This window comes from Peromyscus eremicus, unplaced genomic scaffold (genome assembly GCF_949786415.1).
Source record: "Peromyscus eremicus unplaced genomic scaffold, PerEre_H2_v1 PerEre#2#chrX_unloc_2, whole genome shotgun sequence".
Taxonomy (NCBI): Eukaryota; Metazoa; Chordata; class Mammalia; order Rodentia; family Cricetidae; genus Peromyscus; species Peromyscus eremicus.
This window is the reverse complement of record NW_026734289.1, coordinates 1,310,647-1,599,004: the sequence shown is the minus strand read 5'-3', so window position 1 is coordinate 1,599,004 and position 288,358 is coordinate 1,310,647. Positions and strand designations below refer to the sequence as shown.

The window sequence follows — 288,358 nt, the reverse complement described above, 5'->3', positions numbered from 1 at the left end:
GGATGAGCCTCCTAGCTGGTTATCCAAAACAAAGTGGACTGCACTAAAATCATATAAATAGAAAAAATACCAAATGGACTCAGCAGCTCATATTTATTTATGTTCATACACATATAAATATATATGCAATAGTAATATCAAAAGAGAAAACCCCTTTGAGACAGAGTGAGTGGGGGCATGTAGCAGGCTTTCATTTAGGCCACAAACCAGCTCCCAAATCATGAAACAAAGACCTCATATTAGCTATGAATGCTTCCTGGTCCCATGGACTATGGCACAAGATGTGGATTCTGCCCTATCCACCCACACTACACCATGCACACCTGAGAAATTAATGCTGACCAGAAACTGACTTTGTCCCTGGAACTAAACTTCACCAAATTATACCACTATAGCTGGTTGTAGTAAAGTTAGAAGCATTCTAATGATATATTGCTGAAATATAATTCATAACACCATATTTCTACCAGTTTCTAAACTATTTGTAATATTTATAAGACAAACCTGAAAGTGGAGTGCAATGTTCAGAACTTCTAGACACCAGACTTTCAGTTTTCCAATCTGTCTTCTTGCTACACACCAAAAGTTTGGCCATGTGTGCACACTGGACAATGATATTACAAGCATCATATCCTTCCATGCCAGGGCGGCAGAGTCTCCACATACCCAGGAAATCCATACACAGGAAGGGTCAGAGGACAAGGACTACTGCCCAGGTCACCACATGGACCAACAAAACCACAGTCTGGATCATGGCTCATCCAAGTCCTAGCAGAAATGATAGCTCAGCAGACGTGCTTTGAACATGCTACACTCACCATGGCATGGCTTGGACTTCCTTACAGCTCCCTAGAGCAGAACAAGAGGAGAATCCTGGAAAGAACTTGGAAGATCCCTCATCGGCTACATTAGCAGTTTTTCTACTGGGTGAGCAGAGTTCAAAGGACTCAGAGAGAAAAAAAAAAACCCTCCCAGGTGGGTCCTTCCACACTATGATTAGATAGGACACTAACCAGGAGATTTGGTAGTTTAGCAAAATTCTCTAATCTCCTAGGGCACTTAATGTGTTTTTCCAATGCACAGGGTCCTTTGGGTGCACAGTTCTTTACATACTCAATGTCCACTGCAACAAACCTCTTGCTTCATTGCTGAGAAATCCTGCAACCAAATACAGGTCACATTCAAACAGTAACTTAAACAAAAAGAAGCCATGGATTATAACACAATGAAGGGTCTATGGGAGGGTATGAAAGCAGGAAAGATGTAGTGATAATAATGTAAATATAATCCCAAAACATTTTGTTAAAAAGTTGAAACAGGCCATGTGCTCCAGAACCAGGCATTTGTATTACAGGACACCAAGTACTTCTCACACCATTTCTCCTGGGGTATACATCTTAAACCTGGAAAACACAGTCATGTTAGTCAGGTAAACACCATTCTATCCAGTTCTATTTCTTAGGTTCAAACGATGTAACTACTCTAATTTGGTTTCACGAAATATCAATTTTTTAATCTAGATTCTTGATTGCCTGGTCTGTGGACCCAAGAAATGGCCAGTCAGAGAACATTTATTCATCTTGTAACATTGATTATCTCACTACTCATTGCTAAGGTCAACTACTATCACAGCAGGAAAGTTTTCACCCTCTTTCTTGCTCATCCTCTCTGCTGTGACTACAACTGCTTTATATTGGTCAGTTAACTCAATTCATACACAAGTACCACCTCATTTGTAAATTCACAATAAAATCTAGAGAAGTTGAAGGATACTCATTCTCTGGTCTCTTTTTCCTTCCCACAGACCAGTCAAGGCCCAGACTCGAAGGAGTTGCAGGACTCTCTTTCCAGTACTGGAAGGCAGAGTCAGGATTAGGTGTTCAAAGCAATTCTCAGTTATATAATGTGACGCAAGCCTGGGTTACAAGAGATATTGACCTGAACCAATGGTTCACAACCTTCCTAAGGCTGTGACTCTTTAATACAGTTTCTCATGATGTGGTCATATCCCAATTATAAAATTATTATCACTGCTACCTCACAACTGTAATTTTTTTCCTGATATGGATTATAATATAAATATCTGTACTTTCTGAGAGTCTAAGGCCAGTCCTGTGATAAGGTCATTTGATCCCCCAAAGGGAGCCCTGCTGGGTGGTGGTGGCGCACGCCTTTAATCCCAGCACTCGGGAGGCAGAGCCAGGCAGATCTCTGTGAGTTCGAGGCCAGCCTGGGCTACCAAGTGAGTTCCAGGAGAGGCGCAAAGCTACGCAGAGAAACCCTGTCTCAAAAAAAACAAAAAAAAACTGCTTTTCAAAAAGACTGGAGACTCCCTGTTCAAGAATTAATAAACCTCCATGGCATACCAGGACTTAATGTTAGTTGTGACCCTGTAACAGTCTCTTGAGCAGCATGTTAGAGGCCAAGATTTTAGTGGAAGATTGGGCCTTTCCACTGGTTGTAAATCAAGCTTGTCCCTATTGTTACGGAATGTAGCTGGTTAATCCTGGGGAACAAACTTTTACATTTTATCATAGTGATTTCTAACCAGAATGGTTAGCATACTACTTATCTTTGGGGTATTTGGGATGCAGCCCTCTCTTACCTAAATTCTACTTTGTGAACTAATGTCTCCTAGAACTGGAAAGACCATGTACCATTAATTCTATTACCATCAATTCTACTCTTCTAAATCAAAGTTTAGCATTGGAGTGCAACTTTACACAGGAAACACTGTTTACAACTCCTAAAATTAATTCTAGTTAGATTTTAAATCTTATTGTTAAATGTTCAAAGTGTACAACTTCTGGAAGATAAGGGAGGGACAAGACCTCTTTGAGTTTGGAAATCTCTGTTCCATAGAAACAACACACACACATGGTGCTGGCATTTCAGTGATGTCAACAAGGTCATTTCAAAGCACAGTCGTGCTCCCAATGTCTGCACAGGTGCAGCTAACAGAGTGAAGTTATTCGGAGGCTGCGATCCGGCCCCAGCAATTGCAGAGATTATGCAGGACCACATACTAGAGCATGCAGGATGAGCAGAACCATGCTGAACAATGCAGGACAAAGAAAGAACAAGCAGAACTCTGCACCTGACCACTTGCTCCCAACCAGCAGGAGGAGAACCGGACACACTGACTCTCATGACTCAACTGAGCAATCCTCCCAGTCTGGGGACAGCAGCCCCTCGCTCACCATATTGTAGTTTTCCAGCTCCGCCATGCTCTTTGCTCAGCTCACAGCAACAACAGCAGCAACACTCACAGCATAGCACAAAAAAACGATAGGGACAGATTTTTATCTTAGCCAAATCTGAAGCAGGAGGCCAGAAAGACCCTGTAGAACTTCTGACTGGCAGATTGCCTAGAGTGCCTGATTGGCTAGTGAGGCCTGAGTGACAGGAGCAGCTCCCATAGGCTTACCTTGGGCTTAAAGACACAGCACAATGATTCCTGATCCTGCCTTCCACCCCAGACCCAGACCTTTTCTGAACCAGCAAAGATTTGCAATTCAATAGCACTTGCCCCTGGCTCTAGTAGCAGACAATGTGATCTTCCTGCTGTCCATAGGCACTCCCCTTCTTCCTCCTGGACACAATGTGGCTAACTAGCTAGTACAACACAGTATACTATGTGGGGTGGAGATTCCCTGTCACACAGGTGGAAGAATACCCAGAATATTAACAACTAAAAGAGATTTAAGAGACAAAGGGAAATTTTTTTAGGTGGCTTCACAGGGAGGTCAGGTGAATTCAATGTACTTTTTACCTGCTTGTCACAGGAACTTCAGACAACCAGGAAAAAAAGCAGGAACTAGATCACTAACAGGATAATAGGTCTTTAACCATCAGAAAGCTGGATCATGGCTTTATTGCTTAGGGAGTTTTATTCCTGAAATTCAGGGCAAAGTGTTGGCAAATTATATAACAATAAAGAGTAGTCTTCATGCAAAGTTGAATACTTAGAGGACAATGGAGCTAGGAAGAATGCCTTTATGTCCACGATTGTTAGAAAGCACATTTTTCTCAGTGGGCAGATGAAAAAAAACCTGTATTATTGAATCTCTCCATGTATGTAGAAAGTTGATTTCTTAGAATGTCTTACAAGCTGTGGTCCAGGTAGTCCAACAATGGCTGCCTACCAATGGAAATTTGAAGAAGCCAGTAGTTGTTCATTCCATGAGGCTGCATGTCTCAGCTGGTCTTCAGTATACACCAAAATACCGAGGAAGAAGGATCTAATGCTGGGAAAGTAATTTACTTGATAGCCAGTGCTAGGTCAGAGAGGTAAAGAGAGAGAGTTTCCTCATTCAGTATGCTTTATATATGCAGGTTGTCACCAGAGATGCAATCAAGATTAAAGGTGGATCTTAAACTTCATTTGATTTTTACTTTTTTTGGTGTTTTTGAGACTAGGTTTATCTGTGTAGCCTGGGAACTTCTTCTGTAGGCCAGGCCAGCCTCAAACTTGGGTAAATCCAACTGTTTCTACCTCCTGAGTGCTTTTGGTTAAAGAGTACATAGACACCAAGCAGCTGAACGTGGATTTCACCTCAAATGATCCAGATGAAAGATGGATCTTTTTTCAAAACATTCGAAAAAATCCATCACAGGTATACCCAACTCTTAGGGTTTTAGTTAATTCCACAAGGAGTAAGTGTGACTACCAAGAATAGTGCTCACAACAGCCAAGAAAGAAGAAATCAGAAAAGTTCTTACCTGCAGGAGGCAGGGAAAGCATGCTTTTCCTAAACAAAGGAAGTATGTCGATTTTACTTAGGAAAGTTGGACATATTCATGTAGAATTCTCCCTATCCCTAAGCAGGCAAGTAAACAAATCCATTTCTGAACATGATAACAATGTAAAAGCAGAGACATTTAGGGGTATTCTTACTCCCATGTCATGCAGAAATGTATGTAAACTATAAAAATGATTGGAAGAACTTGTCTCTGGCATGCTGAAAATCAATAAATCACACGTTAAAATAAATATTGCTTTGAAGCTTATGCAACCTGTGAATCTTGATGTTCAGTCTAGAAGATAACTGTACCAATGCTATTCCCACCAATAGAAAAGATAGAGAACACAAATAAAGGAAACTTCAAGAAAAAGACACTTAACAGCACTGTATACTCTGCTCTTAGATGAATGGTTATGATGAACTATATTAACCTCAGAATGAAGCTGCTTTTGCCTCTGAGCAGGCTGGATCAGTGGAAGGCCACAGCTCCTTCCTGGCAAGACCTTAGGGAAGTCATTTAACTAGCCCTGGCTGCTGCCTGTCTCAGGGCTGTGACATCCCTGTAGAAAATTCCATTGTTCACTTTTTGTAACTTTAACAAAATGAAATTTTATGAGTGTTGTCCATGCATGTGTCAGTGCACAGTACTTAGAAAGGTCAGAAGAAGGCAGCAGATGCCTGGGACTGGAGTTACAGCAAATTGTTAGCTACCATGTGGGTTCTAGAAATGGAACCTGAGTCCTCTGTAATGACAACTAGTGCTCTTAATTACTGAGCCATGTCTCTAGCCCCTCTTTTTATTTAGAATTTATTTCCATAAATAGTTTCTCAGGAAATTGGCAGTCAAAAACCTCAGGACCCAGCTATACCACTCTTGGGAATATACCCAAGGAATGCTCAATCTTGCCGCAAGGACAAATGCTCAACTATGCTCATCACAGTATTATTTACAGTAGCCAGAACCTAGAAACAACCTAGATGACCCTCAACTGAAGAAAATAGGGCACATATAAACAATGGAGAACTACTCAGTAGTAAAAAACAAGGATATTGTGAAATTAGCAGGCAAATGGATGGAACTAGCCACTATCATTCTGAGTGAGGTAACCCAGACTCAGAAGGACAAACATGGTATGTACTTACTCATAAGTGGATACTAGATGTAAAGCAAAGGATAACCAGAGTGCAACCCATAGTTCCAGGGAGGCTAGCTAACAAGGAGGACCCTAAGAGGGACACAAAGATAGCCCAACAAAGGAGAAATAGATGAGCTCTACATGAGCAAACTGGGAGTAAGGGGTGGGGGTGCAGGGCAAAGAATGGGAGATGAGCATATAGGGGAAGAGGAGGTTTGTGCTGGAAAGGGACAGAGTGAGAGAGCAGAGAAAGAGATACCATGATAAATAAAGACGTCATGGGAATAGGAAAAAACAGGGTGCTAGAAAAGTTCTCAGGTACCCACAAGGATGATCCCACCTTAGACTACTAGCAATAATAAAGAAGATGCCTGAACTGGCCTATTCCAGTGATCAGATGACTCAGTACCCAAACTGTAATCATAGAGCCCTCATCAAGTGACTGATGGAAGCAAATACAGAGATCCATGGCAGGGTGCCAGGATGATCTCTGTGAATCCAATCAATGAGAGAGAGGAAGGATTCTGTGGGCAGGGAACATTAAGATCATGAGAAAACACATAGAGATGACCAACGACACTATTGGAAACCCACAAACTTAGTACCAATAACTGTGGAGCCCCCATAGGACTGGACTAGACCCTCTGGATATGTGAGTCAGTTGTTTAGCTTAAACCACTTAAGGGCTCCACAGGCAGGGGAATTGCAATTCATCCATGTACATGAGTGGGCTTTTTGGAGTCCAGTGCCTAGGGTGTGACACCTTGTGCAGTCTTGGTGCAATAGGGAGGGCCTTGGACCTGCCTCAGCTGAGTGGGCCAGGATCTATTGACTCCCCATGGGAGATGTTGACTTGGAGGAGGTGGGAATGCAGGGTGTGTTGGGGAGGAATGCTAGGGAGCAGGAAGAGGGAAGGTCTCTAGCTGGTACGTGAAATGAATAGAAACTTTCTTAATAATAAAAAAGAAGAAAATTGTTAATTAAATAACCTAACATTCCTTTTCCCTTTTATCTTTTCATTCACTCCCTTCCAAAATCCCTTCTGAATTCTTCCTTTTTAAGTGTGAGTGAACAAGTATGCTGAAATACATGAATACAATCTGCTGCATCCGTTTTTGTTAGTTGTACATATATGGATGTTTGGCTGACCAAAGGCCTGGGTGGCTCCTGCCCTCAGCCTCCTCCCTGGCTAGCAGGTACCTAAACCTGCCTGCAAAGTTCCATATAACCAGGGAACACCTACAAGGTTCCATTCCCGAAAAAGGGAGCAGCTAGTCCGGTCTCAGCTCCCTAGCTTAGCCCCGAAACCAGCGAAAGAGGCACACCCTGGCTTCTTTTTTTGTTTGTTTGTTTAGTTTTGAGTAGTGTTTTTATTAGTTCCTTGAGAATTTTAAACAGTGTATTCTGTTCATTTTCTCCATCCTTCCCCAACTCCCAGATCCACCCTCAGATCCTCACCCAACCAACAGTATATTTTTCTTTTTTCTTTCTCTTTCTTTCTTTCTTTCTTTCTTTCTTTCTTTCTTTCTTTCTTTCTTTCTTTCTTTCTCTTTCTTTTTTTCTTTTTTCTTTCTTTATTTCTTCCTTCCTTCCTTTCTTGCTTTCTTCATTTCTTCCTTTCTTTCTTTCTTGCTCTCTCTCTCTCTCTCTCTCTCTCTCTCTCTCTCTTTCTCTCTCTCTCTTTCTTAACTCATTGAGTCCCTCCTGTGTTACCCAAATAATCTTATGTATGGATCCTGCCCTGGAGTGTGATCAGTCTACCAGGATCCACACCCTAAATAAAATTGAGTCTTCCTCTCCCAGCAGCAATCCAATGCCCACAGCTCTTCAACTAAGCCCACTTTATTTATTTTTTTTAATTTTTATTTTGCAATACAATTAAGTTCTACATACAGGCACAGATTCCCTTGTTCTCCCCCCTCCTGCTCCCCTCACCTTCCCCCCAGCCCGCCCTCCATTCCAATCTCCTCCAGGGCAAAGCCTTCCCCACAGACTGAGATCAACCTGGTGGACTCAGTCCAGGTAGTTCCAGTCCCCTCCTCCCAGGCCGAGCCAAGGGACCCTGCATAGGCCCCAGGTTTCAAACAGCCGACTCATGCAATGAGCACAGGACCCGGTGCCACTGCCTGGATGCCTCCCAAACAGATCAGGCCAATCAACTGTCTCACCCACTCAGAGGGCCTGATCCAGTTGGTGACCCCTCAGCCATTGGTTCATATTTCATGTGTTTTCGTTTGTTTGGCTATTTGTCTCTGTGCTTTATCCAGTGCATATACACAATGGAATACTACTCAGCAGAGAAAAACAATGACCTCATGAGGTTTGCAGACAAATGGATGGACCTAGAAAAAATCATCCTGAGTGAGTTATCCCAGACTCAGAAAGACAAACATGGTATGTACTCACTCATAACAGGATACTAGATGTGGAACAAGGATGACTGGACTCCTACTCACATCACCAGGCAGGCTACCTGGAAAACAGGACCCCAAGAAAGACACAGGGATCGCCCAATGACAGAGAAATGGAATGAGATCTACATGAACAGCCTGGACATGAGTGGGGGTAGTGAAGGGCGAGGGTCGAGGGAAAGAGAGCTTGGGTGAGTGGGAGATCCCAGCTGGATCAACAACAGAGAGGGAGAACAAGGAATAGGAGACCATGGTAAATGAAGACCACATGAGAATAGGAAGAAACAAAGTGCTAGAGAGGCCCACAGAAATCCACAAAGATACCCCCACAACAGACTGCTGGCAATGGTCGAGAGACAGTCCGAATTGACCTACTCTGGTGATGGGATGGCCAAACACCCTAATTGTCGTGCTAGAAACCTCATCCAACTACTGAGGGATCTGGATGCAGAGATCCATGACTAGGCCCCAGGTGGATCTCTGGGAGTCCAATTAGTGAGAATGAGGAGGGTTTATATGAGAGAGAATTGTTGAGACTCCCTGGTTTCTTGAGTGCCGGCGCCGGCTCCGGCTCCCGCCATCTTGACTCCAGCGAGCTGCAGTCAGCCAAGATCACCAGCAGTCCCTGCTTTGGAGCTGTACCATCGCCACCTGCTGGCTGAAAAGTGCTACTACCCCCCCAAAACCACGAAAGGTAAGTAAAAGTACCTGATAATTTTACACCTTAAAATTGACTAAAAAATTTTGAGTAATTCTTGTAATATGGCTGACAACATTACCTCACAAGAATTTGAAAACCTTTTTGCCTGTATGATAAATGACATCTTCCTGGAAATATACGACCTCCCTAAGACATATCTGTCCTGTACCATTTTGGCATTCATTGTAATAATCCACACAGTGTTCAAACACTGGTTTGAAAACAAGAACAAAGATGAGTCATTATTGGGACTGATACAGGCTTTAAGCGAGAGCAATGAAGGCTTACAGAAAAAGATTCTATCTCTGGAATCTGCTTTAATGGATAGCAATGAGACCTTAGATTTTTTCTCTGGAATCTGCTAACCAGGATTTACAGGCTTTCAAAACTAACAATGAAGGCTTACAGAAAAAGATTCTATCTCTGGAATCTGCTGTAATGGATAGCAATGAGACCTTAGAGAAACAGATTCTTTCTCTGGAATCTGCTGATCAGGATTTACAAAACAGGCTTGTACCAAAAATTGATCTTATTGATAATAAATGTGAATATTTAATGGACAGAACACTAACTCTCCAGACACTATATAAGGAAGAAAGATTATCATTAATTGATATGATAAGGTCCATGGAATCATGTGTTTCTGAGGAACATAAAAACTTCTATGATTCCATGAGAAATCTGGAGTCCCTTGCCAGAGAGGAGGTTCACTCCCTAGAACAGACCCTAGGTGCTCGTTTGCAGGCCTTAGAAGAAACTCTCAGTAAACATGACAAGGGACCTAATAAGCAGAAGGGCAAGACCAGAGAGGTTGTAACATCTCCAAATGGCTCTCACACAATGCCTTATCCTGTTATCATCCATGAGAAGCCAGCGGATGACACACACCCCGAGCCATATAATACATATACATTACAACCAATTTCAACACGGGACTTTAAAAATATAAAGGGAGCAGTAGTTACGTATGGGATACACTCCACATACGTAAAACAATTGTTAAATTCGTGGTCTACCTCACATAGAATCATCCCAGATGACTGGCATCAGTTAATTTCAGCTGTTCTAGAATATAGTCAGCAGCTACAGTGGAAAAGCTGGTTGAGAGAAGAGGCAAAAAACTTAGAACAACAAGGTAATCTCAGAGGTTTTGTGATCTCCCAAGATCAAATACTTGGTGAAGGATGTTTCGCTGACAGGAATGTACAAGCCATTTATGATGAGCATACAATATCCCTATGCCGCACAGCAGCTCTAAATGCTTGGGAAAAAATTCCAGAACCTGGAAAACCAACTGAGGTATACACAAAGATATTTCAGGACCGCACGAATCCTTCACTGATTTTTTACGAAGACTGAACACAGCTGTAACAAGAGCTGTATCAGATAAAGAATTAAGAAAAGTATTAACTGAGTCCTTGGTGTTCTACAATTCTGATGCAGAATGCAGAAGAATACTTACACCATTAAAGATCAGATCAGCTCCTTTGGAAGAATGGATTCAGTATACTAATGGTGTTGAGTCTCGTAACTACAGTAATGAGGCTTGGATAGAAGAGACAAATCCCAGAGGTGAAAGAAGGCCCCGTGTTACCAAATGTTTTAAATGTGGTACACCAGATCATATAAGTAAAAACTGTACGTGGGGTACTCCTAGAAGTAATACTCCTTTTAGGAATAACCTAAACAGGAGACACCAACCACCTCCTGGATTATGTAGAAGGTGTGGCAAAGGCTGACATTGGACCAGTGAGTGCAGATCAAAAATAGATATACAAGGTAACCCTTTACTGGTGGGAAATGCCTCAGGGGGCCTCTTGCAGGCCCCCAAATCAAATGCAGTATGAACATTCCCAGCCACTGTGGAAGAAATTCTTCTCCAAGACAACTGAATAAACCAATGCCTAATGTAAAAACCGATACTGCAATGGATGATAAAACAGCTCTGATAGGTGGATCACAGTTTACAAAGAACACTAAAAAACAAATATTTTGGCAGACTTTCATAAATGAACAAAGACCAAAGCTTAGAATTCTAATTAATGGCCTGGTTCTGGAGGGCCTGGTAGACACAGATGCAGATGTGACTATAATTACACCAAAATCATGGCATCCGAATTGGCCTCTTCAAGAGGTTGTCCAACTTTTAGGGATTGGCACCCTATCTCAGATAAAACAGAGTTCGAGATGGGTTGAATGCATAGGGCCAGAAGGACAGAGAGGAAAGCTGAAGCCATATGTAGCAAATGTAGCAGTAAATCTTTGGGGCCGAGATCTGTTAAAACAGTGTAATACCCAGATTAAAATTCCTACACTTTCAGAAAAAGAATACAGACCAATGCATGTTTCTAAGAATAATATCATCACATGCTATAAAAATCAGGCACCAACCATTCAGGCTGTTCACAAACAAAGCACAACTGCTGTTGAACTCTCAGAAGTACCAACTGCCTTACCTTTAAAATGGCTAACTAATAAACCTGTCTGGGTTGGACAATGGCCTTTGACAAAAGAGAAGCTACAAGCTTTAGAACAGCTGGTTCAAGAGCAGTTAAATGCTCAACACATTGAAGAATCTACCTGTATTTGGAATTCTCCTGTATTTGTTATTTAAAAAAAAGTCTGGTAATTGGAGAATGCTGACAGATCTGAGAGCTATTAATAAAGTAATTCAGCCAATGGGCTCCCTACAGACTGGGATGCCCTTGCCCTCTCTGCTACGTAAAGAATGGCCTATAATAGTTATTGACTTAAAAGACTGTTTCTTTACCATACCCTTACAAGAAAATGATAGAGAAAAATTTGCCTTCACAGTACCTAATTGTAACAATTCTCAGCCAGTCAGGAGACATCAATGGAAGGTCCTCCCACAGGGAATAGCCCTACTTTGTGCCAATACTTTTTGCAGAAACCATTGGAGATAATTTGTGTAAAGTTTCCACAATCCATAATTTATCACTATATGGATGATATCCTATTAGCTGATCCAAAGTTAGATACATTAGAAAGCATGTTTGAAGAAGTAAAAAAAGTTTTGCCTCACTGGGGACTGTAAATTGCCCCTGAAAAAATACAAAGAGGAGATTCTATTAATGACTTAGGATATAAGATAGAGCTACCAAAAATTAGACCCCAAAAGGTACAACTAAGGAGAGATCTATTGAAGACTCTTAATGATTTTCAAAAATTATTAGGAAGCATTTCCAAATTACTGGGTATCATGGGAATACCCAAAGATGGACTACAAAATTTAGCTAATACTCTAGAAGGGGACAAAGAATTAAATAGTCCAAGAGAATTATCAGCCGAAGCTGAGAAGGAATTGGCTCTAGTAGAAAAGACAGTTCGAGAAGCACATGTGGATCATGTGGATCCAGAACTTAAATGCATTCTTGTCATATTCCCCTCCAGACATTCCCCAACAGGTATTTTGATGCAGAGGGAAGATATTATATTGGAATGGATATTCCTACCATGTAAACCAAATAAGAAATTAAAGACTTATATAGAAAACATCTCTGATTTGATTCAAAAAGGTAAACTAAGACTTCACCAGTTGACAGGAATGGACCCAGCAGAAATTGTAGTACCTTTAACTAATGAAGAAATTTCATCACTATGGAAAGATAATGAATACTGGCAGAGAGCCTGCAGTAACTTTTTGGGAGAGATTAAGAACCACTATCCCAAAAACAAGAGAATAGAATTCATAAAGAAGACCGAATGGGTCCTCCCTCACATTGTACGACAAAAGCCAATTTCTGGAGTCCTCACATTCTATACTGATGCAAATAAAACAGGGAAAGTAGGATATAAATCAGGAGACTTAAGTAAAGTGGTACAAAGTCCATACAGCTCTGTACAAAAGGCAGAACTGTATGCCATTCTTATGGTACTGATGGACTTCACAGAACCCCTCAATATAGTCACTGACTCTCAATATGCAGAGAGAGTTTTTTTTTTTTTTTTGGTTTTTCGAGACAGGGTTTCTCTGTGTAGCTTTGCGCCTTTCCTGGAACTCACTTGGTAGCCCAGGCTGGCCTCGAACTCACAGAGATCCACCTGGCTCTGCCTCCCGAGTGCTGGGATTAAAAGCGTGCGCCACCACCGCCCGGCTCGCAGAGAGAGTTTTACATATTGAAACTGCTGAACTTATTCCTGATAATACAGAATTAACTTTGTTATTCATACAATTGCAGGAAATCATCAGAAAAAGGGAACATCCTATATATATAACACATATCAGATCCCATACAGGTCTGCCAGGACCTCTAGCACAAGGTAATGATGAGATTGATCAGTTACTAATAGATAATGTGCTAGAAGCTTCAGAATTTCATAAGAAATACCATGTAAATAGCAAAGGTTTGAAGAAGGATTTCTCCATCACTTGGAAACAGGCTAAGGATATTTTGAAAAAATGTCCTACTTGTTCCATCTATAACCAACTTACATTACCTGTAGGGAGCAATCCAAAAGGTATACAAAGAAATGAAATTTGGCAGATGGATGTGTTTCATTTAGCAGAATTTGGAAGATTAAAGTATGTACATCATACCATTGACACCTATTCAGGATTTCAATGGGCAACTCCTATGAGTTCTGAAAAGGCTGATTCTGTGATTACACACCTATTAGAAGTTATGGCCATCATGGGGATACCTGTACAAATTAAGACAGACAATGCCCCAGCATATGTCTCCAATAAAATGAGAAAATTCTTTGCTTATTACAATATAAAGCATGTTACAGATATACCACACAATCCCACAGGCCAAGCAGTCATAGAAAGATCCAATCAAACTTTAAAGGATATGCTAAATAAACAGCAACAGGTAACAATGACTCCTAGAAATAGATTGCATAGTGCTTTATTAACCTTGAATTTTCTCAATGCTGATGAGAAAGGAATAACAGCTGCGGAGAGACATTGGATGACAGACAAAACTCCTGAGCTAAACCAACCAGTTTATTTCAAGGATGTGCTGACCTCAGAATGGAAATCTGGATATGTTCTACATTGGGGAAGGGGTTTTGCATTTGTTTCTGCAGGAGAAGAAAAGCTATGGATACCAACAAAATTAATAAAAATTCGATTAGAACAGGAAAAAACCCTTGATGAGGAGAAAAGATCATCCACCAATGTGATATCTCTACAAGTTGTAAGAAAAATTTAACAATCAAAGGTTGGGGTAGGGTTTTGTTTTTGTCTCTCTAGGATAATGGAAATACCCATCTTCCAAAAATCATAAGGCCTTGGATATCCAGATGTTTACAGGAGAAAGAAAGAATCTATTGGTACCAATTTACACACGGTAAAATCTCCCTGTCTAATATTTATCTCTCTATCAATATAGAAAAGTTGTGGTTCCAATTCAATTATAAGCCAAGCTGGCTTTGGAGATGGAATTGGCTCACTCCTTCTCTAACCCCAAGCACATTGCTAAAAAAAAAGTTTGAGAGATTATTCAGTCCCATATCAGAAGAGCCCTCTGGTGTGGGACAGAAGGAAGCCAATAAAAAGGGACCATTGTCTTCTAGATTCTAATTTTCTCCATGCTTACTCTTGATTTCTCAGAATCCTTTCTTACATACTATGTCCTCTTTAAATACAAATCTTCCATTTTGATAACAAATAAGTTTTTCTAATAGCAATCTCAGAGGTCTCCAGAAGGAAGATGGGGCCCCAACAACAACTCTATCCAATCCAGAATGAAGCCATGGTAAACATCATCATACTACACTTCTTACCAGAATTTCAGACAATCTTACCCATTACTCTAAGACTTGCTGCAGAACCTACAGTTAGTCTAACTATCTGAGCTTTCTCACAGTACCCAACAGAGATAACATCAGCCCCTAAACAGCAGGAAGCAATTCTAAGAAAATGACGCCCCTTCTCCCATAGGTTTCATAATTCTCAGGGTTATGGATGATGGTTATAGGGTTGGGGGTGGAAGAAAATATTAAACTCAGTATTCTAAAAAAAAGAGAAAAAAGGGAAAAAAAGAAATGGAATGGATAGGTATAAGATATTATGGTGGATTATTGTGTATACTAGTAAACAAATTTAGTAAAATAGCAGCCTTAAATAATTTGCACTGTAATTTGCACTGTTATGGATTCTTATATGTTGATACAAATGTAAACTATTTTTATATTTCTGTTTAAGATAATTTGTATATTGATACAAATACAGAACTATATATGTTATAATGTACATATATTTCTACTCTTATTTGAAATATTTGTATATTGATACAAATATAAATTTATATCTGTCATACTTTATGTATGTTCTACTTCTGTTTAGGATATTCAGTATATTGATATATATTTAAGATTATTGTCATATTGCATATCACACTACATACTCCTACCTCTGTTATAAATATTGATATATATTTAAGATTATTGTCATATTGCATATCGCACTATATATTCCTACCTCTGTTATAACATCTTGTGTATTGTCACAATTTTGAAGTCATCGTTCTTTACCATGCACTTGCTTATAGACTGTTTACCTTGTTTACGTGAAGCCTTAGTCCTTAGGTTATTTCGGTAGATAGCAGTTATAGTTACAACTTAGTAGATAGAACATATTAAGTATTAGATTCAGGTTCTTTAGGATAGGACACCTTTTGGAATGATCTTTGTAACATGCCATTTACCTATGTTCTATACTTCTCTGGATTTTATTATGTGTTTCTTGCTTGATATTGTTTGCATTGGTTGTAGTTCCATCTTATCTAGGTCATTATCCCTCATTATTCCTGGACAATATTTGATAACCATTCCTTTGTATATAGTCTTGTATTAGGATAGAACCTTCTTATTTAGACAAAAAGGGGGAGATGTAGAGGGTAGCCATTCCAGCTTTGATCTGGAAGTTCCAACCCCCATTGAGACTTGGGCAACTGTCACGCCTACAAGGCAGGGCCAAGGGAGGCACCTGGAGACCTGAGATCTGGATGGGTGGCACATTCACTCGGTTCTGGGACCTTGGACGGTGAAGGTGGGCCAAGCAGAGCTCCAGAGAACACCGCTGGACTGCGATACACCTTCCCCAGACCCCGTGACATATTTATCCCTTAACTTGTAAGTTACGCCATTAAATAAATCTCCTTTTAACTACGTGGAGTGGCCATAATAATTTCACCAATAGCCACCAGAGATACAATCCAGATTAAAGGTGGATCTTAAACTTCATTTGATTTTTACTTTTTTGGTGTTTTTGAGACAGGGTTTATCTGTGTAGCCTGGGAACTCCTTCTGTAGGCCAGGCCAGCCTCAAACTCAGGTAAATCCAACTGTTTCTATGTCCTGAGTGCTTTGGTTAAAGTGTACATAGATACCAAGCAACCGAAGGTAAATTTCACCTCAAATGATCCAGATTAAAGGTGGTCCTTTTTTAAAACATTCAAAAAAATCCATCACAGGTATAACCAACTCTTAGGGTTTTAGTTAATTCCACAAGGAGTAGGTGTGACTACCAAGAATAGCCCTCACAACAGCCATGAAAGAAGAAATGAGAAATGTTCTTACCAGCAAGAGGCAGGGAAAGCATGCTTTTCCTAGGCAAAGGAAGTATGTGGATTTCACTTAGGAAAACTGGACATATTCACATAGAATTCTCCCTATTCCTAAGCAGGCAAGTAAACAAATCCACTTCTGAACATGATAACAATGTAAAAGCGGAGACATTTAGGGGTATTCTTAATCCAATGTCATGCAGAAATGTATATAAATTATAAAATGTTTGGAAAAAATTGTATCTGGCATGCTGAAAATCAATGAATCACACAGTAAAGTAAGTATTGCTTTGAAGCTTATTCAACCTGTCAATCTGATGTTCAATGTCGAAGATAACTGTACCAATGCTATTCCCACCAATAGAAAAGATAGAGAACACAAATAAAGGAAACTTCAAGAAAAAGACACTTAAAAGCACTGTACTCTGGTCTCAAATGAATGGTTATGATGAACTATATTAACATCAGAATGAAGCTGCTTTTGCCTCTGAGCAGGCTGGATCAGTGGAAGGCCACAGCTCCTTCCTGGCAAGACCTTAGGGAAGTCATTTAACTAGCTCTGGCTGCTGCCTGTCTCAGGGCTGTGACATTCCTGTAGAAAATTCCATTGTTCACTTTTTGTAACTTTTAACAAAATGAAATATTATGAGTGTTGTCCATGCATGTGTCAGTGCACAGTACTTAGAAAGGTCAGAAGAAGGCAGCAGATGCCTGGGACTGGAGTTACAGCAAATTGTTAGCTGCATGTGGGTTCTAGAAATGGAACCTGAGTCCTCTGTAATGACAACTAGTGCTCTTAATTACTGAGCCATGTCTCTAGCCCCTCTTTTTATTTAGAATTTATTTCCATAAATTTTTTCTCAGAAAATTGGCAGTCAAAAACCTTAGGACCCAGCTATACCACTCTTGGGAATATACCCAAGGAATGCTCAATCTTGCCACAAGGAAAAATGTTCAACTATGCTCATAACAGTATTATTTATAATAGCCAGAACCTAGAAACAACCTAGATGACCCTCAACTGAAGAAAATAGGGCACATATAAACAATGGAGAACTATTCAGTAGTAAAAAACAAGGATATCATGAAATTAGCAGGCAAGTGGATGGAACTAGCCACTATCATCCTGAGTGAGGTAACCCAGACTCAGAAGGACAAACATGGTATACACTTACTCATAAATGAATACTAGATGTAAAGCAAAGGATAACCAGAGTACATCCCACAGTTACAGGAAGGCTAGCTAACAAGGAGGACCCTAAGAGGGACACACAGATAGCCCAACAAAGGAAAAATAGATGAGCTCTACATGAGCAAACTGGGAGTAAGGGGCGTGGGTGGAGGGCAAAGAATGGGAGATGAGCATATAGGGGAAGAGGAGGTTTGTGCTGGAAAGGGACAGAGTGAGAGAGCAGAGAAAGAGATATCATGATAAATAAAGACGTCATGGGAATAGGAAAAAACAGGGTGCTAGGAAAGTTCTCAGGTACCTACAAGGATGACCCCACCTTAGACTACTAGCAATAATGAAGAGGGTGCCTGAACTGGCCTATTCCAGTGATCAGATGACTCAGTACCCAAACTGTAATCATAGAGCCTTCATCAAGTGACTGATGGAAGCAGATACAGAGATCCATGGCAGGGTGCCAGGCCGATCTCTGGGAATCCAATCCATGAGAGGGAGGAAGGACTCTGTGGGCAGGGAACATCAAGATCATGATGAGAAAAAACATAGAGATGACCAACGACACTATTGGAAACCCACGAACCTAGTACCAATAAGTGTGGAGCCCCCATAGGACTGGACTAGACCCTCTGGATACATGAGACAGTTGTTTAGCTTAAACCATTTGTGGGGGCCACATACAGGGGGATTGCACTCCATCCCTAGTATATGGGTGGGCTTTTTGAAGCCCAGTGCCTAGGGTGTGACACCTTTGCAGTCTTGGTGCAGTGGGGAGGGCCTTGGACCTGCCTCAGCTGAGTGGGCCAGGATCTACTGACTCCCCATGGGAGATGTTGACTTGGAGGAGGTGGGAATGCAGAGTATGTTCAGGAGGAATGCTAGGGAGCAGGAAGAGGGAGGGTCTGTAGCTGGTATGTGATATGAATAGAAACTTTCTTAATAATAAAAAAGAAGAAAATTGTTAATTAAATGACATTACATTCCTTTTCCCTTTTATCTTTTCATTCACTGCCTTCCAAAATCCCTTCTGAATTCTTCCTTTTCAAGTGTGAGTGAACAAGTATGATGAAATACATGAATACAATCTGCTGCATCCATTTTTGTTAGTTGTACATGTATGGACGTTTGAGTGACCATGTTTTATTGGCCAAATAATTAGGGATCTCATCCCTGCTCTATTCTCACAAATATAGGAGAATTCTACTTTGTAATCCACATCAGGTATTTAACCCTGACTAGGCTGCCTTGTACTTGAAATATAAAGAAGAATATAAAACTTATAGTAGAAAATGCCTTATCATTTAAGAGCACCAAAGTTTCCTTCATAGCACCCAGCTTCCATTCGCAGTACATATAGAAGCTTGCTACTATCTGTAGCTCCAGCATCACGGGCTCTGACACCATCTCACGGTCTTGCTGACCACCATAAGAAAAGGAGACTTAGACCATTACAAACTATTTTTCAAGCCGTGTGTGGTAGTGCATTATTTTAGTACCAGCCATCTGGACAGAGGCAGTAAGATGACTCTGCGATTCACAGCATGTGCTACATAGTGCACAAATGCACACATGGTACACATACACACATATACACAGTAAAAGAACAAAACTTAAAAAATACAAGAATAGGAGAATTGGAAAATCGGAACAATACAATATCTATTAAAATCAATTCAAGTGTCTACCACTAGTGCCAATAGAACCATTTTTAAAGATAAGTATGACCAAGAATGGAACCAACATCCAACTTTCTGATGGGAGAAAGACCTATTATCTTGTGTGTGATCTAGTTCCTGCTTTTCTTTGCTGGTTGTCTGAAGTCCCAGTGACAAGCAGGGAAGAAATACCTTCAGTTCAAGTGATGTCAGTGTGAAGTCACACAACAAACACTCCTTGTGTCTCTTTAAGTATCTTTTTTGTTGTTAATATTCTGGGTACCCTTCTACCTGTGTCACAGGGAATCACTCCACCCCACATAGTATAGTGGTCTGTATAAGCTAGCCACTTTGTGTCTAGGAGAAAGAAGGGGAAGTGCCTAAGGAGAGCAGGAAGAGAGCAGGGTTTACTTTTGCAGCCAGGGGCAAGTGTTATTGATACGCATATCTCTGCTGATCTAGAAAAAGTCTTTGTCTAGGATGAAAAGGAGGGACAGGAACCATTGTGCTGTGTTTTTAAGCACATTGTAACCCTATGGGATGTGGTGTTGTCACTCAGGTCTCATTAGCCAGTCAGGTCCTCCAGGTGGCCTGCCAGTCAAAAGTTGTGCAGGGTGCTTCCTGCCGCCCCAGGCTTCAGACTTTCCTTTGAAGAGGAGCTGGCACCAGCAGTTTTGTGTGGTGTGGTGTGCTGTGAGTGCTGCTGTAGGGAGCTGAGCAGACAACATGGCTGAGCTGGGAAACCATGACATGGTGAGTGAGAGGCTGCTGTCCCCAGATGGAGTGGAGCAGATGGTGAGGTGGATGATACAGTGTGGTGGGTCCTCCTCTGGTCTGGGTGGGAACCTGTCTGCAGAATCCCTGTCCTCTGAGGTCCCATGTGGTACTTGAAACTCCCTGGACCCAGGGGCAGGCCTCTGAATATCAGCTCTGCAGGCTGAATCTAATCACAGAATTGGAAATAGGGAGCTGTGCTTAAAACCATCTTTGAACTTCAACATGCTTTTGGTGCACCCCTGGAAAGCATGTTGCCAAACTTAGAGAGTACCTTCTAGTACCAAATAGAGGATCAGTATTTTGCATTTAATTTTTATGTGTAATATCCATTTATAGTTAATTTTGTGGGTGGTTGTAAAAGGCACCTCATGTATTGCGTAGCACTCCACTACTAACATGTGATGTAGATGAGTAGAATTGTTGATTTAAAGGATTTACTGATGCTTAGAAGATAGCAAGTCTCACAAAACAGAATTTATAGGAGGGAGGACTGTCTCAAAAAAAAATCCCCAAATATAAGTATATTCTAGCCAGGCAGGCCTTTTAGGGATTAGGACAGTAGGATACAAATTTGTTCACCGGGATTGTCCAGACATTTGTTTCCAAACCACTACAAAGGAACAACTGCTGATTTATAACAAGCAACTAGGCCCAAACTTATATCAAAGAATGAGATTCTAACAAGCTGCTTATTGAGACATTATATGTCACAGCCAACCCTGAGGCCTGTTGTGCCAAAAAGTTCCAGTTTTCTTCTTCAGAAAAGCATGGTTCTGCCAGAAGGTCAATATGACACCAGGTGACAAGTATTTGAAAAGTAAAACAATGTTGTATTAAGGACTGGACTGATAAAGCAAGGCTTTCATTTAGGCCTTCAGACAAGCAAAGGGATAATTCTTGGGAGAGCAATTAACAGCCTGAGGCCTAGGCCTTGGGAGCTTTCCCTAAGTGCCTGATTGATTGACAATAAAACAGAGCTTGTTCCATAGAATCAGGGATATGTTTGGGGGAACTGATAATGGTCTGGATCCAGGGCTTTTATGGTGGGGTTGCTTCAGATGCCACATGGTGCTATGAATATTAGTCTCAAGACCACTGATGGGTTTACTCAATAATGATCTTGAGATATCCTGTGTTCCCTTCTGCAGCATTGTTTGATTAGCCTCCTCCTGATTCTGTCCCACTGTACTGTAGTTTCTGCAGACTTCCTAGAAGTTCCTCATTTCCTTCCATTTCCTCCCTGGAAGTAGGTGCTATTCTTTTTAAGAAGCTTAAATGGCATGTAATATAGATTGTGCAAGATCTCCTCATACCAGCTTTTATTTTTTCTACCTTTCACTTTTCCCATCATTCTCACCCACTGTCAGCTTCACCCCAGCACAATGTCACTAAAGAATGACCTACTGTTTCAGGTGTCTTGTCTATTTAAGAAATAATTCTGGGAATATTTTTGATGTCTAATTCACCCATCTGCCCAAATGGCTAGACCTACAAGTTGTCTATCTTTGTTTAAATTGTTCAAAGCGCAACCTGCAACATGAAGCTAAAAAACACAAAAATTCCATTCTGTTACTCTCCAGGCCAACAATCTCACTGTTCTCTCTACTATACCTTCAAAATTCTTAATTTAAATGACTGTAGCACCTCAGAGTATTAAGATTATCCATTTGAGTCATGTAGTTGAGTATTCAATGCAGTCACCAGAAAAAGTTTCACATGTGGAGCATTGCTTCTGACTTCAAACCAAATAGCAGAAATAGTTTATTGTGCACACTGCAGGGTGAAGCAGGGTAGGTAATTAGCAGCTGGAGTCACTGTTATAATGAAGGACCTGATTATGGTAGCAGGAGTTATTTTATAATTTCCCATCATGATTTAATTCATGTCACATGAATGATCACAGACCAGATTGTGTGAGTGTAGAGTTTGGGAAGGTTATCTTGAGCCAATGGATTTTGAATTTGCAATTAGGAAACTCTGCTATGCAGATATGTCCATTCCTGCTTGACATAGTTATGTCAGCTCATGGTTTGAGAAACAGAGCATTAACAGTAACTGGATGTTTCAAGTTAAGGATCTCAGCAAGCAACACATGCATATGAGCAAGATCAATCTATCTCATATTAATGACATTACTTCTAGGGAAGGACCAACTCTTTTTCAAAATCAATATTGCCAATTTTTTTTATCTTAAAAATACATTATTTAGAATATTTAAAGATGACTTATTGGTATCATTTTTAATACTTTCTTTTAGTACATTCCTGCTCTTATCTCTATTTGTTTCTGTTCTCCAATGTCTCTACATAATCAAGAGCTTTATTGCTTTTCTGTGAAGTCATGTTGATTATTGATATTATTTCTGTGTTGAGCAATTTCTCCTTTAGTTTAGGCTTGCCTCATTCTATGTAATTGAGAATTGCATTGAACACCTAATCCTTCCTCTGCTGTCCAGTGCTGGGAAAATAGTCCTGCAACTCCTTCCATTCTGGGCCTTGACTGGTCAGTCAGAAGGAAAAGTAAACCAGTAAATGAGTGACCAACAATCTCTCTGTCTTTTATGGGAGACTTATAAATGAAGAGGAACCTCTGCAAGAATTGAGTTCATTGACAAACTTTGAAGCTAGTGGAGTCACAGCACAAGAAGGGAAAGGTGCGATGAGTGTTGAGAGATTTCCTACTTCAACAATACCTTAGATTAGCAAGGAGGAATTAGGTAATCAATTTTAGATGTTCCATAAATTTTCTGATTGTCCATTTCTTGGGGTCCACAGACAAGGCAATCAAGAATCTGGATAAAAGACTGACCTTATCATGAAACCAAATTGCTATAGTTACAGTACTTTACTCATAATAGATGTGGATAAAATGTTGTAGCCATGCCTAATGGAATTATTATTTTTCAGGTTTTATATATACATCCAGAGATAAAAGGTTTGAGAAATTTTTCATGTGCTCTAATACAAATCCCTAGACTGTAGAGCACATGGCCATAAAGTCTGTGTCAACTTCACAAAATAATTTTTGGAGATCAAAACTGCATCATATCCACATTCACTTTCTTGTCTCTAAGACATACCATGACCACTCATTGTTTTTTAATTCATGGCCTGATTTTTTTTGACCTGCTTTTCTTTAACAACAGTTATACAGTAACAACACTTAGTGTGTCAATGTGACCTTTGTTTGACTACACAATTTCCCAGCTATGTATAATGGAATGGGTACAGATAGGAAACTGTGCTTTGGATGAGGAACAGGATATACTCTAGGAGAGTAGAAGAATATCTACTAAAAAATTGAAATTTTCTAGACTAGGTCCCTGTCTGCTGGGCTAGAAGGGCAGAGCTGTAAGTACTGTGCTCTCTGAGTCATTTGATCTCTGATCACCTAATAGGTGATCTGCTAGTATTGTGAGGCCCAGCTGGGTGTCCCTAGACAATGAGGGACTCTAAGAATGCTTTGCAATCAGTAGTAAGAGTGGCAGGTAGCTTGCAGATTCTTTTTGGGATTATCCTCTGCTTCTTTTGTAATGATCTGTAGGGAAGAACACAAGCTATGCCAGGGTGAGTATAGGGTATTCAGAGAAGGTGTGTTGAGCTGTTATTTCTGCTTGGATGGACCATTAGCCTGAATACGGTTTTGTTGGTCCATGTGCTGACCTGGGCAGTCACCCTTGTCCTCTGTGCCTCTCTGTATGTGGATTTCCTAGGTAGGAGACTCTGCAAACCTAGCATGGGAGGATATGATGCTTGTAATATCATAGTTCATTTTGCCCACACAGGCATGCTTTTGGTGTGCAGTGTGAAGACAGATTGGAAAAATTAGTGTCTTGTTTCTAGAAGTTCTGAGTATTGCATTTCACTTTCAGGTTTGTCTAAAAATGTTACAAATAATTTAAAAACTGTTAGAAAGATGGTGATGTGGATCACCCTTTGGGAAATACATGATTACAATGCTTTTAACTTTTTGCTACCACCAGCTGCAATGATGTGTTTAAGTGAAATTTAGTTTCCAGGGACAAAAGGCATTTCTGAGCTGCAGATGTTTCTCAGGTGTGCATGGTGTTGGGCAGGTAGATAGGGCAAAATTGACATCTTGTGCTGTAATCCATGGGACAGGAAGCAGAATTAACATAACATAGAATTCAGTAATTCTATGTTGCTTTTGGATTGTGAAAGAGTGGGGCCGGGTTTACCTGAAAGCAGAAGAAGGCATAAGGGGCTGCATAGTCATAGCAAGAGATCACCTCATTTTGCAGTGAGACCTCTAGAGCATGGGGCATTTGTCTTTGGAAAACTATCATTAGCTTGAGGGTCAGAAACAATTATACAAGAGTCACTTTGAGTTAATTTTTTTTGTGGTAGTTATGAAGTCTGTGCTTATTTAGTTTCTATACACATAGAATTATAGTTGCCTAGGTAACAGTGATCAAGATCACACTTTTCTGGTTAAGTTTCCTTTGATCTCTGATTAATAGTTGACTGTACTTTCCTGCCTTTATTTTTGGTTTTTGTATCTGTCTCCTTTGTTCTTACATTAATACTGTACACTTTCTCAAATGTTAATGCTTTGTAGTAAGTATAGAAGTCATATTAGGTCAATCTGTGTATTTTTTCATAATTCCATTGATCATCCTGAGTGTTTTAACTATGAAAGTAGCTCTGTAATTAGCTTTCTTGTTATAAATTGTTGGGCATTGTTGTTCAATTGTATTTATTTTATGCTGCAGATTTACCATAAGCAACATCTTAAATTTGGTGCGTCATGTTCTCAAAGAATTTTATTTCTTTTTTATTGATTTAGGTTTTGTTGTCCTTGTTAATCTGTGAAAGCCTTTAAGTTTATTAGATAAAGCATATTATGTGTTTTAGAAGTTGGCTCAGCACCTATTCATTTTGGAGATGTCCTGAGTTCAGATACCAACACTCAATTGAAAAACTCATAACTATCTACTCTTGCCTATCTGGTATACAGATGGGAAACATACTCTCTCATGCAAAAACCTGCTAAAATAGCAATAAACTTTTTTTGAAAAGTGTTTGTGACTTACAAAGTAATTACAGCATACCAATGTGCTTTAAGTGTACACTGATTCTTTAAAAATCTCTTACCTTGAATTTTGTTTTAAAAAGTTTTCATTTCTTCACTCTGGTGCAGACTTACAGGCAATTATCAGTCAAGAAAAACAGATGTTGTCTAAGTGATCCTAACAGATATCCTTTTCTTGATCATAAGAGAATGAGATCCTTTTAGTAGTCAAAAGTGTTTTCTACAAAGTTAAAATATCAGAGGGCTTCATGTGACTCTCTCCCAATTTCAGTGGGAGATGCTCCTCACATAACATATTTTCTATTATTGGCAAAGGAGAGAATGAGTATATTGGATGAGTGATGGCCAGTGATTTCTTGTGGTTGATTTTGATTAGAATCTTGTCATTCTTGTTTAATGAACCATGATATATATTTGTTGTTCTGTCTTTATGTCTCATTTACTTTTCAGTGGTCCCATCTATGTTTTTAGCTTTATTATCATCTAATTATATTGCCGTTTCTCTGGAAAGTGTTTGGCCTTCACCAATTTTGTATAACATGACAGTATGTTGTGAAAATTCTGACCTCATAGAACTAGTCTTTACTGGTAGCCATAAAATAAATATTTGGAAAGTGAGATACTTGGAACAATTTGATTCTCTGAGGAGAAGATGCATAAAACATTTTTGCATTTAATATTTGTGGTTTAGAAAAATCATTTTAAATCTTTATCAGTACTGTATAAGGATGCAACTTTTGAAGATATTGAAATTTTAAAGTCCATTTAGGCTTATAATAAAGAACTTTAATGTTTTGTGTAATAAAAACAGACCTTGTTTTTTTTTTTTTTTTTTTTTTTTGACACATTCTTTCTATATAGGCCTGGCTGTCCTGGAACTTGCATGTCGATCAGGCTAACCTTGAACTCAGACAGATCATCCTGTCTCTGATTCTTAAGTGCTTGGAATGAAAGCTTACACCAGCATGTCTGGTCTTTATTTAGCTTCTGTGTAACAGTCTCAATATGTGTCCTTGATGGGCCTAGCATTGCTGAGTAGGGCAGGCTGACTTCAAGAACAGAGAGTTGTTTGCTTCTGAATCCAGAGCCCTGGAATTCAAATATATGTTGCCATACCCGACTGAGATATTTTTGTATGGCTACTAAATGTCAGTGTTGGTTTTGCTTTGAGAAAGTATAACAACACATGTGGGCTAAAAATTTGGGGCCTCATTTACTTATTTTGTGACCTGCTCTTTAGCAGACCAGGGTGACCTTGAACTCTATGTTTATCTGAGGATAGCTTTGTCTCAATGCTCTTAGCCCCACACCAGCCAGTGTCCAGTTTATGATATATAAATATGAAATATAAAAATGTTGCTCTTTTTTTTCATACTGCGTAGGTTTTGATTCAGAGATGAAGAATAATATTGTCTTTCATTCTGTCTGTGTTATCTTTGTTTGACTTTTGTCCTTTTTGGTCCATGTCTACACAAATTATTTATGAATTATTATTATAATTCAGCTTTTCTTTGAAAAAGTTTATGGCTTAGAACTATGATTTTTTTGTGTATCTTAGATTTATTATGCTAGACATCTTCATCATGGAGTGAGACCCAGGCAGGACTCATGCTAGGCAGTGGCTCTACCACTGCACTTCTTTCTTCCTTAGGAATACTTGTTTGATATGTGAAAATATTTTTCTTTCTTTCTTTTTTCTTTTTTTTTTTTGTTTTTTCATGGCAATTTTTCCCTGCATAGTTTTGGTGCCTGTTCTGGTTCTTGCTCTGTAGCCCAGACTGGCCTCAAACTCACAGAGAGCCACTTGGCTGTGCCTCCTGTGTCCTGGGATTTAAGGCGTGCACCACTGCCAAGTGGTGTGAAAATATTTTTTCTTCGGTACAATCTCAGTAAATAGATCTTGTCCTTTGCCTAATGAATTTTGTGGATAAGTTTTCACTTCATCTACTTTTCTTATAGTAAGATAATTGTGATGTTATATGACTTCATTTCTTGGTTTTTAAGGCTTTTTGTTTCATATATCCCATTTTTGAACAAAGACTCATGCTTTTCTTTTGGATAATATTGAGACTGTGTGTAAGAAAGTATCTATCATCTTGTCACAAAGCCTAAAAAATGCTGTAGCTTAATTATATTTTCCCTGTTTTTACAATTATAATGAATAAATTAATCAATATATCTAAGCTCGTTTTGCTGGGTGGCTTTCCTTAAATTCATCTATATAGACCATGCTGGTCTCATACTTGGGATAATCCTGCTACATTCCAAGAGCTGAGATTACAGGTGCATGTCCAGTAAACTATCATTTATCTTCCAGTTATTTTCTCCCCTCATAAATGTCTAAATAAATGATTGTGTATTCCAGCAAATGTGAAATCTGCTAATAAATGTAGCTCTTACATGTAGATAATCATGGGAGTAGATGTTTTTTATTCTTTACTTTGAAGCTGGCATTTTTGTGTTAAATTACTTAAATTCGGGATATATTTTCTGTCGCATAGAATGTGAAGACATTATGTGTGGGTTTTTTTTTTTGAAGATTTATTTATTTATTTATTTATCTATTTATTTATTTATTTATTTTTTTAAAGATTTATTTATTTATTAGGTATACAGCATGTATGACTGCATGCCAGAAGAGGGCACCAGATCTCATTACAGATAGTTGTGAGCCAACATGCGGTTGCTAGGAATTGAACTCAGGACCTCTGGAAGAGCAGTCAGTGCTCTTAACCTCTGAGCCATCTCTCCAGCTCCCGAAGATTTATTTATTTATTATGTATACAGCCTGTATGCCTGCAGGCCAGAAGAGGGCACCAGATCTCACTACAGATGATTGTGAGCCACCATGTGGTTGCTGGGAATTGAACTCAGGACCTCTGGAAGAGCAGTCAGTGCTCTTAACCTCTGAGCCATCTCTCCAGCCCCCATTATGTGTGTTTAACTGAGGTTGTAATTACTTTTTTATAACAGAAACAATATACCAGGATGGTTCTGACCACTACAAATTAAGGAATAAAGTTTTCCTGCAGTCCTGTATTATATGCTTCTAGGCCCCTGAGAACAGGTTATGTTCCTTGTGGTGAAACTCAGTGCTTTGCTTTGTCACAGCACTAGGCCAGCTTAGCCAGTGTAACTTTTAGGATCAGGTTGGTGTTTTCTGTGAATGTAGGGGCTCTGGGTTAAGAAGGAGGTGAACAAAAAATTAAGCATTGACAGAATCCAAGAGAGCTCCTTTTCTCTAATTCAGCCTAGTGAAACTATGTATTCAATCCTGGTGCTTTTTTATACACTATTGCATTTTTATGTTTATAGCTCACACCACTCTTGCCCCACTTTTTTTCTTAGCATATTTCTTACTAGAAGATAGTAGCTTTAATTTAAGGTTTCCTATGTTTGTACTTTGCCTACATGTATGTCTGTGTACCACTTGCATTTCTGGTGCCTATTGAGGCCAGAAGTGGATGTCAGATTCCTTGCAACTAGAATTAAAGATGACTGTGAGCTTTTATGTGTGTGCTAGAAATCAAATTCTTACCTAGGTCCTCTTTACTAGCTAGCCTCTCTGGAGCTGAGTTGCAATCTGGTTATCCTTTGCTTTACATCTAGTATCCACCTATGAGAGAGGACATACTATAGATTAATCAACCATCTTATTAAATAAGAAACACAGAGCCAATACAGAGATGAAGCCAAGAGGTCAGAGCAATAGCTAAGAGCTAAAAACCTTACCCTTCACTGTCGCTGTTGTTATACCTCTCTGAAAAAGAGACCTACTTCCTGTGTCTGTCTTATTTATAAAGTTTCTGTTTTGCCTTCTCATTGGTTGTAAACCCAACCACATGACTGCCTATTCACTGCCTGTCTATACAGACCTCCAGGGCTTCTATGGTTGGTATTGAGATTAAAGGCGTGTGTCTCCAATGCTGGCTGTATCCTTGAACACACAGAGATCTGCCTAGCTCTGCCTAACAAGTGCTAGGATAAAATATCACTATAACATACCATGTTTGTCTTTCTGAGTCTGGGTTACCTCACTCAGGATAATATTTTCTAGTTCCATCCATTTGCCTCTAAACTTCATGATGTCATTGTTTTTCTCTGATGAATAGTACTCCATTATGTATACGTACCACATTTTCTTCATCTATTCTTCAGTTGAAGGGCATCTAGGCTGTTTCCAGGTTCTGGCTATTACAAATAAAACTGCTCTGTTCAAACATGTGTCCTTGTGGTATGATTGAGCATTCCTTGGGTGTATGCCCAAGAGTTGTATAGCTGAGTCTTTAGAGAGATTGATTTCCAATTTTCTGAGAAAGCACCATACTGATTTCCAAAGCAGCTCTACAAGTTTGCACTCCCACCAACAGTATAGGAGTGTTCCCCTTGTTCCACATCCTCTCCAACATAATCTGTCTTCAGTGTTTTTTATCTTAGCCATATTTATTTTTGAAAATGATTCTATGGGACCAGTGGCAGACACTTGAAATGACTTTAAGATGTATTGTATAGTTCTAATTCTCCAGTGCTCCTTTTCTTTTCTTTTTTTTTTAAATTATTAATTTATTTATTATGTATACAGTGTTCTGTCTACATGGCCAGAAGAGTGCACCAGTTCTCATTACACATGGTTGTGAACCACCATGTGGTTGCTGGGAACTGAACTCAGAACCTCTGGAAGAACAGCCAGTGCTGTTAACCTCTGAGCCACATCTCCAGCCCCGCTTCTTTTCTTGTATGTAATTCAGTTTTCTTCTTTGTGTGTGTGTGTGTGTGTGTGTGTGTGTGTGTGTGTGTGCATGTGTTTGTGCAGACTGTGGCATAGGCTTTAAAATTCTCAATGATCTTCCTGCCTCTGTGTCCAGTTTGCTGGCACTATGAGAATATACTGCCACTTCGAGCTTGAAAAATAATTTTTATGATCTAAGTCTCCTTTTCTTATGGTGGACAGGGAGGAAAGGAGATGGTGTCAGGACCCCTGGTACTGGAGTTACAGGTATTAGTGACCCTTTAAATTTATTGGGAATGAAAGCTGGATGTTCCAAAAGCATCTTCAGAGCTCTTAACTGGTGATTAATTTTCCTACGTGCTTTCTATTCTTGATTATGTTTCCCATCCAAGGTAACCCAGTCATGGTTAGATACCAGATGCTGATTAAAGTGTGGAATTCTCCAGAGAGAATTAACCTCAGGCAAAGATGAGATCCCTAATTATTTATCGAATACAACATGGTCAAACCATTCTCTCTCTCTCTCTCTCTCTCTCTCTCTCTCTCTATATATATATATATATATATATATATATAGATAGATACAGATATAGATATCCAACAAAAAATGGATGCAGCAGTTTGTATTAATGTATATCATCACACTTATTCACCTACATGTAATAAGTAATAAGTTGGAAAGTATGTGGGAAGGGGTAGAGTCAAGAGATAAAAGGGGAAAGTGATGTAATATCTCTTTTTTTTTTTGTTTTTTTTTTTGGTTTTTCGAGACAGGGTTTCTCTGTAGCTTTGCGCCTTTCCTGGGACTCACTTGGTAGTCCAGGCTGGCCTCGAACTCACAGAGATCCGCCTGGCTCTGCCTCCCGAGTGCGAGGATTAAAGGCGTGCGCCACCACCGCCCAGCTGATGTAATATCTCTTGCTTATCAATTTATGGAAAGAAATTTTAAATGAAAAGGGGGCTAGATTGACAGCTCAGCAATTAAGAGAACTGGGTGTTTTTATAGAGGACCCAGGTTCCATTCCCAGGACCTACCAGGAGCTAACCATTTGTTGTAACGTTAGTCCCAGGCATCTTCTGCCTCCTTCTAACCTTGTTAGGCACTACACAGAGACACATATGGGCAAAACGTGTATACATATTTTTTTAAAAAGTTAGAAAAAGGAAACAATAAAAGTTTTTACTATTATGTCATAGCCCTTAGCCATGAAACAAGCCAGGGCTCGTTCAAATGAACTCCTGCTGGTGTTGCATGGAAGCAGCTGTGCCCCCAGGCTAGGCCAGCCTGCTCAGAGGGAAAAGCAGTCTTGTTCTGAGGTTGATATAAATCATTATAACCATCTATCTATGAGCAAAGTAAACAGTGCTGTTAGGTGACTTTTCCTTGAAGGTTTCTGTATTTATGTTCTCTATCTTTTGTATCTGTGAGAATTGCGGCAATGGTACAGATATACTTTAGATCAAACATCAAGATTGACAGGTCACATAGGCCCCAAAGCAATCTACTTTTTACAAGGTCATTTCCTTGATTTTCAGCTAAGACCTTGTGGTACAAGATGAACATGTCAGAGACATTTCTTTCCATCATTTTTATAGTTAATATATGTTCCTGCCTAACTTTGAGTTAAGAATATCCATAAATGTCTCTGCTTTTACATTGTGATCATGATCAGAAGTGGATTTGTTAACTGAGCATGCTTAAGAATATGCAGAGTGCTACAGGAATGTGTCCAGGCTCCCTACTCAAAAACCACATGCTTCCTTTGTTTAGGAAAAGCATTGTTTTGGAAATGACTCCCATGTTCTCCTTGCATTCTGCAGTTAGAAAATCTTTCTCATTTTATTTGTCTTGTCTGTTGTGATGGCTAATCTTTTTTTTTTTTTTTTTGAGACAGAGTTTCTCTGTGTAGCTTTGCATCTTTCCTGGAACTCACTTTGGAGACCAGGCTGGCCTTGAACTCATAAGAGATCCGCCTGCCTCTGCCTCCTGAGTACTGGGATTAAAGTCTTATGCCAACACCACCTGGCCATGATGGCTATTCTTAATAGTCAAGCTGACTACCTCTTGTTTTGGGGTTTTTTGAAACAGGGTTTCTCTGTGTAGCTTTATGCCTTTCATGAAACTCGCTTTGGAGACCAGACTGGCCACGAACTCACAGAGATCTGCCTCACGAGTGCTGGGGTTAAAGGCGTGTGCCACTACTGCCTGGCTTGCTGACTACCTCTTTAATTAATTAAAACCCAAAAGATTTGTGTACACCTGTGAGGGATTTTTCTTAAAGGTTTTGAAGTTAAAGACACATCTTTAATCTGGATCATTTTAGGTGATAAGATCCACTTTTAGCTGCTTAGGGGCAGTGCACACCTTTAACCCCAGGAAGCAGAAGCATTTGGATTTTCTGAGTTTGAGGGCGGCTTGCTTAACAGAATGAGTTTCAGGGCAACAACAATAAAACCTTTCTTGAAATAACAAAAAAAAATCAACAAAGAATAAGATCCAACTTTAATCTGGGTAGCAACTCTTGGTGTCAGCCTACATATATAAAGGATATTGAAGAAGGAAGTTCTCTTTTCACCTGCTTGCCCTAGCTCTGGTTACCAAGTTTTTTAGTTTACTAGCATTACAGCCTACTTCCTTAAAATTGTGGTGTATTCTGAAGACCAGCTGAGATGTCCAGCCTCATGTACTGAATAACTACTGGACTTTTCACATTTCCATTGGTGGACAGCCATTGTTAGACTAGCTCTACCACAGCTTGTGAGACATTCTAATAAATCTACTTTGTACACACATGGAGAGATTCATTCTACCAGTCCTGTTTATTAATATTCTGATCCTGCCCCTTGGCGGCACTCATTGTCCTGACATAAAAGCTTATTCTTAAGGGAAATTTCCACCCACTATTCTCTCTCTCTCTCTCCTGTTTTTCTCCTAGGAAGTGTGAGCACATTTGGATTCCTCCCCCCACCCTTTCCCCTCTTTCTCATCCCCTTCTCTCTTCCTCCACTAAATAGACCTCTTCAGTGAGTGCTGTCTGAATGTCATCTTTGTCTGTCACCAGCAGCAGGGCACCTTGGCTCTCTACCTTCCAGAGCCTTCTTTATATGATTCATAAAACGGTTCATGTACAGAAGCTTGAATAATGCAGTGGTTTTTTTGTTTTGTTTTTTCACCTGCCCTAGGAGTAATATATGCCGATTAATAGCTGTGCTTGCAAACATATTCTTCTTAGCTCCATTATGATTTAAATATTCAACTTTCCTTGAAGCTTACCCTTTATTTTAATTCATTTGCCAACAGTGTACTCTAATTTTCAGGAATAAAAATCCTAAAGCAATGAAGCCATTTCTGATGGGAGAAAGACCTATTATCTTGTTTGTTATCAACTTCCTGTATTTCTCTCCTGGTTATATGAAGTGCCCGTGACAACTAAGTAAAAAGTGGGTTCAGTTCACCTGACCTCAACTTGAAGTCACAAAACAAACATCTCCTTTTTTGTCTTTTAATTTCTCTTTAGTTGTGAATATTCTGAGCACCTTTCCACCTGTGTGACATGGAATCACTCCACCCCACATAGTATAGTGGGCTGTACATGCTAGCCACACTGTATCCAGGATGAAGAAGGGGAAGTGCCTACCAAGAGCAGAAAGATAGCAGGGTCTGCTATTGGAGCCAGGGGCAAGTGCTATTGAAATGTAAATGTTTAGAAAAGGTCTGGGTCTGTGGTGGAAGGCAGGATCAGGAAACATTGTGCTGTGACTTTAAGCACAGTGTAACCCTATGGGAGGTGCTCTTGTCACTCAGGCCTCACTAGCCAATCAGGCCCTCCAGGTGACCTGCCAGTCAGAAGTAGTACATGGTTCTTCCAGCTGCTAGCTTCAAGCTTGACTTTGAAGAGAAACTGGCAGTAGCAGTTTTGTATTGTGTGCTGTGCTGTGTGTGCTGGTGCAGAGAGCTGAGCAGAGAACCTGGGTGAGACGTAAAACCACAACATTGTGAGGAAAGTTCAGGAGCCAGAGTGGTGGGTCCTTCTCAGATCTGGGTGGGAAACTTAGGCAGAATCCCTGTCTTGTGAGGTCCCATATTGTCCTTAAAACTTCCTATTCCCAGGGCAGGCCTCTGGATAACTTTGCTCTGTGGATCGAATCTGTTCACAGAATTGGGAGAGGGGAGGTGTGTATAGAAACATCTTTGTAGTCAACTTCAACATGCTTTTGGTGCACTCATTGAAAGCAGGCCTACTTTGTCCAGTACCTTCTAGAGGTTCAGCACTTTGTATTTAACTTTCATGTGTAAAATCCATCTATAGTTAATTTTGTGGAGGTTGTAAAAGGCATCTCATGTGTTGCGTTGCACTCTACAACTAAGGTGAGAGAGAGACGAGTTGAAATGGTGATATAAAGGATTTATTAATTCTTAGGAGATAGTAAGTCTCACCAAATAGAATTTAACTGAGGGAGTACTGCCTGGAAAAGAAAACCCTGCCAGGCAGTGGTTATGCACACCTTAAATGCCAGGACTCGGGAGGCAGAGCCAGCCCGATCTCTGTGAGTTTTAGACCAGCCTGGTCTGCATAGCAAGATCCAGGACAGGCATCAAAACTACATGGAGAAACCCTGTGTTAAAGAAAAGAAAACCATTCAAAGTTAAGTGTATTGTAGCCAGGCCTATTAGAGATTAGGACAATAGGATACACATATGTTCACCAGGATTGTCCAGAATTTTGGCTGCAACCAAACAATTACAAAGGAGCCACCCCTGATTTACAACAAGCCACCAGTCCTAACACTGTATTAAAGAATGGGACTCTAACAAGCTGCTCATTGAGGAATTACAGGGTCACAACCAACCTTAAGTCCTCACTTGCCAAAAAATTCCACTTTTCTTCTTAAGGAAAACCTAGGTCTGCCATATGGGCAATATGACACCAGGTGACAACTATTTGAAAAGTAAAACACTAGCAGTTCAGTGGTGGTGCATGACTTTGCCCAGCACTCACTCAAGAGGCAGAGTCAAGTTCATCTCTGTGAGTTTGGGGCCAGCCTGGTCTGAAGAGTTATGTCCAGGAAAGGATCCAAAGCTACAGAGTGAAAACCTGTCTCAATGAAAAAAAGAAAAGAAAAGAAAAGAAAAGTAGAACACTCTTATATCAAGTTCTGTACTGATCAAGTAATGCTTTCCTTTAGGCCCTCAGGCAGGGATTAGGAAATTTCTTGGGAGAGCTAGTAACATCCTGGGGCCTAGACCTTGGGAGCTTTCCCTAAAGGCATAACATATTGACAATAAAACAGAGCTCCTTCCCTAAAACCAGGAATATGCTTTGAAGAGCTGGCAATGGTCGTGAATCAGGGCCTTTGTGGTGGGGTTGCTTCAGGTTCCAAGAATCCAACTCTTTCACCAAATATGGCTATGGTTATCCATCCACAGATCACTGTGGGCTTAGTCAGTAATATGCTAGAGATACCCTATTTTTCCATGTGCAGCATGGTTTGATTAGCCTTCTCTCTGAGTCTGTCCTATTGTATGATACTTTCTGCTGACTTCGTAAAAGTTTCCCATTTCCTTCCATTTTGCCTCTATAAGTATTATAATGCTGTTTTCTTCTTAAGATGCATAGTTGACATGAGACATACCTTGTGCAAGATCTCCCCATCCCAGCTTTTATCTTTTCTACCTTACACTTTTCCTCTCTTCCTCATTCCTTGTGATCTTCACCTCAGGGACATGTCACCTCAGAAAGTCCTGCTGTCTCACATCACTGGGGTACTTAAGTAATAATTTTGGAAATGTCTTTACTGTGTAAGTTTTCCATCTGTCCAAGGGGGCAGACTTGGATTCTTCTGTCCCTATTTAAGTTGTTCAATGTGCAATCTGGAGCCTAAACCTAAATGTCACAAGGTTGATAGAATGTGTCGAATGCAAAATTTAATCACAGTAGGATAAAAGCAAGTTAGAACAAAAAATGGAGCACCAAAGGTAATTTTGTTGGTAGGTAGAACCTAAGAATGTTGTCTTTTGAAAGAATGTTGAAGATGTCAGGACTTTAGGTGGCAAAAATCATAGAAAGTTTCACAGAGAGCTTTACTGACCTGTCTTGTATGACCAGGAAGTTAGGAATGTTAAAAGGAATAGCAGAAAGTGAAGACTGAGAGTATAGGATTTCAGTAGGAAATAGACTCATCAAAAATTAAGCAGTCAGGCAGTAGTGGCATATACCTTTAAGCACAGCACTTGGGATGCAGAGGCAAGTGGATCTTTGTGAGTTTGAGGCCAGCCTAAGCTACAGAGTGAGTTCCAAGATAGTCTCCAGTGCTACACAGAGAAACACTGTCTCAAAAAACCAAAAAATAAAACCCATAAATTATTAAGCCAGGCTGTGGAGGTGCACACCTTTAATCTCAGCACTCGGGAGGCAGAGTCAGGTGGATCTCTGTGAGTTTTAGACCAGCCTGTGCTACCAAGTGAGCTGCAGGAAAGGCATAAAGCTACACAGAGAAACCCTGCCTTGAAAAACCAAAAAAAAAAAAAAAATTAAGCTAGAGGTCATTTGTATGATATTTTGACTACAAAATTTTATTTGGCTTTTACTCATGGAAGTATTAAACAAGGTAATTCCTACTCTTAGAAAGCAACTTCATACAAAACCTGCTACACCTGTGGTCCAAGCTTGTCAGTGTCTATCTGAATTAAAAAGTCAAACTTTGCAGGATCAACCATTATCTACTGGTCCTGGAAACAAGAAAGAATCAATATTTAAGGTCATGGATTCTTAGTCTGGCAGTTCAGTTCAGCATTGTTGTAGACTTACATGTTTGATAGTCAGAAACCCAATGAGGAGACTGTGAGAGTCCATTGCATGAAGCTGTGAGGATGAAGCCTGGTGTTGCTGGTTTTTGTTTATTAACTCTTTACTCTTTTGAGGGCCTGCCACCCAGCTCTCAACTAAATCACACACTAGGAGGCTTACTCTTTCTTATAAGTGCCTGGACTTAGTTTGGATTGTATCTAGCCATCTTTTCCTAACTTAATTTATCTCATCTTCCTTATGTCTCTGGGCTTTTATCTTTCTCTATTCTGTGTACCTCTCTTTACTTTTGATTCCATGGTTTGCTGTGTAGCTGGGTGGCTGGCCCCTGGAGTACTCTCCTTTTCTTGCTTCTTTCTTTTTTTTTTTCAGTTTTCTCCTCCCATTTGTTCTCTCTGCCTCCCAGCCCTGTCTAACTTTTTCTGCCAAGCTATTGGCTGTTCAACTCTTTATTAGACCAATTGGTATTTTAGGCAAATAAAGTATCACAGCCTCACAGAGTTAAACATATGCAACATAAAAGAATACAACATATCTTTGCATCTTTAAAACAATTGTTCCACAGCACAGACAAATATAACACATCTTACAATAATATTCCACAACAGCCTGGATTGCATTTTGTGACCACATGATGTTGGGATATCTAAAGTATGAGACATCTCCCATAGAGCCCTGGCTGAGATGAAGTAAATAAAGAAATGTATGAGAAATTGCATGGATAGGGCCATCTGAGCCTGCTGATATTGAATCCTCATGCATCTGAGACAGAGAAAGAGAATTGATGTCTGTCCTGCTCTACTTCACTCTTGCCTTTGCCTAATCTTCCCTTGCTATGTCTCCATTTCCCTATTTTAGAATTTGAATAGTATTCTTTGCCACTGTATGTTGGAAAGTTATAATTCATTTTCGGATTTTACAAATGTCACCATCAAGAGACCGTCTTGAGTGTTAGAAGAGACTAGAACATGTGAAACAGTGTAGGGGCTGTCGCAGACTATGAGGATCATTGAAGTGACTAAGTACATTTTCTTCATAGATGATCATGAGCCTATGGGTACCTAGTTTAGAACAGAGTTGATTGAATGAAAAACCTCTCAGACTCAATGATATATGGGAACATGTGTCTCTCCTTGGTGACTTTCTTTTGATTGCTTCTTCAGTATGAGGAACCTTTTGGGAGCAAACTCCTCACTAAGTATGTGATATGCATCTCTATAGCCTCAACTGACTACCTGTTTTTTGTGTGTACTGAGTTGTGATTGAAACTAATCAACCAGCTTCTTTGTATTGTCATGTCTTCACCACCATTAGAGGCTCTATCTCTAAATCCCATAAGATAGAGTAGAAGCAATTGCTATTCAGTGCTGTGGTTCCTATCTGTCCAAGCTATCTGCCATTTTTCTGCAGGGTGGGGGAAAGTGTGCTCAGTTGCTAGGCAACCTATGTATAGCTAGATGCCTCTGGTGATAGTTAAAGGGAGATCTGGAACCAGATTCATAGATGATCATGAGCTTATAGATACCTGGTTTAGAACATAGTTTATTAAATGAAAGACCTCTTAACAGGGACTAAAGGGGCCCAGCCCCTCAATAGTCCCCTCCTAGGGTCGGGGAAGAATCTACAACTAGCTGATAAATAATCTTTGATGAGAAGAAATGAATCTATGTACATGAAACTCTTTAGTCCATATACTTTATTATTCTGTGTCAGTTATAAGCTTATATTCTGCTCTCAAATTTAGCTCATTTCTAGCCTGATATCTCTCTACACTTGTCTGCGGTCCCCTCTAGGTTCTATCTTAATTCCTTCATCTAGTTCTGCCCCTTCTAGGTTCTCATCCATCTTGTTCCTTCCCATATCATCTCCTCTCCCATCTCCTTCTCTCTCCTCATCTTGTTCTTCCCCATCTTCTTCTTCACCATCTGGCTCTTCCTCATCTTCCATCTCGTTCCTCTAGTACTCTCTTCTAGCCCTTCAATTTACTTCTTCCCCATCTCAGTTTGTTCCTCTCAAGTTCTTACCCATCTAGTTCTTCCATTCTCTTTTCTCTTCTCTCTCCTCTTTGCCCTGGAAGTCCTGGTCTATAAAGCCAGTCTTCCAGGGTCAAATGGAGGGGTGATAAGAATCACATTGAGAGGCAATAAATGTTAATTATCATTTGCAACCCCAAAGGGAAGTGACCAATGGGGAAATGAATTAAATAAAGGCTGAATTCAGGTAATATCTAAGAAGAGGGATCTTATGTGCTCAACTATAATCTTAAATGTGATTGGTAGAAAATACTAAGAATCTATAAGTTGCTAGGTCAATGGGAGAAAATAAAACTCTCTTCTTTTTTCCTTTGGCTCCTAACTGTCCAAGCTATCTGCCATTTTTTCTTCAGGGTAGGGGAAAGTGTGCTTAGTCGCTAGGCAGCCTGTGTACAGCTAGATGCCTCTGGTGATAAAGGGAGATCTGGAACCAGAGGTAAGATTTGGGAAAGGAGGAAGTAAAGCTTAATTGGCACATCCTCCAGGCCTTCTCAAACAGGTAGTCGGGATGCTTAAGTCTGTTCTTAGAGAGTACAGAGGTGGGCGGTGGTGGCGCACGCCTTTAATCCCAGCACTCGGGAGGCAGAGCCAGGCGGATCTCTGTGAGTTCGAGGCCAGCCTGGGCTACCAAGTGAGTCCCAGGAAAGGCGCAAAGCTACACAGAGAAACCCTGTCTCGAAAAACCAAAAAAAAAAAAAAAAAAAAAAAAAAAAAAAAAAAAGAAAAAAAATTTGGCACAGGTTGTCATTCCATTTCTCTATTTGGCATGTATTCATGATATTAATATTGATTGAGCCATGTGAATCATTGCATTGCAGGTGCATGAACTTCCTCCTGCCTATTACATTTGTTTTGAATTTTGAAATGGATGAGTATTTTATCTGAATGCATGGATTTGCATCATGTGGGTACCGATCCTCATAGTGATCAAAAGATAGTCTCAGTAACCCTGAACTTGGAATAATGGATAGTTTTGTTCCCTCATATAAGTACTGGCAATTGAGCCCACCTCTATCCAAGACCAGAAAGAGCTTTTTACTAGCTTTCCATCTCTCTTGTCATGTGTTGATTATTTGTGGTCAACATTTATATGGCTGATGCTTTTATCTTTCCTTTTATAACTATTTAAACATGCAGTACCTTTTAGTAAATTCATATTTATGTTTTGTTTGAATTGGGGCACTTCAGGATTCTTGACGACTACAGAACTAAAGTAAATGCATAACACTTTGTAGGAACTTCAGTAAAAACTTCTTAGTTCTTTCTTTCTTTTTCTACTGACTTTTGCTTGATAGACAGAGTCTTAACATGTACTATTGGCTTTCCTAGACTTGATTGCATACACTAGGCTGGGATTCAACTCAGAGGCAGATATACATACCTGCCTTTCTCTTCTGAGTCCTACAGTTAAGACATGACCCAAAACACCCAGTTTATCCATCTTACTTTTCTTCTCTATAATTAGGAATTGTTCATACAATTTCACGTGTACTCTGTACTGTTGATCTGTTTATTTGTCTCTCTATGTTTGTCAATAAGTATATCTCTTGCAAGGTGTTATTCTATTCAAAGTGTACAGAAATGACAGAAGTGATCCTCCTATTCAGTTTCTTTCTCAAGTGACTTGTTGATTACATTAAAAATTGTATGTCATGAAATAAATGTGAGGAGCATCAGATTTATTTGACTCTACTCTCAAAGAAGTATATATTTACAATGCTGTCAGTATTATATTTTCTCTTGTACACATGCATGGGATACTTTAGAATGCAGTGACCTATGATGATGTGCATGTTGACTTCACTTGGGAAGAGTGGACTTTACTGGATCCTTCCCAGAAGAATCTCTACAGAGAGGTGATGATTGAGACCTACAGGAACCTCACTATTATAGGTAAGATAGTGTATTTTCCTTCACATTTTAAAATAAGAGGACAACTATCCTCAAGTTTTGAATGCTGCTCTGTCATTTGATTGAGAAATAAAATTAGATGAATAAATTAGTCATATTCTAAGATTCACTGAAGATAGTAACATAAATTTTGGACAGTTTTAAGGAAAATAACATATTTTCTGGTACTATGTTTTAGGATACAATTGGGAAAACCATAATACTGAAGAGCATCCTCAAAGTTCTAGAGGAGATGAAAGGTAATTTTCTTGTGCTAGTTGATACAAATGTGCCTCTGAGGAAATTAAAATGTGTCCTGGAAGTTTTAACCAAAAGCAACAGTGTAAATAACACAGATTAAAGTACATTAATGATTGTTAAATTTGCAAAGCATTCTTTTTACAAAAGACAAGGTAACAGTGACTTAGCAGATATTACCATTTGAATCATAGCACCATGGGAAATATGTTATAGAACTGCCAATTAATTCATTTTATCCTACTCATATTACAAAAATATACATAGTGAAGAGGTGATAATTACATTTTTAATCTTTCTAATAAGCAAATAGTGAATAGTAATGGCAGTGTACTTTGTATACTTGTTGTGACTGTGCTGCTAACAGATGAGGCAGTTAGAGTCAAGAGTCAATTGGCAGTTATTGTGAGGAAACCTTAATCTATATACCACAAGTCCATGAGTACAGAAAGTCAAACTGTGAATTAAATGGTAAACTTTTATTGGTTAAGCTTCCTTTACTAGATATGTCATATGTCTCTCTGGATACAAGTCATATGAGAATAGGGATATGGAAAGACATAACATACTCATTTCTTAGAAGCATTAGAAGATATATAGCAGTCCTCATATTTAATATGCTTGTTGAATTTGATTCAAGTATACAAATAATTAGTTTTCCAGGTATATTTTTGATGCATCAACAAAATCACTGTGCAGAAAATTTCTATCAGTACTAGGACTTGAAAAATTTTCTTTTTGTCCTAGTTCATTTAGTAAATGCACGATGACTTACTGTATAGGAAAATTTATTAATGCAATGCAGACATTAAAGCTCTGACATTTTCCAGTTCTCTTCAAATATATGAATAATCTCATATATAAAAATATTCTGTATATGTGAACCATGTAATAAAGGATCTTACCATCACAATTGTCTTCAAAGATGCACACCAACTCTTAATAAAGTGGAATAACATGAGGGTAAACAATGATAAAACCTTAAGATCTGGTTCTTCTTTACAATTGAGCCAAATTGTAAAATTAATTCATACACATATAAAGATTAAACAGTGTATTAAATGTAATAATGCTTTTATATGTCCCATTAATTTGCAGTCATGAACAAAATCAAACTGGAAGGAAACATATTATATTCACTCAATGTGTTAAAGATTTTCCATTTCCCAGTACTCTTCAAATGTATGAAAAAGCGCATACTGGAGAGAAACCCTATGAATATAATCAATGTGGTAAAGCCTTTGAATTTCAAACCCATCTTCAAGAACCTAAAAAAAAGCATACCAGAGAGAAACCCTGCAAAGTTAATCAGTGTGGTAAAGCATTTTCATGTCAATGTAGTCTTCAAATGCATAAAAGAACACATACTGGAGAGAAACCCTATGAATGTAATCTGTGTGGTAAAGCCTTTATACAATTGAGTAGTCTTCAAAGGCCTACAAGAACCCGTTCTGGAGAGAAACTCTATGAATGTAACCACTGTGTTAGAGCCTTTACATGGCACAGTAGTCTTCAAATGCATAAAAGAACACATACTGGAAAGAAATCCTATCAATGTAATTTGTGTGGTAAAGTTTGTGCACAATTCAGTTATCTTCAAAGGCATACAAGAACCCACTCTGGAGAGAAACCCTATGAATGTAAAGAATGTGGTAAAGCCTTTTCATGTCAAAACAGTCTTCGAATGCATAAAAGAACACATACTGGAGAGAAACCCTATGAATGTAATCAGTGTGGTAAAGCCTTTGCAAGTCATAACAATCTTAATAGACATAAAAGGATACATACTGGAGAGAAACCCTATGAATGTAATCAGTGTGATAAAGCCTTTGCATGTCATAGTAATCTTCAAATGCATAAAAGAACACATACTGGAGAGAAACCCTATGAATGTAATCAGTGTAGTAAAGCCTTTGTAAGTCACAGTCATCTTCAAATACATGCAAGAACACATACTGGACAGAAACCCTATGAATGTAATCAGTGTTGTAAAGCCTTTGCATATCTTGGTACTCTTCAAAGGCATAAAAGAACACATACTGGAGAGAAACCCTATGAATGTAATCACTGTGGTAAAGCCTTTCTACGTCACAGTAATCTTCAAAGGCATAAAAGAAGACATACTGGAGAGAAACCCTATAAATGTAGTCAGTGTGGTAAAGCCTTTGCATGTCATAGTACTCTTCACAGGCATAAAAGAATACATACTGGAGAGAAACCCTATGAATGTAATCACTGTGGTAAAGCCTTTGCATGTCATAGTAATCTTCAAATGCATAAAAGAACACATACTGGAGAGAAACCCTATGAATGTAATCAGTGTGGTAAAGCCTTTGCACATAATAGTACTCTTCAAAGGCATAAAAGAACACATACTGGAGACAAACCCTATTAATGTAATTAGTGTGGTAGAGCCTCTGCACAACTCAATTGTCTTCAAAATGAAACTTCAATATGCAATTATATGAAAAAGTTACAGTGGCCATCTGATTATAAAGTGTTTGGTAAGATCTTTAGGCAACACACACATAATCAGTTACAGAAGAGTACGTCTTCAATAGAAAAGTATTTGACAGTGTCAAAATTGGTGAAGCATTATGGTGTCTCCTTTTATATTGTTTACAGCAACACATTCATGGAAAAAAACATTTATGCATTTATGAACATTTTGTATAGGGTAAATGAGGGTGCCACATAAACAAACACTGACCCTGAACATAGGGCCAGTCAAAGACAACCCTTTGGCCCTGAAATCAGAGTGAAAAACATCCTGACACTGAAACCAGAGTCAAAGAAACACACTTTCTTCCTGAATCCAGAACCAGTTATAGAAACACCCTGATCCTGAAACCAGAATCAAAATTTTAAAAGCAGGCAGTAAAACAAACACACTTTGGACCTGAAACCGGAGCCAAAGAAACACACTCTAACTTTGACCAACTAAGCAGAAATCCAAAGACTCCCTGAGCCTGAAATCAACCAATTCTTGAGCATGAAATCCAGTCAATATTTCAGCTTTTTCAAGCCCTGGGCCTGTTCCTTTGGCAGCTGCCTTTTTCCTCCCTGGTAGATTCTGTAACACTCCTAGATTCCTTCCTACCAAATATATATCTTGAATGCATTTTAGGTAAAGACTTTTCACTGGAGTAGATGAGAATCTGACTATAGGATTGGATTATAGAAGCAGCAGACTCTTTTGCTGGCAAACGTCCTGAAAAGGTCAGAGCAGAAATAACAACTTTTCACCAGAGACTGCTACATTTCTGCAGCATTTCACCCCTTTCTTGAGTGAAGCATAGAATTAAGAATTAGAGCTCTAGATGAGAAGAAATGGACATCTACAAACTCTAATAGAGCAGAACAGAAAATGAATTGACAGCTATGCTGAGAAACATCCTCAGGATGAGTGGAAGACATCTCTCTTGGGAAACTCTCTTAGCAGTGTTGAGCAGAGTCCAACTGTAAGGGTTCACTTTTGGAGAGGAGCAGGATTAATACCTTTTGCAGGGAGACTGTTTCCCAGTGAAGCACAGCATCAGGTGTAGCCTGACTTCTCAATATTCAGGTTACCTTTTCCCTCACAGTAATAGGCATCCAGGATATCTTCCTTTCATAGCTCTAGGTAAAAGCTGATTTCTGACAGTTAGGGTATCTTTCCCTACAGAACTGTAAAAACATGCACAATTGTTTATTTATTTATTTATTTTTTTGATTTGTCGTGACAAGGTTTCTTTGTGTAATTCTGGAACTTGCACTACTGATTTAAATGGTAATGTAACAGTATTAGATTTTGTACTTCTCTTAAATTGCATGAAATATCTAATTCAGGTATAAAATTATATGTATTTGTATTATTTCCTTTTCTGTTGAGATATAATAACCAGATCAACTTATAAATGAGTATAATTTGGCCCTTGGTTCCAGAGGGATATAATATCAGCATGAAAGTGGCATGACAATAAGTGTGAGACATAGCAGCTAAAGCAGGAGGCTATGAACTCATATCTTTAGATTGCAGCCTGAAGCAGAGAATGGGACTGGGAAATGGTGTTTGGATGTAATTTCTTAAAGCCTTCCCTTCAGTCACATATTTACTCCAGAAGGGCAGCATTTCCTAAAAATTCCAAAAGGATACCACCAACTTAGAAGGATTGATTACCCTGGCTTCAAGCCTACATGCTAGTTTTCTGTTACATGAACCAATTCATGATGAAGAAAAATTTTGGAAGCAGTTAGATATCTCAACATCTGTAACAGTAATTAATGCTTAAAAGAAGAAAAACCGTCATGTAAAATTGTTTCTTTAAACAGTTGTTGTACCTGTAATTATGTGATGTCTCTGTGTTTATGTGGCTATGTGATCATGCAATCTGGTTGCTGAAAATGTTACACCATTGGAACTTCGAGATGAATGACAGGAAGCTGTCAAAAATCAGACCTTAGTCCTGGGAATGAACATTTCTTTAACGCCCAGTCATATCTCTAGTGCTGTAATTTTTTTAAAGTCTATTTATATCATTTTGAAGTGTGGTAATGAGGACAAACTCATACAAGAGAAAAACCCTATTCATGTAAACAATTTGGTAAAGACTTTAGACATCACAGTTTTCTTCAGGTTCAAGAAAAAGAAATCATGTTTCATTTATTTTTCTTCACACACTTGAAGGAAGTAAATTACTTACCATGTTCACTTAGGACTAATGATGGCGATCACTGCATTGTGATTTCTATCTTGAAACTTTTGAGGTAGATATTAAGTGTGCAATATGTGTGACAAATACATTTAGTGATGTTTATTTTGTTGCCTTTATATTTCTCCTATGCCTTTTGTTCATTTTCTATTGTACTTTTCTTAGTGATAGGTATTTTTCTGCTGTAATGTATAGAATGGTATATCCATCAACTAAGTGGTCCACTGTTTACTTAAATGTCAGGCAGTGTGTGATTATACTTTTCAAGTAAGGTTGTCTGTAAAATGGTGGTGGATTTTTTATGCTGGCTTTGTTTTTCATATTTTCACTAATTCCCTTTAGATATGTGCTTATAATTCTTTTTGGCTTGGATGTTAGCAATGATTCAGTGATACATTTGAACTCATGATCCTCATGTAGCCACCACCTGAGCACAAGTCCAAAGGTAGATGATTTACTCCCATTATGTGTACTTTTTTCAACCAAATTGAATGATGTTAACGTTATAATACTTAATGGAAGAGAATATAAGAAACGTGAAATACCTAATGTGTGTATTCAAAGCAGTATTTTCATTTATCTAATAAAGTTGTAATAAAGTAGGATAATCAGCAATCCACCATGAACCTCATACAATGACTTGCTATGTTTTATATATATATATATATAATTTGACGTTCCATTCTTGTCCCATCCACATGAGTTAAATATTTGGATTTCATCTTCAAGTACTTCCTTCCAAGAGAATTATCCAAAGATGCCAGGTAATGTAATATCACTAAGATTTCTCTTGTAAGAAAAATTTATGAGGCATGTGATATGATTATGGATAGTAGGCTAATGGCAGATATGTGAAGACCAGAAGATAGCTTTGTGGTTCTCTTAATAGGGTGGTCATCGTCTGGTTACCAGCTTTGCACACAAAGACTACCAATGAGCCATCTCACAGGTGCTCAAATAAGATTTGTAGAAATACTACAACAATAAATTATTGTCTTATTTTCAGATTGTAAAGATAATTTCATAGTAGGATATTAGAACAAAGGACAAATTAAATAATAAATTTTCTTTGCATATTAAAATATTTATAAAATCATATATTTTTCAAAATTGATTATGAAGGCTAAGCATTTGTTTATAACATTGTCTCAGAACCACAATTGAATGCCAGAGGATTGCCTCATTCTCTAAAGTTGTTACTGCTAAGCTTGAGGACCTGAGTCCTATCTCTGGGTGATCCATACTATTTTTACAATTTTTTTTATTTCTACACTTGGGAATTGACATATGCACACTCCTACATCAGCAAATATATAAATTATTTTTAGACCTGTATAAGTACCATTGAGGTCATTTGCAACTAAATGACTCCATAAGGTTCATCACTAGATCTCACATAGAGGAAGTAGATAAAAGACAAATGTAAGTTGTCCTCTCAGTGCTATATACACTTCCTGGCACTGGTGTAGACACACAAATGCAGTTCAGTCTTTTTAAGTGGATGAAAATACCAGCAAAGAAAATAACCCAATTATTGAGAATATATAAAATGATTTGCCCAGTTAAATTATAGAATTTCAAGAAATAATTCTGTTCTTTAAAACATGGTTTCTTTTTAAATATTGTATTATCCTTTCATTTTCTTATTCCATTGTAGGTCACTTAGAAACCAATATTTCTGAACTTAGGGGTGCACAAATGTAATTCCAGCCCTTGGCAGAATATGCTGGGCCAATCTCTGAGAGTTTGAGGCCACTTTGGTCCCCATAGTGAATTCTAGGGCAGCCTGTTTGGACACATCCTGTCTCAAAAAAATTCCCAAAGAAAAAGCATACCTCAAATTATGGAATTTTTCATAATATAATCTGGCTGAACTGTGACTGGTTTAACAAAAGCTTTTGTTATCTTCACTCACATCACAAGAGATGTGTTAACAATGAAAATTTAAAAAAATATATAGAGAGTCCATTCACAGAGGTATAGAACTTCATTGAATCCTTTGACAACCATCTAGAGGGGGCTTTCTTCACCTTAAACTCACAGGAGACAGGAAGAGTAGTAGGACATCTTCATCATCAAAATTATAATGATATATTTGTGACCTGAGGAGTTGGCTCAGTAGTACTGGTCCTCTTGGTTACCCAAGTTTGATTCCCAGCACCTACATGAGATTTGTCACATGTACCTGTATTTCCATGTCCTTGAGTGCATTCACCTTGTGTGTTAGGAAACCAGATATACAAATGGTAAAAAGACAGATATGTATGTGATTCCATATTGTAAAAAAGGCTTTATTCATGTGTCTGTTATCTTAGAAAAGAATGGAATTTAATTTAAGAGCATAAGTTTTGCAAAATATTATGCCATGTTCATGCTAGGTAACAATGGTGACCAGAGTATGATGTCTGATCCTCTGTGAACTGGAGGCACTGTCAGTTGTGAGCTGTCTTGTGAGTGCAGGGAATGAGAGTCAGGTCTTCTATATAAAAAAATAGTGTTCTCAGTGCTGAGTCTTACATTCAAGCCTATGACCATGTCATTAATAGTAGTAAGGTGTGGATGGCTGAATTAAGTTCATCCTTACCTCAGTCCAGGTTACCCAGAAGAAATATAAGATTGATAGAACCCAAAACTACTTCACACTTGGTGCTCTAAAAATTTGTTGTTACTCTTCCCCAAATGAGAAATTATTGGTTGAGGAGCAGAGTACACAGTCATTTCGATTTTTGAAACATCTCCCCAAACTCCAAGAGTCATACGTTGTGTTCATGTATCCAAAAGAGCCATGTTGTTTCTCTTTGAACTTATTCCAGTGATGATCCATCCTAAACTTGGCAAGTTTTCCCTAAGACCTCACATAACAATCAAATGCTTGCAATTATCAATTCCATTGACTCACAGTTTTATGGCACATACAGTTCATCTTCAAAATTTTCATGTTTTACAGCACATTATCACAAATGTTAGGAAAATGGACTGCTTAACCAGAGACAGTTCTGACAAGGCAAGGCCCAAGGAGTTGTTTTTTAGGAAATATTTCTACTAGAAATATGAGACCAGATATAACTAAGAATATTCTGGATAAAAATGGATGACCAAGAGACTACAAATTACGGTTTAGAATGCTTTGTGTTGTAGGATATAAAACTAGCCCCCTGTACTGAATGTTATGGTGACTCCTGAGACATTTACACCCTCTCCTCATTCAGTATCCTGCTATTTTCTGGTTGTTTTAAAAAAACAAAAAATCTCAAGTGATTTAACCTCTTAAAAAATCATTTACACTTAAAATATAAAATGAAATAGGATTTTTACCCACCATTTAAAAATGTTTATAGAGCTACTAAAACCCTCACATTTTCAAACAGTTGGTTAAAACATTCCTCTGGATTGTACAAGTATCGAGGCTGAGATACCGACAGTCATGATGGATGGTTAGTCAGACTTGGCTTCTTTCTCTTCCACTTCAGAGACTTTCCGCTGGCAGATCTGTAATTGTTGGTCAGCCAGTTTAGCCTGTTGCCTTTATTTTCCTCTTCCCTTTTGTTTGCACTCTTCTGTGTGATCCTTTATCCTTTCCCATGGCCTTTTCCAGTGTTGAATCCACCTTGGCAGAGGTAGGTTTGGACAACAGTCTCACCGAGCATGACTTGGGCTCTGACTTTACCACTCCTTCTCTTGGGCAATGATTGTGGTATCACTGGGTAGGAGGAATTTGTGATGCTGAACCTGTCATTGTGCTGCACTGCCTTAGCTGCCACCACATGAACTGCAGGGGCAGTGGGAGAATTGATCCAAGAGTTTTCTAAACACAAATCTCCACAAAATGAGGGGAAAATACAAAGAATACAAAGAGGAGAGGAACTGACACTAAAAGTCTTTAAAAGATGGTTGACCATTTAATCCAAGCCACAAGAGTGAGATTATCTCCAATGTGGTAAATAGGCAGCAATTGGAACACAGAAACTCACATGTCAGGTGTTCCCCTTCTTGAGTTTATACCTCCTGTAAGGAGAGAAAAGCAATTTGCAGGCATAAAGTCTGACTTGTCTGAATGTGATTACCTTCTGCTTCCCTGATACCTGCAAAACATTCAGTTTGGAGCTCTGAATGGTGGTGACTCTAGACGACTCCAGGTTATGAGGAGATCCTGAGACTTGAACTGAAGTCTGTCTAAGGCTAAGGCAATCAGGCATCTACCAAGAGCTGTGGCATTTTGAAGAATTTTTAAGGATGGACCTTTGGGTGTGAAAGCCCAAGGTTCAAATGCCAGAGCAATGCTTGAGGTGTACCTGAGGACAAGCTGGCATGGACTGTACTCAATAGTCACTCAGCTGTGGGAGTGAGCTACCTCCATATGCTGGAAACCATGGTTGCTTATAACTCCGGTTGCAAGGGCTCTGATTTCATCTTCTGGTCTCTGCAGGTACTGCACACAGACACAAGCAGGTAAATACCCATATACATAAAATAAAGTTTAAAAAATGAAATTCTTGTTGGAAGCTGGTGATGCACACATTTAATCCCAGAAATTGGAAGACAGAGGAAGGCAGAGCACTATGAGATCAAGGCCAGCATGGTCTACAGAGTGAGTTCTAGGACAGCCAGGGCTACAAAGAAAAATTTGTTTTGAAAAACTAAAAAACATAAAAAATGCAATTCTTAAAAGCCAGGTTCCGGTAGTGCTTGCCCTTAATCCCAGCACCCAAGAGGCAAAGGCAGATGAATATCTGAGTTCAAGGCAACCTAGTCTACAGAGTGAGTTCCAGGAGGGCCACTGGAGCTACAGAAAAACCAAAAGAAAAATGATATTCTGTACAGTAATGTCACAGCCTTGAGTTGGTCAGGGCTTAGTTAAAATGAACTTGTTCTGGTCCTTCACAGAAAAATTTGTGGTCTTCTGTGCCAGCTTACTTGTAGGCAAAAGAAACCTTATTCTCAGGTTGGAATAGCTCAGAATAGTTGTTCATTTGAGACCACCATTCACAGTATGAATAGTTGACTTTCCCATGCCTGTGTTTGTATTTGTGTTCTATGTCCTTTGTGTGAGAACTGTTGCATTGATACATTCTTTAAACGCATTTTTTAGGGTATACATTATGATCTATTTCTCTTTTAAAAATACATCATGATATATTTATATTTAGATCATACTGCATGATCTAAAAGATAATTTTGCTCTATAAATCTCCATCTCCCTAAGTGGCTAAACTTGCATTCTCCTGGCCCTATTTAAATTGTTCAACGTGCTACCTCAGGTAAGACTTAAGAGAAACTTAAGCATGACAGCACATGTGGCATGCAAAATCTGTGCCAGACTGGCTTCTCTTTTGACATTAACCACCACTTGATGCATGTTGTTATTTAAGGTATTTTTGTTCATTAAACTTTTAGGTGTGTGGAAAAATTTATCCCTGGGGAGGCATATTCTCTAAGAGCAGTACCTCCAGCCCTGTAGAAAAATTCTGAGACAAACTTTCTTATGTTGTATCATACAGCCTTCAGCACAATCTATTTCACTGTGTTGTCCTTGTGATTGAACCACCTACAATTTTAGACTGAAGAACTCAATTACCACTGAGATTTTAAATTAAAAATTTGGGTTATGTAGTCAACTATCCATTTCAGTAACAGGAAAAGGATTTTTGTGTGCTTGGAGACTAGCATAGAAAGAATAATTTATTGTGTACTGTTGGGGGAAACAAGGTAGGCAAACAGCTGCAGAAGTCACCATTATGAAATGTACCTGATAGTGGCAGGATCAGTGATTTTGTAATTCCCCAGCATGTATTGATCCATGTCATGTGAGTGAAGGCAGGCTAGATTTGGGGTGGACAATTTAGGAAGGTTAGCTTGAGCCCATGAATATTGAATTTTGAACAAAAATTATCCTATGTAGATATCTTCAATCCTGCTTGTCATGGTTATTTCCATTAGCTATAGCTGTGTGTGCCAGGTCACAGGTCTCAGCAGCTAACTTTGCACATAGGAGAATGGTGATATGATATCTTATTAATACCATTCCCTCTACCAGAGAATGGTGTTCTCTTTTTGAAAGTCAATAGAGCCATGTGTTTTTTCAATTCTATTTATTTTTTTAAAAAAGACAAATTTTGTTTCACTGTTAAGATTTGGTTTTGTTTAAATGCATCTCTGCTCTAATCTCTTATTTGTTTCTGTTCCACATTGAATTCAGATCATTAAGAATTTCTTTCTATTTTTCTCAAGTGAGTTGATTATTTATTTCTGTTTAGAGCAATGTCTCCTGTTGCTTAGGCTTGCCTCATACTATGCAGTTGATAATTGCTTTGAAGACCTAATACTTTTTCTGCTGCCCAGTACGGGAAAGAAAGTTCTGCAAACTGCTTCAAGACTGGACCTTAACGGGTCATTGAGAAGAAAAAATAGACGGGTAAATGAGTGTCCTCCAACTTCTCTTGATTTTATTGCAAACTTACAAATGAAGAGGGACCTGTGTAAGAATTGAGTTCACTGACCAACTATAAAGCAAGAGTACTCCCATTACAGAAAGGGATGGGCAAGAAGGAACGTGAAAGCTCTCTGCCTTTGACTGTAGCTCAGAAATAAGTAGTAAGGTGATCAAATTTATGTATTTTAGATGATTATTAATTGTTTTGACTGGCCATTTGCATCCACAGATCAGGGAATCAAGAATCTGGATAAAGAACTGAACTTATCACAAAACCAAACTACAGTAGTTACACTAGTTTGACCCAAATAGAACTGGATAAAATCATGTAGCCCTGCCTAAAAGAATTATTATTTTATAGGTTTAACATGAACAACCTGAGAGAAAATGTGTGACTAATACTCGGTGTGCTCTAACACAAACCCCTAGTCTCTGAAGCACATGGCCATGTAGCCTGTTTCAATTTTTAAAAATAATTTTTGGGGATTATATTACCTCATTTGCACTGTTGCTTTTCTACTTCTAAGCCTTTCCATAGACACTTCAATGCTTTTTTAATTCATGGTCTCCTTTTCCTTTAACAGCACTTACTGTTTAATGTGACATAAGTTTGTCTGCAGGATTTCTAAGCTATGAAGGAAATGTTAGGCTGCACTGGCCAGTGACTGTGTAATGGAATACACACCTCTTGGAAGAGGAACAGAAAGTGCTCTGAGAGACTGGAATAGTTTCTACTAAAATACATATGTCCTAGACTAGAGTACTGTCTGCCCCTAGGGTAGAATCTAGAGCTGTGAAAGCCTGTGCTGCCTTAGTCATTTGATCTCTGCTTACCTAGTAGAGGAGCTGCTACTGTCCTCAGGCCCTGTTGGAGACAAGCTATTGAGAAACTTTGGGCAAGCCTAGCAATCAGGAGCACCAGTGGGAGGTAGATTATGAGTTTTTTCAAGGGTTCTCCTCTATTTCAGACACAGGGAACCATGAGGTAGACCATAAGCAATGCCATGGTGAGTGGGAGTGCATTGCCTTCCATGGAGGAGGAGCAGGATGTCTGAGCTGTCAGATCTGCTGGGAGTTGAATGGATCATGTGACAGACTGCTTCTGTTGGAGAAGCAAAGAAAGAAAGGAAACTGTCACCATGAGGCAGTCTCAAAAAAATGGAGGGTTGGCTGAATGAGAGCTTTCCTAGCATGTGTGCATCCTATATTCAACTTTATCATGAAAAGGTACAAACAAAAATTTGGGCTAGTGAGATGGCTCAGTGTGTGGGTAAAGGTGCTTGGCCCCCAATCCTGGATCTGCAGGGCCAGTGTGGTGGAAAGTGAGAACCAATTTCCGTAAGTTGTCCTCTGACAGCTCTATGGACATGTTGACTTGAACCCTGTCCCTAATAAAGTAAAAATATCATGTGTTACAATGTCACCACAAAACTCAGTATTTGCACCATCAATGCTAATTGAAATGTTTCAGCCAGGTGATGGTGGCACATGCCTTTAATTCCAGCTCAGGAGGCAGAGGTAGACAGATCTCTGAGTTTGCGGCCTGGTCTACAGTCCAAGTTCCAGGACAGTCAGGGATACATACAGCTACTCTGTCTTGAAAAAAGCCAAACCAAACCAAAAATTAAATACATAAAAATAAATGTTTCCAAAGCATATTCTTAGTAATTTCAGAGTGAAAATGCCATGTTTTGTAACCAGATAACACCCCTAAATATCATGCATGAAGCCCTTTAGGAAACTGCAGAATAGCCACATAGTAAGGTAGGACATGGTGTTAAGGGTCTTGATGAGCTTCAACATCAGCACACCCTTGACACTGACTCATGATTCCACAAAGTCAAACCATGGGAAGGTTCTGCACTCTCACCTGGAATATGGATGGCCTGGGTTACATCTCCAGAGGTCTGTGAACATACATGACCAACAAACAGGCTTGGAAATGGTAGCTCAAGAACATATTACAAGCCTTTAGGTAGAAAGAAGCAGGAGGATTTCTGAGTTCCAGGTCTGTAAGGACTATGTTGAGAGACCCTGTCTGGAAAAGAAAAAGAAAACTGCATAATGGAATATTGGTCTTTTTGAAAGCAAATCAGAAAATTGTGCTCATCAAGAAAAAACTGCTGGTTGCAGCTGCTGGCAAATGGCTGTAAATAAACCCTCAGACAGTAGTGAGAAAATGTCCAACTTAGAAAATATTTGAACAGAAAGGTCAGCAATGATATGAAAATATAATGACCAATAAGTGGGGCTGTGGAGACACTCGGAGGGTTTGAGCAGTCACTCTGAAATCCTGAGGACCTGAGTCTAAATCCTCAGCACCTACATAAAAACCAATCCTGGAATGTCATGGAAGCCTCTAACCCCAGCAAGAGATGAAGGACATAAAAGTATCCTGAGAGCATGTAGTTCAGTGAAACCCTGTCACAAAATGAAGATACATGTTATTTCTCTCTGGTATCCATGTTTGAACATAGGGTTATACAATCTGACATGGTCACACCTGTGTCACACACACACACACACACACACACACACACACACACACACACACAAGACAAGCAATGGGTAGAGGGCAATGCCCACAATCAACTGATGTGGCAATTGAAATTAGAGGAGAAACTAGAGCACCTGACCAAGTGGACTGCCCCAGTGTGCCTGAGGGAAATGGGAAATGGTGTGACAGTTTGAATAACCACTGGGTAGGTTTGGTCGCAGCAAAACATGGGTCCCTATGAGGCAGCTTCTGGGGGAAATAGAAACACATTACAGGCTGAGCACCCTTAATCCTAAACCTGAAATCTGGAGTTTGAGAACACTGAATTTCAGATCCAGGTGCTCAGTGCCTCATTATCGGAAATGCTGCTCAACTGGAAATGACTTTACTCAGGATATGGAGATAGGTCAGATCCTCCAAGAATCCTCAACCAGTCAGAGGACACCTCCCTGGGCCACACCATCTGAAATCCATTCAGCCACAGGAGAAAGCTGCAGGCATTATCATGACAACATAGACACTCAAGAATCCAGTTAGATCTAGGGTCCACCAGCTGGGGCCTGGATGAAACTCAGCTGCAGGGTTCTGTTGATGCACCAGACCCAAAATTCCTGCCAGCCAAGCCTTCAAGGCAGCATCAGCAACATGAATAGAAGCAAAAATAATCAGCTTGTGGAAGCTGTCTGCTGAGTGATGTGAAAATGTTTTTCCTCAAGGCGGAATTCCAGTCACAACACTACCCTCCCCAAGGCACAGTCTAGGCAGAGGCAAATATAACATTTGGATTATCATAAACCAAGATTTGAGCAGGGGATGACCTTGCCTGTGCTCAGCAGTGAGCCCTAACTTTGCCAGACAACAAGAAAGCCTATGTTCCAGGGGTGAGGTGTCACCACAGGAATACACTTGCTGCTGACTGATCTCTCCAGGACACTCCCTAACTGAATATGTGTTCCCTATTCTTGCTAAGCATTGGAGCTGAAAATATTATACAGGTAATTCCAGAAATGAACACCACCAAAGTTGTACATTTTACACCATTCTGGTTGGGATAGCAAAATCTCCCATGCCAGATGTGCTTGTGACCTCCCTCAAATGCCCACTGTCAGTGCCCATCACTAAGGAGCCTCCTGAGTTACAGAAGGGATGGTGCTGGAGGACAGACTTAACAGAATAGAAGCCCAAAAACCACAAGGCCCACAAATGAGATGCCAGCACACATCATGGAGACTGCCTAATGCTAGGACTCATGACTATGCCCAAACTGGGAGGGCACAGGTACTTGGTAAAGGTCCAAACGGTGTCCTGTGTGTCCATGTGCCCTCCACCCCCACTCACTCACAGTGACTTCAGGAGTAAAGGACTCCATTATGTTCTTTTTTTCCTCTCATGTGGCAGGTATCTGAACTCAACACAGTGTTTGTCCTAGAACATGAATACTGCACCATGAAAACACAGACCATGACCAGGACCACACAATGGAGAGCTAGGGACACTGGCTCTTCATGCTCAATGACAGGAAAAGCATCAACCCTTCTGTTACCTGCGGACTGGCTCCTTCAATCTCCACAGGTATGCATAGGGCAGCTACTGCATGTAGTAATTTTTAAAGGATACTTAGTGTTTACAAGACATTGATAGAATGTCTCTTGTATGCAGGTGCTTGGAGAAGAAGCAAACATCAAGGAAAAGATAGAAACACCATGGAAAGTGAAAGCTAGGGCCACTGGGATGGCTCATTGAGTAGAGGGCTTGATTGGGATGGCTCCTTGGGTAGAAGACTTGCCATCAAACCTAACATCTTCAGTTCAATTCCTAGGATGCAAGTGGAAGGAGAGAAACAACTCCCAAAAGCTATACTCTGACTTTCACGTATGACTCCATGGTATCTCCCCATCACATCACATTGATGTAACACAATGAGCGAAAAAAAGCAAGTTCGGGTGAAAAAGGTTTTTGGCCTATACATCTATATCACTGTTTATCATTGAAGGAAGTCAGGACAGGAACTCAAAGAGGCAAGGAAGCAGGAGCTGATCCAGAGTCCATAGAGGGGTGCTGCATACTGGCTTGCTTCCTCTGTGTTGACTTTAGCTTTTGTCAACCTGACATAAAACCAGCTAGTGTATCCCCAGAAAAACTTGGCTGACTGCTGAGATCTTCATTTTCCTGACTTCTTATTCTTTAAATCAGCAGAGAATAAACTATCCCTTCCTGTTACCATCTGGACTGTCCCACCATGAGGCCAGGAAGACCCAACTATAGCACATCCTCACCCATGGCCCTTCCATGGCCCTGCTTCACACATGGTTGCATTCTTCCCCCAACTCTGCAGTCCCTCCCTCATTCCTATTTTCCTTCATCTCCTAGACTCAGCCCTTTAGTCTTCATCAGAATGGAGACTGTTTTGGAAAAAAAAGGACTCCCTGCCCAGGGAGACTCTACAGCTCCATTATGTTTAACCCCTGCATGGCCCCTGGGCTCCAGGAACTCTTGGGCTGCCCCAGCTCCACAGACACTGCTTGCTGCTCCCTTTCAACTGCACACTACTTCCCAGCTGTGCTTCATATAAGCACTGTAAGATCTCTGCTCTCATTGCCTGTTCTCCTATGGTCCTTTGCTGTGCTTCAGATACTGTGTTGAACTTTCTGATTATAGCAGAACCTACCTTGGCATTGATCCTGAATCCAACAGCCACCAGCTGCATAGATGATGGGGCCACTGGCAGCTTTGTGCCCTGCACTCAGAGCCCATTTTTCCTTAAATGGTCACTCCAGGCTGAGTCACACTGGTTTGCTGCTGGGTCTTTCAAACCCTAACCCTCAGTGCATCTGAACAGGGTCCTGCCCCTCAACTCAAACCAGTACCTTCTGCTGCCATCCTTGCCCTGCCTCTTCAGGCACAAATGCCCCATCAGAGCAGCCTGGGTCTCTCTGGGTTTCTGGTCTGCCATATGGCTTTCCTCCCATGGCTGGGGATGTCTGCATGCATGATTTATCACTTCAGCTAAACATGGATGCAGTGCCTGACTGTGTTACCTCTGCTGACCTCACACTCCTGGTTTCAGGAGATTCTCCTGCCTCTCAAGTGCTTGGATGACAGATATGTGCCACCATGCTGGCTGGAAAATAAGTGTGATCAAAGACACCTACCCGATGTTCTCCCTATTTCCAACAGTCAGGACTCCAACATTCTGAGCCTATAGCCATCTTGGACTATGTCTAACAGTGGAAGACCCCATGAATACACTGTCACCCTGTGGACATGGCTGTGTTAAGCAAACCAGGCAGCATGCATACATGTCAGAGGTTACAAACAAGAAGGTCAGGCTGATATCACTCAATGATAAGGTCCTCACTTGGCATGGTAAGGGCACTAGTTCCATCCCTGCCATCACAATAAACAAACATCTGCTGGGGATGTAGCTCTGTTAGCATCCTGGAGAAGTCCCATATAAGCCCACCATCTATGTATGCAAACAGCAAGAATGCTTATTATCTCGAGAAAGTTTACAGGATGCTGGGGCCTGCCATCCCATGTAAAGGCATGATGGCAAATACTGTGAGAGAGATGTATGTGCTTCTTTCAATCACAGCTGAAGGTGAGTGTCCAAGGAAGTCAGCTCATCTTAGATATGATTAACTTATGCTAGTGTCAATCATATTAGTAACTTTTAATTTGCCATGGCTAGTTATTTGTTGATCAGGCTGTAGTTTTTCCATTTTGGTACAGGCCTGGAGAAGTTCTAGGATTTGTCATTGATCTTCTGTCAAGGATGGCTGGCCTAGTATGCACTGATCATAGGGGCTAGCTCAGTGACCAAGGCCTGGTGTGTTCTGTCTCCCTTGTCTTTGTGGTTAAAGGCACTAATAATTAATTGTCCTTTGTTCATGGCTTGTCCTCAGAAACTGCCTGCCTACTCTCAGGGATCTGAAATTGAGGTATCATCTCTGAGAGAAGTTTGATCAGCCTGTCATAGCATCTGATTGGTCCTCTGATTCCTCCCTTGAGTAGTGCATGTTCTCAAATCTTGGAGATGTTTCTAATTGTTAAAAAAACTTCATCATCAGGGTAGGACACTATCATGGAGACTTATTGGACCAGGATGCAAGAGTCTTTTGTGTGATTTAAAATCTTAACATTATGGGCTGGAGAGATAGCTCAGGGGTCAAGAGCACTGACTGCTCTTCGAAAGGGCCTGAGTTCAATTCCCAGCAACCACATGGTGGCTCACAACCATCTGTAATGAGATCTGGTGCCCTCTTCTGGCCTGCAGTCATACATGTTGTATACATAATAAATAAATAAATCTTTTAAAAAAATCAAATCTTAACATTAACATAGGGGATTTAAGCCAGAAGTATAGCTCATCAGGTATCTTCTAGTGGGATTGGGAAGCTGGATCCCATTGGCATCTAAGTGAGGTTGCAGAATTGGGAATAGCCATGCAGACATTGTTCTAAACAGAGACCATTTTCCCATTACCAGTGGCAAAGTGAGCCTCCCCTTATTTGGTTGTGGTGATCTCCAAGCTTGTCATGGGTTTGGTCCAAGGGCAATGGGATTTTTGCATCATCATTTTAGTGGTACCCAGACAGGAATTATCATTGAGTTAAGGCATCAGTGATGCAAGAGCCAATAGCAATTAACAGAAGCAGAAGGGCCAAAAGCCTTTGATGGCTGATGGACTTTCTAATCGAGAAGGAACTTGGAAATGAGAATGAGCATCAGTAATTATTATTATTATTATTATTATTATTATTATTATTATTATTGGTTTTTCAAGACAGGGTTTCTCTTTTCAGTTTTTGTGCCTGTCTTGAATATTGCTCTGTAGATAAGGCTGTCCTTGAACTCACAGAAATCTGCCTGGCTCTGCCTCCTGAGTGCCAGGATTAAAGGTGACCACCACTGCTCCATGACTAAGCATCAGTAATTATTTTATCTCAGGTTCCATATGACAAGAAATTACCTTTTGATGTAACATTCCAAGGGGGGAGTTCGAACAATGGCAATGTATTGTCTTCTGTAATTACTTCCTGCTGACATTGGCACATTATTGTCAGGATCTTGGAAGGCTAGAATGTTAGTCAAAGGTAAGGAGGCAATTTAGAAACCTCTGGTTCATTGAACAGCCAAAGAAACAGCCTTTGCATCAGTTGGATTAATTTATATTAGCTTTCATGAAGTTCAGGGCTCATACTCATATGGAACAGGTTGTCATTAACAATTGATGCTTGGATGTGTCTGTCAGCAAAGTGCAAACCTGTTGAGACAGATATAAACAAGGAACAGAAGTTAAAATTTATGACCTTATTTGGAACTTTTAGACCCATATAATGCAAGCCTTTATGTCATCAGACCTTTATATTTCTCAGACTCTTGTCAGGACCAGCCAACCTGTCAAACAATACCTGAGTAGGGGAGTGTGGATTAAGAAGAGACAGATAGAAAAAACAGAGACATACAAGAAAGACAAAGACATAGGATAGATTTGGGAGGACTGTCACTGAATACTGTTGTATCCAGTTTACTCTGCCCATTGCTTATATACAGCCAAGCAATAGACAAGGGAGCATCATCAAAGAATACTACATTGTTACAGATTTCTTTATCTGAAGGTTCTTTGGGTTCAAGGAGCAGGTAAGCCACTTCCCTGCAGCACAGATCTTAAAAGGTCTTATTAATAAAAAACCTAGAGCCAGATATTGGGGTAAAAGCTGAAAGATTAGAGACTTAGAGAGCGAGCTACTACATCTTAGCCCTATGAAATCCTGTGCCAAAAGAGAGAGTTAGCTCCTCTATGCACCCTGCCTTATTACTTCCTCTCTTCAGAAACTCTTGACATAGTTACTGAATCTCAGTATGCAAAAAAAGTGGTCCTACATATTGAAACTGCAGAATTTATCCCTGATGAGTCAGAATTAACTTTGTTATTTATTCATTACATTGCCTGTAATTACTTACACCCCCACATACCTGGAATTTAATGTGCTACTTTGCTCTCAGGTTTATGGAGCTTCTTCTGACATTCAAGGAAGGACATAGCATAAGATTGAAATTCGTAGTCAAGGCAGTGAATTCAGACCCAATTTCCAATATCTGAAAATTTTAATGGTCACGAATTTCAAAGAAAAATACATTCATTTAAGTGAAGCTTGTATATAACACATTAGAAGAATTTATCTTCGTACTTGATGTGGGAAGATAATATCAGGGCACATTTGTTGACCGGGTGAAGTGTTTTGTGAGTCTATGGGTGTGTCTGTGTCTTTGTAAAACTGTGACAGAGAAACACAGGTTGGGTTCAGGAGGAAGTAGGATCTCTTCTTCTGAAACAAATATGGTGCTGTTGTGCATTTCATGAAATAAACATCTCACTGACTTGTGAAAACCCCTCTGTTGTAGAGTGGTTTCTTAACATCTTTATTACACTGAGTTATCAGGTACAGCAACTTAGAATGGGAAGAATTGATCATATCCCACAATTCTAGGTAATAGTTCCATTTTGGGAAAATCGAGGTAGGAACTCAGCTAATCATATCACATCCACATCCAAGAGCAGAGATAAACAAATGTACCCATGCTACCTGTTTGCTTATGCTTATGCTCTAGCTTCTTCATATGTACACAGTACAAGTTGCAGACAATGAAATAATTCTGTCCATTTTAGGGAGTCTTTTCTCAATTAACAATTAATAAAATCTCACAGAGACCTGCTCAAAGTAAATCTGATCCATATAATTCCTCATTGAGTGTCCCTCTTCCCAGGTGACTAGTTTGATTCAGTCTGATAATAAAAACTAAGAATCACACTGCCCCAGCATCACTGCCAGGATTTGAGGAGATTTCTGCCTGCATTTAGAGCTGTGGTCCTCAACCTGTGTGCGTCACCACCCCATTGGTGGTTGCATATCAGATATACTGCACATCAAATATTTGAATTACAATTCATAACACTAGCAAAATTAAATTTAAGAAACAATGAAACAATTATGTTTAGGGTTCACCACAACATGAGGAACTACTGTTATCAATGAGCAGAACGCAGTGTCTTTTCTCTCTTTGAACATTATCAGGAGACTTCCATGCTGTAATGGAATGTTATTTCAAACCTTTGAAATAAGAAAAGCTTCCTTTTTTCCAGTTTCCTTTGCCTTTGTGACTTACTAGCAAACATTCACCTTGAAATCAATGACTCATTTTTAACTTGGATGACATTACACACTAACATGCTAAAAATCTCATACAGATCTTTCAAGGTCAAAATTTAAAAATCTTCCTTCCGTGCTCTTCCATACATGTTGATATTGTCTGTTTAAGATACTCTATGATCACAGGTACAATACTGGGGAGCATAAGGCCTACTTATAATCTAAGATAGGGTTTGAATTCAGAGAACTCATGAATTGGCAAAGAAGAAAACATTCTATATACTCTAGAGAAGAAGTCAATCTTCAAAAGATTATGAAGACATCACAGAATGATTTTTGTATGTAGTAAGTATAGGATGCCATATCTACTGTTAGAATTATCCAAGTTTAAAATAGGAACAAAATTGGGTTTTGGTGAAAGCCACATAAAACCACAAGGTTCAAGAGTAGCTGACGTTATATCAGGTTATAGTCCAGTGATCAGAAAAGAGACATATCTACCCTTCTTAGGGTAATTATTTATTCTTTTGAGAGAACAGGTAAGAATCTTGGCTCAAAATGTAGAAATCAGATTCTCAGAGATTTGAAATACATAACAAGCTCCTTTTTTACCTTACAGCTTGCCCTCATGAATAAAGATTTTTGAGCAACAAAAGGGATTCCTAGACTTAGTTTGATAAAAAGGGTCTCATGTCTCCTTCCATGATGTAAAGGAAAGGATAACCAGACTACAACCCACAGCTCCAGAGAAGCTAGCTACAAAGGAGTACTCTAAGAGAGACACATAGATAGTCCAGCAAAGAAGAAATAGATGAGATCTACATCAGCAACCTGGTAGTGAGGGGGGGTAATGGAGGGCAAGGAATGAGGAATGAGAACACAGGGGAACGGGATTGTCAAGCTGGAAAGGGACAGAGTGGGAGAGCAAGGAAGGAGATACTATGATAAATGAAAACATCATGGGAATATGGAGAAACAGGGTGCTAGGAAAGTTCTCAGGAACCCACAAGGATGACCCCACCTTAGAGTACTGGCAATAGTCAAGAGGGTGCCTGAGCTGACCTACTCAGTGATTGGATGGTTAAATACCCTAACAATCATCATAGAACCTTCATCCAGCGACTCATGGAAGCAGATGCAGAGATCCACAGCCAGGTGCCAGGCCAAGCTCCACATGTCCAATTGATGAGAGAGAAGAGAAATTCTATGAGCAAGGGACATTGAGACCATGCTGGGAAAAATACAGAAAAGACTAGACAAACTAGTGGAAAACATGAACTGTCGACCAACAGAAGAAGAGCCTCCATGGTACTGGACTAGGTCCTCTGGATAGTTGAGCCAGTTGATTAGCTTGAACTGTTTAGGAGGCCCTCAGACAGTGGGATTGGGACATGTTCCTAGTGAATGAGCTGGCATTTTGGAGCCTAGTGCCTGTAGTGAGACACTTTGTGCAGCCTTGGTGCAGGGAGGACGGGCTTGGACCTGCCTCAAGTGAATGTACCAGCCTCTGCTGACTCCTCATGGGAGACCTTGGCTTGGAGGAAGTGCGAATGGGGTTAGGTTGGGTTGAAGGCTGGAAGGTGGGAGAATGGAGGACATGAGAATCTGTGGTTGGTAAGTAAAATGAAGAGAAAATACCTTAATAAAAAGAAAAAAATCTTAGTGTCATTACATTATCTGGCATCTCAGGATAGTTACCTTATAGGGCAATAATTGAAGGTGAAGTGCCAAATGGATAACTGATGGGGAAAGGAAGATGCATGGAACTTCAAATTATATATACAAAAAGAAATCATCCAGCTATGGTATAAAATACAGAATTAATTACTAGTTATCCTACTTTATTACATTTCTACCAGACATATGAAAATACCTCTTTGAATACACAAAGTGTTTAATGTTTCTTATATTCTTTTCTATTAAGCATTTCAAAATTAACATTGTTGTGTTGAAAAAAAGCACACATTGGGCATAGATTATCTACTCTTGGACTTGTACTCTGCAGGTAGACACATGAGGATCATGAGTTCAAATGTATCCTTGAAGCATTCCTGAAATCCATGCCAGGCTTAATATAAACAACAAAATCTCAAGGGAATTTGTGAAAACATGAAATCAAAACCAAACACCACAACCCACCACCCTTTTCACAGACACTCTTACTCAGAAAGTATGATCATACACTGCCTGACATTTAAATAAACAATAGACTAGTAAGATGATGGGTTTCCCATTCTATGTATTACAGCAGAAAAATACATATCACTAAGTAAAAACACAATGGAAGATGAGCACAAAGCCACAGAAGGAATATAAAGACCACAAAAATAAATTTAACTATATGAATTTGTCACACATATACTGCACTTTGGTATCTACATCAAATGTTTCAAAATAGAAATGAAAATGCATTGACCTCTCCCATCAGTCTTGACTAAACATAGTAACTAATTTACTTCCTTCAAGGCTATAACACAAAGAAAATGATGTAAGAATTTTTTTTTAAGCTGAAGACAACTGTGATGTCTAAAATCCGTACCAAGTTGTTTACGTGAATAAATTTTTTCTCTCGTATGAGTTTGTCCCTATTTCCTGATTTTAACATGATATAAAAAGGCTTTAAAATATTTTCATGGCTAGAGACATGGTTGGACAGTTAAGGAAAGTTCATTCCTAGGAATAAGACCTGATTTTGCAACTTCCTTTAGCTCTCGCTACAAGAAGATCCAAGAGCCTAACATTTTCAGAAACTAGCATGCAAATTCACATACCCCCCAAAAAGCATGTACTGACATCACTTACTTAAAATTAAAAACAACTCATTAAAGTAACATTTTTTCATTGATGAAACTTTTTCATTTGTAAACATCCATTGCTGTAGCACAGGTATTGAGATATTTAAATGTTTACAGAGATTTTCTTCATTGTGAATTGGTTCATATAACAGAAAGCAAGCATGTACACTTGAAGTCAAAGAAATCCTTTTCAGTTGGTGAAGGTTTAGGAAATGCTGTTCTGCTGAGGAAATATGTCACTGGGGGTAGGATTTCATAATTTACATCCACACATCATTTTCAGTTCTCACTCACTGTTTCATGATGCAAGCTAAGGATGTGAGCTCTCAGTTTAGCTGCCATGCTGACACTTGATGCCATGCCACTTATATGCTGATCCTGGAGCCAAATAAAACTCATTAAAAGTTAACATACACATTACATAACAAGAACAGAAAAGGAACTAATACAAATCCATAAAGTTTTACTCCTGAATTAGTTATTTCATGTAATTAAATAGGAGTATAAAATCTAAAAATACTACATTATTATTTAAATTCATAATAGAAGTGTTTAACTCTGGAAGAAAAATTTCCTGAGAACCAAAAGTTAGGCTACACCTATAGTTGGGAGTGGAAGGTATCCTGGATATACACAATTGAGAGAAGAAAGATATCCTTGCTGTTGGGGTGTCAGGCAATACCTGAAGCTGTGGAGGACAGGTTTCTAGAAAACCTACCACTCTCAAAAAAAAAAAAGCTGTGAAAGGAAGCTGGATACCTAAAGCTGTGAGGAGATAGGAATACTGACTATTAGAAAGTTAGGCTAGTCCTGAACGTTTGTGCCAGTGTGGGATGGTTTCCTTGAAGTATGTGGCAAACTTGCTCCTCTCCAAAAAAGAGCCATTGCAGCTTAGCTGTGCTACACTCAGCTAAGATAGATTTCCAGCAGAGATGTCCTTTGCCACTCAGCTCCACTTCCTGAAAAGAATTTTCCAGCAGAGGTGTCCATTATTTCTCTGTACCACTCCACTAGCGAATTTCTCAGCACAGATGTCAATTGCTTCTCTGCTCGACTCCACTAGGGAGTTTCCCAGCAGAGATTCTGCTCTGCTCTGGCAAAAGATCTTCACCCAAATCTACCTCAAGAGATTTATATAGGGGAGAGAAATCCAGAATAGTGGCTGCCTGTGTCAGTGTGAAAAAGAGCAGCTGCCAGCTGAACAGACACAGGACTTTATGGGGCTTCATGGTGGTGGAGATTTCCAGGGAAACGATTTCGAGGAAAGGTATTGGTGGGATTTCAATCTCAAACTCAGAGATTGGGAGGCTTTCATGCACAGTGATTGTTTGGTTTTGTGCTCAGGGATTGGTTGGTTTTTCTGTTCATGGATTGGTTGGTTTTGTCTCAGTTGGTCAGAGGTAGAGTGTATTTCTTTGGCTCTGGTTTCAGTGCCAAATTGAATGTTTTTCACTGGCTCTGGTTTTAGTTTCCAGGTTTGTTTCTTTGGCTGACATTTTACCCTAAACACAGGGTGTTATAAACTACTAAGTTCATTTATTCCATGATTTTACAGGGGCAAACAAAGTAAAAATGGATATCATAATGTATGAACAGATTGTCGACACTGTCAAATGCTTTTTTACAGAATGAACACCACTGTGTAACTGAATGTAAGTGTTTTGGATAAGGATCTTGCCAAATACTTTATAATAATAAGCCCTCAGTACTTTTTGCAGTAATATGCAAAGGCTTTAAGAGATTGACTGCACATAAAAAGGTTTATTTGTGTATAAGGAGCAAAACTGTATGACACTGACTATATTTTTAGGGTTTCTCTGCTGTATGACTTTTTCTAATGATTTTAAAGACTACTGATATATACAAAAGCTTTATCACACAGATTACATTCATAGGGTTACGCTCCTGTAGGTGTTGTTTCATGCATTTGAAGAGTACTGTGTGTGAAAATACCTCACCACATTGATTAAATTCATGGGGCTTCTCTCTAGTATGTGATCTCTCATGCATTTGAAGATGACTGTGATGATGAAAAGCTTTACCACGTTAATTATGGTCATAGTTTTTTGCTCCAGCATGCCTTCTTTAATATATTTTAAGAGTACTGTGATGAGCATAGACTTTAGTACATTGATTACATTCATAGGGTATCTCTCCAGTATGTCTTCTTTTATGTATTTGAAGAGTACTCTGATGAGCATAGGCCTTAACACACTCATTACATTCATAGAGTTTATCTCCAGTATGTGTTCTTTTATGCATTTGCAGAGTTTGGTGATGTGCAAAGGATTTACAACATTGATTACATTCACAGGGTTTCTCTCCTCAATGTGTTCTTTTATGTACTTGAAGATGACCATGCTGTGCAAAGGCTTTATGACACTGATCACATTCACAGGGTTTCTCTCCAGTATGGGTTCTTGTGTGCCTTCGAAGATGACTGAATCTTTATTTATTTATTTATTTATTTATTTATCTATTTATTTATTTATTTATTTATTTTTAATTTTTATTTTGCAATACAATTCAATTCTACATATTGGCCATGGTTTCCCTTATTCTCCCCCCTCCCACCCCCCTCACATTCCCCCCCTAGCCCGCCCCCCATTTCCATCTCCTCCAAGGCAAAGCCTTCCCCGCATACTGAGGTCAACCTGGTAGACTCAGTCCAGGTAGGTCCAGTCCTTTCCTCCCAGGCCGAGCCAAGCGACTCTGCATAGGCCCCAGGTTTCAAACAGCCGACTCATGCAATGAGCACAGGACCCAGTCCAACTGCCTGGATGCTTCCCAAACAGATCAGGCCAGTCAACTGTCTCACCCACTCAGAGGGCCTGATCCAGTTGGTGACCCCTCAGCCATTGGTTCATATTTCATATGTTTCCGTTCGTTTGGCTATTTGTCCCTGTGCTTTATCCAACCTTGGTCTCAACAATTCTCTCTCATATAAACCCTCCTCATTCTCGCTAATTGGACTCCCAGAGATCCACCTGGGGCCTAGTCATGGATCTCTGCATCCAGATCCCTCAGTAGTCGGATGAGGTTTCTAGCATGACAATTAGGGTGTTTGGCCATCCCATCACCAGAGTAGGTCAGTTCGGGCTGTCTCTCGACCATTGCCAGCAGTCTGTTGTGGGGGTATCTTTGTGGATTTCTGTGGGCCTCTCTAGCACTTTGCTTCTTCCTATTCTCATGTGGTTTTCATTTACCATGGTCTTCTATTCCTTGTTCTCCCTCTCTGTTGTTGATCCAGCTGGGATCTCCCACTCCCCCAATCTCTCTTTCCCTCGACCCTCGCCCTTCACTACCCCCACTCATGTCCAGGCTGTTCATGTAGATCTCATTCCATTTCTCTGTCATTGGGCAATCCCCGTGTCTTTCTTGGGGTAGGATGACTGAATCTTGCAAAGGCTTTACCACATTCCTTACATTCATAGGGTTTCTCTCCTGTATGTGTTCTTTTATGACTTTGAAGATGAGCATGTTGTGCAAAGGCTTTACCACACTGAAGACATTCATATGGTATCTCTTCAGTATGTGTTCTTTTATGTATTTCAAGAGTATTGTGTTGTGCAAAGGCCTTATCGCACTGATTACATTCATAGGGTTTCTCTCCAGTATGTGTTCTTTTATGATTTTGTAGATTATCAGGTCGTGCAAAGGCATTGATTTCAAGAGTATTGTGTTGTGCAAAGGCCTTATCACATTGATTACATTCATAGTGATTCTCTCCAGTATGTGTTCTTTTATGCCTTTGAAGATGACTATGATGGGCAAAGGCTTTAACACATTGATTACATTGAATGGTTTTTCTCCCATAGGTGCACTTTCATGCCTTTGCAGATTACTCTCATATACAATGGTTTTACCACATTCAGTATATGTGAAAGGTTTCTTCTCTCCAGTTTGACTTCCTTCATGCCTGCAAGCAAATGTAAAATCTTTACCATAATCATTACACTGTTGACTCTTAATATTGGTATGAATTAAATTTAAATTTGGTCTAATTGTAAAGAGGAATGAGATTTTAAGGTTTCATCATTGTTTTTACACCCATGTTTTATTTATGCAGCCCTAGTACTCATAGGGCTTCTCTGTAGTGTGAGTTTGTTAATGTATTAAAAGCAAAGCTAAAAAATCAATTGTGTGTATAGTAGAATCAAATTGAACAAGTATACTCAATAAGAGGAATGCTACATATCTACTCATTGTTATGAGAATGAGACGTTATATCTTTATATCACTATGTTCATATGGCTTGTATCCAGAGTGACATATGATATACCTAGTAAAGGTAGAATAGCAAATAAAAGATTTCCACATTGAATTCTGTTTGACTTTCTGTCCTCATAGACTTGTGATATACGGATTAAGGTTTCTCCTCAACGACATCCCTTGAATTTTGACTCTAGCTGCCCCACTCGCTAAACAGCTCAGTCACAACAAGTATATGAGTTACACTAGTTTTACTATGGACTATTTGCTCAATAGAAACTTTTGACAATATGCTTATCAGCTCTTCACTGTGTATAACTTTTGTAATATGAATGTTATGAAATAAAAAGACTGACAGTTCTACAGAATAGCTGTCATGGTGCTATGATTTTAATGGTGATCTCTTTGGAGAAACCGTTTCTTTGACATTGTTCTTAAAAGAATGCTTTGCAAATGCCATTCACCAACCTGAAACTGAGGTTTATGGTGTTGTGAGCGTTTAATAATCATCAATGCACTTTAAGTGGTACTTATTTACACTGCTGCTTTTGTTTAAAATTTCCAGGACACAATATAACTTCTTCACAGGCATATTTTAATCAGCTTGCACAAGAAAATTACCTTACATGTCTTCCAGAATTTTGAAAATGTTCCTCAATATTATGATTTTACCAACTGTATCCTAAAGTAGAGTACCAGAAGATTTATATTACTCAAAGCATTGCAAAATTTATGTTACTATCTTCAGTCGATCTTAGAAACATGCCTGATTTATTCACCTCAATCTTCTTTCTTAATCAAATTACACAGGAATATCCAAAACCAAGAAATATTTGCCCCCCTTTTTTTAAAATGTGAAGGAAAATACATTGTCTTACCTATAATAGTGAGGTTCCTGTAGGTCCCAATCATCACCTCTTTGTAGACTTCTTCTGGGAAGAATCCAGCAAAGTCCACTCTTCCCAAGTGAAGTTGACATGCATATCATCATAGGTCACTGCATTCTAAAAGATCCCATATATATGTACAGCAGAAAGCATGATTCTGAGAACATTATAAATGTATACTTCTTTGTTAGTATATTCATACAATTCTGGTGCTCCTCATACTTATTTCCTTACATACATATTTTAATGTAACTGCTAAGTCACTTTAGAAGGGTAATCTTTGTCATTTCTGTTCCCTTTGAGTAGGATACCACCTTACAAGAGAAATGCCTATTAACAAACATAGAGACAAGGAAACTGATGAACAGTACAGAGTACACATGAAAGAAAATGTATGAAAAATAACTAACTACAGAGAATAAAATAAGATGGACAAGCTGGGTGTACTGTCTCATGGCTTTAAACCCAACACTCCAAAGTCAGGCACAGGATTATCTGCCTCTGAGTTGAATGCCAGAATAGTCAATGCAATCAGGTCCAAGACAGCCAGAACCTAGTTGAGCAGTTTTTATTGTGGTAAGATGGAGGAGTATCATTGGGTATATGCACAAGGGAAGTATAGCTGGGTCTTAAGGTAGATTGACTCCCAATTGTCTAAGACTTACATATTGATTTCCACAGTGCCTGTACAAATTTCAACTTGTGATAGCAGTGAATCCCCTCGCTCCATGTCCTTGCTAGCACTAGCTGTCACTTGTATTGTTGATCTTAATCATCCTTATAAGTGTAAGATGAAAGCTCAAAGTAGCTTCCATATGAAGTTCCCTGATGGTTAAGGATGTTGAACATTTCTTAAGTCTTTTTCAGCCACTTTAGGTACCTCTACAGAGAATTCTGTTTAGAGGTGTACCTCATTATAACTGCATTGCTTGGTTTATTGTTGTTTAGTTTCTTGGGTTCTTTATTATCTTGTGTGAGAAAACCCAGAAGCACATAAACAAACATGTTGTACTCACTTATATATGAAAATTAGCTCTTAAGTAAAGTACAATCACAGTAAAACTAGTTAATCACCGTACAACCCATAGATGCATAGAGGCTAAGTAACAAGAGCAGCTCTAGGGTATATGCATTAATCTTATTGGGAGAAGGAAATAGAATAGATTTTGTGGGTGTACTGGAGACAGTTGCTAATGGAAACAGGAATGGTCAGGTGAGTAAAGAAGGTACAGATGGGGAAAAGACAGGGAGAAATAACTGGAATAGGGAAGATTTTAGCAGGGGACAAGAAAACAGTGCACTGCAAACTTTATGGAAACTATAAGGGTGGCCCTAGTGAGTACTCAAAGTAATCAAAAATACAGAGGCTGGCTGGGTAGTGTTGGCATATACATTTAATACCAGCACTCAGGAAGCAGAGGCAGGCAGATCTCTTTGAATTTGAGGCCAGTTTTCTCTTCAAAATGAGTTCTAGGACAGGCTCCAAAACCTACACAGAGCAACCATGTATTGAAAAACCAAAAAAAGAAAAAAAGAAAGAAAGAAAAAGAATACAGAGGCTGAACCAATGATCTTCTGTAACCACACAAGGCTCCCAGTGGTGGAATTGGGACACCAAGCTAGACAAAAAACATTCAGCTGACACTTGACACATGTCCTGCCTGAAAGATATGCTGGGGCAATGGTGGCTCAGAGCTTCTGTACTGTCTAACCAATGACTAGTCAAAATTGATGCCCAAGCTATGAGTGAATTCTATGCCTGACACTGCCTAGATGGATAGGAACTGGAATTGGATGGCTCAGTGAACTAGGAAAGAACCAAATACAACTGACCAAGGAAAAAACAATGAGATGGTTTATGACTATATTCTGTTTTCATAAAATATTGGTGCCTAGTATAATAGTCATTAGAGAGGTTTCTTTCAGTAGATGATGAGAACACATGCAGAGATCCTTACCCAAAAATTATGTGGAGCTTTAGAAATCCTTTGGAAGAAGGGAATGAATATTGTAAGATCCAGGGAGATTGACGAAACAAGGAGAACCTGGCCCACAAAATCAACAAAGCAGCTTAAGTAGGGGTTCATAGAAACTGAAGTTGCAATCATGAAGCCTACATTGCTCTGTGCCAGGTCCTCTGAATACATGTGATGGTTGTTTTCCTTGGGGTGTTTGTGGGACTATTAACTGTAGGAATCTTGGTGTCTGGCTCTTTCATTTTCGCTTGGGGCCCCTTTACTCCTATTGGGTTACGTTGTCCAGCCTTGATATGAGGGTTTGTGCCTAGCCGTGTTGCACCTTGTTATGATATGTTTGGTTGATATCCCTAGGAAGCCTACTATTTTCTGAAAGAAAACAGAGTAGCAGTGGATTTGGAGAAATGAGGATTTCAGGGGTTTGACTAGGAGTGGAGGAAGTGGAAGCTGCAGTTAGGATAAATTGTATGAGAGAAGAATCAATACTAAGAGAAAAGTAAAAATGAAAATATATTTACTCTAAGTTCAATGGTTCTCATAATCTGTAACAGCCTCAAACAGCTCAAATATTCAAAGTCTCTTCTGACACTCAAGACAATCTCTTGACTGTCAAATCTTGTAAATCAAGAAACAAATAAAGGATTTCCAACATACAATGGCACAGGATATACTCCCATTTAGAAGAAGAGGGATAAGGCTGTGTTCCAGCCACCAACACAAACAGAAAAACCCTGCTCATGTGCATGTCACACCAGCCAGAAGATCAGGTAACTAGGCCACCAGCCCATGAAACTTCCACCATCCCCACATCGCCAATGACACAGTTGCCCATCAACCCAAGAGCTGCCCCTCTCAAAGCCACGTCCTCAACCCCAAATCGAATGGATATCTTCTGCTCAAATGCAGGCACACAATCCAAAAAAAAAAAAAACAGGTAGACAACTTGAGATAAAGACCTCCTGATGGACCAGAGGCCATGCCAGCCACCAGAAATCTTTCTAACCTACTCACTTTTGGACCTCCTCCCTTCTTTCAATAACCCACCAACACTATCCTCAATCCCACTTCTCTCTTAATCTATGTGTTGTAGCCTCCATCTTCTGTTGAATACTTTCTGTAACCAAAGGACATACAATCTGCTAGATGTCTGTGTAGGCCACCTGCCCAAAGACTTCCACTACTTTCTCTGTGCCCTCTCAACACTATCTCCAAACTTTCTCTTCTCTTTCATTTTGTCATCCACGAACTTGAGCAGATACTCATTGCTGGAACAAAGGCCACTCTGCAAGATTTCAAGGTCCCAACTTGGGATGAGAACCCATGATCAACCATAGAACACGCAGAAGAGAAGAACAAAGAGCAAACAGAAACCAAGAAATAAAACACCCATCCAAAAAAGACAAATTGAGAAATCAGCACCTCGATGCACAATCATCTCAAGTCCAGATACCTGGACACCAGCATAAGAACATAATCAATAACAGCTGGAGCAACATGTCACCACCAGATTCCAGCTATTCTACTACAGCAAGCCCTGGACAATCCATCACAGGTGAAGAACAAGTAAGACAAACTTTATAAAGATGATACGAGTTGTTATAGAGTAAGTGAAAGAATCCCTGTAAAGAAAGCACAGAAAGGATAAATGTAATATTAGAAAAAATTAACATATCCCTTAAAGAAAGCCAAAGACAAACAAACAGTTGATAGAAATAAACAAATCTCTTCACGACCTGAAAATGGAAATAGAAGCAATTAAAGAAATGCAAACTGAAGGAATTCTAGAAAAGAACATCTAGCTAATTGAACAGGAACTACAGAGGCAAGCTTCACCAAAAGAATATAACACATGGAACAGAGAATTCCAGGCTGTGAAGATATGACAGAAGAGATGGCTATATCAATGAAAGAAAATGTTAAATCAAAGAATTTCCTGAGACATAACACTCAGGAAATCTGGAACACTATTACAGGATCAAACCTAAAAGTAATAGGAATAGAAGGAGAAATATCTCAGCTCAAAAGCCCAGAAAAGATTTTAAAAAAAAAATCTAACTAAAAGGACAGAAGGGAACACAGCCCAGAGAATCTACTAAGCAGGGCTCACAGAGGCTCACAGAGACTGAAACAACAATTACTACCTGCATGGGTCTACACCAGTTCCTCTGCATATGTGTTACCAATGTATAGCTTGGTGTTTTTGTGCAACTCCTAACAGTGGAAGTGCATGGTGTCTCTAACTCTGTTGCCAGCTCTTGAAATCCTTTACTGCCTACTAGCTTGCCTCATCTGGCCTTGATATGAGGGTTCTTCCTTAGGCTTATTGTCACTTGTTATGCAGGTTTTATTGATAAACAACCCTGGAATATGTGCTCTATTCTGAAGGGAAATGGAGGAAGAGTGGATCTGGTAGAAAGGAGAGAAATGAAGAGGATTCGGAGGAGTGGAGGGAGGAAAATCTCCAGTTGGGATGTATTGTATGACAGAAGAATAAATAAAAATAAAAAAGAAGGATTGAAATGTGGACACTGAGGGAAGACAATAAGACCTGTAGCTCTGTTTCAGACAGGTGAGGCTTCGTTCTCAAAGGGCTTAAATAGCTCTACCTATGAAGTTTTTCTTGTCTCTCCCTTGTTGATTCTACTCCTTGGGGTAATCAAAAAAAGGAGTGAGAGAGAGAAAGAGAGAGACACAAAGAAGAGAGAGATACAAACAGAGACGAACTCCCTGTAAACTCACTGAAATGAGACTTACAAAATCACCAAAACTGTAACAAGGCTCTGTATTAATTCAGTGTGGCTCTCCCTCACAAGATGACACTTTCCCAAATTCCCTTCTTCCTATCAATATCTGTGCTAAATCCATAATAAAAATCTCTTTTAATCCACATCTGGGCACATGAAGCAGAAACAGGTGAATCTCTTTAATTTCCAGGCCTAGCCTCTCTATTACTTTGCAAGTTCGAGGCCAGACAGGGTCAGAAGGTGAGACTGTGTCTCAAAACATATGCACTCAAAAATCTGTACTTAATAAACTTCAGGGCTGTGAAAAGGGTTTAACAAATAAATACTAACCTTGCAACTATCCCTTTATTTCTATATTATAAAAACAGGTGCCACAATGCACAATTTTAATCCAGTAATTTTAAGACAAGATAAAAGACAGACAGAAGAAATCTTGCAAGTTTATTTACATTTGAAAGTAAACAAGGGACTCTGTCTCAAACATGCTGAAGGGAAAGGATCAACACCTAAAATGCTCTCTGACTATTATACCCACACATAAATGAGGACATAGATACAAACAATCAAATAAATAATAGAGTTACAATTGGATGATGTGGCACACAACTTTTATTCCAATACTTGGGCAGCAGAGGCAGGCAAAAGTGTGGGAGTTTGGAGCCAACCTTATCTGTAGTCTGAGTTCAAGGACAGCTAGAGACATACAGAGAAACCCTGTCTCAAAATAAAATTCTAACTCTGTTTTGTATTGTCTCATTCTGAAATCCTTTTCCAAAATGCATTGAAATGTCCCAGCTTAACCTCAGCAGAGGTCTCATGGTGCAGGACAATATCTCTTAAAGCCATTTCAGATGTCAGCCACTGGTACCTGTCAAATTATTCTCAGAAATAAATATAGCTTAATATGGTAGGAGAGCCAAGCAGTTCTCCTTAAATTAAAGCCCATTTGCTCTATGAAGGGAATAGGATAGTAAGACATTCCTCAGTAACACACCGAAACACACACACACACACACACACACACACACACACACACACACACACTCACACACACACACACACACACACGCACACACACACACACACACAAATATAGTTGAATACACTTTGCTTTTTTGTTTGAGACAAGATCTCATTAGAAAGTTCCAACTAGCATAATCCTCACACTGTATAGTTTATTGGATAGTATCTATTGAATATTTTAAAACAAATCCCAGAAAACATTTCATTCTATACCATTGGCTCATTATTCAAAGCATGACAGTTTTCTAAACATGGTCCTTCCAAACAATGATCTTTATATTCACTTAAATTCAGTAGATCTAGAAGTGGGAGAAAATTTGTACTGTTTGCATTCCTAGGTTGTTTTCCCAACTTCCAATCCTTCTATGAAATTAATATCCATCTTTTCTTGAACTTCTAATTTAGAAACATTTTACCTAATTTATTTATAAATTGAGGTATTTCCAGATTTTGTTTTAATGCTAAGATTCCAACTGTGGAACCTCAAATAATACCTATAAAAGTAAACATTTCAGCTGCCAGTAACCCAATGAATTTTTAAGAATGTTTTTCTAAAATAGTTGGAAATTTTCCAAGTAATGTATTGAAATTTTTGGAATATTACTCTATTTTTAATTTTACTGGAATCAAAATAAAAAGAAGATTGTAGATAAATAATTTTACTATTATTTATTGTGCTACTAACATTTTGAGTTATATACCTGTGGTTGTATGTTACATGAAATAAAGAATGACTAGAGTGGATTACTAGGATTTCTATTAATAACCCATGAAGAACAACTATATAAGCCTATAGAAAATACAATTCTATCGAAAGTAAAATTAGCAGTGTTTCTTGTAGTATTTCCTCCCTAAAAAATAATGAATCATGTACTGCCAAAGTTAGGGTTTCTATTGTTGTGAAGAGACACCATGAACATTGCAACTCTAACAAAGGAAAAATATTTAATTGGCATGGCTTACACTTTTAGAGGTTTAGTCCATTATCATCATGGTGAACATAGCACCTTGTAGACAGCCAATGTGCTGGAAAAGGAGCTGGACATTTACACCATGACCTTGGAGACTGGACATGGTTTAAACATATATGAGATCTCAAAGCCCACTTCCACAGTGACACACTTCCTCCAACAAAGCCACACCCTCTATTAGTGCCAATCCCTATGAGCTTATGGGGGAAAATTCCATCCAGACTACCACAGGTACTAAGTAATAATGTTCACAGAGAAGTATGATATGCCCATGTGAGAAAACAATGAACCCATTCTATTGAGAAAGACTAAAAGTATAAGTTTGTTTTCATATCATAATTTATTAGACCATGAAAATTTTGGTAGGGCCCACCTAAGTCCCCATGATAGATTACATGAAGTATTCAGCTCACGTTTAACCCAATGTGGGAATAATGACAAGGTTGCTCCTTGTCCTCAAAGGGAACAGGGAGTCTAGTTGTGCACTTCTTCTTCCATATCAACTATGTTTCTTGAGATGATTGTTTTGATAACTTTGCTGCCAATAACTTTTACAAGTTAAACCTTTATTTTTCCCAATTTTAGGTACATAATGAAAATTTATACCATTATTAATTCCAAGGAATCCTGGTGTATTATTTGTTATTCAGGGTCAAATGTATATGTGAATCAGAAGCCTAATTGCAATGAGCATCATAAGAAAGGTCTTTTAGACAAGTAAAAATAGCTTAGTGAGTATCTTCACTACACCCAAAGCTGTACCTGATAAGTAGAACCCAGAGACATCACTCATTAATGACAAGCAGACAGTCCTAGAACCCCATGACACACACTGGACAGTACATAGGCAGAAATCAAGAGCAATGCTCTGCTCTGTTCATCTGGAGAAATAGCACCCTGATCTATTCGTCATCTGGAAAGTCTTTCCCAAGATCTTGACCCTCAAAACTGATGTCTGTTAGAGACTGGACCTAACTTGCAGCAAACATACTTAGAACAGATGAGCAGCCTTGAGGAAGGAGTCTTAGGACCTTTGTTAGGAATCGGTGGTGGTGAACTTTGTGTGATGACCATCAGCATCATAAAATATAACTTTTGTCACACTAACTACAAATATCTACCTTCTTGCTCATGACATTACTCTTTCCCCCACTTCCTCTCCAGCGTTTGTTGTCAGCTGTTTGGCAGGTCTAGGCCATTCTTACTGGAATTACCACAACTCTTTCCAACAGACCAAAACCACAATCTATAGAAACAGCAATAATTTGTAATATCAACAAGCTCCATAATTCTGATAGTAGCCAATATAATAAGAGTTTTAAATAAAAAATAACAAATACCTCAAAACAACAGTTATAAGTTTATTTACCTTATAACATTTCCAGTTTTACCAAGAAGCTCACTTATGAGGATCACCCATGCTGTCTCAGGAACATTCCAAGAGTCTAGAAATTTATGAAGTCTCAGAAGGCAATAGAGGACCCCTTGGAAAGCTCTGCAAAGCAGCAGGGAACCAGGAATTCTTTGGCAGGCATTTGGACTCAAAGAAGGATTTAAAGAGTGGCTTAGAGAGTCTAGCATCAGAACGCAACCTGGTGGCAGGAAAGTCCTCAAAACGGGTATGTGGACACTTGTTTCACTTTTCCTGTATCAGGTTCTCACCTATATGACCATGGCAAGCTATTCCTGGGTTATTCCCTGCATCCTACGAGTCCTAACAGCTGTAGCAGCAGCACTATGACTTCCATCACTCTGGGTTTCATCAGCAGCATTGATTGACTCCTTGCCAGGCTCAATTCAGGTCCTGGAGATCTCCAGGGACTAGTTCCAGGGCTGCAAATGATCAAAGCTGCAAATGATGACACTCCATGAAGACCTCCTTCAGGTCCACAGATGTTTGAGATAGGCAACACAAGAGCTGGGTTGGTACACAGGGCCTGTGAGCTTGTGCAGACCTGCATTCTGGCCTCTTTGAGCCAAGCCCGCAAATCAATTACTAAACACATCCTCTCGCTGAGGCAAACTCAACAGAAATTCCTCCAGTCCTCTCCTCACAAGCACAGCAATCTCCAGATGCACTCTCAGGTAAGTCCCTCACAGACACACCCACACAACAAGCTCACAGAAATTACCCCCTCCCTGGAAAGGTCATTTCAGACATTCTTTTAGTGGACCCTGACATCCTATGGTCACCTCAGATTTGAGGGAAGAGGAAGAATGAGGAGTGCTTGGCAGCTAAACTGGAAAGCTGCTCTAAGATTAAGGCCAGTGAAGACAGAAGATCTGCCCATCCACTGCAACCACAGGACCCTGGAGAGAGGAAACTTGGACTGCCAGAACAGGAATAATACAGGAGGTAGGAAGCCAAAGCCACAGTCAGCAAGGTAGACAGAACCTGAGCCCTGCAAGAAGATCTCATGTGAAGAAGAAAACTTCGCTTGCAGGTATACTAATATAGAAGGTTTGGGAGGGGGTTCAAATAAGTCTCTCTCCCTAGACAGAGTACTGTAGGAAACCAATGACTATTGAGAGAAGAAATTTTTTTCCCAGAAATGAGCCTCCTAGTTGGTTATCCATGACAAAGTTGTCTGTCCTGAAAATCATATAAATATAACAAATACCAAATGCAGCATAAACAAATATAACATACCATCATGTAGCTAAAGTAATTTTCCACAGCATAATCAAATGTAACAAATCTTTACACCATTAAAGTAATATTCTACAACAGGGGTATGAAGTAATTGTAAAGATGAAGGGGAAGGGAGTTGGTATGTGTTTATGTGTTCAAAAATAATCATGGGGCATAGAGATAAATAGAGATTTCTCAGAAAATAAAATGGAAATGGCTGACAAATATTTAAAAGTGTTGAACATACTTAGCTAGTGGGAAAATGCAAATTACAACTTCTCTCTGAATTTATCTCACTGAAGTAAAAAATCCTAATATTAGAAAAAAAATGACAAGTGCTGGCATTGATGTGCAGAAAAGAGAACCCCATTTCAGTGCTGGTGGAAATGCAAACTGGTGCAAACATTTTAAAAATCCATATGAAGATTCCTCAAAAGGAGACACTAGATGTACTCTATGACCCAGCATTATCCTATATATATATATATATGTATATATATATACACACACACACACACACACACACACATATATGTATATAAATATGTCCAAATCCTATTCTACAGACCTCTGCTAATCCATGTTCATTGTGATGTTATTTATAATATCCAGGAAATGGAAACACCTTAGAATTGCATTAAATGATGAATGAATAATGAAAGTGTTATAGTCATACAGGGTAATGTTATTCAGATATTGAGAAAAATGAAACCCAGGGATTCACAACTAAACAGAAGGAGCTAGAAACAGATATTTTGAGTAAGGTAACTCAGACCAAAGAAGATAAACATTACCTGTTTTCTGTCACTGTGGAGGAAAAAAGTAATCATCAGTCATGTCCAACTACAAACACTTGAAGCTACAATAATGACTGGCCTGTCAAGAACTGCCCACTGGTGTACATGTACACAGGTATCATGAGAGTAACAACTACTTCCTCACTGTATCAAAGTCTATTTCCAAAGGATGAAAAAAATACATGGCACCATAATCAGACTAAGAACTTAAGGATAGACATGTCATGGGCAGGCCGTGCATGGGAAGAATGCATTACTATCATGCTGCCAAGCAGAAATAAGATTAAATTGACTTAAAATACCTTACCATTATATCCAAAGAGCAATGGACCGCCCACCCCTCAACTTAGATGCTTCTAATTGAAGTAGATTGTGATTGACATGGTGATGTATATCTGGCCAAGGTGTAAAGAATAATTGACAGGGAATTCTGAGACTCAAATCAACATACATAGCTCAATCCCTTCCTAAGCCTGGGGAATTATTGTAGAAGATACTGCAGGAAGAACTTAAAAGGCAGAGGTGTGATCTGTTCTCCCAGATCAAATCCCCTATGGCTTGTCCTTAGTGCTGCAACAGATCCCCAGCTGAAGCCTCCCTCTTCCTTCCCACACCTTTTGTGGATCTCATAGACCATCCTCTCTAATCTTCCTTCCCCCATCTCATTGGTGCTCCTTCCCCCATACACCCAGCCACCAACCCCAGTAGGCATTCCCTGGGAACACATGAGCAGAGCAGACCAATAAATCAGGCAACACAAAGTTATCCCACTACGAAAAAATCCAGAGGGGAAACAAAAATCCAAGAACTTAACACCCATGCAACTTAGACAAACCCAGAAATCAAGACCTAGAACTATAATCATCACAAATCCAGATGTCTAGATGATAACATAAGAATGTAGTCAATAACAGCCAGGGCAAAAAGTCTCCACCATAACCCAGCAGTCCCTGAATATTACAACACAGCTGAAGAACAAGAAAAAGACCTTAACACCGACTATAGGAAGATGATAGACGTCCCTAAAGAGGAAATGAATAAGTACCTAAAGAAATTAAAGAAAACAAAAACAACTGGAGGAAATGAATAAATCCTTTAAATAAACCAAGAAAAAGGAAAAAGGCAATTGAGTTGGGTGGTGGTGGTGGACACCTTTAATCCCAGCACTCAGGAGGCAGAGGCAGGTGGATGGAACTCTGTGAGTTCGAGGCCAGTCTGAACTCTGAAGCGAGTTCCAGGAAAAGGTGCAAAGCTACACAGAGAAACCCTATCTAAAAAAAAAAAAAAAAAAAAAAAAAAAAAAAAAAAAAAAAAAAAAAAACAGAAAAAAAGGAAACAAGCAGTTGAAGAAAATAAAGCCCTGTGTACCAACCCAGCTCTTGTGTTGTCTATCTTAAACATCTGTGGACCTGAAGGAGGTCTTCATGGAGTGTCATCATTTGCAGCTTTGATCATTTGCAGCCCTGGAACTAGTCTCTGGAGATCTCCAGGACCTGAATTGAGCCTGGCAAGGAGTCAATCAATGCTGCTGATGAAACCCACAGAGGTGGAAGTCATAGTGCTGCTGCTACAGCTGTTAGGACTCGTAGGATGCAGGGAATAACCCAGGAATTGCTTGCCATGGTCATATAGGTGAGAACCTGATACAGGAAAAGTGAGGCAAGTGTCCACATACCCGTTTTAAGGACTTTCCTGCCACCAGGTTGCCTTCTGATGCTAGACCCTCTAAGCCACTCTTTAGACCCTTCTTTGAGTCCAAATGCCTGCCAAAGAATTCCTGGTTCCCTGCTGCTTTGCAGAGCTTTCCAAGGGGTCCTTCATTGCCTTCTGAGACTTCATAAATTCCTAGACTCTTGGAATGTTCCTGAGACAGCATGGGTGATCCTCATAAGTGAGCTTCTTGGTAAAACTGGAAATGTTATAAGGTAAATAAACTTATAACTGTTGTTTTGAGGTATTTGTTATTTTTTATTTAAAACTCTTATTATATTGGCTACTATCAGAATTATGGAACTTGTTGATATTATAAATTATTGCTGTTTTTATACATTGTGGTTTTGGTCTGTTGGAAAGAGTTGTGGTAATTCAAGTAAGAATGGCCTAGACCTGCCAAACAGCTGACAACAAATGCTGGAGAGGAAGTGGGGGAAAGAGCAATGTCATGAGCAAGAAGGTAGATATTTGTAGTTAGTGTGACAAAAGTTATATTTTATGATGCTGATGGTCATCACACAAAGTTCACACCCCCGATTCCTAACAAAGGTCCTAAGACTCCTTCCTCAAGGCTGCTCATCTGTTCTAAGTATGTTTGCTGCAAGTTAGGTCCAGTCTCTAACAGACATCTGTTTTGAGGGTCGAGATCTTGGGAGAGAATTTCCACATCCTGAATAGATCAGGATGCTGTCTCTCCAGATGAACAGAGCAGAGCATTGCTCTTGATTTCTGCTTATATACTGTCCAGTGTGTGTCATGGGGTTCTAGGACTGTGTCTGCTTGTCATTTGTAAGTGATGTCACTGGGTTCTGCTTATCAGGTACAGCTTTGGGTGTAGTGAAGTTATTGACTATGCTATTTTTATTTGTCTGAAAGACCTTTCTTTTTTTTTTTTTTTTGGTTTTTTGAGACAGGATTTCTCTGTGTAGCTTTGCGCCTCTCCTGGAACTCAATTGGTAGCCCAGGCTGGCCTCGAACTCACAGAGATCCGCCTGGCTCTGCCTCCCAAGTGCTGGGATTAAAGGCGTGCGCCACCACCGCCCGGCCTAAAGACCTTTCTTATGATGCTTATTCCAATTAGGCTTCTGATTCACATATACATTTGACACTGAATATCAAATAGTATACCAGGATTCCTTGGAATTAATAATGGTATAGATTTTCATTATGTACCTAAAATTGGGAAAAATAAAGGTTTAACTTGTAAAAGTTATTGGCAGCAAAGTTATTAAAACAGTCATCTCAAAAAACATAATTGATATTGAAGAAGTGCACAACTACACTCCATGTTCACTTTGAGGACAAGAGCAACCTTGTCATTTTTTCCACATTAGATTAAATGTAAGCTAAATATTTCACTTAATCTGTCATGGGGTATTTGGGGGGCCCTATTAAAATTTTCATGATCTAATAAATTATGGCATAGGAACAAACTTATACTTTTAGTCTTTCTCAATAGAATGGGTTCATTGTTTTGTCACACAGGGCATATCATACTTCATTGTGAACATTAATACTTAGTACCTGCGGTAGTCTGGATGAAATTTTCCCCCAGAAACTCATAGGGATTGGCTCTATTAGAAGGTGTGGTTTTTTGGAGGAAGTGTGTCACTGTGGAGGTGGGCTTTTTGGTCTCATATATGTTTAAACCATTTCCAGTGTCCCAGATTACCTCTAGATCATGGTGTAAATGCCCAGCACCTTCTCCAGCACCATGTTTGCCTATATGCTGCTATATTGTATCATGATGATAATGGACCAAACCCCTGAAAATGTAAGCCACCCCAATTAAATGTTTTTTGTTTATAAGAGTCACCATGTTCATGGTGTCTCTTCACAATAATAGAAACTCTAACTTTGGCAGTACATGATTCATTATTCTTTAGGGAGGAAATACTACAAGAAACACTGCTAATTTTACTTTTGATAGAATTGTATTTTCTATAGGCTTATATACTTGTTCTTCATGTGTTATTAATAGAAATCCTAGTAATCCACTGTAGTCATTCTTTATCTCATGTAACATACAACCACAGGTATATAACTCAAAACGTTGGTAGCACAATAAATAGTAGTAAAATTATTTATCAACAATCTCCTTTTATTTTGATTCCAGTAAAATTAAAAATAGAGTAATATTCCAAAAATTTTAATATAATACTTGGAAAATTTCCAACTATTTTAGAAAAACATTCTTAAAAATTCATTGGGTTACTGGTCGCTGGAATGTTTACTTTTATAGGTATTATTTGAGGTTCCACAGTTGGAGTCTTAGCATTAAAACAAAATCTGGAAATACCTCAATTTATAAATAAATTAGTTAAAATGTTTCTAAATTAGAAGTTCAAGAAAAGATGAATATTAATTTCACAGAATAATTGGAAGGTGGGGAAACAACCTAGGAATGTAAACAGTATAAATTTTCTCCCACTTCTAGATCTACTGAATTTAAGTGAATATAAAGATCATTGTTTGGAAGGACCATGTTTAGAAAACTGTCATGCTTTGAATAATGAGCCAATGGTATAGAATGAGATGTTTTCTGGGATTTGTTTTAAAATATTCAATAGATACTATCCAATAAACTATACAGTGTGAGGATTATGCTAGTTGGAACTTTCTAATGAGATCTTGTCTCAAACAAAAAAGCAAAGTGTATTCAACTATATTTGTGTGCGTGTGTGTGTGTGTGCGTGTGTGTGTGTATGAGTGTGTGTGTGTGTGTGTGTGTGTGTGTGTGTGTGTGTGTGTTTTGGTGTGTTACTGAGGAATGTCTTACTATCCTATTCCCTTCATAGAGCAAATGGGCTTTAATTTAAGGAGAACTGCTTGGCTCTCCTACCATATTAAGCTATATTTATTTCTGAGAATAATTTGACAGGTACCAGTGGCTGACATCTGAAATGGCTTTAAGAGATATTGTCCTGCACCATGAGACCTCTGCTGAGGTTAAGCTGGGACATTTCAATGCATTTTGGAAAAGGATTTCAGAATGAGACAATACAAAACAGAGTTAGAATTTTATTTTGAGACAGGGTTTCTCTGTATGTCTCTAGCTGTCCTTGAACTCAGACTACAGATAAGGTTGGCTCCAAACTCCCATACTTTTGCCTGCCTCTGCTGCCCAAGTATTGGAATAAAAGTTGTGTGCCACATCATCCAATTGTAACTCTATTATTTATTTGATTGTTTGTATCTATGTCCTCATTTATGTGTGGAAATACCTGCATGTGTTTTGTGGTTTGGGTATAATAATCAGAGAACATTTTAGATGTTGGTCCTTTCCCTTCAGCATGTTTGAGACAGAGTCCCTTGTTTACTTTCACATGTAAATAAACTTGCAAGATTTCTTCTGTCTGCCTTTTATCTTGTTTTAAAATTACTGGATTAAAAGTATGCATTGTGACAACTGTTTTTATAATACAGAAGTAAAGGGATAGTTGCAAGGTTAGTATTTATTTGTTAAACCCTTTTCACAGCCCTGAAGTTTATTAAGTAGAGATTTTTAAGTGCATCTGTTTTGAGACACAGTCTCACATTCTGACCCTGTCTGACCTCGAACTCACTAAGTAATAGATAGGCTAGGCCTGGAACTTACAGAGATTCACCTGTTTCTGCTTCCTGTGCCCAGACGTGGATTAAAAGAGATTTTTATTGTGGATTTAGCACAGATATTGATAGGAAGAAGGGAATTTGGGAAAGTGTCATCTTGTGAGGGAGAGCCACACTGAATTAATACAAAGCCTTGTTACAGTTTGGTGATTTTGTAAGTCCCATTACAGTGAGTTTATAAAGAGCTCGTCTTTGTTTGTATCTCTCTCTTCTTTGTGTCTCTCTCTTTCTCTGTCTCACTCATTTTCTTTGATTACCCCAAGGAGTAGAATTAACAAGGGAGAAACAAGAAAAACTTCATAGATAGAGCTATTTAAGCCCTTTGAGAATGAAGCCTCACCTCTCTTTTTTATTTTTATTTGTTCTTCTGTCATACAATACATCCCAACTGCAGATTTTCTTCCCTCCACTCCTCCGACTCCTCTCCATTTCTCTCCTTTCTACCAGATCCACTCTTCCTCCATTTCCCTTCAGAATAGAGCACATATCCCAGGGTTGGTTATCAATAAACCCTGCATAACAAGTGACAATAAGCCTAAGCAGGAACCCTCATATCAAGGCCAGATGAGGCAAGCTAGTAGGCAGTAAAGGATTTCAAGAGCTGGCAACAGAGTCAGAGACACCATCCACTTCCACTGTTAGGATTTGCACAAAAACACCAAGCTATACATTGGTAACACATATGCAGAGGAACTGGTGTGGACTCATGCAGGTAGTAATTGCTGTTTCAGTCTCTGTGAGCCACTGTGAGCACTGCTTAGTAGATTCCCTGGGTTGTGATCTTCTGTCCTTTTAGTTAGAAATTTTTTTTAAAATCTTTTCTGGGCTTTTGAGCTGAGATATTTCTCCTTCTATTCCTATTATTTTTAGGTTTGATCCTTTAACGTGTTCCAGATTTCCTGAATGTTATGTCTCAGGAAATTCTTTGATTTAACATTTTCTTTCATTGATATAGTCATCTCTTCTATCATATCTTCACAGCCTGGAATCCATGTGTTATATTCTTTTGGTGAAGCTTGCCTCTGTAGTTCCTGTTCAATTTGCTAGATATTCATTTCTAGAATACCTTCAGTTTGCATTTATTTAATTGCTTCTATTTCCATTTTCAGGTCCTGAAAAGATTTGTTTACTTCTATCAACCATTTGTTTGTCTTTGGCTTCCTTTAAGAAATATGTTAATTTTTTCTAATATTGCATTTATCCTTTCTCTCCTTTCTTTACAGGAATTTTTTCACTTCCTCTATAAGAACTCCTATCATCTTTATAAAGTTTGTCTTATTTGTCCTTCACCTGTGATGGATTGTCCAGGGCTTGCTGTAGTAGAATAGCTGGAATCTGGTGGTGACATGTTGCTCTAGCTGTTATTGATTATGTTCTTATGCTGGTGTCCAGGTATCTAGATTTGAAGTGATTGTGCGTCTAGGTGATGATTTCTCAGTTTGCCTTTTTTGGAAGGGTGTTTTATTCCTTGGTTTCTGTTTGCTCTTTCTTCTTCTCTTCTGTGTGTTCTATGGTTGATCATGGGTTCTCATCTCAAGTTGGGACCTTGAAATCTTGCAGAGTGGCCTTTGTTCCAGCATTGAGTATCTGCTCAAGTTTGTGGATGACAAAATGCAAGAGAGGAGAAAGTTTGGAGATAGTGTTGAGAGGGCACAGAGAAAGTAGTGGAAGTCATTGGGCAGGTGGCCTACATGGACATCTGGCAGATTGTATGTCCTTTGTTAGAGAAAGTATTCAACAGAAAATGGAGGCTACAACACAGAGATTAAGAGAGAACTGTGATTGAGGATAGTGTTGGGGGGTTATTGAAAGAAGGCAGGAGATCCAAAAGTGAGCAGGTTACAAAGATTTCTGGTGGTTGGCATGGCCTCTGGTCCAGCAGGGGGTCTTTATCTCAAGTTGTCTATCAGTTTTTTTGGATTGTGTGCCTGCATTTGAGTAGAAGATATCCATTCAATTTGGGGTTGAGGACATGGCTTTGAGAGTGGCAGCTGTTGGGTTGATGGGCAACTGTGTCTTGGGAGATGTGGGGATGGTGGAAGTTTCATGGGCTGGTGGCCTGATCTTCTGGCTGGTGTGACACGCACATGAGCAGGGATTGTCTGTTTGTGTTGGTGGCTGGAACACAGCCTTATCCCTCTTCTTCTAAATGGGAGTATATCCTGTGCCATTGTATGTTGGAAATCCTTTATTTGTTTCTTGATTTACAAGATTTGACAGTCAAGAGATTGTCTTGAGTGTTACAAGAGAGTTTTGACATTTGAGCTGTTTGACACTGTTACAGATTATGAGAATCATTGAACTTAGAGTAAACATATTTTCATTTTTACTTTTCTCTTGGTATTTCTTCTTCTCTTAACTGCAGCTTCCACTTCCTCCACTCCTAGTCAAACCCCTGAAATCCTCATTTCTCCAAATCCACTGCTACACTGTTTTCCTTCAGAAAATAGTAAGCTTCCTAGGGATATCAACCAAACACATCATAACAAGGTGCAATAAGGCTAGGCACAAATCCTCATATCAAGGCTGGACAATGTAACCCAATAGGAGGAAAGGGGTCCCAAGAGAAAATTAAAGAGCCAGACACCAAGACTCCTACAGTTAATAGTCCCACAAACACCCCAAAGAAAACAACCATCGCAAGAATGTAGAGGACCTGGCACAGAGCTATGCAGGCTTCATGATTGCCACTTCAGTTTCTCTGAACCTCTAGGTACCCTGCTTTGTTGATTTTGGGGCCAGGTTCTCCTTGTTACGTCAATCTCCCTGGATCTTACAATATTCATTCTCTCCTTCCACAGGATTTATAAAGCTCCACATCATGTTTGAGTAAGGATCTCTGCATGTGTTCTCATCATCTACTGAAAGAAACCTCTCTAATGACTCTAATACTAGGCACCAATATTTTATTGTAACAGTATATAGTTATAAACCATCTCATTGTTTTTTCCTTGGTCAGTTGTATTTGGTTCTTTCCTAGTTCACTGAGCTATCCAATTCCAGTTCCTATCCATCTAGGCAGTGCCAGGCATGAAATTCACTCATAGCTTGGGTATCAGTTTTGACGAGTCATTGGTTAGACAGTACAGAAGCTCTGAGCCACCATTGCCCCAGCATACCTTTCAGGCAGCCCATGTGTCAAGTGTCAGCTGAATGTTTTTTGTCTAGCTTGGTGTCCCAATTCCACCACTGGGAGCCTTGTGTGGTTACAGAAGATCATTGGTTCAGCCTCTGTATTCTTTTTCTTTCTTTTTTTTTTTTTGGTTTTTCAATACAGGGTTGCTCCATATAGGTTTGGGAGCCTGTCCTAGAACTCATTTTGAAGAGAAAACTCAAATTCACAATGATCTGCCTGCCTCTGCTTCTTGAGTGCTGGTACTAATGGTATATGCCAACACTACCCAGCCAGCCTCTGTATTTTTGATTACTAGGGGTACTCACTAGGGCCACCCTTATAGACTCCATAAAGTTTGCATTGCACTGTTTCTATTTCCCCTGCTAAAATCTTCCCTATTACAGTTATTTCTCCCTGTCTTTTCCCCATCTGTACCTTCCTTACTCACCTGATCATTTCTGTTCCCATCCCCAACTGTCTCCAGTGCACCCACAAAATCTATTCTATTTCCTTCTCCCAATAAGATTAATGCATGTACCCTAGAGCTGCTCTTGTTACTTAGCCTCTATGCATCTCTGTGTTGTACTGTGATTAACTAGTTTTACTGTGATTGTACTTTACTTAACAGCTAATTTCCACATATAAGTGAGTACAACTTCTTTGTCTATGTGCTTCTGGGTCTTCTCACACAAGATAATAAAGAACCCAAGAAACTAGACAACAACAAAACAAGCAATGCAGTTATAATGAGGTATACCTCTAAACTGAATTCTCAGTAGAGGTATCTAAAGTGGCTGAAAAAGACTTAAGAAATGTTCAACATGCTTAGCCATCAGGGGAATGCATATGGAAAGTACTTTGAGCTTTCATCTTACACTTATAAGGATGATTAAGATCAACAACACAAGTGACAGCTAGTGCTAGCAAGGACATGGAGCAAGGGGATTCATTGCTATCACAAGTTGAAATTTGTACAGGCACTGTGGAAATCACTATGCAATTCTTAAAAAATTGGGAGTCAATCTACCTCAAGATCCAGCTATACTTCTCTTGTGCATATATCCAGTGATACTACTCCATCTTACCACAAGAATAATTGCTCATCTATGTTCTGGCTATCTTGGACCTGACTGCTTTGACTATTCTGGCATTCAACTCAGAGGCAGATAATCCTGTGCCTGACTTTGGAGTGTTGCGTTTAAAGCCATAAGACAATACACCCAGCTTGTCCATCTTATTTTCTCCTCCATAGTTAGTTATTGTTCATACATTTTCTTTCATGTGTACTCTGTACTGTTCATCAGTTTCCTTGTCTCTATGTTTGTTAACAGGCATTTCTCTTGTAAGGTGGTATCCTACTCAAAGGGAATAGAAATGACAGAGGTTAGCCTTCTAAAGTGACTTGGCAGTTACATTATAATATGTATGCCAAGAAATAAGTATGAGGAACACCAGAGTTGTATGAATATACTGACAAAGAAGTATACATTTATAATGTTCTCAGCATCATGGTTTCTGCTGTACATATGTATGGGATCTTTTAGAATGCAATGGCCTATGATGATGTGCATGTCAACTTCACTTGGGAAGAGTGGACTTTTCTGGATCCTTCCCAGAAGAATTTCTACAAAGAGGTGATGACTGAGACCTACAGGAACCTCACTATTTTACATAAGACAGTGTATTTTCCTTCACATTTAAAAAAAATGGGGGCAAGTGTTTCTTGGTGTTGGATATTCCTGTGTAATTTGATTGAGAAAGAAGAGTGAGGTGAATAAATCAGGCATGTTTCTAAGATCAACTGAAGATAGTAACATAAATTTTGAAATGCTTTGAATAATATAAATTTTCTAGTACTCTGTTTTGGGATAAAGTTGAGAAAATCATATTGAGGAACATTTTCAAAATTCTAGAAGACATGTAAGGTAATTTTCTTGTGCAAGCTGATAAAAATATGCCTGTGAAGAAATTATATTGTGTCCTGGAAATTTTAAACAAAAGCAGCAGTGTAAATAAGTACCACTTAAAGTGCATTGATGATTATTAAATTCTCGCAACACCATAAACCTCAATTTCAGGTTGGTGAACGGCATTTGCAAAGCATTCTTTTAAGAACAATGTCAAAGAAACAGTCTCTCCAAAGAGATCACCATTAAAATCATAGGACCATTACAGCTATTCTGTAGAAATGCCAGTCTTTTTATTTCATAACATTCATATTACAAAAGTTATACACAGTGAAGGGCTGATAAGTATATTGTCAAAACTTTCTATGGAGCAAATAGTCCATAGTAAAGCTAGTGTAACTCATATACTTGTGACTGAGCTGTTTAGTGAGTGGGGCAGTTAGAGTCAAAAGTCAAGGGATGTTGTTGAGGAGAAACCTTAATCCATATAGCACAAGTCTATGAGGACAGAACGTCAAACGGAATTCAATGTGGATATCTTTTATTTGCTATTCTACCTTTACTAGGTATATCATATATCACTCTGGATACAAGCCATATGAGCACAGTGATATGGAAGACATAACATACCTCAATCTCATAACAATGAGTAGATATGTAGCAGTCCCCACATTGAGTATACTTGTTGAATTTAATTCTAGTATACACATAATTGATTTTTTAGCTATACTTTTAATACATTAACAAACTCACACTACAGAGAAGCCCTGTAAGTACTAGGACTGCATAAATAAAACATGGGTGTTAAAACAATGATGAAATCTTAGGATCTGATTCCTCTTTATAATTAGACCAAATTGAAATTTAATTCATACAGATATAAAGAGTCAGCAGTGTATTGAGTATGGTGAAGATTTTATATGTGCTTGCAGGCATGAAAGAAGTCAAACTGCAGAGAAGAAACCTTTCATGTAAACTGAATATGGTAAAACCGTTGTATATGAGAGTCAATCTTCAAAGGCATGATAGTGCACCTATGGGAGAAAAACCCTTTCAATGTAATCAGTGTGTTAAAGCCTTTGCCCATAACAGTCATCTTCAAAGGCATAAAAGAACACATACTGGAGAGAAATACTATGAATGTAATCAATGTGGTAAAGCCTTTGCATGACATGATAACCTCTAAAATCATAAAAGAACACATACTGGAGAGAAACCCTATGAATGTAATCAGTGTGATAAGGCCTTTGCACAACCCAATACTCCTCAAGTACATAAAAGAACACATACTGGAGATGTCCCCTATGAATGTAATCAGTGTGGTAAACCTTTGCATGACATGCTCATCTTCAAAGTCATAAAAGAACACATACAAGAGAGAAACCCTATGATTGTAGGGAAAGTGGTAAAGCCTTTGCATGATTCAGCAATCTTCAAAGGCACACAAGAACCCACACTGGAGAGAAACCCTATGAATGTGATCAGTGTGGTAAAGCCTTTGCACAACATGGGCATCTTCAATGTCATAAAAGAACACATACAGGAGAGAAACCCTATGAATGTAATCAATGTGGTAAAGCCTTTGTATAACACCAAACTCTTCAATTGCATAAAAGAACACATACTGGATATAAACTCTATGAACGTAATGAGTGTGTTAAGGCCTAATCTCATCACAGTTCTCTTCAAATACATAAAAGAAGACATCCTGGAGAGAAACCCAATGAATGTAATCAATGTGGTAAAGTCTATGCTCATCACATTACTCTTCAAATACAAACAAGAAGGCATGCTGGAGCACAAACCTATGACCATAATTAATGTGGTAAAGCTTTTCGTCATCACAGTGATCTTCAAATGCATGAAAGATCACATACTAGAGAGAAGCCCCATGAATTTAATCAATATGGTGAGGTCTTTTCATAGACTGTACTCTTCAAATGAATGAAACAACACCTATTGTGTGAATGTAATCTGTGTGATAAAGCCTTTGTATGCATCAGTAGTCTTTGAAATCATTAGAAAAAGACAAAGTGCAGAGAAACCCTAAAAATATAGTCAGTGTCATACAGTTTTGCTCTTTACACACAAATAAACCTTTTTGTGTGCAGTAAATCTCATTTAGCCTTTGCACATTACAATAGTCTTTGAGTACCTGCAAAAAGCACTGAGGGCTTATTAGTATAATGTTTTTGGCAATATCCTTATCCAAAACACTTACATTCAGTTACACAATGGTGGTCATTCTGTAAAAAAGCATTTGACAGTGTCAGCAATCTGTTCATACATTATGATGTCCATTTTTACTATGTTTGCTTCTGTAAAATCTTACTAGTCTAAGGTTTATTTAAATATCAGGCAGTGTATGATCATACTTTCTGAGTAAGTGTGTCTGTGAAAGGGTGTTGGGTTGTGGGGTTTGGTTTTCATTTCATGTTTTCACAAATTCCCTTGAGATTTTGTTGTTTATATTAAGCCTGGCATGGATTTCAGTAATGATTCTAGGATGCATTTGAACTCATGGTCCTCATGTTTCTACCTGCAGAGTACAAGTCCAAGAGTAGATAATCTACTTCCAGTGTGGGCTGTTTTGATAACATAACAATTTTAATTTTAAAATGCTTAATAGAAAAGATTATAAGAAGCATTAAATACTTTATGTGTATATTCAAAGCCATATTTTCATGTATTTGGTAGAAATGTTATAAAGTAGGATAATCGGCAATCAGTTGTTTATCTTATATCATCAGGGCAGATCTGTTGTGAGCAGCATGAGGTGTCCAGGATACCTCACCCTCCATGGTTGAACTGTGTCCTTGCAGTTCCAGCCAAAGAGCTGTTGCTAAACAGCTCCAGGTGTCCAGGACACCTTCAGGACAGAGCTACTGTTCTGAGAATTTCAAAGTGTGTGGAATACCTTGCGCTCCAGGGCTAAACAGTCTCCTTGCAGTTCCAGCCATCTGAGCTGTCCTAAGCAGATCAAGGTGTTGCCTGACTCCCCAGGTATTCAGAACACCTTTCCCCAGGGTTGTTGCAGCAAATTTACTTACATTGTTGGTGCCGAAACCTGGGACCAAACCCACAGAGTTGCACACAATTTACTTACAACTATTCTGACCCTAGGCTAGCAGAGGCAGGCTGTTTAGATGATGGGAAGAGGAGGTCCATCAGCTCTCTCAGTAGGTTTGCAGAAATAGCTATCTAAGAATTTACCTAGTGTCTACTCCACAGGTGTGTACCCTCCAGAATCTGTGAAGATGTTTCTCCTGTCTTCAAAAAGAAATTCTCCATTTCTGTACCTGTCACAATGGAGACTAAAATAACGTCATGAGCAGTTTTGAGGATGGGACTCAACATCATGACAGATTTATAAACTCCTCAAGGGTACATCTATGTGTCACTAAAATAAGTACACTGGCAGAACTATAATGCTCAATTTGATGCTCCCAATTTTCACCAAGGTATCACCTGGGAACTGTGAGATAGGGAACTGCTCACGCCCAACCACAGATACCTGATTGCAGGGACGAGGGGGAGATACATGCACATACACATCCAAAAATACACAACACATACACATGTGTGTGAGAGACAGAGAGACAGAGAAAGAGAGACTTAGAGAGACAGAGAAAGAGAGACTTAGAGAGACAGAGAAAGAGAGACTGAGTGAGAGTGGGAGAACTCTATCAATTGGATGCTGAACAAATACGTGCAGGTATGTCCTCTTAGAGCGCAACAAAGGAGCAGGGATTAGTATCAGTCCTTATATCCACACATTTGGATGTATGACTAGGCCTCTCCAATTGCTGCTTGGAGAATCAGACACACAAGGCCTTTTCAAGCAAGTAACAAAACAATCAACTCAAACTCACAGCAACCATCCTATCACACTAGCCAGCACTTGATAGAATCTCTTCAAATGCATGCTGGGAACTCACATACTACTGCCTCAGTCCATGAGTACTATGACTCATGCCACAGGCTCTGTTTTTGTTTCTTTTTAGAGGAAGCAGAACAGTCTTTGTCCTCATACCATTCCTGTCCACATTTGAGGTTCTGCCTTTGGGAGGAGTTCAGAGACATGATTTTGGCATACCCTGAAGGCATACCCTGAAGATGCAGCCTACCAGAAACACAGACCTTATATAAAATGAAGTAATGATGACAGAGTGGACCTGAGATTGAAACCACAGGGTTTGAAAGAATGAATACCTATTCTTCATGCTCTCTTCTGTGATAAAGTTCAGGCAATCTCACTGTTGCTTTCTTTCAATGTTCATTTCCTGTAGCTGAGTGGTCAGTCTGCACCTTCTGCTTCATCTGCATCTTGGTGAGGAAGGTTTGGTAGGATGGTGGCACTCTGGTGCTCCTTGTGGGTAGATGAACATAAATGAACTTGCTGTATCACAAGGCAAAGATAAGGGACAGACCACCCTGAGTCCTAATCAAATGTTTGAGAAAGCTTGTTTACCAGTGACTTGGTGACACCGCAAATTATTTTGTCCTGTGTTTCAGATGCCCTCTGTGGGGAACTCAGCTGTCCCCTCTATTTGAAGGGAAGTGGTTATCTTAGCTATCTGGTTTTCTCTGCCCTCATAGCACATGCTCCAAGTAACCAAGGAGATAGCCTGTTCAGGCTCATTCACAGCTGCAGACTCAGAATTCAACTTGGCTGCAGAGTCCACAAGCCTGTAGGTTTACAAGTCAGGAAAAAATTGCCATAGTTCATAATCACCCCAGTCATTTAGAGGTTCCCCAAATATCTTGACAGGTCACTGTAACCATATAACTATTGATGGAGAAGACATATAAGGGCAGAACATGGTCACCAGACTCAACAAGTCTCCTCACTGACAACTGAGGAACACAGAGCAGCTGGGAAGTAACTAAAGTTAGCCACTGTGGTTTTACTAGACTGATGTCCTGCCTTGAAATGGGCTCATCTCATTAATCCATCCCGCTTTAATGTTGGTCTCATGTTCACACATCAATGAATATCTACCAAAAGAAATGAAAGCCAAGAGTTCCCATTATAAAGCATTGGCCTTACCAGTTCCCGATTTCTGAGCCAGAACAATGAATATCTTGGATTCCTTAAATTTCAAGATGCATAACAAGCAGGGAAGTTCTGTTGGTTCCCAGAGACTCCCGCTTTCTGTTCCCCATTACTGGAAGATTCAGCACAAGCCCACTTCCTCCAGGAAGATTACCTTTTCTTTCACAGAACTCATTACATAATTCTCTTGACCATTTCTTTCTTGACGTTTTACATTGAGGCTGAAGGTCAGCTTTCTTCAGTCACTCTCTGGTTTCTCTAACCTCTCCATTCTCTTTCTGAATTAGACTCTTCAGTATGCCATCATGTTCATCAGGAAACGGTGAAGGCACTGAATAAACTTCCCAAGGACAGTGTGTGTTGCCACAACATAGTGACATCACAGAGGATGCCAGGGCTCTCCAGGATACAATAGAATGTCTAGGGAAGAGCTGCAGATGTCATGGGAACTGATATTGCTAAGAGCTTTCCTTACACTAGATGTCAAGTTGTCCTTTGCAGGAGCCTCTCCTGGGACACAAGGGAAGCCCTTCAGCATCCCCTTCATCCAAAGCCAGAGATCTCTCCCTGATTGATTGAACATCCTTCAGTTCTTTCCCTGTGTAGAACTGAATCTTTATCTTCTACTGAAATTTTATGTACACAAGGTAATAATATCATAGAAATTTATATATGCTAAAGTTCATCATAAGTACCTGCAACTGAGGTGACTGGCCACACTAGTGGAAACCCATGAACTGTGGACTGTTGGTTGTGGAGCCCCCATTAGACTGGACTAGGTCCTCTGAATACAGAAGATGGTTGTTTGGTTCGAACTGTTTGGGAGGCACCCAGACAGGGGATAGGGATCTATCCATGGTCAATGGGCAGGCTTCAGGAACCCAGTGCCTGTGGTGTGACACCTTGAACTGCCTTGGTTTAGTGTGGAGGGGGTTGGACCTGCCTAGGCTCAGTGTTCTGGACTCTGCTGACTGCACATGGGAGACCTCGATTTGGGGATGTGGGAATGTGCAGTGGCTTGGGAGAGAGGGATGGGGGTGGGTAGAGGGAGGAAGGGGGCTCTGTGGACAGTGTGTGGGGTGAGGAGAAAATTTCTTAATAATGAAAAATGATAAAAAACAAAACAATACAAAAAAAGATGTAAAATAAAAAAAATACCTACAACTCCTTATCTCCTTAGCCACAAGACATTATAGACTTAATGCTGACTGAGAAGGACACTTGTTAAACAACTTCCTGGTAAAGAGTCTACAGGAAACAGCTAGGCAGAGTTATGCTAGAGGAAGAGGCTGATACAGTCTAGGAACAAGCACTCATAGGAGCGTGATATGGTCATGGAGCCCAGTGTGACTAAAATCTGTGTCATCAGCATGTGTGTAGTGGGTGTTGTACTCTCTGTTCAGTAGCTCAAAGCGGTCTGCTATTACTGGGTAGTAAAGATATCCAGATAGCTGGAGTCTTCCACACAGAACATGAGTTTCCCTTAGAGCAAAGGATATTCAGGAAAATCCTTTGCAAGCCCCTTCATAGTTAGCAACATAGACACTCAGGTTCCACTGGACACTCTAGATCAATGGTATTTTTTTTCCAATTCTCTGACCCTTTAAATCTTTAAATAGCATGAACAGTAGTTCCTTGTGTTGGGGTGAGCCCTAAACACAACTGTTTCGTTGTTTCTTAACTTTAATTTTGCTACTGTTTTATTTTAAAGTTTTATTTATTTATTATGTATACAGTATTCTGTATGCTCATATCCCTGCAGGCCAGAAGAGGGCACCAGATCTCATTACAGATGGTTGTAAGCCACCATGTGGTTGCTGGGAATTGAACTCAGGATCTTTGGAAAAGCAAGCAGTGCTTTTAACCTCTGAGCCATCTCTCCAGCCCTAATTTTGCTACTGTTATGAATTGTAATTCAAATATTTGATGTGCAGTATATCTGATTTGCAACCCCCAATGGAGTGGTGACCCACAAGGCTGAGGACCACAGCTCTGAATGCAGGCAGAAATCTCAAATCCTGGCAGTGATGGTGGGGCAGTGTGATTCTTCGTTTTGATTATCAGACTGATTCAAACTAGTCACCTGGGAAAAGGGACCCTCAATGAGGAATAATATAGATCAGATTTTTCTTTGAACTTGTCTCTGTGGGATTTTATTAATTGTTATTGATAACAATAATAATGATAAGACTCCCTAAAATGGGCAGAATATTTCATTGTCTGCACCCAATACTGTGTAAGTATGAAGAAGCTAGAGCATAAGCATAAGCAAACAGGCAGCATGGGTACATTTGTTTATCTCTGCTCTTGGCTGTGGATGTGATATTATGTACCTTGAGTTTTCCTGCAGGACCCATAGTCAGGACAAATCTCTCTCACCTGCCAGTCCCACACCTGCTCAGACCCGACCAAGTAAACACAGAGACTTATATTGCTTACAAACTGTATAACTAAACTTCTTGCTAACTTTTCTTACAGCTTAAATTAATCTATTTCAATTAATCTATACCCTGCCACATGGCTCGTGGCTTACTGGCATCTTCACATGCTGCTTGTCATCATGGCGGCTGGCAGTGTCTCTCTGACTCAGCTTTCCACTTCCCAGCATTATTCTCCTCCTTGTCCCGCCTATACTTCCTGCCTGGCCACTGGCCAATCAGTGATTTATTTATTGACCAATCAGCAACACATTTGACATACAGACCATCCCACAGCACTATGATTAGCTGAGTTCCTATCCTGATTTTCCCAAAATGGAACTATTACCTGGAATTGTGGGCCCTGATCAATTTTTCCCATTCTAAGTTGCTGTGCCTGATAATTCAGTGCAATAAAGATATTAAGAAAGCACTTTATGACAGAGGGGTTTTCACAAGTCAGTGAGATGTGTGTTTCAAGAAATGCTCAACAGCACCTTATCTGTCTCAGAAGAAGAGATCCTACTTCCTCCTGAATCCAACCTGTGTTTCCCTGTCACAGTTTTACAAAGACCCAGAGACACCCAAAGACTCACAAACCACTTCACCCTGTCAATAAGTGTCCCCTGAAATTGTCTTGCCATAACAAGTACCATGCTAAATTCTTCTAATGGTTTATATACAAGCTTCACTTCAACGAATGTATTTTTCCTTTAATTTCCTGACCATTGGAATTTTCAGATATGGGGAACTGGATCTGAATTCACTGCCTTGACAATGAATTTCAATCTTATGCTATGTCCTTCCTTGAAGGTCAGAAGAGGCTCCTTAAAGCTGAGAGCAATGTAGCACCATAAATTCAGGTAAGTGGGGGTGTAAGTAATGATTGGCAATGTGTCCACTAGTTACCTTATGTTGGAGATTAACTCCAGGGCTGATGTACATAGATCCCTGTGAAAACTTGTCGGTATCACTCTGACTTCTGTGCCTTCAACAAGGTTTCTGTAAATGGATCTTTGACAAATTTCCTCCTTTGAAAGTAAATAGACCTTATCAGATGTGAAAAGTCACTTTGATTTTTTTCCTTCTCCTTCTAGGACATGAAAGGATAATTATCCAAGGATAATAAGGTCTGAAATAGCCACAGGTACAGGTTTGGAATGCAGGTCTGAGGAACAGAGTGCAAAACAAGGGCAGTACAGCAGGCACACCCAGGAAATTCTTGGTTTTGTCTTTGGCAGTTTAGCCTCTCTGCATGCCAGTTTCTTCTACCTAGAGAAAGATGGGTTGGGATACACCATGGAGATGGGTGTTGTTACAAGGCATGACTTATAAAATCACTACCTTCATAAGTGGGACTTTGTTTTTTTTTTTTCATGTTTCTTTTTTTGTGTGGGGTTACAAGCTAGCATTTATATGAGCTAAGCCTCACATCTATTTCTGGAGAACATCTCTTTCTGGGAACAAAGGAATCAGATATTAAACTTACAAAAATGCTGAAAATGATGCTTTAGAGCAGAGAATCACTTCACTTGGTTGAAAAAAATTAACACTTCTCTTCATGACCATTACCAAATATTGTGCGTGGCTCCTGTCCTTTGCCATTTGCAAAGACTCACCAGCTAGCTATTCTTTATTGATTAGCCACTTTCAGATGCTAAAAGTAAAGAAGATGGAGAGGGAAGGTAGAAATCAACATGTTTGATCCTAAATATAGAGTTGTGTTTGCCTGTTCCAATCTCAGATTCTAATCCTTATCTGGCTAATCTAATAACAAATAAATGCCACCTGTGCCCATTGATGTATTTAAATAAAAGCATATAAACGATTTTGGTGACTTACTATAACTCATGTAGTATGTATTGAGTCCAGCTATTAAAATTTTCTTCTCTGTCTTGCTATTCTTATTTGGAACATCTGTTTGTTTGAGTGGAAGTGAACCACCCCAATTTAAATTGGAGAAAAAATTTTCAATAAACTACTGTAACAGAATATGTTTGGGAGTTGTAAAAGTTTTCCACTGAAAAAAATCAGAATTTAAGAGGATCCTGTTACATGCTGGGAGCAGACATCAGAGTCAGCAAAGCTTGTAAAAACAGATTTTTTTTTCTTTTAGCACTTTCATGGAAGAAGCACTTCATTTTCTTTAATTTTATAATTAATTTAATTTTACGTATCAGCCATGTATTCCCCTGTCCTCCCTGCTACGGTTCCCCCCCCCTCGCTCTCCCCCCAATCCACCCCCCATTCCCATCTGCTCCAGTGCAAGGACTTCCCTGAGGATTCAGCTCAGCCTGGTAGATTCAGTGGAGGCAGGTCCAGTCCCCTCCTGCCTTCACCTAGGCTGAGCAAAGAGTCCAAGCATAGGCTCTGGGCTCCAAAAAATCCAGCTTATGCACTAAGGACAGGTTCTGGTCCCACTGCCTGGGGGCCTCCTAAATAGTTCAAGCTAATCAGAGGGCCTCATCGACTTGGGGGCTCCTCAGCTATTGGTTCATAGTTCATGTGTTTCCACTAGTTTGGCTATTTGTCCCTGTGCTTTTTCCAATGATGGTCTCAATATCTCTTGCTCATACAATCCCTCTTCTCTCTCACTGATTGGACTCCTGCAGCTCCACCTGGGGCCTGGCCGTGGATCTCTGCATCCACTTCCATCAGTCATTGGAGGAGAGTTCTAGCACGACAGTTAGGGTGTTTAGCAATCTGATCACCAGAAAAGGTCAGTTCGAGCTTTATCTTGACCATTGCCAGCAGTCTATTGTGGAGGTATCTTTGTTGATTTCTGGGGACTTCTCTAGCACTTTTCTTCCTATTCCCATGGGGTCTTCATTTATCTTGGTCTCTTTTTCCTTGTTCTTCCTCTCTGTTCCTGATCCAGCTGGGACCTCCCACTTCCCTAAGCTCTCTTTCCCCTGACAGTTTCCCTTCATTAACTCCCCTCACATGCAGTTTGCTCATATAGACTTCATTCATTTCTCCGTTGTTGGGTGATCCCTGTGTCTTTCTTAGGGTCCTGTTTTCTAGGTAGCCTCCATGGAGTTGTGAGAAGCACTCTAGTCATCCTTTGTTTTACATCTATTATCCTTCTATGAGTGAGTACATACCATATTTGTCTTTCTGAGTATGGGTTACCTCACTCTGGATGATTTTTTTTCTAAATCCACCCATTTGCCTGTAAACCTCATGATGTTATTGTTTTTCTCTGTTGAGTAGTACTCCATTGTGTATATGTACCACATTTTATTTATCCATTCTTCAGTTGAAGGGCATCTAGGTTGTTTCCAGGTTCTGACTATTACAAATAATACTGCTATGAACATAGCTGAGCATGTGCCCTTGTGGTATGATTGAGCATTCCTTGGGTATATGCCCAAGAGTGGTATAGCTCTGTTTGGGAGAGATTGATTCCCAATTTTCTAAGAAATCACCATATTCGTTTCCAAAATGGAAAAGTACAAGCTTGCATTTCCACCAACAATGTAGGAGTGTTTCCCTTGCTCCACATCCTCTCCAGTGTTTTTGATCTTAGCCATTCTGATGGGTGTAAGGTGGTATCTCACAGTCCTTTTGATTTGCATTTCCCTGCTGATTAGGGAGGTTGAGCAATTCCTTAAATGTCTTTCAGCCATTTGAGCTTTCTCTGTTGAGAATTCTCTGTTTAGCTCTATAGCCCATTTCTTAATTGGACTGTGGGATATTTTGATGTCTAATTTCTTGCATTCTTTATATATTCTGGATATCAGCTGTCTGTCAGATGTGGGGTTGGTGAAGATCTTTTCCCATTCTCTAGGCTGTCACTTTGTCTTGTTGACTGTGTCCTTTTCTCTACAAAAGCTTCTACGGTATAAGAGGTCCCATTGATTGATTATTTCTCTCAGTGACTGTGATACTGGTGTTATATTTAGGAAGTGATCTCCTATGCCAATGCGTTCAACTTCCTACTTTTTCTTCTATCAGGATCAGAGTAACTGGATTTGTGTTGAGTTACAAATATATATATATATATATAAATTTTGATATAAAATTCAAACTTTAAGGAAAGTTTAAAGAATCAAAATAGCATCAAAGTATTATGAGAACAGTGGCAATAGAATCGTCCCTTAATTTTGGCTTTCTTCTGCCCCATATCAGTTGATTCTTCTGACATGATACAGAGATTATGCATTTTCTTTTTAACAACATGCTTGGCTTTAAAGAAGCAGAGAGTCATTATCTAAATCCAAAGCCAGCTTTAATTTTTAATTGATCTGGGACTACATAAACACCATTTGTGATAAGTGTTTGTAGAGAAGAGCAAAAACAAACATTTAGGAAGACATATAGATTTTATGTGTGATGTAATACCAATAGGCCAAGTTACTTTAAATTGGATGGTCATGCTGGTTGAGGAACTATCACCTTTCTAATTAAGAGGTCTGTCTTGTTCAAATCGAACTTTTATCAATTTTTTTCTTTCTGGAGCTGAGGATCAAACCCAGGGCCTTGTGCATTCTAGGCAAGCACTCTACCACTGAGCTAAATCCCCAAGCCCATAATTTCTTTTTTTTTGTTTTTTTTTTCGAGACAGGGTTTTTCTGTGTAGCTTTGTGCCTTTCCTGGATCTCGCTCTGTAGACCTGGCTGGCCTTGAACTCACAAAGATCAGCCGGGCTTTGCCTCCCGAGTGCTGGGATTAAAGGCATGCGCCGCCGCCGCCACCACCATCACCGCCCGGCCCGTTATCAATTTTGATGGTATTTATAGCTTACCTTCTCTAATAGAAACAAAAGCAAAACCTCATCCCCAAGGTAAAACATATCCTGGTTTTCCATTCTGAGGTCAGCACATCCTTAAAATATACAGGCTGATTTAACTCTGTAGTTTTTTTTCTATTATCCAATGTCACTCCACAGCTATTGTTCCTTTCTCATTAGCATTGAGAAAATACAAAGTTAATAAAGCATTATGTAATCTATTTCTGAAGGATTTTGTTGCTCCTTTTTGTCTATTTAGCATACCCTTTAGAGTTCAATTTGATGTTTCTCTGACTGTTACTCCTGTAGCATTGTGTGGTATACCTGTAATATGTTTTATATTGTAATAAGCAAAAAACTGTTTCATTTTACCAGAGACATAGGCTAGATATTGTTAGGTTTAACATATATAGGTAGACCCATGATGGCCATAACTTCTAGCAATTTCTGGATTACAGAATCAACCTTTTTGAAACTCAGAGCAGTTGCTCATGGAAATCCTGAGTAGGTATCAATGGTGTGGTGCACATGTTTCAATTTTCCAAATTCTACAAAATGAAATGCATCCATCTGCCAGATTTCATTTCTCTGAGTGCCCTTTGGTTTACATCCTTTGGGTAGTGGAGTCTGATTGTAAAATGAACAAGTAGGATACTTCCATATAACTTCCTTAGCTTGTTTCCAGGTTATGGAAAAATCCTTTTTTAAAACCTCACTATTGACATGATTTTTTTATGAAACTCTGAGTCCTCCTGTACATTTCTTATCAATAGTTGATCAATCTCCTCATTTTCTTGTGCTAAAGGGCCTGACAGACTCATATGGTATTGGATGTGCGTTATATAGAAGGGATACTTCCTGTTTCTGATTATATCTTATAAATGAATAAATAACAAAGTTATTTCTGACTCATCAGGGATAAATTCTGCAGTTTCAATATGTAGGACCACTTTTTCTGCATACTGAGATTCAGAGACTATGTCGAGAGGTTCTGAAGAGAGGAAGTAATAAGGCAGGGTTCATAGAGGAGCTAACTCTCTCTTTTGGCACAGGATTTCATAGGGCTAAGATGTAGTAGCTTGCTCTCTACCTCTCTAATCTTATAGCTTTTACCTCAATATCTGGCTCTAGGTTTTTTATTAATAAGACCTTTTAAGATCTGTGTTACAGGGAAGTGGCTTAACTGCTCCTTGAACCCAAAGAACTTTCATATAAAGAAGTCTGTAACAATGTAGTATGCTTTGCAGATGCTCTCTTGTCTATTACTCAGCTGTATATAAGCACTGGGTAGAATAAACTGGATACAACAGTATTCAGTGATAGTCCTCCCAAATCTATCCTATGTCTCTGTCTTTCTTGTATGTCTCTGTTTTTCTTTCTTTTCTTAATCCACATTCCCCTATTCAGGTATTGTTTGACAGGTTGGGTGGTCCTGACAAGGGTCTGAGAAATATAAATGTCTAATGACGTAAATGCTTGCATTATATGGGTCTAAAAGTTCCAAATAAGGTCATAAATTTTTATTTCTGTTCCTAGTTTATATCTGTCTCCACAGGTTTGCACTTTGCTGACAGACCCATCCAAGCATCAATTGTTAATGACATCTGCTCCACATGAGTGTGAGCCCTGAACTTCATGAAAGCTGATATAAACTAATCCAACTGATGCAAATGCTGTTTCTTCAGCTGGTCAATGAACCAGTGGTTTCTAAATTGCCTCCTTATCTTTGACTAACATTCTAGCCTTCCAAGGCCCTGACAATGTCAGGGACAAGGACAGAATCTCTAAGGACAGGCAACTAGATCATCTTACAGTCAGGTTGCCAAGCAACAGGACATTGAGGCAGAGCCCTTGACCCTTTCACCCTGTAAACATCCTATACAAACATCCTGTTAGCTTGCCCCACCTTATGCAAGTAACAGCTTCTTGCTCCCCCCACCCTGCAGGAACTATATAAACCCTCTTGGAGAAAAATAAAGTGGCACCTTGATCAGAATCTAGACTTGGTATATTTCCTTTGTATCTCCTGTCCCTATCATTCCGTCCTTAGGGTGGTCAAGAACCCATTGAAGCCCTGCAGGTGGGGCAACTGGCGCCCAAGGTGGATGAAATCACCTCTTGAGGATTCTGAACGTCGTCTCCCGGAGGAAGAACAAGGCCTTGGTGAAGTTGTTGGATCCCCCTGAAATCGCGCTGTTCAGAATGGGATCCCGGAGGAGGGCGGAGACGACGCAGGTAAGAAAGTGACGAGCCATGGGACAGGCAACTTCGTCACAAGGTTTATTTATTTCTGGCCAAAATGAGCCCCTCTAGATACAAGGAACTAGGGTAAAGAAAAAAGACCTTAAAGCCTTTGTTGATTATTAATGACATTCTCAGGGTCTAAAATATTCCCCTGACATACAAAAGCTTATTTTTTTTTGTTTTGTTTTTCGAGACAGGGTTTCTCTGTAGCTTTGCGCCTTTCCTGGAACTCACTTGGTAGTCCAGGCTGGCCTCGAACTCACAGAGATCTGCCTGGCTCTGCCTCCCGAGTACTGGGATTAAAGACTTGAGCCACCACCACCGGCTAAAAGCTTATTAATATAGGAGAAAAAAATCTTCAAAGAAGCCTTTCGCTCCCCATCTACCTGCCCTAACACACACACACACACACACACACACACACACACACACACACACACACACCGAGCGCTTTCTGGTCCACCTTCAGTCTGTCCCTCGGTGCACGACCTGAGCTCTATGGAAAAGGGGATGCTCATGACTTTTAAACCTAACAATCCACAGGAGTCCGCTCCTGCCCAACCTCATCCCTCTGTTAATTTGACCTCTAGAACCCACCGAGGAGGCTTCCCTAGAGAAAGGGGTGGCCTGTTACCATAATCCAGACTGGCCCCCCCTGCAAAAATCTCCCCTTAACACAGGAGTTCTTGGGCCCTTTTTTACCACCTCAAAAATCTCCGGGAGTTCTCCCTTCCGCAATGCCCCCTGCCTATGTTTCTCTGTCTTCCCATTTTTGTGGACCTATTCTTGATGAGTTGGCTCCCCCTGTCCCAGATCTCAGTTCATTGCGAGGAGGGGAAGGAGGGGGAGTTGGAGGAGGAGGAGAAGCCATCACCAGAGGACTCCCCACCAGGACAGACTTATCACAAATTAAATTTCTGCCTTGTTGAAAAGCTGAAATCCGCCTGTGCTCAGTATGGTCCTATGGCTCCTTTTACATTAGCCTTGGTGGAAAACCAGAGCGAAAATTGGTTGACCCCTAATGACTGGTATTTTCTTGCCCATGCATCTCTTTCTGGGGGTGACTTTGTCCTCTGGAAAATAGAATTTACAGAAAATTGTCAAGAATTTGCTCAAAAAAAATTGAACAGCCGTCCTCAAAAACTTGGACACTAAAGAAACTCCTCGGCAACCCCCCTTACGATACAAACGCAGCACATGTAAAATTCTCTCCTGGCCTCCTGGCCCAGATTCAAAACTGGGGTCCGGGCCTGGAAACGCCTGCCCCAAAAGGGTTCGGCTACCACTTCATTAACAAAGATTCGGCAGGGCCCTGATGAACCTTATAGTGAATGTCTCTCGCTTAAATGATGCTGTTTACACCAGTGGCCAGAATCTTAATTTCACCTGAGAAATCACTATCTATTATGCCACGGTAGACCTGGACCCCTCAGAGGGCCACAGAAGCATGGCCAAGGACAAGCGCGCAAACATTAGGAGGTAAGGGCCCTGTCACCCCTGTAGGGATGACCTGAGCCCCTTCAAGGGAGTTTAATACTGTTTCGGTGGTGGCACACAAGTCCAATCCGGCCGAATGAACACAAAAGCACCTTTGTTAAACACTTGGCCTTTGAAAATGCAAACCCTGCCTACCAGGAAGTCCTCTGCCCTCATAAAAACAGAGCAGACCTTTCTGAATATGTGAGACTCTGTTCAGGTGTTGGCGCCACCCATGCCATGGGATTAGCTATAGGTGCTGCCCTCAGGGCTTCACAACAGCCTGGAGCCCACACCTGTTATTTCTGTAAACAACCTGGACATTTCTTTTGCTAGGGAATGTCCCCAGAAAGGTCACAGCCTTGTGCCCTTAGCCCAGCCGGCTCAGGAGGCCACCTCTACGAGGCCCCTGTCTTCCACTCTCTACCCCCGCTGCAACAAGGGCCGTCATTGGGCTACAGAATGCAGGTCAAAAATCAATTATCTCCATCAGCCCCTTCCTTTGCGGGTGCCGGGAAACTTCCAAAGGGGCCAGCCCCTGGCCCCAATGCCTCCAAGAGCACACCCTGGGGCCTTGAGGTCCGCTCACCTCCTGCCTCCCCAGCCTCAACAAATTCTTCTGCCCCAGTTCCATTCTCCTCCTTCCAGAGAGCAACTCCAAGCAGTGCTGGATTGGACTTGTGTGCCACCACCGAAACAGTATTAAACTCCCTTGAAGGGGCTCAGGTCATCCCTACAGGGGTCACAGGGCCCTTACCTCCTAATGTTTGTGCGCTTGTCCTTGGCCGTGCTTCTGTGGCCCTCTGAGGGGTCCAGGTCTACCGTGGCATAATAGATAGTGATTTCTCAGGTGAAATTAAGATTCTGGCCACTGCTGTAAACGGCATGGTCACAATGCCTCAAGGTCCATGCTTGGCACAGCTAGTTCCTCTACCCTCCTCTGTCTGTGATAATCCCTCAATTACAAACACCCCTTGGGGGTCAGCTGGATTGGGCTCCTCAGACACCTACTGGGTCCAGCCTGTTACTCAGGATCGCCCTACTCTCACCCTTACTATAGAGGGAAAGAAGTTTCAGGGTATCTTGGATACAGGGGCAGATACCACAGTCATTTCACAGTCTCACTGGCCGTCCGCTTGGCCACTCGTTACATCCCTCACCGATTTAAAAGGAATTGGTCAGTCTAATAATCCTTTAATTAGTTCAAGGACACTTTCCTGGAAGGACGAGGAAGAAAACCAGGGGACTGTCACTCCTTTTGCGGTTATGGGCCTGCCTGTTACTCTTTGGGGAAGGGACATACTTTCACAAATGCAAGTAATCTTATATAGCCCAAACTCTACAGTCACACAATAAATGCTATGGATGAATTACATCCCTGGCACAGGTTTGGGCAAGGCAGCTCAGGGGAGAGTCCAAACAATTCAGGCCGTTCCCAAGGAGGATAGACGTGGGCTGGGATATTCTGGTTTTTATTAGTGGTCACTGACCCTCCTGTACCCCATGTAGACAAATGACCTGGATGACCCAGACCCCTGTCTGGGTGGATCAGTGGCCCCTTACTCAAGAAAAGCTACAGGCCGCCACTATGCTTGTACAGGAGCAGCTTATGGCTAGCCACATTGAGCCTTCCAATTCCCCTTGGAATACACCTATATTTGTTATCAAAAAGAAGTCAGGAAAATGGAGGCTCCTTCAAGACTTAAGGGCAGTAAATAAGGTAATGAGGCCTATGGGGGCACTTCAGCCTGGATTGCCTTCACCTGTGGCTATTCTTGCTAAATTTTACAAGATGGTCATTGACCTTAAAGATTGTTTCTTTACTATTCCCTTGCACCCGAGGACAGAGCCTATTTTGCATTCAGCCTTCGCCGCCCCAATTTTCAGGGACCCATGCTTCACTACCAATGGAAGGTATTACCCCAGGGCATGGCCAACAGTCTTACTCTCTGCCAGAAATTCGTGGCTCAGGCTGTGGACCCTGTCAGACTTAATTGGCCCCAGATATATATCTTACATTACATGGATGACCTTCTCCTCGCTGCATCTGACCCCATCTCCCTTGAGCAATGTTTTCCAGAACTCAGTAGAGCCCTTAATGGACTGGGACTACAGATTGCTCCAGAAAAGGTCCAAACCCAAGATCCTTTCAATTACCTGGGGTTGGAACTCCATTCAAACCGGGTCCTCGTTGTTCGCTTCCAGTTACGCACTGACCATCTCCATACCCTAAATGATTTCCAACAATTGCTTGGCCATATCCAATGGCTTAGGTCTTACCTTAAACTTCCTACGGATTCTCTCCTTCCCCTCTACGAGATCCTCCGGGGCGACCCTGACCCCACATCACCCCATGTGCTTTCTCCTGCAGCCAACGAAGCTTTGATTCAGATAGCCATTGCCATTAACCAACAGTCTTGCTTTCAGATTTCCTATGCCATACCTCTATATTTTATAGTTCTGCCCACACCACACACACCAACAGGAGTCTTTTGGCAACATGCTCAAAAACCAAAACTTAAAGGCAAGATACTCCTCTGGGTCCACATGCCCGCTGCCCTTTCAAGAGTCATTTCCGTCTACCCCGAACAGGTGGCCTCACTCATTATGAAAGGATGACAGACCTCTCTCCAATATTTTGGTAAGGACCCTAATATCATACTCACACCCTATTCCAAGGTTCAAACCCAGTTTTTGTTCCAAACCTTAGATAAGTGGGGGGTTACCTTGGCAGGGTTTATGGGGACCTTGGATAATCACCTCCCAGATGACCTCTTGCTCCATTTTGCCCAGCTACATCCCTTCATCTTTCCAAAAATTACAAAAACCGGTCCCATTTCTTGTGCACTTACAGTCTTTACCGATGGTTCCGCTAATGGTGTTGCAGCCTTTGTGGCCCAAGGCCACCCTACCTCCTTCCTAACGCCTTTCCGGTCCTCGCAGTTCATTGAACTTTCAGCAATATTAAAGGTTTTTCAGACCTATTCTGAACAACCTATTAATATCTGTACAGATAGTGCGTATATTGCCTTTTCCATCCCCTTGTTAGAAACCTCTCCAGCCATAAAGCCTACCTCCAACGACACCTCACTTTTCTCCCAGATTCAACAGCTTGTCCTGACTCGCCAACACCCATTTTTTATAGGCTATATTAGAGTCCATAGTGATCTTCCTGGACCATTAACCGATGGCAATGTACAGGCCGATACTGCCACCAGGCTAACTTTCCCTGTCATGGTCGGCTCAATCCTACAGGCTCAAACTGCCCATAAGATCCACCATTTAAATTCTCAGACACTCCATCTTCTTTTTAAGATCTCTAAACAACAGGCCCGAGAAATTGTCAAACAATGTCCCTCTTGTGTTGTTTCTCACCCTGCCCCACACTTGGGAGTCAACCCTTGAGGCCTCCTTCCCAACCAAATCTGGCAGACAGATGTTACTCATTGCCCCAAATTCGGCAGACAAAAATTTATCCATGTCTCTATAGATACTTTTAGTGGCTTTATCTTCGCTTCTCCTCATGCTGGGGAAGCCACAAAGGATGTTCTTTCTCACCTGATTCTTGCTTTTTCTGCCATGGGAAAGATAAGATAAAGACAGACAATGGCCCTGCTTATACCAGCATAGGCTTCAAAAATTTTGTGATCATCTACAAATTATCCATACTGCAGGGATACCTTACAATCCCCAGGGACAGGGCATAATAGAACAAGCCTTCCAGACCCTAAAGACCTGGTTGGCTTGCCTCAAGTCTTCTAACCTTCATTTTACCTCCCCCAGAGATCAATTGAGCCATGCTCTGTTTGTTCTCAACTTCCTCACTTTAGATGCTGCAGGGCACTCTGCTGCTGACAGGCACTGGCACCCTTCTCCAGATTCCACGAGGCCACTAGCCATGTGGCGAGATCCCCTCATGGGTTGTTGGAAGGGTCCTGACCAGGTCCTTATTTGGGGATGAGGTTCAGCCTGTATTCTTGACCAGATACACTCTGCTCCCAGATGGTTACCAGAACTCCTGGTTAGAGCTGTAAATATACCTGATCTGCCCAAAAGAGATAGCCCCTCTCCTGAGGAAAGTTCTTCTGTATCAAATGCTGTCCCTCCAGCAAGCCCTCCAGGCTGTTGTCCTTGCCCACAGCAACCCCCACCAGCCCTTTAGCTCTGTTATCACTCTGCTCAGAGTTCCTGTGGGGGGACAGTGGGAACTTTACAGCAAACTGTGTTTGAGACCTTTCACACAGTATACAAGTCCCATAGTTCTGGGCTGTGACACTGCTTGTCACAAATCCAGTCTGACAGCAGGGGTCATGTTTCCAAGGGCAGTGCTGAATTTTTATCCAAGGTGTCAGAAAGACTTGTCTGACCTGCTGGCCTTGGTGTCACAGGTGGTCATAGCCATGTTGGGCCAGCTTGACACAGCCTGTGGCTGGTAGGTAACACAGCAAACAGGGTAGCACCAGAGATGCCACTCAGGGCATTTAGGTCCCTTCCACCTAGACTAACCTATTATTCCTCAGATCAATTCCTAGATCTCTAGGAAGAGAAGCCGCGCTGAGACAACTGCCTTGACGGGAGCCTGTTACTGCTATCACCTTAGCAGTCCTTCTGGGGGTTGGAGCAATGGAAACAGGCACAGGAATTGCCTCTCTGATCCTGTCCAACCAACATTACTCTGAGCTTCGACTGTCCATAGACGAGAATATTGCCCAAATTGAACAGGGAATTTCTGCCCTCAAGTCATCCCTTTCCTCCCTAGCTGAGGTAGTTTTACAGAACAGGAGAGGCCTGGATCTCCTCTTTCTACAACTGGGTGGCCTTTGTATTGGGCTCAAAGAGGAATGTTGCTTCTTTACAGACCACATCGAGGTAGTCAGGGACAGTATGGTAAAGGTCAGAAAAGGACTAGAAAAAGAGAAAAAGAAAAATATAACAAGAGCTTGGGTGGTTCCAGAATTGGTTTTCCACTCCCCTTAGCTAACAACCCTTTTTCCCTCCCTCCTAGGACCTGTTGTAGGCCTGCTCCTGGTCCTTGCCTTTGGGCCATGGGCAATTTCCTGGCTCACTCAGTTCATCTGAAGCCAAATAACAGACCTTCTGGCCAGGCAGATCCAGGTTCATTACCACAGCTTTGATATGCAGGACTCCAGGGTTGAAATTTCCCCTGAGGAGAGATGCCTCACATAGACCCCTTTACTCGGGGGAGGTTGCACTTGTGTGTGGGAAAAAGGCTCACTCAAGGCATGATTGGAGTGCACCTGGGACTTCACAGTCTGGGGACCATGATACCCCAAAATCCCGAGAGCCTGGATTATATGCCCTGTTGCATAGCGGTTGTGCAGTAGCAACCTTGCATTTACCCATTTCCGCTCCCTCAAAAAACTGCATGGTCCATTGATTCCTGCACTATGGGGATGCCTGTGGTGCTTGAGTCTGGAAGACATTCCCTAGGACCCATTTTTCTCAACCTTTAGAGGGATAGGGCCTCTGTAATCCTCCATGCAAAGCCTTTTCAGAACCCTCCTTTTAGACCATTCGAACCTGGTTTATGTTGGCCCTTAGATTTATTACTAAGAAGGGGGAGATGTCAGGGACAAGGACAGAATCTCTGAGGACAGGCAACTAGATCATCTTAAAATCAGGTTGCCTAGCAACAGGACATTGAGTCAGAGCCCTTGATCTTTCACCATGTAAAAATCCTATACAAACATCTTGTTAGCTTACCCCACTTTATGCAAATAACAGTTTCTTGTTCCTCCCACCCTGCAGGAACTATATAAACCCTCTTGGAGAAAAATAAAGTTCACCTTGATCAGAATCTAGACTTGGTGTATTTCCTTTGTATCTCCTGTCCCTATCATTCCATCCTTAGGGTAGTCAAGAACCTGTTGAAGCCCTGCAGACGGGGCAATGAGTGAAATTGTATGAACTAACTACAAAGAAAAAATAAAATAGACAAGCTATTGGCTAACAACTTTAATCCCAACACTCCGAAGCCAGGTGCAGGTATATCTGCCTCTGAGTTGAATGCCAGAATAGTCTATGTAATCAGGTCCAAGACAGATAGAACCTAGATGAGCAATTGTCCTTGTGGTAAGATGGAAGAGTAACAGTGGGTATATGCACAAAAGTGGTATAACTGGATCTTGAGGTAGATTGATTCCCAATTATCTGAGGATATCACATTGATTTACACAGTGCCTGTATAAATTTCAACCTGTGACAGCACTGAATTCCCTTGCTCCATGTCCTTGCCAACATTAGCTGTCACTTGTGTTATTGAACTTAGCCATTCTTACAAGTGTAAGACGAAAGATCAAAGTAGTTTCAATATGCATTTGCCTGATGGCTAAGAATGTTGACCATTTTTTCAAGTGTTTCTCAGCCACTTTAGATTCTTCTACTGAGAATTCTATTTAGAGGTATACTCCATTATAATTGCATTATTTGGTTTGTTGTTTAGTTTCTAGAGTTCTTTATTATCTTTTGTGAGAAAACCCAGAAGCACATAGACAAACATGTTGTACTTACTGATACATGAAAATTAGCTGTTAAGTAAAGTACACTCACAATACACATAGTTAATCACAGTAAAATCCACAGATGCATAGAGGCTAAGTAAGAAGAGCAGCTCTAGAGTATATGCATGAATCTCACTGGGAGAAGTATATAGAATAGATTGTGTGGGTACACTGGAGGCATTTGAAGATGGGAACAGGATTCGTCAGGTGAGTAAGGAAGGGACAGAGGAGAAGACAGTGAAAGATAACTGGATTAGAGGAGATTTTAGCAGGAGACATGGACACAGTGCAATGCAAACTTCATGGAACCTAAGAGGGTGATCCTTGTGAAGAGTCCTAGTTATCAAGAACTCAGAGGCTGGTGGGGTAGTGATAGCACATACCTTTAATCCCAGTACTCAGAAGGCAGAGGCAGGCAGATCTCTGTGAGTTTGAGGCCAGCTTTCTCTAAAAAGTGAGTTCTAGGACAGGCTCCAAAAGCTACACAGAGAAAAAATAAACAAACAAACAAAAAGAATACAGAGGCTGAACCAACCACTTACTCTAACCACACAATACTCCCAGTGGTAGGATTGGGACACCAAGCTAAACACAAAACACTCAGCTAACACTTGTCCTGCCTGAAAGATATGCTGGAATAATCATGGCTCAGAGTGTCTAACCAATGAATGACTAGTCTAAACTGATGCCCAATCTATGAAAGGAGGCTCATGCCTTACAAAGCCTAGATGGATAGGAGCTGCAATAGGATGGTCCACAAAACTAGGAAAGGACCTAGTAAAACTGACCAAGGCAAATACAATGTGATGATCTATAACTATATTCTGTTATAATCAAAGATTTGTGCCTAGCCTAATTGTCATCAGAGAGGCTTCTTTCAGTAGATGATGGGAACACATGCAGAGATCCCTACCCAAACATGAGGATGAGCTCTAAGAATCCTGTGGAAGGAGAGAATGAATATTGTAGGATACAGAAGGGTTGTAAAATCAAGGAAATCTTGGCCCATAGAATCAACAAAGCAGGGTGTGTAGGGGTTCAGAGAAATTGAAGTGGTAATCATGAAGCCTGTATGGTTCTGTGCCAGGTCATCTGCATACATTCTATGGTTGTTTAGCTTAGTGTGTTTGTGGGACTTATAACTGTAGGAGTACTGGTAGGATTGGCTCTTTTGCTTGCTCTTGGGACCCCTTTCCTCCTGTTGGGTTACCTTGTCCAACCTTGATATGAGGGTTTGTTCCTAACCTTATTGCACCTTGTTATGATGTGTTTGGTTGATATCCCTGGGAGGCCTACTATTTTCTGAAGGAAAACAGGGTAGCAGTGGATTTGGAGGAATGAGGATTCCAGGGTGGTGACTAGGAGGAGTGGAGAAAGGGGAATGAATCTGCAAGTTAGGATGTATTGTATGAGAGAAGAATAAATACCAAGAGAGAAAAAGAAAAAGGGAAATGCATTTATTCTTAGCACAATGATCCTCATAGTCTGTAACAGCCCCCAAACAGCTCAAATGTCCAGTTTCTTTTGACACTCAAGATAATCTCTTGCCTGTCACATCTTGTACAAATCAAGAGACAAGGATTTCCTACAAATAATGGCACAGTATATATTCCCATTCAGACAAAAAAAGAAATGTGACTGTGTTCCTTGACTGAACACATGCAGACATCCCCGGCTTATGTGCATGTCACACCAGCCAGAAGGTTAGGTAGCCAGGCCACCAGCCCATGAAACTTCCACCATCCCCACATACCCACAGACACAATCCTCCACCAAACATACAGCTGCCACTCCCAAATCCATATCCCCACCCCAAATTGGATGGATATCCTCTGCTCAAAGGCAAGCCACACCAGCCAGAAGAACAGGTAGACAACCTGAGGTAGAGATTCCCTGCTGGACCAGAGGCAATACCAGCCACCAGAAATCCATGTAACCTGCTCACTTTTGGACATCCTGCAGTCTTTCAATAATCCCCTAACAATATCCGCAATCCCACTTCTCTCTTCATCTCTGTGTTGTTGCCTCAAAATTGCGTTGAATCTTTTCTTTAATAAAGGACACACAATCTGCCAGATGTCTATGCAGGCCACCTGCCCATAGACCTCCCCTACTTTCTCAATGCCACCTCAACCCTATCCCCAAACTTCCTCTTCTCCTCCCTTTGGTCATCCCCAAACTTGGGCAGATACTCTTTACTGGAACAAAGGTAACACTGCAAGATTTAAAGGCCACAACTTGGAATGAGAACCCCTGTTCAATCATAGACCACAAAGAAGAGAAGAACAAAGAACAAATAGAAACCAAGGAATAAAAAACCCATCCAAAAAAGACAAACTGAGAAATCAGCACCCAGAGCCACAATCACCTCAAATCCAGATACCTGGACACCACCATAAGAACATAATCAACATCAGCTGGAGCAATATTTCACTACCAGATTCCTGATATCCTACTACAGCAAGCCCTGGATATTTCATCGCTGGTGAAGGACAATTAAGACAAACTTTATAAGGAGTTCTTAAGGAGGAAGTGAATGAATGTGTTTAAAGAAAACAGAGAAAGGATAAATTTAATATTGGAAAAAATTAACAAATCCCTTAAAGAAAACCAAAGACAAACAAACAGTTGATGGTAATGAATGATCTCTTCAAAAACTGATAATGGAAATAAAAACAATTAAATGCAAACTGAAGAAATTCTAGAAATGAAAATCTAGGTATTCAAACAGGAACTACAGAGGCAAGCTTCACCAAAAGAATACAAGACATAGAATAGAGAATTACAGGCTTTAAAATTATGACAGAAAATATGGCTATATTGATCAACTAAAATGTTAAATTGAAAGATTTCCTGAAACATAAGATCCAGGAAATCTGCAACACTATTAAAAGACCAAACCTAAGAATAATAGGAATAGAAGGAGGAAAATCTCAGCTCAAATCCCAGAAAGGATTTTCAAAAAAAATTCTTAAATAAAAGAACAGAAGAGAACATTGTAGCTAGAGTTTTCCTGCCTGGCCCACGGTCAGGGCAAATCTCTCTCAGGCTGGAGAATTTCTCTCCAGCTCCCGCCACCAAGTCCCGCCAGTCCCAGAGCCCACTTATAAAATAAACACACAGACTCTTACATTATTTAAACTGCTTGGCCATTAGCTCAGGCCTGTTATTGTCTAGCTCTTACTCTTATATTTAGCCCATTTCTATTAATCTTTACTTTGCCACATGGCTCATGGCTTACTGGTACCTTACATCTTCCTTGTCCTGATGGCGGCTGGCAGTGTCTCTCCCTCAGCCTTCCACTTCCCAGAATTCTTTTCCTTGTCCCGCCTATACTTCCTGCCTAGCCAATGGCCAATTAGTGATTTATTTACTGACCAATCAGCAACACACTTGACATACAGACCATCCCACAGCACTTCCCCTTTTCTTTTCTTAAAAAGGAAGGTTTTAACTTTAACATAGTAAAATTACATATAACAAAACAATTATCAAGCAAGAATTATAGTTACAATATTAAAGAAGAGATCCTATCTATCTTATATTTGTGAGTTTAAGGTTTTATATCTAACTTATCTTTTATTATAACTAAGGAAAATTGTAAGTATCTAGTCTTTAACCACATCAAAGACCTCAGAAGGATATACTACTACCTGAGAAATGGAGAAGGATATAAGCAACTTTTAGGAGTCTTGTAGGGTAGACAGAGACAGCTGGCAGCCTGGACAGTCATTCAAAGTTCTCTTGTAAAGTTGGGGCATCTGTCTTCAGCCCACAGGCCTAGAGTCTCTTATTCACTTTTCTCTGTGTCCTGTAGAATGTCTGGCAGTTTTCTCTGCAAAGCAGGAACCTGAAGGACCATTTTGTCAAGCAAAGTTCAGTGGTCACCTTTGTATGGGTCCTGCATGTCCAGTTGATCAGGCAGTCCAAGCAAGAACAGTTTCTTGCCCAAATGGCTATTTTTGTCAAGGTGAAGATAAACTCCATATGGAGTGTCTTCGATGCCCATCCTCCTCTCTGAAGTAAATCGGTGCTGTCAGGAGCAGACATGTCTCACTGTCCAAAAAGTCTAAACTTTTAAAACATTTTAAATGCCATATTCTGTAGGTCTTTGAAGTGTTTGAAGACTACCTATCTATCTGAAATATATCTATGTATACCTAGAAGACTTAACTAACATGGCTACAAATATTATCATAGATGACTAACTATTAATCTATTTTTTAATTATCCATTATAATTTTAAATGAGTTACATAAACATAATACCTCAAACAAGAATAGAAATATATATACAGTATAACAAAATTAAGTTTAAACTTGTATCAATAAACTAAAATCTATAGCGATGTAAAACATTTTAAACAAGTTGTTACTCTTTAAAAGTAGGTTCATTAATCTACCCTTTCATCCTATCATATCTAAACTATCCCCTTTTTTTCTTTAGAAAGAGATTGTATTTATAATCAACCTGCTTTAAATAAAAATATTGGTTTTTCTCTGTCCCACACCAGAGGGCTCTTCTGATTTGGGACACAAGAATCTCTTAACCATTTTTTTTTTTTGAGCAATATGTCTGGGTTTAGAGGGGGAGTGAGCCAATTCCATCTCTAAAGCCAGCTTGGTATATTTGGGAATTTGGACGTAGCTTCTCTTACTACTTCCTGCTGGAGGGGGGCGCTGTATCTTATGGGGACACAAAGAAAATTTTAGGATCATGGAGTAGTCCGTGAGGCTGTATCGTCTGAGCCAGTTGCCTTGAAACCATTCTGAATGTTGAATCATCTGGGCCATGGTGTCACTGGAGACCTTTCAGGGGGTCTGGGCTGGTCAAACCTGATGTATCTTAATCTGGAACAAATCCATAGTCTCTGGCTTTCTGTGGAAACAAAAGCAGAGACTCTTTTCCAAAGCAACATATCCTTATATCCAAATTTTGAAGTCAAGGTACCTTTAAAATATACATTTTGGCATAACTCAACAGCTTTTACAATCAAATGTTTTTCTGCAGTTACAAATATCAAAGAGAACATAATCCAGATTCTCTGTGTGGTAGCCATCTTTACGTGGCTTATTTTTTTATATTAGCTTGAGCCTATTCCTTTTAAACTGCAGCCTTCTAAGCCTGAAACCAGCGCAGTGGCTGCTGGCTCCTCCCACTTCAGCTTCCCAACATGGCGGTGGTCCGCTTTCCGCCAGCTCTGGGAGCCGTAACTCTCAGAAATGGGTCTACGCTTTTACCAAAGTAGCGTGTAGCCCAGAAACCTCTTTTTTTGTTTTGTACTAGCAAAGGCTAAATCCACCACACAGCTTAACGTGCCACTTGCAGAGGCCTCATTCCCACCATACTATAGGTCGAGCATGCACGCCAGGAACCCGCCATAGTAGCTCAAACACGCAGGCTGCCGCTAGCTTGAAAGAGACAACTAGGAGCTGTTTTTAGCTCCGTTTTAGAATCTTTTTACTCAGGTTTTAGGTGGAAACTCTTGCCAACACGTTGGACGCCATTTGTAGCTAGAGTTTTCCTGCCTGGCCCACGGTCAGGGCAAATCTCTCTCAGGCTGGAGAATTTCTCTCCAGCTCCCGCCACCAAGTCCCGCCAGTCCCAGAGCCCACTTATAAAATAAACACACAGACTCTTACATTATTTAAACTGCTTGGCCATTAGCTCAGGCTTGTTATTGTCTAGCTCTTACTCTTATATTTAGCCCATTTCTATTAATCTTTACTTTGCCACATGGCTCATGGCTTACTGGCACCTTACATCTTCCTTGTCCTGATGGCGGCTGGCAGTGTCTCTCCCTCAGCCTTCCACTTCCCAGAATTCTTTTCCTTGTCCCGCCTATACTTCCTGCCTAGCCAATGGCCAATCAGTGATTTATTTACTGACCAATCAGCAACACACTTGACATACAGACCATCCCACAGCAGAACATAGCCCAGATAATCTACTAAGCAGAGCTCACAGGGGCTCACAGGGGCTCACAGAGACTGAAACAGCATTTACTACCTACATGGGTCCATACCAGTTCTTCTACATATGTGTTACCCTTGTAAAGATTGGTGTTTTTGTGCAACTCCTCACAGTAGAAGTGGGTGGTGTGTCTCTGACATCTTTGCCTGCTCTTGAAGTCCTTTAACTTGTACTAGCTTGTTTCATCCAGCTTTGTTTTGAGGGTTCCTGCCTAGTCTTTTTGTCACTTGTTATGCAGGGTTTGATTGATAACACTGGGATATCTGCTCTATTCTGAAGGGAAAAGGAGGAGGAGTGGATCTGGTGAAAAAGGAAGAAATGGAGAGGATGCAGAGAAGTAGAGGGAGGGAAAATTGTAGTTGGGGTGTATTGAATGACAAAAGAATAAAAAAATAAAAAAGAAAGTTTGAAACGTGGACACAGTGTGGAAAAACAACAAATCCTGTAGCTCTGTTTCAGACAGGTGTGGCTTCATTCTCAAAGGGCTTAGTTAGCTCTGTCCATGAAATGTTTCTTACATGTCTCTGGCTTGCTACTTCTACCCCTTTTTGTATTAAAAAAAAAGGAGAGACAGAGACAAAGAGGCAGTAACTTCACTACACCCGAAGCTGTACCTGACAAATAGAACCCAGTGACATCACTCACTAATGACAAGCAGATACAGTCCCAGAACCCCATGACACACACTGGACAGTATATAACCAGAAATCAAGAGCAATGCTCTGGTCTATACATCTGGAGAGACACCACATTGATCTACATATGAAAAGTCTCCCCCAGGATCCCAAACTTCAAAACAGATGTCTATTAGAGACTAGACCTGACCTTCAGTAAACATACTTAGAACAGGTGAGCAGCCTTGAGGAAGGAGTCTTAGGATCTTAGTTAGGAATTAGGAGTGTCAACTTTGTGTTATGACCATCAGCGCAATAAAATATAGCTTTTGTCATACTAACTACACATATTATTCTTGCTCATGACATTACTCTTTTGCCCCAGTTCTTCTCCAGCACTTGTTGTCAGTTGTTTGGCAGGTCTTTCCCATTCTGAATGTAATTACTGTTATGCCCAGATTGTAATCCCAAAGAGACCACTGAAGACCATGGATGTCCATAATGCAACAGCAAGGTTGATTCTATAGATACAAGTCTAGACAGGGAACTCATTCCTATACCCAATAAAGTGAGGCAGGGAGGACTTGCTCTTTCTTTGTGAGGCTAGCTATTTAAAGGCAAAAATCACAAGCCATTCAGGCCAGTTGGGGGGTTTGGCACTGATGCAACTCAGATTGGTTTATTTTTATTTTTGAAGGTCTCTGATCTTTTAATTAGGTGTGTTGTGCCCAGATCGTGACCCCCAGAAAGACCACCAAAGACGAGCATGCCGGAATGCAAAAGCATGGTTTAATTCTGGATAACCAATACAAGCCTAGGCAGGGACTTCGTCCAATACATCCAACGCAGTGGAACCTGGAGGAAGTGCCCACCTATCTGCAAGCTCAGCTTTTAAAGGGAAAAATCACAAGGTTACATCATTTAGGGGTGCTAGTATGGGTGCAATTCTGATTGGCTCGCTTCTAGGGGCTTTCTAGAAATCATGGCTTAATCTTACTTCTAAGGGAGTGGTTGCCTGCCACCATTTCTCATTGACTGCCCTCAGGTGGGGGCATTTGTATTGTCAGTTACCCTGGAAACCAGGGAGAGGACTTTCCATAGTCTGGCAGGCATTACCTCATGACTATCTTGTGACTCTGTACTTTTACACTTCCTGGTTTCTGGAATCTGAACTGACTGGTTTCGGTAACTAATGGCCTATTCCCAAAAGGAAAAATCTTAGGCCTTGATTTTAGGGTGAAAGCATTTTGGTCTTATTTCTAAGATGGCTCATTTTGGTCTCACAGGTGATGGTATGGAAGCTTTGAATTTACAGGTTGGGGGATAAAATTATCATTTTGGGGGCAGTCCAGCACAAGTCCCAGCCTTTGTCCTTGAGCTGCCATGGGGGCTGGCTGGCCAAACACGTACTGACTGTGGGGGCTGTCTCAGTGGTCCAGGCTCTGTCCTTGAGGTGCCATGGGGGCTGGCTGGCCTAGCACATACTGACTGTGGGGGCTGATTCAGTGGTCTGGGCTCTGTCCTTGGCTCATGCACATAACTCTAAGTTGGTGAGGGGTCCCAGACAGTAAACATCTGGCTGAACTTTGAGCAGTCAGAGTATGTGCAGAAAGGGAGCTACTGCAAGGATTATGTCTTTTGTTCACTGCCCTCCCAGAGACTGCCTGCTCACTCTCAGGAAACTGAAATTGAGGCCTGATCTCTGAGAGAAGACTGAGCAGCCTTTTATGGCATCTGCTTGGTCCTTTCAATTACCACAACTCTTTCCAACAGACCAAAACCACAATCTATAGAAACAGCAATAATTTGTAATATCAACAAGCTCCATAATTCTCATATGAGCCAATATAACAAGAGTTTTAAATACAAAATAGCAAATGACTCAAAACAACTGAAATGAGATTATTTGCCTTATAACATTTGCAGTTTTCCCATGGAGCTCACATATGAGGATCGACCATGCTGTCTCAGGAAAATCCAAGACTCTAGCAATATCTGAAGTCTCAGAGATAATGGGGATCCCTGGAAAGCTAAGTATGGCAGCTGAGCACTAGGACATATTTGGAAGGCATATGGACTCAAACAAGGGCCTGGGGATTGGCTTAGATACTAAAGAATCAGAAGGCAACCTGGTGTCAGGAAAATCTTTAAAAACAGTGGGTGGATTTCTGTCTCACTTTTCCTGCAGCAGGTTCTCAGCTCTATGACCACGGCAAGCTCTTCATGCACTATTCCCACCACACAGCTACTCCTAGCAACTACAGCAACAACACTGTGACCTTCACATCTCTGGGTTTCATCATCAGCCTTGGTTGTGTCCTTGTTCAGCTAGATCCAGGTCTGCTGTTTCCAGGGAGTAGTTCCAGGGCTGCAAAAGATCAGGCCAGGTGACACTCCATGAACACCTCCTTCAGTTTAACAGATATTTGAGAAAGGCAAGAAAAGAGCAGTGTTGGTGCACAAGGCCTGTGAGCTTTTCAGCCCTGCATTCCTACTTCCCTGGGCCAAGCCCACAAATCACCTACTAAACACACCCTCTCCCTGAGACAAACTCTAACAGATATTCCTCCAGTTCTCTCCTCACAAGCACTGCAATCTCCAGATGCATCCCCCAGGCAAGTCCCTCACAGACACACCCACAGAACATGCTCACAGACATTCCTCCTCCCTGGAAATAACCTTCTAGACACTTTCTATTTTTAGCCAGACTCAGAGGATATGGGAATCCTGTAGTGACCTCAGTTTTGGGGAAAGTAGCAGAATGGAGAGTACTTGGCAGCTAAAGTGGAGAGCTTCCCTAAGATCAATGCCAGAGGAGACAGCAGAGCAGCCCATCCACTACAACCACAGGGCTCTGGAAAAGGAGACCTACTCTGGACCTGCATTTATACAGGAGCTGGGAACCAAAAGCCACAGCTGACAAAGTACACAGATGCTGAGCCCTGCAAGAAGATCTCATGTGGAAGAGAAAACATGGCCAGTAGACATAGTAACATAGAAGGTTTAAAGGGATCTAGTGAACCCTCTCCCTAGACCAAGTACTAGAGGAAACTAATGACTCTTGAGAGGGAGAATTGTGTTTCCCATGGATCAGCCTTCTAGGTGGTTATCCAAAACAAAGTGGTTGTACCGAAATCATATAAAGAGAAAAAATGAAAAATGGACTCAGGAGCTCATATTTATTTATGTTCATAGACATATAAATACATATGCAATAGTAATATGTAAAGAGAAAACAAGTTTGAGATAGAATGAGTGGGAGAATGGAGCATGCTTTTATTTAGGACAACAACCAGCTCCCAAATCATGACACAAAGACTTCTTATTAGTTATGGATGCTTTCTGGTCAAATGGATTATGGCACAAGATGTGCATTCTGCCTTATCCACCCTAACAACACCATGCACACCTGAGAATTTTCTGCAGATCAGAAACTGCCTTTGTCCCCAGAAATAAACTTCACAAAATCATACCAATTGTAGCTGGTTGTAGCAAAGTTAGAAGCATTTTAATCATGAATTGCTGAAAGACAATCCATATCACCATCTTTCTATCAGTTTCTAAAATATTTGTAGTATTTATAAGACCAACCTGAAAGTGGAGTGCAATGTTCAGAACTTCCAGACACTAGACTTTCAGTTTTCCAATCTGTCTTAACACTACACACAAAAACTGGGCCGTGTGTGCACACTGGACAGTCATATTACCAGCATCATATCTTCCCATGCCAGATCCTCAGAGTCTCCACATATCCAGGAAATCCATACACAAGAAGGCGCAGAGGACAATGACTAGTGCCCATGTCACCACATGGACCAACAAAACCACAGTCTGGATCATGGTTCATCCAAGTCCCAGCAGAAAAGACAGCTCAACAGACCTGCTCTGAACATGCTATACTCACCATGGCATGGCTTGTGGACTTCCTTACAGCAGAACAAGAGGATAATCCTGGAAAGAAACTGGAAACTACCTCCTGCTGATGCTCCTGATTGCTAACACTTCCAGAGTCCCTCATCACCTAGGACCACCAAGCTGGGCTTCAGGACATTAGCAGTTTTCCTACTGGGTGAGCAGAGTTCAAAGGACTCAGAGAGAAAAAACCCTCCCAGTTGGGTCCTTCCACACTATGTTTGAATAGGACACTAACCAGGGAATTTGGTAGTTTATTAAAATTCTCTAATATCCTAGAGCACTTCCTGTTTTTCTTACAAGGCACATGGTCCTATAGGTACACAGTTCATTACATACTCATTGTCCATTGCAACCAACTTGTTGCTTCATAGCTAGGAAATCCTGCAACCAAACACAGGACATATTCAAACAGTAACTGTTCTTAAACAAAAGGAAGTCATGAATTAGAACACAATGAAGGGTCTGTGGGAGGGTATGAAAGTAGGGAAAACATAGTGATAATATTGTAAATATAATCCCAAATAATTTAGTTAAAATGTTGAAACAGGCTTTATGGCCACGTGCTCCAGAGACCAGGAATTTATATTAAAGGACACCAAGTACTGCTCACACCATTTCTCCTGGGGTATACATCTTAAACCTGGAAAACACAGTTAGGCAGGGACACACCATTCTATCCAGTTCTATTTCTTTGGTTTAAATGGTGTAACTACTCTAACTTGGTTTCACTAAATTTCAGGGTTTTTATCCAGATTCTTGATTGTGTGGTCTGAGGACCCAAGAAATGGCCAGTCAGAACATTTATTGATCTTGTAACATTGATTATCTCACTGCTCATTGTTAAGGTCAACTACTATCACAGCAGGAAAGTTTTCACTCGCTTTCTTGCTCATCCTTCACTCTGCTGTGACTACACCTGCTTTATAGTTGGTCAGTGAACTCAATTCTTACACAAGTTCCACATCATTTGTAAATTCATGATAAAATCTAGAGAAGTTGGAGAATACTCCTTCACTGGTCTATTTTTCCTTCCCACAGACAAGTCAAGGCCCAACCTGGAATTAGTTGCAGGATTCTCTTTCCAGCACTGGAAGGCAGAGGCAGGATTAAGTGTTCAAAGTAATTCTCAATTATATGGTGTGAGGCAAGCCTTGGTTACAAGAGACATTGACCTGAACCAATGGTTCATAACCTTCCTAATGCTGTGACTTTTAATACAGTTTCTCATGATGTAGTCATACCCTAACAATAAAATTATTATCACTGCAACTTCATAACTGTAACTTTGTTCCTGCTATGAATTATAATATAAAATCTGCACTTTCTGACAGTCTTAGGCCAGTCCTGTGATAGGGTCATTTGATCCCCCAAAGGGAGCCATGATTTCTAAGCTAGAGTAGCGCTGCTATAAAATGACATAAATAAATACACAAGCAAACACCAGTTAAGAAAAAAAATGCAGTAAAATTCTTAAACTGGGAAACATAGAAAAAATTATCAGTAGTGCATTAAAAGAAAATGAATATTAAAAAGGAAACCAATAATTGATGTTTTAAAGTGACAAAAATAATTGAAAGCATATGTAGCTATACTGACTTTGAATCAGATTAGACACCTCCATGGTAGAGTGCATACCATTAATAAGAGACTGTATGACTTTGTCCCACATAAAATGATAGCAACTGAGTGTTGTAAGCTAACACATGGAGTTACAGCCAGTGGCCTGTATCTCAAACCTCTCATCTGACTTCACTGTATCAATAAAGATTGCAAATATCTCCATAGGAGAATTCGCTATTTGGAAACTGAATACTTTGAAGTTCAAGCTATCCTCCATAAACTGTACACTACACAATAGTGTCAGTCTTCACTCACATAGGAGGAATTAATACATGCAGAGAAATTACAGAGAAAGTCTCTCACCATGCCCCATCAGTCCTTTGTAATGGAGACCCCTGCAGGTCACTGTACTCAACTTGAGTCTGTGATCAAGCTATTGCCCAGTCTAATGCCTCCTGCAGTGTACACAGTAGCGCGTGCCCCTGTCTGCAGGACCCAGCCTTGTCTGCATGTTAATTCCACTCTTCCTCCCTTTCTGGTCGGAAAGAAGAAGCCAATTTCCACACACATTTCTTTTCCCTGTTGTGCAATGGAAAGTCCACTATGTGATTCAAACTGGTAATTTTAGAACTCTGTGTTGGTGCAGATATGTAATACAGAATTTAGGTTGATTAGTTGGGGATAATAAAGGCAATGCTTTGTGGGGATACAGACAGGGTTCAAATCCACCTCAACCAATGTAGGAGATCTTGACTTAAAACTGCTTTTCAAAAAGACTGGAGACTCCCTGTTCAAGAATTAATAAACCTCCATGGCATACCAGGACTTAATGTTAGTTGTGACCCTGTAATGGTCTCTTGAGCAACACGTTAGAGGCCAGGATTTTAGTGGAAGGATGGGCCTTTTCTACTGGTTGTAAATCAAGGTTGTCTCAATTGTTACGGAATGTAGCTGGTTAATCCTGGGGAACAAACTTTTACATCTTATCATAGTAATTTCCAACCAGAATGGTTAGCATACTACTTATATTTGGGGTATTTGGGATGCAGCCTTCTCTTACCTAAATTCTACTTTGTGAACTAATGTCTCCTAGAACTGGAAAGACCATGTACCATTAATTCTACTGCCATCAATTCTACTCTTCTAAATCACAGTTTAGCATTGGAGTGCAACTTTACACAGGAAACACTGTTTACAAGCTCCTAAAATTAATTCCAGTTAGATTTTAAATCTTAATGTTAAATGTTCAAAATGTAGAACTTCTGGAAGATAAGGGAGGGACCAGGCCTATTTAAGTTTGGAAATCTCTGTTCCATAGAAATAACACACACACATGGTGCTGGCATTTCACAGTGATGTCAACAAAGACATTTCAAAGCACAGTCGTGTTCCCAATGTCTGCACAGGTGCAGCTAACAGAGTGAAGTTATTCGGAGGCTGCCAGTGGGCCCCAACAATTGCAGAGATTATGAGGGACCACATACTGGAGCATGCAGAATGAGCCGGACCATGCTGAACAATGCAGGACAAGGAAAGAACAAGCAGAACTCTGCATCTGACCACTTGCTCACACCCAGCAAGGGGAGAACCCAACACACTGACTCCCATGACTCAACTGAGCACTCCTCCCAGTCTGGGGACAGCAGCCCCTTGCTCACCATATTGTAGTTTTCCAGCTCCCCCATGCTCTTTGCTCAGCTTACAGCAACAACAGCAGCAACTCTTTCAGCATAGCACACAAAACAACAGGGAAAGATTTTCATCTTAGCCAATTCTGAAGCAGGAGGCCAGAAAGACCCTGTAGAACTTCTGACTGGCAGGTCGCCTGGAGTGCCTAATTGGCTAGTGAGGCATGAGTGACAGGAGCAGCTCCCATAGGGTTATACTGGGCTTAAAGACACAGCACAATGATTCCTGATCCTGAATTCCACCCCAGACCCAGACCTTTTCTGAACCAGCAAAGATTTGCAATTCAATAGCACTTGCCCCTGGCTCTAGTAGCAGACAATGTGATCCCCTTGCTGTCCATAGGCACTCCCCTTCTTCCTCCTAGACACAATGTGCCTAATTAGCTTGTACAACACAGTATACTATGTGGGGTGGAGATTCCCTGTCACACAGGTGAAAGAATACCCAGAATATTAACAGCTAAAAAAGATTTAAGAGACAAAGGGAAATGTTTTTTAGGTGGCTTCTCAGGGAGGTCAGGTGAATTCAATGTACTTTTTACCTGCTTGTCACAAGGACTTCAGACAATTAGGAAAAAAAAAGCAGGAACTAGATCACTAACAGGATAAATAGGTCTTTCACCATCAGAGGGCTGGATCATGGCGCTATTGCTTAAGAAGTTTTTTTCCTGAAATTCAGGACAAAGTGTTGGCAAACTATTTAACAATAAAGAGTAGTCTTCATGCAAAGTTAAATACTTAGAGAATAATGGAGCTAGGAAAAATGCCTTTATGTCCACCATTGTTAGCCAGCACATCTTCCTCAGTGGGGAGATGAAAAAAAAACTGTATTATTGGATTTCTCCATGTATGTAGAAACTTGATTTCTTAGAATGTCTTATAAGCTCTGGTCCAGGTAGTCCAACAATGGCTGCCTTCCAATAGAAATTTGAAGAAGCCAGTAGTTGTTCATTCCATGAGGCTGCATGTCTCAGCTGGTCTTCAGTATACACCAAAATCCCAAGGAAGAAGGATCTAATGCTCGGAAAGTAATTTACTTGGTAGCCAGTGCTAGGGCAAAGAAGCAAAGAGAGAGAGCTTCCTCCTTCAACATGCTTCATATATGCAGGCTGCCACCAGAGATGCAATCCAGATTAAAGGTGGATCTTAAACTTCATTTGCTTTTACTTTTTTGGTGTTTTTGAGACAGGGTTTATCTGTGTAGCCTGGGAACTCCTTCTGTAGGCCAGGCCAGCCTCAAACTTTGGTAAATCCAACACTTTCTACCTCCTGAGTGCTTTTGGTTAAAGAGTACATAGACACCAAGCAGCTGAATGTGGATTTCACCTCAAATGATCCAGATGAAAGATGGATCTTTTTTCAAAACATTCAAAAAAATCCATCATAGGTATACCCAACTCTTAGGGTTTTAGTTAATTCCACAAGGAATAGGTGTGACTGCAAGAATAGCCCTCACAACACCCAAGAAAGAAGAAATGAGAAAAGTTATTACCTGTAGGAGGCAGGGAAAAAATGCTTTTCCTAAATAAAGGAAGTATGTCGATTTTACTTAGTAAAGTTGGACATATTCATGTAGAATTCTCCCTATCCCTAAGCAGGCAAGTAAACAAATCCACTTCTGAACATGATAACAATGTAAAAGCAGAGACATTTATGGGTATTCTTACTCCCATGTCATGCAAAAATGTATGTAAATTATAAAAATGATTGGAAAAACTTGTCTCTGGCATGCTGAAAATCAATAAATCACACGGTAAAATAAATATTGCTTTGAAGCTTATGCAACCTGTGAATCTTCATGTTCAGTCTAGAAGATAACTGTACCAATGCTATTCTCACCAATAGAAAAGGTAGAGAACACAAATAAAGGAAACTTCATAAAAAAGACACTTAAAAGAACTGTATACTCTGCTCTTAGATGAATGGTTATGATGAACTATATTATCCTCAGAATGAAGCTGCTTTTGCCTCTGAGCAGGCTGGATCAGTGGAAGGCCACAGTTCCTTCCATGCAAGACCTTAGGGAAGTTATTTAACTAGCCCTGGCTGCTGCCTGTTTCAGGGCTGTGACATCCCTGTAGAAAATTCCATTGTTAACTTTTTGTAACTTTTAAAAAAATAAAATTTTATGATTGTTGTCCATGCACGTGTCAATGCACAATACTTGGAGAGGTCAGAAGTAGGCAGCAGATGCCTGGGACTGGAGTTACAGCAAATTGTTAGCTGCATGTGGGTTCTAGGAATGGAACCTGAGTCCTCTGTAATGACAGCTAGTGCTCTTAATTACTGAGCCATGTCTCTAGCCCCTCTTTTTATTTAGAATTTATTTCCATAAATTGTTTCTCAGAATATTGGCAGTCAAAACTCTCAGGACCCAGCTATACCACTCTTGGGAATATACCCAAGGAATGCTCAATCTTGCCACCAGGACAAATGGTCAACTATGATCATAACAGTATTATTTATAATAGTCAGAACCTAGAAACAACCTAGATGACCCTCAACTGAAGAAAATATGGCACATATTACAATGGAGTACTACTCAATAGTGAAAAACAAGGATATCATTAAATCAGCAGGCAAATGGATGGAACTGGCAACTATCATCCTGAGTGAGGTAACCCAGACTCAGAAGGACAAACATGGTATGTACTTACTCATAATTGAATACTAGATGTAAAGCAAAGGATAACCAGACTGCAACTCATAGTTCAAGGGAGGCTAGCTAACGAGGAGGACCCTAAGAGGGACACATAGATAGCCCAACAAAGGAAAAATAGATGAGCTCTACATGAGCAAACTGTGAGTAAGGGGCGTGGATGGAGGGCAAAGATGAGAGATGAGCATATAGGGGAAGAGGATGTTTGTGCTGGAAAAGGACAGAGTGGAAGAGCAAGGAAAGAGATACCATGATAAATGAAGACATCATGGGAATAGGAAGAAACAGGGTGCTAAGAAAGTTCTCAGGTACCCACAAGGATGATCCCACCTTAGACTACTAGCAATAATAAAGAGGGTGCCTGAACTGGCCTATTCCAGGGATCAGATGACTCAGTACCCAAACTGTAATCATAGAGCCCTCATCAAGTGACTAATGGAAACAGATGCAGAGATCCATGGCAGGGTGCCAGGATGATCTCTGGGAATCCAATTGATGAGAGAGAGGAGGGATTCTGTGGGCAGGGGACATTATGATTATGATGAGAAAACACATAGAGATGACCAACGACACTATTGAAACCCACGAACTTAGTACCAATAACTGTGGAGCCCCCATAGGACTGGACTAGACCCTCTGGATATTTGAGACAGTTGTTTAGCTTAAACCATTTAAGGGGCCCACAGTCAGGGAATTGCAGTCCATCCCTGGTACATGGGTGGGCTTTTTGGAGCCCAGTGCCTAGGGTGTGACACCTTTTGCAGTCTTGGTGCAGTGGGGAGGGCCTTGGACCTGCCTCAGCTGAGTGGGCCAGGATCTACTGACTCCCCATGGGAGATGTTGACTTGGAGGAGGTGGGAATACAAAGAATGTTGGTGAGGAATGCTAGGGAGCAGGAAAAGGGAGGTTCTGTAGCTGGTATGTGAAATGAATAGAAACTTTCTTAGTAATAAAAAAGAAGAAAATTGTTAATTAAATGTCATTACATTCCTTTTCCCTTTTATCTTTTCATTCACTCCCTTCCAAAATCCCTTCTAAATTCTTCTTTTTTAAGTGTGAGTGAACAAGTACGCTGAAATACGTGAATACAATCTGCTGCATCCATTTTTGTTAGTTGTACATATACGGATGTTTGGCTGACCATGTTGTATTGGCCAAATAATTAGGCATCTCATCCCTGCCCTATTCTCACAAATATAGGATAATTCTACGATGTAATCCATATCAGGTATTTAACCCTGACTAGGCTGCCTTGTACCAAAAATATAAAGAAGAATATAAAACTTATGGTAGAAAATGCCTTATCATTTAAGAGCACCAAAGTTTCCTTCATAGCACCCAGCTTCCATTCCCAGTACATATAGAAGCTTACTACTATCTGTAACTCCAGCATCAGGGGCTCCGACACCATCTCATGGTCTTGCTGGCCACCATAAGAAGAGGATACTTAGACCATTAAAACTATTTTTCAAGCCGTGTGTGGTAGTGCATTTTAGTACCAGCCATCTGCACACAGAGGAAGAAAGATCACTCTGAGGTTCATAACCTGTGCTACATAGTCTACAAATGCACACATGGCACACACACACACACTCACACACACTCACATACACATATTCACAGTAAAAGAACAAAACCTAAAAAAAAAAAAAAACCAAGAACAGGAGAATTGGAAAATTGGAACAATACAATACCTATTAAAATCAATTCAAGTGTCTGCCACTGGTGTCCATAGAACCATTTTCAAAAATAATTATGACCATGCATGCAATCACAGGCCATCAATCTCAGCCACTGAGAGAAACTGAATACTTGTGGGTAGGCCACCACCATACCATGTTACCTGAACTGCCCATGATGAGCTGGGTGTTATCAGACCAAGCAAGTCATGAAGTAAGACACACTGCAGCAATCTCTTATCAAATGGAAGTGGTATATGAGTAGTTGGGCCCAATCAGTTCCTGAAGGAACAAGCAAGCTCCATGAAGAAGTTGCCAAAATGCCTATGGTTTCTGTTGTGAATATTGCTCTGTATGTTGTGACTATGTTGCTCTGACTGGTTAATAAATAAAGTGCTGATTGGCCAGTAGCCAGGCAGGAAGTATACACAGGACAAAAAGAGACAAGAATTCTGGGGATAGGAAGGCTGAGCCAGGAGACGCCACCAGCTGCCGCCATGAAAAGCAAGATGTAAAGATACCAATAAGCTACAAGCCACATGACAAGGTATAGATTTAAAGAAATGGGTTAATTTAAGATGTAAGATCTAGGTAGTAAGAAGCCTGAGCCATTAGGCCAAATAATTTTAATTAATATAAGCCTCTGTGTTTATTTGGTTCTGAGCAGCTGTGGGCCTGGAGAAAAATCCAGTTACAGGTTACTACTCCTCTTACAATGACTTCTGCTGCCAAGCACGTACCTAGAGTCTCATGGGATATTCCCTATGATTGGCTGAAGTAAGAGAACACTAGGGTCAGTTGATGGTCCTGTACATCATGCAGGCACCACCCAGAAGTAGACAGCTGCAGCATTTCAATCCCCTTTGGGCACAAGCCTGAAAGATATTGGTGAAATGTGTAAGAGCCCAAAACAGCTTGACCACACAGCTGTCATGACAGGCTTTGGGACCCAGGTACATCTGTCATAATAGGCTTACTGGTAGGCAACATCTGGATCCTTATGCTGACACCACTCAGGGATCCTACCAAGGATGGGCCAGCATCTAAGGGAAAGTATCTGACATTCCAAACATTCCAACTCTTACATAAGAATAGATAAGATCAAGATTGACAGATGTCTGTGTGAAGGTGTCAGATCCCCTATATCTGGAGCTACAGACTCCTGATCCTGAAATTACAGATAGTAGTGAGCTTCTGTATGTACTAGGAATGGAAGCTGGATGTGCTGAAAGAATCGTCAGTTTTCTTAACTGGTAAGGTATTTTCTACCTGAAGTTTTCAATGAATCAGTGCACTCCAGGTCTTCCACTCTTTCCTGTTTTTGACAACTACATGTATCTCTGAGACAAATTACTGCAGGCCTACACTTTGTGATTCACACTTGGGCTTTAAAGCTCCTCAGTCCTCACCCTTTCAGTCCCTGTAACCTACATTCCTGGTAGGAATAAGGATGTTCTAAAGAAACACTTATGTCTCTCCCTTTGTCAACAAGTGAAACAGTGAATCACACAAAATTTTAATTTCACTGAGGGTGTCTTTCTGGGAAAAGACTTGAATCCTCCAGATGAGAATATGGGAGGGTTTTACAGATGGGAAAAATTCATTATATGGTTTTATTAGATTGCTTTGTTTTGCATATCATTTGCCATCTAAGAACTTAAGGATAGATTAGTTATCTTGTATTTTCTTTATTGTTCCAAATTAGTCAATTTGAATAAATGTCATGTTTTAAATTTTCATTAATAATTTGCTTTATTCCATTTTCTATTTCTGTTTTCTTTTTTTGTAGAGAATAGTATTACTATGACTCTATGGCTGGTCTGGAACTCACACTATAGACTAGCCTGTCCTAGGACATCAGAGAGATCTCATCACCTTGTCACCACAGTGCTTGCATTGTAGCTGGGCATGTCACTCACTGGATAATGTGGTTCATTTGACTGGTTTACTGAGGATGAATGACTGAGCCTGCTTAGATAGAGGAGCCAGTACACAGGTTCTGATCCTATCTCCAGTAACAGGAAAAGGTTCCCATCAAATGTAGCCTTCTTGCTTTAATGTCCACTGTCTTCCAACTATGAGAAATTTTATTTTTCTTTATTATTGACTCTGTTATAACTGAACAATGACCTGGTAAAATTCTGTCCTTCTTCTGCAGATGGTGAAAGCCAGGCTCACAGAGATAAGTATTTTTTGAATATAGTTAAGAATAAATGTTCATGTAACTCATCCCATCAATCTAATGCCTCACTAAATGCATTTTAAGGAAACTAAGCCAGACATGGTGGCTCAGGCCTGTAGTCATGGTACTTAGAATGTGGAGGTAGGAATTTCAAGTTTACAAAGTCATCCAAAATGAGTATATTCAATGGGGTCTGGTGGGAGGACCATAGAACTAAAGAAGACTGTAATTGGCTTAGGAGTGTGTCCATAGTCTTCCCTGCAGCTCCAAAACTTCAGGGTCATGGCATCAGCAATTGTTAGCTGAGGTATTTGCTGTTGGTTAGACTGTCGTTGCTCCTCGTGGCTGGCTGTTTTCCACAGTGGCCATGCATGGAGGAGAATCCTGGAAGAGAGTCACAAGCCATAGTTACCTTTTTAGAGCTTTATTAGCTGTGGGGAGAGAGAGGGGGGCGACGGAAGGGAGGAGCGGAGAGGAAAGAGAGGGAAGAGGAAGGGCGCACAGAGGGCCCCAACACTTTTTAGCCTGGGATGCCTTTGAAGGCTGATGATGTAATTAAGGACCAATACCTTATATTTACCAACTCAAGTTTACTATTCTGGATAATATTTTCTATTCTTTATAATGCTTTCTGTCCAAGGAACCTAGATCACTTGGGGATAAGACTCTTGTTGCTCATTAAATAGTGGAATAATCCTGCAGGTGGGAGAATTAGCCTCAGGCAAGGATGAGATCCCCAAATGCATACCTAATACCATGTGTTCATCCTTGAATCTCTATAAACACAACCAACAGAAATGGACTGAGCAGGTTTTATTCATATATTTGTGCATACATATTCTTATATGCTTAACAAGGAAGAAATTTTGTGAGGGAAGAATTTGGGAAGGGATGGTGAGAGGACAAGGAAGGGGAAATTGATTTAATACATATTGTTGTGAGCACATACTCCAGTTATGGGGGAGGAATAATCACTCTTGATTCAGACTTGGAATAACACTCATTTATTCACACAGTAAGATTACAAGTAATATTCATCCTGTCTTCCAAATGGAAGCAGGAGTACCTCTCTAAGTGTACAGGTCAGGACTCGCCACGTCTGTTCCTCTGGATCTTGGGTCAGCCTGCCTCATGTCAGCCACATCTGCACTGGGGACAGGATCTCACGTCTCTGGCGGTGGAGAGTCGTCTTGCTCTAGGGCCTGACGAGCTCTGTTGGTCGGGTCTGAGGCTTCATCTTTTATATTCTTTTCTGGCTAGGTTTCTAGTCTTATCCCTACTTCCACACATAGCTTATAGCTTATCACTACTCCATTTGTGGTTTACTTACATCATTCTCTTGCTTATCACTCCTGACCAGGGTTGCTCACCCTAGGCCTTACATGTTCCTTATACATATTAATTAAAATACATGAAAATAAATTTTAAATAAAGAAGTGGCCTTGGGAGATAGCTTAAAAGTTAAAAGCAGCACCAGGATGTTACATAGGACAAAGGTTCCATTATATTTAATCATCTCCTGTAACTCTCTTCTGGCCCTGCAAGTCCTCTGCACAGACTCCTGGAGGCAAGCACCCTCATACATAAAATAAAATACTGCTTAAAAATGGAATTCTCTGCAATGATGTCCCATCCCTGAGACAGACAGCAGGCAGGGCTAGTTAAAAGGATCTCCTTCCCATCCTGAATGCTTGTAAGACATTCTATGAAATCAATTTTCTACATACATGGAGAGATTCATTCTAGCAGTCCTGATCATGTAGAGAAGCTTGAATAATACAGTTGTTTTTTTTTTTTTCACCTGCCCAGGAAGAAAGATGTGCTGGCTAACAATGGTGCTCATAAATGCATTCTTCCTAGGTCCATTATTCTCTAAGTATTCAACTTTCCATGAAGACTACTCTTTATGTTACTTAATTTGCCAACAGTTTGCTCTAAATTTCAGGAATAAAACTTCTTAAGCAATGGAACTGTGAGACCAAAATGAGCCATCTTAGAAATAAGACCAAAATGCCTTCACTCAAAAACTAAGGCCTAAGATTTCTCCTTTTGGGAATAGGCCATTAGTTACTGATTCTAGTCAGTCCAGATTCCAGCAACCAGAAAGTGTAAAAGTACAGAGTCACAAGATAGTCACGAGGTAATACCTGCCAGACTATGGAATGTCCTCTCCCTGGTTTCCAGGGTAACTGACCATACAAATGCCCCCACCTGAGGGCAGCCAATGAGAAACGGTAGCAGGCAACCACTCCCTTAGAAGTAATTTCTAGAAGCCCCTAGAAGCGAGCCAATCAGAATTGTACCCATACTAGCACCCCTAAATGATGTAACCTTGTGATTTTTCCCTTTAAAAACTGAGCTTGCGGACAGGAGGGCACTTCCTCCAGCCTCCACTGTGTTGGATGTATTGGATGAAGTCCCTGCCTAGGCTTGTATTGCTTTTGGATATCCCAGAATTAAGTCTTGCTTTTGCATTCCAGCATGCTCCTCTTTGGTGATCTCTCTGGGGGTCGCGATCTGGGCACTACAGAACCATCATCCAGCTTTCTGATGGGAGAAAGGCCTAATATCTTGTTTCTGATCTAGGAACCTTGTCCAGCCATCCAACACCGTAGAGGCTGGAGGAGGTACCTGACCATCTGCAAGCTCAGGTTTTAAAGGCAAAAGGATAAGGTTACATCATTTATGGGTGCTAGTATGGGTACAATTTTGATTGGCTCAAGTAAGGGGCTTCTCAGATTTTCTGTGTTATCTTACTTTGTAGATTTAACCAGTTGTTTGTCAAACATTATAGACTACCTCTGGCATTGGGGCATTCTGTGGTTAATCAGTTGCTCCCAGATAGTCCTTCAAACATCCTGACTTTGAACTTTTGACCATCTCCAGTATTGGAGCATTCTATGGTTAATTAGTTGTTGCCAGATGGCTCTTCAAACATCCTAAATTTGACCTGGGACCTATGTAAGCAGCTGTGAGAACTTTGAAACTCAGGCCTGTTTCAAGCTGGGGTAAGGGGCTTGCTTGAAATGGTGGTGGTTTGTTTTTCTAGTTTGGACAAGCTAGCTAGCCACTTTGTGTCCAGAAAGAAGAAGGGGAAGTGCCTAAGGAGAGCAGGGTTTACTTTTGCAGCCAGGGGCAAGTGCTATTGGTATGAATATCTCTCCTGATCTAGAACAAGTCTTTGTCTGGGGTGGAAGGGAGGGACTGAAACTATTGTGCTGTGTTTTTAAGCACATTTTAACCCTATGGTATGTGCTCTTGTCACTCAGGTCTCATTAGCCAATCAGGTCCTCCAGGTGGCCTGCCAGTCAAAAGTGGTTCAGGGTTCTTCCTGCCACCACTGGCTTTAGACTTTTCTTTGAAGAGGAGCTGGCACCATCAGTTTTGTGTGGTGTGATGTGCTGTGAGTGCTGCTGCAGAGAGCTGAGCAGACAGCATGGCTGAGCTGGGAAATCATGACATGGTGAGTGAGGGGCTGCTGTCTCTAGATGGTGTGGAGCAGATGGTGAGGTGGAGGATCCAGTATGGTGGGTCCTCCTCGGGTCTGGGTGGGAACCTGTCTGCAGAATTCCTGTTCTCTGAGGTCCCATGTGGTACTTGACACTTCCTGGATCAAGGGGCAGGCTTCTGAATACCTGTTCTGTTGGCTGAATCTGCTCACAGGATTGAAAGTACGAAGCTGTGCTTAAAGACATCTTTGCACTTAAATATGCTTTGGTGAACCCATGGAAACGATGATGCCAAACTTGAAGAGTAACTTTGGGTACCTTGTTAAGTGAGGATGAGTATTTTGCATTTTATTTTTATGAGTAAGATCCATTTACAGTTAATTTTGTGGGTGGTTGTAAAAGGCACCTCATGTATTAGGTAGCATGCCACTACTAACGTATGATGTAGATTAGTAGAATTGTTGATTTAAATGATTTACTAATGCTTGGGAGATAGTAAGTCTCACAAAATAGAATTTAGTGGAGAGAGGACTGTCTCAAAAAAAAAAAAAAACCAAACAAAGATAAGTATATTCTAGCCAGGCTTGTTAGAGATTAGAACAGTAGGATACACTATTGTTCACCAGGATTGTCCAGACATTTTTTCCAAACCATTACTATGGAGCCACTGCTGATTTACAACCAAAAACTAGGCCCAACACTATATAAAATAATGAGATTCTAACAAGCATCTTATTGAGACATTATAGTGTCACAACCAACTTTAAAGCCTGGTGTGCCATAAAGTTCCAGTTTTCGTCTTGAGAAAAGCATAGTTCTGCCAGAAGGTCAATATGACACCAGGTGACAAGTATTTGAAGAGTAAAACAATGTTGTATTAAGGACTGGACTGATCAAGCAAGGCTTTCATTTAGACCCTCATACAAGGAAAAGGATCATTCTTGGAAGAGCTATTAACAGCCTGTGGCCTAGGCCTTGAGAGCTTTCCCTAAGTGCCTGATTGATTGACAATAAAACAGAGCTCCTTCCATAGAATCAGGAATATGTTTGGGTGAACTGGTAATGGTCTAGAACCAGGACTTTTATTGTGGGGTTGCTTCAGATCCCACATAGAGCTATGGTTATCAGTCCCAAGAACACTGATGGGCTTACTCAGTAATGATCTTGAAATATCCTGTGGGTTTTTTTTTTTTTTGCAGCATTGTTTAATTAGTCTCCTCCTGAGTCTGTCCCATTGTATGATAGTTTCTGCTTACTTCCCAGAACTTTTCCATTTCACCACTGGAAGTAGTATCCAAGGTACTATTCTTTTTAAGAAGCTTACATGTCTTGCAATGTAGCTTGTACAAGGCTATCCCATGCCAGCTTTTTTTTTCTACCTTCCACTTTTCCCATTATTCTCATCCACAGTCAGCTTCAACCCAGCACAATATCACTAAAGAATGACCTACTGTCTCAGGTGTCTGTAATATTTAAGAAAGAATTCTGGGAAAACTTTTGCTGTCTAACTCACCCATCTGCTCAAATGGCTAGACCTACAGTTGCCTGTCTGTATTTATATTGTTCAAAGTGAAACCTGGAGCATATAGCTAAAAGACACAAGGATTGCAGCATATGTTGAATGCACAATATGTCTAGGTTGTCTCCTCTTTGAGCATTTGCCAGAGATAGATGCATACTATTATTAAAGGTATTTTTCTTTATTAATAGCCTATGTGTGATTTCTCCCTAGGAAGTAATATTAATTCCAGGACAGCTGCATTTTCATCTTGTTTGAAAAATCTAACAATAATGCTTCTATGAACATAGTTGAGCATGTGCCCTTGTGGTATAATTGAGCACTCCTTGGGTATATACCCAAGAGTGGTATAGCTAGGTCTTTATGGAGATTGATTTCCAGTTTTCTGAGAAAGCACCATACTGATTTCCAGAGTGTCCGTACAAGTTTGCACTCCCACCAACAGTGTAGGAGTATGTGGAGTTCCCCATGCTCCACATACTCTCCAACATAAGCTGTCTTCAGTGTTTTTGGTCTTAGCCACATTTATTTTTGAAAATGATTCTATGGGCACCAGTGGTAGACACTTGAAATAACTTTAAGAGGTATTGTATTGTTCTAGTGCTCCTTTTCTTGTATGTAATTCAGTTTTCTTCTTTTCGTGTGTGTGTGTGTGTGTGTGTGTGTATGTGTGTGTGTGTGTGTATGTGTGTGTATGTGTGTGTGTATGTGCATGTGTTTGTGTAGACTATGGCATAGGCTTTAAAACTCTCAATGATCTTGCTGCCTCTGTGTTCAGTTTGCTGGCAATATAAGAATGCACTGACACTAACAGCTTGAAAAGTAATTTTTATGATCTAAGTCTCCTTTTCTTATGGTGGACAGGGAGGAAAGGAGATGGTGTCAGGACCCCTGGTACTGGAGTTACAGGTATTAGTGACCCTTTAAATGTATTGGGAATGAAAGCTGGATGTTCCAAAAGCATTTTCAGTGCTCTTAACTGGTGATTAATTTTCCTACCTGTTTTCTTTTCTTGATTTTGTTTCCCATCCAAGGTAACCCAGTCATGGTTAGACACCAAATGCTGATTAAAATGTGGAATTCTCCAGAGAGAATTAACCTCAGGCAAAGATAAGATCCCTAATTATTTATCGAATACAACATGGTCAACCCATTCTCTCTCTCTCTCTCTCCATATATCTATCTATCTATCTATATATCTATATATACACACACACACACACACATACACACACACACACACGAAAAGAAGAAAACTGAATTACATACAAGAAAAGGAGCATTAGAACAATACAATACCTCTTAAAGTTATTTCAAGTGTCTACCACTGGTGCCCATAGAATCATTTTCAAAAATAAATGTGGCTAAGACCAAAAACACTGAAGACAGCTTATGTTGGAGAATATGTCTATATATATATAGACAGATAGATAGATAGATATAGATAGATATAGATAGATAGATAGTTATAGATATATAGATATAGATATAGATAGATAGCTAGATATAGATATCCAACAAAAATGGATGCAGCAGGTTGTATTAATGTATATCATCATACTTATTCACCTACACCTAATAAGTAATAAGTTAGAAAGTATGTGGAAAAGGGTAGAATCATGAGATAAAAGGGGAAAGTGATGTAATATCTCTTGCCTATCAATTTATGGAAAGAAATTTTAAATGAAAAGGGGGCTAGATTGACAGCTCAGCAATTAAGAGAACTGGGTGTTTATATTTATAGAGGACCCAGGTTCCATTCCCAGGACCCACCTGGAGCTAACCATTTGTTGTAACTTTAGTCCCAGGCATCTTCTGCCTCCTTCTGGTCTTGTTAGGCACTACACAGAGACACATACAGGCAAAACATGTATACATTTTTTTTTAAAAGTTAGAAAAAGGAAACAATAAGAGTTTTTACTATGATGTCATAGCCCTTAGCCATGAAACAAGCCTGGGCTTGTTCAAATGAACTCCTGCTGGTGTTGCATGGAAGCAGCTGTGCCCCCAGGCTAGGCCAGCCTGCTCAGAGGAAAAAGCAGTTTTGTTCTGAGGTTGATATAAATCATTATAACCATCTATCTAGGAGCAAAGTAAACAGTGGTGTTAGGTGACTTTTCCTTGAAGGTTTCTGTATTTGAGTTCTCTATCTTTTGTATCTGTGAGAATGTTATGCCCAGATCGCATCCCCAAAGGGGCCACCGGAGACTTTAGGTACAGAATGCAAAAGCAAGGTTTATTTCTGTTTACAAGCTGCGGGCAGGGAAGCTCGATCCAAAGCACTCACTCACAGTAGCAGTGAGGCCAGGAGGAGCTTGCTTTTTCTTTGTGTGGCTAGCTTTTTAAAGGCAAAATCCACAAGCCCTTCAGGGGGTTTGGGGGAGTTTTGTACGGGTGCAACTTGGATTGGTTTATTGTTATCTCTGTTCTCTTTTAATTGGGTGAGGTATGTAACCTTTGAATTTACTGGTTGGTGGTAACAATTTTCATTTTGGAGGCAGTCCAGCACAAGTCCCAGGCTTTGTCCTTGAGCCACCATGGGGGCTGGCTGGCCAAGCACGTACTACACATAACTTTAAGTTGGTGAGGGGTCCCAGACAGTAAACATCTGGCTGAACTTTGAGCAGTCAGAGTGCGTGCAGAAAGGGAGCTACTGCAAAAACTATGTCTTTTGTTCATGGCCCTCCCAGAACCTGCTTGCTCAAGTCTCAGGAAACTGAAATTGAGGCCTGATCTCTGAGAGAAGACTGAACAGCCTGTTATGGCATCTGCTTGGTCCTTTCAAGAATTGTGGCAATGGTACAGATATATTTTAGATCAAACATCAAGATTGACAGGTCACATAGGCCCTAAAGCAATCTACTTTTTACAAGGTCATTTCCTTGATTTTCAGCTAAGACCTTGTGGTACAAGATGAACTTGTCACACACATTTCTTTCCATCATTTTTTGTCAGGGACAAGGATAGAATCTCTAGTTAGTGGAAAAATACAGACCCCCATAAGACAGGGAAATAGATCATCTTACAGTCAGGTTGCCTAGCAACAGGACATTGAGGCAGAGCCCTTGACCCTTTCACCCTGTAAACATCCTATACAAACATCCTGTTAGCTTGCCCCACCTTATGCAGATGACAGCTTCTTGCTCCCCCCACCCTGCAGAAACTATATAAACCCTCTTGGAGAAAAATAAAGTTGCACCTTGATCAGAATCCAGACTTGGTGTGTTTCCTTTGTATCTCCTGTCCCTATCATTCCATCCTTAGGGTGGTCAAGAACCCGTTGAAGCCCTGCAGGTGGGGCAAACTGGCGCCCAACGTGGATGAAACCACCTCTTGAGGATTCGGAATGTCGTCTCCCGGAGAAAGACCAAGGCCTTGGTGAAGTTGTTGGATCCCCCTGAAATCGCCCGGTTCAGGACGCGATCCTGGAGGAGGGTGGAGACGACACAGGTAAGAAAGTGACGAGCCGTGGGACAGGCATTATCGTCATGAGACTTATTTATTTCTGGCCTAAATGAGCCCCTCAAGATACAAGGAACTAGGGTAAAGAAAAAAGACCTTAAAGCCTTTGTTGATTATTGGTATTTTTAGGGTCTATAAATATTCCCCTGACATACAAGAGCTTATTAATATAGGAGAAAAAATCTTCAAAGAAGCTTTTCGCTCCCCCTCTACCTGCCCTAAGACACCCCCCCCCCGAGCGCTTTCTGGTCCGCCTTCAGTCTGTCCCTCGGTTCACGACCTGCGCTCTATGGAAGAGGGGATGCTCACAACTTTTATACCTAGAAATCCCCAGGAGTCCGCTTTTGCCCATCCTCATGCCTCTGTTAATAATTTAACCTCTAACTCCCCTCTAGACCCCACCGAGGAGGCTTCCCTAGAGAAAGGGGCGGCCCGTTACCATAATCCAGACTGGCCCCCCTGCAAAAATCTCCCCTTAACACAGGAATCCTTGGGCCCTTTTATACCACCTCAAAAATCTCCGGCAGTTCCCCCTTCCTCAATGCCCCCTCCCTATGTTTCTCTGTCTTCCCATTTTTGCGGGCCTGTTCTTGATGAGTTGGCTCCCCCTGTCCCAGATCTCGGCTCACTGAGACGGGCCCTCCAGGCTCGCAGGGAACATGTTGAGCTTTTAAGGGAATTGAAAACTCTTGACAAAGAACTTAAAGATCTTGCCCTTGAAGTGGTGGCTCCCGGTCCGCTAAAACCATCTCAAAAATCTAGTAAATCGAAGAGTAAGCCTCAGCCTGTCCTGGCATTTCCTGTTACCAGGAGCCAGACCTCTGGGGACTCATCCCAGACAGCTGGCCAGAGCGGCCCCTCAGGGGGTTTGGAAGATCACTGAGGAGGGGGAGGAGGAGGAGAAGAAGCCATCACCAGAGGACCCCCTGCCAGGACAGACATCACAAATTAAATTTCCGCCTAGTTGAAAAGCTGAAATCTGCCTGTGCTCAGTATGGTCCTACGGCTCCTTTTACATTAGCCTTGGTGGAAAACCAGAGCGAACATTGGTTGACCCCTAATGACTGGTATTTTCTTGCCCGTGCGGCTCTTTCTGGGGGTGACTTTGTCCTCTGGAAAACAGAATTTACAGAAAGTTGTCGAGAAATTGCTCAAAAAAATACTGAACAGCCGTCCTCAAAAACTTGGACATTAAAGAAACTCCTCGGCAACCCCCCTTATGATACAAATGCAGCACAGGCAAAATTCCCTCCTGGCCTCCTGGCCCAGATTCAAAACTCGGGGGTCCAGGCCTGGAAACGCCTGGCCCAAAAGGGTTCGGCTACCACCTCATTAGCAAAGATTCATCAGGGCCCTGATGAACCTTATAGTGAATTTGTCTCTCACTTAAATGATGCAGCTGAGAGACTTTTTGGGCCAAACGAACACGAAAGCACCTTTGTTAAACACTTGGCCTTTGAAAATGCAAACCCTGCCTGCCAGGAAGTCCTCCACCCTCATAAAAACAGAGTGGACCTGTCTGAATATGTGAGACTCTGTTCAGGTGTTGGCACCGCCCATGCCATGGGATCAGCTATAGATGCTGCCCTCAGGGCTTCACAACAGCCTGGAGCCCGTACCTGTTACTTCTGTAAACAACCCGGATATTTTGCTAGGGAATGTCCCCAGAAAGGTCACAGCCTTGTGCCCTTAGCCCAGCCGGCTCAGGAGGCCGCCTCTATGAGGCCCCTGCCTTCCACTCTTTACCCCCACTGCAACAAGGGCCATCATTGGGCTACAGAATGCAGGTCAAAAGTCAATTATCTCGGTCAGCCCCTTCCTCCACAGGTGCCAGGAAACTTCCAAAGGAGCCAGCCCCTGGCCCCATTGCCTCCAAGAGCGCACCCTGGGGCCTTGAGGTCCTCTCACCTCCTGCCTCCCCAGCCTCAACAAATTCTCCTGCCCCAGTTCCATTCTCCTCCCTCCGGAGAGCAACTCCAGGCAGTGCCGGATTGGATTTGTGTGCCGCCACCGAAACAGTATTAAACTCCCTTGAAGGGGCTCAGGTCATCCCTACAGGGGTCACAGGGCCCTTACCTCCTAATGTTTGCACGCTTGTCCTTGGCCATGCTTCTGCGGCCCTCCGTGGGGTCCAGGTCTACCGTGGCATAATAGATAGTGATTTCTCAGGTGAAATTAAGATTCTGGCCACTGCTGTAAATGGCATGGTCACGATTCCTCAAGGTACGCGCCTGGCACAGCTAGTTCCTCTACCCTCCTCTGTCTGTGATAATCCCTCAATTACAAACACCCCTTGGGGGTCAGCTGGATTGGGCTCCTCAGACACCTACTGGGTCCAGCCTGTTACTCAGGATCGCCCTACTCTCACCCTTACTATAGAGGGAAAGAAGTTTCAGGGTATCTTGGATACAGGGACAGACACCACAGTCATTTCACAGTCTCACTGGCCGTCTGCTTGGCCACTGGTTCCATCCCTCACTGATTTAAAAGGAATCGGTCAGTCTAATAATCCTTTAATTAGTTCGAGGACACTTTCCTGGAAGGACGAGGAAGGAAACCAAGGGACTGTCACCCCTTTTATGGTTCCGCTAATGGTGTTGCAGCCTTTGTGGCCCAAGGCCACCCTACCTCCTTCCTAACGCCTTTGCGGTCAGCGCAGTTGGTTGAACTTTCAGCAATTTTAAAGGTTTTTCAGACCTATTCTGATCACCCTATTAATATCTATACAGATAGTGCCTATATTCCCTTTTCTATCCCCTTGTTAGAAACCTCTCCAGCCATAAGGCCTACCTCCAACGCCACCCCACTTTTCTCCCAGATTCAACAGCTTGTCCTGACTCGCCAACACCCATTTTTTATAGGCCATATTAGAGCCCATAGTGATCTTCCTGGACCATTAACTGATGGCAATACACAGGCAGATGCCACCACCAGGCTAACTTTCCCTGTCATGGTTGGCTCAGTCCTACAGGCCCAAACTGCCCATAAGATCCACCATTTAAATTCTCAGACCCTCCGTCTTCTTTTTAAGATCTCCAAACAACAGGCCTGAGAAATTGTCAAACAATGTCCCTCTTGTGTTGTTTCTCATGCTGCCCCACACTTGGGAGTCAACCCTCAAGGCCTCCTTCCCAACCAAATTTGGCAGACAGATGTTACTCATTGCCCCGAATTCGGCAGACAAAAATTTATTCATGTCTCTGTAGATACCTTTAGTGGCTTTATCTTTGCCTCTCCTCATGCTGGGGAAGCCACAAAGGATGTTCTTTCTCACCTGATTCTTGCCTTTTCTGTCTTGGGAAAACCAGCTAAGATAAAGACAGACAATGGCCCTACTTATACCAGCACAGGCTTCAAAAAATTTTGTGATAGTCTACAAATTATTCATACCACAGGGATACCTTACAATCCCCAGGGACAGGGCATAATAGAACGAGCCCACCAGAACCTAAAGACCTGGTTGGCTCACCTCAAGTCTTCTAACCTTCATTTTACCTCCCCCAGAGATCAACTGAGCCATGCTCTGTTTGTTCTCAACTTCCTCACCTTAGATGCTGCAGGGCACTCTGCCACTGACAGGCACTGGCACCCTTCTCCAGATGCCACCTGGCCACTAGCCATGTGGCGAGATCCCCTCACAAGGCATTGGAAGGGCCCCGACCTGGTCCTTATTTGGGGACAAGGTTCAGCCTGCATTCTTGACCAGATACACTCTGCTCACAGATGGTTACCAAAACGCTTGGTTAGAGCTGTAAATATACCTGATCTGCCCAGGAGAGATAGCCCCTCTCCTGAGGAAACTTCTTCTGTTTCAAATGCTGTTCCTCAGGCAAGCCCCCCAGGCTGTTGTCCTCACCCACAGCAACCCCCACCAGCCCTTTAGCTCTGTTATCACTCTGCTCAGAGTTCCTGTGGGGGGACAGTGGGAACTTTACAGCAAACTGTGTTTGAGACCTTTCACACAGTATACAAGTCCCATAGTCAATCATGTTCTGGGCTGTGACACTGCTTGTCACAAATCCAGTCTGACAGCAGGGGTCATGTTTCCAAGGGCAGTGCTGAATTTTTATCCAAGATGTCAGAAAGACTTGTCTGACCTGCTGACCTTGGTGTCACAGGCGGTCATAGCCATGTTGGGCCAGCTTGACACAGCCTGTGGCTGGCAGATAGCACAGCAAACAGGGTAGCACCAGAGATGCCACTCAGGGCACTTAGGTCCCTTCCACCTAGACTAACCTATTATTCCTCAGATCAATTCCTAGATCTCTAGGAAGAGAAGCCACACTGAGACGACTGCCTTGACGGGAGCCTGTTACTGCTATCACCTTAGCAGTCCTTCTGGGGATTGGAGCAACGGGAACAGGCACAAGAATTGCCTCTCTGGTCCTGTCCAACCAACATTAATCTGAGCTTTGACTGTCCATAGACAAGGATATCGCTCAATTTGAAGAGGGAATTTCAGCCCTCGAGTCATCCCTTTCCTCCCTAGCTGAGGTAGTTTTACAGAACAGGGGAGGCCTGGATCTCCTCTTTCTACAACAGGGTGGCCTTTGTACTGGGCTCAAAGAGGAATGTTGCTTCTTTACAGACCACACCGGGGTAGTCAGGGACAGTATAGAAGGTTAGAAAAGGACTAGAAAAAGAGAGAGAGAGAGAGAGAGAGAGAGAGAGAGAGAGAAGGAGAATAAGAGCTTGGGTGGTTCTAGAATTGTTTTTCCAACTTCCCTTAGCTAACAACCCTTTTTCCCTCCCTCCTAGGACCTGTTGTAGGCCTGCTCCTGGTCCTTGCCTTTGGGCCATGGGCACTTTCCTGACTCACTTGGTTCATCCAAAGCCAAATAACAGACCTGCCAGCCAGGCAGATCCAGGTTCATTACCACTGATTTGATATGCAGGACTCCAGGGTTGAAATTTCCCCTGACAGAGATGCCCCACACAGACCACTTCACTCGGGGGAGGCTGTACCTGTGTGTGGGAAAAAGGCTCGCTCAAGGCATGATTGGAGTGCAGCTGGGACTGCACAAGCTGGGGACCATGGTACCCCAAAATCCCTAGAGCCTGGATTATATGCCCTGTTGCATAGTGGTTGTGCAGTAACAGCCTTGCACTTACCCATTTCCGCTTCCTCAAAAAACTGCACGGTCCATTGATTCCTGCACTATGGGGATGCCTGTGGTGCTTGAGTCTGGAGAGACATTCCCTCTCGGACCTTTTTTCACAACCTTTAGAGGGATAGGGCCTCTGTAATCCTCCATGCAAAGCCTCTTTCAGAGCCCTCCTTTTAGACCATTCGAACCTGGTTTATGTTGGCCCTTAGATTTATTACTAAGAAGGGGGGAGATGTCAGGGACAAGGATAGAATCTCTAGTTAATGGAAAATACAGACCCCCATAAGACAGGGAACTAGATCATCTTACAGTCAGGTTGCCTAGCAACAGGACATTGAGGCAGAGCCCTTGACTCTTTCACCCTGTAAACATCCTATACAAACATCCTGTTAGCTTGCCCCACCTTATGCAGATGACAGCTTCTTGCTCCCCCCACCCTGCAGAAACTATATAAACCTCTTGGAGAAAAATAAAGTTGCACCTTGATCAGAATCCAGACTTGGTGTGTTTCCTTGTATCTCCTGTCCCTATCATTCCGTCCTTAGGGTGGTCGAGAACCTGTTGAAGCCCTGCAGGGGGGGCAATTTTTATATGTTCCTGCATAACTTTGAGGTAAGATTATTCATAAATGTCTCTGATTTTACATTGTGATCATGAACAGAAGTGAATTTGTTAACTGAGCATGCTTAAGAATATGCAGAGTGCTACAAGAATGTGTCCAGGCTCCCTACTCAAAAACCACATGCTTCCTTTGTTTAGGAAAAGCATTGTTTTGGAAATGACTCCCATGTTCTCCTTGCATTCTGCAGTTAGGAAATCTTTCTCATTTTATCTGTCTTGTCTGTTGTGATGTCTAATCTTTTTTTTTATTTTTATTTTTTTTTGAGACAGAGTTTCTCTGTGTAGCTTTGCATCTTTCCTGGAACTCACTTTGGAGACCAGGCTGGCCTTGAACTCGTAAGAAATCCACCTGCCTCTGCCTCCTGAGTACTGGGATTTAAGTCCTATGCCAACACCACCTGGCCATGATGGCTTTTCTTAATAGTCAAGCTGACTACCCCCCTTTTTTTTTTTTTTTTGGTTTTTCGAAACAGGATTTCTCTGTGTACCTTTATGCCTTTCTGGAACTCACTTTGGAGACCAGGCTGGCCGTGAATTCACAGAGATCTGCCTCCCTCTGCCTCCCGAGTGCTGGGATTATAGGAGTGCACCACCACCACCTGGCTTGCTGACTACCTCTTTAATTAATTAAAACCCAAAAGATTGGTGTACACCTGTGAGGGATTTTTTTAAAGGTTTTAAAGTTACAGACACATCTTTAATCTGGATCATTTTAGGTGATAAGATCCACTTTTAGCTGCTTGGGGGCAGTGCACACCTTTAATTAAACCCCAGGAAGCAGAAGCATTTGGATTTTCTGAGTTTGAGGGTAGCTTGCTTAACAAAATGAGTTTCAGGGCAACAACAATAAAACCTTTCTTGAAATAACAAAAAAAAAAAAACAATCAACAAAGAATAAGATCCAACTTTAATCTGGGTAGCAACTCTTGGTGTCAGCCTATATATATAAAAGTTATTGAAAAAGGAAGTTCTCTTTTCGCCTGCTTGCCCTAGCTCTGATTATCAAGTTTTTTTGTTTACTAGCATTAGAGCCTACTTCCTTAAAATTGTGGTGTATACTGAAGACCAGCTGAGATGGCCAGCCTCATGTACTGAATAACTACTGGACTTTTCAAATTTCCATGGATGGACAGGCATTGTTAGGCTAGCTCGACCACAGCTTGTGAAACATTCTAATAAATCCACTTTGTACACACGTGGAGAGATTCATTCTACCAGTGCTGTTTATTAATAGTCTGATCCTGGCCATTGGCAGCACTCAATGTCCTGACGTAAAAGCTTATTCTTAAGGGAAATTTCCACCCACTACCCTCTCTCTCTCTCCTGCTTTTCTCCCAGGAAATGTGAGCACATTTGGATTCCTCCCTCTCCCCCCACTTTTTCCCTCTTTCTCATCCCCTTCTCTCTTCCTCCACTAAATAGACCTCTTCACTGAGTGCTGTCTGAATGTCATTTTTGTCTGTCATCAGCAGCAGGAAACCTTGTCTCTCTACCTGCCAGAGCCTTCTTTATACAAATCATAACACTGTTCATGTACAGAAGCTTGAATAATGCAGTGGTTTTTTTGTTTTGTTTTTTCACCTGCCCTAGGAGTAAGACATGCTGATTAATAACAGTGCTTGTAAACATATTCTTTGTAGCTCCATTATGCTTTAAATATTCAACTTTCTTTGAAGCTTACCCTTTATTATTATTCATTTGCCAACAGTGTGCTCTGATTTTCAGGAATAAAAATCCTAAAGCAATGAAGCCATTTCTGATGGGAGAAAGACCTATTATCTTGTTTGTGATCCACTTCCTGCATTTCTTTCCTGGTTGTATGAAGTCCCTGTGACAACTAGGTAAAAAGTGGGTTCAGTTCACCTGACCTCAACTTGAAGTCACAAAACAAACATCTCCTTTTTTGTCTTTTAATTTCTCTTTAGTTAATATTCTGAGCACCCTTCCACCTGTGTACATGGAATCACTCCACCCCACATAGTATAGTGGGCTGTACATGCTAGCCACACTGTGTCCAGGATGAAGAAGGGGAAGTGCCTACCAAGAGCAGAAAGATAGCAGAGTCTGCAATTGGAACCAGGGACAAGTCCTATTGAAATGCAAATGTTTAGAAAAGGTCTGGGTCTGTGGTGAAAGGCAGGATCAGAAACCATTGTGCTGTGACTTTAAGCAGAGTGTAACCCTATGGGAGGTGCTCTTGTGGGCCTCACTAGCCAATCAGGCCCTCCAGGTGACCTGCCAGTCAGAAGTGGTGCAGGGTTTTTCCAGCTGCTAGCTTCAAGCTTGACTTTGAAGAGAAACTGACAGCAGCAGCTTTATGTTGTGTGCTGTGCTGTGTGTGCTGGTGCAGAGAGCTGAGCAGAGAACCTGGGTGAGCTGGAAAACCACCACATTGTGAGTGAGGTTCAGGAGCCAGAGTGGTGGGTCCTTCTAAGATGTGGGGGGAAACTTCAGCCAGAATCCCTGTCCTGTGAGGTCCCATATGGTCCTTGAAACTTCCTATTCCCAGGGCAGGCCTCTGGATAACTTTGCTCTTTGGGCCGAATCTGTTTACAGAATTGGGAGTAGGGAGGTGTGTATAGAAACATCTTTGTAGTCAACTTCAACATGCTTTTGGTGCACTCATTGAAAGCAGGCCTACTTTTTCCAGTACCTTCTAGAGGTTCAGCACTTTGTATTTAACTTTCATGTGTAAGATCCATTTATAGTTAATTTTGTGGAGGTTGTAAAAGGCATCTCATGTGTTGCATTGCACTCTACAACTAAGGTGTGAGAGAGACGAGTTGAAATGGTGATATAAAGGATTTATTAATTCTTAGGAGATAGTAAGTCTCACAAAATAGAATTTAACTGAGGGAGTACTGACTCAGAAAAAAAAAAAACCTTGCCAGGCAGTGTTTATGCACAACTTAAATGCTAGGACTCGGAAGGCAGAGCCAGGTAGGTGTCTGTGAGTTTTAGACCAGCCTGGTCTGCATAGCAAGATCCAGGACAGGCACCAAATCTACATGGAGAAACCCTGTTTTAAAGAAAAGAAAGAAAGAAAAGAAAACCACTCAAAGTTAAGAGTGTTGTAGCCAGGCCTGTTAAGAGATTAGGACAATAGGATACACATTTGTTCACCAGGATTGTCCAGAATTTTGGCTTCAACCAAACAATTACAAAGGAGCCACCCCTGATTTACAACAAGCCACCAGGCCTAACACTGTCTGAAAAAATAGGACTCTAACAAACTGCTCATTGAGGAATTACAGGGTCATAAACAACCTTAAGTCCTCATATGCCAAAAAATTCCACTTTTCTTCTTAAGAAAAAACCAAGATCTGCCATATGGGCAATATGACACCAGGTGACAACTATTTGAAAAGTAAAACACCAGCAGTTCAGTGGTGGTGCATGACTTTGTCCAGCACTCACTCAAGAAGCAGAGTCAAGTTCATCTCTGTGAGTTTGGGGCCAGCCTGGTCTGAAGAGTTATGTCCAGTACAGGCTCCAAAGCTACACAGTGAAAACCTGTCGCAATGGAAAAAAAAAAAAGAAAGAAAAGTAGAACACTTACATTTCTTTAGGCCCTCAGGCAGGGATTAGTAAAATTCTTGGGAGAGCTAGTAACAGCCTGGGGACTGGGCCTTGGGAGCTTTCCCTAAAGGCATAACATATTGACAATAAAACAGAGCTCCTTCTCTAAAACCAGGAATATGCTTTGAAGAGCAGGCAATGGTCTTGAATCAGGGCCTTTGTGGTGGGGTTGCTTCAGATCTCAAGAATCCAACTCTTTCACCAAATATGGCTATAGTTATCCATCCACAGATCACTGTGGGCTTAGTCAGTAATATGCTTGAGATAACCTTTTTCTCCTTGTGCAGCACAGTTTGATTAGCCTACTCTCTTAGTCTATCCTGTTGTATGATACTTTCTGCTGACTTACTAGAAGTTCCCCATTTCCTTCCATTTTGCCCCTAGAAGTAGTACAAAGGTGCTATTCTTCTTAAGGAACATAGTTGACATGAGACATACCTTGTGCAAGACCTTCGCACCCCAGCTTTTATATTTTCTACCTTATATTTTGCTTTTTTTTCTCATCCCTTGTGATCTTCACCTCAGGACCCTGTCACTGAAGAATGTCCTGCTGTTTCACATCACTGGGGTACTTAAGTAATAATTTTGGAAATGTCTTTACTGTGTAAATTTCCCATGTGTACAAGGGGGTAGACTTGCAGTCTTCTGTCGCTATTTAAGTTGTTCAATGTGCAACCTGGAGGCTGAACCCCTGTCACAAGGTTGATAGAATATGTGGAATGCAAAATTTAATCACAGCAGGATAAAAGCAATGTAGAACAAAAAATGGAACACCAAAGGTGTTTTTGTTGGTAGGTAGAACCTGAGAATGTTATCTTTTGAAAGAATGTGGATGATATCAGGACTTTAGGTGGCGAAAATAATAGAAAGTTTCACAGAGAACTTTACTAACCTGACTTGATGACCAGGAAGATACAAATGTTAAGAATAATAGCAGAAAGTGGAGACTGAGAGTATATAATTTCAGTAGGAAATAGACTCAATAAAAATTAAGCAGCCAGGCAGTGATGGCCCATGCCTTTAACCACAGTGCTTGGGAGGCAGAGGCAGGTGGATCTCTGTGAGTTTGAGGCCAGCCTGGGCTACAGAGTGAGTTCCAGGATATGCTCAGAAGCTACATAGAGAAACCCTGTCTAAAAAAAACAAACAAAAAAACATCATAAATTATTAAGCCTGGCTGTGGTATTGCACACCTTTAATCCCAGCACTTATGAGGCAGAACCAGGTGGATCTCTGTGAGTTTGAGGTCAGCCTGGGCTACTTGGTGAGCTCCAAGAAAGGTGCAAAGCTACACAGAGAAACCCTGTCTCCAAAAAACCAAAAAATGAACGAATAAATAAATAAATAAATAGATAAATAAATAAATAAAATAAGCTAAAGGCATTTTTGTATGATATTTTTACTACAAAATTTTTTTTGGCTTTAATTCATGGAAGGATTAAACAAGGTAATTCCTACTCCTAGAAAGCAACTTCATACAAAACCTGCTGCACCTGTGGTCCAAGCATGCCAGTGTCCATCTGAATTAAGAAGTCAAGCTTTGCAAGATCACCCATCATCTACTGGTCCTGGAAACAAGAAAGAATCAATATTTAACATCATGGATTCTTAGTCTGGGGGTTCAGTTCAGCACTGTTGCAGAATTCCATGTTTAAGAGTCAGGAACCCAGTGAGGAGACTGTGAGAGTCCATCACATGAAGTTGTGAGGATAAAGCCTGATGTTGCTGGTGTTTGTTTTTTAACTCTTTACTCTTTTGAGGGCCTGCCACTCAGCTCTCAAATAAATCACACACAGGGAGGCTTATTCTTTTTCATAAGTGCTCAGCCTTAGTTTGGCTAGTATCTAGGCAGTTTTTCCTAACTTAAGTTTTCTCATGTACCTTACACCTCTGGGCTTTTATCTTTCTCTATTCTGTATACCTTTCTTTACTTTGTACTCCATGGTTTGTTGTGTAGCAGGGTGGCTACCCCCTGGTGTCCTCTCTTTTTTATGCTCCTCCCTTTTTTCTTTTCACTGCTCTATACAGGCAGTGAGGAGGTAGTCATGTGGTTGGGATTACAACCAATGAGAAGGCAGAACAGAAAGTCTATATAAAGACTTTAACACAGGAAGTAGCTCTGTTTCGGAGAGGTAAGACCACCGCAGGAGGAAGGGTAAAGTTTTAGCTCTTAGCTCTGACCTCTTGGCTTTCTTCTTTACATTGCTTCTGTGTTTCTTATTTAATAAGATGGTTGGTTACATCTACACCTTATAAAGAACTAATATCAAAAATATTCATACTGAACACATGAAATCAAATATTTAAACAAAAATTCTCATCTGATAAGGTCTAATATCCAAAATATACGAATTGAACATAAATAGATAAATAAAACAAAATTTCTCATCTGTTAAAGGTCTAATATTCCAAAATATACATACTGAACACAAGAAATTAAATAAAAGAAAATTCTCACCTGATAAAGGTCTAATGTTCTAAATATGCACATGGCATATAATTAGATAAATAAAACAAAAATTCTGATCTGATGAACATCTAATATCCAAAATACACATATTGAACATAATTAGAAAAGCAACACAAAAGTTTCTTATCTGAAAGTATTCTAATATCCAAAATATACATATTGAACACAAGAAACTAAATGAAACAAATATTCTCACCTGATAATCGTCATTATCCAAAATATACAAAATTGAAAACTAGAAATCACATAAATAATACAAAAATTCTGTTGTGATGTAGGTATAATATCAAAAATATACATATTGAACATAATCAGAAAAATAAAACAAAAATTCCCATCTGATATAGGTCTATTATCCAAAATATACATAAGGAACATAATTGGATAAGTAAAACAAAAATTCTATTCTGATGAATTTCTCATATCCAAAACATACATATTGAAAACCAGAAATTAAGTAAAACAAAAATTTTCCTTTGATAAAGCTCTAATATAAAAAAAAATATTAAAAAAAAGAAATCAGATAAATAAGTCAAAAACTCTGGTCTGATAAAGGTCTAATATCCAAAATATGCATACTAAAAAAAATAAATAAAAAATTATCAACTGATAAAGGTCTAATTTCCACAATATGCTTACTGAACACAAGAAATTAAATAAAACAAAAATTCTCACCTGAAAAAGAAATTATATCCAAAATATCCATACTGAACACAGGAAATCAGATAAATAAAACAAAAATTCTCATCTGTAAAAGGTCTAATATCCAAAATCAATACACTGAACAGAAGAAATCACATAAATAAAATAAAAATTCTCATCAGATTAAGGTCTATTATCCAAAATATATACATTGAACACAAGATATCATACAAATAAATCAAAATTTCTCATCTGATAAAGGTCTAATTTTTAAAATATATATATTGAACATAAATAAATAAATAAAACAAAAATTCTGATCTGATTAAGGTCTATTATCCAAAATATATATATATTGAAAACAAGAAATCAGATAAATAAAAATGAGTCTCATCTGATAAAGACCTAATTTCAAAAAATACATATTGAACATAATTAGATATATAAAACAAAAAATTATATCGGTTAAAAGTCTAATATCAAAAATGTATTTATTGAAAACAAGAAATTAAATAAAACAAAACTTCTCACCTAATAAAGGTCTAATAACCACATTATACATACTGAACACAAGATATCTGATGAAGAAAACAAAAATTCTAACATGATAAAGGTCTAATATCCAAAATATACATATTAAACACAAGAAATTAGAAAAAAACAGCAAAAATTATCAGCAGTAAGTCTAATATACTAAATATAAATATTGAACACAAGAATTCAGATAATTAAAAAGAATTCTCATCTGATAGAGGTCTAACATCAAAAATATAAAGATTGAATACAAGAAATAAAAAAATTCTCATGTGATAAAGGTCAAATTACAAAAAATTATCTTATTGAACACAAGAAAATAAATAAAACAAAAATTCTCATCTAATTAATGTCTAATATTGAAAATGAACATATTCAACATAATTACATAAATACAATGAAAATTCTCATCTGATAAAGGTCTAAGGTTAAAAATATACATATCGAACACAAGAAATCAAATATATAAATCAAAAATCCTCTTCTGATAAAGGTCTAATATCCAAAATATACATACTGAACACAAGAAATTAAAAAAAACAGAAACTCTCACTTGATAAAGTTTTATATCCTAAATATACATATTGAAAATAAGATATTAGATAAACAAAACAAAAATTCTCTTCTTACACATGCCTTATATCCAAAATATACATATTAAAAACAGGATGTGAAATACACAAAACAAAAATTCTCAACTGATGAAGGTCTAATACAAAAATATACATATTGAACACAAGAAGTCACATCAATAAAACAAAAAATCTCACCTGATGAAGGTCTAATACTCAAAATGTAAATACAGAACACAAGAAATCAGAAAAAAAAATCTCATGTGATAAAGAACTAATATGAAAAATATACATATTGAACACAAGAAATTAAATGAACCAAAAATACTAATCTGATAAAGGTCTAATATGCTGAATACAAGAAATCTGATAAATAAAACAAAAATTCTCTCCTGATAAGGGTCTAATATCCAAAATATACATATGGAACACAAGATATCAGGTAAATAAAACAAAATTCTCATTTCATAAAAGTATAATAATTTAAATATACATTTTGAACACATTAATTTAGAAAAAAACCAAAATTATCAGTGTTAGGTCTAATATTCACAATATACATATTGAACACAGGAAATCAGATAATTAAAAAAAATTATGATCTGATAAAGCTCTAATACCAGAATATACATATTGAACACAAGAAATTAAATAATTTAAAAATTCTAACCTGACAAAGGTCATCTTCGAAAATATATATATTGAAAATTAGAAATCAGATAAATAAAACAAATATTCTGATTTGATAAAGGTCCTAAATCCAAAACAGACATACTGAACATTACTAGATAAATAAAACAAAAATTTTCATCTCATGAAGGTCTAATATCCAAAATATACACACTGAACATCAGAAATTAAATAAAACAAAAATCCACCTGATAACGAACTAATATCCAAAATATGCATACTATACACAAGAAATCAAATATATAAAATAAAAATACTCATCTTCTAAAGGTGTAATATCAAAAAATGGACACATTTAACATAATTAGATAAATAAAATGCAAATTCTCATCTGATGAAGGTCTAATATCCGAAATATATGTACTGAACACAAGAAATTAAATAAAACAGAAATTCTTATCTGATAAATGTCTAATACCCAAAATATACATATTGAACACAAGAATTTAGACAAATAAAACAAAAATTCTGACCTGATAAAGGTCTAATACCAAATTATTCATATCAAACACAAGAGGTCAGATAAATAAAACAAAAATTCTCCTCTAGTAAACATCTAATATCCAAAATCTACATATTGAACACAATAAACTAGAAAAGAAAATTATCAGTGGTAAGTTTAAAATTAAAAATATTGCACTTGGGAGGCAGAGCCAGGCGGATCTCTGTGAGTTCGAGGCCAGCCTGGGCTACCAAGTGAGTTCCAGGAGAGGCGCAAAGCTACACAGAGAAACCCTGTCTCGAAAAAAACAAAAATAAATAAATAAATAAATAAAATTAAATAAAAATTGAACATAGGAAATCAGCCGGGCGGTGGTGGCGCACGCCTTTAATCCCAACACTCGGGAGGCAGAGGCAGGCGGATCTCTGTGAGTTCAAGGCCAGCCTGGGCTACCAAGTGAGTTCCAGAAAAGGTGCAAAGCTACACAGGAAAACCCTGTCTCAGAAAAAAAAAAGAAAGAAAGAAATCAGATAAATACAACTAAAATTCTGAACTGAGAATGGTCTTATATCAAATATGTACATATTGAGCATAATTAGATAAATAAAACAATAATTCATCTGATAAAAGTAACATCAAAAATATTCACACTGAACACAAGAAATTAAATGAAACAAAAATTCTCACAAGATAAAGGTCTATTATCCAAAATATACATATTGAACACAAGAAATCAGACAAATAAAAGAAAAATACTCATGTGATAAAGATCTAATACCAAAAATATACATATTGATCACATGAAATCAGATAAATAAAAAATTTTCATCTGATAAAGGTCTAATATCGAAAATATACATATTGATCACAAGATTTAAAAAAAACAAAAAATTATCATGTGTCAAAGGTCAAATTACAAAAATATTACTATGAAACACCAGAAATTAAATAAAACAAAAATTCTCATCTGATAATGTTCTAATATAAAAAATACACCTATTGAACACAAGAAATTGGACAAATAAAACAAAAATTCCCATCTCATAAAGATCTAATATCCAAAATATACAGGAAATTCTCATCCAATAATGGTCTAATATCAAAAATATGCATACGGAACACAAGAAACTGGATAAATAAAACAAAAATTCTCATCTGATAAATGTCTAATATCCAAAATATACATATTAAACATGGGATACAATATTAAAAAAAACAAAAATTCTCATCTGATAACAATCTAATATCAAAAATATATATATATTGAACAAAAGAAATCAGATAAATAGAACAATTCCCATCTGATAAAAATCTAATATCTAAAATATACATATTGAATACAATAATTAAAAAAACAAAAATTATCAGTGATAGTTCTAATATCCACAACATACATATTAAACTCAAGAAATCAGAAAAATAAAACATAAATTCTGATCTGATAAATGTCAAATATCCAAATCAGACATACTGAAGATAATTAGATAAATAAAACAAAAATTGTCACCTGATAAATATTTAGTATCCAAAATATACACATTGAACACAAGAAATCAGATAAATAAAACAAAAAATCTCATCTGATGTAGATCTAATATGGGCCGGGCAGTGGTGGCGCACGCCTTTAATCCCAGCACTCGGGAGGCAGAGCCAGGCGGATCTCTGTGAGTTCGAGGCCAGCCTGGACTACCAAGTGAGTCCCAGGAAAGGCGCAAAGCTACACAGAGAAACCCTGTCTCGAAAAACCAAAAAAATAAAAAAATAAATAAAAAAATAAAATAGATCTAATATGGAAAATATAAATATTGAATAAAAGAAATCAGATAAAGAAAATGAATATTCACATCAGATAAAGGTGTATTATCCAAAACAGATGTATTGAACATAAGTAGTTAAATTAAAGGAAAATTCTCATCTAATAAAAGTCTAATATCCAAAATAAACATACAGAACACAAGAAATCAGATAAATAAAATGAAATTTCTCATCTGATAAAGGTGTATTGTCAAAAATATACATATTGAACACAGAAATTAAATAAAACAAAAATTCTCACCTGAGAAAAACTGTATCCAAAATACACATATGAACACAAGAAATCAAATATATAAAACAAAATTCTCACCTGATCAAGGTCGAATATACAAAATATACATATTGAACACAATAAATCAGATAAATAAACCAAAGTTCTCACCAGATAAAGGTCTAATATTAAAAATATACATATGGAACACATGAAATTAGAAAAACAAAACAAAATTCTCATCTGATAATAGTTTAATATCCAAAATGTAAATATTGAATACAATTACTAAAAAAAATTATTAGTGGTAGATCTAATATCCAAAATATACATATTAAACACAAGAAATCAGATAAATAAAACAAAAATTCTGAGCTGAAAATGTCAAATATCCAAAACAGACATATTCAATATAATTAAATAAATAAAACAAAAATTCTCACCTGATAAATGTTTAATATCTAAAATATACATATATAACACAAGAAATCAGATAAATAAAACAAAAATTCTCATCTGATAAAGATCTAATATCAAAAATATACATATTGAACACAGGAAATCAGATAAATAAAATGAAAATTCTCTAATAAAGATCTGATATCCAAAATATACATATTGAATACACAAAATCATAGAAATGAAATAAAAATTCTCATCTGATAAAGATATAATATCCAAAGAATATATGTTGAACACAAGAAATTAGATAAATAAAAAAATTTTTATCTGATAAATGCCTAATATACAAAATATACATATTGAAAACAGTAAACAAGAAAAAATAATTATCAGCGGTAGGTCTAATATCCAGAATATACATATTGAACACAAGAAATCAAATAAAAAAATTCTCACCTAATAAAGATCTAATATGCAAAACAGACATAATAAACATAATTATATGAATAAAACAAAAATTCTCACCTGATAAATATATCATATCCAAAATACACATATTGAACACGAGAATTAAGACAAATAAAACAAATATTCTTATCTGATAAAGATCTAATATCAAAACTATACATGTTGAACACAAGAAATCGGATAAATATAACTAAATTTCTTACCTTATAAAGGTCTAATATTCAAAATGTATATATAAAACACAAGAAATCAGATAAACAAAACAAAATTCTCACTGATTAAGGTCTAATATCCAAAATATACATATTGAACACAATAAATTAGAAAAAATCAAAAATTATTAGCTGTAGTTCTAATACCCAAAATATGCATATTGACCACTAGAAATCAGATAAATATGAAAACATTCTGATCTGATAATGCTCTAATATTGCAAAAGGACATATTGAACATAATTAGATAAATAAAATGAAAATTCTCATCTGATAAAGGTCTAATATCCAAAATATACATATTAAAGACAGGATATGAGATAAATAAAACAAAAATTCTCATCTGATGAAGATCTAATATCAAATATGTACATATTGAACACAAGAAATCAAAAAAAGCAAAACAAAATTCTAATGCGTTGAAGGACTAATAAGAAAAATATTCATATTGATTGTAATTAGATAAATAAAACAGAAATTATCTCCTGATAAAAATCAAATGTCCAAAATATACATATTAAACACAAGAAATCAGAATAATAAAAAAATTCTCAGCTAATAAAGATCTAATATCCAAAATATAAATATTGAACACAAGAAATCAGATAAATAAAATAAATTCTCATCCAGTAAATGTATAATATCCAAAATATACATGTTGAACACAATGAATAAAAAAAACCAAAAATTATCAGCAGTAGGTCTAATATCCAAAATATACATATTGAACACATGAAATCAGATAAATAAAATAAAAATTCTGATCTGATAAAGGTCTAATATTCAAAACAGACATATTGAACATTATTTAAATAAAAGAAAAATTCTTCTCTGATAAATCTCTAATACTCAAAATATACACATTGAACATAATTAAATACATAAAACAAAAATTCGCTCCAGATAAAGATATAATATACAAAATATACATATCAACACAAAATACTAGATAAGTAAAACAAAAATTTTCATCTCATAAATGTCTAATATCCAAAATATACATATTAAAAACAGGATACCAGAGAAATAAAATGAAAAATCTCATCTGATGCAGGTCTAATACCCAAAATATGCATGTAGAACACAAGAAATTAGAAAATAAAATAAAAACTCTTATCTGATATAAACCTAATATCAAAAGTATACATATTAAAAATGAGAAATCAGATAAAAAAACTGTCATTTGATAAAAGTATAATATCCAAAATAAACATATTGAACCCAATAAATAAGAAAAAAACAAAAATTCTCACCTATTGGTCTAACATCCACAATATACATATTGAACACAAGAAATCAGATAAATACAACAAAATTGTGATCTGATAAAGGTCTAATATCTAAAACAGACATATTGAACATAATTCAATAAATAAAACAAAAATTCTCATCTGATAAAGATCTAATATCCAAAATATACATACTGAACACAAGAAATCAGATGTATAAACAAAGACTCTCATCTGATAAAGGTCTCCTATTCAAAATATACATATAGAACACAAGAATTATAAAAAACAAAATAAAATTTTCATGTGATAAAGGACTAATATAAAAATATACATATTGAAAACAAGAAATTAAATAAACAAAAATTCTGATTTGAAATAAATATCTATTTTCCTAAATATAAATTTTGAACACAAGAAATCAGGTGTATAAAATGAAAATTCTCATCTGATAAACCTCTGAGATCCAAAATATACATATTGAACACCATTATATAGAAAAAAACGGAATTTATCAGCAGTATATCTAATATCCACAATGTACAAATTGAACACAAGAAATCAGATAATTGAAACATAAATTCTCACCATATAGGTCCAATACCAAAATGTATATATTGAACACAAGAAATTAAATAAATCAAAAATTCTAACCTGATAAATGTCATTATCCAAAATATACATATTGAAGACTAAAAATCAGATAAATGAAATTAAATAAAACAAAAATTCTCATATGATGAAGGTCTAACATCAAACATATTTATATTGAACACTAGAAATTAAATAAAACAAAATTATCAACTGATTAAAGTCATTATCCAAAATATACATATTGAAAACTAGAAATCAGATAAATAATACAAAAATTCTGATCTGATACATGTCTAATATCAAGTATATACATATTGAATGTAACTGGATAAATGAAACAAATATTCTCATCTGATGAGGTCTAAAATCCAAAATATACATATTGCACATAATTAGATTAATAAAACAAAAATTCTCATCTGATAAAAGTTAAATATCCAAAGTATACATACTGAACACAAGAAGTCAGACAAATAATAAAAAATGTCATCGGCTAAAGATCTAATATCAAAAATATACATATTGTACACCAGAAATCAGATAAAGAAAACAAAATTTCTGATCTGATAAAGGTCTAATATCCACAATAGACATAAAGAACACAAGATAATAGCTTTAAAAAACAAAAATTCATATTTAATAAAGGTCTAATGTCCAAAATATAGATATTCAACTCAAGATACCAGATATAGAAGAGGGAAATTCCATCTGATAAATGTCCAATAACAAAATATACATACTGAACACAAGAAATCAGATAAATAAAACTAAAATTCCAATCTGATAAAAAATTCAAATATCAAATATATATATATATTAAACACAGGATACCAGATAAATGAAATAATTCACATCTGATAAAGGACTAATATCAAAAATATGCACATTAAACACAAGAAATTAGATAAATAAAACAAAATTTCTCATCTGATAAAGATCTAATATCAAAAATATACATGTTGAACACAAGAAATCGAATAAATAAAAAAAACTTGTCATATGATAAGAGTATAATATTCCTCAGGAGGCAGAGCCAGGAGGATCTCTATGAGTTCGAGGCCAGCCTGGGCTACCAAGTGAGTTCCAGGAAAGGCACAAAGCTACACAGAGAAACCCTGTCTCGAAAAACCGAAAAAAAAAAAGTATAATATCCACAATATACATATTGAACACAATAAATAAGAAAAAATATATTGGCAGTAGGTCTAATATCAACAATATACATATTGAAAATTAGAAATCACATAAACAAAATAAAAATTCACATCTGATAAAGGTCTAATAACCAAAATATACATATTGAACATAAGAAATCAGATAAACAAAAAAATTCTCCTCTGATAAAAGTATAATATCCAAAATATACATATTGAATGAAATTAAAAAATTATCAGCGGTAGGTCTAATATCCAAAATATGAACATTAAACAGAAGAAATCAGATAAATAAAACCAAAATCCTCTTCTGATACAAGTCTAATATCAAAAAGAAACATATTGAACATAACTCAATAAAAGAAAAATTCTCATCTTTTAAAGGTCCCATTACCAAAATATACATACAGAACATAGGGTATCTGATAAATAATAAGAAAATTCTCATCTCATAAAGGTCTAATATCAAAAATATACATATTTAACACAAGAAATTTAAAAAAATTCTCACCTGATAAAGAAGTAATATCGAAAATATACATATGAACACAAGAAATGAAATTTATGAAACAAAAATTCTCATCTGATAAAAGTCTAATATTTAAAATATACTTACTGAACACAAGAAATTAAAAAAACAAAAATTTTGATCTCATAACGAACTAATATAAAAAATATGCATACTGAACACAAGAAATCAATATATACATAAAACAAAAATTCTCACCTGATAAATGTCTAATATCCAAAATATACATATTGAACATAATTAGATAAATAAAACAAAAATTCTCACCTGACAAAGGTCTAACATCCAAAACATACATAGTAAACACAGCATACCAGATAAGAAAAACAAAAATTCTCACATGATAAAGGTCTAATATCAAAAATATGTGTATCCAACACAAGAAATAGATAAATAAAAATTGTCATCTGATAGAGGTCCAATATCAAATGTATACATATTGAACACAAGAAATAAATAAAAGAAAAAATTCTCTCATGATAAAGAACTAATATTGAAAATATGCATGCTGAATACAAGAAATCAAATACATAAAACAAAAATTCTCATCTGATCAAGGTCTAATATCCAAAACATTCATATTGAACACAAGATATCTGAAAAATAAAGCAAATACTTTCATGTGTTAAAGATCTAATATCCAAAATATACATATTGTACACTGGAAATTAGATAAATAAAATGAAAATTCTCATCTGATAAAGGTCTCATATCAAAAAAATCTGCATTTTGAATACAAGATACTAGATAAATAAGCAAAAATTCTCACCTGATAAATGTCTAATATCAAAAATATACATATTAAACACATGAAATCAAATAAATAAATTCCTATCTGATAAAAGTCTAATATCTAAAATATACATATTGAATACTATTTTTAGAAAATAAGAAAAATTATCAGCGGTAGGCCCCTCAACTGAAGAATGGATAAAGAAAATGTGGCACATATATACAATGGTAAATATAAATGGTAAATAATATATACAGCAGTAAAAAACAATGATATCATGAAATTTGCAGGCAAATGGATAGAACTAGAAAATATCATCTTGAGTGAAGTAACCCAGACTCAGAAGGACAAACATAGTATGTACTCACTCATAAGTAGATACCAGATGTGAGGGAAAGGATGGCCAGACTGCAACCCACAACTCCAGAGAGGCTAGCTAACAGGAAAAGACCATAGGAGGGACACATGGATGATTTTGTGAAGGAGAAGTGGATGAGATCTACCTGAGTGGACTGGGTGTGGGGGGGTGGCAGAGGGTGAGGAGTGGGGGATGAGAACATAGGGACATGGGAGGGTCAAGCTGGAACAGGGACAGAGTGGGAGGGCAGGGAGGAAGATACCATGATAGATGAGGACATCATGGGAATAGGAAAAGGCAGGGTGCTGGGGAGGCTTTCAGGAATCCACAAGGTTGATCCCACCTTGGTCTGCTGGCAGTGGTCCAGAGGGTGCCTGGGCCAGTCTACTCTGGTGACCAGTCTAGTGAATAACCTAGCTGTCATCATAGAGCCTTTGTCCAGTGACTGATAGAGACAGATACACAGATTCACGGCCAGGTACCAGGCTGAGCTCTGGGAATCCAATTGATGAGAGAGAGGAGATATACTGCAGACAAGGGACGTCGAGATCATGATGGGAGGACCTGCAGAGATGACCGGCCACACTAGTGGAAGCCCATGAACTGTGGACTGTGTTGACTGGTGGCTGTGGAGCCCCAATGGGACTGGACTAGGCGCTCTGGATATGGAAGACGGTTGTTTGGCTCAAACTGTTTGGGGAACACCCAGGCAGGGGGATCAGAATCCATTCCTGCTGCATGGGCAGGGCTTTAGGTATCCGGTGCCTGTAGTGTGGTGCCCTGCGCAGCCTTGGTACAGTGGGAAAGGGCTTGGACCGGTCTAGGCTCAGTGTGCAGGGCTCTGCTGACTCCCCATGGGAGACCTTGATTTGAGGGAAGTGCAGATATGAAGTGGCTTAGGCTGGAGGTTTGGGAGACGAGAGGAGGGAGGTGATGGGACTTTGGGTGGTATATAGAGTGAGTAGAAAATTTCTTTTTTTTTTTTCTTTTTTGGTTTTTCGAGACAGAGTTTCTCTGTGTAGTTTTGCGCCTTTCCTGGAACTCACTTGGTAGTCCAGGCTGGCCTCGAACTCACAGAGATCCACCTGGCTCTGTCTCCTGCGTGCTGGGATTAAAGGCGTGTGCCACCACTGCCCAGAGAAAATTTCTTAATAAAGAAAAGAAATATACATATGGAACACAAGAAATTAGATAAAACAAACATTCTCACCGGTAAAGATCTACTATCAAAAATATACTTATAGAACACAAGAAATCAGAAAAATAAAACAAAATCTCTCATCTGACAATAGTCTAATATCCAAAATATACATATTGAACATAATTAGTTAAATAAAACAAAAATTCTCATGTGATAAAGGTCTAATACCTAAACTATAAATATTGAACACAAGACATCATCTGTATATAAAAAATTCTCATCTGACATAAGTCATATCTAAAATATACATGTTGAACACAAGAAATCAGATAAATGAAACAAAAATTCATATCTGATAAAGGTCTAAAATCCTAAATATACACATTGAACCAAAGAAATCAGATAAATAAATCAAAAATCCTCACCTGATTAGGGTCTAATTTCCAAAATATACATACCAAATATAATTAGATAAATAAAACAGAAATTATCATCTGATAATATTCTAATATCCAAAATATACATATAGAACAGAAAAAATCAGAAAAAGAAAACAAAATTTTCATGTGATAAAGCTCAAATATCAAAAATATAATTGAAGAACACAAGAAATAAAATAAAACAAAAATTCTCTTCTGATAAAGGTCTCATATCCAAAATATACATACAGAACACAAGAAATCAGGTAAAGAAAACAAAAACTCTCATCTGATAAAGTACTAATTTCCAAAATATTCATAATCAAATCCAAGAAACCAAGGAAGTAAAGCAAAAATTCTCATCTGATAAAGATCTAATATCAAAAATATACATACTCAACACAAGAAATCACATAAAAATACAAAAATTCTCATCTGATGAAGGTCTAAAAACAAAAATATACATATTGAACACAAGAAATTAAATAAAACAAAAATTCATCTGCTAAAGTTCTAATATCCAAAATATATATGTTGAAATCAAGAAATTAGAAACAACAAAATTCTCACCGGTAGGTCTAATATTTAAAATATACTTATTGAAAACAAGAAATTAGATAACACAAAAATTCTCACCAGTAGAGTTTTAATATCCAAATTATACATATTGAACACAAGAAATTAGATAAATAAAATAAAATTGTCACCTGATAAAGGTCTAATATACAAAATATACATATTGAAAAAAAAAACAGAAAAACAAAGCAATAATTATCATCTGATAAAGGTCGAGTACCCAAAATATACATATTGAACATACTTGGATAAATAAAGCAAAAAATCCTCATTGGATAAAAGTCTAATATCACAAATATACTTATTGAACACAAGAAATTAAATAAAACAAAAATTCTCATCTGATCAAGGTCTAATATCCAAAATTACATATTGAACACAAGAAATAAAATAAATAAAGCAAAAATTGTCACAGGGTATAGGTCTAATATCCAAATTACACATATTGAACACAAGAAATCAGATAAACAAAAATTCTCATCTGAAAAGGACTAATATCCAAAATATACATGTTGAATCCAAGAAATCATGTAAATAAAACAAAAATTTTCATCTTATAAAACTTTAATATCCAAAATATATATATTGAACACAAGATATTAAATAAAAGAAAAATTCTCATCTCATGAAGGTCTAATATCCAAAATACATACTGAACACCAGAAATCAGAAAAATAAAACAAAAATTATCATCAGATAAAGGTCTAATATCTAAAATATATACATTGAGCACTGGAAATCAGATAAATAAAACAAAAATTCTCATCTGATAAAAGTCTAATATCAAAAATATACACATTGATCCTAAGAAGTCAGATAAATAAAAAAAAATCATTTGATAATGTTCTAATACCCAAAGTATACACATTGAACATGATAACATAAATAAAACAAAAAATTATCACATGATAAATTTCTAGTATCCAAAATATACATACAGAACACAAGAAATTAATTAAAACTAAATTTCTCATCTGATAAAGGTCTAATATCCAAAATATACATATTGAACACAATAAATAATATAAATAAAATGAAAATTCTCATCTGATAGAGGTCTACTATCCCTAATATACTTTTTGAACACAGATATTAAATGAAACAAAAATTCTCTTATGATAAAGGTCTACTATCCCAAACATACACATCAAACATAATTAGACAAATAAAAAAATTCTCACCTAATAAAGGTCTAATATCAGAAATATACATATTGTACACAAGACGTCAGATAAATAAAACAAAAATTTGCATCTGATAAAGTTCTAATATTCAAAATATACATAATGAACACAAGAAATCAGATAAATAAAACAAAACTTCTCATCTGATAAAGGACTAAGCCAAAATATAAATACTGAACACTAGAAATCAGATAAATAAAACAGAAATCCTCATCTGATAAATGTAACATAATTAGATAAATTAAACAAAAATCCTAATCTGATAAACTTCTAATGTTGAAAATTACATATTGAACTCAAGAAATTAAATAAAACAAAAATTTTAATCTGATAAAGATCTATTATCATATATATATACATTAAACACAAGAAATCATATACACAACACAAAAATTCTCATCTGATAAAGGTTTAATAACCAAAATATACATATTGAATGCAAGAAATTAAATAAAACAAAAATTCTCACCTAATAAATGTCTATATGCAAAATATACATATTGAAAAATGAGAAAATCAGATTTCAAATCTTGAGCTGTTTCCCTCAAATATTTAATTGCTTTCTCTTGGCTTTCAAGGGATTTACTGTTTGCTTCCCATTTTTTGTTTGACTTTTCCTCTAATTCTTTAAGGGAATTTTTCATTTCCTCTTTAAAGATCTCTAACATCTTCTTAAGATCATTTTTAAGGTCGATTTCTTCTGTTTCCTCTATGTTGGGATGTTCAGGTCTTGCTGGTGTAGGTTCTGATGGAACCATGGTGTGTTTTTTGTTGTTAACTGTAATTTGCACTGGCCTCTATCCATCTCTTTCTCCACTTGGTGCAAGCGGTGTCTGTGTCTGAGGGAGCCTCTCTCAGTCGGATCAATAATCTTGGTCCAGTGGGAGCTCTTGGTCTATTGGGTTCTGATGGACTGTTTGTCTCAGGGAGAAGCTCTTAGTCCAGTTGGCCCTTGTGGGCTCTGTCTCAGGGAGTAGTTGTAATCTTGGCACACAGGTGGGTTGGGAGGGGTGGGACTTGTGAGTTACAAGGTCTGGTGGGGGATGGTGGAAGTCTGAACTGCCTGCAGTAGGTCTGCCTGCTGACTGGCCCGAAACTGGGACTGCAATGGGTAGTGGTGTAGGGGTGCAGGGTTGTGCCCCTGGGCCCAAAGCCTAGGGGCTGGGGTGTTCAGGATTGAGGATAAAGACTCACCTCTTAGTCCAATCGGGTCTTGGCCATCTCTGTCTCAGGGAACAGTTGCAGTCTCGAAGAATGGGTGGGATGGGGGGAGGTGGGGCTTGGTTACAGGGTCTCATGGGGGATGGTGGTAGTCTGATCTGCCTGCAGGAGGTCTGCTGCCCAACTGAAATGGAGACAAAGAAGACACAAATTGAGGAAATGCTGGAAGTGTAAATCTGAATAAATGAACAGGAACTACAGATGCAAGCATAACCAACAGAGTGCAAGAGATGGAAGAGCGGATCTCTGGTGTTGAAGATACGGTAGAGGAAATAGATTCATCAGTCAAAGAAAACACTAAAGCCAACAAAGTCATGACCCAAAATGTCCAAGAAATTTGGGACACCATAAAAAGACCAAACCTAAGAATAATAGGGATAGAAGAATGAAAAGAATACCAACTCAAAGGCACAGAAAATATATTCAACAAAATCATAGAAGAAAACTTTCACAACCTAAAGAAGGAAACGCCTATGAAGATACCTTTATCAGATGAGAATTCTTCTTTTGTCTGATTTCTTGTGTTCATAAGTATATTTTTATATTAGACCATTATCAGAACAGAAGTTTTGTTTTGTTTAATTTCTTGTGTTCAATAAATACATTTTTCATGTTAAACCTTTATCACATGAGAATTTTGTTTTGTTTTTCTGATTTCTTGTGTTTTTTGTATATTTTGAATATTAGACCTTTATCAGGTTAGAATTCTTGATTTATTTATCTGATACCATGTGTTCAGTATGCATATTTTTGATATCAGATGAGAATTTTTGTTTTATTTATCTGATTTCTTGTGTTCAATATATATACTTGTCATTAGATCTTGATCAGATGAGAAATTTTGTTTTATTTATCTGGTATCCTGTTTTCAATATCTATGTTATGGATATTAGACCTTTTTTTTTAGTTTTTTTTTTCCCGAAACAGGTTTTCCCTGTGTAGCTTTGTGCCTTTCCTGGAACTCACTTTGTAGACCAGGCTGGCCTCAAACTCACAGAGATCCGCCTGGCTCTGCCTCCCGAGTGCTGGGATTAAAGGCGTGCGCCACCACCACACGGCTTGGATATTAGACTTTTATCCAATGAGAATTTTTGTTTTCATTTATCTAAATATGTTCAATATGTATATTTGAATATTAGACCTACCTCTAATCATTGTTGTTTTTTTCTTTTCTTTTGTTCAATATGTGTATTTTGGATATTTAAATTTTATCACATGAAAATTTTTTTTTGTTTATCTGATTTCCTTTGTTCAAACTGTATATTTGGATATTAGACCTCTATCAAATGAGAATTTTCCTTTTATTTATCTGATTTCTTGTGTTCACTATGTACATTTTTGATATCAGACCTTTATCAGATGAGAATTTTTGTTTTATTTATCTAATTATGTTCAATATATATATTTTGGATATAGGACCGATTTCAGAGGAGAATTTTTGTTTTATTTGTATGATTTCTTTTATTCAATATGTATATTTTGGATATTAGGCCTTTATCAGATGAAAATTTTTGTCTTATTTAATTTCTTGTACTTAGTATGTATATTTTGGACATTATACTATTAACGGATGAGAATTTTTATTTTATTTATCTTCTTATGTTCAATATGTCTATTTTGGTTATTAGACCATTTTCAGATGAGAATTTTTTGTTTTATTTAATTTCTTGTGTTCAGTATGTATACTTTGGATATTAGACATTTATCAGATGAGAATTTTTGTTTTATTTATCTAATTTCTTGTGTGCAATATGCATTTTTTGATATTAGATCCTTATTAATTTAGAATTTTCATTTGTTTTGTTGGATTTTTTCGTGTTCAGTATGTATATTTTGGATATTAGACCTTTAAGAGATGAAGTTTTTGTTTTATTCATCTGATATCTTGTGTTCACTATGTACATTTTTTATATTAGACCTTTATCAGATCAGAATTTTTGTTTTATTTCATTTCTTCTGTTACGTATGTATATTTTGGACAGTAAATGTTTAACAGATGATAATTTTTGTTTTATTTATCTTATTAAGTTCAATATGTATATTTTGGATATTAGACCTTTATCAGATGAGAATTTTTGTTTTCTATATTTGATTTCTTGTGTCCAGCATGCATATTTTTAATATTAATACTTTATCAGATGAGAATTTTTGTTTTATTTATTTGTATACTGCATTCTATATGTATACATTGGATATTAGACATTTGTCAGATGCTAATTTTTGTTATATTAGTCTGATATCTTGTATTCAACATGTATACTTTGGATATTAGACCTTTATCTGATGAAAGTTTTTGTTTTATTGATCGGGTTTCTTCAGTTCAATATGTATATTTTGGATATTAGACCTTTATCAGGTGACAATTATTGTTTTATTTCTTGCATTCAATATGTATATTTTGGATGTAGACCTTTATCAGATGTGATTTTTTGTTGTTATTTATCTAATTAAGTTCAATATGTATATTTTCAATATAAGACATTTATCAGATGAGAATTTTTTTATTTAGCTAGTTATATTCGATATGTATATTTTGGATATTGCACCTTTATCAGGTGAGAATTTTTAATTGATTAATGATATCTTGTGTTCAATATGTATATTTTTTATATTCGACACTTCTATGATGAAAATTGTTATTTTATTTATCTGATTTCTTCTGTTCAACAGGTTTAATTTAGATATTAGACCTTCATCAGATGAGAATATTTGTTTTATTATTTGATTTCTAGTGTTTAATATAATATTTTTGATATTGGACTTTTATCAGATGACAAAATTTTTTATTTAATTTCTAGTGTTCAGTAAATAATATTTGGATATTAGACATTTATCAGATGAGAAATTTTGTTTATTTATTTGATTTCTTTATTTGAATATGTATACTTTAGATATAAGTTCTTTATCAGGTGAGAATTATTGTGTCATTTAATTTCTTGAGTTCAATATGTATATTTTGGATATTAGATTTTCATGAGTTGTTAATTTTTTTAATTTAATTTAATTTTATTTTAAAATACAATTCAGTTCTACATATCAGCCACAGATTCCTTTGTTCTCCTCCCTCCCACCTGCCTCCCCTTCCCCCCAGGCTACCCCCTATTTCCACCTCTTCCAGGACAAAGCCTCCCCCCGAGGACTGAGATCAACCTGGTAGACTCAGTCCAGGCAGGTCCAGTCCCCTCCTCCCAGGCTGAGCCAAGTGACCCTGTATAAGCCCCAGGTTTCAAACAGCCAACTCATGCAATGAGCACAGGACCCGGTCCCACTGCCTGGATGCCTCCCAAACAGATCAAGCCAATCAAATATCTCACGCATTCAGAGGGCTTCATCCAGTTGGGGGCCCCTCAGTCATTGGTTCATAGTTCATGTGTTTCTATTTGTTTGGCTATTTGTCCCTGTGCTTTACCCAACATTGATCTAGACAATTCTTGCTCATATAAACCCTCTGCTTTCTTGTTAATTGGACTCCCAGAGCTCCACCTGGGGCCAAGCCATGGATCTCTGCATCCAGTTCCTTCAGTCTTTGGATGGGGTTTCTAGCACGACAATTAGGGTGTTTGGCCATCTTATCACCAGAGTAGGACAGTTCGGGCTGTCTCTCAAACATTGTCAGCAGTCTATTGTGGGGGTATCTTTGTGGATTTCTGTGGGCCTCTCTAGCACTTTGCTTCTTCCTATTCTCATGTGGTCTTCATTTACCATGGTCTCTTATTCCTTGTTCTCCCTCTCTGTTCTTGATCCAGCTAGGATCTCTGGCTCCCCCAAGCTCTCTTTCCCTTGACCCTCGCCCTTCATTCCCCCCACTCATGTCCAGATTGTTCATGTAGATCTCATCCATTTCTCCGTCATTGGGTGATCCCTGTGTCTTTCTTGGGGTCCTGTTTTCCAGGTAGCCTCCATGGTGATGTGAGCAACAGTCCAGTCATCCTTGTTCCACATCTAGTATCCTGCTATGAGTGAGTACATACCATGTTTGTCTTTCTGAGTCTGGGTTAACTCACTCAGGATGATTTTTTTCTAGATCCATCCATTTTCCTGCAAACCTCATGATGTCATTGTTTTTCTCTTCTGAGTAGTATTCCATTTTATTTATCCCTTCTTCCGTTGAAGGGCATCTAGGTTGTTTCCAGGTTCTGGCTATTACAAACAATGCTGATATGAACATAGTTGAGCAAGTGCTCTTGTGTTATGATTGGGCATTCCTTGGGTATATGCTCAAGAGTGGTATAGCTGAATCTTGGGGGAGATGGATTCCCAATTTTCTAAGAAAGTGCCATATTGATTTCCAAAGTGGTTGTACAAGTTTGCATTCCCACTAGCAGTGGAGGAGAGTTCCCCTAGCTCCACATCCTCTCCTGCATAAGGTGTCTTCCTTGTTTTGATCTTAGCCATCCTGACAGGTGTAAGGTGGTATCTCAGAGTCATTGGGAAGGCCTCCCTTTTCCAAGACCCCCGGCAGACCCTTCAATGTCCTCGAGTTGTTAATTTTTATTAGATGAGAATTTTTATATCATTTAACTGATTTCTAGTGTTCAATACGTATATTTTGAATTTTAGACTGCTATCAGGTGAGAATTTTCATTTTATTTGTCTGATTTTTTTGTGTTCATTATACATATTTTTGGTATTAAACCTCTATCAGGTGAGAATTTTTTTTTGCTTATATGATTTCTTGTGTTCAATATGTATATTTTGGATATGAGACCTTTATCATGCAGGAATTTTTGTTTTAGTTATGTGATTTCTTGTTTTCAATTGGTATATTTTTTTATATTAGTCCTTTATCAGAACAGAATTTTTGTTTTAGTTTATTTCTTATATTCAATAAGTATATTTTTTCATATTAGACCTTTATCTCATGAGTATTTTGTTTCCTTTTTCTGATTTCTTTTGCTCAATATGTGTATTTTGGATACTAGACTTTTATCAGATAAGAATTTTCATTTTATTTATCTGATATCTTGTATTCAATATGTATATTTTGAATATGACACCTTTATGAGATGAGAATTTTTGTTTTATTTACTCTTGTGTTCAGTATGTATGTTTTGGATATTAGACTTTCATGAGATAATAATTTTTGTTTTAATTAATTTACTGTGTTCAGTATGTTTTTTATAAAAGACCTTTACTAGATGAGAATTTTTGTTTTATTTATCTGATTTCTTATGTTCAATATATATATTTTGGATATTAGACTTTTATCAGATGAGAAATTTTGTTTTAAATATACATATTGAACACAAGAAATCATATAAACATAACAAAAATTCTCATCTGAAAGAGGTTTAATATAAAAAATATGCATAATTAACACAAAAAATCAGACAAATAAAATGAAAATTCTCATCTGAATAATTTCTAATATCAAAAATATGCATACTGAATACAAGAAATTAATTGAAACAAAAATTATCATCTAATAATTTTTTGTTTTTTCAATATGTATATTTTGGATATTAGACATTTTTTAGGTGAGAATTTTTGTTTTATTTACGTTCCTGTGTTTACTATGTATATTTTCAATATTAGACTTTTATCAGATGAGAATTTTTGTTTTATTTATCTAATAATATCAATATGTATATTTTGGATATAAGACCTTTATCAGGTGAGAACTTTTGTTTTATTGATCTGATTTTGTCTGTTCAACATCGATATTTTGGATATTAAAACTGTAACAGATGAGAATTGTCACTTTATTTATCTGATTTCTTGTTTTCAATTGATATATTTTTTATATAAGAACTTTATCAGAACAGAATTTTTGTTTTATTTTATTTCTTGTGTTCAATAAGTATATTTTTCATATTAGACCTTAATCACTCGATTATTTTGTTTTGTTTTCCTGATTTCTTGTGTTCTATATGTATATTTTGTATGTTAAACCTTTATGAGGTGAAAAGTTTTGTTTTGTTGATCTGATTTCTTGTTTCAATATGTATATTTGCATAATAGACCTTTAGCAGATGAGAATTTTTGTTTGTTTATATGATTTCTTGCATACCATAGGTATATTTGTGATATTTGACCTTTATCAGATGAGAATTTTTGTTTTATTCATCTAATTATGTTCCACATGCATATTTTTAATATTAGACCTTTATCAGATGAGAATTTTTCTTTTATTTATTTTCCTGTGTACAGTATGTGTATTTTATTTATTAGACCTTTATTAGGTGAGAATTTTTGTTTTATTTATGTGATTTCTCAAGGTTTTTATATATATTTTGGATATTAGATTTTTGTCATGTGAGAATTTTTTTGTTTTAATTTCTGGTATTCAGTATGTATATTTTGGAATATTAGACCATTAACAGGTGAGAAAATTTATTTTTCTAAATATTTTCAATATGTGTATTTTGGATATTAGACCTTATGAGATGAGAATTTTTTTTTCTTTTGTGATTTCATGTGTTCAATATGTATATTTTTGATATTAGAGCTTAATAATATCTGATTTTGTGTTTTATTTAATTTCTTGTGTTAAGTATGTATATTTTAGAAATCACCACATCATCAGGTGAGAATTTTTGTTTTATTTAACTTCTTGTGTTCATTATGTATATTTTTGATATAAGACCTTTATCAGATGAGACTTTTTATTGTACATTTGATTTCTTATGTTCATTTTGCATATTTTGGATATTAGTTCTTTATTAAGTGAGAATTTTTGTTTTATTTAATTTCTTTCGTTGAATGTGAATATTTTTGATATTAGATCCTAATCAGGTGAGAGTTTTTGTTTTATTTATCTAGTGTCCTGTGTTTAAAATGTATATTTTAAATATTAGACATTTATCAGATGAGAATTTTTTATTTGTCTCATTTCTTGTGTTCAATATGCATATTGTGAGTATTAGACCTTTATTAGAGGAGAAATTTTGTTTAATTCATCTAATTTTATATATATATATATACATATATATATATATATATATATATATATATATATATATATATATATATATATAATATTAGACCTTTATCAGGGCAGAATTTTAGTTCTTTGTCAGTTGAGAATTTTTATTTAATTAATTTATTGTGTTCAGTATGCATATTTTGGATTTTAGATTTTAATCAGATGAGAATTTTTGTTTTATTTATTTAAATATGTTCAATATGTATATTTTTGATATTAGAAATTTATCAGGTGATATTTTTTGTTATAGTAGTCTGATACCTTATGCTCAGCATATATATTTGGATATTAGACATTTATCTGATGAGACTTTTTGTTTTATTTTTCTGATTTCTTGGGATAAAACGTATATTTGGATGTTAGACCTTTATCAGAATAAAATTTTGATTTTTTTTTTATTTCTTAGGTTCATTATGTATATTTTGGTTATTCATATTCTATCAGATGAGAAGTTTTGTTATATTTATTTGATTTCTTAGGTTCAATATGTAAATTGTGGATACAGACCTTTTTAGGTGAAAATGTTTCTTTTATTTATTTTGTTCAATATGTGTAGATGTAACCAACTGTCTTTTTAAATAAGAAACACAGAACCAATGCAAAGAAGAAAGCCAAGAGGTCAGAGCTAAGAGCTAAAACCTTACCCTTCCTCCTGGAGTGGTCCTACATCTCCGAAACAGAGCTACTTCCTGTGTTAAAGTCTTTATATAGACTTTCTGTTCTGCCTTCTCATTGGCTGTAGACCCAACCACATGACCGCCTCGTCACTGCCTGTCTGTATAGACCTCTAGGTCTTCTATGGTTGGTATTGTAATTAAAGGCATGTGTATCCAATGCTGACTGCATTCCTGAACACACAGAGACATACCTAGCTCTGCCTACTAAGTGCTGGGATTAAAGGCGTGCGCCGCCGCCGCCACCACCACCACCATCTGACTTTCCTATGGCTTGCTAATAGCTCTGACCGCTGGGCAACTTTATTTATTAACATACAAATAATATTTTAGTACAAAATAAAATATCACCATATCTCTCCTTTTCTATTTTAATAAAAAGAAAAAAGGAAAAAGCTTATAACTAACATAAGAAAAACTATATACAAAAGTACAATAACTATATACAATACCTACAAGTAATAAATACCTAAACAATGTCTAGTCCATTTGTATTTGACAAATTCAGAGAAAATAATTCCATTATCTATCCTATTGTGTCTAATTCACTTTCTATCCTAATTATCCTTCAACTGTAACTAACTAATCTTCAACTCCCTCAGAGATCCAAGAAGGAAATAATATTAGCTAACAAAAATAAAAACAGGAAGTACATGCAAGCAACTTCCAAAAAATTGTGAGTTGACAGAAACAGCCAGCTGCCTAGACAGTCACCTGAGGTTTCCCCGCAGTGTTGGGGCATCATCTTCAGCCTATAGGCTTAGCATATCTGACAGACTCATTTGTGAAGTAGGATGTACACAAGGTCAACAGTTCAACATCACATTGGGTGAGAGCAGTCTATATACCAGAAACACCATAATTCCACTAGTGTCATGTCATGATTCAGGATTATAAATTCTGGAAATTGTTGATGTTTTTTGAATTCAGCTGTCCATTCTTCTTGGCTATGTGTGTATGTGGCTTCATCTCAGCATCCCGTTCTTCTCCACATCCCTCTACTAAATGCCATTCTACTATGAGAGGCATAAGCTTAATTACTCTTCAAGAATAACTGTTTCAGCTGCTGTTCCATTGCACATCAGAAGCCATCGGCCCACTGCCTGTTCAGCTGCCTTCAAAGAAAAGGGCACTGTACCTTTTCTGGATTGTGAAGGCCACTTCAGGGATGGTGCCATATTATCCTGTCCTCAGAAGATGCCTTTTGATGAAGCCATAACCACACTTGATTTGGCAAAATCAGTACTCCTTTGTTTCATGTCCTGTCTATCCTGTTTGTCAGCAATTGATTCGGGGATGCTTTGTTGTCCAGTGGCTACCTTTTGTCACAATGAAAGTTAACCCTAATTGCAGTTTGTTCAATGCCCATGTTTTCTCTGAAGTAGATTGGTACTGCCAGGAGCTGACATGTCTCATAGTCATAACAAAAAAGAAAAATTTTCTAAGTTATTAAAACATTTTAAATGCCATATTCTGTAGATCTCTGAAGGGTTTGAAGATGACCTGTCTATCTAAAATATATCTGCTCAATCTTGAAAACATATCTAATTTTACTACAAGTTTTATTATAATGTCTAACTACTAACTTTCATTTCTTTATATCCTAATAGTTGGTAATAATAACATTCAAGGATCAGAAAATTATATTACATTGTTAAATGAATGGTATAAATACAGTTAGAAATATACAAATATGTATAATTTTGATATTAGACTTTTGTAAGTTGAGAAGTTTTGTTTTATTTAATTTCTTGTGTTCAATAACTATATGTCTGATATTTGACATTTATCACATGAGAATTTTGTCTTTTTATGATTTCTTGAGTTTAATATGTATATTGTTGATATTACACCTTTATCAGATGACAATTTTTGCTTTATTTACTTATGTTTAATATGTATAATTTTAGTATTAAACTTTTATTAGATAAGAATTCTTCTTTTCTTTAGTTTTTTGTGCTCAATAATGATATTGTTGATATTAGACCTTTATCAGATGAGAATTTTTGTTTTATTTATCTAATTTCTCGTGTCCAATGTGTATATTTTTGATATTTGACCTCTACAAGATGAGAATTTTTGTTTTATTAAACTTCTTGTGTTCAATAAATTTATTTTGGATATTAGAATTTTCTCAGTGAAAAAATTTTGTTTTATATAGTTTCTTGTGTAATATAAATACATTTTTAATATTTGAACTTTATCAGATGAGAATTTTCATTTTATTTATCTGATTTTTGGTGTTCAGTGTGCTTTTTTGGTTATTAGACTGTTAACATTTGAGAATTTTTGTTTTATTTATCTGTTTTCTTGTCATTAATGTGTATATTTAGGATATTAGAACTTTACCTGCAGAGAATTTTTCTTTTATTTAATTTTTGTGTTTGATAAGTATATTTTTGATATTTGACTTTTATCACATGAGAATTTTGTCCTGTTTATGATTTTCTGTGTTCAATATGTACATTTTGGATATTAGACTTTTTTCAGATGAGAATTTTTGTTTTGTTTATCTGAACTCTTGTGTTCAATGTATATTTTTATATTTGACCAATATCAGATGAGAATTTTTATTTTATTTAATTTCTTGTGTTCAACAAGTATATTTATTTTAGTTATTAGACTTTTATCAGATGAGAATTTTTGTTTTATTGGAATTTTTGTGTTTAATATGTATATTTTGGATAATAGACTTTTATCAGATAAAAATTTCTATTTTGCCGGGCGGTGGTGGCGCATGCCTTTAATCCCAGCACTCGGTAGGCAGAGGCAGGCAGATCTCTGTGAGTTCGAGGCCAGCCTGGTCTCCAAAGCGAGTTCCAGGAAAGGTGCAAAGCTCCACAGAGAAACCCTGTCTCAAAAAACCAAAAAAAAATTTCTATTTTATTTAATCCTCTATGTTCAATATATTTTATAGTTATTAGACTTATATCAGAGAATTTTTTCACTTACCTAACTATGTTCTATATGTATATATTTTTTATTTTATAATTTGATTTAATTTTACATATCAGCCATGGATTTCCCTGTCCTCCCCCCTCCCACCCCTGACTTCCTCCCAGCCCATCACTTATTCCCATCTCCTCCAGGGCAAAGACTCCCATGGGGATTCAGCTCAACCTGGTAGATTCTATCCAGGCAGGTCCAGTCCCCTCCTCCCAGCCTGAGAGAAGTGTCTCTGCATAAGTCCCAGGTTCCAAACAGCAAGCTCATGCACTAAGGGCAGGTTCCAGTCCCACTGCCTGGATGCCTCCCAAACAGATGAAACTAATCAACTGTCTCACTTATCCAGAGGGCCTGATCCAGTTGGGGGCTCCTCAGCTATTGGTTCATAGTTCATGTGTTTCCATTAGTTTGGCTATTTGTCCTTGTGCTTTTTCCAATCTTGGTCTCAATAATTCTTGCTCATACAATCCCTCCTCTTTCTCGCCAATTGGACTCCTGGAGCTCCACCTGCGCCCTGGCTGTAGATCTTTGCATCCACTTCTTTCAGTCATTGGATGAGATTTCTAGCACAACAGTTAGGGTGTTTGGCCATCCTATACCAGAGTAGGTCAGTTCAGGCTTTCTCTTGACCATTGCCAGTAATCTATTGTGGAGGTATCTTTGTGGATTACTGGGGACCTCTCTAGTATTTTGTTTCTTCCTATTCTCATGTGGTCTTTATTTACCATGGTCTTTTATTCCTTGTTCTCCCTCTCTGTTCTTGATCCAGCTGGGATCTCCTGCTCCCCTAAGCTCTCTTTCCTTCAACCCTTGCCTTCAATAACCCCCCTCACGTCCAGGTTGTTCATATAGATCTCATCCATTTCTCTGTCATTGGGTAATCTCTGTGTCTTTCTTAGGGTCCTCTTTTCTAGGTAGCCTCCCTGGAGTTGGGAGTAGCAGTCTAGTCTTCCTTTGTTTTACATCTAGTATCCTCCTATGGGTGAGTACATACCATGTTTGTGTTTCTGAGTCTGGGTTACTTCACTCAGGATGATTTTCTCTAGATCCATTCATTTGCCTGCAAACCTCAAGACGTCATTGTTTTCTTCTGCTGAATAGTACTCCATTGTGTATATATACCACATTTTATTTATCCCTTCTTCTGTTGAAGGGCATCTAGGTTGTTTCCAGGTTCTGGCTATTACAAACAATGCTGATATGAACATAGCTGAGCAAGTGCCCTTGTGGTATGATTGAGCATTCCTTGGCTTTCTGTGGAAACAAAAGCAGAACCTCTTTTCCAAAGTAACATATCCTTATATCCAAATTTTGAAGTCAAGGTACCTTTGAAATTTACATTTTGGCATAACTGAACAGCTTTTACAATTAAATGTTTTTCTTCAGTTACAAATATCAAAGACAACATAATCCAGATTCTCTGTGTGATAGCCATCTTTACGTGGCTTATTACATTTATTGTTTCTTTTTAAGACTTTACTTTTAAAAGCTATTTGTTTATATAACTGTATATATTCCTTTTTATCTCTTTTTGAAGCCTATGGCACTGTGGCTATTGGCTCCGCCCACTTTAGCTTCCCAACGTGGCGGTTCTGCCAGCTCTGGGAGCCATCAAGTCTCAGAAATAGTGGGTCTACGCTTTTTATCAAAGCAGCGTGTAGCCCAGAAAGCTCTCTCTCTCTTTTTTGTTTTAAATACTAGTAAAGACTAAATCTACCACACAGCGTAATGTGACGCTGGCACACGTCTCATTCCTGCCATACTGCAGGTCAAGTGCACATGCCAGGAACCTGCCAGTAGCTCAAATCCACGTTTTGCAGCTTCTCGCTGCCCATATGAGACATGAAGCAGGAACCTGGTTTTGGCTCTGTTTAGAATTGGTTATTAAATATTGTCAGGTTTAAGGTGGAAACTCAAGCTGTTGGGCGCCATTTGTAGCTGGAGAATTTTTCTCCAGCTCCCACCACCAAGACCCGCCAGTTTTGGAGCCCACTTATAAAATAAACACACAGACTCTTACATTATTTAAACTGCTTGGCCATTAGCTCAGGCTTATCATTGTCTAGCTCTCACTCTTATATTCAGCCCATTTCTATTAATCTTTACTTTGCCACGTGGCTCATGGCTTACCGGTACCTTACATCTTTCTTGTCTTGGCAGTGGCTCCAGCCGGTCTCTCTTTCCTTCCTCCTTCCTCCATTCTCCTCTCTCCTTGTCCCACCTATACTTCCTGCCTGGTCACTGGCCAATCAGTGCTTTATTTATATAGAGCGATATCCACAGCATAAAGGAGATATAATAAACTGATAGTAATTATTTTATAACTTGAGATAATTCTGACTATTAAGTGTCTTATATTCCAATTAGAAGAAATAGCCTGACAGAATAGTCTATATAAGTGAAAGAGAGCTGTTTTTGGAGGTTATTGCTCTTTTGATGGTCCTTCATCCAGCTCCTAAGTAAATCATACATCTAGGCTTATTCTTACTTATGAGTGCTCAGCCATTAGTTTGGCTTAATTTCCAGCCAGCTTTTCTTAAATTAACCCTTTTATCTTTTGCCTTTGGATTCTCTAAATTATGTAATTCTTACTCTTACTCTGTGGCTTGCTGTGTAGCTGGGTGGCTGGCTCCTGGAGCCCTCCTCCTCCTCCTCCTCCTCCTCTGACTCCTTGATTTTAGAGCTTTCTACCCAGTTTTCTCCTATATATACTCTGAGCCCAGAAGTCCCACCTATCCTTTCTCCTTTCTTGCTATTGGCCAGTTCTTTATTAAATCATCAGTTGTTCTACACAGGCACAGTAACATAGCTTCACAGAGTTAAACAAATTCAACATGAACAAAAGTAGTACACCTTAAAATAATATTCTATCACATAGAGTTACTTGGTACCTACAACAAATGAACTTCAGTGGCAAAGTAATAGGCAGAAAATCACATGTGGAAACAAACAGGTATAACCATACTGATAGTCCACAATTTACCCTTTAAAGTTAAATTAGTGAATGAGAAAATGAAGGTCACTACATATTGATAAGTGAGAAATTCAACAAGAGTCCATAAACACATGTTCTTGTGACATTGATGTTCCCAATTTTATAAAGCACTCACTACAAAATATGAGATAACAGATAGAATTCATCATTATTTGGGGTAATTTTAATACATGATTATATCAGTTATCAAAACAAAAGGAAAGCAATGAACAACTGATATACAAATAAATGGACTGATTTAACATTTACAGAACTTTCCATGGAACAGTAGCAGAATTCATTTTTATCATCAGCCTGAGCAGTTACTTTTCAAGATGGTTTTATGCAAAGCAAATCTTCTCAAAAACAAGGTAATTGAAATAATTTTTATTTTTATAAGATCATAGTATAAAAAATACAAAAAAGAACAAAAATGAACTATAGAAAATATATAAACACATGGAGGCTAGAAAACAAAACACTGAACAATCAGTGAGATGCTAAAGAAATTGGGAGTGGATTCCAAAGTTCTTAGACACAAATGGTGGTAGGAATAGAGCATAACATTCTTGAAATGTATGAAAATAACAGAGCATTGGAATCTACAAAAAATAAAGTGTTGCAAGAGAGAAGTCGAAGTCTATTTGATATAAAGGTATACATTTAAAAATTAGGGACTAGTAGATGGTTCAGCAAGTAAAGGTACATGCCAACAAGTCTGAATTCAATTTCTGGGAAACATGGTAGAATAAAGGCATTGAACACTAGTAACCTATTCCCATCCACCATCTACATGTGAGTTATAGTGTGTGCACAACTGAGTGAATGCTATGTGTGTGAGTTCATTCACAAATAACTATGTGTTGAAAACGTAAAAATGAAATATCATTAGTCAGAAAGAAACAACAATGATCAGAACTCAAGTCAATGAGTTCTGAATTTCAACCCATACAGCACAAGAGAATACTCAGCCAATACTAATAAAATCAAACCTGACAAATCATACAAAAGAACCAGTAAAACACATAGTTCTATAAAAGGATCACCGTATACAACACACTCCTCTAATAAGAATGACACCACTTCAAGTTAAAAGACCACACAAATAGAAGGATGAATGGAACCTCACAATGAAGCTTCAGAAACAAAAATCACTGATGCTCAGTCAGGGGGCAGAGCTCAAGACCTCTCAGCATGGCAGAGCTACATATTGACATGGAGAGTAAAACTGTCCCTCAGCGGTAATATGGGAATCATGTTCAAAAGTGACAATACATTCAGTCTTCCCTAGTGTTATTGACACTGTGGTTCCAACAATTTGGAGAACATCAGATAGGGAATTTGGTCAACAATGATGGGAGAGGACAAAAGAAAAGAGAACAGAACACACAGTAAACACTACTGCCTATCTCCCACTGAGGTCTCTATAAGTGTGAACTAACAGCTTGTCAGAGTGAAGAGACCACCTTGGCATGCAGAGCATGGGAGGAAGAAGGCCACATGCCACCCAACAAGGTGACAAAAAGAATGACTCACTTGACCTATGCAGGGGACCCTCCTACTTGCAAGCTGCTATCCCCACTGTGATCATATATAAACCCTGGAAAACAAATGTGCAAAAAACAAATGGTGCTGGACTTTGAACTTACTCCCTCAAGGCTGTTCATAGCACCTCTCTCCTTATAATGATATGAAGATATGTGCTGTGTGACTGATCCATCTGCATCATTGGACTTCAGCTTCAGGCAGAGAAGCAGGGATTGATTGCCAAATGATTCTCACAAAACACTCACTTCCCAGAACTACTGGTGCATGGACCAAAATAAACAATTGACTGTCATGAAAGTGGTGATGGGTTTGAATGTGTGTGTGTGGGGAATGTGTATGAGTAAAGTGATGAATTAAACACAAGTGGGTTGAATGTTAAAGAGGCTAATGTTACAGGAGGAAATGGTGCTGGACCTAACCTTGACCCAGCTGCTTGTTCTTACCTGCTCTTTCTGTGTCTGGGGGTCTTTGACATTTTCCTCTTGGCCACTGGTAGAGAAAAGGGAATTCCAGAAAGAATCATACTATTTCTGAAAACTCCAACAACAAAAGAAATCCAAGAACCTATCATAAGAAAACAGATTGCCCATCTACCCTTCTCTGACCATGGAAATGGGGAAATATCAGCAAGTAGAGAACAAATCCTGTCTGAGTGAGGGTAGGAGACACTAGTGGTGTAGCAATCCTATGGCAATAGACTCCTGCACAAAACCATACATGATATCCATCTCGTGTCGCAAACTGGACTTCTAAGTGTCATGACTCATTTGGTGATGGAATTACTCTATCAAAGTGGAGGCATCTCAGATACTCTGTATAACAGATATTTACATTATGATTGATAACAGTAGTGATTACAGTTATGACATAGCAAGAAAAATAATTTTATGGTGAAATATAAAAAACATGAGGAATTATTATTCAATGTTCACGCCATTAGGAAGGTTAAAAATAGTAGTACTGGAGGCTATTAAGTATGACAATATGGGGTTGTGAGTAGCTAACAGTCTCTTTCACTATTGGCAACGCTGAGAATGAGATGCGTAAGACAAAGCACTACTTGCTAAGGAAGCTTGCTAAGAGGCAGAAAGGCTGGAGCCAGAGCTTCAGACTCTGCAGTACAGCAACAAGGAAAGCCAGAGATGGCCATTGCACAACGTTGTGATCCCCTGAACAACAGGCACTTAATAATGGAAGACTGACTCCTCGGCCAGACCATTTAATTTCTCTGAGGCCTTGGTGTTCTCATTCTTTAAACTCTGTGTGTGTGTGACATGACCTGCTCATGCCCCATCTTGAGCTTTTCATAGAAAGGATTTGGCAGGTAGTAGGTCATGGACCTAGAGGTAATGAACTCCATGAACATAGGCCTCAAGTATCACAGGAATTCAGGGTGTGTTCTAGACTACTGGATGTCATGGGATGCCACATCCTGTCTCCTAAGTAATGGGAACTTCTGGTATTTATTAAACTTGCTGTTGTATGGACAAGGGGCTGGCTAAAGAAACCCACCCTGAACCTGGATCCCAGAACTTGGGAAGAAATACACAGATAAGAGCAGAAGGAAACACAGTTTGGCTCATTCAGATCAGAGCCATCTCTGCCCCTGGCCAACTGCCTTGTGAAACCAATCAATCACAGAGCAGAACAGTAGAACCCTGGGCCCCAAATCAACCCGAGGTTGACTGCACCTCCAAAACATCCAGTATAAACTGCCCTGTCTTGTCAGTATAAAAAAAAGGCTGTTCTGTCCACCATGGTAGAGGCAGCTACTCTCCTGGACTCCTCCTTCCCAAACAAATATCTTTCTCAAAATAATTTTGGGTGTGATGATTTTCATTCACTAGCATAGAGAAGATCCTTGTTGAGATGTCCCCCAGTGGACAGAGCAAGAGGGGGCTGAAAGAGCAGAGCAAGGAGGAGCTGAACAGAAGATCTTTGCTGAGACATCCCTCAGTGGACAGAGGCATAAAGAGCTAAAAAGTAACACTTTTCTCCAGAGCCAGAGTACGTTGCTACATTTCTGCAGGGGTTTTTCCCTTTTTGCAGAGTGAAGCAAAAGAAAGCCACAGCATAGGCAAGAGAAGCAGAGCTCAGCAAGGAAGCCCCCTTAAGAGGGGACTGAGCAAAGCTCAGCTGTAGCAGCTCTCCAGAAGAGCAGGATTTTTGTATCCTGCAGGGAGATCATCCTCCATTAGTTCCAGGTCTGAATTTCCAAAGAAGTCAGAAAATTGTCCCTTCCAGGGTCGGGCTGCCTCTTTGCATTTCCAGCTGTAAGAGCTGTGCACAACAGCTCCAGGTCTCTGGGACACCTTCAGGGAAGAGCTGTTGTGAGCAGAAGACAACCTGGTGGCAGGAAGATGCTTTAAAAATGTAGATGGATTTCTGTCTCACTTTTCCTGCATCAGGTTCTCATCTCTATGACCATGGCAAGTAGTTCTTTCATTGTTCCCAGCACCCAGCTACTCCTAGCAACTACAACAGCACATTAGGGAAATTCACATCTCTTGGTTTCATCATCAGACTAGGTTGGATGCTTGTCCAGCTAGATTCAGGTTCAGGGGTTTCCAGGACTGCAAATTATCAGGCCACGTGACACTCCATGAACACCTCCTTCAGTTCCATAGATATTTGAGATAGGCAAGAGAAGAGCAGTGTTGGTGCACATGGCCTGTGAACTTTTACAGCCCTGCATTCCTACTTCCCTGGGCCAAGCCCACAAATCACCTACTAAATATATCTTATCCCTGAGACGATCTCAACAGAAATTCCTCTAGTCCTCTCCTCACTGCAATCTCCAGATGCATCCCCCAGGCAAGTCCCTCACAGACACACCCAGAAAACGTGCTCACAGACATTCCTCCTCCCTGGAAATAACCTTCCAGACACTATTTTTTGCCTGACTGAGAGGATATGGGAATCCTGTGGTGACATTAGTTTTTTGGTAAGCAGCAGAATGGGGAGTGCTTGGCAGCTAAACTGGAGAGCTGCTCTAAGATCAAGGCCAGAAGAGACAATAGGGCAGCCCATCCACTACAAACACAGGGCTCAGGAAGAGGAGACCTACTCCAGACCTGCATTCATACAGGAGCTGGGAACACAAAGCCAAAGCTGACAAAGTAGACAGACCCTGAGCCCTGCAAGAAGATCTCATGTGGAAGAGAAAACATGGCCAATAGACATAGTAACATAGAAGGTTTGAAGAGATCTAATGAACCATCTCCCTAGACCAAGAACTATGGGAAACTAATGACTATTGAGAGGCAGAATTGTATTTCCCAGGGATGAGATATAGTTGGTTATCCAAAACAAAGTGGACTGCACTAAAATCATATAAATAGAAAAAATACCAAATGGACTCAGCAGCTCATATTTATTTATGAATATAGACATACAAATATATATGCAATAGTAATATCTGAAGAGAAACCCTCTATGAGAAAGAGTGAGTGGGGATCTGTAGCAGGCTTTCATTTAGCTCTCAAATCATGACACAAAGACTTCTTATTAGTTATGAATGATTCCTGTCACATGGATTATGGCACAAGATGTGGATTCTGCCCTATCCACCCACACAACACAATGCACAACTGCGAAATTTCTGCAGCCTTCCTTGCTGACCTTGACATTGATGTCCTCCCTATGCTAATTCCCTGCCAGTTTCCACCCTCCTCAATGCTTAAGGGAAGTGCCTTGTTTGTGTATCCTGCATATTGGGTGTTAAGAGCTTAGATGCAAGATTGTAAACATCAGTAGGGAACTTCTGCCTTCTGGGGTTCTCCCATTGTGCTGTAAGACTGTATTTAAGGTTTCCTTCCTCCTTCAATAAATGACATTTGGCATTCTGCTGAGGTGAATGACCTGCTGTCTCTTGTCTCTGTTTTTTGATCCACAGCCTCTGGCTAGAACATGGAGAAAGGGTGGTGGCAGTGCAGGCATTATTGCTATACACCACACACTAAAAACTGGGCCATGGGCACATACTGGACAGTGATATTACAAGCATCCTATCTTCCCATGCAGGGCTGCAGAGTCTCTACATACTTACATACTCAAGAAATCCATACACAGGAAGGCTCAGAGGACAAGCACTAGTGCCGAGGTTAACACATGGACCAAGAAAACCACAGTCTGCATCATGGTTCATCCTAGTCCCAGCAGAAAAGAAAGCTCAACAGACCTGCACTGAACGTGCTACACTCACCACAGCATGGGCTTGTGGACTTCCTTACAGATCCCTAAAGCAGAACAAGAGGACAATCCTGGAAAGAAACTGGAAGCTACCTCCTACTGGTGTTCCTAATTGCTAACACTCCCCAGAGTCCCTCATCAGAGACTTCACCTGGGCTTCAGGATATTAGCAGTTTCCCTACTGGGTGAGCAGATTTCAAAGGCCTCAGAGAGAAAATAAACCCTCCCATGTGGGTCCTTCCACACTTGATGGGATAGGACACTAACCAGAAGATTTGGTATTTTAGTAAAATTTTCTAATCTCTAGAGCACTTCCTGTTTTTCTTCCAAGGCACATGCTTCTATGGGTGCACTGTTCATTACATAATCAAAGTCCAGTGCAACCAAACTGTTGCTTCACAACTAGGAAATCCTGCAACCAAATACAGGTCCCATTCAAACAGTAACTGTTTTTAAACAAAAAGAAACCATGGATTAGAACACAATGAAGGGTCTATGGGAGAGTATGAAAGCAGGGAATGTGAGACCAAAATGATCCATCTTATAAATAAGACCAAAATGCTTTCACCCAAAAACTAAGGCCTAAGATTTCTCCTTCTAGGAATAGGCCAATAGTTACTGAAACAAGTCAGTCCAGATTCCAGAAACCAGGAAGTGTAATAGTACAGAGTCACAACGTAGTCATGAGGTAATGACTGCTGGACTATGGATTGTCCTCTCCCTGGTTTCCAGGGTAACTGACCACAGAAATGTCCCTACCTGAGGGCAGCCAATGAGGAATGGTGGTGGGTAACCACTCCCTTAGAAGTAAGATTAATCCATGACTTCTAGAAAGCTCCTAGAAGCGAAACAATCAGAATTGTACCCGTACTAGCACCTCTAAATGATGTAACCTTGTGGCTTTTGCCTTTAAAAACTGAGCTTGCAGACAGGCAGGCACTTCCTCCAGCCTCCACTGCGTTGACTATATTGAACGAAGTCCCTGCTTAGGCTTGTATATCCAGAATTAAACCTTGCTTTTGCATTCTGGCATGCTCATCTTTGGTGGTCTCTCTGGGGGTCAGGATCTTGGCACAACAGGAAGACATTGTGATAATAATGTAAATATAATCCCAAATAATTTTGTTAAAAAGTTGAAACAGGCTTTATGGCCATGTGCTCCAGAGACCAGGGATTTGTATTAGAGGACACCAAGTACTACTCACACCATTTCTCTTGGGGTATACATCTTAAACCTGGAAAACACAGTCATGTTAGGCAGGGCCACACCATTCTATCCAGTTCTACTTCTTAGGTTCAAATGGTGAACTACTCTAATTTGGTTTTACAAAATTTCAGTTCTTTGGTATCCAGATTCTTGATTGCCTGGTCTGTGGACCCATGAAATGGCCAGTCAGAACATTTATTGATCTTGTAACATTAATAACCTCACTACTCATTGCTAATGTCAACTACTATCACAGCAGGAAAGTTTTCACTCTCTTTCTTCCTCATCTCTCTCTCTGCTGTGACTACACGTGCTTTATAGTTGACCAGTGAACTCAATTCTTATACAAGTTCTACCTCATTTGTATATGCAAAATAAAATCTAGAGAAGTTGGAGGATACTTATTCACTGGTCTATTTTTCTTTTTCACAGATCAGTCAAGGCTCATATTGGAAGGAGTTGCAGGACTTGCTTTCCAGCACTGAGAGACAGAGGCAGGATTAGGTGTTCAAAGCAAATTCTCAATTACATAATGTGAGGCAAGCCTGAGCTACAAGAGATTTTGACCTGAACCAAGGGTTCACAACCCTCCTAATGCTGTGACTCTTTAATACAGTTTCTCATGATGTGGTGACACCTAAACTATAAAATTATTTTCACTGCTACTTCATAACTATATTTTTTCCTCTTAGAATTATAATATAAATATGTGCACTTTCTGACAGTCTTAGACCTGTCCTGTGATAGGGTTATTTGATCCCCCAAAGGGAGCCATGACCTCTAAGAATGAGAAGCACTGCTATAAACTGACATAAATAAATACATAAACAAACCAGTTAAGGAAAAAAATGGAATAAAATTCTTAAACTGGGAAACATAGAAAAAATTATCAGTAATGCATTAAAAGAAAATGAATATTAAAAGTGATACCAATAATAGATATTTTAAAGTAACAAAAGTGATTGAAAGCATATGTAGCTATACTGAGTTTGAATCAGAGTAGGCACCCCCATAGTAATGTGAATACCATTTATAAGAGACTGAATGACTTTGTCACATGTAAAATGGCAGCAACTGAGTATTGTAAGCTAACACATGGAATTACGGCCAAAGGCCTGTATCTCAAATATCTCAGCTGACTTCACTGTATCAGTAAGGATTGCACATATCTCCATAGGAGAGTTTGCTATTTGGAAAGTGAATACTTAACAGTCCAAGCTATCCTCCATAAACTGTACACCACACAATAGTGTCCATCTTCTTTCACATGGGAGAAATGAATACATGCAGGGAAATTATAGAGAAAGTCACTCACAATGCTCCATCATCCCTTCTTTGTAATAGAGACCCATTCAGCTCACTACACTCAACTTCAATCTTTGATGAAGCTATTGCCTAGTCTAGTGCCCACTGCTGTGTACACAGTGGCCTGTTCTCCTGTCTACACGCATCACTACCTCTCTACAGGCCATTTCCACTCTTCTTCCTCTTCTGGTCTGAAGAAGCCATTTTTCACACACATTTCCTTTCCTTGTTGTGCAGTGGACAATTCACTATGTGACTCAAACTGGTAATTTTAGAACCTTGTAATGGTGCAGACATGTAATATAGAATTTAGGGTGATTAGTCAGGGGATAACAAAGGCAATGCTATGTGGGGCTACAGACAGGGTTCAAGTCCACCTCAACCAATGTAGGATAACTTGACTCAAAACTGCTTTTCAAAACGACTGGAGACTCCCTGTTCAAGAATTAATAAACCTCCATGGCATACCAGGACTTAATGTTGGTTGTGACCTTGTAATGGTCTCTTGAACAGCATGTTAGAGACCCAGTTTTTAGTGGAAGGATGGGCCTTTCTACTGGTTATAAACAAGGGTTGTCTCCCATGTTAAGGAATGTAGCAGGTTAATCCTGAGGAACAAACTTTTACATCTTTTCCTAGTAATTTCTCATCAGCATGGTTACCATACTACTTATCTTTGGGGTATTTGTGATGCAGCCCTATCTTACTTAAATTCCATTTTGTGAATTAATGTCTCCTAAGTGTTGTGCCCAGATCGTGACCCCCAGAGAGACCACCAAGGACTAGCAAGCCGGAATGCAAAAGCAAGGTTTAATTTCGGGATATCCAAATGCAATACAAGCCTAGGCAGGGACTTCGTCCAACAGATCCAATGCAGTGGAGGCTGGAGGAACTGCCCACTTATCTGCAAGCTCAGCTTTTAAAGGGAAAAATCACAAGGTTACATCATTTAGGGGTGCTAATATGGGTACAATTCTGATTGGCTCTCTTCTAGGGACTTCTAGAAATTACTTCTAAGGGAGTGGTTGCCTGCCACCATTTCTCATTGGCTGGCCCCAGATGGGGGCATCTGGTGATTACACAGTCACTATGGAAACTAGGGTTGGGACATTCTATGGTCTAGCAGTTGCCTAGGGGGCCATGGAGAGGACATTCCATACTCCAGCAGCTTTTACCTCCTGACTACCTTGTGGCTCTGTACTTTTACACTTCCTGATTTCTGGAATCTGAACTGACTGGTTTCAGTAACTTCTGGCCTATTCCAGTAACTTATGCCCTGTAGTTAAAAAGGAGCAGTCTTAGGCCTTTAGTTTTGGGTTGAAGTATTTTGGTCTTATTTTGGTTCCACACTAAGAACTGTGAAGACCATGTACCATCAGTTCTATTACCATCATTTTTACTCTTCTACATCACGGTTGAGCATTGGAGTGCAACTTTAATCAGGAAATACTGTTTACAAGCTCCTAAAATTAATTCCACTTGGATTTTAAATCTTAATGTTAAATGTTAAAAGTGTAGAACTTCTGGAAGATAAGGGATGGACCAGTTCTCTTTGAGTTTGGAAATCTATGTTCCATAGAAACAACACACACATGGTGCTGGCATTTCACAGTGATATCAACAAGGACATTTCAAATCACAGTCCTGCTCTCAGTGTTCTGCACAGACGCAGCCAACAGAGTGAAGTTATTCAGAGGCTGCCAGCCAATCCCAACAATTGCAAAAACTTTGCAGGACCACAAAGATCCACACTGGAGCAGGCAGGAAGGGTGGCACCATGCTAGACAATGCAGGACAAGAACAAGCAGAACTCTGCATCTGACCACTTCCTCCCACCCAGCAAGGGAAGGACCTGACACACTGACTCCCATTTCTCAACTGAGCACTCCTCCCAGTCTGGGGACAGCAACCCCTCACTCATCATATTGTGGTTCTCCAGCTGGGCCATGCTCTTTGCTCAGCTTGCAACAGCAACACTCATAGCACAACACACACAACTACTAGAGACATGTAGCTCGAGTTTCCCTGCCTGGCCCACAGTCAGGACAAATCTCTCTCACCTGCCAGTCCCACAGCCTCAGACCTGACCAAGTAAACACAGAGACTTATATTGGTTACAAACTGTATGGACATGGCAGGCTTCTTGCTAACTGTTCTTACAGCTTAAATTAATCCATTTCTATTAATTTATATCTTGCCACATGGCTCGTGGCTTACCGGAATCTTCACATGCTGTTTGTCATCATGGAGGCTGGCAGTGTCTCTCTGACACAGCCTTCCACTTCCCAGCTTTATTCTCCTCCTTGTCCCACCTACATTTCCTGCCTAGCCAATGGCCAATCAGTGTTTTATTTACTGACTAATTAGCAACACATTTGCTATACAGAACATCCCACAGCACTTCCCCTTTGTTTTTTTTTCAAAAGGAAGGTTTTAACCTTAACAAAGTAAAATTACATATAATTTGGGAATTTGGGCGTAGCTTCTCTTACTACTTCCTGCTGGAGGGGGCCACTTTATCTTATGAGGACACAAAGAAAATTTTAGGATTATGGAATAGTCCATGAGGCTGTATTGTCTGAGCCAGTTGCCTTCAAACCATTCTGGATGTTGGATCATCTGGGCCCTGGTGTCATCGGAGACCTTTCAGGGGGTCTTGGCTGGTCAAACCTGATGTATCTTAATCTGAAACAAATCCACAGCTTTTGGCTTTCTGTGGGAATAAAAGCAGAGTCTCCTTTCCAAAGCAAGATATCCTTACATCCAAATTTTGAAGTCAAGATATCTTTAAAGTATGCATATTGGTTTAACTCAGCTTCCTTTATAATCAAATATCTCTCTGAAGTTAAGAATCCCAAAGACAACACAATCTAGATTCTCTGTGTAATATTCATCTTTATGAGGCTTATATTTTTTATATTAATTTTACTGTCTCTTTAAAGACTTTATTTTTTAAAACTATGTATTTGTTTCACTGACTGTATATATCACCTTTTTTGTCTCTTTCAAGCCTACGTATCTTTTACACACATTGTAAACTATTACATCTGAATCTGTCTTATTGTGAATCTATTGCTTTAACCTGCAGCAGCTGTGGCTGCTGGCTCAGCCCACCTCAGCTTCCCAACATGGCGGTGGTAGTTTACCGCCAGCTCTGGGAGTTATTGTGGGTCTATGATTTATCCAAGCAGCATGTAGCCCAGAAACCTCTTTTTTTTTTGTTTTGTACTAGCAAAGTCTAAATCCACCGTGCAGCTTAATGTACCACTTGCAGAGACCTCGTTCCTGCCATGCTGCAGGTCGAGCATGCACGCTAGGAACCCACCAGTAGCTCAAACCGGCAGCTGGGGCTCATTTGAGAGAGACAAATAGAAACTGTTTTTAGCTCCATTTTAGAATCTTTTCTCAGGTTTTAGGTGGAAACTCTTGCCACCACGTTGGACGCCATTTGTAGCTAAAGTTTTTCTGCCTGACCCACAGTCAGGACAAATCTCTCTCACCCACCAGTGCCACAGCCGCTCAGACCTGACCAAATAAACACAGAGACTTAAATTGGTTACAAACTGTATGGCCGTGGCAGGCTTCTTGCTAACTGTTCTTACAGCTTAAATTAATCCATTTCTATAAATCTATACCTTGCCATGTGGCTCGTGGCTTACCGGCATCTTCACATGCTGTTTGTCATTGTGGCAGCTGACAGTGTCTCTCTGACTCAGCCTTCCACTTCCCAGCTTTATTCTCCTCCTTGTCCCGCCTACACTTTTTGCCCAGCCAATGGCCAATCAGTGTTTTATTTATTGAATAATCAGCAACACATTTGCCATACAGAACATCCCACAGCAGAAACATTAAATACTTTATGTGTGTATTCAAAGAGATATTTTCATGTGTCTGGTAGAAATGTAATAAAGTAGGATAATCAGCAATCAGTTGTTTATCTTATATCATAGCTTCATTTTATATATATATATATATATATATATGTATTTGAAGTTCTGAGCATCTTCCTTTCCCCATCAGTTATTCATTTGGCACATCATATTGAAGTATTGCCGTGTAACGGAATATTCCAGAGATGCCAGATAATGTAATGACACTAAGATTTTTTTAGTTTTCTTTTTTATATTATAGAGAGATTTTTCTATTCATTTTACATACCAACCACAGATTTCCCTGTCCTCCCTCCTCCCACCTCCCAGACTTCAAACCAACCCAACCCCATTCCTTCCTCCTCCAAGGCAAGGTCTCCCATGGGGAGTCAGCAGAGCCTAGTATATTCAGTTGAAGCAAGTCCAAGCCCCTCCTCCCTGCACCATGGCTTCTCAAAGTGTGTCACCATAGGAACTAGGCTCTAAAAAGCTGGCTAATGCACTAGGGACAGGTCCTGATCCCACTGCCTGGGTGGCCCCTAAACAATTCATGCTAAACAACCATCTCACCTATCAAGAGGACCTAGTCCAGTACCATGGTGTCTCCTCAGCTTTTGGACCATCGTTCATGCATTTACACTACTTTGGATAGTTGTCTCTGTACTTTTTTCCATCATAGTCATAGAATTCCTTGTCTCTCTCATCAATAGGACACCTGGAAATTGGCCTGGCACCTGGCTCTGGATCTGTTGATCTGCTTCCATGAGTCACTGGATGAAGGTTCTATGATGATTGTTAGGGTATTTAACCATCCAGTCCCTAAGTAGGCCAGCTCAGGCACTTTCTCGACTATTGCCAGTACTCTAAGGTGAGATCATCCTTGTGGGTTCCTGAGAACTTTCCTAACACCCTGTTTTTCCATATTCCCATGATGTCTTCATTTATCATAGTATCTTTTTCCTTGCTCTCCCACTCTGTCCCTTTCCAGCTTGACCATCCCGTTCCCCTGTGTTCTCATTCTCCATTCCTTGCCCTCCATTACCCCATTAATACTAGTTTGCTCATGTAGATCTCATCTATTTCTTCTTTGCAGGACTATCTATGTGTCTCTCTTAGGGTCCTTCTTCTTAGATAGCTTCTCTGGAGCTGTGGGTTGTAGTCTGGTTATCCTTTGCTTTACATCATGACTGGAGACATGAGATCTTCACTCTTTACTAAACTAGGTCTAGGAATCACTTTTGTTGCTGACAAATCTTCTTTATTCATGAGGGCAAGCTGTAAGGTATGAAAAGCAGCTTGTTATATAATTCAAATCTCTGAGAATCTAATTTTAAGCTTTTGAGCCAACAGTCTTACCTGTTCTCTCACAAGAATAAATATTTCTATAGTATACAGAATGTTATCTTCTTTCCCAGTTCATGGGCTCTCTGAGTTCAAACCAATCTTAGATTATAAGTAGGCCTTATGCTCCTCATTATTGCACCTGTGATCATAAAATATATTAAATAGACAGTATCTCTATGTATGGAAGAGCATGGATGGAAGACTTCTTAAATTTTGACCCTGTAAGACCCGTATGGAATTTTTAGCATGTTGGTGTATAATGCCATCAAAGTTAAAAAGAATCAATCCTTTCAAGGTGCATCTTTGCTGGTAAGCCACAAAGGCAAGGAAAAGTGGACAAAGGAAGCTATTCTAATTTCACTGGTTTGAAACAACATTCTATTATAGCATAGACATCTCCTAATAATGTTCACCCAGAGAAAAGACACTGCCTTCTGCTCATTGATACTCCAAATCCACTAGCAAAGCCAGATGACAGCAAGCAAAGCAAGCTACAATTTTTCTACCATCTTCTATTAATAATGTGTACGAGGTTCATTTGTAGTATTTTTTCCTGACATGAGGTTAGTCTGTGAACTAAATCTTCAACTCTTGTAAAGAAGAACATTTCATAGAAGAAAAATGAAAGAAAGGAAGAAAAGAGGGAAGGAAGAATGAAAGAATAAAGGAAGGAAGGAGGAAATAAAGTAAAAAGAAAGAAAAATATAAAAAGGAAAATAAATTGAATATGAGTATAGTGAGTAATAATAACAGATAATGGATGAAAAGTGGATGAGGGAAAGTAGGTAGGAAAGAAGAATCACGGAAGGAGAAAGGAAAGGCAACTAGAACAGATAACTGAGAAGATAATATTTATGATATTAGAAATGTATATGCTTATAAATGATTTAGATTTTATTTAAAAAATTACTGATAAAAGAAGCCCTGAATGTGTAAACAAAGTAATATATGTGGTATTGTTCACACATAGAAAGAGGATTTTAATATAGTGTAATGCAATCTAAAAAAAAGAACTATATCAGTTAACATATTTTCCTATTCCATTGGAAAGACAATTTCTCCCATGCCCAACATCCCTGAGTTTCTGCTAGATTGTTATGTAGGACTGTGGCCTCCTGGGTTTTTTCTCATGCAAATTGGCATAGCAATTGTTGGATTATTTAGCTCCTGTTTGGGTATTCATATTGTTAAAATTTTATCAAATGGATAGAACATAAAAACATAAATGGGGTGTTTGTGAGTCCACAAATCAAGGGGACATAACATAATCATATTATAATCTCAATGGCCAAACAAAAACAAACACTAGGAGAAATACCAGTATTCTTTCAACTTCATGGGAAGAGAGAAGAACAACCTGGATATGTTGGGTTCTCTTGAAATGTGGAATGCTTTAGTTTAAAGAACCAAAGAACAGCTAGGGACACTGACTGTGGCTCTGTAAATTTGTATCTCCATTTTCTTTTTTTTTTTTTTTTTCGAGACAGGGTTTCTCTGTGTAGCTTTGTGCCTTTCCTGGAACTCACTTGGTAGCCCAGGCTGGCCTCGAACTCATAGAGATCCGCCTGGCTCTGCCTCCCGAGTGCTGGGATTAAAGGCGTGCGCCACCACCGCCCGGCTGTATCTCCATTTTCTATCAAGTGTGAAGAAAGAAAGCCCAGGCAAGTTCTGTTCTTACCTAAGCTCCATTTGTAGACTCCTCGGGTGATAATTTTTGTTTTCCTGCTAAATACAACAACTATTATAACTGTAAGACTGTTTTTCTCTTTCTGTTTGGTCAAGAATTCAAGAGCCCTGCATGCTTTGGGAATGTACACTGTCCACCAGGTCCACAGATCTTAAATCACCTTGGATGTCCTGGAGAATGCAGACTCCATTATTTGCAATCTCTCACATGAAGTCAAAGGAAAATAAACCTGAGTGTATTACTCAGACAACTCAGTTTCAGCATAGAATTTCCATAGAATAAACATAGGTTTACTCACTTGATTCCAAGACCAGAGTCACTCTTCTAGTGTCAATGGCACCTCCACAATTTACAGTAACTATAAATATTGAAAAATTAATGTAACCCCATTATTAGCAGTAAGAGGGTCCAGAAGCATCACAATAAATATTGTCAACATTGGCCTAGAGCCAGAGACTGAGACTTCTCAATAAGTAACAATAACATCCTAGCTTGAACAATGTGGTAGAAACCTAACCTATCTTCAGACCCCAAGTCCAAAACTGACACACAAGGCCCTCACCTTTCATAGGTGGTACTGTCCCCATTCATCTAGGGTTTAACAGTGCATCAGATAGGTTAAGTTGGGCACCTGTCTCAGAGAAACACAACTCCCACTGCAATCTCAATCTACTAAAAGAAATGGCTTAAAACCTTGTAAAAAGAAGGTAACAATAGAACAACTGTTACCCTGGAAGATAACTCTGAGGCTTTTATTTCTTATTCCATGGTTTACTTCTTAGTTAGTGGAACATCCACCCAGAAAAGGCTCTGAACATCTTTTGCTCAGGCAGTATTCAGTGGGATTAGGTACCCTTTATTAAGTACTAGTGCCAGGTGCAAGGGTAATTTCAAAGGATTTTGCCATGGCCTGATTAAAATCACCTCCCACTTTGTGCACAATAAAGGTTGTATGGTACACATATTTTGGATAATAAAGTATCCTAAGAAAACACTGTATCTCAGCTGCTCCCTGCTTGTTTGTCCCATGATCTGGGCAGAGAGAATCCCACTTGGGTTGCCAGGCAAAAATATTGATCTCACAGTCTGTCACAATAGCCCCATGGCAAATCAACCCCACCCAAACATGACCTCACTTTATATCCTCATTTTTCTACTCGTGAAAACACAAGTCTCTCTGTGAGTTATAAGTATTTTTCCTTCTACCTTTAATATGGCTGTAGTAAACCAAGCATTATTACAGGCATCCTTTTTTATCCCAGTAGTTTGTTGAACATTAAGACATGGTCCATATAATCTACTTCTCATATCAGGAGAATGAAAACAAGCCCACTCTTGTGCCCATTATTTACTCAGGCCTTTGTTACTATATCCCTTTTTAAATGTTAATATTTTTCCCCCTGAGACTGTGTGTCTATTATGAATAAATTAAGTTTTAAAAAATTAATTGCAGTAATTTCTCATATGATGTTACTGGTGATTAAAGGAGAAACTTTTAGAGTAAGTTTTACTATTACATCAGTCTTTCAAATATTAATAATTTGGGTAAATTATAATGTCATTATGCCACAAATATATTATGCAGTACTATCAAAAGGCTTTGCAGAATATGGATACAACTAGAATTTTAAAAGCCTGGATAAGGCAGCTTAAATTTTCTAACACCTTTCAGTTTTGCCTGTCATAGCCTACAATGATGTCATTTTTCTCCATGGGTGAAATTGAGTACTGCTCTCTTGAAAACTCTATTTATTAAAAAAAATTTGTATTGAATCATAGAAAAGAATCCTTTCATTCAGAATGTATTCATCTTTGGTGCACTTAAGGTAGCTAAAGACAAAGATTGCAATGTATCCTGTAAATGTATCCTATAAAAACAGACAAAAATAATAAGGTAGAAGAAAGCATTCCCAAAACCAAAGCAAAAAGAAGAGAACTGGGAAGGTTGAGTATAAATGTATGTGAAGAGGCCAAGTACATCATTAAACTAAAAATATTTAAGTAAAAACTATCTTAAAAAATTAAAACTTATTGTAAAGGTGATATAATAAACTGATAGTAATTATTTTATAACTTGAGATAATTCTGACTTTTAAGTGTCTTACATTCCAATTAGAAGAAATAGCCTGACAGAATAGACTATGTAAGTGAAAGAGAGCTGTTTTTGGAGGTTATTGCTCTTTTGATGGTCCTCCATCCAGCTCCTAAGTAAATCATACATCTAGGCTTATTCTTATTTATGAGTACCCAGCCCTTAATTTGGCTTAATTTCCAGCCAGCTTTTCTTAAATTAACGCTTTTATCTCTTGCCTTTGGCTTTTCTTGTTCTCTAAATTCTGTAATTCTTACTCTTACTCTGTGGCTTGCTGTGTAGCTGGGTGGCTGGCTCCTGGAGCCCTCCTCCTCCTCCTCCTCCTCTGACTCCTTGATTTTAGAGCTTTCTACCCAGTTTTCTCCTTCTAGATATACTCTGAGCCTGCAAGTCCCACCTATCCTTTCTCCTTTCTTGCTATTGGCCAGTTCTTTATTAAATCATCAGGTGCTTTACACAGTCACAGTAACACAGCTTCACAGAGTTAAACAAATTCAACATGAACAAAAGCAGTACACCTTAAAATAATATTCTATTACATAGAGCTATTTGGTACCTACAACAAATAAACTTCAGTGCCAAAGTAATAGGCAAAAAATCACATGTGGAAACAAACAGGTATAACCATACTGATAGTCCACAATGTACACTTTAAAGTTAAATTAGTGAATGAGAAAATGAAGGGCACTACATATTGATAAAGTGAGAAATTCAACAAGAGTCCATAAACATATGTTCTTGTGACATTGATGTTCCCAATTTTATAAAGCACTCACTACAAAATATGAGATAAGAGATAGAATTCATAATTATTTTGGGTGATTTCAATACATGATTATATCAGTTATCAAAACAAAAGGAAAGCAATGAACAACTGATATACAAATAAATAGACTGATTTAACATTTACAGAACTTTCCATGGAACAGTAGCAGAATTCATTTTTATCAGCAGCCTGAGCAGTTATTTTTCAAAATGGTTTTATGCAAAGCAAATCTTCTCAAAAACAAGGTAATTGAAATAATTTTTATTTTTATAAGATCACAGTATAAAAAATACAAAATAGAACAAAAATGAACTATAGGAAATATATAAACACATGGAGGCTAGAAAACAAAACACTGAACAATCAGTGAGATGCTAAAGAAACTGGGAGTGGATTCCAAAGTTCTTAGACACAAATGGTGGTAGGAATAGAGTATAACATTCTTGAAATGTATGAAAATATCAGAGCATTGGAATCTACAAAAAATAAAGTGTTGCAAGAGGGAAGTCAAAGTCTGTTTGTGTGTTCTGTTCTCTTTTTTTTGTCCTCTCCCATCATTGTTCACCAAATTCCCTATCTGATACTCTCCAAAATGTTGGAACCACAGTGTCAATAACACTAGGGAAGACTGAATGTATTGTCACTTTTGAAAGTGATGCCCATATCATAGCTGAGGGATATAAAGGTATACATTTAAAAATTAGGGACTAGTAGATGGTTCAGCAAGCAAAGGTACATGCCAACAAGTCTGAATTCAATTTCTGGGAAACATGGTAGAATAAAGGCATTGAACACTAGTAAACTATTCCCATCCACCATCTACATGTGAGTTATAGTGTGTGCACAACTGAGTGAACACTATGTGTGTGAGTTCATTCACAAATAACTATGTGTTGAAAATGTAAAAATGAAATATCATTAGTCAGAAAGAAACAAGAAGGATTAGAACTCAAGTCAATGAGTTCTGAATCTCAACCCATACAACACAAGAGAATACTCAGCCAATACCAATAAAATCAAACCTGACAAATCGTACAAAAGAACCAGTAAAACACTCAGTTCTATAAAAGGATCACTGTATATAACACACTCCTCTAATAAGAATGACACCACTTCAAGTTAAAAGACCACACAAATGGAAGGATGAAAGAAACCCCACAATTAGCTGGGTCAGGGCCCAGAAGCTTCAGAAACAAAAATCACTGATGCTGGGTCAGGGGGCAGAGCTCAAGACCTCTCAGCATGGCAGAGCTACATACAGACATGGAGAGTAAAACAGTCCCTCAGCTATGATATGGGCATCACTTTCAAAAGTGACAATACATTCAGTCTTCCCTAGTGTTATTGACACTGTGGTTCCAACATTTTGGACAGTATCAGATAGGGAATTTGGTGAACAATGATGGGAGAGAACAAAAAAAAAAAAAAGAGAACAGAACACACAGTAAACACTGCTGCCTAACTCCCACTGAGGTCTCTATAAGTGTGAACCAACAGCTTGTCAAAGTGAAGAGACCACCTTGGCATGCAGAGAATGGGAGGAAGAAGGCCACATGCCACCCAACGAGGTGACAAAGAGAATGACTCACTTGACCTTTGCAGGGGGCTCTCCTACTTGCAAGCTGCTATCCCCACTGTGATCATATATAAATCCTGGAAAGCAAATGTCCAAAAAGCAAATGGTGCTGGACTTTGAACTTACTCCCTCAAGGCTGTTCATAGCACCTCTCTCCTCATAATGACATGAAGGTGTGTGATGTGTGACTGATCCATTTCCATCATTGGATTTCAGCTTCAGGCAGAGAAGCAGAGATTGATTGCCAAATGATTCTCACAAAACACTCACTTCCCAGAACTACTGGTGCATGGACAAAAAAATAAACAATTGACTGTCATGAAAATGGTGATGGGGTTGAATGTGTGTGTGTTTGGGGGGATGTGTATGAGTAAACTGATAAAGTAAACACAAGTGGGTTAAATGTTAAACAGGTTAATGTTACAGGAGGAAATGGTGCTGGACCTAACCTTGACCAAGCTGCTTGTTCTTACCTGCTCTTTCTGTGTCTGGGGGTCTCTGACATTTTCCTCTTGGCCAATGGTAGAGAAAAGGGAATTTCCGAAAGAATCATACTATTTCTGAAAACTCCAACAACAAAAGAAATCCAAGAACCTATAGTAAGAAAACAGATTCCCCATCTACCCTTCTCTGACCATGGAAATGGGAAAACATCAGCAAGAAGAGGACAAATCCCATCTGAGTGAGGGTAGGAGACACTAGTGGTGTAGCAATCCTATGGCAATAGACCCCTGCACAAAACCATACATGATATCCATCTCGTGTTGCAAACTGGACTTCTAAGTGTCATGACTCATTTGGTGATGGAATTACTCTTTCAAAGTGGAGGCATCTCAGATATTCTGCATAACAGATATTTACATTATGATTGATAACAGTAGTGATTACAGTTATGACATAGCAAGAAAAATGATTATATGATGAAATGTCAAAACATGAGGAATTATACTTCAATGTTCACGACATTAGGAAGGTTAAAAATAGTAGTTCTGGAGGCTATTAAGTATGACAATATGAGGTTGTGAGTAGCTTTCACTATTGGCAATGCAGAGAATGAGAAGCGTAAGACAAAGCACTACTTGCTAAGGAAGCTTGCTAAGAGGCAGAAAGGCTGGAGCCACAGCTTCAGACTCTGCAGTACAGCAACAAGAAAAGCCAGAGATGGCCATTGCACAATGTTGTGGTCCCCTGAAATGCCAGTACTTAATAATGGAAGACTGACTCCTCGGCCAGACCATTTAATTTCTCTGAGACCTTGGTGTTCTCATTCTTTAAGCTCTGCGTGTGTGACATGACCTGCTCATGCCCCATCTTGAGCTTTTCATAGAAATGATTTGTCTGGTAGTAGGTCCTGGACTTAGAGGTAATGAACTCCATGAACATAGTCCTCAAGTATCACAGGAATTCAGGGTGTGTTCTAGACTACTGGATGTCACGGGATGCCACATCTTGTCTCCTAAGTGCTGGGAACTTCTGGTATTTATTAAACTTGCTATTGTAGGGACAAGGGGCTGGCTAAAGAAACCCACCCTGACCCTGGAGCCCAGAACTAGGGAGGAAAGACTCAGATCAGGGCAGAAAGAAACACACTGTTTGTCTAAGTCAGATCAGAGCCAACTCTGCCCCTGGCCAACTGACTTGTGAAATCAACCAATCACAGAGCAGAACAGTAGAACCGTGGGCCCCAAGTCAACCCGAGGTTGACTGCACCCCCAAAACATCCAGTATAAACCACCCTGCCTGGTCAGTTTAAAAAAAAAAAGGCTTTTCTGTCCACCCTGGTAGAGGCAGCAACTCTCCTGGACTCCTCCTTCCCAAATACATATATCTTTCTCAAAAGAATTTTGGGTGTGATGGTCTTCATTCACTGGCATAAAGAAGATCATTGTTGAGACGTCCCTCAGTGGACAGAGCCATAAAGAGCTAAAAAGTAACACTTTTCTCCAGAGCCAGAGTACATTGCTACATTTCTGCAGGGGTTTTTCCCTTTTTGCAGAGTGAAGCAAAAGAAAGCCACAGCATAGGCAACAGAATCAGAGCTCTGCTAGGAAGCCCCCTTATGAGGGGACTGAGCAAAGCTCAGCTGTAGCAGCTCTCCAGGAAAAGAGCAGGATTTTTGTATCCTGCAGGGAGATCATCCCCCATCAGTTCCAGGCCTGAATTTCCCAAGAAGTAAGAAAATTGTCCCGTCCAGGGTTGGGTTGCTTCTTTGCAGTTCCAGCTGTCAGAGATGTGCACAACAGCTCCAGGTCTCTGGGACACCTTCAGGGCAGAGCTGTTGTGAGCAGCTTGAGGTGTCCAGGATACCTCACCCCCAGGGCTAATTTCCCTTACAGTTTCAGCCATCAGAACTGTGCTAAAGAACTTCAGGTGTCCAGGACACCTTCAGGGCAGAGCTGCTGTTCTGAGCAGCTCAAGGTGTGTGGGATACCTTGTCCACCAGGGCTAAACTGTCTCCTTGCAGTTCCAGCCATCAGAGCTGTCCTAAGCAGATCAAGGTGTTGCCTGTCTCCCCAGGTAGTCAGGCCACCTTTCCCCAGAGTTGTTACAACAAATTTACTTATATTGTTGGTAACCAAACCCAGGACCAACCCACAGATTTAAAAACAACTTACTTACACCTATGCTGACCCTACACCGGGAGAGGCAGGCTGTTTAGATGATGGGAGGTGGAGTTGCATGAGCTCTCAGGAGGCTTGCCAAAATAGCTGTCTAAGAATTTCCCTGGTGTCTACTCCACAGGTGTGTACCCTCCAGAGTATGTGAGGATGTTTCTCCTGTCTTCAAAAACAAATTGTCTATGATGGGACCTGTCACAGTGGAGACCAAAATAACATCATGAACAGTTTTGAGGATGGGATGCAATATTATGACAGATTTATAAACACCTGCATGGAAATATCTATGTGTCACTAAAGAAAGTACACTGGTGGAACTATAATACTCAAATTGGTACTCCCAATTTTCACCAAGGTATCACCTGGGAACTGTGAGACAGGGAACTGATCATGCCCAACCACAGATCCCTGACTGCAGGGACTAAAGGGAGATACATGCACAAACACATAGAAAAATACACAACATATACACATGTATGTGAAACACAGAGAGACAGAGAAAGAGATACTTAGAGAGACAGAGAAAGAGAGACAGAGTGAGAGTGGAAGAACTCTATCAATTGAATGCTGAACAAATGCATGCAAGTGTGTCCTCTCAGAGGGGAACAAAAGGAGCAGGGAACAGTCTTAATCCCTGGATGGATACATTTAGAAGTGTGACCAGGCCTCTCCAACTGCTGCTTGGAGAATCAAGTGTACAAGGCCTTTTAAAGTAAGTAACAAAAAAATTAACTCAAACTCACAGCAGCTAACATCTCACACTAGACAGCACTTGATAGATTCTCTTCAAAGTCATGCTGGGAATTCATACTACTGCCTCAGTCCATGAGTACTATGAATCATGTCACAGGCTCTGTTTTTGTTTCTTTTTTAGAGGAAGCAGAATAGTCTTTGTCCTCATATCATTCCTGTCCACATTTGAGGTTCTGCCTTTGGGAGGAGTTCAGAGACATGATTTTGGCATACCCTGAAGGCATACCCTGAAGAACTTGCAGTATCACTAGGTAAAGATAATGGACAGACCACCCTGTGTCCTAATCAAATATTTGAGAAAGCTTGTTTACCAGTGACTCGGTGACACCGCAAATTATTTTGTCCTGTGCTTCAGATGCCCCCTCTGCGTAACTCAGCTGTCTCCTCTATTTGAAGGGAAGTGGTTATCCCAGCTATTTGGTTTTCTCTGCCCTCATAGCACATGCTCCAAGTAACCAAGGAGATAGCTTCTTCAGGCCCATTCACAGCTGAAGACTCAGAATTCAAATTGGCTGTAAAGTCCACAAGCCTGTGGGTTTAAAATCAGGAAAAAATTGCCATAGTTCACAATCACCCCAGTCATTTAGAGGTTCCCCAAATATCTTGACAGGTCACTCTATCCATATAACTATTGATGGAGAAGACATATAAGGGCAGAACATGGTCACCAGACTCAACAAGTCTCCTCACTGACAACTGAGGAACACAGAATGGCTGGGAAGTAACTAAAGTTAGCCACTGTGGTTAAAGAAGAGTGATGTCCTGCCTTGAAATGGGCTCATCTCATTAATCCCTCCCGATTTAATGTCAGTCTCATGTTCACACATCAATGCCTATCTACCAAAAGGAATGAAAGCAAGAGTTCCCAGCATAAAGCATTGGCCTTACCAGTTCCTGACTTCTGAGCCAGAACAGTTAATATCCTGGAATCCTTGAATTTTAAGAGGCATGACAAGTAGGGATGTTCTGTTGGTTCCCAGAGACTCCAGCTTTCTGTTCCCCATTACTGGAAGATTCAGCACAAGCTCACTTCCTAAAGGAAGATTCCCTTTTCTTGCACAGAACTCATTACATGATTCTCTTGACCATTTCTTTCTTGACGTTTTACATTGAGGCTGAAGGTCAGCTTTCTTCAGTCACTCTCTGGTTTCTCTACCCTCTCCATTCTCTTTCTGAATTAGACTCTTCAGTATGCCATCATGTTCATCAGGAAACGGTGAAGGCACTGAATAAACTTCCCAAGGACAATGGGTGTTGCGACAACATAGTGACATCACAGAGGATGCCAGGGCTCTCCAGGAAACAATAGAATGTCTAGGGAAGAGCTGCAGATGTCATGGGAACTGATATTGCTAAGAGCTTTCCTTACACTGGATGTGAAGTTGTCCTTTGCAGGAGCCTCTCCTGGGATACAAGGGAAGCCCTTCAGCATCCCCTCCATCCAAACCCAGAGCTCTCTCCCTGATTGATTGAACATCCTTCAGTTCTTTACCTGTAGAACTGAATCTTTATCTCCTACAGAAATTTTATGTACACAAGGTAATAATATCATAGAAATTTATATATGCTAAAGTTCATCATAAATACCTTCAAGTGAGGTGACTGGCCACACTAGTGGAAACCCATGAACTGTGGACTGGTGGCTGAGGAGCCCCCGTGAGACTGGACTAGGTCCTCTGGATACAGAAGATGGTTGTTTGGCTTGAACTGTTTGGGAGGCACCCAGACAGGGGATAGGGATCTATCCGTGGTCAATGGGTAGGCTTCTGGAACCCAGTGACTGTGGTGTGACACCTTGAACAGCCTTGGTTTAGTGTGGAGGGGGTTGGATCTGCCTAGGCTCAGTGTTCTGGACTCTGTTGACTGCCCATGGGAGACCTCGATTTGGGGGATGTGGGGATGTGCAGTGGCTTGGGAGAGAGGGATGGGGGTGGGTAGTGGGAGGAAGGGGGCTCTGTGGACAGTATGTGGGGTAAGGAGAAAATTTCTAAATAATGAAAAATGAAAAAAAACAATACAAAAAAAGATGTAAAATAAAAAAAGTACCTACATCTCCTTATCTCCTTAGCCACAAGACATTACAGACTTAATGATGACTGAGAAGGACACTTGTTAAACAACTTCCTGGTAAAGAGTCTACAGGAAACAGCTAGGCAGAGTTATGCTAGAGGAAGAGGCTGATACAGTCTAGGAACAAGCACTCATAGGAGCGTGAAATGGTCATGGAGCCCAGTGTGACTAAAATCTGTGTCATCAGCATGTGTGTAGTGGGTGTTGTACTCTCTGTTCAGTAGCTCAAAGCGGTCTGCTATTACTGGGTAGTAAAGATGGCCAGATAGCTGGAGTCTTCCACACAGAACATGAGTTTCCTTTAGAGCAAAGGATATTCAGGAAAATCCTTTGCAAGCCCCTTCATAGTTAGCAATATAGACACTCGGGTTCCACTGGACACTCTAGATCAATGGTTTTTTTTACAATTCTCTGACCCTTTAAATCTTTAAATAGCATGAACATTAGTTCCTCGCATTGTGGTGAGCCGTAAACATAACTGTTTCGTTGTTTCTTAACTTTAATTTTGCTACTTTTTTTAAAGTTTTATTTATTTATTATGTATACAGTATTCTGTATGCACATATCCCTGCAGGCCAGAAGAGGGCACCAGATCTCATTACAGATGGTTGTGAGCCACCATGTGGTTGCTGGGAATTGAACTCAGAATTTTTGGAAGAGCAAGCAGTGCTTTTAATCTCTGTGCCATCTCTCCAGTCCTAATTTTGCTACTGTTATGAATTGTAATTCAAATATTTGATGTGCAGTATATCTGATATGCAAACGCCAATGGGGTGGTGACCCACACAGTTTGAGGACCACAGCTCTGAATGTAGGCAGAAATCTCCTCAAATCCTGGCAGTGATGGTGGGGCAGTGTGATTCTTATTTTTTATTATCAGACTGAATCAAACTAGTCACCTGGGAAGAGGGACCCTCAATGAGGAATTATGAAGATCAGATTTTTCTTTGAACTTGTCTCTGTGGGATTTTATTAATTGTTAATTGAGATAAGACTCCCTAAAATGGGCAGAAGCATTTCATTGTCTGCAACCTGTGTAGTGTAAGTATGAAGAAGCTAGAGCATAAGCATAAGCAAACAGGTAGCATGAGTACATTTGTTTATCTCTGCTCTTGGCTGTGGATATGATATGATTAGCTGAGTTCCTATCCTGATTTTCCAAAAATGGAACTATTACCTGGAATTGTGGGCTATGATCAATTTTTCCCATTCTAAGTTGCTGTGCCTGATAATTCAGTGCAATAAAGATATTAAGAAAGCACTATATGACAGAGGGGTTTTCACAAGTCAGTGAGATGTGTGTTTCATGAAATGTTCAACAGCACCTTATCTGTCTCAGAAGAAGAGATCCTACTTCCTCCTGAACCCAACCTGTGTTTCCCTGTCAAAGTTTTACAAAGACCCAGAGACACCCAAAGACTCACAAACCACTTCACCCTGTCAATAAGTGTCCCCAGAAATTGTCTTGCCATAACAAGTACCATGCTAAATTCTTCTAATGTGTTATATACAACAAGCTTCACTTCAACGAATGTATTTTTCCTTGAATTTCCTGACCATTGGAATTTTCAGATATGGGGAACTGGGTCTGAATTCACTGCCTTGACAATGAATTTCAATCTTATGCTATGTCCTTCTTTGGAGGTCAGAAGAGGCTCCTAAAAGCTGAGAGCAATGTAGCACCATAAATTCCAGGTATGTGGGCGTGTAAGTAATGACTGGCAATGTGTCCACTAGTTTATCTTATGTTGGAGATTCACTCCAGGGCTGATGTACGTAGATCCCTGGGAAAACTTGTTGGTATCACTCTAACTTCTGTGCCTCTTCAACAAGGTTTCTGTAAACGGATCTTTGACCAATTTCCTCCTTTGAAAGTAAATAGACTTTATCAGATGTGAAAAGTCACTTTGATTTTTTTTTCTTCTCTCCTAGGACATGAAACAGGCCCTTTTGAGCTACATGAAAGGTTATCCAAGGAGAATAAGGTCTGAAATAGCCACAGGTAAAGCTTTAGAATGCAGTTCTGAGGAACAGAGTGCAAAACAAGAACAAGACAGCAGGCACACCCAGGAAAATCTTGGTTATGTCTTTGGCAGTTTAGCCTCTCTGCATGTCAGTTTCTTCTACCTGGAGAAAGATGGGTTGGGATACACCATGGAGATTGGGGCTGTCACAAGGAATGACTTACAAAATCACTTCCTTCATAAGTGGGACTTTGTTTTTTTTTTCTTGTTTCTTTTTGTGTGTGGGGTTATAAGCTAGCATTTATATAACCTAAGCTGCAAATCTGTTTCTGGATAACATCTCTTTCTGGAAACAAAGGAATCAGATATTAAACTTACAAAACTGCTAAAAATTATGCTTTAGAGCAGAGAATCACTTAAATTGGTTGAAAAAAATTGACACTTCTCTTCATGACCATTAGCAAATATTGTGCGTGGCTCCTGTCCTTTGCCATTTGGAAAGACTCACCAGCTAGCTATTCTTTATTGATTAGCCACTTTCAGATGCTAAAAGTAAAGAAGATGGAGAGGGAAGGTAGAAATCAACGTGTTTGATCCTAAATATAGAGTTGTGTTTGCCTGTTCCAATCTCAGAATTCTAATCCTTATCTGGCTAATCTAATAACAAATAAATGCCAGCTGTGCCCATTGTTGTATTTTAGTAAAAGCACATAAACGATTTTGGTGACTTACTATAACTCATGTAGTATGTATTGAGTCCAGCTACTAATATTTTTTTCTCTGTCTTGCTATTCTTATTTGGAACATCTGTTTGTTTGAGTGGAAGTGAACCACCCCAATTTAAATGGGAGAAAAATTTTTAAATAAACTGCTGTAACAGAATATGTTTGGGAGTTGTAAAAGTTTTTCCACTGAAAAAAAATCAGAGTTTAAGAGGATCCTGTTACATGCTGGGGGCAGACATCACAGTAAGCAAAGCTTGCAAAAACTGATTTTTTTCATTTAGCATTTTGATGTCAGAAGCACTTCATTTTCTTTAATTTTATAATTAATTTAATTTTACGTATCAGCCATTTATTCCCCTGTCCTCCCTACTACCGGTCCCCCCCTTTGCTCTCAGCCTAATCCACCACCCATTCCCATCTGCTCCAGTGCAAGGACTCCCCTGGGGATTCAGCTCAGCCTGGTAGATTCAGTGGAGGCAGGTCCAGTCCCCTCCTCCCTTCACCCAGGCTGAGCAAAGAGTCCAAGCATAGGCTCTGGGCTCCAAAAAAACCAGCTCATGCACTAAGGACAGGTTCTGGTCCCACTGCCTGGGGGCCTCCTAAAGAGTTTAAGCTAATCAACTGTCTCACTTATCCAGAGGGCAAGATCCAGTTGGGGGCTCCTCAGCTATTGGTTCACAGTTCATGTCTTTCCCCTAGTTTGGCTATTTGTCCCTGTGCTTTTTCCAATGATGGTCTCAATATCTCTTGCTCATACAATCCCTCTTCTCTCTCACTGATTGGACACCTGGAGCTCCACCTGAGGTCTGGCCATGGATGTCTGCATCCACTTCCATCAGTCATTGGAGGAGAGTTCTAGCATGACAGTTAGGGTGTTTAGCCATCTGATCACCAGAGAAGGTCAGTTCGGGCTTTCTCTTGACCATTGCCAGCAGTCTATTGTGGAGGTATCTTTGTTGATTTCTGGGGACTTCTCTAGCACTTTTCTTCTTCCTATTCCCATGGGGTCTTCATTTATCTTGGTCTCTTTTTCCTTGTTCTCCCTCTCTGTTCCTGATGCAGCTGGGAACTCCTGCTCCCCTAAGCTTTCTTTCTCCCGACACTTGCCCTTCATTAACTCCCCTCAGGTCCAGTTTGCTCATGTAGACCTCATCCATTTCTCTGTTGTTGGGTGATCCCTGTGTCTTTCTTAGGGTCCTATTTTCTAGGTAGCCTCCCTGGAGTTGTGAGTAGCACTCTAGTCATCCTTTGTTTTACATCTGTTATCCTTCTATGAGTGGATACATACCATATTTGTCTTTCAGAGTATGGGTTACCTCACTCAGGATGATTTTTTTTCTAAATCCATCCATTTGCCTGCAAACCTCATGATGTCATTGTTTTTCTCTGTTGAGTAGTACTCCATTGTGTATATGTATCACATTTTATTTATCCATTCTTCAGTTGAAGGGCATCTAGGTTGTTTCCAGGTTCTGGCTATTACAAATAATACTGCTATGAACATAGCTGAGCATGTGCCCTTGTGGTATGACTGAGCATTCCTTGGGTATATGCCCAAGAGTGGTATAGCTGTGTTTGGGAGAGATTGAGTCCCAATTTTCTAAGAAATCACCATATTCATTTCCAAAGTGGAAAAGTACAAGCTTGCATTCCCACCAACAATGTAGGAGTGTTTCCCTTGCTCCACATCCTCTCCAGTGTTTTTGATCTTAGCCATTCTGATGGGTGTAATGTGGTATCTCACAGTCCTTGTGATTTGCATTTCCTTGCTGATTAGGGAGGTTGAGCAATTCCTTAAATACCTTTCAGCCATTTGAGCTTCCTCTGTTGAGAATTCTCTGTTTAGCTCTATAGCCCATTTCTTAATTGGACTGTTGGGCATTTTGATGTCTAATTTATTGAGTTCTTTATATATTCTGGATATCAGCCCTCTGTCAGATGTGGGGTTGGTGAAGATCTTTTCCCATTTTGTAGGCTGTCACTTTGTCTTGTTGACTGTGTCCTTTTCTCTACAAAAGCTTCTCTGGTATAAGAGGTCCCATTGATTGATTGTTTCTCTCAGTGACTATGATACTGGTGTTATATTTAGGAAGTGATGTCCTATGCCAATGTGTTCAAGACTACTTCTTACTTTCTCTTCTATCAGGTTCAGAGTAACTGGATTTATGTTGAGTTACAAATATACATATATATATAAATTTTGATATAAAATTCATACTTTAAAGAAAGTTTAAAGAATCAAAATAGCATCAAAGTATTATGAGAACAGTGGCAATAGAATCGTCCCTTAATTTTGGCTTTCTTCTGCCCCATATCAGTTGATTCTTCTGACATGATACAGAGATTATGCATTTTCTTTTTAACAACATGCTTGGCTTTAAAGAAGGAGAGAATCATTATCCAACTCCAAAGCCAGCTTTAATTTTTAATTGATCTGGGACTATATAAACAGCATTTGTGATAACTGTTTGTAGAGAAGAACAAAAACAAACATTTAGGAAGACTTATGAATTTTATGTGTGATGTAATAGGCCAAGTTACTTTAAATTGGATGTTCATGTTGGTTGAGGAACTATCACCTCTTCTAATTAAGAGGTCTGTCTTGTTCAAATAGAATTTTTATCAATTTTTTTTCTGGAGCTGAGGATCAAACCCAGGGCCTTATGCATGCTAGGCAAGCATTCTACTACTGAGCTAAATCCCCAAGCCCATAATTTTTTTTATTGGTTTTTTTCAAGACAGGGTTTCTCTGTGTAGCTTTGTGCCTTTCCTGGATCTCACTCTGTAGACCTGGCTGGCCTTGAACTCACAAAGATTAGCCTGGCTCTGCCTCCTGAGTGCTGGGATTAAAGGCATGCACCGCCACCACTGCCTGGCCCTTTATCAATTTTGATGGTATTTATAGCTTACCTTCTCTGATAGAAACAAAAGCAAAACCTCATCCCCAACGTAACATATATCCTGGTTTCCATTCTGAGGTCAGCACATCCTTAAAATATACAGGCTAATTTAACTCTGTAGTTTTTTTTCTATTATCCAATGTCTCTCCACAGCTATTGTTCCTTTCTCATTAGCATTGAGAAAATACAAAGTTAATAAAGCATTACGTAATCTATTTCTGGGGGATTTTGTTGCTCCTTTTTGTTTATTTAGCATACCCTTTAGAGTTCAATTTGATGTTTCTCTGACTGTTTCTCCTGTAGCATTGCGTGGTATACCTGTAATATGTTTTATACTGTAATAAGCAAAAACTTTTTATTTTACCAGAGACATAGGCTAGATATTGTCAGGTTTAACATATATAGGTGTACCCATGATGACCAAAACTTCTAGCAATTTCTGGATTACAGAATCAACCTTTTTGAAACCCAGAGCAGTAGCTCATGGAAATCCTGAGTAGGTATCAATGGTGTGGTGCATATGTTTCAATTTTCCAAGTTCTACAAAATGAAATGCATCCATCTGCCAGATTTCATTCCTCTGAGTGCCCTTTAGGTTACATCCTTTGGGTAGTGGAGTCTGATTGTAAAATGAACAAGTAGGATATTTCCATATAATTTCCTTAGCTTGTTTCCAGGTTATGGAAAAATCCTTTTTTAAAACCTCACAATTGACATGATTTTTTATGAAACTCTGAGGCCTCCTGTACATTTCTTATCAATAGTTGATCAATCTCCTCATTTTCTTGTGCTAAACGGCCTGACAGAATCATATGATATTGGATGTGAGTTATATATAAGGGATACTTCCTGTTTCTGATTATGTCTTGTAAATGAATAAATAACAAAGTTAATTCTGACTCATCAGGGATAAATTCTGCAGTTTCAATATGTAGGACCACTTTTTCTGCATACTGAGATTCAGTAACTATGTTGAGAGTTTCTGAAGAGAGGAAGTAATAATGCAGGGTGCATAGAGGAGCTAACTCTCTCTTTTGGCACAGGATTTCATAGAGCTAAGATGTAGTAGCTTGCTCTCTGCCTCTCTAATCTTCCAGTTTTTACCCCAATATCTGTCTTGTGGTTTTTTATTAATAAGACCTTCTAAGATCTGTGCTGCAGGGAAGTGGCTTAACTGCTCCTTGAACCCAAAGAACCTTCAGATAAAGAAGTCTGTAACAATGTAGTATGCTTTGCAGATGCTCTCTTGTCTATTGCTCAGCTGTATATAAGCACTGGGTAGAATAAACTGGATACAACAGTATTCAGTGATAGTCCTCCCAAATCTATCCTATGTCTTTTCCTTTCTTGTATGTCTCTGTTTTTTCTATTTGTCTCTTCTTAATCCACACTCCCCTATTCAGGTATTGTTTGACAGGTTGGATGGTCCTGACAAGGGTCTGAGAAATATAAAGTTCTGATGACATAAAGGCTTGCATTATATGGGTCTAAAACTTCCAAATAAGGTCATACATTTTTATTTCTGTTCCTAGTTTATATCTGTTTCCACAGGTTTGCACTTTGCTGACAGACCCATCCAAACATCAATTGTTAATGACAACCTGCTCCATGTGACTATGAGCTCTGAACTTCATGAAAGCTGATATAAACTAATCCAACTGATGCAAAGGCTGTTTCTTCAGCTGGTCAATGAACCAGAGTTCTCTAAATTGCCTCCTTACCTTTGACTAACATTCTAGCCTTCCAAGGCCCTGACCATGTCAGGGACAAGGACAGAATCTCTAAGGACAGGCAACTAGATCATCTTACAGTCAGGTTGCCTAGCAACAGGACATCGAAGCAGAGCCCTTGACCCTTTCATCCTGTAAACATCCCATACAAACATCCTGTTAGCCTGCCTCACCTAATGCAAATAACAGCTTCTTGCTCCCCCCACCCTGCAGGAACTATATAAACCCTCTTGGAGAAAAATAAAGTGGCACCTTGATCAGAATCTAGACTTGGTGCATTTCTTTTGTATCTTCTGTCCCTATCATTCCGTCCTTAGGGTGGTCGAGAACCCATTGAAGCCCTGCAGACGGGGCAATGAGTGAAATTGTATGAACTAACTACAAAGAAGAAATAAGATAGACAAGCTATTGGCTAACAACTTTAATCCCAACACTCTAAAGCCAGGTGCAGGTATATCTGCCTCTGAGTTAAATGCCAGAATAGTCTATGTAATCAGGTCCCAGACAGATAGAAACTAGATGAGCAATAGTCCTTGTGGTAAGATGGAAGATGGTTTCGCTAATGGTGCTGCAGCCTTTGTGGCCCAAGGCCGCCCTACCTCTTTCCTAACGCCTTTCCCGTCAGCACAGTTGGTTGAACTTTCAGAAATTTTAAAGGTTTTTCAGAATTATTCTGATCAACCTATTAATATCTATACAGATAGTGCCTATATTGCCTTTTCCATCCCCTTGCCAGAAACTTCTCCAGCCATAAGGCCTACCTCCAACACCACCCCACTTTTCTCCCAGATTCAACAGCTTATCCTGACTTGCCAACACCCAATTTTATAGGCCATATTAGAGCCCATAGTGATCTTCCTGGACCGTTAACCGATGGCAATGCACAGGCCGATGCTGCCACCAGGCTGACTTTCCCTGTCATGGTCGGCTCAGTCCTACAGGCACAAACTGCCCATAAGATCCACTATTTAAATTCCCAGGCCCTCTGACTTTTTTAAGATCTCTAAACAACAGGCCGGAGAAATTGTCAAACAACGTCCCTCTTGTGTTGTTTCTCACCCTGCCCCACACTTGGGAGTCAACCCTCAAGGCCTCCTTCCCAACCAAATGTGGCAGACAGATGTTACTCATTGCCCCATGTCTCTATAGATACTTTTAGTGGCTTTATCTTCACCTCTCCTCATGCTGGGGAAGCCACACAAGGATGTTTTTTCTCACCTGATTCTTGCCTTTTCTGCCTTGGGAAAACCAGCTAAGATAAAGACAGACAATGGCCCTGCTTATACCAACACAGGCTTCAAACATTTTGTGATAGTCTACAAATTATTCATACCACAGGGATACCATACAATTCCCAGGGACAGGGCATAATAAAAGGAGCCCACCAGACCCTAAAGACCTTGTTGGCTCTCTTCAAGTCTACTAACCTTCATTTTACCTCCCCCAGAGATCAATTGAGCCATGCTCTGTTTGTTCTCAGCTTCCTCACCTTAGATGCTGCATGGCACTCTGCTGTTGACAGGCACTGGCACCCTTCTCCAGATGCCACCTGGCCACTAGCCATGTGGCGAGATCCCCTCATTGGGCGTTGGAAGGGCCTCGACCCGGTCCTTATATGGGGACAAGATTCGGCCTGCATTCTTGACTAGATATACTCTGCTCCCAGATGGTTACCATAACGCCTGGTTAGAGCTGTAAATATACCTGATCTGCCCAGGAGAGATAGCCCCTCTCCGGAGGAAACTAATTCTGTTTCAAATGCTGTCCCTCAGGCAAGCCCTCCAGGCTGTTGTCCTCATCCACAGCAACACCCACCAGGCCTTTAGCTCTTTTATCACTTTGCTCAGAGTTCCTGTGGGGGGACATTGCAAACTTTACAGCAAACTGTGTTTGAGACCTTTCACACAGTATACAAGTCCCATAGTCAATCATGTTCTGGGCTGTGACACTGCTTGTCACAAATCCAGTCTGACAGCAGGGGTCATGTTTTCCAAGGGCAGTGCTGAATTTTCATCCAAGGTGTCAGAAAGACTTGTCGGACTTGCTGGCCTTGGTGTCATAGGTGGTCATAGCCATGTTGGGCCAGCTTGACACAGCCTGTGGCTGGCAGGTAGCACAGCAAACAGGGTAGCACCAGAGATGCCCCTCAGGGCACTTAGATCCCTTCCACTTTGACTAACCTATTGTTCCTCAGATCAATTCCTAGATCTCTAGGAAGAGAAGCCACACTGAGACGACTGCCTTGACGGGAGCCTGTTACTGCCATTACCTTAGCAGTCCTTTTGGGGGTTGGAGCAATGGAAACAGGCACAGGAATTGCCTCTCTGGTCCTGTCCCACCAACATTACTCTGAACTTCGACTGTCCATAGACAAGGATATTGCCCAAATTGAACAGGGAATTTCTGCCTTCAAGTCATCCCTTTCCTCCCTAGCTGAGGTAGTTTTACAGAACAGAAGAGGCCTGGATCTCCTCTTTCTACAACAGGGTGGACTTTGTACTTCGCTCAAAGAAGAATTTTGCTTCTTTACAGACCACACCCGAGTAGTCAGGGACAGTATAGTGAAGGTCAGAAAAGGACTAGAAAAGGAGAAAAAGAAGAGGAGAACAAGAGCTTGCATGGTTCCAGAATTGGTTTTCCAACTCCCCTTAGATAACAACCCTTTTTTCCTCTCTCCTAGGACCTATTGTAGGCCTGCTTTTGGTCCTTGCCTTTGGGCCATGGGCAATTTCCTGGCTCACTCAGTTCATCCGAAGCCAAATAACAGACCCACTGGCCAGGCAGATCCAGGTTTATGACCACTGCTTTGATATGCAGGACTCCAGGGTTGAAATTTTGTCTGATGAGAGATGCCCCACACAGACCCCTTCACTCGGGGAAGACTGCAACTGTGTGTGAGAAAAAGGCTCGCTCAAGGCATGATTGGAGTGCAGCTGGGACTGCACACGCTGGGGACCATGGTACACCAAAATCCCAAGAACCTGGATTATAAGACCTGTTGCATAGCGGTTGTGCAGTAGCAACCTTGCGCTTACCCATTTCTGCTCCCTCAAAAAACTGCACGGTCCATTGATTGACACACTATGGGGATGCCTGTAGTGCTTGAGTCTGGATAGACATTCCCTGTTGGACTCTTTTTTCTCAACCTTTAGAGGGATAGGGCCTCTGTAATCCTCCATGCAAAGCCTATTTCAGAGCCCTCCTTTTAGACCATTCAAACCTGGTTTATGTTGGCCCTTAGATATATTACTAAGAAGGGGGAGATGTCAAGGACAAGGACAGAATCTCTAAGGACAGGCAACTAGATCATCTTATAGTCAGGTTGCCTAGCAACAGGACATTGAGGCAGAGCCCTTGACCCTTTACCTTGAAAACATCCTATACAAACATCCTGTTAGCTTGCCCCACCTTATGCAAATAACAGCTTCTTGCTTCCCCCACCCTGCAGTAACTATATAAACCCTCTTGGAGAAAAATAAAGTTGCACCTTGAACAGAATCTAGACTTGGTGTATTTCCTTTATATCTCCTGTCCTTATCATTCCGTCCTTAGGGTGGTTGAGAACCCATTGAAGCCCTGCTGGCAGGGCAATGAGAGAAATTGTATGAACTAACTACAAAGAAGAAATAAGATAGACAAGCTATTGGCTAACGACTTTAATCCCAACACTCCAAAGCCAGGTATAGGTATATCTGCCTCTGAGTAGAATGCCAGAATAGTCTATGTAATCAGGTCCAAGAGAGATAGAACCTAGATGAGCAATTGTCCTTGTGGTAAGATGGAAGAGTAACATTGGGTATATGCACAAAGTGGTATAACTGGATCTTGAGGTAGCTTGATTCCCAATTATCTGAGGATATCATATTGATTTCCACAGTGCCTGTAAAAATTTGAACCTGTGACAGCAATGAATTCTCTTGTTCCATATCCTTTCTAACATTTGCTGTCACTTGTGTTATTGATCTTAGCCAGTCTTACAAGTGTAAGACGAAAGCTCAGAGTCGTTTCAATATACATTTGCCTGATGGCTAAGATGTTGAACATTTTTTCAAGTATTTCTCAGCCACTTTAGATTCTTCTACTGAGAATTCTATTTAGAGGTATACTCCATTATAATTGCATTATTTGGTTTGTTGTTTAGTTTCTAGAGTTCTTTATTATCTTTTGTGAGAAAACCCAGAAGCAGATAGACAAACATGTTGTACTCACTGATACATGAAAATTAGCTGTTAAGTAAAGTACACTCACAATAAACATAGTTAATCACAGTACAATCCACAGATGCTTAGAGGCTAAGTAAGAAGAGCAGCTCTAGGGTATATGCATGAATCTCACTGGGAGAAGTATATAGAATAGATTTTGTGGGTGCACTGAAGACAATTGGAGATGGGAACAGGATTGGTCAGGTGAGTAAGGAAGGGACAGAGAAGAAGACAGGGAGAGATAACTGGATTAGGGGAGATTTTAGCAGGAGACATGGACACAGTGCAGTGCAAACTTCATGGGATTTAATAGGGTTACCCTAGTGAAGAGTCCTAGTTATCAAGAATTCAGAGGCTGGCTGGGTAGTGATAGCACATACCTTTAATGCCAGTACTCAGAAGGCAGAGGCAGGCAGATCTCTGTGATTTTGATTCCAGGTTTCTCTAAAAGTTGAGTTCTAGAACAGGCTCCAAAAGCTACACAGAGAAAAAACAAACAAACAAACAAAAAGAATACAGAGGCTGAACCAACCATCTTCTCTAACCACACAACACTTCCAGTGGTAGTATCGGGACACCAAGTTAGACACAAAACACTCAGCTAACACTTGTCTTGCCTGAAAGATATGCTGGAGCAATGGTGGCTCAGAGTGTCTAACCAATGAATGACTAGTCTAAAATGATGCCCAAGCTATTAAAGGAGGCTCAGGGCTTACAAAGCCTAGATGGATAGGAGTTGCAATAGGATGGTCCAGAAAACTAGGAAAGGACAAAGTACAACAGACCAAGGAAAATACAATGAGATGATCTATAACTATATTCTGTTATAATCAAAAATGTGTTCCCAACCTAATTGTCATCAGAGAGGCTTCTTTCAGTAGATGATGGGAACACATGCAGAGATCCTTACCCAAACATGAGGATGAGCTCTAAGAATCCTGTGGAAGGAGAGAATGAATATTGTAGGATACAGAAGGGTTGTGAAAACAAGGAAATCTTGGCCCATAGTATCAATAAAGCAGGGTGCGTAGGGGTTCAGAGAAATTGAAGTGGCAGTCATGAAGCCTGTATGGTTCTGTGCCAGGTCATCTGCATACATTCTATGGTTGTTTAGCTTGGTGTGTTTGTGAGACATAACTGTAGGAGTCCTGGTGTCTGGCTCTTTTGCTTGCTCTTGGGACCCCTTTCCTCCTATTGGGTTACCTTCTCCAGCCTTGATATGAGGGTTTGTTCCTAGCCTTACTTCACCTTGTTATGATGTGTTTGGTTGATATCCCTGGGAGGCCTACTATTTCCTGAAGGAAAACAGGGTAGCAGTGGATTTGGAGGAATGAGGATTTCAGAGTGGTGACTAGAAGGAGTGGAGAAAGGGGAAGGAAGCTGCAAGTTAGCATGTATTGTATGAGAGAAGAATAAATACCAAGAGAAAAAGAAAAAGGGAAATGCATTTAATCTTAGTACAATGATCCTCATAGTCTGTATCAGCCCCAAACAGCTCAAATGTCCAGTTTCTTTTGACACTCAAAATAATCTCTTGCCTGTCACATCTTGTACAAATCAAGAGACAAGGATTTCCAACAAATAATGGCACAGTATATATTCCCATTCAGAGAAAAAGGAATGTTACTGTGTTCCTGGACCCAACACATGCAGACATCCCTGGCTCATGTGCATGTCACACCAGCCAGAAGATTAGGTAGCCAGGCCACCAGCCCATGAAACTTCCACCATCCCCACATAACCACAGACACAATCCTCCACCAAACATACAGCTGCCACACCCAAACCCATGTCCCCACTCCAAATTGGATGGATATCCTCTGCTCAAAGGCAAGCCACACCAGCCAGAAGAACAGGTAGACAACCTGAGGTAGAGATTCCCTGTTGGACCAGAGGCAATGCCAGCCACCAGAAATCCATGTAACCTGCTCACTTTTGGACATCCTGCATTCTTTCAATAATCCCCTAACAATATCCTCAATCCCACTTCTCTCTTCATCTCTGTGTTGTTGCCTCATAATTGGGTTGAATCCTTTCTCTAACAAAGGACACACAATCTTCCAGATGTCTATGCAGGCCACCTGCCCATAGAACTCCCCTACTTTCTCAATGCCACCTCAACCCTGTCCCCAAACTTCCTCTTCTGCTCCCTTTGGTCATCCTGAAACTTAGGCAGATACCCTCTGCTGGAACAAAAACATAACACTGCAAGATTTCAAGGCCACAACTTGGGATGAGAACCCCTGTTCAATCATAGACCACAAAGAAGAGAAGAACAAAGAACAAATAGAAACCAAGGAATAAAAAACACATCCAAAATAGACAAACTGAGAAATCAGCACCCAGAGCCACAATCACCTCAAATCCAGATACCTGGACACCAGAATAAGAACATAATCAACAACAGCTGGAGCAATATTTCACTACCAGATTCCTGCTATTCTACTACAGCAAGCCCTGGATATTCCATCACAGGTGAAGGACAATTAAGACAAACTTTATAAGGAGTTTTTAAAAAGGAAATGAATGAATATGTTTAAAGAAAGCAGAGAAAGGATAAATTTAATATTGGAAAAAATTAAAATTTCCCTTAAAGAAAACCAAAGACAAACAAACAGTTGATGGTAATGAATGATCTCTTCAAAAACTGATCATGGAAATAAAAACAATTAAATGCAAACTGAAGATATTCTAGAAATGAAAATCTAGGTATTCTAACAGGAACTACAGAGGCAAGCTTCACCAAAAGAATACAAGACATAGAATAGAGAATTACAGGCTTTAAAATTATGACAGAAAATATGGATATATTGATTAACTAAAATGTTAAATTGAAAGATTTACTGAAACATAAGATCCAGGAAATCTGCAACACTATTAAAAGACCAAACCTAAGAATAATAGGAATAGAAGGAGAAAAATCTCAGGTCAAATCCCAGAAAGGATTTTCAAAAAAAATTCTTAAATAAAAGAACAGAAGAGAACATAGCCCAGATAATCTACTAAGCAGAGCTCACAGGGGCTCACAGGGGCTCACAGAGACTGAAACAGCATTTACTACCTACATGGGTCCACACCAGTTCCTCTACATATGTGTTACCCTTGTAAAGCTTGGTGTCTTTGTGTAACTCCTCACAGTAGATGTGGGTGGTGTGTCTCTGACATTTTTGTCTGCTCTTGAAATCCTTTAACTTCTACTAGCTTGTTTCATCCAGCTTTGATATGAGGGTTTCTGCCTAGTCTTTTTGTCACTTGTTCTGCAGGGATTGATTGATAACACTGGGATATCTGCTCTATTCTGAAGGGAAAAGGAGGAGGAGTGGATCCGGTGAAAAAGGAAGAAATGGAGAGGATGCAGAGAAGTAGAGGGAGGGAAAACTGCAGTAGGGGTGTATTGAATGACAAAAGAATAAAAAAAAATAAAAAATAAAGATTGAAATGTGGACACAGTGTGGAAAATCAACAAATTCTGTAGCTCTGTTTCAGACAGGTGTGGCTTCATTCTCAAAGGGCTTAGATAGCTCTGTCCATGAAATGTTTCTTATATGTCTCTGGCTTGCTACTTCTACTCCTTTTGGTATTAAAAAAAGAAGAGACAGAGACAGAGAGGCAGAGAGACACAGAGAAGAGAGAGAAACACAGAAAAAGAGAGGAGCTCCCAAAAAAATCACTGAACTGGAACTTACAATGTCCCCAAAATTGTAACAAGGCTCTGTATTAATTAAGTGTAGCTCTCCCTCACAAAATGACACTTTCCCAAAGTCCCTACTTCCTACCAATATCTGTGTTAAATACATTTTAAAAAGTCTCTTTTTTTCCAAGTCTGGACACATGAAGCAGAAACTGGTGGATCTCTTCAAGTTCCAGGCCTAGCCTATCTACTACTTAGTGAGTTCAAGGCAAGACAGGGTTAGAATGTCAGACCATATCTCAAAACACACGCACTCAAAAATTTCTACTCAATAAACTTCAGGGCTGTTAAAAAGGTTTGACAAATAAAGTACTCACCTTGCAACTATTCCTTTACTTCTGTCTTATAAAAACAGTTCCCACAATGCATGCTTCTAATCCAGTAATTTTAAGGCAAGATAAAAGGTAGACAGAAGAAATCTTGCAAGGTTATTTACATGTGATAGTAAACAAAGGACACTGTCTCAAACATGCTAAAGGGAAAAGACCAACAAGCAAAATGTTCTCTATTATACCTAAACCACAAAACACATGAATACCTATCCCCATATAAATTAGGACACAGATAAAAACAGTCATAAGCAAATAAATAATAAAATTACAATTGGATGATGTGGCCCATGACTTTTATTCCAATACTTGGGCAGCAGAGGTAGGCAGAGTTATGGGAGTTTGGTGCCAATCTCATCTATATTCTGAGTTCACGGACAGCTAGAGATACACGTAGAAACCCTGTCTCAAAATAAAATTTCAATTCTGATTTGTATTGTCTCATCCTGAAATCATTTTCCAAAATGAATTGAAATGTCCCATCTTAACCTCTGCAAAGGTCTCATTGTTCAGGACAATATCTCTTAAAATCATTTCAGGTGTCAGCCACTGGTCCCTGTCATATCATTCTCAGAAATAAATATAGCTTAGTATGGTAGCAGAGCCAAGCAGTTCTCCTTGAATTCAAGACATTTTGGTCTATGAAGGGAATATGATTGTAAGATATTCCTCAATAAACACAGACACAGACACACATACACTCAGACACACACACACACACACACACACACACACACACACACATATAGTTTAATATATTTTGCTTTGTTGTTTGAGACAAGGTCTCATTAGAAAGCTCCAACTAGAATAATCCTCACACTGTATAGTTTAATGGATAATATCTATTGAATACTTTTAAACAAATCCCAGAAAACATTTCATTCTATACCATTGGCCCATTATTCAAAGAATGACAGTTTTCTGAACAGGAGGGATCAGTCAAACAATGGTCTTTATAGTTCCTTAAACTTCAGAAGATCTGTAAGTGGGAGAAAATTTATACTCTTTACATTCCTAGGTTGTTTCCCCTCCATCCAAACATTCTATGAAATTAATATCCATTTTTCTTGAACTTCTTCTAATTTAGAAACATTTTAACTAATTTATTTGTAAATTGAGGTATTTCTAGATTTTGTTTTAATGCTAAGACTCCAACTGGGAAGCTTACACAATACCTATAAATTAAATATTCCAGCTACCAGTAACCCAATGAATTCTTAAGAATATTTTTCTAAAATAGCTGGAAAATTTCCAAGTATTGTATTGAAATTTTTGGAATATCCCTCTATTTTTAATTTTACTAGAATCAAAATAGAAGGAGATTGTTGATAAACAATTTTACTATTATTTAGTAGGCTATCAACACTTTGAGTTAAATACCTATTGTTATATGCAAGGTGAAATAAAGAATGACTATAGTGGATTACTAGGATTTCAATTAATAAAACATGAAGAGAAATCACATAAGCCTATAGATAATATGATTCTATCAAAAAAGAAAAATTAGCAGTGTTTCTCAAAATTATTTCCTCCCTAAAGACTAATGAATCAAGTAAGTTAGGGTTTCTATTGTTGTGAAGAGAAACCATGAACATGGCAACTCTTACAAAGGAAAAATATTTAATTGGCATGGCTTACATTTTTAGAGGTTTAGTCCATTATCACCATGGTGAACATAGCAGCATGTAGGCAGACATGGTGCTGGAAAAGGAGCTGGGCATTTACACCATGACCTACAGGTAATCTGGGAGACTGGACATAGTTTAAACATATATGAGATCTCAAAGCCCACCTCCACAGTGACACACTTCCTCCAATAAAGCCACACCTTCTATAGTGCCAACCCCTATGAGCTTATGGAGGAAAATTTCATCCAGACTACCATAGGTACTAAATATTAAAGTTCACAAAGTAATAAATTGTAACCACCAACCAGTAAATTCAAAGGTTACATAACCTCACCCAATTAAAAGAGAACAGAGATAAAAATAAACCAATCCAAGTTGCACCCGGGCAAAACTCCCTCAACACCCCTGAAGGGCTTGTGGATTTTGCCTTTAAAAAGCTAGCCACACAAAGAAAAAGCAAGTTCCTCCTGGCCTCATGACTACAAGTGAGTGCTTTGGATCGAGCTTCCCTGCCTGCGGCTTGTAAACAAACAGAAATAAAGCATGCTATTGCATTCTGTACCTAAGGTCTGTGGTGAAGTCTTTGGGGTCCCAATCTGGGCACAACATTTAGTGAATTGGCCGGGAAACCCCAGAGACCCCACCAGGACCCTCAAGTGTCCAGAGGTTTATTGACATCTACCGGTAAGAGCGCTCTCTGTCTTGTCTGTGTCTGTCATGTTACTTTTGTTTTGTACCAGTCCATCGATTTGTACTTTGTAGGCTCGATTTGTACTTTGCAGGCTCTCACTGGGACAGACGTTTCCAGACAGTGATCCTGGGAGCGAAAGAGAGACGTCTCATTCCCTGATTTGGGCAAGAGACCTCTTGGTCCCGAGCCATTTGAGGCCACCTCAGAGGTGACCATTTGGTTTAGGAGCATCTTTGGGTATCTTCCCCCATGGTGGGAGGAAGTGCCACTTTGTATTTTGTCCTGGGAATTTGTCAGAGCCATTTTGTGGGTTTTTTTTTTGTATATTTTGTTGTGATCATTGTTACTTTACTCTCTCCTTCTCTTCCAAGAAAAAAAGGTGGATGTCTGACAGGGATGTGGAAGCCCCTGATGTCTGTTTGATCAAGGACAGAGATCCCGGAGTCTGGATTGCTTTTGGTGTGATTGAGCCTGGAGAGTTACCCCACCCCCCACCCCCCAACCCCCCACCCCCCGCAGAGCACATCAGGCTGTCATTGTTCTTGGAGCTTTGTTGGTTGTCTCGTTGGGGCAAAGTTTTTTTTTTTCGTGTGCCCTTGGTCTTATGTGAAATATGTTAATTGTTCTCATTGTTGACTTGACTGTGACGGGGCTATGGGACAGTTCCCTTCATCTCCACTAGACCTTTGCCTAGCCCACTGAAAGGATGTGCGGGCCACAATAGAGGGAACTGGGTCCCCCACCCCCACTCTCCGACTGAACTGAGATAAACAGGTAGCTCCTGCCAGGTGGGGCTTGCATACTGCAAGAGGGGCTCACTAGCTGTGAATGAGGCCATCGTCTCAGTGCTGATGTACCGGTACTTGGATTGTCTGTGTAAATGTTATTTGTTTCTGTCTACTAACCTCCCTTATTTTCCTAGAGGAAAAGGAGGAGAGAGAGGCATAGCAAAGGCCACTTACCTCCCTCAGTAGCTCTCTTGCTATCAGGACTGCAGCCAGCTGGCTGCTCTCAGGAGGGTGGGGGTGCATGCTCTTGGTACAGGCGGGCAAAGATGGGAGCTTTGGACAAGGCAATGGGGACTACCTGCAATTGACAAAAACTGTGTGAACATTGAGCAGAGAATCTGACTTTAGTCAGAGGAGTTAACAAAAACTTTTTTTTCAGGAACACTGGCAGCCAAGGACAGGCTCTATGTCCACTGCTCCCCCTCCCTTCCTTTACTGTGATAACTTCAAGGTCTTTTCTGCTGGCCAGCCGCTTCTCTTGTTAACCCTTCTCTGTCCTGGTATTGCTTGAAAAGAAATGTTAAATTACCAGTTCAAGATACTGGGAAAATTATGCTTTTGTTTCCACAGGAAAAATAAAAATTTACATGGGTTTTGGTCATTTGAGTTCAGTGGGTTACAAATACTTGCCATCATTTAAGAAAATTGGTTTCAAATTATGTTGGTTAAGATAAAAAAAAGTTTTAAAATATAATGTTTTTATGAAAATATGAATGTTTGAGATATGAGGATAAATGTTTAAATAAATGATTTTTTGGTTTGAAAAAGCAGTTTAAGATATAAAAATTTAAAGGCTTAAGCATGTCATGAGGGTTTAAATATATGATATTTGGGGTCTAAATAAATAGTTTGAGATATAAAAACATAAAACTTTAAGGTTTAACTTTAAAGTTTAAATAAATTATGAGATTTAAATAAAATTTATATAGGATATAAGATATAAAGGTTTTAGATATAAAAATAAAAAAAATGTTTTAAAAAATATGTAAAATGCAAGTTATTAAAATATGTAAAAGCAAGGTATAAAGGTCTGAGGATAAAAAGGCTTAAATAATGATTTAAAAAATGACTTGAGATATATAAAAAAATGAAACATGTTTCAGATTTCTTTGTCTTGCTATTCTGCTGTTACATTGAGACTCCAAAGGGTCATAGTTGTAAAAATGTCTGTCTATTCTACAGGTATGAATGAAAAATGTGGCCACATGTATGTTTGGTTTTGAATGTCTGAGTTTGCATGTCCTTTGTGTTAAGGAATACAAGTTAATACTAGTCATCTGGCTATTCAGATACTAGTTTAAAGCATAAACTGTTCTATTTAAATAAAAAAACTGAAAGGTATATTTGACTAATATATCTATAGGAGAACAAATTGGCCTGATTATTGTTACCAAACTTAGAGATATTTCCAAGATTAGGCCTAAATTTGGCTCAGATACATTTAATAGATAATGGTCCTCAAACCTGTCAAAGATCTGATGAATATGGCATTTACATTATTTGATAAAAAGCTTACTATAGCAAACAGAGACTCCAAGCTCCCCAGCTCCTAGCAATGACTCCCAAGGTCTCCAAAGAAGATATGGAACAACAACAAGAAGATGCCACCTGAATTGCGGACAACACCGACCACTGGGCAAGACGCTCTGACTCTACACCTGCTGCCAGGGATCTGGCATAGAAGAATGGACAAATGAGACACTGACAAGATAAGATCAATCTTTCTCCTCCACAGGGAGAATTTCACATTATGGGCCCAGCAGCCAAGACTGATGCTGTCCTGACACCTGTCCTGCCAACACTATGAAGACTATAGGAGCCTGGGATGATGGCAGTCTGGGTAATGGATAGTCTCTGTTGTTTGTAAATAGATTTAAAAGTCTGCACTCAGGTAGAGTTTATCCTTCTCAGATCTTTGATGACATTGATGACTGGGCTAGCAATACCTTTGTCAGCTTAGTAATTGATTGATCAATGGATTAATTAATTAAAGAGAATAAAGAGAATAAAGCTAATAAGGAGGAGAATAAAGCTGGAAAATGGAAGGCTGAGAGACATTGGTAGCTGCCACGATGACCAACAGCATGTGAAGATGCTGGTAAGCCACGAGCCATGTGGCAGGGTATAGATTTATAGAAATGGATTAATTTAAGCTATAAGAACAGTTAGCAAGAAGCCTGCCACAGCCATACAGTTTGTAACCAATATAAGTCTCTGTGTTTACTTGGTCGGGTCTGAGTGGCTGTGGGACTGGCAGGTGAGAGAGATTTGTCCTGACTGTGGGCCAGGCAGGAAAACTCTAGCTACAAGTCTCTTTAAAAAAGATAAAAAGGCCAGGCGGTGGTGGCGCACACCTTTATTTCCAGTATTGGGAGGCAGAGCCAGGTGGATCTCTATGAGTTTGAGGCCAGCCTGGTCTCCAAAGTGAGTTCCAGGAAAGGCACAAAGCTACACAGAGAAACCCTGTCTTGAAAAACCAAAAAATAAATAAATAAATAAATAAATAAACAGGTTCTAAATACAGACTTACAGATGCTTTTCATTGGGCCAAAGAAATTTCAGTCCAATCTATACTTGGCTCTTTAGATAGAAAAGACACTATGGATTTCAGGGCAAATTGATAATACTACAATTACTAAGACTATGGGTCTAAAAGTTCCAAATAAGTTCATAAGTTTTAACTTCTGTTCCTAGTTTCTATCTGTCTCAACAGGTTTCTACTTGGCTGACAGATACATCCAAGCATCATTTGCTGGTGACAACCTACTTCAAATGACTGTGAGCCCTGAACTTGCTGAAAGCTGATATGGACCAATTCAGCCGATACGCATACCATCTCTTCAGCTGGTCAATAAAACGTTCCCTCTTGTCTTTGACTAACATTCTGGCTTTCCATGGTCCTGACAACAATGTCCCAATGTCAGCAGGAAGTAATTACAGAAGAGAAATCATTGCCCTTGCCCCTCCCCCTTGGAATGTTAGATCAAAAGGGAATTTCTTGTCATAGGGAACCTGAGATAAAGTTCCAAGTTCCTTGAGGATAAGAAACTGTCAGCCATCACAAGGCTTTTGGCCCTTGTGCTTCTGCTAATTGCTGTTGGCTCTTATATCCCTGGTGTCTTAACTAAATGAAGATTCCTGTCTGGGTACCACTAAACTGAGGATGCTAGAATTCCAATATCCACTTCTGAAACCATGACACACTTAAAGATGGCAAAAACTGAATAAGGAAAAGCTCATTTTGCCACTGATAATGAAAAAAACTCTTATGTTCTGTTCCAATTAGTTTCTGATATGATCTACTACCCTGATGATAAAGTCTTTTACCAAAAGCAACATCTCCATGATTGGAGAAGATATACAACTCAAGGGGGGAATAAAAGGACCAAGCAGATGCCATAACAGGCTGCTCAGTCTTCTCTCAGAGATCAGGCCTCAATTTCAGTTTCCTGAGACTTGAGCAAGCAGTTTCTGGGAGGGCCATGAACAATAGACTGCTCAAAGTTCAGCCAGATGTTTACTGTCTGGGGCCCCTCACCAACTTATGTGCAGTACGTGCTTGGCCAGCCAGCCCCCATGGTGGCTCAAGGACAAAGCCTGGAACTTGTGCTGGACTGCCCCCAAAGTAATAAATTGTAACCACCAACCAGTAAATTCAAAGGTTACATACCCTCACCCAATTAAAAGAGAACAGAGATAAAAATAAAGCAATTTGAGTTGCACCCGTGCAAAACTCCCCCAAACCCCCTGAAGGGCTTGTGGATTTTGCCTTTAAAATGCTAGCCACACAAAGAAAAAGCAAGTTCCTCCTGGCCTCACAGTTACTATGAGTGAGTGCTTTGGATCAAGCTTCCCTGCCCGCAGCTTGTAAACAAATAGAAATAAAGCATGCTATTGCATTCTGTACCTAAGGTCTGTGGTGGAATCTTTGGGGTCACAATCTGGGCATAACAAAATGACTGTGTTATCTGCCCCTGTATCCAAGATACCCTGAAACTTCTTTCCCTCTATAGTAAGGGTGAGAGTACGGTGATCCTGAGTAACAGGCTGGACCCAGTAGGCGTCCGAGGAGCCCAATCCAGCTGACCCCTGAGGGGTGTTTGTAATTGAGGGATTATCACAGACAGAGGAGGGTAGAGTACTAGCTGTGCCAAGCACATACCTTGAGGAATTGTGACCATGCCGTTTTCAACAGTGGCCAGAATCTTAATTTCACCTGAGAAATCACTATCTATTATGCCAGGGTAGACCTGGACCCCTCGGAGGGCCACAGAAGCACGGCCAAGGACAAGCATGCAAACATTAGGAGGTAAGGGCCCTGCCACCCCTGTAGAGATGACCTGAGCCCCTTCAAGGGAGTTTAATACTGTTTCAGCGGCGGCACACAAGTCCAATCCGGCACTGCCTGGAGTTGCTCTCCGGAAGGCAGGAGAATTTGTTGTGACTGGGGAGGCAAGAGGTGAGCGGACCTCAAGGTCCCAGGGTGCACTCTTGGAGGCATGGTGGCCAGGGGCTGGCCCCTTTGGAAGTTTCCCAGCACCCACGGAGGAAGAGGCTGACCGAGATAATTGATTTTTGACCTGCATTCTGTAGCCCAATGACGGCCCTTGTTGCAGCGAGGGCAGAGAGTGGAAGGCAGGGGCCTTATAGAGGCAGCCTCCTGAGAAGGCTGGGCTAAGCGTGCGAGGCTGTTACCTTTCTGGGGACATTCCCTAGCGAAATGTCCGGGTTGTTTACAGAAGTAACAGGTGCAGGCTCCAGGATGTTGTGAAGCCCTGAGGGCAGCACCTATAGCTAATCCCATGGCATGGGTGGCGCCAACACCTGAACAGAGTGTCACATATTCAGAGAGGTCTGCTCTGTTTTTATGAGGGCAGAGGACTTCCTGGCAGGCTGGGTTTGCATTTTCAAAGGCCAAGTGTTTAACAAAGGACTTTCGTGTTCGTTCGGCCCAAAAAGTCTCTCAGTTGCATCATTTAAGCGAGAGACAAATTCACTAAAAGTTTCATCAGGGCCCTGACAAATCTTTGCTAATGAGGTGGTAGCCGAACCCTTTTGGGGAAGGCGTTTCCATGCCTGGACTTCTGCATTTTGAATCTGGGCCAGGAGGCCAGGAGGGAATTTTGCCTGTGCTGCGTTTGTATCATAAGGGGGCTTGCCGAGGAGTTTCTTTAGTGTCCAAGTTTTTGAGCACGCCTGTTCAATATTTTTTTGAGCAAATTCTTGACAATTTTCTGTAAATTCTATTTTCCAGAAGATAAAGTCACCCCCAGAAAGAGCCTCATGGGCAAGAAAATACCAGTCATTAGGGGTCAACCAATATTCGCTCTGGTTTTCCACCTAGGTTAATGTAAAAGGAGCCATAGGACCATACTGAGCACAGGCGGATTTCAGCTTTTCAACAAGGCAGAAATTTAAATTGTGAATAAGTCTGTCCTGGTGGGGGGTCCTCTGGTGAAGGCTTCTCCTCCTCCTCCAACTCCCCCTCCTCCCCCTCCTCATTTTGATCTTCCAAACACCCTGAGGGGCCGCTCTGGGTGGCAGCCTCAGATGAGTCCCCAGAGGTCTGCCTTCTGGTAACAGGAAATGCCAGGACAGGCTGAGGCTTACTCTTAGATTTACTAGATTTTTGAGATGGTTTTAGCGGACCAGGAGCCACCACTTCAAGGGCAAGGTCTTTAAATTCTTTGTCAAGAGTTTTCAATTCCCTTAAAAGCTCAACATGTTCCCTACGAGCCTGGAGGGCCCGTCGCAGTGAGCTGAGATCTGGGACAGGGGGAGCCAACCCATCAAGAATGGGCCCACAAAAATGGGAAGACAGAGAAACATAGGCAGGGGGCATTGTGGAAGGGGGAACTGCCAGAGATTTTTGAGGTAGTAAAAAAGGGCCCAAGGACTCCTGTGTTAAGGGGAGATTTTTGCAGGGGGTCAGTCAGGATTATGGTAACAGGGCACCCATTTCTCTAGGGAAGCCTCCTTGGTGGGTTCTAGAGGGGAGATAGAGGTCAAATTAACAGAGGGATGAGGATGGGCAGGATCAGACTCTTGGGGATTGTTAGGATTAAAAGTCGTGAGCATCCCCTCTTCCATAGAGCTCAGGTCGTGAACCGAGGGACAGACTGAAGGCAGACCAGAAAGTGCTGGGGGGGGGAGTTTGTCTTAAGGCAGGTAGAGGGGGAGCAAAAGGCTTCTTTGAAGATTTTTTTCTCCTATATTAATAAGCTTTTGTATGTCAGGGAAATATTTATAGACCCTGAGAATGTCATCAATAATCAACAAAGGCTTTAAGGTCTTTTTTCTTTACCCTAGTTCCTTGTATCTTGAGGGGCTCATTTAGGCCAGAAAGAAATAAAACTTGTGACAAAATTGCCTGTCCCATGGCTCATCACTTTCTTACCTGCGTCGTCTCCTCTCTCCTCCGGGATCCCGTCCTGAACCGGGTGATTTCAGGAGGATCCAACAACTTCACTAAGGCCTTGATCTTCCTCCGGGAGATGACGATCCAAATCCTCAAGAGGTGGTTTCATCCATGTGGGGTACCAGTTGCCCCACCTGCAGGGCTTCAATGGGTTCTCGACCACCCTAAGGACGGAATGATAGGGACAGGAGATACAAAGGAAATACACCAAGTCTAGATTCTGATCAAGGTGCCACTTTATTTTTCTCCAAGAGGGTTTATATAGTTCCTGCAGGGTGGGGGGAGCAAGAAGCTGTTATTTGCATAAGGTGGGGCAAGCTAAAAGGATGTTTGAATAGGATGTTTACAGGGTGAAAGGGTCAAGGGCTCTGCCTCAATGTCCTGTTGCTAGGCAACCTGACTGTAAGATTATCTAGTTCCCTGTCTTATGGGGGTCTGTATTTTTCCACTAACTAGAGATTCTATCCTTGTCCCTGACACTCTCCCTGGATTCCAGGGTAACTGACCACAGAAATGCCCCCATCTGAGGGCAGCCAATGAGAAATGGTGGCGGGAAACCACTCCCTTAGAAGTAATCTCTAGAAGTCCCTAGAAGCAAGCCAATCAGAATTGTACCCATACTAGCACCCCTAAATGATGTAACCTTGTGACTTTTCCCTTTAAAAACTGAGCTTGCAGACAGGCGGGCACTTCCTCCAGCCTCCACTGTGTTGGATGTATTGGACGAAGTCCCTGCCTAGGCTTGTATTGCTTTTGTATATCCAGAATTAAACCTTGCTTTTGCATTCTGGCATGCTTGTCTTTGGTGGTCTTTCTGGGGGTCACGATCGGGGCACAACATTTGGGGGCTTTCTGGGACCCCAGAGACCCCCCTGCCAGGACCCCTAAGAGCTCCGGAGGTCCATCTGCACCGATCGGTAAGAGCACTCCAATTTCTTGTCTTTGCTTTCCTTTTATGTTCATTTTCTTTCTTTTTTTTTTTTTTTGGTTTTTTTTTTTTTGGTTTTTTGAGACAGGGTTTCTCTGTGTAGCTTTGAGCCTTTCCTGGAACTCGCTTTGGAGACCAGGCTGGCCTCAAACTCACAGAGATCCCCCTGGCTCTGCCTCCCGAGTGCTGGGATTAAAGGTGTGCGCCACCACTGCCCGGCTTTACTTTCATTTTCTTATCTTATGGTTCACTGATGGGAGCAGCTATGTGAGGAAAGGAACGAGGTGTGCCATGGCGGCTGTCATCACAATGGACAAGCTCCAGAGGTCCATCTGCACCGATTGGTAAGAGCGCTCCATTTTCTTGTCTTTGCTTTCCTTTTACTTTCATTTTCTTATCCGAAGCCAGCAGTTGAATCTGACAGGCTCTCACCTTGGCGGACGCGCCTGTAAGGTGACCCTGGAGGAGTTGGGAGACGTTCCAACCCCTCATCAGGACTCGGTGGTCCCCACAGGTCCCCCCCCATCATAGGATGCCTGAAAGGGGTTCATTTGTTTGGACACCTGTGAGGGGTCCGTCTGTTTTGTGGGGATCTGGAGACTCTGTTGAGTTGTCCCTGTCCCATCCGTATGGTCTTTGGTATAATCGAGGCTCTCTTTCTGGACTCTCATCTGCCTGGACCATTTGTAGGGCCTTTGTTCTTCCTTTTTGTCTGCCTATCTTGTTCGTCAGTGTTATTTGTTATACCTATATAAATGTATAAATGTGTGAGAACTGTGGCCACATTGTGAGGGTTTTATGGCTGAGCTTGTGTATGCGTTGGGACTTGAGGGCCGGATTGCCAGCAGAAGGGATAGAGACCCCTTCGGTGGTTGAACTGGCACAGACTAACCCAACTCCTCCATTACTTCCCTCTCTCTCTCTGACCAGAGCTCAGGCAGCAGGCAGCAGAAAGCTTGCAATGAGTCTGGCAGGTAGCAGCTGCACAGCTGCTACTTCAAGGACCCAGAGAGCCACTGAGAAGGCTAGGCGGCTCGTGAACATCACGGGGCCTAGACGCAGTGGGTTTGGGGCCCCAGCTTGCTCAAAGAGCTTTGGAGTAGAGACTTTCTAGGGCAGGCTATGAGCACTGTGGGGACCAGATATGGCCGGCAGGTTCTGGCTGGGCTCCTGTGTGAACACGGGGCAGAGCTGGCTGGAGCTAGCAGGAGCCTCAAGGAGCTCAGTGTGGGGGCTGGTGGAGAACTAATTGCCCCTCCACGGGCACAGCTGTGGAGTGGCCTACAAGTCTGTGGGCCCAGCCAGGGAATGGAGTCACTTTCAGTCTGCCATTCTTGTGTTCTTGAAAATCTGAGGTTAACAGCAATCTTTTGTCCCCATGGTGCACGCTTTCCCCATCCTCCTCTTCCATGCTGTTGGGTGGGGCTCCCAAGACCTGCTCTGGGGCTAAAACCTGATCAAGGTCTGGCTCCAAGAATGGAATGTCACCAACAGTTTCTTGTCTGCAGTACACTGCTGATGCAAATTGAGAGTTATTCTTGTTATGGTATATGCATGTATTTCTGTTCTTGTTTAAAATATTGTAACTTTACAATGTATTCTAGATTACTGAGGGAAATCACAAGAAACACTTTGGTAAGAGTTTCTGTTTTAAAAGAAAAGAAAAAGCGGAATTTGTCTAGAGTAAAGGTCTGAGGGATCAAAGGAATGGACTGAGGGTATATAGAACATTGTAGAAAGTCAGAGGGGATGTGATGTAAACTGTTATGGTTTCTTATACCTGCAAATACTGAGTTTAAATTTTAATTCTTGTTGGTTATCATCTTAAGAATGGCTAATGATTCTGCAAACTGCTTATGTGTGTATGTGGACAGGTATGTGACTTGGAAATGTAAGCAAGCTTTAACTGTACAAATGTATGTGTGTAACTTGGATCCAACTGTGTGTATGTATGCAAGTAATTATTGTTTAGAAAAATGAGCTTTAAACAACAACCACGTGGCTTCCTCCATCTTGGCTGGTGACCTCATGGGCAGCCATGTGGCTGGCAGCCATCTTACTAAGATTATAAAAATCTACTCTGGTTAACACCTAAGTACTTATGTCTTTACCAAGTGTTCAACAGAAAGTTTCTAGAGAATTTAAATAGATGGCAACATATGTTCAATAAATAAGATACTTAATAAATGTTAAAGCTGCATATCAATGCTTTTATACTCAGGAATATACCTTGCTCTGGTGGCTAAACTTTGTAACATAAAGGAATCATAAGAAACAGCTGAGGTCTGCAAATGTATGGCAGGACTAGAGTTCCAAAGAGAGTCTAGTTGCAGTGGTGGACCTTAGCAGTTTTAAAAAATGCTAATGCCAGGTGATGATCACCAGAAGCACCAGCCATAATAAAATGGAGCAGGCAGGCTATGTATGTGCTGCCAAAGATAGAGTCAAAGAAATCATCCAAGCCTCTAAGTAAAAGAACCAAAAGGATTATAAATAAATCCCAGATATTGAACTTTGGGATTGTTTGTACTCTGGAGCTTGGTTTTACTTTTATACAGATTATGATGGTGCCATGTTTTCTCTCCCTTAAAGTAAAAAAAAGATACTTTATTGTTGATATTACAGAAGGCATTTGAGAGACCTTAATCTTTTAAGAATAGTTTTTTTTTTCTGAGACAGGGTTTCTCTGTGTAGCTTTGCGCCTTTCCTGGGACTCATTTGGTAGCCCAGGCTGGCCTCAAACTCACAGAGATCCGCCTGGCTCTGCTTCCCGAGTGCTGGGATTAAAGGCATGCGCCACCACCGCCCGGCAAGAACAGTTTTTATAGTTAAAAACCAATGACTTAAAATATGTTTCTCCTTATCCAAGGTACGTTCAGGCTTAAGAATGTTGTATATTGATAATTTTGTTTTGGTTTCTTTACTGAAGCTGTATTTGGTGCTAGAAGAGCTTCAACTTAAAAGCATTGTTTTTAGGCTACTTATTGTAGACTGTTAGAGAACATAGTCAGTCATAAGTAATCAAGTTTTTTAATTGTAGTCAGGGTAAGTAAGTACTGATGTAAGTTTACTAATTTACTCAGTCCCTTGCATATGTTTTCAGGGTTGAGCTTGAAACAAGTAACTAGAAACAAAGTTTGTCTATTCAGATATACTTCGACAGCCCTCATACTTCAGAGATCTGCAGAATATGGCATTTAAATGTTGATCTAAAAGCTTATTATATCAGACAGGCTTCCAGATCTTAGCAGTGACCCAAGGTCTCCAAAGAAGATTCTGTATGAGGCACCACAACGTCTCTGCCTAAAATATGACAATGCTGACCACAGGGCAAGATGCCCCAATGCAATGCCTGCCACCAGGACCCAGCTTAGACTGTGGACAAGCAGTAGGACACTGGAATTGATTTCACCCTTTTGCCTGGTCAAGGTCAGTCTTCCATGTCCCTATTCCACAGGAAAAATACTCTGCTTTATGGGCCTTATTGTGGAAGAAGATTGATGCTTTTCTGACTGGTGCCTCCAACGTTATCCAGACCTGGGTAGGAATTGGTCCCTGTAATTTATAGTATTGGAAGCTTCTTGGTCTGCACTCAGATAGAGTTTATCCTTCTCAGATTTCTGATAGTACTGATAGCTAGGCTAGCTCTAACTATGTCAGCATGGCAGCATCACACAACCAGATCCTTCTGCAAAGCTATAGCTAGTTTGTTAGCTCACTTTTAGAAAAATGTTCTAAGACATAAAAGTTTAAATAAGTTATAAAGGTTCAGATATGAGTCTAAAATGAGATAAGTTTCAGATTATTTTCCTGTTCTATGGTTCAGAGCTTAACATTTAGGAGTCCTGATGAGCTGGTAGAGCAATGACTACTTACTGTTCAGTCACAAGCTCAATATTTTGGATTTTTTTTAGATGTCATCTAAATATATTTAAATGTAAACCTAAAAGTGCTTCTCATCAGGCCAAAAATCTCTGTCCAATTTATACCTGGCTTTCTCGACAGAAGGAAAATGCACAAGCTTTTAACCCAAATCTGTAGTTCTTGTTGGGACTCAAAGGTATGAGTCCACTTCTGCTGTTTTACAGATACCCATTATCTGCTTTGTCTACAATATGGATTTCAGTACAGATTGGTAATACTAATGTATCTAAAATTTTTATGTCATTTTGTAAGTAGGCCTCAAAGGATCAAAAGAGTCATAAAAACCTAGACCCACTTCACAGAGGTTGAAAGGACCCAAGATAAGTATTCCTATTTTTCCTCTTTCCTGGTCTTGGGACTAGTGATTTTCCCAATACTAAGGGTATGGACCTTCCAAATAAGTTCATAAATTTTAACTTCTGTTCCTAGTTTAAATTTGTCTCAACAGATTTCCACTTGGCTGGCAGTCACCTCCAAGTTTTAGTCACTGACTCCACTGCTCCAGAAGACTGTGAGCTCCGGACTTGCTAAAAGCTGATGTGGACCAGCCCAGCTAACATGGTTCTTCCCTGTCCCTATAGAGTCAGGCAGCTACATGCTTCTGACAAATGCCCCCTTGCCCAGTCTTTGACTAGCTTTTCAGTCTTTTAGGGGCCCTTGACCATGGCACCCCAATGCCAGCTCGAAGCAGTTTCAGAAGAGAATACATCACCCATGTGCCCTGTTCAGAAAAGGCTGAAATGCTGGATCAAAATGAAACTCCCTGGCATAGAGAAAAGATGGCTAACTATACATGACCATTATTAGAGAGGGATACTTACGAGCTAACTGTCCAAAACCCATGATTGGGTTCCAATAGGCACATGAGAAGGGGGTAATGTGAGACCAAAATGAGCCATCTTAGAAATAAGACCAAAATGCTTTCACCCTAAAATTAAGGCCTAAGATTTCTCCTTTTGGGAATAGACCATTAGTTACTAAAACCAGTCAGTTCAGATTCCAGAAACCAGGAAGTGTAAAAGTACAGAGTCACAAGATAGTCACGAGGTAATGCCTGCCGGACTATGGAATGTCCTCTCCCTGGTTTCCAGGGTAACTGACCACAGAAATGCTCCCACCTGAGGGCAGCCAATGAGAAATGGTGGCGGGAAACCACTCCCTTAGAAGTAATCTCTAGAAGTCCCTAGAAGCAAGCCAATCAGAATTGTACCCATACTAACACCCCTAAACGATGTAACCTTGTGATTTTTCCCTTTAAAAACTGAGCTTGCAGACAGGCGGGCACTTCCTCCAGCCTCCACTGTGTTGGATGTATTGGACGAAGTCCCTGCCTAGGCTTGTATTGCTTTTGTATATCCAGAATTAAATCTTGCTTTTGCATTCCGGCATGCTCGTCTTTGGTGGTCTCTCTGGGGGTCACCATCTGGGCACAACACAAATAGTATCTGAATCTCAAACAAGCATCATCAGCATACATTTATCATTGGGGTATTTTAGAGGCAGCCCTCCTTTAGCTAAATTCTACTTTCTGTGACTTATTATCTCCTAAGCATTGGGAAGTTCTTTATATCACCAATTCTATTCTTCTATATCACAGGAAGTAAAGTGCTACCCAACATAAAAGATGCCACTTACAACTTTTACAAAATTAAATCCAAATGGATTTTTCATCTAAATATTAAATGGGATGTGAAAAACATCTAGAAGATTGTATAGAAACTAGGCCTCTCCAAATTTGGTGACCTGCTTCCATGGATGTACCAGAAGCATGCTGATCTAGACTACAAACATGCTTCTGTGGGGCCCAGGGCAGCTTGGCTACACTACTGCCATGACAGGCTCAATAGAAACCAGCTAGAAAGTAGACCTAATGTTTTGGATTACTGGCACGCAACACCCAGTCCCAGGAAAAGCCATAAACTGGCACCACCCAGGAATGGGCCAATCAGCATCCAGGGAGAAAATACCTAAGATCCCAAGGAAATAACTGACATTCCAACCCTTATAGATTTCACCAGATGTCCCTTATCCCAGCACACTCATATCCCCTTTCACTAAGACACCCTTAAACAAATGTCAGCCAAACAGGGGTCCTAAACTTTGGAAATGCATTTACCTGAACCGGTGCTATGATAAAAAAAAAAAAACCCTACCTCAACCAGGCTTGAGGCTCTCTGATCTCAATTGCTGTGTTGGGCTGATGGAGGGTTCAAGCACTAGATTGAATAAAGGCTTTTTGCTCCTACATGTAAATTCAGTCTCTTTGAGGGTCTCTGGGGAATTCTGAGACTTGGACATGACAGTATCAGCACACAGCTCCCTGTTCTCAATGCTGTGCACAGAGGCAGTTCATGAAGGGAAGTTATCCAGAAGCAGGAACCTGGGTCCTGAGTATTTCAAGAACCACATGGAACCTCAAAAGAGACAAAATCTTGATTTAGGCTCCCACCCAAACCCAGAGACTCCTACCATCTCAGCTCCAGAGGATTACCATCCACTTCTCTCCATTTGGACAACAACCCCTCACCTACCTTGTCATGGCATTCTATATTGCCCATGAACCCCATTCAGCTCCCTGCAGCGGCACTCACAGAACAGCACACAAAATCAATGAAGCCCCCTCTTCTACAAAGCCAATTCTGTACCCTGGCCCTAGCAAGAGCCTAGCACCACTTCTGACTGGCAGGTCAGACTGGAGGCCATGACTGGCTAGTGAGGCCTGAGTGACAAGAGAACCTCTCTTAGGGTTACATTGTGCTTACAAAGACACAGCACAGTGGTTCCTGGCCCTAACTCTCACTTCAGACCCAGACTTCTCAGATCTGCAGAGATAAGCATTTCAATAGCACTTGCCTTGGATCCAACAGAAGACCCTGCTATCTTCCTGCCCTCCATACGTACTTCCCATTCTTCTTTCTGGACACAATGTGGCAAGCTTGCACAGCCCATTACACAATGTGGAATACAATGATTCCCCTCTTCCCCAGGTGGAAGGGTGCCCCAAATATTAACAATTAAGAGAGATTTTAGGACAAAAACAGAGATGTTTGTTCTGTGGCTACATGCTAAGGCTGGGTGAACTGAAGATACTTTTTATGTGACTGTCACAGGGACTTTGGATGACAGGGACAGAAGAAGAAACCAGATCACAAACAAGACAATAGCTCTTTCTCTCATCAAAAGGCTGGATTGTGGCTCCATTGTTTTAGGAATTTTCTCCTGAAATCCATTTCAATCTCTTAACCACTTAACAATAGTAAAAAGTGAAGTCTTCTCAATAAGTTGAATACTTAGAAATGGAGCAAGGAAGAATGCCTTCATGTTAGCTAACACATCTTACTCAGTGGGCATCTTTAAAAAAATCTCAGAAGTGTAGTGGCATTCCTGCTGAGCTCCTGGCTTGGCTCCAGAGAGCTGCACCTAGCTCTAATCCTTCCTTTGTTTAATCACACCTTTTGTTCCTCTTACCTTTTGTTTCTCTTATCACCCTATGTGAATCTTATTTGAGAGTCAAGGATCAGAGAGTTCACCAAGGATCAAAGGCCTATGCAAAACTTGGTCCAGGAAACCTGGAAAACCGAGGTACCTGAGACATCAAGTAATTTGCACCTGGCATTTGGTCTCTGGGAGCTCCTTTTGGGTTGCTTTGAAGGTATGGAAATTAACTATCTAAACTGTAAAAAGGAGTAAATAAATATGCCCTAGGCGAAGGGAAGAGTGCTTCAGTCCTTCTAGGCTGGACCCCCCTGCAGCCATGATAGGCTAAATTCATTCTTAAGATGCCTCTGTGTCTTCATTCCCCTGATCCTTGTGAACCCACACACTCGTGTAGTGACCACACAGCTACACAGCAGTATTAGTCGAGATTCTCTGCTTGAACAGAACTAATAGAATAAATCTCTGTATGTATTTAGAAAGTGAATTTATTAGAATGTCTCACAGGCTGTGGTCCAGCTAGTTCAACATTGGTTATCTACCAATGGAAAGTTGAAGAGCTCAACTTTCAATCTATGAGGCTGGATGTCTGAGTGTCTACAGTATATACCAGAATTCCTAAGAACGTGGCTCTAAAAAGGATAAAGGAATGACTTTCGCAGCCACAGCCAGGACAATCAGCAAAAAAGAAAGAGCTTCCTTCTTTAATATCCTTTACATATGTAGGCTGCCATCAGAAGGTCTGACTCAGATTAAAGGTGGATCTTTTTATCTCAGATGATCAGGTTAGTGATAGGTTTTCCCATTTCAAAAATTTAGTTAAATAAAATCCTTCCCAGGTATACTCAGTTCCTTATGTGTTAGTTAATTCCAGAGGTAGTCTGTTTTATTACCAAGAATAGCCATCATAATAGCCAAGATGAAAGAAAAGAGAAAAATTTCTTGCCTGCAGGAGGCAAGGAAAGCGTGGAAGTTATTTCCAAACCAATGTTTTCCTAAACACAGGAAGCATGTGGATTTTACTTAGGGAGTCTGGACACATTCATGTAGTGTCTTCCCTCTTCCTAAGCATGCTCACTTAACACATGTACTCCAGAACACGATGACAATATAAAAGCAGAGACATTTAGGGACCTTATCACCTCAAACTCATGTAGGAATGTATATAAACTAAATTACCAAAACGATGGAAAGAAATGCATCTGGCATGTTCATCATATTCTACAAGGTCTTAACTGGAAATCAAAGGCACTGTGAAATTAGATTGCTTTGGAGCTTATGATACCTGTCAATTATGATGTTTCATCTAAAATATAGATGTTTCAATGACAAAATTCTCAAAAAAAAAAAAAAAAAAACCAAAGGACAGAGAACACAAATACAGAAAACATCAAGGAAAAGTCACGTGTCAGCACTGTGGTCACTGCTCTTAGTTCAATGGCTCTGCTAGACTACTTTCAGCTCAGAACAAAGCTGTTTTTGCCTCTGTACAGACTGACTCAGAAGACGGCCATAGCTTCTTCCATGCAGGACAAGGAGGAGTTCATTTTGACTGTCCCTGGCTGCTGTCTGTCTTAGGCCTGTGACATTACTGTAGAGAATTCCACTCTTTTGGTTTTTTCTTTTTTTAACCTTTTTTTTTTGTTCGTTTTTTTGTTTTTTCGAGACAGGGTTTCTCTGTGTAGCTTTGCGCCTTTTCCTGGAACTCACTTGGTAGCCCAGGCTGGCCTCGAACTCACAGAGATCCGCCTGGCTCTGCCTCCCGAGTGCTGGGATTAAAGACGTGCGCCACCACCACCTGGCTTTAACCTGTTTTTAACATTAGTTATGTTGGAATTTTGCCTGCATGTGTTTGTGCACAGTACCTACAGAGGCCAGAAGGCAGGAGATGCCTGGGACTAGAGTTACAGCAAATGCTGAGCTATCACGTGAGTTCTGGGAATGGAACCTGGTTTCTCTGTAACAACACTCAATGCTATTAACTGCTGAGCCATTTCTCTAGTCCCATTTTTATTTACAATTTATCTCTATGAGTTTCATTTAAAAGATATTACACTACTTTCCCCTTTTTTCTCTTCACTCTATCTCTTTTCAAATACTTCACTTCCAACTTCTTTCTTGTAAAGTATATATGACTAAGTACGCTGAAACACATAAAGACAACCTGGTAAGTCTGCTTTTTGTTGGTTTTATGTATATGGTTGCAGGGCTGATGATGTAATAGAGAACAATAAAGAATAATACATTAGTGTCCCAGAAGAGGATTAAAATTGTATGTTTTAGATCACTATTAAAAGTGGGTTTCAGTAGTAGACTTTGTAGATAGCCAGATTCTATTCCCTTTGAGTAGCAAACAGGACAGTGGAGTAGTCTCATTCCTTTTAATGTGACTCAAAATAACTTTGGGGGAAAATATTCATTTGACTCATAGTTTTACAGTACATCTCTATTAAACAAGAAGTTTCGCCGGGTGTTGGTGGCGCATGCCTTTAATCCCAGCACTCGGGAGGCAGAGCCAGGCGGATCTCTGTGAGTTTGAGGCCAGCCTGGGCTACCAAGTGAGTTCCAGGAGAGGTGCAAAGCTACACAAAGAAACCCTGTCTCGAAAAACCAAAAAAAAAAAAAAAAAGAAGTTTCATCCATGGTCCCCAAAGTCTTTTGTTAGTCATAATGTGAAACACTTTCAAATTCTTAATCCATTAGTCTTAAAAAATTCCAATATTTACACAGTCTACAGTCTCTTAAATGTGTATTATTTGAAAAAATGAGTAACAGCTCACTGTTTCAAAAAGGGAAGAACAGAATCATAGAAAATAACCAATCATATTTAAAGGAAACAAAACGGGTAGCCATGCTAATATACAAGCTAATCTCTTATACACACACCCCAGAAAATAACATGTTCTAGATAAGCCCTCACCAGTATCCCTGGAAGAGTGTCCCTTGGCTGATTCTAGATCTTATCAAGTGGAAAGTCAATATTTGCCTCACACAAAATTAGTAAAATTTGATGTGAAGACAGAGAAAACCTTCCCTTTTTTAGTGATATCTCAAATACCAATGAACCATGTTTGAGGCCAAACTATATAAAACCTTTTGAGTATGGACTTACTCTTTTCCCAGATGTAAGCAGCAATTTTCTGAATATTGCCAGGACAGAATTATGAACTTCATGTAGAGCAAGACACAGTAGAGAACTCTTCTGACCTATACTTTTACCTTATTTAATCCCACCCAAGCCTCCTCAGGAACTGACCTATGATCTTGTTACCAAAAAGAAGGAGAGAGAGAAACACAGAGACACAGAGAAGAGAGACATACATACACACAACAAGAGAGTCACTATAAGAACCCATTGAAATGGAACTTACAAAGATGCATTCTTCAGCCTACCCCTGGTACCCCAGAGTCAGCCTTATTTTGCCTTCAAGTGTGAGGACCCTGAGATTGGGGTCAGTGGACAACTGACCTTGACTCAACTACCTCAGGGGTTAAAAACCTTGCCAAGCAGTTTTGATGAAGGCCTCCATGAGGACTTGTGTGAGTATTGCACCCAGAACCCAGGTATCAGTCTGTTTCAGTATGTAGATGATCTGCTGATCGCAGCTGCAGACCAAGAAACATGCCTGGTCGGTACAGAAAGTTTACTACAAACTCTTGGAAACCTGGAGTACTGACCTTCAGCCAAGAAGACTCAGATCTGCAAAGAACAGGTAATGTATCTGGGATATGTCTTGGAGGGGGGCCAAAGGTGGCTCTCGAATGCATGCAAAGAGACTGTGTTAAAAATCCCCACTCCAGCTACTGCTAAAGGAGTGAGGGAGTTTTTAGGCACTGCTGGGTTCTGCTGTTTGTGGATCCCAGGCTTTGCTGAACTGGCAAAACCACTAGTCAGGGATAAATACCTGACGTGGATTACAACGTAGAATTATCCTATATTTGTGAGAATAAAGCAGGGATGAGATCCCTAATTATTTGGCCAATACAACATGGTCAGCCGAACATCCATATATGTACAACTAACAAAAATGGATGCAGCAGATTGTATTCATGTATTTCAGCACAATTGTTCACTCACACTTAAAAAGGAATGGATTTTGGAAGGAAGTGAATGAAAAGATAAAAGGGAAAAGGAATGTTGTAGCATGAATCTTAACAGTTCTTATTAATAAGATCAAACCTGAGTCCAGTTATTGGGGTAATTGCTGGAAGGTCAGAGTATCAGAACAAGCCACAGCTAACTTCACCTGGACAACTTCTCAGCTGGTCCTGTTTCCTCAGACTGGAAGCTTCTGTGTTCACATCCCAATGGCTCTCAGCTAAACTGCTGCTAGAAGCCGGAATGCTTAACCAGCCAAATGCTTAGCCAGGCAAATGCCTCTAGTTTCTGGTCCTCATGCCTTATAAACTTTTCTGCTTTCTGCCACCACTCCCTGGGATTAAAGGCTGCTTTCTGGGATTAAAGGCATGAGTCACCATGCCTGGCTGTTTCCAATGCGGCCTTGAACTCACAGAGATCCAGAGGGATTTCTGTCTCTGGAATGCTAGGATTAAAGGCGTGAGTGCCACCATTTTCTAGCCTCTGTATCTAGTGGTTGTCTGTTCTCTGACCCCAGATAAGTTTATTAAGGTACACAATATTTTGGGGAACACAATACTACTACAGAATGTAATGTCATTTAATTAACAATTTTCTTCTTTTTTTATTACTAAGAAAGTTTCTATTCATTTCACATACCAGCTACAGACCCTCCCTCTTCCTGCCCTCTACAATTCCTCCCCAACAGACCCTGCATTCCCACCTCCTCCAAGTCAACATCTCCCATGGGGAGTCAGTAGATCATGGCCCACTCAGCTGAGGCAGGTCCAAGGCCCTCCCCACTGCACCAAGACTGCAAAGGTGTCACACCCTAGCCACTGGGCTACAAAAAGCCCACCCATGTATCAGGGATGGATTGCAATCCCCCTGCCTGTGGGCCTCACAAATGGTTTAAGCTAAACAACTGTCTCACATATCCAGAGGGTCTAGTCCAGTCCTATAGGGGCTCCACAGTTATTGGTACTAAGTTTGTGGGTTTTCAATAGTGTCGTTGTTTATCTCTATGTGTTTTCTCATCATAATCTTAATGTCCCCTGCCCACAGAATCCTTCCTCTCTCTCATCAATTGGATTCCTAATGATCAGCCTGGCACCCTGCCATGGATCTCTGTATCTGCTTTCATCAGTCACTTCATGAGGGCTCTATGATTACAGTTTGGGTACTGAGTCATCTGATCACTGGAATAGGCCAGTTCAGGCACCCTCTTCATTGTTGCTAGTAGTCTAAGGTGGGATCATCCTTGTGGGTTCCTGAGAAATTTCCTAGCACCCTGTTTTTTCCTATTCCCATGATGTCTTTATTTATCATGGTATCTCTTTCCCTGCTGTCCCACTCTGTCCCTTTCCAGCTCAAACCTCCTCTTCCCCTACATGTTCATCTCCCATTCTTTGCCCCCCACCCACAAACCTTACTCCCAGTTTGCTCATGTAGAGCTCATCTATTTCTCCTTTGTTGGGCTATCTATGTGTCCCGCTTAGGGTCCTCCTTGTTAGCTAGCCTCCCTGGAACTATGGGTTGCACTCTGGTTATCCTTTGCTTTACATCTAGTATCCACTTATGAGTAAGTACATACCATGTTTGTCATTCTGAGTCTGGGTTACCTCACTCAGGATGATAGTGGCTAGTTCCATCCATTTGCCTGCTAATTTCATGATATCCTTGTTTTTCACTATTGAGTAGTTCTCCATTGTGTATATGTGCCATATTTTCTTCAGTTGAGGGTCATCTAGGTTATTTCTAGGTTCTGGCTATTATAAATAATACTGTTATGAGCATAGTTGACCATTTGTCCTTGTGGCAAGATTGAGCATTCCTTGGGTAAATTCCCAAGAGTTGTATAGCTGGGTCCTGAGGTTTTTGACTGCCAATTTTGTGAGAAAAAATTTATAGAAATAAATTCTAAATAAAAAAGAGGGGCTAGAAACATGGCTCAGTAATTAAGAGCACTAGCTGTCATTACAGAGGACTCAGGTTTCATTTCAAGAACCCACGTGGTAGCTAACAACTTGCTGTAACTCCAGTCCCAGGCATCTGCTGTCTTCTTCTGACCTTTCTAAGTACTGTGCACTGACACATGCATGGACAACACTCATAAAATTTCATTTTGTTAAAAGTTACAAAAAGTGAACAATGGAATTTTCTACAGGGATGTCACAGCCCTGAGACAGACAGTAGACAGGGCTAGTTAATGAATTTCCTAAGGTCAGGCATGGAAGGAACTGGGGCCTTACACTGATCCAGCCTGCTCAGAGGCAAAAGCAGCTTCATTCTGAGATTAATATAGTTCATCATAACCATTCATCTAAGAGCAGACTGTACAGTGCTTTTAAGTGTCTTTTTCTTGAAGTTTTCTTTATTTGTGTTCTCTACCTTTTCTATTGGTGAGAATAGCATTGGTACAGTTATATTCTAGACTGAACATCAATATTGACAGGTTGCATAAGCTTCAAAGCAATATTTATTTTACTGTGTGATTTATTGATTTTCAGCATGCCAGAGACAATTTTTTCCAATCATTTTTATAATTTACATACATTTCTGCATGACATTGGAGTAAGAATACCCCTAAATGTCTCTGCTTTTACATTGTTATCATGTTCAGAAGTGGATTTGTTTACTTTCCTGCTTAGAAATAGGGAGAATTCTATGTGAATATGTCCAGCCTTCCTAAGTAAAATCCACATACTTCCTTTGTTTAGGAAAAGAATGCTTTCCCTGTCTCCTGCAGGTAAGAACTTTTCTCATTTCTTCTTTCTTTGCTGTTGTGAGGGCTATTCCTGGTAGTCACACCTACTCCTTGTGAAATTAACTAAAACCCTAAGAGTTGGGTATACCTGTGATGGATTTTTTTGAATGTTTTAAAAAAGGTCCATTTTTCATCTGGATCATTTGAGGTGAAATCCACCTTCAGCTGATTGGTGTCTATGTATACTTTAACCAAAGCACTCAGGAGGTAGAAACAGTTGGATTTACACAAGTTTGAGGCTAGCCTGGCCTACAGAAAGAGTTCCCAGGCTACACAGATAAACCCTGTCTCAAAAACACCAAAAAAGTAAAAATCAAATGAAGTTTAAGATCCACCTTTAATCTGGATTGCATCTCTGGTGGCAGCCTGCACATATGAAGCATGTTGAAGGAGGAAGCTCTCTCTCTTTGCTTCTTTGCCCTAGCACTGGCTACCAAGTAAATTACTTTCCCCGCATTAGATCCTTCATCCTTGGTATTTTGGTGTATACTGAAGACCTGCTGAGACATGCAGCCTCATGGAATGAACAACTACTGGCTTCTTCAAATTTCCATTGGTAGTCAGCCATTGTTGGACTACCTGGACCACAGCTTGTAAAACATTCTAAGAAATCAACTTTCTACATAGGTGGAGAGATCCAATAATACAGTTTTTTTTTCATCTGCCCACTGAGGAAGATGTGCTGGCTAACAATGGTGGACATAAAGGTGTTCTTCGTAGCTCCATTATTCTCTAAGTATTCAACTTTGCATGAAGACTACTCTTTAATATTATATAATTTGCAAACACTTTGCCCTGAATTTCAGGAATAAAACTCCCTAAGCAATAGAGCCATGATCCACCTTTCTGATGGTGAAAGACCTATTTATCCTGTTAGTGATCTAGTCCCTGGTTTTTTTCCTGGTTGTCTGAAGTCCCTGTGACAAGTAGGTAAGAAGTACATTGAATTCACCTAGCCTCCCTGTGAAGCCACTTAAAAAACATTTCCTTTGTCTCTTAAATCTCTTTTAGTTATTAATATTCTGGGTATTCTTTCACCTGTGTGACAGGGAATCTCCACCCTACATAGTATACTGTGTTGTACAAGCTAGTTAGCCACATTGTGTCCAGGAGGAAGAAGGGGAGTGCCTATGGAGAGCAGGAAGATCACATTGTCTGCTACTAGAGCCAGGGGCATGTGCTATTGAATTGTGAATCTTTGCTGGTTCACACAAGTTCTGGGTCTATGGTGGAAGGCAGGATCAGGAATCATTGTGCTGTGTCTTTAAGCCCACTGTAACCCTATGGTAGCTTCTCCTGTCACTCAGGCCTTACTAGCCAATCAGGCACTCTAGGTGACCTGCCAGTCAAAAGTTCCACAGGGTCTTTCTGACCTCCTGCTTCAGAATTGGCTAAGACAAAAATCTGTCCCTGTCGTTTTGTGTGCCATGCTGTGAGTGTTGCTGCTGTTGTTGCTGTGAGCTGAGCAAAGAGCATGGTGGAGCTGGAAAACTACAATATGGTGAACGAGGGGCTGCTGTCCCCAGACTGGGAGGAGTGCTCAGTTGAGTCATGGGAGTCAATGTGTCCGGTTTTCCCCTTGCTGGGTGGGAGCAAGTGGTCTGGTGCAGAGATCTGCTTGTTCTTTCCTTGTCCTGCTTTGTCCAGCTTGGTCCTTCTCATCCTGCATGCTCCAGTATGTGGTCCCTCATAATCTTGGCAATTATTGGGGCCAGATGGCAGCCTCCAAATAACTTCACTTTGTTAGCTGCACCTGTGCAGACATTTGGAGCAGGACTGTGCTTTGAAATGTCCTTGTTAACATCACTGTGAAATGCCAGCACCATGTGTGTGTTTTCTCTATGGAACACAGATTTCCAAAATTAAAGAGGCCTGGTCCCTCCCTTATCTTCCAGAAGTTCTACACTTTCAACATTTAATATTAAGATTTAAAATCTAAGTGGAATTAATTTTAGGAGCTTGTAAACAGTATTTCCTCTGTAAAGTTGCACTCCAATGCTAAACTGTGATTTAGAAGAGTAGAATTGATGGTAGTAGAATTAATGGTACATGGTCTTTCCAGTTCTAGGAGACATTAGTTCACAAAGTAGAATTTAGGTAAGAGAGGGCTGCAAATACCCAAATACCCCAAAGATAAGTAGTAGGCTAACCATTCTGGTTGGAAATTACTATGATAAAATGTAAAAGTTTGTTCCCCAGGATTAACCAGCTACATTCCATAACAATTGTGGCAACCTTGATTTACAACCAGTAGAAAGGCCGATCCTTCCACTAAAATCCTGGCCTCTAACATGCTGCTGAAGAGACCGTTACAGAGTAACAACTAACATTAAGTCCTGGTATGCCATGGAGGTTTATTAATTCTTAAACAGGGAGTCTCCAGTCTTTTTGAAAAGCAGTTTTAAGTCAAGATTTCCTACATTGGTTGAGGTGGACTTGCACCCTGTCTGTATCCCCACAAAGCATTGCCTTTATTATCCCCAACTAATCACCCTAAATTCTGTATTACATGTCTGCACCTCCACAGAGTTCTAAAATTACCAGTTTGAGTCACATAGTGGACTGTCCATTGCACAACAGGGAAAGAAAATGTGTGTGGAAAATGGCTTCTTCTTTCAGACCAGAAGGGACTGAAGAGTGGAATTGACATGCAGACAGGGCTGGGGCCTGCAGACAGGGACATGGGCCACTGCTGACACTTCAGGGGGCATTAGACTAGGCAATAGCTTGATCACAGACTGAAGTTGAGTGCAGTGAGCTACAGGGGTCTCCATTACAAAGAAGGGCTGAAGAGGCATGGTGAGTGACTTTATAATTTACCTGCATGTATTAATTCCTCCTATGTGAGTGAAGACTGACACTATTGGGGGGTGTACAGTTTAGGGAGGATAGCTTGAACTACTAAGTATTCAGTTTCCAAATAGCAAATTCTCCTATGGAGATATTTGCAATCCTTATTGATACAGTGAAGTCAGATGAGAGGTTTGAGATACAGGCCACTGGCTGTAACTCCATGTGTTAGCTTACAACACTCAGTGGCTATCATTTAATGTGGGACAAAGTCATACAGTCTCCCATTAATGGTATCCACTCTACCATGGAGGTGCCTAATTTGATTCAAAGTCAGTATAGCTACATATGCTTTCAATTATTTTTGTCACTTTAAAGTATCAATTATTGGTTTCCTTTTTAATATTCATTTTCTTTTAATGCTCTGCTGATAATTTTTTCTATTTTTCCAAGTTTAAGAATTTTACTCCACCTTTTTCTTAACTGGTGTTTGCTTATGTATTAATTTATGTCAGTTTATAACAGTGTTTCTCAACCTTGGACATCATGGCTCCCTTTGGGGCATCAAAAGACCCTATCACAGAACTGGCCTAAGACTGGCAGAAAGTGCAGATATTTATGTTATAATTCATATCAGGAACAGAAATACAGTTATGAATTGGCAGTGATAATAATTTTATAGTTGGGATATGACCACATCATGAGAAACTGTATTAAAGCGTCACAGCATTAGGAAGGTTGGTTCAGGTCAATATCTCTTGTAACCAAGGCTTGCCTCACACTATGTAACTGAGAATTGCTTTGAACACCTAATCCTGCCTCTGCCTTCCAGTGCTGGAAAGAGAGTTCTGCAACTCCTTCCAGTCTGGGCCTTCACTGGTCTGTGGGAAGGAAAAAGAGACCAGAGAATGAGTATCCTCCAACTTCTCTAGATTTTATTGTGTATTTACAAATGAGGTGGAACTTGTGTAAGAATTGAGTTCACTGACCAACTATAAAGCAGGTGTAGTCACAGCAGAGAGGATGAGCAAGAAAGAGGGTGAAAACTTTCCTGCTGTGATAGTAGTTGACCTTAGCAATGAGTAGTGAGGTAATCAATGTTACAAGATCAATAAATGTTCTGACTGGCCATTTCTTGGGTCCACAGACCAGGCAATCAAGAATCTGGACAAAAAATTGATATTTCGTGAAACCAAACTAGAGTAATTACATCATTTGAACCTAAGAAATAGAACTGGATAGAATGGTGTTTACCTGCCTAACATGACTGTGTTTTCCAGTTTAAGATGTATACCCCAGGAGAAATGGTGTGAGAAGAACTTGGTGTCCTCTAATACAGATCCCTGGTTCTGGAGCACATGGCCTATTTCAACTTTTTAACAATATGTTTTGGGATTATATTTACATTATTATCACTGTGTCTTTCCTGCTTTCATACCCTCCCATAGACCCTTCATTGTGTTCTAATCCATGGCTTCTTTTTGTTTAAAAACGGTTACTGTTTGAATGTGACCTGTATTTGGTTGCAGGACTTCTCCGCTATGAAGCAAGAGGTTGGTTGCAGTGGACATTGAGTATGTAAAGAACTGTGTACCCAAAGGACCCTGTGCATGGGAAAAACACATTAAGTGCTCTAAGAGATTAGAGAATTTTACTAAACTACCAAATCTCCTGGTTAGTGTCCTACCCAATCACAGTGTGGAAGGACCCACCTGGGAGGGTTTTTTTCTCTCTGAGTCCTTTGAACTCTGCTCACCCAATAGGGAAACTGCTAATGTAGCTGATGAGGGTGCTTCCAAGTTCTTTCCAGGATTCTCCACTTGTTCTGCTCTAGGCAGCTGTAAGAAAGTCCAAGCCATGCCATGGTGAGTGTAGCATGTTCAGAGCATGTCTGCTGAACTGTCATTTCTGCAGGGACTTGGATGAACCATGATCCAGACTGTGGTTTTGTTGGTCCATGTGGTGACCTGGGCAGTAGTCCTTGTCCTCTGAGCCTTTATTTTTATGGATTTCCTGGATATGTGGAGACTGCGTCTCTGGCATGGGAAGATATAGTGCTTGTAATATCACTGTCCAGTGTGCACACATGGCCCAGTTTTTGTGTAATGGGAAGACAGATTGGAAAACTGTGTCTGAAAGTTCTGAACATTGCACTCCACTTGCAGGTTTGTCTCATAAATATTACAAATATTTTAGAAACTGGTAGAAAGATGGTGATATGGATTGTCTTTAAGCAATACATGGTTAGAATGCTTCTAACTTTGCTGCCACCAGCTATAATTAGTATAATTTGGTGAAGTTTAATTCCAGGGACAAAGGCAGTTTCTGATCTGCAGAAAATTCTCAACCATGCATGGTGTTGTTTGGGTGGATAGGGCAGAATCCATATCTTGTGCCATAATCCATGTGACTAGAAAGCATTCATAACTAATAAGAAGTCTTTGTGTCATGGTTTGGGAGCTGGTTGGTGGCCTAAATAAAAGCCTGCTCCATGCCCCCACTCATTCTGTCTCAAACTGGTTTTCTCTTTAGATGTTACTATTGCATATGTTATTTATACATCTATGCACATAAATAAATAAGAGCTGCTGAGTCCATTTTTCATTTTTTCTATTTATATGATTTCAGTACAACCACTTTGTTTTGGATAACCAACTAGGAGCTCATCCATGGGGAACAGAATTCTCCCTCTCTATAGCCATTAGTTTCCCATAGTTCTTGGTCTCTGGAGAGGGTTCATTAGATGCCTTCAAACCTTCTATGTTACTATGTCTATTGGCCATGTTTTCTCTTCCACATGAGATCTTCTTGCAGGGCTCAGGGTCTGTCTACTTTGTCAGCTGTGGCTTTGGGTTCCTAGTTCCTGTATGAATGCAGGTCTGGAGTAGGTCTCCTCTCCCAGAGACATGTGGTTGTAGTGGATGGGCTGCCCTGCTGTCTCCTCTGGCCTTGATCTTAGAGCAGCTCTCCAGTTTAGCTGCCAAGTTCTCCCCATTCTACTACTTTCCTATAAACTGAGGTCATTACATGATTCCCATATCCTCTGAGTCAGGCTAAAAATAGTGTCTGGAATTTCCAGGGAAGAGGAATATCTGAGAGCACATTCTGTGGGTGTGTCTGTGAGGGACTTGCCTGAGGGATGCATGAAGAGATTGCAGTGCTTGTGAGGAGAGGACTGGAGGAATTTCTGTTGAGTTTGCCTCAGGGAGAGGGTGTGTTTAGTAGGTAATTTGGGGTCTTGGCCCAGGGAAGTAGGAATGCAGGGCTGCAAAAGCTCACAGGCCTTGTGCACCAACACTGCTCTTCTCTTGCCTATCTCAAATATCTGTGGAGCTGAAGGAGGTGTTCATGGAGTGTCACCTGGCCTGATTTTTTGCAGCCCTGGAACTAGTCTCTAGAAACTACAGGATTTAGATCTACCTGGACAAGGATTCAACCAAGGCTGATGATGAAACCCAGAGATGTGAAGTTTACAGTGCTACTGCTGTACTTGGAAGGAGTAGCTGGGTGCTAGGAACAGTGCAGGAGCAGCTTACCATTGTCATAGAGGTGAGAACGGGATGCAGAAAATGTGAGACAGAAATCCACCTACCTTTTTTTTAAGGGTCTTCCTGCTACCAGGTTGCCTTTTGATTCATTAGTATCTTAGCCAATCTCCAGACCGTTGTTTGAGTCCATATGCCTTCCAAATACTTCCTGGTGCCCAGTTGCCATACATAGCTTTCCAGGGGGCCCCCATTGTCTCTGAACTTCAGATACTGCTAGAGTCTTGGATGTTCCTGAGACAGCGTGTGTGATCATCATAGGTGAGCTCCTTGGTAAAACTGGAAATAATATAAGGCAAATAATCTCATTACTGTTCTTTTGAGGCATTTGCTATTTTGTATTTAAAACTCTTGTTATATAGGCTATTATGGCTATTATGGAGCTTCTTAATATTTTAAATTATTGCTATTTCTATAGATTGTGGTTTTGGTCTGATGGAAAGAGTTGTGTTAATTACATTCAGAATGGCAAAGACCTGACAATAAGTGCTGGAGAAGAACTGGGGCAAAAGAGTAATGTCATGAGCAAGAATAATGTGTAGTTAGTGTGACAAAAATTATATTTTATGATGCTGATGGTCACCACATGAAGTTCACACTCCCAATTCCTAACTAAGTTTCTAAGACTCCTTCCTCAAGGTTGATTACATGTTCTAAGTATATTTGCTCAAGGTCAGGTCTAGTCTCTAACAGACATCTGTTTTGAGGGTTAGGATTCTGAGGGAGACATTACAGATACAGGGTAGATCAAGGTGTTGTCTTTCGAGATGTATAGAGCAGAGCATTGCTCTTGATTTCTGCTTATGTACTGTCCAGTGTGTGTCATGGGGTTCTGGGACTGTGTCTTCTTGTCATTAGTGAGTGATGTCACTAGTTACTTCTTATGAGGTACAGTTTTGGGTGTAGTGAAGTTACTGACTAAGCTATTTTTACTTGTCTAAAAAATCTTTCTTTTTTTTTTGGTTTTTCGATACAGGGTTTCTCTGTGTAGCTTTGCGCCTTTTCCTGGAACTCACTTGGTAGCCCAGGCTGGCCTCGAACTCACAGAGATCCGCCTGGCTCTGCCTCCCGAGTGCTGGGATTAAAGGCGTGCGCCGCCGCCGCCGCCGCCACCACCGCCGCCGCCGCCGCCGCCGCCATCGCCGCCGCCGCCACCACCACCACCGCCTGGCTAAAAGATCTTTCTTATTATGCTAATTCCAGTTAGGTTTCAGATTCACATATACATTTTACCATGAATAGCGCATAATACACCAGGAGTCCTTGGAATGAATAATGGTATAGCTTTCATTATATACCAAAAACTGAGAAAAATAAAAGTTTAACCTGTGAAAGTTATTGGCAGCAAAGTTATTAAAACAGTCATCTCAAAAAACATAATTGATGTTGAAGAAGTGCACAACTAGACTCCCTATTCACTTTGAGGACAAGGAGCAACCTTGTCATTATTTCCACATTGGGTTAAATGTAAGCTAAGTATTTTACTTAATCTATCATGGGGTATTTGGTGGGCCCTACAAAAATTTTCAAGTTCTAATATTATGGTATAGAAACAAACTTATAATTTTAGTCTTTCTCAAAAGAAAGGGTTCATTGTTTTCTCACACTGGACATATCATACTTCTTTGTGAACATTAATACTTAGTACCTGTGGTAGTCTGGATGGAATTTTCCCCCATAAACTCATAGGGATTGGCAGTATTAGAAGGTGTGACTTTGTTGAAGGAAGTGTGTCACTGTGGAGGTGGGATTTTTGGTCTCATATATGTTTAAGCCATGTCCAGTGTCCCAGATTACCTGTAGATCATGGTGTAAATGCCCAGCTCCTTCTCTAGCACCATGTCTGCCTACATGCTGCTATGTTCACCATGATGATAATGAACTAAACCTCTTAAAATGTAAGCCACCCCATTAAATATTTTTCCTTTGTAAGAGTTAAGATGTTCATGGTGTCTCTTCACAACAAAGGAAGCCCTAACTTAGGCAGTACATGATTCATTACTCTTTAGAGAGGAAATCTTATGAGAAACACTGCTAATTTTACTTTTGATAGAATCATATTATCTATAGGCTTATGTAATTTCTCTTCATGTTTTATTAATATAAATCCTAGTAATCCACTATAGTCATTCATTATTTCATGTAACATACAACCACAGATATACAACTCAAAGTGTTGATAGCACAATAAATAACGTTAAAATTGTTTATCAACAATCTCCTTTTATTTTGATTCCATTAAAATTAAAAATAGAGTGATATTCTTAAAATTTCAATACTATACTTGGAACATTTTCAACTATTTTAGAAAAATATTCTTAATAATTCATTGGGTTACTGGTAGCTGGAATATTTACTTTTATAGGTATTGTTTGAGCTTCCACATTTGGAGTCTTAGCATTAATACAAAATCTGTAAATAGCTCAATTTACAAATAAATCAGTTAAAATATTTCTAAATTAGAAGAAGTTCAAGAAAAAATGGATAATTTCATAGAAGGGTTGGAAGGAGGGGAAACAACATAGGAATGTAAACAGTATAAATTTTCTCCCACTTCTAGATCTACTGAGGATAAGGGAATATAAAGACCATTGTTTGAAAGGTCCATCTTGCTCAGAAAACTGTCATGCTTTGAATAATGGGTCAATGGTATAGCATGAAATGTTTCCTGGGATTTGTTTTAAAATATTCAATAGACATTATCCATTAAACTATACAGTGTGAGGATTATGCTAGTTGGACCTTTCTAATGAGATCTTGTCTCAAACAACAAAGCAAAGTATATTCAACTATGTGTGTGTGTGTGTGTGTGTGTGTGTGTGTGTGTGTGTGTGTGTGTTTCTGTGTGTTATTGAGGAATGTCTTACTATCATAGTCCCTTCATAGATCAAATGGCTTGAATTTAGGGAGAACTGCTTGTCTCTACTACCATACTAAGCTATATTTATTTCTGAGAATGATTTGACAGGGACCAGTGGCTGACATCTGAAATGACTTCAAGAGATGTTGTCCTGAACCATGAGACCTCTGCTGAGAAGACACTGGGACACTTCAATTCATTTTGGAAAATGATTTCAGGATGAGACAATACAAATCAAACATGAAATTTTATTTTGAGACAGGGTTTCTCCGTGTATCTCTAGCTGTCCTTGAACTCAGAATATAGATGAGGTTGGCCCCAAACTCCCAAAACTCTGCCTACTTCTGCTGCCCAATTATTGGAATAAAAGTTATGTGCCACATAATCCAATTGTTATTTTATTATTTATTTGCTTATGACAGTTTTTATCTGTGTGCTAATTTATGTGTGGATAAGCATGCATGTGTTTTGTGGTTTAGTTATAATAGTCAGAGAATATTTTGCTTCTTGGTCCTTTCCCTTCAGCATGTTTGAGACAGAGTCCTTAGTTTACTATCAAATGTAAATATCCTTGCAAGATTTCTTCTGTCTGCCTTTTATCTTGCCTTAAAATTACTGGATTAGAAGCATGCATGTGGCAACTGTTTTTATAAGACAGAAGTAAAGTGATAGTTGCAAGGTGAGTACTTTATTTGTCAAACCTTTTTAACAGCCCTGAATTTTATAGAGTAGAGATTTATGAGTGCATCTGTTTTGAGATTCAGTCTCACATTCTAACCCTGTCTTTCCTTGAACTCACTAAGTAGTAGATAGGCTAGGCCTGGATCTTGAAGAGACCCACCAGCTTCTCCTTCATGTGACCAGATGTGGATTAAAAAGAGACTTTTATGTTGCTGGAGTTTTCCTTGCCTGGCCCACGGTCAGGGCAAATCTCTCTCAGGCTGGAGAATTTCTCTCCAGCTCCCGCCACCAAGTCCCGTCAGTCCCAGAGCCCACTTATAAAATAAACACACAAATTCTTACATTATTTAAACTGCTTGGCCGTTAGCTCAGGCCTGTTATTGTCTAGCTCTTACTCTTATATTTAGCCCATTTCTATTAATCTTTACTTTGCCACATGGCTCATGGCTTACTGGTACCTTACATCTTCCTTGTCCTGATGGTGGCTGGCAGTGTCCCTCTCCCAGCCTTCCACTTCCCAGAATTCTTTTCCTTGTCCCGCCTATACTTCCTGCCTAGCCAATGGCCAATCAGTGATTTATTTACTGACCAATCAGCAACACACTTGACATACAGACCATCCCACAGCACTTCCCCTTTTCTTTTCTTAAAAAGGAAGGTTTTAATTTTAACATAGTAAAATTACATATAACAAAACAATTATCAAGCAAGAATTACAGTTACAATATTAAAGAAGAGATCCTATCTATCTTCTATTTGTAAGTTTAAGGTTTTATATCTAACTTATCTTTTATTATAACTAAGGAAAATTGTAAGTATCTAGTCTTTAACCACATCAAAGACCTCAGAAGGATATACTACTACCTGAGAAATGGAGAAGGATATAAGCAACTTTTAGGAGTCTTGTAGGGTAGACAGAGACAGCTGGCAGCCTGGACAGTCATTCAAAGTTCTCTTGTAAAGTTGGGGCATCTGTCTTCAGCCCACAGGCCTAGAGTCTCTTATTCACTTTTCTCTGTGTCCTGTAGAATGTCTGGCAGTTTTCTCTGCAAAGCAGGAACCTGAAGGACCATTTTGTCAAGCAAAGTTCAGTGGTCACCTTTGTATGGGTCCTGCATGTCCAGTTGATCAGGCAGTCCAAGCAAGAACAGTTTCTTGCCCAAATGGCTATTTTTGTCAAGGTGAAGGTAAACTCCGTATGGAGTGTCTTCGATGCCCATCCTCCTCTCTGAAGTAAATCGGTGCTGTCAGGAGCAGACATGTCTCACTGTCCAGAAAGTCTAAATTTTTAAAACATTTTAAATGCCATATTCTGTAGGTCTTTGAAGTGTTTGAAGACTACCTATCTATCTGAAATATAACTATGTATACCTAGAAGACTTAACTAACATGGCTACAAATATGATTATCATAGATGACTAACTATTAATCTATTTTTTAATTATCCATTATAATTTTAAATGAGTTACATAAACATAATACCTCAAACAAGAATAGAAATATATATACAGTATAACAAAATTAAGTTTAAACTTGTATCAATAAACTAAAATCTATAGCGATGTAAAACATTTTAAACAAGTTGTTACTCTTTAAAAGTAGGTTCATTAATCTACCCTTTCATCCTATCATATCTAAACTATCTCCTTTTTTTCTTTAGAAAGAGATTGTATTTATAATCAACCTGCTTTAAATAAAAATATTGGTTTTTCTCTGTCTCACACCAGAGGGCTCTTCTGATTTGGGACACAAGAATCTCTTAACCATTTTTTTTTGAGCAATATGTCTGGGTTTAGAGGGGGAGTGAGCCAATTCCATCTCTAAAGCCAGCTTGGTATATTTGGGAATTTGGGCGTAGCTTCTCTTACTACTTCCTGCTGGAGGGGGGCGCTGTATCTTATGGGGACACAAAGAAAATTTTAGGATCATGGAGTAGTCCATGAGGCTGTATCGTCTGAGCCAGTTGCCTTGAAACCATTCTGGATGTTGAGTCATCTGGGCCATGGTGTCATTGGAGACCTTTCAGGGGGTCTTGGCTGGTCAAACCTGATGTATCTTAATCTGGAACAAATCCATAGTCTCTGGCTTTCTGTGGAAACAAAAGCAGAGACTCTTTTCCAAAGCAACATATCCTTATATCCAAATTTTGAAGTCAAGGTACCTTTAAAATATACATTTTGGCATAACTCAACAGCTTTTACAATCAAATGTTTTTCTGCAGTTACGAATATCAAAGAGAACATAATCCAGATTCTCTGTGTGGTAGCCATCTTTACGTGGCTTATTTTTTTATATTAGCTTGAGCCTATTGCTTTAAACTGTAGCCTTCTAAGCCTGAAACGGCACTGGCGCTGTGGCTGCTGGTTCCGCCCACTTCAGCTTCCCAACATGGCGGTAGTCCGCTTTCCGCCAGCTCTGGGAGCCGTAACTCTCAGAAATAGTGGGTCTACACTTTTACCAAAGTAGCGTGTAGCCCAGAAACCTCTTTTTTTGTTTTGTACTAGCAAAGGCTAAATCCACCACACAGTTTAATGTGCTACTTGCAGAGGCCTCATTCCCACCATACTGCAGGTCGAGAGCGCATGCTAGGAACCCACCAGTAGCTCAAACCGGCAGCTGCCGCTCATTTGAGAGAGACAATTAGGAAGCTGTTTTTAGTTCCGTTTTAGAATCTTTTTTCTAAGTTTTTAGGTGGAAACTCTTGCCACCACGTTGGACGCCATTTGTTGCTGGAGTTTTCCTTGCCTGGCCCACGGTCAGGGCAAATCTCTCTCAGGCTGGAGAATTTCTCTCCAGCTCCTGCCACCAAGTCCCGTCAGTCCCAGAGCCCACTTATAAAATAAACACACAAATTCTTACATTATTTAAACTGCTTGGTCGTTAGCTCAGGCCTGTTATTGTCTAGCTCTTACTCTTATATTTAGCCCATTTCTATTAATCTTTACTTTGCCACATGGCTCATGGCTTACTGGTACCTTACATCTTCCTTGTCCTGATGGCGGCTAGCAGTGTCCCTTTCCCAGCCTTCCACTTCCCAGAATTCTTTTCCTTGTCCCGCCTATACTTCCTGCCTAGCCAATGGCCAATCAGTGATTTATTTACTGACCAATCAGCAACACACTTGACATACAGACCATCCCACAGCACTTTTATTATGGATTTAACACAGATATTGGTAGGTAATAAGAACTTTGGGAAAGTGTCATTTTGTGAGGGAGAGTTACACTTAATTAATACAGAGCCTTGTTACAGTTTGGGGGACATTGTGAGTTCCAGTTCAGTGAGTTTTTTGGGGGAGCTCTTCTCTCTTTCTGTGTTTCTCTCTCTTCTCTGTGTCTCTCTGCCTCTTTGTCTCTGTCTCTCCTTTTTTATACAAAAAGGAGTAGAAGTACCGATCCAGAGACATGTAAAAAAACATTTCATGGCTAGAGCTATGTAAGCCCTTTGAGAATGAAGCTGCACCTGTCTGAAACAGAGCTACAGGATTTGTTGTCTTTCCACACTGTGTCCACATTTCAATCTTTCTTTTTTATTTTTATTTATTCTTTTGGCATACAATACATCCCAACTGCAGTTTTCCCTACCACAATTTCTCCAATCCTCTCCATTGTTCTCTTCACCACATCCACACTTCCTCCATTTCCTTTCAGAACAGAACAGCTTTCCAGGGTTATCAACCAAACCCTGCATAACAAGTGACAATAAGAGTAGGGAGGAACCCTCCTATCAAGGCAGGATGAAGCAAGCTAGTAGGAGTTAAAGAATGTCAAAACAGGCAAAGAAGTCAGAGACACACCACCCACTTCTACTGTTAGGAGTTGGACAAAAACACCAAGCTATACAATGGTAACACATATGCAGGGGAACAGGTGTGGACACATGCAGGTAGTAAATGCATTTTCTGTCTCTGTGAGCCAATGTGAGCTCTGCTTAGCAGATTTTCTGAGCTATGTTCTCTTCTGTCCTTTTAGTTAAAAAAATTTGTTTGATAATCCTTTTAGGGATTTGAGCTGAGAGTTTCCTCCTTCTATTTTTATTATTCTAATGTTTGGTCTTTTAATAGTGTTCCACATTTCCTGGATCTTATGTTTCAGGAAATCTTTAGATATAACATTTTCTTTCATCAATATAGCCATATTTTCTATCATATCTTTAAAGCCTGAAATTCTCATGCCATGTTTTGTAATCTTTAGTGAAGCTTGACTCTGTAGTTCCTGCTTGAATACCTAGATTTTCATTTCTAGAATTTCTTCAGTTTGCATTTTTTAATTGCTTCTGTTTCCATTATCAGGTCTTGAAGAGGTCATTCATTACCATAAACTGTTTTTTGTCTTTGGCTTTCTTTAACAGATTTGTTAATTTTTTCCTATATTACATTTATCCTTTCTATAAAGGGATTCAATTCACTTCCTCTTTAAGAACTCCCATCATCTTTATAATGTTTGTCTTAATTGTCCTTTACCTGTGATGCAATGTCCAGGGTGTGCTGTAGTAGGATAGCAGGAATCTGGTAGTGAAAAATTGCTCCAGCTCTTCTTGGTTATGTTCTTATTCTGGTGTCCAGGTATCTGGATTTGAGGTGATTGTGGCTCTAGGTGCTGATTTCTCAGTTTGTCTTTTTTGGATGGGTGTTTTATTCCTTGGTTTGTATTCTGTCATTGTTCTTCTCTTCTTTGTGGTCTATGATTGAATAAGGGTTCTCATCTCAAGTGGGGCCTTGAAATCTTGTGGTGTTACCTTTGTTCCAGCAGAGAGTATCTGCCCAAGTTTGTGGATGACCAAAGGGAGGAGAAGAGAAAGTTTGGAGATGGGGTTGAGGGGGCATTGAGAAAATAGGGGAAGTCTATGGGCAGGTGACCTACATAGACATCTGGCAGATTTTGTGTCCTTTGTTAGAGAAAGAATTCAACCCAAGTTGGAGGCAACAACACAGAGATGAAGAGAGAAGTGGGATAGAGAATATTGTTAGGGGATTATTGAAAGACTGCAGGATGTCCAAAAGTGAGCAGCTTTTTGGATTTCTGGTGGCTGGCATGGCCTCTGGACCAACAGAGCATCTTTACCTCAGGTTGCCCATCTGTTCTTCTGACTGATGTGGCTTGCCTTTGAGCAGAGGATATCCATCCAATTTGGGGTTGGAGATATGGACTTGGGAGTGCAGCTGTAGGGTTGGTGGAGGATTGTATGTGTGGAAATATGTGGATGGTGAAAGTTTCATGGGCTGGTGACCTGGCTACCTAATCTTCTGGCTGGTGTGATATGCACATGAGCCGGGGATGTCTGCTTTTGTTGGTTCCAGGAACACAGTCACATTCCTTTTTTTTCTGAATGGGAATATATACTGTGGCATTATTTGTTGGAAATCCTTGTCTCTTAAATTGTACAAGATGTGATTGGCAAGAGATTATCTTGAGTGTCAAAAAAAATGAACATTTGAGCTGTTTGGGGCTGTTACACTCTATGAGGATCATTGTACTAAGATTTAATGCATTTCCCTTTTTCTTTTTCTCTTGGTATTTATTCTTCTCTCATACAATACATCCTAACTTGCAGCTTCCTTCCCCTTTCTCCACTCCTTCTAGTCACCACCCTGAAATCCTCATTCCTCCAAATCCACTGATACTCTGTTTTCCTTCAGAAAATAGTAGGCCTCTCAGGGATATCAACCAAACACATCATAACAAGGTTCAATAAGGCTAGGAACAAACCCTCATATCAAGGCTGGACAAGGTAACCCAATAGGAGGAAAGGGGTCCCAAGAGCAAGCAAAAGAGCCAGACACCAGGACTCCTACATTTAGTAGTCCCACAAACACACCAAGGTAAACAACTATAGAATATATGCAGATGACCTGGCACAGAACCATACAGGCTTCATGATTGCCACTTCAATTTCTCTGAACCCCTATGCACCCTGCTTTGTTGATTCTATGGGCCAATATCTCCTTGTTTCCACAACCCTTCTGTATCCTACAATATTCATTCCCTCCTTCCATAGGATTCTTAGAGCTCATCCTCATGTTTGGATAGGGATCTCTGCATGTGCTCCCATCATCTACTGAAAGAAGCCTCTCTGATGACAATTAGGCTAGGCACAAATCTTTGATTATAACAGAATATAGTTATACATCATCTCATTGTATTTTCCTTGGTCGGTTTTACTTGGTCCTTTCCTAGTTTTCTGGACCATCCTATTGCAGCTCTTATCCATCTAGGCTTTGTAAGGCATGAGCCTCCTTTCATAGCTTGGGCATCAATTTAGACTAGTCATTCATTGGTTAGACACTCTGAGCCACCATTGCTCCAGCATATCTTTCAGGCAGGACATGTGTTAGCTGAGTGTTTTGTGTCTAGCTTGGTGTCCCAATCCTACCACTGGGAGTGTTGTGTGGTTACAGAAGATGGTTGGTTCAGCCTCTGTATTCTTTTTGTTTGTTTGTTTGTTTTTTCTCTGTGTAGCTTTTGGAGCCTGTCTTAGAACTCACTTTTTAGAGAAAGCTGGCCTCAAACTCACAGAGATCTGCCTGCCTCTGCTTTCTGACTACTGGGATTAAAGGTATGTGCTATCATTACCCAGCCAGCTTCTGAATTTTTGATAACTAGGACTCCTCACTAGGGTCACCCTATTAGGTTCATGAAGTTTGCATTGCACTGTGTCCATGTCTCCTGCTAAAATCTCCCCTAATCCAGTTATTTCTCCCTGTCTTCTCCACTGTCCCTTCCTTACTCACCTGACCAATCCTGTTGCCATCTTCAAATGCCTCCAGTGCACCCACAAAATCTATTCTATGTACTTCTCCCAGTGAGATTCATGCATATACCCTAGAGCTGCTCTTCTTACTTAGCCTCTATGCATCTGTGGATTGTACTGTGATTAACTATGTTTATTGTGAGTGTACTTTACTTAACAGCTAATTTTCATGTATCAGTGAGTACAACATGTTTGTCTATGTGCTTCTAGGTTTTCTCACAAAAGATAATAAAGAACTCTAGAAACTAAACAACAAACCAAATAATGCAATTATAATGGGGTATACCTCTAAATAGAATTCTCATTAGAAGAATCTAAAGTGGCTGAGAAACACTTGAAAAAATGTTCAAAATTCTTAGCCATCAGGCAAATGCATATTGAAAGGACTCTGAACTTTCATCTTACACTTGTAAGAATGGCTAAGATCAATAACACAAGTGACAGCAAATGTTAGAAAGGATATGGAGCAAGGGAATTCATTGCTGTCACAGGTTCAAATTTATACAGGCACTGTGGAAATCAATATGATATCCTCAGATAATTGGGAATCAAGCTACCTCAAGATCCAGTTATACCACTTTTGTGCATATACCCACTGTTACTCTTCCATCTTACCACAAGGACAATTGCTCATCTAGGTTCTATCTGTCTTGGATCTGATTACATAGACTATTCTGGGATTCTACTCAGAGGCAGATGTACCTGCTTTGCAGTGTTGTGATTAAAGTCGTTATCCAATGGCTTGTCTATCTTATTTCTTCTTTGTAGTTAGTTCATACAATTTCTCTCATTGCCCCTCCTGCAGGGCATCAACGGGTTCTCGACCACCCTAAGGACGGAATGATAGGGACAGGAGATACAAAGAAAATACACCAAGTCTAGATTCTGATCAAGGTACCACTTTATTTTTCTCCAAGAGGGTTTATATAGTTCCTGCAGGGTGGAGGGAGCAAGAAGCTGTTATTTGCATAAGGTGGGGCAAGCTAACAGGATGTTTGTATAAGATGTTTTCAGGGTGAAAGGGTCAAGTACTCTGCCTCAATGTCCTGTTGCTAGGCAACCTGACTGTAAAATGATCTAGTTGCCTGTCCTTAGAAATTCTGTCCTTGTCCCTGACATCTCCTATTTTAGTAATAAATCTAAGGGCCAACATAAACCAGGTTTGAATGGTCTAAAAGGAGGGCTCTGAAAGATGCTTTGCATGGAGGATTACAGAGGCCCTGTCCCTCTAAAGGTTGAGAAAAAAGGCTCCAGGAGGGAATGTCTCTCCAGACTCAAGCATCACAGGCGTCTCCATAGTGCACTAATCAATGGACCATGCAGTTTTTTGAGGGAGTGGAAATGGGTAAGCACAAGGTTGCTACTGCACAGCCACTATGCAAAAAGGCACATAATCCAGGCTCTCGGGATTTTGGTGTACCATGGTCCCCAGCCTGTGCAGTCCCAGCTGCACTCCAATCATACCTTGAGTGACCCTTTTTCCCACACACAGGCACAGCCTTCCCCGAGTGAAGGGGTCTGTGTGGGAAATCTCTCCTCAGGGGAAATTTCAACCCTGGGTGTAGAGAGCTGCAGGAAGCTGCACTCTTAAGATGGAACTGGCTCCCGCCCCCCCGCCCTCCCAGTGGCGAGCACTCTTTGTTTCAAGCAGCATTTTATTTGGCTTGGTTTCAGATTTTGGCTTGCTAAGGCATACGTGTACCTATCCAGGAATCCCATGTGGCGCATGGGGGCTGGTGGACTGAGACCTATATAAGGCTGGGGCGGGCTCTCCCCAGGGGTAGAAGAACAAAGAAACAGATTAAGGGTCCTGAATAAAACAGCTTGAAGAAGAGCTCTGCGTCGAGTCTTTCTTGCTGGTCGAGTTAGACGCGACACCTGGGGTCCTGCATATCAAAGCAGTGGTAATGAACCTGGAACTGCCTGGGCCACAGGTCTGTTATTTGGCTTTGGATGAACCGAGTGAGCCAGGAAAGTGCCCATGGCCCAAAGGTAAGGACCAGGAGCAGGCCTACAACAGGTCCTAGAAGGGGGGAAAGAAGGGTCATTAGCCAAGGGGAGTTGGAAAAACAATTCTGGAACCATCCAAGCTCTTGTTCTCCTTTTCTTTTTTTTCTTTTTCTAGTCCTTTTCTAACCTACCATACTGTTCCTGACTACCCCTGGGTGGTCTGTAAAGAAGCAACATTCTTCTTTGAGCCCAGTACAAAGGCCACCTTGTTGTAGAAAGAGGAGATCCAGGCCTCTCCTGCTCTGTAAAACTACCTCAGCTAGGGAGGAAATGGATGACTCGAGGGCAGAAAATCTCTGTTAAAATTGGGCAATATCCTTGTCTATGGACAGTCGAAGTTCAGAGTAATGTTGGTTGGACAGGACCAGAGAGGCAATTCCTGTGCCTGTTCCCATTGCTCCAACCCCCAGAAGGACTGCTAAGGTGATAGCAGTAACAGGCTCCTGTCAAGGTAGTCATTTCAGCGTGGCTTCTCTTCCTAGAGATCTAGGAATTGATCTGAGGAATAATAGGTTAGTCTAGGTGGAAGGGATCTAAGTGCCCTGAGTGGCATCTCTGGTGCTACCCTGTTTGCTGTGCTACCTACCAGCCACAGGCTGTGTCAAGCTGGCCCAACATGGCTGTGACCACCTGTGACACCAAGGCCAGCAGGTCCGACAAGGCTTTCTGACACCTTGGATGAAAATTCAGCACTGCCCTTGGAAACATGACCCCTGCTGTCAGACTGGATTTGTGACAAGCAATGTCCCTGCTCAGCCCAGAACATGATTGGCTATGGGACTTGTATACTGTGTGAAAGGTCTCAAACACAGTTTGCTGTAAAGTTCCCACTGTCCCCTGACAGGAACTCTGAGCAGAGTGATAACAGGGCTAAAGGGCTGGTGGGCATTGCTGTGGGCGAGGACAACAGCCAGGAGGGCTTGCCTGAGGGACAGCATTTGAAACAGAATTAGTTTCCTCAGGAGAGGGGCTATCTCTCCTGGGCAGATCAGGTATATTTACAGCTCTAACCAAGCGTTCTGGTAACCATCTGGGAGCAGAGTGTATCTGGTCAAGAATGCAGGCCGAATCTCGTCCCCAAATAAGGACCAGGTCGGGGCCCTTCCAAAGCCCCATGAGGGGATCTCGCCACATGGCTAGTGGCCGGGTGGCATCTGGAGAAGAGTGCCAGTGCCTGTCAGCAGCAGAGTGCCATGCAGCATCTAAGGTGAGGAAGCTGAGAACAAACAGAGCATGGCTCAATTGATCTCTGGGGGAGGTAAAATGAAGGTTAGTAGACTTGAAGAGAGCCAACCAGGTCTTTAGGTTCTGGTGGGCTCGTTTTATTATGCCCTGTCCCTGGGAATTGTAAGGTATCCCTGTGGTATGAATAATTTGTAGACTATCACAAAATGTTTTGAAGTCTGTGTTGGTATAAGCAGGACCATTGTCTGTCTTTATCTTAGCTGGTTTTCCCAAGGCAGAAAAGGCAAGAATCAGGTGAGAAAAAACATCCTTGTGTGGCTTCCCCAGCATGAGGAGAGGTGAAGATAAAGCCACTAATGGTATCTATAGAGACATGGGGCAATGAGTAACATCTGTCTGCCACATTTGGTTGGGAAGGAGGCCTTGAGGGTTGACTCCCAAGTGTGGGGCAGGGTGAGAAACAACACAAGAGGGACGTTGTTTGACAATTTCTCCGGCCTGTTGTTTAGAGATCTTAAAAAAGTCAGAGGGCCTGGGAATTTAAATAGTGGATCTTATGGGCAGTTTGTGCCTGTAAGACTGAGCCGACCATGAGAGGGAAAGTCAGCCTGGTGGCAGCATCGGCCTGTGCATTGCCATCAGTTAACGGTCCAGGAAGATCACTATGGGCTCTAATATGGCCTGTAAAATTGGGTGTTGGCAAGTCAGGATAAGCTGTTGAATCTGGGAGAAAAGTGGGGTGGTGTTGGAGGTAGGCCTTATGGCTGGAGAAGTTTCTGACAAGGGGATGGAAAAGGCAATATAGACACTATCTGTATAGATATTAATAGGTTGATCAGAATAATTCTGAAAAACCTTTAAAATTTCTGAAAGTTCAACCAACTGCGCTGACGGGAAAGGTGTTAGGAAAGAGGTCGGGCGGCCTTGGGCCACAAAGGCTGCAGCACCATTAGCAGAACCATCTTCCATCTTACCACAAGGACTATTGCTTATCTAGGTTCTATCTGTCTGGGACCTGATTACATAGACTATTCTTGCATTCAACTCAGAGGCAGATATACCTGCACCTGGCTTTAGAGTGTTGGGATTAAAGTTGTTAGCCAATAGCTTGTCTATCTTATTTCTTCTTTGTAGTTAGTTCATACAATTTCACTCATTGCCCTGTCTGCAGGGCTTCAATGGGTTCTCGACCACCCTAAGGACGGAATGATAGGGACAGAAGATACAAAAGAAATGCACCAAGTCTAGATTCTGATCAAGGTGCCACTTTATTTTTCTCCAAGAGGGTTTATATAGTTCCTGCAGGGTGGGGGGAGCAAGAAGCTGTTATTTGCATAAGGTGAGGCAGACTAACAGGATGTTTGTATAGGATGTTTACAGGGTGAAAGGGTCAAGGGCTCTGCCTCGATGTCCTGTTGCTAGGCAACCTGACTGTAAGATGATCTAGTTGCCTGTCCTTAGAGATTCTGTCCTTGTCCCTGACATTGTCAGGGCCTTGGAAGGCTAGAATGTTAGTCAAAGATAAGGAGGCAATTTAGAGAACTCTGGTTCATTGACCAGCTGAAGAAACAGCCTTTGCATCAGTTGGATTAGTTTATATCAGCTTTCATGAAGTTCAGAGCTCATAGTCACATGGAGCAGGTTGTCATTAACAATTGATGCTTGGATGGGTCTGTCACCAAAGTGCAAACCTGTGGAAACAGATATAAACTAGGAACAGAAATAAAAATGTATGACCTTATTTGGAAGTTTTAGACCCATATAATGCAAGCCTTTATGTCATCAGAAGTTTATATTTCTCAGACCCTTGTCAGGACCATCCAACCTGTCAAACAATACCTGAATAGGGGAGTGTGGATTAAGAAGAGACAAATAGAAAAAAACAGAGACATACAAGAAAGGAAAAGACATAGGATAGATTTGGGAGGACTATCACTGAATACTGTTGTATCCAGTTTATTCTACCCAGTGCTTATATACAGCTGAGCAATAGACAAGAGAGCATCTGCAAAGCATACCACATTGTTACAGACTTCTTTATCTGAAGGTTCTTTGGGTTCAAGGAGCAGTTAAGCCACTTCCCTGCAGCACAGATCTTAAAAGGTCTTATTAATAAAAAACCACAAGACAGATATTGGGGTAAAAGCTAGAAGATTAGAGAGGCAGAGAGCAAGCTACTACATCTTAGCTCTATGAAATCCTGTGCCAAAAGAGAGAGTTAGCTCCTCTAGGCACCCTGCCTTATCACTTACTCTCTTCAGAAACTCTCGACATAGTTACTGAATCTCAGTATGCAAAAAAAGTGGTCCTACATATTGAAACTGCAGAATTTATCCCTGATGAGTCAGAATTAACTTTGTTATTTATTCATTTACAAGACATAATCAGAAACAGGAAGTATCCCTTATATATAACTCAAATCCAATACCATATGTGTCTGTCAGGCCGTTTAGCACAAGAAAATGAGGAGATTGATCAATTATTTATAAGAAATGTACAGGAGGCCTCAGAGTTTCATAAAAAATCATGTCAATTGTGAGGTTTTAAAAAAGGATTTTTCCATAACCTGGAAACAAGCTAAGGAAATTATATGGAAATATCCTAGTTGTTCATTTTACAATCAGACTCCGCTACCCAAAGGATGTAACCCAAAGGGCACTCAGAGGAATGAAATCTGGCAGATGGATGCATTTCATTTTGTAGAACTTGGAAAATTGAAACATGTGCACCACACCATTGATACCTACTCAGGATTTCCATGAGCAACTGCTCTGAGTTTCAAAAAGATTGATTCTGTAATCCAGAAATTGCTAGAAGTTTTGGCCATCATGGGTACGCCTATATATGTTAAACCTAACAATATCTAGCCTATGTCTCTGGTAAAATAAAAAGTTTTTTGCTTATTACAGTATAAAACATATTACAGGTATACCACGCAATGCTATAGGAGAAACAGTCAGAGAAACATCAAATTGAACTCTAAAGGGTATGCTAAATAAACAAAAAGGAGCAACAAAATCCCCCAGAAATAGATTACATAATGCTTTATTAACTTTGTACTTTCTCAATGCTAATGAGAAAGGAACAATAGCTGTGGAGAGACATTGGATAATAGAAAAAAAACTACAGAGTTAAATTAGCCTGTATATTTTAAGGATGTGCTGACCTAAGAATGGAAACCAGGATATATGTTACGTTGGGGATGAGGTTTTGCTTTTGTTTCTATCAGAGAAGGTAAGCTATAAATACCATCAAAATTGATAAAGAGCCGGGCGGTGGTGGCGGCGCATGCCTTTAATCCAAGCACTCGGGAGGCAGAGCCAGGCTAATCTTTGTGAGTTCAAGGCCAGCCAGGTCTACAGAGCGAGATCCAGGAAAGGCACAAAGCTACACAGAGAAACCCTGTCTTAAAAAAAACCAATAAAAAAAATTATGGGCTTGGGGATTTAGCTCAGTAGTAGAGTGCTTGCCTAGTATGCATAAGGCCCTGGGTTTGATCCTCAGCTCCAGAAAAAAAATTGATAAAAGTTCTATTTGAACAAGACAGACCTCTTAATTAGAAGAGGTGATAGTTCCTCAACCAACATGAACATCCAATTTAAAGTAATTTGGCCTATTACATCACACATAAAATTCATAAGTCTTCCTAAATGTTTGTTTTTGTTCTTCTCTACAAACAGTTATCACAAATGCTGTTTATATAGTCCCAGATCAATTAAAAATTAAAGCTGGCTTTGGAGTTGGATAATGACTCTCTCCTTCTTTAAAGCCAAGCATGTTGTTAAAAAGAAAATGCATAATCTCTGTATCATGTCAGAAGAATCAACTGATATGGGGCAGAAGAAAGCCAAAATTAAGAGACGATTCTATTGCCACTGTTCTCATAATGCTTTGATGCTATTTTGATTCTTTAAACTTTCCTTAAAGTATGAATTTTATATCAAAATTTATATATATATATATATATATTTGTAACTCAACATAAATCCAGTTACTCTGAACCTGATAGAAGAGAAAGTAGGAAGTAGTCTTAAACACACTGGCATAGGAGATCACTTCCTAAATATAACACCAGTATCATAGTCACTGAGAGAAACAATCAATCAATGGGACCTCTTATACCAGAGAAGCTTTTGTAGAGAAAAGGACACAGTCAACAAGACAAAGTGACAGCCTACAAAATGGGAAAAGATCTTCACCAACCCCACATCTGACAGAGGGCTGATATCCAGAATATATAAAGAACTCAATAAATTAGACATCAAAATGCCCAACAGTCCAATTAAGAAATGGGCTATAGAGCTAAACAGAGAATTCTCAACAGAGGAAGCTCAAATGGCTGAAAGGTATTTAAGGAATTGCTCAACCTCCCTAATCAGCAGGGAAATGCAAATCAAAAGACTGTGAGATACCACATTACACCCATCAGAATGGCTAAGATCAAAAACACTGGAGAGGATGTGGAGCAAGGGAAACACTCCTACATTGTTGGTGGGAATGCAAGCTTGTACTTTTCCACTTTAGAAATGAATATGGTGATTTCTTAGAAAATTGGGACTCAATCTCTCCCAAACACAGCTATTCCACTCTTGGGCATATACCCAAGGAATGCTCAGTCATACCACAGGGGCACATGCTCAGCTATGTTCATAGCAGTATTATTTGTAATAGCCAGAACCTGGAAACAACCTAGATGCCCTTCAACTGAAGAATGGATAAATAAAATGTGATACATATACACAATGGAGTACTACTCAACAGAGAAAAACAATGACATCATGAGGTTTGCAGGCAAATGCATGGATTTAGAAAAAAAATCATCCTGAGTGAGGTAACCCATACTCCGAAAGACAAATATGGTATGTATCCACTCATAGAAGGATAACAGATGTAAAACAAAAGATGACTAGAGTGCTACTCACAACTCCAGGGAGGCTACCTAGAAAACAGGACCCTAAGAAAGACACAGGGATCACCCAACAACAGAGAAATGGATGAGGTCTACATGAGCAAACTGGACGTGAGGGGAGTTAATGAAGGGCAAGTGTCGGGAGAAAGAAAGCTTAGGGGAGCAGGAGGTCCCAGCTGCATCAGGAACAGAGAGGGAGAACAAGGAAAAAGAGACCAAGATAAATGAAGACCCCATGGGAATAGGAAGAAAAAAAGTGCTAGAGAAGTCCCCAGAAATCAACAAAGATACCTCCACAATAGACTGCTGGCAATGGTCAAGAGAAAGCCCGAACTGACCTTCTCTGGTGATCAGATGGCTAAACACCCTAACTGTCATGCTAGAACTCTCCTCCAATGACTGATGGAAGTGGATGCAGACATCCATGGCCAGACCTAAGGTGGAGCTCCAGGTGTCCAATCAGTGAGAGAGAAGAGGGATTGTATGAGCAAGAGATATTGAGACCATCACTGGAAAAAGCACAGGGTCAAATAGCCAAACTAGGGGAAAGACATGAACTATGAACCAATAGCTGAGGAGCCCCCAACTGGATCTTGCCCTCTGGATAAGTGAGACAGTTGATTAGCTTGAACTATTTAGGAGGCCCCGAGGCAGTGGGACCAGAACCTGTCCTTAATGCATGAGCTGGTTTTTTTGGAGCCCAGAGCCTATGCTTGGACTCTTTGCTCAGCCTGGGTGAAGGGAGGAGGGGACTGGACCTGCCTCCACTGAATCTACCAGGCTGAGCTGAATCCCCAGGGGAGTCCTTGCACTGGAGCAGATGGGAATGGGGGGTGGATTAGGGGGAGAGCGAAGGGGGGGACCGGTAGTAGGGAGGACAGGGGAATAAATGGCTGATACGTAAAATTAAATTAATTATAAAATTAAAGAAAATGAAGTGCTTCTTACATCAAAGTGCTAAATGAAAAAAATCAGTTTTTGCAAGCTTTGCTTACTGTGATGTCTGCCCCCAGCATGTAACAGGATCCTCTTAAACTTTGATTTTTTTTCAGTGGAAAAACTTTTACAACTCCCAAACATATTGTTACAGCAGTTTATTTAAAAATTTTTCTCCCATTTAAATTGGGGTGGTTCACTTCCACTCAAACAAACACATGTTCCAAATAAGAATAGCAAGACAGAGAAGAAAATATTAGTAGCTGGACTCAATACATACTACATGAGTTATAGTAAGTCACCAAAATCGTTTACGTGCTTTTATTAAAATACAACATTGGGCACAGCTGGCATTTATTTGTTATTAGATTAGCCAGATAAGGATTAGAATTCTGAGATTGGAACAGGCAAACACAACTCTATATTTAGGATCAAACACGTTGATTTCTACCTTCCCTCTCCATCTTCTTTACTTTTAGCATCTGAAAGTGGCTAATCAATAAAGAATAGCTAGCTGGTGAGTCTTTCCAAATGGCAAAGGACAGGAGCCACGCACAATATTTGCTAATGGTCATGAAGAGAAGTGTCAATTTTTTTCAACCAATTTAAGTGATTCTCTGCTCTAAAGCATAATTTTTAGCAGTTTTGTAAGTTTAATATCTGATTCCTTTGTTTCCAGAAAGAGATGTTCTCCAGAAACAGATTTGCAGCTTAGGTTATATAAATGCTAGCTTATAACCCCACACACAAAAAGAAACAAGAAAAAAAAACAAAGTCCCACTTATGAAGGAAGTGATTTTGTAAGTCATTCCTTGTGACAGCCCCAATCTCCATGGTGTATCCCAACCCATCTTTCTCCAGGTAGAAGAAACTGACATGCAGAGAGGCTAAACTGCCAAAGACATAACCAAGATTTTCCTGGGTGTGCCTGCTGTCTTGTTCTTGTTTTGCACTCTGTTCCTCAGAACTGCATTCTAAAGCTTTACCTGTGGCTATTTCAGACCTTATTCTCCTTGGATAACCTTTCATGTAGCTCAAAAGGGCCTGTTTCATGTCCTAGGAGAGAAGAAAAAAAAATCAAAGTGACTTTTCACATCTGATAAAGTCTATTTACTTTCAAAGGAGGAAATTGGTCAAAGATCCGTTTACAGAAACCTTGTTGAAGAGGCACAGAAGTTAGAGTGATACCAACAAGTTTTCCCAGGGATCTACGTACATCAGCCCTGGAGTGAATCTCCAACATAAGATAAACTAGTGGACACATTGCCAGTCATTACTTACACGCCCACATACCTGGAATTTATGGTGCTACATTGCTCTCAGCTTTTAGGAGCCTCTTCTGACCTCCAAGGAAGGACATAGCATAAGATTGAAATTCATTGTCAAGGCAGTGAATTCAGACCCAGTTCCCCATATCTGAAAATTCCAATGGTCAGGAAATTCAAGGAAAAATACATTCGTTGAAGTGAAGCTTGTTGTATATAACACATTAGAAGAATTTAGCATGGTACTTGTTATGGCAAGACAATTTCTGGGGACACTTATTGACAGGGTGAAGTGGTTTGTGAGTCTTTGGGTGTCTCTGGGTCTTTGTAAAACTTTGACAGGGAAACACAGGTTGGGTTCAGGAGGAAGTAGGATCTCTTCTTCTGAGACAGATAAGGTGCTGTTGAACATTTCATGAAACACACATCTCACTGACTTGTGAAAACCCCTCTGTCATATAGTGCTTTCTTAATATCTTTATTGCACTGAATTATCAGGCACAGCAACTTAGAATGGGAAAAATTGATCATAGCCCACAATTCCAGGTAATAGTTCCATTTTTGAAAAATCAGGATAGGAACTCAGCTAATCATATCATATCCACAGCCAAGAGCAGAGATAAACAAATGTACTCATGCTACCTGTTTGCTTATGCTTATGCTCTAGCTTCTTCATACTTACACTACACAGGTTGCAGACAATGAAATGCTTCTGCCCATTTTAGGGAGTCTTATCTCAATTAACAATTAATAAAATCCCACAGAGACAAGTTCAAAGAAAAATCTGATCTTCAAAATTCCTCATTGAGGGTCCCTCTTCCCAGGTGACTAGTTTGATTCAGTCTGATAATAAAAAATAAGAATCACACTGCCCCACCATCACTGCCAGGATTTGAGGAGATTTCTGCCTACATTCAGAGCTGTGGTCCTCAAACTGTGTGGGTCACCACCCCATTGGCGTTTGCATATCAGATAAACTGCACATCAAATATTTGAATTACAATTCATAACAGTAGCAAAATTAGGACTGGAGAGATGGCACAGAGATTAAAAGCACTGCTTGCTCTTCCAAAAATCCTGAGTTCAATTCCCAGCAACCACATGGTGGCTCACAACCATCTGTAATGAGATCTGGTGCCCTCTTCTGGCCTGCAGGGATATGTGCATACAGAATACTGTATACATAATAAATAAATAAAACTTTAAAAAAAGTAGCAAAATTAAAGTTAAGAAACAACGAAACAGTTATGTTTACGGCTCACCACAATGCGAGGAACTAATGTTCATGCTATTTAAAGATTTAAAGGGTCAGAGAATTGTAAAAAAAACCATTGATCTAGAGTGTCCAGTGGAACCCGAGTGTCTATGTTGCTAACTATGAAGGGGCTTGCAAAGGATTTTCCTGAATATCCTTTGCTCTAAAGGAAACTCATGTTCTGTGTGGAAGACTCCAGCTATCTGGCCATCTTTACTACCCAGTAATAGCAGACCGCTTTGAGCTACTGAACAGAGAGTACAACACCCACTACACACATGCTGATGACACAGATTTTAGTCACACTGGGCTCCATGACCATTTCACGCTCCTATGAGTGCTTGTTCCTAGACTGTATCAGCCTCTTCCTCTAGCATAACTCTGCCTAGCTGTTTCCTGTAGACTCTTTACCAGGAAGTTGTTTAACAAGTGTCCTTCTCAGTCATCATTAAGTCTGTAATGTCTTGTGGCTAAGGAGATAAGGAGATGTAGGTACTTTTTTATTTTACATCTTTTTTTTGTATTGTTTTTTTTCATTTTTCATTATTTAGAAATTTTCTCCTTACCCCACATGCTGTCCACAGAGCCCCCTTCCTCCCACTACCCACCCCCATCCCTCTCTCCCAAGCCACTGCACATCCCCACATCCCCCAAATCGAGGTCTCCCATGGGCAGTCAACAGAGTCCAGAACACTGAGCCTAGGCAGATCCAACCCCCTCCACACTAAACCAAGGCTGTTCAAGGTGTCACACCACAGGCACTGGGTTCCAGAAGCCTACCCATTGACCACGGATAGATCCCTATCCCCTGTCTGGGTGCCTCCCAAACAGTTCAAGCCAAATAACCATCTTCTGTATCCAGAGGACCTAGTCCAGTCTCACGGGGGCTCCTCAGCCACCAGTCCACAGTTCATGGGTTTCCACTAGTGTGGCCAGTCACCTCACTTGAAGGTATTTATGATGAACTTTAGCATATATAAATTTCTATGATATTATTACCTTGTGTACATAAAATTTCAGTAGGAGATAAAGATTCAGTTCTACAGGTAAAGAACTGAAGGATGTTCAATCAATCAGGGAGAGAGCTCTGGGTTTGGATGGAGGGGATGCTGAAGGGCTTCCCTTGTATCCCAGGAGAGGCTCCTGCAAAGGACAACTTCACATCCAGTGTAAGGAAAGCTCTTAGCAATATCAGTTCCCATGACATCTGCAGCTCTTCCCTAGACATTCTATTGTTTCCTGGAGAGCCCTGGCATCCTCTGTGATGTCACTATGTTGTCGCAACACCCATTGTCCTTGGGAAGTTTATTCAGTGCCTTCACCGTTTCCTGATGAACATGATGGCATACTGAAGAGTCTAATTCAGAAAGAGAATGGAGAGGGTAGAGAAACCAGAGAGTGACTGAAGAAAGCTGACCTTCAGCCTCAATGTAAAACGTCAAGAAAGAAATGGTCAAGAGAATCATGTAATGAGTTCTGTGCAAGAAAAGGGAATCTTCCTTTAGGAAGTGAGCTTGTGCTGAATCTTCCAGTAATGGGGAACAGAAAGCTGGAGTCTCTGGGAACCAACAGAACATCCCTACTTGTCATGCCTCTTAAAATTCAAGGATTCCAGGATATTAACTGTTCTGGCTCAGAAGTCAGGAACTGGTAAGGCCAATGCTTTATGCTGGGAACTCTTGCTTTCATTCCTTTTGGTAGATAGGCATTGATGTGTGAACATGAGACTGACATTAAATCGGGAGGGATTAATGAGATGAGCCCATTTCAAGGCAGGACATCACTCTTCTTTAACCACAGTGGCTAACTTTAGTTACTTCCCAGCCATTCTGTGTTCCTCAGTTGTCAGTGAGGAGACTTGTTGAGTCTGGTGACCATGTTCTGCCCTTATATGTCTTCTCCATCAATAGTTATATGGATAGAGTGACCTGTCAAGATATTTGGGGAACCTCTAAATGACTGGGGTGATTGTGAACTATGGCAATTTTTTCCTGATTTTAAACCCACAGGCTTGTGGACTTTGCAGCCAATTTGAATTCTGAGTCTTCAGCTGTGAATGGGCCTGAAGAAGCTATCTCCTTGGTTACTTGGAGCATGTGCTATGAGGGCAGAGAAAACCAAATAGCTGGGATAACCACTTCCCTTCAAATAGAGGAGACAGCTGAGTTACGCAGAGGGGGCATCTGAAGCACAGGACAAAATAATTTGCGGTGTCACCGAGTCACTGGTAAACAAGCTTTCTCAAATATTTGATTAGGACACAGGGTGGTCTGTCCATTATCTTTACCTAGTGATACTGCAAGTTCTTCAGGGTATGCCTTCAGGGTATGCCAAAATCATGTCTCTGAACTCCTCCCAAAGGCAGAACCTCAAATGTGGACAGGAATGATATGAGGACAAAGACTATTCTGCTTCCTCTAAAAAAGAAACAAAAACAGAGCCTGTGACATGATTCATAGTACTCATGGACTGAGGCAGTAGTATGAATTCCCAGCATGACTTTGAAGAGAATCTATCAAGTGCTGTCTAGTGTGAGATGTTAGCTGCTGTGAGTTTGAGTTAATTTTTTTGTTACTTACTTTAAAAGGCCTTGTACACTTGATTCTCCAAGCAGCAGTTGGAGAGGCCTGGTCACACTTCTAAATGTATCCATCCAGGGATTAAGACTGTTCCCTGCTCCTTTTGTTCCCCTCTGAGAGGACACACTTGCATGCATTTGTTCAGCATTCAATTGATAGAGTTCTTCCACTCTCACTCTGTCTCTCTTTCTCTGTCTCTCTAAGTATCTCTTTCTCTGTCTCTCTGTGTTTCACATACATGTGTATATGTTGTGTATTTTTCTATGTGTTTGTGCATGTATCTCCCTTTAGTCCCTGCAGTCAGGGATCTGTGGTTGGGCATGATCAGTTCCCTATCTCACAGTTCCCAGGTGATACCTTGGTGAAAATTGGGAGTACCAATTTGAGTATTATAGTTCCACCAGTGTACTTTCTTTAGTGACACATAGATATTTCCATGCAGGTGTTTATAAATCTGTCATAATATTGCATCCCATCCTCAAAACTGTTCATGATGTTATTTTGGTCTCCACTGTGACAGGTCCCATCATAGACAATTTGTTTTTGAAGACAGGAGAAACATCCTCACATACTCTGGAGGGTACACACCTGTGGAGTAGACACCAGGGAAATTCTTAGACAGCTATTTTGGCAAGCCTCCTGAGAGCTCATGCAACTCCACCTCCCATCATCTAAACAGCCTGCCTCTCCCGGTGTAGGGTCAGCATAGGTGTAAGTAAGTTGTTTTTAAATCTGTGGGTTGGTCCTGGGTTTGGTTACCAACAATATAAGTAAATTTGTTGTAACAACTCTGGGGAAAGGTGGCCTGACTACCTGGGGAGACAGGCAACACCTTGATCTGCTTAGGACAGCTCTGATGGCTGGAACTGCAAGGAGACAGTTTAGCCCTGGTGGACAAGGTATCCCACACACCTTGAGCTGCTCAGAACAGCAGCTCTGCCCTGAAGGTGTCCTGGACACCTGAAGTTCTTTAGCACAGTTCTGATGGCTGAAACTGTAAGGGAAATTAGCCCTGGGGGTGAGGTATCCTGGACACCTCAAGCTGCTCACAACAGCTCTGCCCTGAAGGTGTCCCAGAGACCTGGAGCTGTTGTGCACATCTCTGACAGCTGGAACTGCAAAGAAGCAACCCAACCCTGGACGGGACAATTTTCTTACTTCTTGGGAAATTCAGGCCTGGAACTGATGGGGGATGATCTCCCTGCAGGATACAAAAATCCTGCTCTTTTCCTGGAGAGCTGCTACAGCTGAGCTTTGCTCAGTCCCCTCATAAGGGGGCTTCCTAGCAGAGCTCTGATTCTGTTGCCTATGCTGTGGCTTTCTTTTGCTTCACTCTGCAAAAAGGGAAAAACCCCTGCAGAAATGTAGCAATGTACTCTGGCTCTGGAGAAAAGTGTTACTTTTTAGCTCTTTATGGCTCTGTCCACTGAGGGACGTCTCAACAATGATCTTCTTTATGCCAGTGAATGAAGACCATCACACCCAAAATTCTTTTGAGAAAGATATATGTATTTGGGAAGGAGGAGTCCAGGAGAGTTGCTGCCTCTACCAGGGTGGACAGAAAAGCCTTTTTTTTTTTTAAACTGACCAGGCAGGGTGGTTTATACTGGATGTTTTGGGGGTGCAGTCAACCTCGGGTTGACTTGGGGCCCACGGTTCTACTGTTCTGCTCTGTGATTGGTTGATTTCACAAGTCAGTTGGCCAGGGGCAGAGTTGGCTCTGATCTGACTTAGACAAACAGTGTGTTTCTTTCTGCCCTGATCTGAGTCTTTCCTCCCTAGTTCTGGGCTCCAGGGTCAGGGTGGGTTTCTTTAGCCAGCCCCTTGTCCCTACAATAGCAAGTTTAATAAATACCAGAAGTTCCCAGCACTTAGGAGACAAGATGTGGCATCCCGTGACATCCAGTAGTCTAGAACACACCCTGAATTCCTGTGATACTTGAGGACTATGTTCATGGAGTTCATTACCTCTAAGTCCAGGACCTACTACCAGACAAATCATTTCTATGAAAAGCTCAAGATGGGGCATGAGCAGGTCATGTCACACACGCAGAGCTTAAAGAATGAGAACACCAAGGTCTCAGAGAAATTAAATGGTCTGGCCGAGGAGTCAGTCTTCCATTATTAAGTACTGGCATTTCAGGGGACCACAACATTGTGCAATGGCCATCTCTGGCTTTTCTTGTTGCTGTACTGCAGAGTCTGAAGCTGTGGCTCCAGCCTTTCTGCCTCTTAGCAAGCTTCCTTAGCAAGTAGTGCTTTGTCTTACGCTTCTCATTCTCTGCATTGCCAATAGTGAAAGCTACTCACAACCTCATATTGTCATACTTAATAGCCTCCAGAACTACTATTTTTAACCTTCCTAATGTCGTGAACATTGAAGTATAATTCCTCATGTTTTGACATTTCATCATATAATCATTTTTCTTGCTATGTCATAACTGTAATCACTACTGTTATCAATCATAATGTAAATATCTGTTATGCAGAATATCTGAGATGCCTCCACTTTGAAAGAGTAATTCCATCACCAAATGAGTCATGACACTTAGAAGTCCAGTTTGCAACACGAGATGGATATCATGTATGGTTTTGTGCAGGGGTCTATTGCCATAGGATTGCTACACCACTAGTGTCTCCTACCCTCACTCAGATGGGATTTGTCCTCTTCTTGCTGATGTTTTCCCATTTCCATGGTCAAAGAAGGGTAGATGGGGAATCTGTTTTCTTACTATAGGTTCTTGGATTTCTTTTGTTGTTGGAGTTTTCAGAAATAGTATGATTCTTTCGGAAATTCCCTTTTCTCTACCATTGGCCAAGAGGAAAATGTCAGAGACCCCCAGACACAGAAAGAGCAGGTAAGAACAAGCAGCTTGGTCAAGGTTAGGTCCAGCACCATTTCCTCCTGTAACATTAACCTGTTTAACATTTAACCCACTTGTGTTTACTTTATCAGTTTACTCATACACATCCCCCCAAACACACACACATTCAACCCCATCACCATTTTCATGACAGTCAATTGTTTATTTTTTTGTCCATGCACCAGTAGTTCTGGGAAGTGAGTGTTTTGTGAGAATCATTTGGCAATCAATCTCTGCTTCTCTGCCTGAAGCTGAAATCCAATGATGGAAATGGATCAGTCACACATCACACACCTTCATGTCATTATGAGGAGAGAGGTGCTATGAACAGCCTTGAGGGAGTAAGTTCAAAGTCCAGCACCATTTGCTTTTTGGACATTTGCTTTCCAGGATTTATATATGATCACAGTGGGGATAGCAGCTTGCAAGTAGGAGAGCCCCCTGCAAAGGTCAAGTGAGTCATTCTCTTTGTCACCTCGTTGGGTGGCATGTGGCCTTCTTCCTCCCATTCTCTGCATGCCAAGGTGGTCTCTTCACTTTGACAAGCTGTTGGTTCACACTTATAGAGACCTCAGTGGGAGTTAGGCAGCAGTGTTTACTGTGTGTTCTGTTCTCTTTTTTTTTTTTTTTTTGTTCTCTCCCATCATTGTTCACCAAATTCCCTATCTGATACTCTCCAAAATGTTGGAACCACAGTGTCAATAACACTAGGGAAGACTGAATGTATTGTCACTTTTGAAAGTGATGCCCATATCATAGCTGAGGGACTGTTTTACTCTCCATGTCTGTATGTAGCTCTGCCATGCTGAGAGGTCTTGAGCTCTGCCCCCTGACCCAGCATCAGTGATTTTTGTTTCTGAAGCTTCTGGGCCCTGACCCAGCTAATTGTGGGGTTTCTTTCATCCTTCCATTTGTGTGGTCTTTTAACTTGAAGTGGTGTCATTCTTATTAGAGGAGTGTGTTATATACAGTGATCCTTTTATAGAACTGAGTGTTTTACTGGTTCTTTTGTACGATTTGTCAGGTTTGATTTTATTGGTATTGGCTGAGTATTCTCTTGTGTTGTATGGGTTGAGATTCAGAACTCATTGACTTGAGTTCTAATCCTTCTTGTTTCTTTCTGACTAATGATATTTCATTTTTACATTTTCAACACATAGTTATTTGTGAATGAACTCACACACATAGTGTTCACTCAGTTGTGCACACACTATAACTCACATGTAGATGGTGGATGGGAATAGTTTACTAGTGTTCAATGCCTTTATTCTACCATGTTTCCCAGAAATTGAATTCAGACTTGTTGGCATGTACCTTTGCTTGCTGAACCATCTACTAGTCCCTAATTTTTAAATGTATACCTTTATATCCCTCAGCTATGATATGGGCATCACTTTCAAAAGTGACAATACATTCAGTCTTCCCTAGTGTTATTGACACTGTGGTTCCAACATTTTGGAGAGTATCAGATAGGGAATTTGGTGAACAATGATGGGAGAGGACAAAAAAAAGAGAACAGAACACACAAACAGACTTTGACTTCCCTCTTGCAACACTTTATTTTTTGTAGATTCCAATGCTCTGATATTTTCATACATTTCAAGAATGTTATACTCTATTCCTACCACCATTTGTGTCTAAGAACTTTGGAATCCACTCCCAGTTTCTTTAGCATCTCACTGATTGTTCAGTGTTTTGTTTTCTAGCCTCCATGTGTTTATATATTTCCTATAGTTCATTTTTGTTCTATTTTGTATTTTTTATACTGTGATCTTATAAAAATAAAAATTATTTCAATTACCTTGTTTTTGAGAAGATTTGCTTTGCATAAAACCATTTTGAAAAATAACTGCTCAGGCTGCTGATAAAAATGAATTCTGCTACTGTTCCATGGAAAGTTCTGTAAATGTTAAATCAGTCTATTTATTTGTATATCAGTTGTTCATTGCTTTCCTTTTGTTTTGATAACTGATATAATCATGTATTGAAATCACCCAAAATAATTATGAATTCTATCTCTTATCTCATATTTTGTAGTGAGTGCTTTATAAAATTGGGAACATCAATGTCACAAGAACATATGTTTATGGACTCTTGTTGAATTTCTCACTTTATCAATATGTAGTGCCCTTCATTTTCTCATTCACTAATTTAACTTTAAAGTGTACATTGTGGACTATCAGTATGGTTATACCTGTTTGTTTCCACATGTGATTTTTTGCCTATTACTTTGGCACTGAAGTTTATTTGTTGTAGGTACCAAATAGCTCTATGTAATAGAATATTATTTTAAGGTGTACTGCTTTTGTTCATGTTGAATTTGTTTAACTCTGTGAAGCTGTGTTACTGTGACTGTGTAAAGCACCTGATGATTTAATAAAGAACTGGCCAATAGCAAGAAAGGAGAAAGGATAGGTGGGACTTGCAGGCTCAGAGTATATCTAGAAGGAGAAAACTGGGTAGAAAGCTCTAAAATCAAGGAGTCAGAGGAGGAGGAGGAGGAGGAGGGCTCCAGGAGCCAGCCACCCAGCTACACAGCAAGCCACAGAGTAAGAGTAAGAATTACAGAATTTAGAGAACAAGAAAAGCCAAAGGCAAGAGATAAAAGCGTTAATTTAAGAAAAGCTGGCTGGAAATTAAGCCAAATTAAGGGCTGGGTACTCATAAATAAGAATAAGCCTAGATGTATGATTTACTTAGGAGCTGGATGGAGGACCATCAAAAGAGCAATAACCTCCAAAAACAGCTCTCTTTCACTTACATAGTCTATTCTGTCAGGCTATTTCTTCTAATTGGAATGTAAGACACTTAAAAGTCAGAATTATCTCAAGTTATAAAATAATTACTATCAGTTTATTATATCACCTTTACAATAAGTTTTAATTTTTTAAGATAGTTTTTACTTAAATATTTTTAGTTTAATGATGTACTTGGCCTCTTCACATACATTTATACTCAACCTTCCCAGTTCTCTTCTTTTTGCTTTGGTTTTGGGAATGCTTTCTTCTACCTTATTATTTTTGTCTGTTTTTATAGGATACATTTACAGGATACATTGCAATCTTTGTCTTTAGCTACCTTAAGTGCACCAAAGATGAATACATTCTGAATGAAAGGATTCTTTTCTATGATTCAATACAAATTTTTTTTAATAAATAGAGTTTTCAAGAGAGCAGTACTCAATTTCACCCATGGAGAAAAATGACATCATTGTAGGCTATGACAGGCAAAACTGAAAGGTGTTAGAAAATTTAAGCTGCCTTATCCAGGCTTTTAAAATTCTAGTTGTATCCATATTCTGCAAAGCCTTTTGATAGTACTGCATAATATATTTGTGGCATAATGACATTATAATTTACCCAAATTATTAATATTTGAAAGACTGATGTAATAGTAAAACTTACTCTAAAAGTTTCTCCTTTAATCACCAGTAACATCATATGAGAAATTACTGCAATTAATTTTTTAAAACTTAATTTATTCATAATAGACACACAGTCTCAGGGGGAAAAATATTAACATTTAAAAAGGGATATAGTAACAAAGGCCTGAGTAAATAATGGGCACAAGAGTGGGCTTGTTTTCATTCTCCTGATATGAGAAGTAGATTATATGGACCATGTCTTAATGTTCAACAAACTACTGGGATAAAAAAGGATGCCTGTAATAATGCTTGGTTTACTACAGCCATATTAAAGGTAGAAGGAAAAATACTTATAACTCACAGAGAGACTTGTGTTTTCACGAGTAGAGAAATGAGGATATAAAGTGAGGTCATGTTTGGGTGGGGTTGATTTGCCATGGGGCTATTGTGACAGACTGTGAGATCAATATTTTTGCCTGGCAACCCAAGTGGGATTCTCTCTGCCCAGATCATGGGACAAACAAGCAGGGAGCAGCTGAGATACAGTGTTTTCTTAGGATACTTTATTATCCAAAATATGTGTACCATACAACCTTTATTGTGCACAAAGTGGGAGGTGATTTTAATCAGGCCATGGCAAAATCCTTTGAAATTACCCTTGCACCTGGCACTAGTACTTAATAAAGGGTACCTAATCCCACTGAATACTGCCTGAGCAAAAGATGTTCAGAGCCTTTTCTGGGTGGATGTTCCACTAACTAAGAAGTAAACCATGGAATAAGAAATAAAAGCCTCAGAGTTATCTTCCAGGGTAACAGTTGTTCTATTGTTACCTTCTTTTTACAAGGTTTTAAGCCATTTCTTTTAGTAGATTGAGATTGCAGTGGGAGTTGTGTTTCTCTGAGACAGGTGCCCAACTTAACCTATCTGATGCACTGTTAAACCCTAGATGAATGGGGACAGTACCACCTATGAAAGGTGAGGGCCTTGTGTGTCAGTTTTGGACTTGGGGTCTGAAGATAGGTTAGGTTTCTACCACATTGTTCAAGCTAGGATGTTATTGTTACTTATTGAGAAGTCTCAGTCTCTGGCTCTAGGCCAATGTTGACAATATTTATTGTGATGCTTCTGGACCCTCTTACTGCTAATAATGGGGTTACATTAATTTTTCAATATTTATAGTTACTATAAATTGTGGAGGTGCCATTGACACTAGAAGAGTGACTCTGGTCTTGGAATCAAGTGAGTAAACCTATGTTTATTCTATGGAAATTCTATGCTGAAACTGAGTTGTCTGAGTAATACACTCAGGTTTATTTTCCTTTGACTTCATGTGAGAGATTGCAAATAATGGAGTCTGCATTCTCCAGGACATCCAAGGTGATTTAAGATCTGTGGACCTGGTGGACAGTGTACATTCCCAAAGCATGCAGGGCTCTTGAATTCTTGACCAAACAGAAAGAGAAAAACAGTCTTACAGTTATAATAGTTGTTGTATTTAGCAGGAAAACAAAAATTATCACCCGAGGAGTCTACAAATGGAGCTTAGGTAAGAACAGAACTTGCCTGGGCTTTCTTTCTTCACACTTGATAGAAAATGGAGATACAGCCGGGCGGTGGTGGCACACGCCTTTAATCCCAGCACTCGGGAGGCAGAGCCAGGCGGATCTCTATGAGTTCGAGGCCAGCCTGGGCTACCAAGTGAGTTCCAGGAAAGGCACAAAGCTACACAGAGAAACCCTGTCTCGAAAAAAAAAAAAAAAGAAAATGGAGATACAAATTTACAGAGCCACAGTCAGTGTCCCTAGCTGTTCTTTGGTTCTTTAAACTAAAGCATTCCACATTTCAAGAGAACCCAACATATCCAGGTTGTTCTTCTCTCTTCCCATGAAGTTGAAAGAATACTGGTATTTCTCCTAGTGTTTGTTTTTGTTTGGCCATTGAGATTATAATATGATTATGTTATGTCCCCTTGATTTGTGGACTCACAAACACCCCATTTATGTTTTTATGTTCTATCCATTTGATAAAATTTTAACAATATGAATACCCAAACAGGAGCTAAATAATCCAACAATTGCTATGCCAATTTGCATGAGAAAAAACCCAGGAGGCCACAGTCCTACATAACAATCTAGCAGAAACTCAGGGATGTTGGGCATGGGAGAAATTGTCTTTCCAATGGAATAGGAAAATATGTTAACTGATATAGTTCTTTTTTTTAGATTGCATTACACTATATTAAAATCCTCTTTCTATGTGTGAACAATACCACATATATTACTTTGTTTACACATTCAGGGCTTCTTTTATCAGTAATTTTTTAAATAAAATCTAAATCATTTATAAGCATATACATTTCTAATATCATAAATATTATCTTCTCAGTTATCTGTTCTAGTTGCCTTTCCTTTCTCCTTCCGTGATTCTTCTTTCCTACCTACTTTCCCTCATCCACTTTTCATCCATTATCTGTTATTATTACTCACTATACTCATATTCAATTTATTTTCCTTTTTATATTTTTCTTTCTTTTTACTTTATTTCCTCCTTCCTTCCTTTATTCTTTCATTCTTCCTTCCCTCTTTTCTTCCTTTCTTTCATTTTTCTTCTATGAAATGTTCTTTTTTACAAGAGTTGAAGATTTAGTTCACAGACTAACCTCATGTCAGGAAAAATTACTACAAATGAACCTCGTACACATTATTAATAGAAGATGGTGGAAAAATTGTAGCTTGCTTTGCTTGCTGTCATCTGGCTTTGCTAGTGGATTTGGAGTATCAATGAGCAGAAGGCAGTGTCTTTTCTCTGGGTGAACATTATTAGGAGATGTCTATGCTATAATAGAATGTTGTTTCAAACCAGTGAAATTAGAATAGCTTCCTTTGTCCACTTTTCCTTGCCTTTGTGGCTTACCAGCAAAGATGCACCTTGAAAGGATTGATTCTTTTTAACTTTGATGGCATTATACACCAACATGCTAAAAATTCCATACGGGTCTTACAGGGTCAAAATTTAAAAAGTCTTCCATCCATGCTCTTCCATACATAGAGATACTGTCTATTTAATATATTTTATGATCACAGGTGCAATAATGAGGAGCATAAGGCCTACTTATAATCTAAGATTGGTTTGAACTCAGAGAGCCCATGAACTGGGAAAGAAGATAACATTCTGTATACTATAGAAATATTTATTCTTGTGAGAGAACAGGTAAGACTGTTGGCTCAAAAGCTTAAAATTAGATTCTCAGAGATTTGAATTATATAACAAGCTGCTTTTCATACCTTACAGCTTGCCCTCATGAATAAAGAAGATTTGTCAGCAACAAAAGTGATTCCTAGACCTAGTTTAGTAAAGAGTGAAGATCTCATGTCTCCAGTCATGATGTAAAGCAAAGGATAACCAGACTACAACCCACAGCTCCAGAGAAGCTATCTAAGAAGAAGGACCCTAAGAGAGACACATAGATAGTCCTGCAAAGAAGAAATAGATGAGATCTACATGAGCAAACTAGTATTAATGGGGTAATGGAGGGCAAGGAATGGAGAATGAGAACACAGGGGAACGGGATGGTCAAGCTGGAAAGGGACAGAGTGGGAGAGCAAGGAAAAAGATACTATGATAAATGAAGACATCATGGGAATATGGAAAAACAGGGTGTTAGGAAAGTTCTCAGGAACCCACAAGGATGATCTCACCTTAGAGTACTGGCAATAGTCGAGAAAGTGCCTGAGCTGGCCTACTTAGGGACTGGATGGTTAAATACCCTAACAATCATCATAGAACCTTCATCCAGTGACTCATGGAAGCAGATCAACAGATCCAGAGCCAGGTGCCAGGCCAATTTCCAGGTGTCCTATTGATGAGAGAGACAAGGAATTCTATGACTATGATGGAAAAAAGTACAGAGACAACTATCCAAAGTAGTGTAAATGCATGAACGATGGTCCAAAAGCTGAGGAGACACCATGGTACTGGACTAGGTCCTCTTGATAGGTGAGATGGTTGTTTAGCATGAATTGTTTAGGGGCCACCCAGGCAGTGGGATCAGGACCTGTCCCTAGTGCATTAGCCAGCTTTTTAGAGCCTAGTTCCTATGGTGACACACTTTGAGAAGCCATGGTGCAGGGAGGAGGGGCTTGGACTTGCTTCAACTGAATATACTAGGCTCTGCTGACTCCCCATGGGAGACCTTGCCTTGGAGGAGGAAGGAATGGGGTTGGGTTGGTTTGAAGTCTGGGAGGTGGGAGGAGGGAGGACAGGGAAATCTGTGGTTGGTATGTAAAATGAATAGAAAAATCTCTCTATAATATAAAAAAGAAAACTAAAAAAATCTTAGTGTCATTACATTATCTGGCATCTCTGGAATATTCCGTTACACGGCAATACTTCAATATGATGTGCCAAATGAATAACTGATGGGGAAAGGAAGATGCTCAGAACTTCAAATACATATATATATATATATATATATAAAATGAAGCTATGATATAAGATAAA

The 288,358-nt window shown here is 39.8% G+C and overlaps 1 long non-coding RNA gene across 1 annotated transcript; it reads right to left on the bottom strand.

Moving 5' to 3' along the window:
- Positions 1-52,864: 52,864 nt before the first annotated feature.
- On the bottom strand, positions 52,865-274,209 carry LOC131901097 (uncharacterized). The gene is made up of 3 exons (XR_009376356.1): positions 273,822-274,209; positions 273,532-273,584; positions 52,865-53,136 (listed from the first exon to the last, which is right to left on the bottom strand). It is a non-coding gene; the product is annotated as an uncharacterized LOC131901097 (long non-coding RNA).
- Between the last annotated feature and the right edge of the window lie 14,149 nt (positions 274,210-288,358).